A 288,358-nucleotide genomic window follows, 5' to 3' on the forward strand; every position below is an offset into this window, starting at 1 on the left:
ATCCATCTTACTTTTCAGCACCTTTTGTTGGTGGATTTTATCCCTTTAATCTGAGAATCCTCCCAAAAAAAAAAAAAAAAGCCACCTTCCTCTCAAAAGACTGACCAGGGAAAATGAAGAGGAAATGAATGTTTGAAAATGATAATTAGCTGATACATAAATACTATTGAGTAATTTATTTTGAGGACTAAATGTGCATTTCCTCTCTTTGCATAGGATACGTGCAGGGCAAAATTGCATGAAATGGTAAGAGGATTGAAGGTTGAGCACTCAAAGCCTTGGTGAAATGGATATTAGGCTTAAGCACAATATTTCAGAACACAAATTAGATAGCAGACAAACAAAGCGTGACAGAGCAGGCAAGAGATTCAAGAGGAACACTCTGCAAAGCCTGACAGGAGCAGCTAGCAATTTCTTATTTTTATCCTCATAAAGCAGAATTCCTCACAGGGCCTCCACATGCCTCAGGCTCAGACATGATTAAACACCATACCTTTTAAAATGTTTTACTATTCCAAGCTGAGGAATATATAAATAACCCCTGTCCAGCTACCACTCCTTAGCCTGGAATTTCAGCCGAGTGCCTTCTGGGCTTCAGTCGGCTCTGACTGGACTCCACACAAGAATGACAAAACATCTGCTTTGTGAGCATCCTGGGAGTCTGGACGTAAGGAGAAGTGAAGGGGACAGGGACAGCCTAGGAAGGTGGTGGCAGGAGCAGTCAGCAAAATGGAGCCCCATTGTTTCTTGCCTTGGCATATTTTAAGAAATGATGATAAAGTTGTAGCCATGTGGTGGACTGAGGGAGGTCCGAACTAACTCCCACTCAGATGGAGGACAAAAGTTCTAAAGTCCGACCAAGTGGCTGGGATGGACAGGGACACAGGGCTTCTCCGAGCAAGCAGATGTGAACATGTGTATGTGCTAGAGTTGCAGTGTGTCAGAATTCACACCTAAAGTAATAATAGGCCACCCTCACTGTGATCTGTACGGAGAAGTTCATACACCATGAGGTCCTGATTGGTGGGCAGGCCTGCTTCTTGTCTGGCCTAATCCAGCCCTGACCTGCCTCTCTAATCTTGCCTCCCACTACCACCTGGGTACCAGCCAAACTGAATATTCCTTTCACCCCCAAATGGCATCTTGATTCCTACTTCCATGCTTTTTCTTACATTGTTGAAGGCCCTGTACCCTTTTTTCTCTCTCTCCTCATCCCATCCCCCTCTCTCTTCTCTTTCACATTTAAGGATTTCTTTCCTATCAAATCCCCGTTCAAGTGTCACTCACTTCCAAAACAATTTACCTATAAATTGTGAACCACCATTTTTAAAACAATGGTCCTCAAACTATCTACCTCAAAACAAAATGCCAGTTTCTGAGCCCCAGCTCCAGACTCAGAATGAGACTTAAAGGTGGTAAAACCAGGAACCTGCATTTCAAGCAGCTCTCCAGGTCTTCTCTGCTCTTCACTATGTGAGGATATAGTAAGAAGTCAATAGTCTACAACCTGGAAGAGGGCCCTCACCAGAATCAGACTGTGCTAGCCCCCTCACCTCAGACTTCCAGCTTCCAGAACTGTGAGAAATACATCTCTGTTGTTACTCAGCCCGAACAGACTAAGACACATTCTCTCTGAGCCAGTAATTCCATCCCTGGGAATTCATCCTATAACAGCAAGTCACTTAAGAACATACATACAACCCACTGCATTGTCTATAGCAAAACACTGCAATCAAATTAAATGTCCAAAAATTGAAAACTAATTGAATGTATACATACATACATTTATACAGGCCTGCACAGGCACAGAACACTTCTAGAAACATATGCAGAAAATGATAGCTATTGCCTCTGAGGAAGGGACTGGAATGAGGCTGGGTTTGGGTGAAAGAATCACTTTTTCCTTTATATTATTTGGGATTGTGTGAATTTTTAATTAATTTATTTATTTACTTATTAATTTATTTTTACCACTTATATTATTTTTTCAATTACAAAATTAAATTACAATTTAAAAACATATTAGAGCTTGCTCAAAACTTCTTATGATAGGCTGAAAAATAGCTCTTTCACAAAAAGAAAAAAAAAATCAGGTGCTAATACCTGCGAGGTTTAAAGGACTTTGAAGACTGATTGCATTGATACAGCCACCAAAAGCTGTAAGAAGCAAGGAACTGATTCTCCCTGAAAGTCTCCAGAGAGAGCAGACTCCTTGACACCTTAATTCTGCCCATTGAGAGTGATTGCAGACCTCTGGCCTCAACTGTGAGAGAAAACATTTCTGTCATTTTAAGCCACTATAAGTTTCTGGCAATTTGTTATAGCAGCTACAAAAATTAATATACCTCTCGATTAATTGAATATGATGCAAATATTATTAAAGATCATTGCTCTAGAAATTGAGAGGAGACTAGAGAGTGGCCAGGTCATGGGAACAGAGATGCCACTTAGGGTGTTTGTGGCAAAGGGATCATAGTGAAGAACTGTGCTTGTGAAAATGCAGAAGAAGAAAGAGTCCAAGAAACACCTTGAATAAATATTTGAAAGAATATTCACAAGAAGGTCTACAAGAGATACTGATAAGGAGAAATGAGTTTTTTAACAAGTGGTGCTGGATATCTATTCAGAAAAAAATGAACTTTGACCCCTATATCATACCATAAACAAAAATCAATTCCAGATAGATTGCAGCTTTTAACATGAAAGGCTGAATATGATGCATATTCAAAATAGAAGAAAACATCTTTGTAAGCTTGCTGTAAGCATAACTTTCTAAGGCAGATCATAAAAGAGATAATCATAAAGTAAAAAAAAAACAACAACAGTGATCAAAAGACACAAAAAAGAGTGAAAAAGAAACTCACATAGTAGAAGAAAGTCATAGTACACATGTCTGACAAACGGGTCATATGCTGCCTATACCAAGAACTCCTATTAATAAAAATGAGCAAAAAACTTGAGCAGACACTTCACAAAGAAGACAGATGTCTAAATTCGCCAAAAAGCAAATGAAAAAATATTCATCTTCATTAATCATCATGAAATGCAGATTTAAATCACAATGAGATAATATTACACAACCCCAGAGTGGGTGAAACATAAGTAAGAGGAGAATTTTTCAAGTATTTCTGAGGATATGGAGAAACTGGAACTTTCATATACTCCTGGTTAAAATATAAATGGGGAGAACCACTTTGGAAACTATTAAGATTTGCCAGTACCTACTAAAGCTGAAAATATGCATAATCTATGACTTAACATTCTGTTCCCTGAGCCCTGTAAAACTTAATACATAGGGGGCACCTGAGTGGCTCAGCAGGTTGAGCGTTTGCCTTCAGCTCAGGTCATGATCCCAGAGTCCTGGGATCAAGCCCCTCACTGGGGTCCCTGCTCAGCAGAGAGTCTGCTTGTCCCTTTTCCTCTGCCCCTTTCCCCTGCTCGTGTTCTGTGTCTCTCACTTTCTCTCAACTAAATACATATTTTAAAAATAAATAAACAAATTTAATACACATGTTCATCAGTAGGTATATTTTAGAATGTCCATAGCAGTTCTATTCATTATAGTCCCAAATCAGAAATTACCCAGATGCTCATTAATAATAGAGTAGATAAATATGTTATGGTCTAGCCACACAGTGGGATATACTGTACACCCCTGAGAGTGAATTATCTACCACTAAATTTCACGAATATCTATTTATTGTCATTTTATATATTCTAGCATTGTTTGATTTTTGGGTTTTGGTTTTACCATGTATATATTACTTTTTCAATCACAAAGTTCAATTTTAAAGATTATATTAGGGCTTGAGGGGCACCTGGATGGCTCAGTTGGTTTAGCATCCAACTCTTGATTTCAGTTCAGGTCATCATCTCAGGGTTGTGATACTGAGCCCCACAATGGGCTCCAAGCTCAGCAAGGAGTCTGCTTGTTCCTCTCCCTCTGCTCTTCCCTCCCCACTTGTGCTCTCTCCCTAAAATAAATAAATAAATAAATAAATAAATAAATAAATAAATAAATAAATAAAATCTTTTTAAAAAGTTTCTTGTTAGGACTTGATTTTTCTCAGAAACATGAAAGAAGCTAGACATACAAGAATATATACTGTGTGATTCCATTACATAAAAGGGAGAAAACAGCAAAACCCTATATGCTGTCAGAAGACTGGATTATGGTTATGCTGGAGGGAAGAGGTAACAGCATAGGAACTGTAAGGAAATAGCAATGACTTACTCCTTTATCAGGGTACTGATTACATGTGTTCTCTTTCTGAAAGTTCAAGCTGCACACTTATATGTACAATTCTCTATACAAATTACATTAAAATTTCTGGAAAACCCAGAGGCCTGATAAAATATGCAGATACATGGATGTAAAAATCTTGCTATGTGGGGCATCTGAGCCACTTAACTGACTTAAGCATCTGACTCTTGATTTTGACTCAGGTCATGATCTCTGGGTTCTGGGATCGAGCCCCACATCAGGCTTCACGCTCAGTAGGGATTCTACCTGAGATTCTCTCTCCCTCTCCCTTTGCCCCTGCTCGTGCTCTCTCTATATCTCTAAAATCAATACATAAATCTTAAAAACATATGTTGATATGTGTCCCTACATGCTACGCATGCACAGAACACTGCTTTATAGAGGGTTTAGCAAGCTTAGCAAAAGCATTCTGAAGCTGAGCACTGAAAGTCCTTGTGTCCCTTGTGCTGACTTGCCCTTTCTCATAATTTTATTTGAAGTCACACAAAGTTTGGTATTTAGGCATTTCAGCACATTTCTCTTCTCCCAGTGGAGGGGAAAAAAAGGAAATGTCACATGAAGACTTCTATATCTCAGATGCAATTCTGCAAAATGTTCTTAATCATCCTATTTTCATCTCTAAGCCAGTCTTCTTGACTTAGCAGGCTTATTTTTAGATAACTGTGCAGTTGATAGTTTAGAACAGCCTCTCCACCCACCTCCTCCTCTTTCTCTGCCAGACCCTATTCAGTTGGGAATTTACATTTTCAACTGTCCAGAAGAATTATGGTGATGTTGGGAATGAGCCCATGTGGAAAGGGCAACCATACTAATTGGATAAGACCTCATGTTTGTAGCGGAACATTCAAAAACTAAAGTAATGACCATTTAGTTTGAAACTGAGGCTTCAAGAACTAGAAATGAGCTATGAAACATTCACATTCAGGTCCCAGGGTCGTATGACCATTCTAAACCATAAGACATATTAGCCGTAAAGTCAAATATCAGGTTTTGAAAATGAAGCACCCAGCCATCTACTCGGTGACTCTCGTAGTGACTCTCTCAACAGCATCAGCATCCCCTGGGGAACTTGTCAGAAATGCACATTTTCAGGACTGCCCTAGATGTACTGAATCAGAAGTACATCTGATCTGATACATCTGATATATCTGTAGAAGTATCTAGTAATAGGGTCTACAGACCTGTTTTCACAAGCCCCCCAGGTGACTACGAGGCCCTCGGGTACAAGTGTGAGAATCACTGGTATAAACAAGTATTCTTCTACAAAAAGTTAAACGTAACCCTTGTGCTGCATCATGCAAATGCATTTTTCACTTATTTAAGTAAATATGATAGAAATTTCATTAGCATTTTTTTTTACTTTCTCCATAAGCTAGAAATACTAAAGGAATATCTGACAACACAAACTCTCTTTCTGCACAGAGACACGGATGTGAGTGGGTGTGTGTGCATTTGCATGCTGAGGCCTGACCCGGATTGGGCCAGTGGTGCCACAGCTGTCTACTGGCTACTATAACCTGCAATTATTTCATTTGCTTGGGTTTGAAAATTTCTCTAATTTTCCAAACTCTGCCCACCACTTAGTGTGAGAACACCCAGAAATAGGTCTGCAAGTCCTTCAGTAGAGCCCAGTTCAATTTAAGGGAGCAGGTGAAAGTTTAAATTTTTCCCTCAGGGGGAATTCTGAGTGCCAGAAAAATCTCCCAGATAGGGTTTTGGAAATAACTTTTTTTTTTTGTTTTTTTTTTTTTTGTTTTTTTGCTTTGCCACTGAAGCAAACCAACTCAAGCTAAAAGGAGACAATCTTTGGACTCAACTCCCCATGGAAAAGCTCCATCATTTAAGTTGGAAAGGTTTACTGAAGTTTCATAAATGTTTATTGAGCATCCATCATATCTAAGGACCTGTGGACATATTCTACGCAATGTGAAGATCATGGGGTGCGTGATCGGATGGGGTGCCATATCCTCACCTCTCTCCCACTATGATTCCCCTTGAACAGGAGGGCTGTATGGCAAGTGGCAGACAGCCAACCTGAATTAACTTAAGCAAGAAAAAAATGGAAAGAAGGGAGAGGCAAGTCTTGGGATTTTATTGGCATATCCATCCAAACTTTGGAAAGAGCAAGGATGAAATATGCAGAACAGAAGTCTAGAAGCAGTGACTCAAACACCATCTGGAAACTCTGTGTGCATCTCTTGTCTCTGCTTCTGTTTTTGTTACCCTCTCTCTGGGGCTCTCTCCCCACCTCCATCCCTCCCTCCCTCCGCCGCTCTCTCTCCTAGCTGCTGTATTGAGATATCAGCCACGGGGCATAAAAATGACCCATTGAAAGTGCACAATCCAACAACTCTTAGTGTGTTCACAGAGATGTGCATCCACCTTCATAATGCATTTTAGAATATTTTTATTTTCTCAAAGAGAAACCTTGCACCTCTTAGCCATCACCTTCCATCACCCTCCTCCCAACCTCCCCATCACCCCCACCACTAGGAAACCACCAATCTCCCTTCTCTCTCAATAGAAAAGGCTGAATATTTCATATAAATGGAATCATACAATACATGGTCCTTCGTGAGTGACTTTTTTCTCTTAGGATGTTGTCAGGGATCATCCTTGTTGTTGCCTGGAACAGAACCTCATTTCTTTTTATGGCTGAATAACATTCTGTTTATGGAGATACTACACTTTACTTCTCTGTCAGTTGACAGACATTTCGGTTGTTTCTACTTGTGGGCTGTTATGAATAATGCTAACAGCATGTGCTTAACCCTCTCCCCCAGGTGGTGGGAATCTAGCTGTAGTCAGCTCTGTGTTCACTCCTAGTCCCTAATAACGTCACAGTCAGAGAGGAGTACTATCTTCCCTACCTGTTTTCAATGAAAAAAAGAAGGTATGTGATTGGCCTACTCAGTACAATCTTCAATCAATTTAAAGCACCGGGGAGATGGAGCTATTGAACAAGATGGCCCCTACTCCCCAAACCCCTTGTCTAAAGCAAGTGAATGAAGTATTTATATCGAAAAACGAAGGGCAGTACAAATATGCATGCTGTGAAACTTCAGTTGTGCAGCCTGTCCTCTTTTTGTCTATTTTAGCTTTTTTCTGCAAATTCACTGAACCTTAAGCATATGAGGTCAAGAGATTTGACGTCATTCGATGTGACATCACGAAGCTATAAGCTCTGCAGTCCTTCAGAAGCCCCTGGAGAGCCTCAAGAACAAACTAACCTAGAGCGAGTGCAGATTCAAAAGCAAGGAGACTAGGTGGTACGAGGGGAATCCACCCAGTCAGTCAACCATCAGATACTAATTACATACCTACTACGAGTTAGACATCACGCTAAGGAGCAAAGCTTCGAAGATACACAGTGATTTGGGGACTGCAGTGATCTTTGCTGCAGGCCTTCTTTGCTTCTTTGACTCTTTATTCTTCTCTCTTTCTTTTTTTTTTTTAAACTCAGGGTGGCCTGTGAATGTACAGGCTTAGCACGGTGTGCCCCATGGTTTCAAATTTGTAGATTTGTTTCACTGTCAGTGACCCAGATTTGCTGTGCACCAAAATGCAACAGGCTCCTCAAGACTAGGCTTTGGACCAAGGAGAGAGAACAAAGAACTCTCAAATCTGGAACAAATCAATTCTGAAAAACCATGCAAAGTTACCAGGGACTAGGGTTTTTGGTTTTATTTTGTCTTTAGCATAGGTGAGGATTGAACTTAGTAAGGACGAATTCTAAGAAGGATCATACCTTTGCATTATGTGGTCCTGCAGATTTCTTCAGATTTCTCTTCAGATTTCTCCTTTCCCTTGGAGCTCTCCCACCACCACATTATCTTATTATCCTGAGAAGTGGTCCCCTTGAAAATTTTGATTAATCTCAGTTAAAACCCTTGACTAAACTGAGACAGGGCTAGAGTTGCCAGATGCTATTGGGAAACAGTATGAAAATAAGAAGAGGTAGCATAAATAACATTGTCTGTGGAACTCCTCAAAAGTGTTCTATAACTGGGGCACCAGGGTGACTCAGTCAGTTAAGTGTCCAACTCTTGATTTGGGCTCAGGTCATGATCTCAGGGTCATGAGACTGAGCCCCACATCGGCCTCCCCACTGACCCTGGAGCCTACTTAAGATTCTCTCTCTCTTTCCCTTTGCCTCTCTCTACCCCAGCTTACACGCATGGGCACATCTCTCTCTCTCTCTCTCTCTCTCTCTCTCTCACTCTCTCAAAAAAGTGTTCTATAACTTCCTGTGGGACCCTGAGAAAACCACTATATTCTTTTAGCCTCTTTTTCCTCTTCTGGAAAATGAGATTAATATTACTCATCTTACAGGTTTACACCAAGGGGTAAGTAATATTTTTTCTCTTGACAAATAAATCCTGAGGGCCTATGAGGTGTCAGACACTGATTGAGATAATCAGTGACTTACACACATACAAAAATCATGCCCTTGTGGAACCTACATTCTAATAGGGGAAGCTAGATAATGAGCAAGTCAATAAGTAGCAGGGTTGCAAACTGGGGCCTCAGAAGGAAACAGCCAGTCGCGGGTTCCTGTGAAGCAGCTTAGTTCATTTCCAGGAGTGGAAATATGTGGTGTGTGGTCTGGATTTTCCATCCTGGCATTGTAACTGCCTTACATGATTCTCAAGCCACTTGTAAACTTTTATCATACATTAAAACTAGGTGATACTTGTGCTTTCTGGGAAAAAGAAAAAGGCTGTTGCTCAGGGTGGAGAGAAGACAGCAAGAGGTTGGTAGAAGGCAAGAGCAATGGAGAGAAATGTCTGGAGGTGAAGTCCAGTAAGAGATGATGAAGGTCAGTATAGAGGACTGTGGGTGCATTTTTATTTTTATTTATTTTTATTTTTTATTTTTTTGGCAAATCTCAGACTTATCAAGAAAGGAGAAACTCATGAAGAAGAGATTGTGTGGGATGGAGCCTCAGGTCACATTTGCTAAGCATTCAAGGGAAACCCCCAAATCAGGAAATCTGGGAACCTTATGACTACCTATGTGACGTTCTGTACACATAGTAAATGATAAGTGTTCCTTTGCTTCTTCCTTCTCCTTTATTTCTATAATAAAATAACAGAAAAAAATAAAAGATATGAGAATCTATTGACCTGACAAGGCACAAGGCATGGAGCTTTGAGAGATGATTTCCTACAAGGCAATACTGATGCAACATACTTATTATATACCTTTTCAAGGCTCCTCACTCCCCAGATTCTGGTCTGTCGTCACATGACAGATCCCATTGTTCTTTTCTTTACAAAGAATTGGTGCTCGAGTGGTCTTGCCTTCATTCCTTTCGAGGCTTAAGAAAATTTTCACTGGACTTCACGACCCCAGCTCAGTCCTGATGTCTAGTTTTAAATGTCTTTCCCTCGCCACACATGTGATTGAGAGATGTGTTACATTTGGTGACAGGCATGGTCTCATCTCTAACTGGTCTTGTTCCCTAAACATGTGGTGGCCTGGCTGTATGAACTCTATCCAAAGGATGCTCTGATAGACAAACCATAGAGTCAATAGGCCGAAAGCACCATTATCAGGATGGTTGTCCTGAAACAGTGTAGAGATAATCATATGTTCTTTCCTGGGGCCTCTCTTTTCTCTTTATTCTGCATTTGGACATTTCTCATCAAAGCAACAGGAGTTCATTTTTCCTCTCCTCTCTGGTATTTTTTTCTGACCTCTTTGCTTGAGAGTGACTATTTACAGGTAAGCTTGGAGATGGGAGTTTGGTTATCACTACACAATTTCATCCATTTAGCCTCCTTGTGAGGCATGCTGGAAAGATCGTAAGGTTGGTTAACATTTTGTAGATCAGTAAATACCTTGTGGGCACTTTAATTTACTTTATAGCTTTTTTCCAAGGCTGGTGAACGTCTGCAGTGGAAGAGTCAGCTCTTCCTTTAAGTGACGGAAGTAAGCCATTCTCAAGTGGAAGGAACACATATTTAAGTTTATGGCAGCTGAAGTTGGCTGAAGCTTGTTCTACTTGGAGCTTGGCAGGCCTCTCTCATATTTCTGCGTAGTCTGTGGATGAGATATCTCTTGTATTTTCCTTCACTGGGATCTTAAAAGTTAAGAATGTATTTAAAAAAAAAAAAAAAGAATGTATTTTTCATTTGAGACTTCAATAAAGTATGCAGCGATTATATCAACAGTGGAGCTTTGCCCCAGCCTGCAAAACCAGCAAATAGAATGTATTTACAGCATGTTTGTGTTTCACCATCATGATGCTGTGATGTGTGGGCAGCAACTTTCTTTATACAGAGATGGATTTACAGTCAAATCCCAAGAGCACATTATTTCATTCTAAACTGCCTATTCGATTGGTTTAGGCTGGAAGTCGAATTTTAATAGAAGTGGTAGTTTTGGAAATAGTTATGACTAATCATTTTGAAAATACAGGTTCCTGGTGCAAATGATCTAGTTTAAAATGGAGTTATCCCATTTATTTGGCTCAAACTCATGTCCTGAGTCCTGGGGTGGTGTAGTGGCTGATACCAATCTTTCCTTCCATCCCTCACCTTGTATGCAGCCATAGCCACAAGAACGTTGTCACAATAAATCAGAAGGAAATTTTCTTATAAGAAATGCACAAGTCTTGGGGCACCTGGCTAGCTTAGCAGTCGAGCATCTGCCTCTAGCTCAAGGCGTGACCCCGGGGTCCTGGGATCGAGTCCCGCCTCGGACTCCCTGCAGGGAGCCTGCTTCTCCCTCTGCCTGTATCTCTGCCTCTCTCTGTGTCTCTCATGAATAAATAAATAAAATCTTAAAAAAAGAAATGCACAAGTCTTCAGTGTTTGGCAGCCTCTCAAGAGAGCACTGTTTTTCAGACTTGAATTCATTTAACAAGTAATTATTAAACATATATTAAGTGCCAGATTCTGGGAAAATATTTATAGCAGTAAACCAAAAGACACATTTTCTATAGCCATGAGGCATTCTAATGCAGGAGAGTGGTATGTGGAGGATAGAAGACCATCATCAGATGATTGCATAATATGAGGTTAGCCAGGGGTAAGGGCCAAGGGAAAAAAAAAAAGTTAATTTCCATAAGAATCTAACTTGTTGAAAAAGCAGATTCCTCGGTCCACCCACATTGAACTAGAGTGTTCTAAAGCTCTCTGTACCCCAAGAAAGTGTGTCCAGTGCCACTTAAAGTCCAGGGAGAAAGTCAATCTGCTGAGAGGATCCCCCTTGCTCTCTACAGCCCTGCCAGGGCAGCAGACAGACAGACTTGCCTTTGCCTTCTGCGTGGCCTCTGATACCTAGTGAGCAATCATTGGTCAAACATTTTCTACCGGCCCCGGGCACCTGCAGGTTCGGCCTGGAGCACAGTCCCCTGAGCACACATACTCTCTCACCAGGCTGCTGTAGGCAGGAGCATGCTTAAGAGGAGAAAGCAAGTGTTAGAGAAAAGCATGTGTTACCAGGGAAGGGGTCAGTTCGGTTTTCTTCCTACTAATGACCCAAATGTCCCAGACTTTGGACCTTTACCACGCCGATGATGGGGTTTCCCAAAAAGAAGACTAAACACAAACACCTCATCCCTTGATGAGAGCCTCAAATGGGAAACGTGCACACACGTGCATGTGTATGCACATCAGGAGACAGTGAGAGAGTCCGCCACGGAGCCTCTTGAAGGAAGGGTACTCGGGCAAGGTGTGCTTTCAAAATTTACATATTTACAGACAAAATGTTATCTGTAATTTCGGAGGTAATCCGTCCAGGAGGGGACCTTCACCAGCATGCCCCCAGTTACAGGTGAGAAAAGCAAGGGCCAGCAAGGTAAACAACATCCCCAAGGGCTCACAGCAGCATGACGAGGGCTGTTCCAGGCCAGGCCAGTCCAGTGTGTGGTTCCTGGCATTAGTCTTGTTACCTGTTGAGGGAAATGCTATAATGTCACTCACACAGGCTAATGCAGTGTTATCCTCTTGTCCCACCCCGGTTAACTCTGCCTCCTGTCAACCTTTCTGCACTTGGCAACCTCCCAGGAGGATTCCCTGCCCAGGTTTCTCCTCTGCCGGCCTCTTGTTCACAAGGCCTTACCCAATCCTCACATCCTTAAATAGCAGGTGACTTGTGCACATGGCCCTCCACGGAGCGCCACATTCTCTTTCCTCTTGGCCTGTCTTCTCTTTTGGTCCATTATCTCTTTTCACCTCCTTTTTTTTTTTATTTTAAAGATTTTATTCACTTATTTATGAGACAGAGAGAGAGACAGAGACACAGGCAGAGGGAGAAGCAGGCTCCCTGCAGGGAGCTCTATGTAGGACTCGATCCGGGACCTCAGGATCATGCCCTGAGCTGAAGGCAGATGCTCAACCAGGGAGCCACCTCCTACTTTGATTATTGTGTATCACAGAGATTGAGAACATAGACGTCACTGTCAAAGAGACTGGAGTGCAAATCCTAAGTGGCCACCAATCCATCATGTGCTCTTGCAACCAGTAACTTCCTTAAGTCTGTTTTCTGATCTGGAAAATGGGAAAATAATCATATCTGCTCCATTGGGTTATCCTGAAAGTCAGTGATTAAAAAGGAAAGCACCTAGCTTAAATCCTCCCCCATAGTATGTGCAAAAATAAACATTCGTTCTTATTTTTACTATTACTAAATAATGAATAGATGCCGGGTTGTTAGACACTTGTTAGAAAATGCATCCTTTTGAATATTTAACACCCTTGACATTGTCACCTCAAAAAATACATACAAAGCTCTTGCATATAATTGCTCGAGAGGGACTCGTGGCAGCTCCCGAGGCACCCTTTCACCTCAGTTAGGGTGCCCCAGCATAGAGTGTACCTCCACTTCCAAAAAGAATATAAGATTAAAAAAAGAATATATGATTTTTAAAGGCTGAACTCATGTCTTCCAATTTTTCTGTTTCCCATAGTACCTATAATGATACCTTGTACTTGGCAAACACTCTATAAATGTTTGAAGATGTGTTGAGGCCAAATTTTCATCCTCCACTGAATGTTGGAATGAGTCACTGGATATCTGGACTTCATTTTCTTTCCTGATGGAGGGAAAAATAAATTTTACTTTCATACTCTTAAGAGGACTGGATGTTGGCACTACTTTTGCCCAAAGCATGAGTTATCAGCCCCAAATGGGACTCTCAGTTTTCAAAGTTCTGTGGCCAGTTCCAAAAAAACAACAGGACATTCAGGCCCCCAAGCCAAATCACACTGGCTAGAAGGAGAGCATGCTCTCAGCCAGCTCCTGAACGGTAAGTGCCCTCCGTCGGTGCTGGCGACCAGACGGTGGCCTCACGCAGTGGCTTCCAGGAGATCGAGTTTGGGGCATGCTCATGGAAAGCAAGCCTGGCTTTCGCTAAATAGGCCAGACGTCGAGCCAACAATTCACCAAGAACTCCGACAATGATTAACTCCTCTTGCCGATCACCTTTGTTAATGTAGACGCACTTATGAACACATGTTCCTTTACCTGCAAGAGTTGATAAAAGGGGTGTTTGTCGAGGTGCAAATATTGTCACGTGAAACCACCTATATTTTGTGTCACTGCCTCCCTCCTTCCTTCCTTTCAGGATTTGGCTTCCCTCCCCTCCCCCGCCACCCCCCCTCCCCCAGCCTCCTCTTAATAGTTTTGGCCCCATCAAGGGGCAAGCATATACTGACTTGCCAAGAGCCCATTTCTGTTTGCTGGGCTATTGGAATTGGTTTTTGCCCCTCTTGAAGTAACTTGTGGATGAATCTTGCACCCTATCACTTAATAGGACGGATGAAAATGCAGTGAGAGTTGCTAGGGAAAATAAAAGAAAAAAGTGAGGTCTCTTTTTATAACTCACGTCAGAATGAAACCTCAGACTTCACCATTCTTGTTCCCTTTTCTTTTTTGACAGATTCTAGCTTTTGTCAGCGCCTGTGTGTCTACTTGCAGCTAAACAGGCCTGCTACCCTGTGCACACGGGTGCGAGGCAGGCTCGGGGGCAGGCGTCCACCTGTTGACCTGTTGACCTGTTGACTGACGAAGGGCAGGAGGAGCGGAGGCTGGGGAAGCCCCGAGTGGATTGGTCCGAGTGGACGGTGTGCTCTGCACACGCCTTCGGCTTAGGCAGAAGGAAGTACAAAGTCAGGTTTCAGGGGCTCACCTGGCAAGGGAGGAACTAACCAGCCAACACAGGAGTCTTCTACTGACCTCAATGTGCGGAAATGAGTAAAAGGCCAGCCTCCAGGTCCCCATGGGGCGTGCATGTGCACACGCAACGTCACATCCACACAGCCACACACTGACATACAACTGCTGCATGCACGACTTTTATTTAAAAGAAAATTCTCAAGGTCTCCGTGTTTTCATCTCCACACTCCCACCAACAAGCTCGTGCCCTCTGTCCTGGCTCTTCAGTGCTCCTGTCTGTGAGCAGAAACCCGAGGAGACCTCTGGGGCTCCAGAGTCCTTGGGAACCACATGGGCCGAGGCAGTGTTCTTGCCCTGAGTCTCCTCTCCTTCCGGCCCTCGTGCAGTCCTGCATGGACGCCAGTCCTCTATCCTGTTTCTTCCTTTCCTACTGGTTTGTAGTGACCCCAGCAGCCTGCTCTAGTCACTAGTGAGTTAAACTTTCCGCCTTCCTGCCCAACCCTACCTCTTAGTAATCTTGCTAATATATAACTTATCTTTGGAGTCAGAGATTAAAAAAAAAAAAAAAAAAAAAAAAAGACCCAATCAGTGAAACCTTGTCTTTAGAACAGAGCTTTGGCTTAATAACTAGGACCAGGAGCAACTTAGATGAAATGAGGAATGTGATTGAGGCCAAAGGCCTGGAGCCCCTACTGGGGCAATGTGAGCAGGTTTACGTGTAGGAAATCAGCCCTGTTCTGACCCCCATTAGGAGAGTTGGAGTCTCCCCTTTGCATTCTTTGAAGAGCTCTAATAAGCGACCTGAAGCTTGACCAGAAACCAACAGGACCTGGAACACCCAGCAAATCAAAATTCCATTTTTCTTGTTTCACACTATCTCCAAGTTTTTAAATATGACCTTCCCTTCCTCCAAACCATGAGAATCGAATTTTCTAAGCCACAAAATCATCAAGAGCAGGGTGGACAAAGCTACGCTGTAGCCTTGTTCTGTCCATCTTGGTACTGATACTGGGTGGCCTTCCCACCATGCTGTCCAGCTGGCTCGGGGACATGGTGTGATGGTCAGCCTGTTGTAGGTTTAGATGCAGCAACCCAGAGAATTTGGACTCAGGTACCCAGATCTCTGCTGCCTGCCTGGGAGCTCAGATGACCAGAATAGATCACTAAAGGGGAGTCACTCTCTCCCCTGCTCATTTCAAGGATTCCACAAAACAGCAGGAGCTAGATTCACACAAGGAATATATTTTCACTTTGAGAAATATGCATTCATTCATTCATTCATCCATTCTAATTGCCAATACACAAAAACCCTGAAAACAAAAATATGAGTTGAATGGAACTAATGAGGTACATGGTCATCAGATCTTAAATTCCCCAAATGATGTTGCCTTCTTTGACACAGATTCCTCAGTTGGTCAGATGTTTAATACTTGAAGAGGCCATGACAGTTTTGTTTTTTAATATCCTCAATGGTGGTACATCATTACCTTTTGAGGATGGATTTTGTTTTTTAAGGCAACAAAAAGTTATTTACACTTAAATATGAAGACTACAATTGGTCATCAAATTGATTATCGATGGCAAGCAGCTAAATGGCCCATGGTAATCCTTGCCTCCTGGTTTTTATACTCGTAGGTGATCCCTTTCTCTTGACTCAGGCTGGACTTACTTCTAAGGAATAGAATACAGCTCACTTCCAAGATCAGGTTACAAAAATTCCGTGACTTCCAACTTGCTCAACTTTTTATCTATTACTGTCTCCTTTGTTTGCTTTCTGAGGGAAGCCCCTGTCATGCTGAGAGCTGCTGAACAAGAGAGGCAAGGGTCTCCCCTCTTTAGCCGTCAGCCAGAGAGGACCAGAGCTCTGCTAACAGCCACTGTAGTGAGCCTGGAGCAGAGCTACCCGTATTCAAGCCTTGAGACTTCTCTATCCCTACCTGCACCATAATTACAGCCTTACTACAGATCCTGAGCCAGAGGATCTACATAAGCTGCACCTAGATTCCTAACCCACAGAAATTGTGAGACAAGTGTTGTTGCTATGTGTTGGGGGGAAATTCGTTACACAGCAGTGGATAAAACTGATACAGATTTGTCAGGATTAAACAAGGATGTGTCCATTGAGTGCGGAGAAGCTTTTTCTTCTGTGCCTCGGAACTGACCCCTCCAAATTAATTCTTATCCTATCTTAATCAGCATATTATCTCCTTGAGCACCTATCCTCAGTGGTACAGATCTGATGCCTCCCCTCCCCTGCCCGCCTGGGGCCTCCCACATGGACTCATGGCCTTTTCACTGCTTACATATCTGTTCGACTGTGTAGGGCATGGACCAGTGTAACATAGCTATCTCCTGGGCAGATGTAAGCAGAAATTTACCCAGTAGGGTACTTCAGGAATGCCTCTTGGGCCCTTCTATTCATCTCCTGTCTTGCTCACATGACCATCCTGTCCTGCTGTCATGGTGAGGATAAGGAAACAATGTCTAAGAACATAGTAGGTACAAGGCTAGTACCATCAAAGTAATAAGCAGACGAGTGCTGGGTGCCTGATGGAGAACTGTGTCCCAGTGATGCTAAGGCCATAAGGTAGCAGATGCTCCCTCCCCCCATATTTAAGTGAACCCCACCACCTGATCCCACCCTTGTTATCTCTACTCCTTACAACCAAACTTTTCCCCAGTCAGCCTTCTTTAGAGCTAGGTTAGAGATAGAAGGCCATTGTCATGGCTTAACAGCCATATTTAGCTTTGGTTTCCCTGCCTCTGGGAAGCTGCTCTGAAGTTCATGGCACTGTCCGGTGGCTGGAATGAGGGGGAAATGAAAAGCAAGAGAAAGAAGGGAAAATGATGCAGGGACAGAGATGAAATGAGGAAATGAAAGAGATGGAGGAGTAGGGAACAGCCAGCCACTCACTTGCCCTGACTCTGGAGCACTTTGGTTTCTCAAGGGTAGAGTTGGATCACTTCTTTTCCACCAAAGTGATGGAAAAGTCACAAGAGATATCCAATTCTACTTTTGTCATCAAGCTCTTCTTAAAGGTAGTGGCCTACTCTACGGCCTCACTACTTTTTTTGAGTAGAAAAAATAGAGACTTTTAAAAAGTGGAATCATTGTTTTCTCAACTCAAAAGAACACTGTTTAAAAAAAAAACAAAACTGTAATTTCCATGGTAATCCCCGCCTGGCAGGTCAGGAGGCCAATGCTAACTTTCTGTTTTAGGTGCTGAATTGTATATTGCTGGTTTTCTAATGATAATATAAATGGTTACTGAGCTCAAGATTTTATAGGAATAAACTAGGTTTGTGTCCTTTGTTCCTAAGAGTTGGATAGCTATGGGGAAAAGGGTGCATAAAAAATCTTCCAATGTAAATTTTCTCTTGCCTAATTTTAAGACTACTTGCCATCCAACTTTCTCTTCCTTTTCATATCACCACCATGCTTCTTATCCAGAGCCTTCCTTTCACAGCCTGGCACCAGACACATGAAAAACATCTGCTAAGCTGCTATGTACCTTAAAGGACATCTCTGAGAACCAACAAGTTGGTCTCCCTAAGCTGACAGAGACTGTTTTCTAGAAGTCAAAAAAATCCCAAGGTACCCCTGAGATGGAAGGTTTTCCTTCTTCCTGCCCCCAGGGAGTGCATGGTGATTTCCACTGAGAATCAGAGAAGTGATGTATGCCTGTTTCTCTCCTTGTGGCGATGACAAAATTCTCAATGAAGAAGAAGCTTTTCTGATTTCATCTTTCTCTTTCTTCATCAGTCTTTGGAGTCAGTAATGCTCTGTCTATAACCAGAAGTCATGTATTTAGAGTGCATTTAGGATCTCTGACTTTGCGAAGAGGGGATAGATTTTGAGCATTCCAGTGTATGTATTAGATGACTGTGAAGGTGTCTGCCTGGGGAGATACCTTTCAGTCTTCCAGAAAGGAACAGTAGTAGCATTTTAGATATTAACCTCAGGTTGACAAAGAGATTTATTGGCAAAGATCTTCAAATTGTGTCACTGTCCTACTCTTGGCAACTTTGGCAGCAATTCCCATATGGCAGTGCAGTCCAGATGACACTTGCACAACCCCTTGCCATGGGTACCCAAGGGACACATACAAGTGTGAATTCTAAGGTATAATCCCTCCCCTCCCATCAAGAAAGCATAATGTTAGTGAGTTAGGATGATGTTTATGAGAGCTGACATCTATCACTTATTTTTTTAACTTAAATATTTTCTTTATTTAAAAAATAAATCATTTACACATGTCAGTATTTTCAAGTATTCCTAGTAGCCAGTCGCCTGCCACACACATCCCAACAGATAATGGACGATATCATGGTAAGTGTGTAGGCTCTGGATGTCAGTCCTTTACTGTGGAACTTGGTCAAGTTGCTTATCCTTGGAACTTGGGTTTCTTTTGCAAAATGAAGATAATAATAATTCATAATTCATGAAGTCATTGGGGGATTGTAAAGTGCACCATTACATGTACATTTTTGGCATATTATTAACTGTTAGAAAAGAAATAATATGAGTAGTTATGGCAAAAATTTTGAAAGTGTTCCAGGCATGACTAAGAGTTCTAGAATATTGCCCACCCCGCCTATTTTCCTCTTTGACAGTGTTCTTAGTTACCTAACATCAAACACATTTGTCTACTCAGGGCTGACATATTTCAGCCCATGGGCCAAATACAGTTTACCTGTATTTGCAAATAAAGTTCATAAAACTCACTAATTTACATATTATCTGTAGCTGCTCTCTAGCTACAGTAGCAGAATTGAGTACTTATGGCAAGAGACTGGTCCTCAAAACCTAAAATGTTTACTTTCTGGTCCTTTCAAAAAAAAAAAAAAATGCCAATCATTGGTCTAGCCTGCTTTAAGACACTAATGCTATACCCACTGAACCTGTGCTGTTCATAATTTGTGGAACCCACTGCAAAACAAAAACACAGTGCCCTTTAATCCAACATTCTTGAGAATCCCAAGACATATTGAATGTCTTTAATGATATGCTGCAATTAACATTAAACCAGGCACACCATTAAATCAGGCTCAGGGACTTTCTGAGTGTGGAGCCCTGTGTAACTGTCAAGGTGACATACCAGGAAGTCAGCCATGATTTTATGTTCTCTAGACTTCACTCCTTAGTATAAATTCCATTTTCATTTTCACCCCCAAAGGGCTTATGAAGCAAAATCTGGAACATAAAAGGAAAGCATTACCAAAGTTATACCGCAAAATAACTCCATAGAACACCCACACTCCCCAGAGCATTATACGGATTTGATACAATCCCTATCAAAATATCAATGACATTTTTCACAGAAATAGGACATACAGTCCTAAAATTTGTTTGGAACCTAAAAAGAGGCTTAGTAGCCAAAGCAACTTTCAGAAAGAAGGACAATGGTGGAGACATCATGCTCTCTGATTTCAAACTTTATTACAAAGCTATAGTAATAAAAACAGTATGATATAGGCATGAAAACAGACACAGAGATCATGGAAGCAGAATAGACAGCCTAGAAATAAATCCACATATTTATAGTTTATTAATTTATGACAAAGAAGCCAAAAATATACAATAGAGAAGGACAGTCTTTAAATAAATGTTGTTGGGAATCTTAGACGGCCATATGCAAAAGAGTGAAACCAGATCATTATCTTACACCATACCCCAAAATTAACTCAAAATGGATTTCAGACTTGAAGCTAAGACATGAAACCAAAAGACTCCTAGAAAAAAAGACAGGTGGTAAAGTTCTTTACAATGATTTTTTTTTTTTAGTCTGACACCAAAAACAAAGCAACAGAAGCAAAAATAAACAAATGATACTACATCAAACTAAAAAGCTTCTGCACAACAAAGGAAACCATCAATAAAATGAAAAGGAACCTACTGAATGGGAGAAAATATTTGCAAATCATGTATATGTAATAAGGGGCCAATATCCAAAACATATAAAGAACTCATACAATTCAACAGCAAGAAAACAACCCAAACATTCTGACTTTAAAAATGGGCAGAAGATCTGAATAGACAGATTTTCAAAGAAGAAATACACATGGCCGACAGGTACATGAAGAGATGGTCTGCATCAGTGATCATCAGGTAAATGCACATCAAAACCACAATGAGGTAGCACCTCCCACCTAGTAGAATGGCTACTACTATCAAAAGGACTGGAAATAAAACAAGTGTTGGCAAAGATGTGGAGAAAAGGGACCCCTTATGCAGTTGGTAGGAATGTGAACTGGTGCAACCACTGTGAAAGACGGTATGGAGTTTCCTCAAAAAATTGAAAATAGATCTACCCTAAGACCCAGCAATTCCAGTCCTGTGTATCTATCCAAAGTAAATGGAAACACTTTAAAGATATATTTACCTCCATGTTCATCACAGCTAAACTATTTGGGAGATTTCTCAGCACTGTATTTCTTACTTTATTTTATTTTATTGGCACTTTGTATTTAACTCTGTTAGTCCTCAAAACAACCAGTTATTGTCACCATTTTACATGTGCAAAAACTGAAGGAAGAACAGAGAAGTTAGGTTACTCAAGGTTAGAGGTAATATGAGCCAAGGTTATCTGACTTCAAGAGCCCTTGGCCTTCACCACTCTTGGCGTAGGTAAGTTTATCAGATCCATTAGTGGAAAGAAAGGAAGTGAACAGAGAAGAAAATCAATCAATCAATCAATCAATCCAGATAAATGGGGTTCAGAGTTCTCTCTTAAAGTGATAACTATTCACATGAAACCTTCTTCTTCACATGATATAATGTTTACCCTCTTTATTCTTTGTATTAAATTGTTGTCTTGAATTTGCTCTCCTTTTTGGCAGTATTCTAGCCATAATACTCACTCTATCAATATTGCTTAGCTGACTCAAGGAGAGTTGTCATATTTGGTGTTTGGAGTCTGACAACTGTTAATGCATTTTTCCTTGAACAAAAAGGTGTTTGATATTTTCAACCATGTAAAACCAGAAAATAAGTCCGAAGGGCCAGAATAGCAACTCTGAGCTTATGAGAGGCCAGCATTGAAGACAGAGTAAAAATACTGAGGCTGTCTTTTTCTCATCCTTTCTATAAAATAGCGTATCTCATTCAGGTTCCTAATTTACATCCTTTTAAAAATAAAAACAATGTTTTAAAAATAAAAAAATAAAAATAATTGAAATTTGATGGGTCTTTTAAAAAGTTTGTACTCTTAAAGCACTTAAACATTGCTGTTTTGTTTTAAGAGGATTAATTTAAGGATTTAAGAGGGCTTAGTGAGTCAAGACCAGCTAGGAAGTAATTTTGCTTCTTTTCTTTGGTTACACTGATAATTGGTAAGCAAATCAGACCATCTCCCTCCTCCTGTGTCACTTATGCTATAATAACATTGGGTTGGGGGGACAGGGCAGGTAAGTCACGGGAGGATTAAAAGGAAAATAAGCCTGAGCAGATCTTCATCAGATCAATATCCCTTCTAGACTCAAGTTTTATTTCTGAGATAAGCAGGGATAACAGAGCCAGTGGTGGAGCAAAGAGCAGATTTTTCTTTTGGGCAATCCTTCTTAATCTCCCACCAGCTTTGCAAGGCCAAGAACAGTTTCAAGGTTATCTGTATACTAAGAGACCTGTTCTCTCAGTCCTTTCTCTGTTTTGTGCATCTCTAGGCCCCTGCTCTCAAACTTTAGGTTATTTATTTTTAGCCAGGTAATTTTATGTGAATTTATCAAAAGTCAAGTCAAGCTTTCATATACTGGTCTCTACAATTCATCAGGACCCTACGGTTTCCACAGCAAATGTCCTACTATCAGCTGATCCAACCCTTCTACCTTCTGAAGAAACTGGCCCTGAGATGCAGCCAGAGCTAGAGATAACATAGGAGAACCACGTACCTCGGACCAACAGTGTCCCGGCCTGTGCAGCCAGGGCGGCAGCCTGTGACACTCTCCCTGCACCATGATCTTGAGTGCATCTCTGTTCCTAGCCTCCTGGAGTCTGGCTCATTTCTCCTCTTTGTTCTCTACCCTTCCCATCTATTCTGTGAGGTCTTTGAAATCCTTCTAGTCAGTACCTTTCCTACTTTAATTCACCAGAATTGGCTTCTGCAGGTTATCACCATAAGCCTTGACCAGTACAACTGGTCGTCTAAGAAGATGGACAGTAAAAGAAAGCCCAGTAGTTTAGAGGAGGGTCATACCCTCTGAGGGAGTTGAGGGTATCTGTGCTGGTTCAATATCCCATCAAAGTTACCTGCTTCTGTGGCCAGGAGAAAGTCCTGGACTCCATGTTTTGTAATAAACAGGCCTGTCCCACCCCTCTGCTGGGCTCTCAGGCATGGACCTCAGGCCAAACAGTCAGGACCCAGCTGTCCTTACCTAGGAGATGAGAGAGTGGGAGGGTTTAAGATGGAACAGACTTGTCCCATCACATCCTCCTGAACTCGCACACACCTTCTTCCTCTCCCTTTGGTCATGGTCACTGCCACACATACACAACAACTCAGAATCAGAACATATTATCAGTAGCTAAAACTAATCGTTCATTTTCATCTTTCTTCTTCAGTAGTCGCTATGAACAAGGGTTTTATTTTTTTAAAAATTTTTAAAGATTTTTTTATTTATTCATGAGAGATACACAGAGAGAGCCAGAGACACAAGCAGAGGGAGAAGCAGGCTCCATGCAGGGAGCCCGATGTGGGACTCGATTCCGGAACCCCAAGATCACACCCTGAGTCGAAGGCAGATACTCAACTGCTGAGCCACCCAGGCGTCCCATGAGTAGGGGTTTTAAAGAAAGATAGCCTGTGTTCAAATTCCAGCCCCACTGTTCACTAGTGCTGTGATTCTCTTTAAATTCTGTGGACCTCTACATCCTAACCAGTAAAATGACGATAAAAATGGTCTCGACCTCGTAAGGATTATGAGAGTTAGAAGGGATCCACGTAAAGCCTTCAGAACAGTGACCGGTACATCATATGTGCTCATTAAACAGTAGCAGTAATCGCTGTTGTCGGTTTTAATCTACACAGGGCTTGGTACCTAGTATTTTCCCTCTGGGGATTGGGTTAAATCTCCCCATTACACGAGAGGGAAAAATATTAGGTGAGTCTTTTAGCATGCAGAGGAAATGCATATTTCTAATGTCACAACAGGATTTAACTTTACTCGGAAGCTCCAGGTAGAACGTGACTGACTGTTTTGGGAAGTGGAGTGGGTAATTACAATTCAGTCTCATTGGCAGTACGAAGGGAGGTCGCTGTTTCAGTGGCCTCACTAGGCATTTCACATGGCTGCTGGCGGCCTCTTTGTTCCAACTGCCGTGTAATATGCCACTTTGGAACCAAACAGAGATCACTGACACAGCCAAATAGATACACCTCTTTGTTCTTAACAGATGTTAGTGCATTTTAGTACAAGCAGGAGAAGTTTCAGCAGTATGTGATTTCTTTTTCTCTTTTTTCTTTCCTTTTTTTTTTTTTTTTTTTGAGATATGTGATTTCTGAGAGTGAAGTGGATAATTTCTAGAATTGCTGGCTTGGGAACTGAAATCTGCTGAGTAATCACATGACCTCAGGCAAGGGAACTATTTTGACCACTCAAAGAGAAGTGGTTTAGAAATCAAATTTTATTGTAGAATCTTTAAAAAGTACTACCTGATGCCTTTTGCCATTTGAACAATCCTATATCACATGATGACCCCACTACCCTGGGTTGGAGGTTTTCCTTTCTGGGAAATCTGGACCTACAGTTATAGCACTATGGTCAGGGAACCCTGTGACCCTGTGTGTGTCATGGGAAATGTACACGGGTTTCCTGGCAGATTTCCCCTGTGAACAAAAACAGAAATCCACCAAGAGGACTAGGAAGTTAGATCTATGACCCACAAAGGGGAAGACTGAGCCTGAGATCTGTGTGTGAACAGGTGACATGACACAAGTGGAAAGAAATGTCTGGCCAGGGAAGCCAGAGCCAATAGTTTGAGTCTTGGCTTCAATATTCACCAATTGTATGACTTCAAGCAAATAGTTGAATATCTTTATTTTTCCTCATCTGTAAAATGGGAATAAAAATAATATTATTTATCTCACAAGGCTATTGCATGAATTAGTTAATATAGGTAATGTGCTTAGAACAATGCCTAGCACACAGTAACTCCTTACAATGTTAGCTATAATTATCAGTATCTTCATTATGACTATGTTGAATGCTTTGCTACGTGTAAAGAAATGTACAAACTGAAGGCATGGTACTCGATTGATCCGTATGTCGTTTTGCTAAGGTTACCATGACAAAGTGCCACAGACTGCCTGGCTTAAATGACAAGATTTCTTTTCTGGAGGCTGGAAGTCTGAGATCATAGGTTGGTAGGGTTGACTTCTACTGGGCTTTCTCTTTTGAGTTTGTAGATGGCTGTCCTCTCCCCATGCTCTCATGGGGTCTTTCCTCTGTATCTGTGCCCTAATCTCTTTTTATAAGGACACTGGTAATACTGGATTGAGCCCACCCTAATGACCTCATTTAACCTAAATTACATCTTCAAAGATCCTATCTCCACGTAAAGTCACATTCTGAGATACTGGGGCTTGTGATTGCAACCTATACATTTTGGAAGGGAGACACAGTTCAGATTGTCAGTTTGGTTAAGCTGGAACTTTGTTCTCCTTATCTAAATGGTTCCTGGTTAAAATTGACCAAAAGAGGTACTTGTCTAGAAGAGAAGGAGTAGTCACCACTCTCTGGAGGTCACAGTAGTTGCTAAAAATGACAGACAGATAGGGAGATGCCAGTGAGATCCAGCATATCCTGGCTCTTCTCTGCTCTCCAGTGTTTCTTCCCGATTGCTGACCCTACTGGCTAACAAGGGATCCAAGCCCTCATCAGATATGAGGCTGAAGACCCTCAGACTTTTCCCATTCCCTTCATGATTTCACTTCAGTATTTAGACTTGGCTTGGCTTCTAGTTTTGACTAGCTGTTAAATCCTCTGATCTTTTTTTTTTAATTTTTATTTATTTATGATAGTCACAGAGAGAGAGAGAGAGAGAGAGAGAGAGAGGCAGAGGGAGAAGCAGGCTCCATGCCCCGGGAGCCCGACGTGGGATTCGATCCCGGGTCTCCAGGATCGCGCCCTGGGCCAAAGGCAGGTGCTAAACCGCTGCGCCAACCAGGGATCCCTGATCTTCTATTTCCACTGGCCTCCCACAATTGTGTCAAGTCTAGTTACAAAATAAAACTCTTATTCTATAATACTTAGAGTGACTCCACTTGCATGAGTGAACCCTGACCTAAACAGGAATAATAATAATTATTATTATTGACAACTAACACTGTACCAGAAGGGAGACTGCATACAGTTGAAGTTCTAATTATCTCAAGCTTGAGCTCCTTCAAAAGTCCTCTGAACTAGTCTGTTAAGACTAGTTCCATCTTTCCTGGCTCCAACATGTCCCACAAATGGCTGCCAGATAAAATGTCTTGAACCATATTTTTTTTAAGTAGGCTCCACACCCAGTGGGGCTTGAATTCACAACCCTGAGGTTGAGTCGCATGCTCTACCGACTGAGCCAGCCAGGAGCCCCTTGAACCATATTTATGTCCTCAAGTGACAGTCAAGTGAAGGCCCCAGATGACAGCTGAGTAGCAGGCCTAGAAAACAACAGGTTCAGATTAGAGCCAAAAGAGAAGGGTTTCCAGAAGGAGGTCTCCAGGAAAATAAAAAAGGGAATAGATGCAAAGTATGGGAAATATTAAGAGGGTGGTTTACAATGCTTTTGGGTCACTGGGATAAAAATAGCAATGGGGCATGGAAAATTAAGTAAATGTTTTTTAAAAAGTAATTATTAATTCTAGGGAATACAAAAAAATCATACAAGAAAAAAATACTCAAATTACAGTGCTGTACTCAAAGGTGGAAACCATAGAGGCATAATCGTGTAATATAAGTACATACAATGTTATGACTATTTATTTAACATTAGGTTGTGAAGTAAGCATATGGGGAAAATGAGAAAGGGAATAGTATAGCAGAGAAGGGGCCATAGGGGATCATGTTGAAGGCTTTGCCATGGCACCCTATGTATTCAGCTCCTTAAGGAAGTCAGAGTCAACGGGGTGCTGAGAATGGAGTCATAACCACAGGGCATCTGGGACAGAGAGTTTCAAGGAGATACAAGAATAAGTTTGTATGCTTCGGGACTGATCCAAGAGTGGGAGAGCTGAGAGCAAAAGAGGAGGTAACAGAGAAGGATATTTGAGAGGACAAAGGAGATGGATTCAGAGCCCAGATGGAGGATCTGGGCATTACTAGAAGCAGGCATGTGCCCTTCATTATATCAGATGTGAAGAAAAAACCAGATCCAGCTGCAGGAACGTTTGTATACGTAGGTCGAGGAGATGAGAGTTCTTCCTTCCTTTTACTTCATCTCTGCCTTCACTTCTTTAAGTAGGAAGTCCCAAATCATTTTCCTAGAACTGTCTCCTGTCCTAGGTTTTGGGGAAGTCAAAAAAGAGTAGAGAAAGCTGGTCTGAGAGGAGGAGATTTTAAATCAAGACCCAGATGAACGAACTTGTTGGAGTCACACAGCTAATTAGTGACAAAGCTAGGACCAGAATCCAACTGGCTCCTAGCCTAGTACTCTTTCACGACCAAATTACCATGTAATATTGAACAGATGGGAACGATTAAGGTTTAGGACCATTATAAAGACTAACATGACCCGAATTACATGAAATAAGGAACCAAGTAGAAATACATTGGAGAGATTTAAGCCTCACTTAGCGGGAAGAAGTAATTTTGCCCACTGTGAGCCCATGATTAGATTAGGGTGGATTGAACTGAATTTTAAACTTTTAGAAGGTACTGCCATCGTTGTTATCTAACCCAGCTGGGCTAGGGGAAGCCCTGGCTGCATGAAGTGGCTTCATGGAGGACTGGGAGAGGACTGAGATCAATGTCAGCCCATAATATTTACCAGCATGAACCCAGATTAACTCTTTAAATTACACAAGCCCACTGGCCATCTTCACTCTATTCCATTCAGAAGCACTAATTAATTATGCTGGAAAGTAGAAAGTGCTTGAAAATAGCTAGTATTGTTTCATCTCCATACCTGTGGGGCCTTGGTAACTTCAGTTGGGAGAGGCTCTTCTGCAAAACGTTCTTTCTGTAGACTTTTCTTTCGTGCCATTTGTGTGGCTCTTGTTCCATGTGTAGCAAATGTCTTTTATTATTATGTATTTGAATTTTCAACCTGTCTTGGACCATCGTGTTCGTTTTGATTGACATTTGGTTACCTGTCATGCAAGTCTTACTCTCCCTTCAACATTATTTAATATGATAGCTGTCAAATTATGAATGCTGGCCTTGGTCAGGCAGGTTGATCTCACTAGTATGTACGTAACGTTGGGGAGGGAGGCAATTTGGTTAATGCTCACTCTGACAAGTCATCATCAGGTTGTGCTAACTCCTAGTCCCGTTTGTCACTAAAAGCCTTCTTATTTGATACTCAGTGTTTATAATCAATAACGATTCCTAAATATTCAACCACATGTTTACTTTCTCCCCTCCAGTTGAACTGCAATTCCCCCCACCTTCCAGTCCAGTGCTATTTTATATCCCATGTTTAGGACAGAGCTCCTGACCAGGCGAAACATGGAAAAAGCTCCTGAGTTACCAGATGGCCCCAGGCACCAGAAGGAAAATACCCCAACTGCCAACATCCATTTCTATTAGATTAATATTCTGCTAAATCCTCCTAATCTTACCTCAGACTAGATAAATACAGTTTACAGTGACTACCAGATGTCACTCTCACCTCACAGAGAGGCTCTGGAGCATCTGGGGGCAAATAACACAATGGATGCTATGGCCCCACTCACCTCCCCCAGCAGGGGGTGTAACTTTTGTAGGGGGTAGTGAAAGGATTCTAAGTGCAGAAGCCTGTGACCACCCTATCTAAAGAAAATGCCCTCCTTTCCTTTCCTTTCCGTGTCATCTCGTGTCACAACATCCTGTGCATTTTCTTCATTGCACTTATCACAGTAATTTGGATTTCAGTGTTCTTGTGTGTAAACTCTACTACAATTGAAGATTCCTAAGGCCGGGAGCCGGGTCTGCGTTATTCCCTATTTAACCCCCAGGTGCCAGAAACAATGGCCGGTACCAAGTAGGTACTAGATAAATATTATTTGGATAGATGGATGAATGGGTAGATGAATTTACCCACCCTTTTCAGTCACAGGGAGCATAAGGTGGGCCCCAGGGAGCCACCCGCCTAAGAGGAATCCCAGCTCTGGCTTAACTAGGCAGGTCTCTGGTGAGATGTAACAGGGGGGATGCTAAAGTGCTGTCTGGGCCCCGCTGAAATTTAAATTTAAAGAAAAGTCATAAACGCAGGTGAAGAGTTGGGAGAGAGCCCAACACTAGCAGGAACAGAGAGAATTCCATAACTAGAAAACCACCTTTTGTCATATATCTTCGAAAACCAAGTAAGACACAAAAGCGAGTTGGACAAATGGGAAATTAGATTGAGATTAGGAGGCATTTAACACACACAGAGGGATTGACTGGCTGGTTTAAAGCAAAAAAAAAAAAAAAAAAAGTAGAAATACAAAGTAGGTACAACATTAGGGTGGCTTGCACGTCATTTCTGTGCCCCGGAGGAGCATCTCCCAGTGGTGAGAAGCAGGGAGAGGTGTCCTTAGGGTCCAATCTCCCACTCCCCGCCCTGCACCGTCCTGTCCACACTAGTCGGTTCCTGCTGCCAGGTTGCTAATCCAGCTGCAAAGGGCTGCTTCACAGCCTGCCCATTTCCTAGAGGATGCTGAGAATTAGACCCCTCTTCCTCCCATGAAAAAATACTAGCTTGGGTCTTATCCCCTCAAATCTTGATGACAAAGAATCAAACTGAAAACCTCCCTCTACTGGGTCATTTCCATCAGGGGAACAAAATGCTATAATTTTCTCATTTTAAAAATAATAATTTATTGATCTCACCTTCCCTCCAGTTATATTTCCATATACTCCCCATTTTTATTCTCATCTTTACAGCAAACCAGTGAAATGCTTTGTCTCTGCTTGCCATGCCCTCCCATCATTTGAATCTACTCTGTCCAGCTTTGGTCTCAACTATCTCACTGAATCTGCTCTTATCAGGTCACCAGTAACCCTCAAGTTGTTAAAACCAGTGGTGATGTTCAGTCCTTAATTTACGCAGGCACCAGTAGCATTTGATCCCCTGGGTTGTGTCATCCCCCTGGATATTCTTTTTTCTCTGGACTTCTAGCACACCATCCTGTCATGACTTCATTCTGTTCACTAGTCACTGCATCTCGAACACCCTTGCCAGTCTCCTCAGCAACCTGTCCTTCCAGTTGTGGTGCCCCAGACTCAGTCCCTTGTCCTGTCTTCCTCGTGCCGCACTCCCCCACTTGGTGATCTCATCCAGCCTCGGGGCTTTACTGGCGGTTCCTGTGCTGTGGGATTTCCACCTCCAGGTTGCTGGAGATTGCTCTGCTCTACTCCAGCCTGAGAGATCCACCTGCCTCACGATACCTCAACTCAGATGTCCACAAATCCAGGTCGCCCCATCTGCTTGTTCCTGTCTTCCCCACATCAGTAATGGCAACTCCACTTTTACAAATGCTCAGACTCAGAAACCTGATTGCCTCCTTCTTCTCTTATACCCTGGATCTAAACATCCAAAAATTCTTTAGACTCTGTTTTCCAAATACACGCAAATTTAGGCCATTTGCCACTTCCTCCTTGATTACCAGCCTGGTCCAAACTACCAATATCTCTCACCTGGATTAGACGGAGAACATTCTAATGAACAGTCTTGCTTCTGGCCTTGTCCACCCAGAGTCTGTTCTCAACACAGCAGCTAGAGGAGTCCTTTGCAAAAGGAAGTTAGATGGTGTTGCCCCTCTGCTCAAAACTTCCTTTTTTTTTTAAGATTGTATTTATTTATTCATGAGAAACACACACACACACAGAGAGAGAGAGAGGCAGAGACAAAGGCAGAGGGAGAAGCAGGCTCCCTGCAGGGAGCCCAATGCGGGACTCGATCCTGGGACTCCAGGATCACGCCCTGGGCCAAAGGCAGGCGCTAAACCGCTGAGCAACCCAGGAATCTCCTACTCAAAACCTTCCTGGAGTCCTACACCTCACCCAGAATAAAAACCATGGTCCTCGCAACAGCCTGCGCAGCCTTTGCCATCTGCCCCCCGCCCCTCATCTGTCTACTCATTTCTTAGTCTTTTTCTCATCACCCGCTTCTTCAGCTACTCTGGTCTTCCTCTTTTCCCCAGCCTTGCTCCTGCAGCCTCCCTCAGCCTTAGCAGCTGCTCTTCTCCTGCCTGTGAGTTTTGCCCCTGGACCTCCACGGGGCTTCCTTTCTCATCTCCTTCAGGGCTTTCATCTTCTAAGTGAGGTCCTCTCTTTATTTTACATCCCAGCCATCTCCCCTTCTCCCACTTCCCTCAACCCTACTCTATTTTTTTCTCCACAGTGCCTATTACCATCTGTTTTTATTATTTTTTTGTTGCGTTGTCTGTCTTCCCATGTTATTGTGCAAACTCCATTAAGACAGGGAGTTTCATCTTTTGTATTCTTTTTGCTTTATCCCCAGTGCTTACAACAGTGCCTAGCACATGGCAAGCAATCAGTGAGCATTCATTGAATCAATGAGAAAGCCATTCTGTACCAATGTGTTAATGATTTCTAGTATCTTCATAGGAGTGGCCTAGACTCAACTCATTCCCACAAACACAATTGTCCAACCCAAAAAAGTCATTCTAATGGAGGGATGGGAGATATGCTGTGTCACATAGATTGAGACTGTAGCATCTGACAGGCTAACGGGAAGGCACTTTGGGGTGGTTGGACACTTGTGGTACCCCTCAAATTACACTGCATTGTTGATTGCTATGTGAAAATGACCTAGAGGTGGTAGTAGGCCACAAGCTCTATATGAGTCACACAAAAGATGCAGTTGTTGACTATGTTGATGAATATGACATAATGGACATCATAGTCCCATTGTTTTATGATCTAGTCAGGCCACACTAGGAGTACTGTGTTCACCTCTGGGAGTTACTTTTCAAGAGGACTATTGTTCAGAGAAAATCATCCGGGATAGTGAAGTATCTAACCATGGCATATGAAGAACAATTGGAAGGACCATGGTGCTCAGTGGTTACATTACATTTAAGGACAAAGTCTAGGGATCCCTGGGTGGCTCAGTCGGTTGGTGCCTACCTTCCACTCAGGGCATGATCCTGGGGTCCCAGGACCAAGTCCCACATCGGGCTTCCTAGATGGAGCCTGATTCTCCTCTGTCTGTGTCTCTGCCTCTCTCTCTCTGTCTCTCTCTCTCTCTGTCTCTCATGAATAAATACATAAAATCTTTTTTTTTTAAAAAGAACAAAGTCTAAAAATATGGGCACCTGCAACACCACTCATTCTTTCATCCTTTGTCCATGAACTATATTATTAATCAATCCTGATTCTCTTGCTGAGCTCTTAGCCCTCCAGACAGCCATGATCCAATCCACTGGAGCTGGCAACTGAGACAAAACTTATTAGTTATTCTGGCTATAAAGGAGGTATGATTTCCCCCCAAAACTGAAGCCCTGTGGCATGAAATAACTGACTAGACAAATCCCATCTACTTGCAGAGGGCAAAACCAGAACCAGTTAGTAATAAAAATTCAGGATAGAGGAGCAAAATCTAGCAGTAACAAGTGTCCAAAAGTGAGGTCTTGGAAGGTAGGGAGTCTGGAGGACCACCAGCCAAGGTGGTGGAGGAAATCTCCTTGTTAAGTGGGAACTGGCGTGGGTTACCTCTCACCTTCATCCAGTGGGTGAAGAGTGGATCTTTTCTACTTGGCTCTGTTAGGCAGAGCCAGGAGGCGGGCTGGTAAAGAAAGTCTGCAGAGCAAAACTGTTCACCTTTAAATTGCAGTAATTTTACTGGGAAAGGTAACAGAAAATCAGAACAAAGAAGAGAGTGGGTTAAGCACAGAGAGATAAAGTGATTATTACTAAGCTGAATAACAATAGCAACAAGAACTTTTTTTTCTCCTAACTTTTGGACACTCTTTGCCGTTTATCTTTCCTGTTCCCACATACTTTAACCCCATCTTTCTGGTCAGAAGCCAATTAACTTCGTTAAAAACAGTCGCTGCCAGAAGCTCTGCTTGCTGTGTTCCAAGACTTGGAAATTCCTTCCCTAATGACATAGTAGAAACTCTGTCGCCACAGTTAAGAGCAGGCTAGAGACAATTACTATATTTAAGTCATGCTTTGCAGGTTATCATAGCCACATCTGCAAGCTATTCCCTGTGTAAAGCATTTGGGGTTATTTGCCACAGAAAACTCACTGGAAAGTGCCAACAACTGCATGAGGACCTGTGACTGAGACCATTCGACGTGGCTCCAGAGGACAGACACATAACTTTCTTGTCAGCAACTCCACGCCCACCCCTGCTCCTTGGAGCCAGGCTCCTCTTATCGAGACAGGAAATCTCTAGTTGGGAGGGAATGAAGGGGTGGTGAGGAACAAATCCTCTAGCAGCCATCCACCCACCGGCCTGTAAAAGGAGAGAGGCCAGTCCAGAAAGCTGGTCAGCCTGAAGGCTACCCTCTCAAAAATCTCCCTGGCATTTATAAAAGGAAGAAAAGGAAAGGAGACTTCTGTCCACGATGGCACGTTCAAACAGAAATCAGAGAGTGTGTTGAGTCCCACTGAAGAGTGGACTGCTGGTATCTGTGGCCTCGAGCAAGTGACGGGCCACTCTGAGCCTCAGTTCCTTCATCTATGAAATAGGATACTAGTGCCTAAACTTAGTGCCCTGGGGCTACTGGAAAGACTAAGGCAAAGAATGAATGAGAAAGCACTTTGGAAAAAGTTCTAAGCATTATCCAGTGTCAGAATTACTACTGTGAGCATTCTTTGGAGCCTGCAATGGGAATCACCTGGAAGATTTCATACAGTGATGATTATCCTAAAACCAAGATGAGGTAAAGGCCAGTCTCATCGTAATGCTGTGTTACATGGGATCCTTTGAGAGCATCCTTTCTGAGTTTATCCAGAATGTGCAGCCTTGAGTTCAGTTGCCACCTAAAAATTGAGGGCCATTTGTTGTTTGCAGGAGTGTCTAGTCATATGAATATGTGCTCGTTATAAACCACTTAGGCAAAACTCACACTCTGCTGACCAGTGGGACACCCACTTTGACCTGTACCCCGCCTACCTCTTTGTCTCATCCTCCCTTCTCCCTCTTCCTACCCTCATGGGAGTTAGACCTATCCCTGTTCTGTCACTGGGGTCAAACCCATGGGTTTATCCGGTATACAGACACCTGTATTTCTTTATGGACCGGTTATTCTGGTAGATTTTTTTTTCTCTTAATTAAATCCTTTATGTCTCCATTTACTCTCACCTGCTTGAATTTTAATTTTACTCCAGAGACAGAAGAAACACGAGAAGAAATTAGACTTCTTAAAAACCATTTAAGGAATATTTAGGAAAATGAGAAATTGAGGGCTGGCATATAGGGAAGGGAGAGAGAGCAAAAAGGTAAGATTGTACTACTGGTTCAGATGAGGTTTGTAGATACCACTTAGCTTGCCACTGGTTGCTGTCACCACATATGTGCTGCTTCAACCTGTGGCGGGGCAACTGTTCTGAGAGATTTTCTAAGACTTCCCAACCAGATTAATGAACTGTCCTAGAGTGTGATTTGTATCATGCCTGTAAGATAGAGGGGGGTGTGGGTGGCTCAGGGGGTTAAGTGTCTGCCTTCGGCTCAGGTCATGATCTCGGGGTCCTGGGATGGAGCCCCAAGTCAGGCTCCCTGCTCAGTGGGGATCCTGCTTCTGCCTCTCCCTCTGCCCATCTCCCTGCTCGTGCACTTGCTCTCAAGTAATTAAACTCTTAAAAAAAAAGATACCTGCAATATTTGTTAATCATCAGGCTCTTTAAACATCATGGTCACTATAGTCATGGAATTCTAAGAAACACCAAATACACACTAACACATTGAACAACAGATGAGAGAATGCAGGACCATCTTCTATCACTTAAGCTAAGTCTACCTCCACTCCATAGAACCAAATATTATATCTACTTCTAACCTGTGCTACACTGAGTATATCTTAAGGACATAAATGTGCTAATATATTTTATTACAACAAATTAGAAGAGAAAAAGGTAAATCAGACCCAGCCAGTAGACAAATAAATTCAGCACCTCTAAGCATCACTGTGAACCTGCTCAGTTTACTTCCTATTGTAAATATGGTTACTGTGTAATTTGATGTGTAAAGTCACAACAAGAGTAGTTTTGTGCGCTTATGCTGATTAAGTGCAAATAGATCCCCCAGCATCAATCCAGAAAGCACAGATACAGAGTGGGATGTATATATTTTAGAGGACTGGGCCTCCAGCCATCACTCAATAGATATCCATAGTTTCTTTTCCATGTCCTTTGCATAACCCTTCCAGTCCCTCATTTGGGATTTTAAAATGTATGGGAATCCTATAAATAGCTAGTCCCCAGCTCCACAGAGGTCCGTAAAGATCATCATAGGACACATAAACTATTTTCAATATTTCAAAAATCCTAATAGGGTATCACACATTTGTGTGGTAACTAAAATGCCATTTTCTTTTGGTTATGATCAGCTTAATTTAATTAACCAATGCTAGTTAGATCTGAGTTGGACATGTCTTTTTGTAGATGGTGTATGTGAAACAAGCAATTCTCAGTAAATGCAGTTAGATAAATATGTAAAAAGATAGAATCCACGTACATGGAAATGCCGTAACAAAGGGAAATAGCCCTAAAGCAGTCCTGGCTTGGTGGTGAAAATTGTGAACCCTTCAAGTAGCAACTTCTTGGGAGTAAGTTGTGGAGCAGATTAGAGATAAGAATTATTTCCTGCTGGTATGACCTCTTAGTATAAGGAATTCCCATTGTCCTGATAAAAGTTATGAATGTACTTCCTTAATTCTTATTCTCATCCAAGAGCAACCTCAATGATATTAACTATATGAATAAAATGGTAATTTGCATGCACACAAACACATGCACACACACACAAGCTGTAAACTTCAGAGGAAATATAAAGAGTGTGGAAATGAAAATGATCTTATCTTGCCTGATATGAATGTGAGCCCTTGGTAGGCTATATCTAGAACAGATTGGAAACCTTAGAAATAACCCATTACTGAAGTAATAAGCGGTTCTTTTAAGAGCATCTGTTCAAAGTTACACATACCTTATCAAATTTGAAGGACCTGGGATTTTGTTTGCTAAGAAAAAGATAGCAGATGAAGGTAGCTAAGGAAAAAGTAAGAGCAAATCAAGATACATTTACTCTTCAGACTTCCCACTGAGGCCCAAACAAGTTCACTTGATCAACAATGATATCCATTTCTGGTGTGGATAGCCTATCCTTACTTTATTCATTTGTTGACTTACTCCCTTTACTTGTTTATTTTTCTCTTTTTATATAATAGTCAACAATTTTGACTTCTAAAACCAGCCGTAGAACTGTACAGGTGAATACTGACAAAGAGCTTACAGTAGAATAGAATTCAGTAAAATAAATATGGTTGAACAACAAATACCTATTGATTACCTACTATGCACCAGATACTGTTCTAAGTGCTAGGACACAGCAGATCAAAGCAGATGCCAATTGTCACTCTGGTGCAGCTCATCTCTTGCTGTGAAGATTGTATGGCAAAGATATGCCCGGGGCACTACAGAGGTAAGAGGGTGAGTGGACCAGTCCAGTTTTGGAATCTGGTGGTAGAGTAGATTAGATTTAGTGGCATCCATTGTTCCTCATGCACAACAGCCACCCCAACATAAACCCTCAACCTGTTGAGAGACACTTAGAAAAGTGAGTTTGGGTGAATACCACATTATGTGTTATGAATTTCACAAGACGTTTTCAAGTCATTGATAATAATTAGTCCAGGAATCACCGTTTACCACTATTATCTTCACTGATAACATTTAATCCAGCCAATCAAAAGTGAGCTTTTCACAAGTCTTTAGAAAGCCAAGATATGAAAAGTTGTTAATTCCTACCATTCTCATCTTCCTGGAAGATAGAGCTGACTTCTGTATCAGTTTAGTTTCCAATAAAACAAGGAACATTGAAAAGATTATCTCTGTGATTAGTTCAAAGCCAGACACTTTGAGCTTTCCAATGATGGAGCATAATCTAACATGATCTGCTTATGTGTCGAAAAATGTGTATGTACATTTTTATAAACATGTGCATGTAACGTAATTAAATGTGGCTTAGGAGATATACATGCTATATCATTAGCAGTGGTTGACTCTGGAGTGTGGAAATAAGATTGGCTGTTGGAGAAGAGAGACATTCTATGTGTGGATTCTTATATGATTGGATAATTATATGTTGCTTAGACTGTTTTTAAAATCTGTAACATGCATATAAAGGCATATTTTAATTCTGTAAAAATAATACTAGCTAGTAGATAATTTATTTACCCAAACCACTCAATTTTGTTCTAATCGCCCATGGGCCTTTTTATTTTCAGCTAAATTACATGTGCTTATTTTTTATCATTTACCTGGAGATTTTCCTGATGAGAAAATGCAGAAGCATTAGCAGGAGTTTTGGGAACTGTGGGTTTTGTTAGGGGAAGTGAGGGACGGGGGAGTAGGGGTAATGATAGGCTTGGTCCTTCACCTACTCAGGTTCACTCTGCATTTTCTCATTTGTATAGTAATGTATAAAGGAAGTCAGAAATATTTTTAAAAATTAAAATTGTACAGCTAGAGGAGACTTTAGAGGTAATTTTTTATCTCTAAGGAAAATGAGGCCTAAAAATGTTAAGTGACTCACCCAACATCAGACATGCACTAAGCAATAGGGTGACATTGGAAGCCAGGTCTTTTTGTGCCATGCTATTTCTACTAAACCTCCCTATCTTTGAATCTCCAAAAGACCCATAAAGTCTAATTGAAACAGCTTTAAAATGCAAGGTTTACCAAACCTAAGTGCAGCATCTTACAATTTGGACACCAAATCATGAGATGTTCTGCCTGTAATCACTCAATTTTATGCCAGGTTCACCAAAAATATCTTCTTTAAAGTTTCCCTGGAGGTCCAGGTAATGCTTCAACCTCAAATTCAGGTAATTCTCTTAATAGCGGGGCATTTCCAGTTGGTAGTCTTTTTGGAGAGCAAGCTATGATGTCCCAGTGTCATCTTATTCAGTCCTGCTCAACTGGAGGACATCCAGGTCTGCACCAGGACACCTTCCTTCAATGATGAGTCCAATGTCCTCATCTCTCTTCCTTCAACCTTCTCTCCAAAATGGGGAGCAAATACGAAACTTTAATCCCGTGGTCATCCAGAACAATTTTAGGTGATGTAGACTCCTAGCCCAACTATTTAAGAGTTAAATCCTAACAATTGCACTCCAAAAGTGAGATCTATGGGCAAAAATATGCATTCAATTAAATTGAGCAGTGACAACAGAAAGGGGACCAAATATTTTTATAGGGAAAGTTTGTTAGTTCGGGGATTGGTGAAAGAACCTAAGATTGCTCAAGATCATTTTCAATAGGCCCAATTTGAGAAACAGAAACTTAATCATAAATTTGGTATTGCAATGAACAGTGAAGATATACACGGTTTTCATCATGCACCCTGGCTCAAGCCCGGCATGCATTTTCCAATGTCATTTGTCAAAGCCCTTAAAGCTGAGGCTGTTAACAACAGCAGAAGAGCGCCTGTGAGTCACCACCCAGGCCTGCAGCAGAATGCCATGTACAAGCTACATTGACCTAATTGGACTGAAATTCAGAAGCTGCACATTGACCTCCGAAGCAAGGACATTGGCTGTGCTTCTGGAGTCGACCCTCAGTTCACAAAGATACGAATTTGGACTAACTCCCATGCCCCTCATTTCTTCAAGTTCACTCAGGCAAAGACATTTTTTTCAAACAATTGTGTAAACAATTGAGTGGCGTCCTGACATCAGCTGGGCAACCCAAGGGGCTCTTCCCTGAAATCCTCTTCTGTGTCACTCATTCTGTCTCTCCAGTCAACCACACATCAATTTCTCAAGCCCTGTGGGGATGTTGGGGATCGATACCTAATAGTTTGCTATCTTTGCCGCCTTGCAGATGGTCGCAGGATAGAAGATAGGGATACATTTATCCCCGAAGGGGAATATCTTTTGATACAAGGTGAAAACATTTAAAAACCGAAGAAGACTGCAAAAAAAAAAAAATGACATACTGGGTGATGCTGTTCTCCAGGAGGTATTTTTTACTCAGCTTGCTTCTCAGCACCCATAATGAGATGAGTACTATTCTCGGGAAAAGCAAAAACTTGTCACTATCTAAAGCTTCATCTACTTAAAAAAGAATATAGTGTATACATAAAGGACTCATTTACGGTATAATTGTCTACAACTGTACAGTTATTTTCCTGCATGAGTCTAACAGTTTCATAAATCTATATAAATGGAAAGATCTCCAAATTTCAGGTTAGGATATGTTTATGTATAAAATATACTTTTTTTCTCCATATAGTATCATGTTCACAATAAATGCTATAAAAAATAGTCTAGGTTATTCCTAGTTGTGTTATATTTTCCTAAGAGTTTTAAACAGGGATTTAGAATGATCTTAAACTGGAAGAGGTTGCTACCTTTATTAAATTGTCATTTTAGTAGAACCAGCTAAATCTGGATGCCAAATCCAGGAACTTCTTTTCAGCTTTGCTGAGATATAATCGACGGTATTGCACTGTGTTAGTTTAAAGGTGAACTACATAATGACCTGACTAAAAAAAAAAAAAGTTTTTTTCCTTGTGATGACAACTCTTAGAATCTACTCTCCTAACATCCAGCAACTTTTTTGACCTAGAAATGTTTGAGTCCATGTGATCAGAGTATCTGTGTCCTGTTTTTTTTTTCTTTTCTTCTTCTTCTTCTTCTTTTTTTTTTTTTTTTTTTTTGAAAATTGGGAATATGTTGCATTCCAGCTCCCAGAAATCAGAAGTACCCTTGAAATAATTAAAAGTTTGTTACCCCATCATATGCACAGAGATGAAAGGTGCAAACAGCACCCGGCTTCCAGGATGTTCCCCTACTAGGCAAAGGGAATGAACATAATGGTGAACCGCTGACAGGGCTGTCCTGTTCCTCCCAGGAACTCTGACTTTCCCTCTTGGCAGCTCAGCCAGCTTAGCCTCAACATTCTAATTGTACCTCCATTTTGCTTTTCAACTCTCCACAGGTACTAATTATCTTCAATTTATGATCACTGTGAAGCAGCAAATCAAGTTCCTTGTGTTTTTTTTTTTTTCTTTCTCAACATTTTGTAAGAAGTGGGTCAAAATGGAAAATGTTGGACGTTCTAGAATTCTGATTTTTATTTTAACCAGCAGTGTATCAGGCACTTGCCTTTGAAAATTTATCATGGGGATGGGGGTTGCCTGAGTGGCTCAGTTGGTTGAGTGAGTGACTCTTGATTTTGGCTCAGGTCATGATCTTGGAGTTGTGGAATTAAGCCTCGTGTAGGGCTCCATGCTCAGCGAGGAGTCTGCTTTGGATTCTCTCTCTTGCTCTCCCTCTGCCCCTCCTCCCATTCATGCCCTTTCTTTCTTTCTCTCTCTCTCTCTAAAATAAATAAAACCTTAAAAAAGAAAAAACAAAGAAAACCTATCATGGCACTTACAGGTTTCCCTTGAGGCTTTCTGAGATTCCTGCCCCTTCACTTGGCTTCACTACCCCTCATGGCTGGCATTCGGAGTTGATATGAAGCCCCATCTGCATAACAGCAATAGACAGGGAGGTAGTGTGAGTGAGCACGTGTTTATCCTCACACATTCCTCTCTGGTGATCTTCCCTTCAAAAGACAGTTGAATAAGAAGTTTCCAGATATGATTTAACAGAACCAAATATTTGGATTTTTTTTAAATGAATACTAAAATTCTGACTCAATATGGTACCACAAGCCAAGATGACAGAAGGTGATGCGTATGATGACAACTCATGATACAGACAAGTGAATGAAATTTCTTTTCACAGAAGAACATTCAAAATGTGGTCCACGTGCACTATTTAGAAATGTCCTCGTTAATTAAGGAGTGAAACTATAGTTTTTAATATAGTTACAGATTCATGCAGCCGTTTAATCTCCAAAAATTTCAGTTGACTACACAGATGGATTTATAACAACCTCTAATGGGTGTAACTTAAGATGGAACAGATGACTCTACCAACGGATTAATCAACCTCTTCCAAACTGCAAATTAAAAAAGAAACAAATCAAACACTGCATTTTCCTCGCAGATGTTAAGCAAAACATATTCAGTCTTACTTCTATAATTACAGCATTAGGAGAGATTTACCAACATCAAAGTAAATAAAAACACACCAAATGAAAGCTGATGAAAAACTAACAAGAGAATGAATAATAATTTTTTTTTAAATCTCACAGCCATAGAATCTCTTATTGATTTCAATTGTGCATTCCTTCCTTTCACACGGAGAGGCCTGGAGTTAAAATAAAAATACAGGTCTTGAGACCTCGGCGACGTTCGAACCACACAGTATCTGACTACATTCATCTCCAGCATCTGCAGTTCATTTTTTTTTTAATCAAATGTTTTTGTTGTTGACTTCGTTGTTTTGGCCAACTTTCATTTAAGCATTTTTAGCACCAGAATAAAAGACACAAACAAACAAACAAACAAAAAAACATCAGTAGGGATGCCCCACATCCAGGATATTTGAAACAAATGCTCCAAATTGGCCTTGGCAGGGGTTGTACTGAGTTCAGATAGCAAGTTGTCACAAGTGATTTCCTATCAGTGACCCCCCTACCGGAAAACAGATGAGGGTCAGGGAGGACACTACTCTCCCAACAGATTTAGTAGCCAGCACCCCATCCCTTCATCTCCCCAAGGCCTCACCACCCTAAGTAAGTCACCATAGGATGGCCTACAGTCCGGCAGAGGCTGGACACCCCTGGTGCTGACTCAGTCTCCCCATGGCAGCCCTGCAGCAGGCCTTCCCATCGCCACGCAGCACTCCCAGCAGGACGGAATGATAGAGCTGCGGTGAATCAAAGCTCTAACTACTTCAGCTCCCGCCAGTCTGTCTCCACTCAAAGCGTCCATTTAGCCGGGAAGCATAGCAAAATTTATAGCCTGCACTTTTATAGTGTGGTGCTTCGACCCTGCAAGGAACCCTATACTCATGCCTGAAACCCTTTGAGGAGGGCAGACCCTCAATTTGTTGTAACCTATAGGCAAGTGCAGCCCGGGCTGCAAGTGGGTCTGAGATGAATCAGTTTGACGTTCACGAACCTCCTTAACTGTTACTTTGCATTTTACTTCTGCAGATGCCACAGGTTTATGAAACGATTGTCGCCAGCAATAATTCCATTTTTTCTATTCATTTCTTTTTTTGCACAACATATCTGTCAAGAATTTCAGATGCTGAATGTTGTCTGGGGAAATACTTCTAGAATGTCGATATGGAATGTCTTCCCCCGCACCCTCTAATTTTCAGAGTATTTGTTGATGAGGCTGGTGAGGAGATTCATGAAAATACTTGGTGTTCTCTTTATTCATACTCTCCAGAGTCCTGCCCTGGCACACCATAAAAATATATGGCATTGCTCCCCAAACCCCTGTAATATCCTAATCCACTTCCCTGCTTTAGTTTTTCTCCCTGGCAATTAGCACCATTCAACATACTATGTATAATACACAATATATACGTATCATTTATTTTGCTATCGTCTGTCTTAGTGCAGTGGAAGTGGCGTGAAGACTGGGATTTTTGTATGTTTTGCTTACTGCTGTATCTCCAGAACCTAGAACCAGACCCAGCGTTAGTAGGTGCTCAGTAAACACTTGCTGAACAACTGTCTTGCCATCATCATAAATTATTGATGTCAGGCAACGATTACCCTAGTTCATTTCTTTACTCTTAATAGTCTTCCATCCCAGACTCGCAGAGCCCTCTCCTAAAGCATCAGGCCCGGCCCAGACCTTTGTTCATCATTCCCGTCCCATCCCCATCCGTAAATCTCACCTACTCTAGTCCTGGTGGCTAATGTGATAAACTAAACCTGCAGGATAATAGCAGTTGAATGTGCTAACCAGTCACACACAATAAATAGTCATTTCGTGATTTAAAACTTAAACCTCAGGCAGTGGCTACTCAAATCCCAAGCGGCCTACCCTTGTCTCTCTGTGCCATTAGGACAATGGCAGGGAGGTGAGAGGGAGAAACCATCACAGGCTTCCAGCTCGGCCTGCGAGTGTTGGGCCAGTCATACCTAGGGCCCCGTCACAGGGCCCGGGGCTCGGTACACTTTTTCTGTAAAGAACCAGAAGGGGGCCCTGGGGGCCATACTCGTGCTGTTGAGGTGTGAGCACAGCCGTACACAGTCGAATCCTGGCTGTGTTCCTGTAACACTTCGGTCACAGAGACATGTTTTCATGTCCGTGGGCCATAGTTTGTGACCTCTGTTCTGGGACCAGGGGGAATGTGAAACAATCCCAAACCCTTCTCTCCAGGCTCTTCCCATCTAATATAGTTGTGTTGCTTGATCAATGCATTCAGATGTGGCCAGTAATCAAAAGTATCTGCACACCTAATGGTTATTTTTTATAAAAGGAAAAGAAAGATGATACCCACTGCTTGAAAATCACCATTCCTTCTCTTTGTAATGTGTTCATATGTACTGCCTGGCCCCTACCCCTCTCCCCCTATCCCCCCCTCCCACCCCATAGCCGCCCTGGAGGTACTCTGCTCTGACCCCCACTTCAGGAGCTACAGCGCTTCAGCAAATGCTCTTAGGTGATGGCCTCCAGGGACAAGTGCCGTCAGGATCTGCTAGTCTTTCTCTAAGGCCATAGTCTTCCTGGCAGCACCAAGGGGGACTAGGACCTGGTCCCTTCACCCAACCCCTACAAGAAGACCCCCCACCTCCCACAGGCACTTCTGCTCTAGAAACCCCCAGGCCCCCTTTCTCCTTCCTTTCCTTCTCCTAAGGTTTTCCCTGCCCAAGCCTGTTCCCTCTCTCATCTTTCACAGACCTTACCCCCCTCAGTACCCCCACCAAATCAAACCACCATACTCCCAGTTCCTCCCGCTGTCTGCCTCCCATCCCCACCACAGCCTACCCTCATTCTATTGAACTCTAGATGCTTGACACATTCATGTTATAAACCAAACCCCAATGTGGGTCAACAAATCTTGGGGTAGAAACAAACAAAAGGAAATGTCTTCTGCCTCTTCTCAGGGATTCCTTGGTCTGGTTTTAAATATTTAAATGTACTCTTCCCAAAATGTTCTCAGATTATTGTTAGGAAATCGGAGGAGTGATTGTAGCAGCTGCTCAGTTCATCTCATACATACAGAGGATCAGGGTGGTGTTGAGAGGCAGTGCCCCCAGATACAGGACATGGCCAAGCAGCAGCATCTGGCCAGAGGTCCCGAGCGTCACTGCTCAGCTGAGACCTACACGGCGAGGACCTCCCAGGACCTGGGAGAGGTGAAAGACATAGGACCCAAACCTATTTAGATGAGAGACACCAAGTATAAGGAAACTCAGCTACAACTACTTTGGAGACCATCCAGAAGCACAGGTGTCCAAGCGCCAGCTGCCTTAGATCCCCAATGCCAAAAGCTTTCAGTTCCCCAGAATGAGCCAAGGCTCCCTTCTCTGCACCCTGCAGGCAGAGTGCCTTTCCTTAGAGAGGAGGGTTTGAGGTTTGAGGTGCCCTACTCGGCCTCCAAAAGGGCCACAGAAAAGCCCAGGGTCTCAGTAATGATGGTGGCAGCTGCTCCCAGGGGAAGTTTGGTTTCTGCAGTGTAGCTGACAGTATGAAAACAGGAGGATGTAGCACTGAGGACAGGAGAAAGAGGAGGGGCAGGAGGAGGAGAGACAGAAGGAAACAAAGTCAGATGTAAAACCAATTAAAGGGTAAGACGTTTGTTCAAGGCACTGGTAATGAGTTAATCATTGCCGTTGATCATTACCTTCTGTTGGCTCTTGACCACCTGAGACCTTGAAGAGAGCCAACAGTTCTTGTGATAAGGCAGGCTCTCCGGGGGCCCGCAGCTCTGGGAATCCATGCGTGAGAAATACAGCCAAGTCATTCCATCAACCTGGGACTCGGTCTCCTTATCTCAAGAGAAGTGAGGCTGGTATTCCATGAAGACTCTGAGCCCCATCACAGCTCCCATTCTGTGATTAGGTATGACCCGAAAAGCAGGCCAACCCCCACCCAGGGGGCTTACCAATTCCTACCTGTTTGCATTCCTTACAAACCTTGCAGATGGTTTAGGGGCCAAGCCTGGAAATGGAATGTCTTCTTTCCTCCCACATACTACCAACTGAATGAGAGGCAGATTAGGGAGGGTAGAAAGAAAGGGATGGAGGCGAAGGGGGTGGGTTATCACTTTGTTCTCCGATGGTCAGGTGGACAGTGGCTCTCTCACTGCATCAGAAGGTTCGGGAAGATGCAGGGAATGGGTCAAAACTGGACCTGTTGAGACTGAGTTACATGGAGGGCAATAAGCAGAGGTTACAGAGAGATTTCTGGAGGCACTCTTTTTTTTTTCCAAATGGGGAAATTTATGCCCGGGGAGGTTATGTAAACCAGTCAGGGAGGAGTCAAGGCCCAGATGTGCTAATTCCTAGTCCATTGCTCTTTCCACTCCACCCCTGCCTTCGAACTTTGTAGTAATGACAAGAGAGGGTCTCTCTCCCTCATCCACTCGTAAATCACTCATTAGTCTCTGTGGTTATTCATTTAAATGTGTGGAGAGGATAAGCCTCAGGGAACTTCATGAGGGATGCAAAAATCATCTTCGACTGTAGGCACTTACACTAGTTTCTAGTTGATGTAGACTAACATTCCATAATTTGATAGATCTGTTCCATTTTTAGTTCAAAGTATATGGAGCTAATTTACTCAGACTCTACTTGGTTCCAGTTTCTCAACATCCGAGTTTATCAAAAATATCCTCAGTGTGATTCACATGCCAACTTCAAGAAGGTGTGGTCATAAAAAAAAAAAATGCTATTCAAACCTTTCCCGAATATCCTCCCTTTCCCCATCCCTAATTCAATTCCAGGTATAAAGCACACACACAGAGAAGGCGTCTTCCCGGAAAGAGGTCCCCCACTTTCTCAGGAAGGGGCATCGAGGGAGCCATCAGGTTTCACTTCATAGGAATTCATTGATCCTCAGATTTTGCTCATGGTAAAGGCAGAGGCAGCAAATGTCGTGAGAAAAGTCACATTTTCCAATGTTTTCCCAGGATGTCTCACACAGTAACCATCCCTCTACAACAGATTTCTCTCTGGACTCTTCAGAGAGCTGTGCCCGATGTCTGAACTTTTCAAGTAGCCACCTAAGAACTCACAGCATCGTTGAAGTGTGCTACATTTTTTTTTCTTTTTCTTTTTCCAGTCCACATTTGCCAGGTTAAACAAGAGTGGAAACCGGACGAGGTACACTTGCAAGAATTTCTCAATCTGCCTTGCAAGAAGCTAGATTTTCAGTACATCTGCCCCCTCCTTGTCTTGTTGTTCAAGTGTTCTTTCTGGGGAGCTCTCCAGTGAAACAGCAGCATCTGGCCTTCGACAAAGATTAAAAACCTGAGGGAAAAAGACCCCCCACCAGTACCACCACCACCAACCCTTTGCTGAGAAGAGGCCGAAGAAGCTGCTGGAGGAGTCACACTTAGAAAAAAAAAGCATTAGCAAATATAAAATGTAATTTGCTGTATGTGAACCTTAGTAAGAAAAAAAGAAAAAAAGAAAAAGCCTAATATTTACACAGCTCCTTCCACTCCATGAACTTCAAACATGACCTCCCCCTTTTCAGCAGGCAACCTTGGATTCACTGACTCATCCTTTTCCTACCAGGGCAGTTTCTGGCCAAGTCACACTCCATTGGCTTCCTCCGCAACATCCCTAAGCGAGACCCGGCCTTCTCTTTCCACTTCTGACATTCCTGCTGGGAGTCGGTCATCTCTCACCCGCTGACTTCTCCTGTTCCTTGTCCGAGGTTCACAGAGATGGCCAGCACGTTGAGAGCTCATTCTGGCGGAACTGAAATTCAGCAAATTGCTTTGCAAGTGCTCCTAGAGACCGAGTCCATGCCTTCTAGAGAGAATCCACTGAATTCTTCCTGAGCTCCCTTTAAAGTCCTTCCCTTGAATGTGACCAGCGGAAATCCCTACAGTCTACATTGTGCCCCACTTTTCTTTTTTCTACCTGAGATGGAGAACTACTGGTGCCCAGTTTCGTGTGTTCCCCCTTGGTTACATTAGTCAATAGAAATAAATTCTTAATCTTTCAGTTTACCTGACCAAGCAAAACACCTCTGGTGTCTTTAATCCTTTTTCACAGTCTTACTTGATGCCATGTCCTACTGTTTTCATCAAGCTTTGCTTTCCCTCCTCACTTGGACCATGGAGCTGCCAACTGAATACAGTCCTCTCTAGATGATGTGACCATTGCTGATACATTGGAGATACCCTCCTGGCTGCTTCATTTATTTACGCTCCAGCCTTGAACTGGCCTTTTGAAAACCTGCTTTTGGTTTTCTGACTGTTTAACTTTGAAACCCAATTCCTTTAACATATATAACACCAACATTGCCTCTGTGGAGTTTCTTTTTCCCCAGCCTGCCCCCATTGGGCTGGCTTCCTCCCAGCAATCTGACAAATTGATTCTGAGATCTAATGCTACCCTTCCCTGTGACTTTTCCCTGATGGGAGGAAATGAGTCTGGCTGGGAAAACTCTGCCCATAAAGTCCCCAGAATTGTCAGGCTTTTCTTTGGGTCATCAGTATCAATATTAGTTCCCAATATTGTCTGCTTCCCCACACTTTGCTCAAGGGAATTTAGAGAAATATATAAAACTTTAAAATCAAGACCAGATTCTCAAACCTTAGGTATGGACATCTTTTAAGAAAAAACAATTCTTAAGATAAATGTGCTAACCTCAATTATTTAATTAAAATTATTTAATTAAAATTATTTTAATTAAAATGTTACTTAAATATCTACATGCATATAAATTCAGGCATTAACTCCTTATATCCATAGCTTTTAAACTATCAAATCAAAATATAATTATGAATTCAGCATAAATTGAAAATGCATAAAATTCAAATGAAGTAACATAGGCAATGAATTTGCATTGTGGGAATGAAATCTTCTTGCTCAATGTGAAAAGGGTGCCAATTGCCATGGCCAAGATTCTTTTAAGTTTCCTGCACCTGCAGTATTATTTGTGATGTCATGATTCCATTTTCCCAACATATTTTTTCATCCTACTTTCTCCAAACCTGTTTCTTGAGAACACTGTAATGTATTTTGACCTTCACTTGACCAGAACCCATCAATTAGGGGGTTCAACTTACCTCTCTTCTTGTCTGCCAGCATTTTGGGTTACACTGCCTTTAACTCAGGTCATGATGCTGGGGTCCTATGATCAAGTCCTGTATCAGGCTCCCCACAGGGAGTATGCTTCTCCCTCTGCTTATGTCTCTGCCTCTCTCTCTCTCTCTGTTTCTCTCATGAATAAATAAGTACCATCTTTAAAAATATAAAAAAATAATAAAAGTTACTTAAAATCCTTTTAGAGATCAAAAAGCTATCTGAGATGTACATTTGCAAATCTGAAAATACATGCAGGGGCTGAAATCTATAGACGTAGGTTCATCATGCAGATAATCCAAAATGTACTGCTTCTTTGCCATTCAAGTGAAAATATAAAATTTAAAGATTTTCATTAGGAATCCACAACCCAGGAGAACATGACCACAGACTTCGAAAGAGAGAAGTTTAGTTTGAAAAACAAGGAAGAGGTTGGAGGAGAAAGAAGCCTTGGAAAAACCTATGGACACTAGATCGTCTTAGTTAATCTGTCAACTTGCAAGGAGGAAAGAGAGACCTAAGAGGTTAAACTGTTGGTTGGGAACAGCTCCAGGTCTCTGGATACCAACTTTGTGCCCCTTTCTGCTATATCAGCATTTACCAAGCTGTTTTATATTTTATGATGCCACCTCGCATCAATAATTTGCATACACAAAGCCAACTGACTCTCCAAAAAAATTCTAATAAGCCAACACATCATATTTTTTACAATAAACCAAATAAAATACTTATACGTCCACTTAAGTTGCCATTAGTTGTCTCTTGACAGTTTTAAAGACTGCCTAGAGCTTCTAAGTGTGTTCAGATCTCTACCATTCTAAAGGACCTCCATATTCCTTCCCAAATTATTCCTCCCCTTATTTCAGGTACACTTTCTTAAAAAATGAAGTAGAATTTGATGTCTCCATTTGTTGGAGTAACCCACACACATGGGCTTCTGTTCTCATGACTCCATTGAAATTGTCCCCTCCAAGGCCATGCGAGACCCTTGTCTCATCCAGTGGACTCTGTATTACCCTATCTGGCCTTCCCAAAGGACATGAAACTCCTTCATGACTTATCTTTTCTTTTTTTTTTCCAAGATTTTATTAATTAATTAAGTCAGAGAGAGAGAGAGAGGGAGGTGCAGAAGGAGAGAGAGTGTCTCAAGCAGATGCTGTGCTGAGCGCCAGAACTGAATGTGGGATTCGATCTCATGACCCTGAGTTCATGACCTGAGCCCAAATCAAGAGTCAGACACTTAAGCTACTGAACCACCCAGGTGCCCCTCTTCCATGGTTTTTCCCACGTTTCTCTCCCTTTTGTCTGTCGGCTCTTCTGATTGCATTGTCATTGCATTGCATCGTCATTGTCTTTTCTGGTTTCTTTTCCCCACTTTATAAATATTGATATTCCTTAGGATTCCATAATGGACCTTGTTCTTTCCTTAAGATTTCATGTGGCTCCATGTCTGATGGTGGCCAACCAAATGTGTCCTTGCAATTCATCTTTTTCTGGAGTCCAGATACATAGTTCTGAGCAACTTTAACTTTAAAAGACAAGCAGAAGATTCATAGCCTGCAAAAAGCAAGAGACTTGGTGATAATAGTTTCTACATGGAAAGTAACAGGGGAAATGAAGAAGTTTCAAAGAGAGGGTAGTCAGCTGGTTCAGATGCCATGGTGATGTCAAAAAAGATAGGAATGGAAGTATTCTTTAGACAGCTAATTGGAGGTCACTGGAGGCCAGTGGGATGCACTGGCCTTTGTGGGATCCCAAATGCAGAATGAAGTGGGTTGGTGAGTGAGTTAGAAGAGAAAAAATACCGACTGTAAATGTAGAAAAGTTACAGCAACTTAACTGGAGAAGCAAGGGATGAGAAAACCAAGGAGAAGAGCCAGCTCTGTCGTTGACTAGCAGTGACGGAGGCAAGGGTGGTGGCGGCGTGCCTCTAGCTGACTGACAGAAAGGGCAGGTATTCAAAGTGTCCCCACTGAATGGTACATCTGCCTTCTTGGAAATAGGAAAATAAGAGGTAAGATTGTCTTCTGAGGTTCATAGAGAAAATGGTGAGAGTTTTGAGGAGAGTTTAATAAAAGAAGGACCTGACCAGGCTCCTACTTAGGCTCTCACATCTCCTACAAGCTGTTGTTAGAGAGATGTTTCTGAAATATAGATCCAGTCATGACACTTCTTGGCTCCCAGTTTCCCACAAGATGAAAACCTCCCCCGTAGCATGGTGCCTGGAGCCCTCTGTGATACAGCTCCCCTCTCGGCCTGCCCTTGCCACACCACCGCCACCTCTCCCACCTGGCTTCCAGCACCAGGATTTTCTAGAGCTCTCTAGAATTCCCCTAACCTCACTACTCATCCTGGAAAACTGCCATCCACCCTTCAAAATCAAGTTTAAGAATTTCTAATTGGTCCTAGGTATAGTTTATTTTTCTTAACCTGTTTCCCTTTGCTCCAATTTCACCCCTTCTTAATTTTTTTTTATTTTTTATTTTTAGAGATTTTCTTTATTTGAGAGAGTATGAGTGCTGGGGGAAGTGGCAATCGGAGAGGGAGGAACAGACTCCCCCACTGAGCAGGGAGCTGGATGCAGGGCTTGATCCCAGAACCCTGAGGTCATGACCTGAGCCGAAGGCAGACACTTAACTGGCTGAGCCACCCAGGCGCCCCCACCCCTTATTTGTTATTGCGTTTATTTACCTTTGCACTTTGACTGTTAGGTATCTCCATATAGTGTCTCAAACCTCTCTGGGGCACTTCTTTCAATTATTTAACTAAGTAGACAAGTTCATTTATATTATGCGCAAAATATAATCTATAATTTCGAGAAGCTCCCAGGGCAACAGTCCACCACAACATGGTGTGACTCGCTGTGGAAGAAGGTTGACTGAGCTACCCCCAGAGGAGGAGAGAGAGTGAGGCAGATGAGAAAGGTACAGGAGGCCCCTGAGGGCTTCGTGTGTGTGTTTACATGTGTGGTACTGCCCCCTCACAAAGGGGTTCCATGGTAAGTTCCATGAAGGCCAGGGTGGAGCCTTGTCCAGGAGGGTGTCCCCAGCATTGACTGTCACAGTGTTGTTGCTCAGCAAGGTTAAACATTCACTGTATTGAGGAAATCATTCTTCTTCCTTTCAGGAATTCATGGACACCTGATGTAGTTTGTTTCCATCAGAAAGATTACTCACTTTTTCTAATGTTTTGTGCCTTCCTGAAAAATGTGTTCATGACCCTTGAGGGAAAAAAAGAAGTCCTTTCTGATGCTACTCTGGAAGTCAAGTCATTCCTGCCCTCCCCACTGTCATCTGTTTCTTGCTCTGGTCTTCTGTTTCCTTAATTATTTTTTTTAAGATTTTATTTATTTATTCACGAGAGAGGGAAGTAGAGACATGGGCAGAGGGAGAAACAGACTCCCTCCACGGAGCCTGATGCGGGACTTGACCCCAGGACCCTGGGATCACAACCTGAGCCGAAGGCAGACGCTCAACCACTGAGCCACGTAGGTGCCCCTGTTTCCTTAATCCTTGATTCAACTTCTTTCACTAAGGGCCAGCCCAGGGTCAGCTCTTCTTCTGTGCCCATCACCATAGATTCAGTATCTTCCTTCCTTCATTTCTTTTTTATAAACTAATAGTTTGTCAATTTGCCTAAAAAGAAATATCTGTGACCATTTTGCAGGACTTTGTTTTTAATTCAAAGGAGAGAAATAAGAAGAAAAAAGCCCCACTTTCCCCCTTTCAAGATAGTTCTTGCACATCATTGTTTGGTGCTCAACCTAGCATGACTTCTACTTTATATATTTGGGTTGCTAAAGAGCAGAGTCACTGTTATCTGTCTAATTCAAAATCATGATTTTCCTCTGAACTGTTCTAATCTAGGCTTTGCCAGCAGATGGGCTTATACCTAAAATAAGACTAGCTTCTCGCTTACTGGTTTTCTGTTTAAATTCTTTTTTATAGGAAGATGAAAGCCTAGGGGTTGAAATTTTCACTTTTCCTGTGATTATTTGTTGCAGAAATTTCTGGACTTGAGATTTGCAGCTGCAAAATATGCACCTGCAAAGGCTGCAGTATCCAGTCTCACTTGTCCACATGCCTCTCTCGGCTCACCTGCTCCTGATAATTCTAGATGATTCTAGACACCATTTTTTTTCCTAAGGTGGGAACCATACTCCTGCAATAAAGCCCTCTCTTGCAGACCATCCATGTCTTTCAGGTCATGTGTACATTCCCCTTTCCTCCAAAGACTAATTTTCAGCAACAAGACAACTGTTCTTATATATTTTTAAAGATTTTATTTATTTATTCATGAGAGACACAGAGAAAGAAAGAGAGAGAAACAGGCAGAGGGAGAAACAGGCTCCATGCAGGGAGCCGGACGTGGGCTGATCCCAGGTCTCCAGGATCACACCCTGGGCCAGAGGCGGCGCTAAACCACTGAGCTACCTGGGCTGCCCCAACTGTTCTTATATTAAAACTCCCTCCATTATCAAATAAGAATACATTTGGAGTGACCATATTTCTTGGAGTAAGGAGAAGAGAATCCAGGATCCATTTTAGAGTGATAGGAGACAGTCACTACATAGGCACATTTGGTCAACTGCTGACTTGTTTGGTTTCCCTGATGCAGATATGCAACTTTGGGGTCGAACTGAATTTCATGGAATGATAGAAAAAAGGTTGAGAGCTGCCACCTTCTTAGCTCTTCCCCAGTCATCTCTTGGCCTCTATTAGAAATGTTGATCAAATATTTTAACAACACTGTTCAAGAGGTGCAGGCTATTAGTCTGTCCAGAGAACCCAGTGTCTTGGTTCCCTTCCTTGGTGGTAATGGATAGCTCAGAAGTCATCACTTCCTAAAACTAGCTTGTGTCGCTTTTTCCCTAACGTGTTCCCTTATCGTTGCCAGCATGCAGACTCATCAGTCACTTCTTTGATGACATGTATCCTCCTAAGGTTTTCTCGAGCTGTCCCTCCTCTGACTTGGCATTTTAATTCTGAGAAAAAAATTCACTGTAAACCCTCTCTTCCCAAACATGCTAAATAAAGCTGAGTGGTGCACGATTTGGGGATCCCCCCATCTTACCTCCCGGTTCAGAGAAGGGCCCATTTTCTCTGGGTGGAAAGTTGTAAGCATATGGAATTGGTTACTAGAAGCGTTGGTTCAGGATGTTTCTGATCCTTAAGCCAGTTCCCTAACCATGACAAAACATTCCCCACAATCTCATCGTGACTCACTTTTATTTTTAAATAACCTCTGGTGTGGAACTTTGTCAAGGCTTTTTGAAAGGTTAAAGAAATTATGTCCGCATGCTTACTTACCCTCTCAGAAAATTTTAGTAGATTAAGCACATTCTCTCCTGACAGAAATCCCTGGCTATGGTTGCCGAAGATCCCATGACCGCCCTGTAATTCATAAACATGAATGTATCTAAATCTTAATGTGTGCTCATAATAATGCTCAGTCCTATGAGGGTATAGAAAGGATATGAAGACATAAAGCTGTGATGGCACAGTCTTTGGTACTAAACAGCTTACAGTCGAGTTAGGCTAAAACATATATTACAGAATCATTGGGAAAAAAACAAGACACGTAAGTGTGGTGATGACATAAATTATGAAAGGAGTTCAGAAAATGCAGGAACAAGGGTGTTCCAAGGAACGTGAAAGAATCTTTGCAAAGGAGAGAGCCCTTTAGTTAGGTCTTGAAAGCCGAGTAGGCTTTTAGAGATGGACAGAGGAGGAGAGAGGGGCCACAGGGGCTTTCAGGCATTTCTGAAATAAAAGAAGGGGAAACAGCACAAGCAGAGACTTAGAGGTAGGATCATCTACTTACAGTGGAGGAAACACCTGAAGCAGTCTGATAAGTTGAGAGAAACCAAATGAAGAAAAAGCCTGGAGCACCCGGCCCTAAGAGTTGGAACTGGATATGATAGTTGAGACTTATTCACTGAACTTAATAGTGCAGAGAAAGAAGGTGTTTGGCAGTGGGAAACAGAAACAGGTTATTGAAGGGCTATCAAGACACTTGAAATTGAGAATTAAAAAAAAAAATTTATATCAGGATAGTGTAAGTGTGAAAAAAGAGGGTGCTTGAGGAGAAATGGAAGATGCAAGGAATGGAAATAATGGACGTAAAGTTGTCAAGGAATTACTCTTGGTACCAAAATCCTTGTTTGCTAGGGCTGTCATGGCAAAGTAGTGCAGACCAGGGCGCATTAAATGGCAAATGTATTTTCTCGGATTTCTGGCGGCTCATAGTCTAAAATCAAAGTGTTGACAGAGCCACGCTCCCTTGCAAGGCTCCAATGAAGAATCTTTCCTTGCCTCTTTCAGCCTCTGGTGGCTGCTGGCCTGTCTTGGTGTTCCTTGGTCTATGGCCACATCGCTCCAAACTCTGCCTCCATCCCAAATGGACTTCCTGCCTGTTTGTCTGTGTCTATGTCCTCATCTGGGCCCGCACCAATCTCGTATGACTTTCTTAATTCATTACATCTGCAAAGACCCTATTTCCAAATAAGGGCACCTTCTGAGGCTCCCCGTAGACATGAATTTGGGAGGAACGCCATTCAACCAGTGCTCAGTGTGAAATCCAGAAAGCATGGGGAGGGGCTAGGCTTACAGGACCTCAAGGAGAGGGAAGCGTAGTGAGGGAACCTCTCTACCTTGTGTTTGTGGCCACGCTTAAAAATTAAATTGACAACACAGATTAATGGGAGAAAAGTGCACAGATTGTATTTAATATTTTTATATGTACACAGGCGTCTTCAAGAAGAAAATAAAGATGCAAAGAAGTCCTTAGGCCTGAAAGCTTCCTGAATTGTTAACTATTTTTTAATATATTTTTATGTAAATTCAATTAGCCAATATATAGTACCTCATTAGTTTCAGATGAAGTGTTCAATAATTTATCATTGCATATAACACCCAGTGCTCATCATATCACGTGCCCTCCTGTTTTACTGGAATTATTCTCCTCTCATCCAAAGGATCTGATAACTTGGGACAGAGGAGAGGAAAGAGGAAAATCCTCATTCTCTCAGACTCTTCTTTGAAATCACTGATGCTGTCCAGCCTGTCGACTGTGAGTGAGGAGATGAGGGTGGGTGAGAACCAAGCCTGTTCACGTACGAGGCCGTGACCTTTCCTCCACCCTGTGCAAGAGCCAGGCTTGGTTTGGCATCTGCAGACACCCTCAGTAAATGAGAGCCATTTTCCACAGCTATTTTCACAACATTTTGGGGACATGCAGGCAGCTGTCGCTGGTATTTTAAAGCTTCCCACAGCAGTAACGGACGCCAGGACTCCTGGTGGTGTCGTATAAATGCCCTAGAACAGCTGGCTCATCCAAGTTTTCCTTATGATACGTTTGAATATAAACTGGGTGGATCAGGTTGGTTCTTATTACTGAGGCACAAGTGTAAAGCCACATGGAACAACGAGGTCACTCCTGGATCCACTTTGCCATCAGAGTCTATCAGACATCCTTCCAAGGATCCAAATTCAGTCACCCTGAAAGGTGTCAGAATCGAACTGAAGACCCCCAGGAAATGGGTGGTCTTTACTGCATGTTTGTTACATGTCAATGAAAAGTTGGTGTTTTGTTTTTTTTTAATCTGTACGTGAACTATGTTGTATGGAAGCACTGAGAACAGATGGAAATACTCATGCTTCCTGATCAAAACTCTTCAGAGTGTAGAGATAGAGGGAACATTCCTCGACATCTTAAAAGCCATCTATGAAAAGCCCACAGCAAATATCATTCTCAATGGGGAAGCACTGGGAGCCTTTCCCCTAAGATCAGGAACAAGACAGGGATGTCCACTCTCACCACTGCTGTTCAACATAGTACTGGAAGTCCTAGCCTCAGCAATCAGACAACAAAAAGACATTAAAGGCATTCAAATTGGCAAAGAAGAAGTCAAACTCTCCCTCTTCGCCGATGACATGATACTCTACATAGAAAACCCAAAAGTCTCCACCCCAAGATTGCTAGGACTCATACAGCAATTCGGTAGCGTGGCAGGATACAAAATCAATGCCCAGAAATCAGTGGCATTTCTATACACTAACAATGAGACTGAAGAAAGAGAAATTAAGGAGTCAATCCCATTTACAATTGCACCCAAAAGCATAAGATACCTAGGAATAAACCTAACCAAAGATGTAAAGGATCTATACCCTCAAAACTATAGAACACTTCTGAAAGAAATTGAGGAAGACACAAAGAGATGGAAAAATATTCCATGCTCATGGATTGGCAGAATTAATATTGTGAAAATGTCAATGTTACCCAGGGCAATATACACGTTTAATGCAATCCCTATCAAAATACCATGGACTTTCTTCAGAGAGTTAGAACAAATTATTTTAAGATTTGTGTGGAATCAGAAAAGACCCCGAATAGCCAGGGGAGTTTTAAAAAAGAAAACCATATCTGGGGGCATCACAATGCCAGATTTCAGGTTGTACTACAAAGCTGTGGTCATCAAGACAGTGTGGTACCGGCACAAAAACAGACACATAGATCAGTGGAACAGAATAGAGAATCCAGAAGTGGACCCTGAACTTTATGGGCAACTAATATTCGATAAAGGAGGAAAGACTATCCATTGGAAGAAAGACAGTCTCTTCAATAAATGGTGCTGGGAAAATTGGACATCCACATGCAGAAGAATGAAACTAGACCACTCTCTTTCACCATACACAAAGATAAACTCAAAATGGATGAAAGATCTAAATGTGAGACAAGATTCCATCAAAATCCTAGAGAAGAACACAGGCAACACCCTTTTTGAACTCGGCCACAGTAACTTCTTGCAAGATACATCCACGAAGGCAAAAGAAACAAAAGCAAAAATGAACTATTGGGACTTCATCAAGATAAGAAGCTTTTGCACAGCAAAGGATACAGTCAACAAAACTCAAAGACAACCTACAGAATGGGAGAAGATATTTGCAAATGACATATCAGATAAAGGGCTAGTTTCCAAGATCTATAAAGAACTTATTAAACTCAACACCAAAGAAACAAACAATCCAATCATGAAATGGGCAAAAGACATGAACAGAAATCTCACAGAGGAAGACATAGACATGGCCAACACGCATATGAGAAAATGCTCTGCATCACTTGCCATCAGGGAAATACAAATCAAAACCACAATGAGATACCACCTCACACCAGTGAGAATGGGGCAAATTAACAAGGCAGGAAACAACAAATGTTGGAGAGGATGCAGAGAAAAGGGAACCCTCTTACACTGTTGGTGGGAATGTGAACTGGTGCAGCCACTCTGGAAAACTGTGTGGAGGTTCCTCAAAGAGTTAAAACTAGACCTGCCCTACGACCCAGCAATTGCACTGTTGGGGATTTACCCCAAAGATACAGATGCAATGAAACGCCGGGACACCTGCACCCCGATGTTTATAGCAGCAATGGCCACGATAGCCAAACTGTGGAAGGAGCCTCGGTGTCCAACGAAAGATGAATGGATAAAGAAGATGTGGTTTATGTATACAATGGAATATCACTCAGCTATTAGAAATGACAAATACCCACCATTTGCTTCAACGTAGATGGAACTGGAGGGTATTATGCTGAGTGAAGTAAGTCAGTCGGTGAAGGACAAACATTATATGTTCTCATTCATTTGGGGAATATAAATAATAGTGAAAGGGAATATAAGGGAAGGGAGAAGAAATGTGTGGGAAATATCAGAAAGGGAGACAGAACGTAAAGACTGCTAACTCTGGGAAACGAACTAGGGGTGGTGGAAGGGGAGAAGGGCGGGGGGTGGGAGTGAATGGGTGACGGGCACTGGGGGTTATTCTGTATGTTAGTAAATTGAACACCAATAAAAAATAAATTAAAAAAAAAGGAAATACTCATGCTATTCAAGTGGTGAATCTAGACTTCTTGCACTACTTTGAGTAGACATTTAGTTTGCCTTAAAAAGATTCCCCTTCCACTGCCTTTGGCCCCAAGTTTTTACAATCAACTTTCCTGGTGTCTCTAGGGGTTTTTCTATGTTGTTATTTTTTATATTAATAGGCTTTGGTAAAAAAATATTTATTTTCTGTTAATTCAGTGAATCCTGGACCCAAAGGAAGACCAGCAGCAAAAGAAAAGTGTACGGCTAATGTTGAGGTAAGTCCTAAAGATAAATTTGTGTGGGTGCATTTTGAGGGGGTGGGGAGGTGGTTCATTAATGCTGCCTTGAGGATAATTAATATTGCTTTTGTTACTTGCCTGTTGCATGGTTTATTCCAATTTATTGAGAGTGGACCCCATGCTTAGAGGTTAGAGCAGAATACCATCTGGATTTGAGATCCTCCTGTGCCATTTACTAACTCGGACCTTCAGCAAGCTAACTAAGCTTTTTGCACCTCTTTCTTCTGTGGATTCAATGGTAACAACTAAATCTTGGAATGTTGGGGGCCCCTGGGTGGCTCAGTGGTTGGGCATCTGCCTTCGGCTCAGGGCGTGACCCCGTGGGTCCTGGGATTGAGTCCTGCATCGGGCTCCCCACGTGGAGCCTTCTTCTCCCTCTCCCTACGTCTCTGCCTCTCTCTGTGTCTGTCTCTCTTGAATAAATAAATAAAATCTTTTAAAAAATTCATGGAATGTTGGCAAGGATTAAACTGAATGAGATAATTTAGATAAATCATTTAGCACAGTCATGCTTGGTACATCAAATTCACTCAAATACTCTTATCATTATCATCATTAATACATTTTTTCATTATGATTTTCTGAGCTTGCATCTAACTTATCTTAAAAAAAAACCTGTATTTGCCCCCAAAGTAATTTTGATGGTAATTCCAGCATATAGTATGACTAGTGAATAACAGGTCCCTCATGTACCTTCATTTTGTGAGTAGAACATCACATTTATTCAATGGCTATTTATAGAATTTTTACTGAGTACACAGCAGTATCTATATATGTCTCAACTTAATATATTTTTCCCCCATTTTCAGCTCACTTCTTTTTAAAAAGAACACCGTGTAGCTAAAAAACTACTTCTTTTTTTAAGATTTTATTTATTTATTCATTCATGAGAAACACAGAGAGAGGCAGAGACAGGAGAAGCAGGCTCCACGCAAGGAGTCTGATGCAGGACTCAATCCTGGGACTCTGGGATCACGCCCTGATCCAAAGGCAGGCGCTCAACCACTGAGCCCCCCAGGCATCCCTCTAAAGAACTACTTCTGAAGGAACAGTGTAATATTGGTGTAGTTAGTACATGACTGTCATGCTTATTTGACTTCAAACATCTTTCTCAAGTTAAGGTGTGGTAAAGTGCAGGTTGTTGAGAATGGGCATCAAGAGCCTAGGAATCTGATATTAGCTGCCTAGCAAATAAACTAGTCCTGTGATTGCAGGTGAGCCATTTTACCTCCCTGGGCACTGATTTCTTTGATCATGAAAAGATAGTCTTCAAATAGCCTGATGATTTTTAAATCCGGTCAACTGGACTCATGAGTGGACCTAATCATATCATCCTTCCCTCTCTAGAAACATAAGCATACAAATTTATAGTTAGCATTCGATTTTAAAAGGTCCCTGGCTCTCCTCGAAGCCTACCCGGAGAAGCTCGGAGGTCCATAGGCCAGCAGTGCAGCATCCCCGGCCCAGAACAAGGCTCTCTGTTTTATGATTTTGAAATTTTAAACCACACCCCTTACACAGAGCCTCTACTCAGAAATAACAGGATTGAAGCCTCTTGCTAGATAACATGTCATCTCACACCTCCAGATAACTGACCTTGCACTACTTTAATGGCAGCTTTTGCCCAAATACGCTGACAGGAATACAGTATCTCAGGAAAAACATTTGTAATCAAAACCCTTGGGCAGATCTTGAATAATCACTTGACATCAGTTCCATGGAAACTAATTACAAGACTTGCCCTAAGCACCACAGCTTTCTAACCATTACCATGAGGAAAAATTGTGCTCATATTCTTGGGCCTCAGTCCTTCAATCCAGCTATTTTCACCAAAAGTATGTGGCATGTCTTCTTCTGTGAAGACAGAAGCCAAGGGAAAAGGGAAAGTCCTGCTGAACCAAGTATTGTAAAGTGGGACAGGAAAGGTGGTGGGTAAAGAAGAACAGAAGGTGTCCAAGAGCCCAAACAGAGCAGAATATTCATATTTTAAAATGATGCTATTGTGGATGATCCTGTTTCATAGACCAACCTGATGACCTCAGAGATCAGAATGATTCAGCCCCTCACATACCACACATGTTCTCGCTCTCTCTCACATCACATATGCACGTACACCTGCATGCACGTGCACATACACACACGTGCACACATGCAGAGGATTGATAATATCTAGACTCAAGCCAAAGCCCTGGGGCAAGAAAATATGATAGGCAAAATGCTGAGATGATCCCAATGCCCCTTGCCCTTGTATAATCTCTTCCCATCAGTGTGGGTAGAATCTGAATGTAATGATACATCACTTTCATGATTATGTTATGGCAAAGGGAATTTTCGAGATGTAATTAACTTCCCAAATCAGTGGAGTTCAAGAGAGGGAGAGTATTCAGGTGGGCATGACCTTACCACAGAAGACCTTTAAATCTGGATCCAGCGATCGAAGATGGAAAAAACTAGAAATTCGAAGTGAGTGCCAGAAGGATTTGATGTAATTTGATGGCTGGCTTGAAGGTGGAGGGGGCCACATGGCAAGGAATGTAGGGATGCTTGTAGAAGCTGAGAGCAACCCCTAGTAAGCAAATAAAAGGAGGGGGGGATGTGAGTCCTATACATTCAAGGAACCGAATTCTGCCAACAACAAGAATGAGTTGGGAGGTGGATTTTCCTTCGGAGTCTCCAGATGAGAACGCAGTCCAGACAATACCCTGATTTCAGCCTCATGCTACCCTAACCAGAGAACCCAGTCAAGCCGTGACGGAGGGCTGACCTACAGAGCTCTGAGCTGATTAACGGGTACTGTTTAAGCTGCTGAACTTACTATTCATTACACAGCAACAGAAAACTAATGCAGGAAACAAAGTAGAAAGATGTTTGTATCTCAGTTCTTAACAATCAGGCACATGGAAAAGATTTTTTTTTCTACCTTTTTAAAGGCAAAATTCATACGCCTTTAGGCTGTGCTTGATTTGCCTAAGCAATCAAATCAGGCTATTTTATACTCAACAAATACTTACTGAGTTTCAGGTGATATTTTAGGAACTGCATATAGAAGTATGAGCAAAGTATTAGGATTTCAGTTTTTAATGTATTGAACCGGTGAAGACCAAGAGAGAAGTAGAAGTAGAGAATTTCAGGTGACTTGGTTTAACACCCATGTCAATATCGTACAGTACATCTGCCCACATTTTAATACACACACATATATAATTTATTCTTATAGTATTTTTATAATTTATTGTCTGTGTTTCATAACTTTCATTTGATTACGTGCAGCATCTCACAAATAATGGGATTTTTAACGTGGTTCTATGCTACATCAATTGAGCAATATATTCAATTTTATACTAAATTTGAGGTTTTTGGGGGTTCATTATGTTTATTCATGAAATATTTTTGAGCATCTACTATGCGTCAGACCCACTCTTAGGCCTTAAATATGTGAGGATTAAAATGAAAAATTGTGACTTGAGCTTACAGTCTGCAGACACCAATGCACAACAATCATACATACGTTATTATTATACAAACCTAAGTATACGTTGATACCGGTTTCACCTCCCATTCAAAGCAGAGCGTGCCTATGGAACTTTCAGTAGAGTATCCCCTGCTTCCTGAAGGTTTGCTATTAAGCCACTCAGCTTTATGAAAAACCTCCATTAGTACCTGTTTAGAGGATTTTCAGCTTCGGGAGAAAAGCCTTTATCATCCTAATGTAGGTGATCCGGAAAAGTGACAAGGCAGGGGGTAAACTTTCAGAAGGCGGGGGATGACCTACCTGTACGTGTACATACTGATGCGCGTGTGCACACCTTTGTAGCTGTGAGCTCCTTCTCTGTATGAGTCTCTTTTTCTATTTAAGAACAAACCGGATGCCCTCTGGAGTAGTGGTTTTGCCCTCAGATAACATTTAAAGACAATTACCAGAGTTTAGAGAGACTGGGGGGTGGGGTGGGGGGTTAATACGTGAGGGTGGAGGCTGAAAGCCCAATCCTAGGGCTGTGGTGGTGGGGGTGGGGGGCTCATCAGGTAGGAACAGCAACGGCCAATGGCAGCTGGCCTGCTGCCGGTGTTCCAGCCAAGAGCTGACTTCCCCACCCTCTCCTCGCTGGCGATTGGTGGAACAGTGTATCACATGGTTAGATGCTGAGACTACCTGCCCGAAAAAGGGCAGGCAGCTGGGGGTGGGATAGAGCCCTGGGGAAGGGGAGATAGAGTCCTGGGGGAGGTAGGGATAGGGCCCTGGGGGGTGGGGAGGATAGAGCCCTGGGAGGGGTGGGGATAGAGCCCTGGATGTGGTGGGAAATAGAGTACTCGGAGTGGTGGGCATAAAGCCCTGGGGGGGGGGGGGAAGGGGAAAGAGCCCTGAGGGGTGGGCATAGAGCCCTGGGTGGGGGATAGAGCCCTGAGGGCATAGAACCCTGGGGCGGGGGCGGATAGAGCCGTGGGGGGTGGGAATAGCATCAGGGTCCTTGCTTCTGAGGACTTTGCTAGGCAGGTCTGGAATCTAGGCCACAGACCGCCGAGGCTCTGCAGCACCTGTGCAGCCCCAGCAGGTGGGGCCTCCGGGAGACCCGGACCGCCTCCATGAGACCGCCTCCCACAAGATGGGATCCCCCGCTCCTTGATATGTATGATAGTCCTATTTACTGGCTGTCTTTTTAGTTAAAAGAATCATTTTCTTGTTTTCCATCAGATGTTGTGGGGTTATTACGTTTGCCTACTTTTCAAAGAGGGAAAGCGAGTGTGCTTGTCCTACAGGGTGGAGAATGTATGACCTTGTTAAAATCTTGAGAACTGGGAGGGTGTCAGAGTTAGAGTCCTGTGGTCTGCAGGGTTGGGCTGAGAGAAATTCACGTGTGAACATCTGGAGGAAGCCAGAGATTGGTGGGGTTTTTTTGTTTTGTTTTGTGTTACTGGAAAAAAAAAAAAAAAAAGATCAGTATGACTACGGCACAGAGACTAACTTGTAGGATTTACCAAAGCTTCTTTCTCAGTAGTACTAATTCAGTGAATGACCAAGAGGTCCTTTTCTTGGTTCATCAAAAATTTACCTTGATTTTCTCCAGATGTTATGGTAAATCATTTTTCATAAATGGTTGCAACAGCCTTTAAGGGTGTTTCTCACCATTTAGATTTTTTTCTTTAGTAGAGGCAATTTGAAATTTGCAAGAATTTCCTCATTCCCCAAATATAAATCCAAAGTACCTCAAGTACAGAAACTTTAGCCGGTAACTAACAATGAAGTTAAATGACTTCGGTGAGATTAACTGCAAACTAAAGGAAAATTTTGTTTATGTATGGTTTTAAATTGTTCTGCCTTTTTGTTTTCAGTATTCCTCCCGCGTGCTACCAATAACATTTATCATTGTTTTTGGCAACTCAGGTTTGAATCCCCTTTCAGTGGGGACATTCCCTAACATGATGGAAACCGCCTCCTAGTCGAAAAGCTAAAAAAACAAAACAAAACAAAAAAAAAACAGCTATCCAATTGCCAAGCAGGGCAGGCAGCTAGGGCAGGGCAACGTCGTTTGGTATAAAAAAATTTTAAGTGCTATAAACATTAAAGAAAACTTACATTTTGTTATGAAAGAGTTTGGAATGTTCTTCCCTTACATCTTTTCATGGCTGGCTCCCTCTTGTTACCTGTTACTTAGAGATGTCTCCCCAGACCACCCCATGCCCACCACACCACCCTGCACACCTGCAAAAGAAGTTGCTTCTGTCCATGCTGGGCCATAGTGTTAAAGGCAAGAGTTGATCTCAATGTCTTTAAAACCCTTCTTTGAAAACAAATGAAAAGTCATCAGAATCTATTTAAAAATCCCATCCAATATAAGCTGCCATAAACTTTATAGTTTTTGAAAAGAATACACATTTTTTTGGAAAGTATTTTGGCTACCTCTGGGATAATCCATTGTCTGGCTGAGTCTGTTAACAATGACTCAACTTCTGGTTACTTGACCTACAGCCAAGCAAGGGCAAGGTGTAGGGCAGCGGGAAGGGCCCAGATCGTGAGCCCGTTCTCAGCGGCCTGAGGAGTCTGGGTTGATCCTGAGAACCGCTGGCACTATTTGCAGGACGTTTACCTAGTCTGATTGCTTTTTAGGAGATCTGGCCAGCGGCGCCTGGGTGGCTCAGGTGGTTGAGCTACGAACTCTTCCTTCTCCACTCAGGTCATGATCTGGGGGTCATGGGACAGAGCCTGCACCTGGCTGCACCTCGGGGATGGGGGGGCAGGGGAGCCAGCTTGAGATTCTCTCTCTCCCTCTGCCCCTGCTTTTGGGCCCTCTCTCACTCTGTCTCTCGCTCTCTCGCTCACTGTAGCTCTTTCGCTCCCTCTTGCTCTATCTCTCGTTCTTTTTCAACGTAACTCACTCTAACCCTCTCTTTTTGCTCTGTCTCGCTCTCTTTCTCTGTCTTTCTCTTGCTCTATCTCTCTCAATCTATCTCACTCAGTCTCTCTAAAATAAACAAGAGCAGCCCGGGTGGCTCAGCGGTTTAGTGCCGCCTTCAATCCAGGGCCTGATTCTGGAGACCCGGGATCAAGTCCCACATCAGGCTCCCTGCATGGAGCTTGCTTCTCCCTCTGCCTGTGTCTCTGCCTCTCTGTGTGTCTCTCTGTCTCTCATGAATAAATAAATAAAATCTTTAAAATAAATAAATAAATAAACAAGTTTTAAAAACAGGTTAATCTGGGTAAACTTAACAGTAGCGTCAGACAGGGGAAGTACTGGGAAGATGCTAAATTCTTGCATCCTTTGGTTTATTTAACTTCTCCAGTTTTCCTGCAGTGAGCATGCAGTGACTGGGGGAGAAGAGGAGGGAGAAAAATTAAAGAGCCTTTCACGTTTTTCCTGTGTTCTGTAGTCCTAGAAGTGATACCTGCTGGATAGCAATTTGTACCTTTTTCTACTTATTTCTTCATACTCTTGCTCTATCTTCGGTATGAAAGCTAAAACATATTTCACTATGGAAAGATAGCTTTTTGCATTATTCCAATAATTATGAATATTGCACTCAACTGCTGAAATATTCCTTCTAATAACCAGCACTGATCAGATGGCCCGCTCAGTAATTCTCGGTCTTTGCAAGAGCCTGGTTAACTGCTGTACCCGTGTATCTCCAAGTGGGTTTCTTTGGTCTACCAACACCATTTGCACTGGGATGCTTGTTAAAAATGCAAGTTCCTGGGCTCTGGGGCAGTCCTACTAAATCTGAATCTCTGGGCTTGGAGCTTTAGGGTCTGCATTTTAATGAGCTCTCTGTGACTGTTAGGCATATTAGTTAGGAGGCACTGATTGAGTTAGTGCTTCCCAAATGAGTCAGGTTGGGATCACCTTGGGAGTTCATTAAAAATATATCTGCGGATAACTCCTAAAGATGTACTCCGTGTATGTCTGACGTGGGCTCAGGAACAATATTTTATGTGCCCAGATGAGTCCAGTGGGAATCAGTGGCCTCACCTGTGTGCTTGATAGCCTCATGAATGAGACCCAAAAGAAATGTCTGCATTTTTCAGAGTCCCTTTTGTCTCTGGACACAGTAGCTGAGTGAACCAAGGGTTATCTTACCCCTGAATTATTCACCAGTACAGAGGACTTTGGTGTGAATCCACAAAACTTCATTGTCTGAATTTCAATCAAGTATTTCAATGCATGTGCTCAATGTTTAAGGTGGTGGTTGAGAAGCTAGGATAATCAGTTGACCAAGGTAGTTTGCAGAGATGGTCTGAAATGCATTTTAATATCCTTGAAGGGTACAACCTAAATGTAGTCTTCACTTGGCAAAACAAAACAAAAACACCCCCCCCACACACACACACACACATAGATCCACCCTCTTTTTTCCTAAATGATAGCAGAAGTCTGTTACAACTAATAAAAGACTGAAATACAATTCTTCTAATGTGGCAAGGTCCTAGTGGAACTAATGGCATTTCAGAAGCAGATGGAAGTAGCACCGTCTTCACAGCATTGAAATGAAACCTCTGGCAAATTATTAGTGACCAGCAGGAAAAAAATAGATGAAATCCTGGGTAGCAAATGAGAGCAAATGCTTGAGGTGCCCTATAAACTGTGGAGAGTTTGGTTATCAGCTAAAGATCATGAATTCTCTGAGAGACTAATAAATAGAACAATGTGTTGTATTATGCTTAGCATGTCTGGAAAGAACCGGGAATCAAAGCAAAACTGAAATTGGAGTCAGCTGTCCTACCTGGAAAAGTCACCTGTGAGGTGACTGTGAACTGCTTTTTCATGAAATGGAGTGCTGCATTAGATGCAATCACTAGCTTCAGCCTGGGACAATGCAGTAATTGCTGGTGGTGAAAAGCGATTATCAGCTTTCAGGCTGCTAAAGACTCAGGTGGCACCAACATTGTAAAGTGGCTCAATATTTGGACAATCGATTTTTTCCCCTCTCTTCCCCTAGTCTTCAAATGTTAAAGGGCCAGAGAAAAAGGGCTGAAAATTTATTGCAAGTTAAGAACGGCATCTTTACAAAAAAAATTCAACAGTTTTCCCCCAAAAAAGAAGTATGCTGTAGATCTTGAACTATGGTGTTTTCTAAAGGTTTTGTTATATCAGGAGGAAGCACAAAAATCAAAAGGGATAAACTCCTCTAAGTCGTGTAAAATTCTTAGCTACACCTTCTAGGTACCAGGCACTGGGTCCATTAGTGGCCTAAAGGAACAGACAGCCCGGGAAATGGAAACAGACACCTAAATATTTAATCATTTTAATAAAAGACGGTGTTAAAGGCATATAAAAAATGTGAAAAGAATTAGAAGTAAAACACCCTGAAGGAATAGAAGTCAGTATAATCTCAGAGATTTCATAGCTTGCTTCCTTGCTTTCTAGATTTCTTTTTTTTTAAATATTTTTGGGAGAAAGAGCATGAGCAGGAGAAAGAGCATGAGCAGGCAGAGTGGGAGGGAGAGAATCCCCACCAGACTCTGTGCTCGATCTCACGATCATGAGATCACAACCTGAGCTGAAATCAAGAATTGGTTTCTCAACCGACTACACCACCCAGGGCCCCTCTCGTAGGCCTATTTCGACTAATTTCTAGATTGGATTTTGGGAAAAAACAAAAAACAAAAAACAAACCTTGTTGTAGAAAAAATATGTGAACAGCATAGTACCTGATATGGGTCAGCAGGAATTCAGTGCTTGTTAGCTCTGTCCTTGAGTAGCTCCCAGTCTTGAGAAGGACACAGGTAAGTATCAAACCCTGATGTGTAAGCGCTCTGATAGCTGAAGTACAGGGGCCTGTGTTTTCTTGACTCTGTGTTGGCTAGCAGAGAGAAATCTCCTTGGAGAATACAAAAACAACAAGAACAACAAAAAAAAGTACAACCACAATGAGGAACAGAAGCCCAAACCCTGGAAACAGGAAAACAGAATAGAAAACACATCCTTTTACCTGCTCTGAGTTGGTACAGATCTGGCCCAAGTGGCTTTGCATACAAGTAACCCCTTCTGGTAGACACAGGTCAGCACCTGCATCCACAAACACAGGTGGTTGCACAGCATTTTTGAAAATTTAGCCACTAAATTACAGTCTCCTTTTCCTACCCCGTGTTAATGTGGCCTTATTGTCTCCTCTCTTTAAAGAGAACCAGGGATTTAAAACCACTCAAAGGGCAGTGAAATGCAAGCAAAGTCAGTTCCTTGCACCAGTGGTTCTCCCCGCCCTCCGCCCCGCCCCCATCATGAGTCTGTGAAAGGCAGATTCCTGGGACCATCCCACGTCTATAGAATTAAATAGGAATGGAACCCAGAGCATTGGTATTTTTCTCTCTCCTTTTTTTTCAGGTTCCCCAAAGGATTCTGGCAGAGGTAGCGTCTACACATCGCTTTGAGCTCTGCCTTAGATTATCCAACACATACATACTAGTCAGATACAATCAACTACTGGATCAGGTATTTTGATCCAAGAATGATGATAAAATAGATGAACCATGTTTTTTAAATGACTGCCATTTTTTTTAAATAGTAACATTCCTGCTAAGCAGATTCGAATGTGGAATTATGGAAACAGTGCCATTCTCCCCTTTGTCCCCTTCTCACCATGACATTCACCACTCTTAAAAAAAAAAAGAAAGAAAGAAAGAAAAACATTTATTTATTGGTCACAGAGAGCACAGGCATACAAGCAGGGGGGAGCGGCAGAGGGAGAGGGAGATAGGCTCCCAGCTGAGCAGGGATCAGGCTGTGGGGCTTGAACCCAGGACCCTGGGATCATGACCTGAGGTGAAGGCAGATGTCTAACGGACTGAGCCACCCCTCAACACTCTTAATTATTTTGTTTTAAAGATTTTATTTATTTATTCACGAGAGACACAGAGAGAGGCAGAGACACAGGCAGAGGGAGAAGCAAGCTCCATGCAGGGTGCCCGACATGGGACTCAATCCCAGGACTCCGGGATCATGGCCTAAGCAAAAGACAGATGCTCAACCGCTGAGCCACCCAGGCACCCCTCACCACTCTTAATTATTGAGTGAAGATCCTTCCGAACTTGTCTCTATACAGTTACATAATTATAAGTGTGATACGGTTAAATTTTACTTTGTTTTAATTTGACAAGAACTAGGGGTTTTTTTCCACTTAATGTGAAGAGATTTTTTTCCAAGTTTGAATTTATAAAGACATTTCATTTTTTTAATCTGTTCTTTAATATTTTAGCATAGATAGGCCATAATTTGCTTAATATTTTCCAACAGATCTGCCTTGAGGTTATCCGCCCCCCTTTTTGTTTCTACCACAGTAAGTGTCCATGAAGTAGCTCTGTGAATGCTTTCTTATGCATACGTGCAAGAATTTGTTAAGGATAGCCACCTCGAAGGAGAATTTCTGAGTCAGAAGGTATGCACATATTAAGTACTGCTCATCTCAGACATTACTCTTTTACCACCACCTGATAAAAACTAAATATTACTCCTTTTTAAAAGACATCCTGATGAATGGAAAATATTTTAATCTGCATTTCCCAAATCTTGACTAGATAGAGGTTCTCTTGAGAAGTCTACAGGTCATCTCTGTTATTTCTGTGAATTGACTACTCATGTCCTTTGGCCACTTTTCTGTTGATGTGTTTGTGTTTTTTTCTTGTTGATTTATAGACATTTAAAATAGTCTGGTGGTGGGATGCTTGGGTGGCTCAGTGGTTGAGCATCCACTTTTGGCTCAGGTCATGATCTCGGGGTCCTGGGATCGAGTCCCACATCAGGCTCCCCATAGGGGGCCTGCTTCTCCCTCTGCCTGTGTCTCTGTCTCCCTCTCTCTCATGAATAAATAAATAAAATCTTTTTAAAATAATAAAATAAAATAGGCTGGGTGGTAAGTCTACCTACAAAATAATGAAAAAAATAGGAAGAAAATCAGTAATTACATAATAATATGATCAGGGCACTCAACATGAAATCAGTATTGTAAACAATATTTTACATGGTCTATTTATTTATATGCCTATGGTCATATAGAGCTATTGTCTGTTTTCATCTAGTCAAATCCGACCATCAGCTCTGTGGGATCCGTTATACTTACTGTTAATACTCTTTCTGGATGTCTGTGGGGAGTGGTTGCCAGGATGAGGGCGGAAAAGCAGCGCAGAACTTGGTCAGGATTTTCAGCTGCAGTCGTACTGGTCACTGACATGCAGCTTTGAGGAAAAGCAGCTTCGAGACGGATGAGGATTGTTGAGTTCGTGTGGGGCATATTGAATTTTGGGTTCCAACCAAAATTCTTGGTTGTGGTGACCAGAAATAAGTAGGAAATACATCACTCGCCAAACAGTCTCATTATGGGTGTTTGCCGCTCAGGCCTGACCTGTACTAGTTTTGCTGTGTGGGTCTGTGTTCTTTGCCTGTGAGGCTGGAGCCTGGCCATCAGCTCAGAGTACATGATGTCAAGTTCCTAGAACCAGACTGAGTAGATCTTCACTAGGTGAACTTGTTCTCAGAGTCCTGTTCCTTCATTGACATACAATACTGTGTATGTTCTTAAAATATTCCTTTTGGGCAAAAAATTATTCCCAAGCTCAATTTGCTTTCTGGGGTAGTGTGCAGATTTGTGTGGTCTTTGTCAGCCTCTGTGGGGCTCTACGGTGGCCAGGGCCAGGAAGGGCAGAAAGGCATCCTATTCAGATTGAGAAATGGATCTTGGATTCCGGTGTGGCTTTCTGAGCAAGCGACTATGTGGAGAGAGGACCAGGTTACTCATTTCAACGAGTGTAAGAACTTCCTATTAGGTGATATAGAAGGGCTTGATTGTAAAAGTCATGAAGACAACTGGATCGGATCACGCTAAAAGGAGATACTACCCTGTTCCAAAGTGTCTCCAACTTGAAATGATCGATGAAGTGAGAAATTCTGGAGAAGGCCATACAGTTGGGTTTTTTAGGTGTGCTTGTTGGGACTGTAGTTCTGAAACACTTGTTCATATTGTTTTGATTACCTTCGTGTTATTACCAAGTGAAAATAGATGCCGTGGGATTGTTTTTTATTTAAAAAAAAATTATTCCCAAGCTCTTTGCAGGGTTACTACCTGTTTGTCATAATTCACACAATTTCCAACAACTGGGTAAGCAGCCAGCAGTTTTCCTGCTTCAGGGCTTTTACAGTCTATGAATGTGGACAGTTTATAGCTGTTTATAGGATCTATTATTAACCTCTATTATTGAATTATCAGCTTGATACCTGCACTAACTTTCCCATAACCTTGCAGATTTTACACTGAGACACTGAAGCTCAGAGAGAATGACTTTGCCAGAATCACACAACTAGTAAGCAAAAGCACCAGGATTTAAACAAAATCTACCTTGAGTGAGAAGGGAGTGATGTTCATGCAGAACACTGCTTAAGCCTAAAGCTCAGGAAAGGGGTCTTGGCTGGAAATACAGTTTTAGAAAACACTATGTGCTTCAAAGTTCTGGAGTCGACATGTGATTTGTGCAGTTGCAAAAGGCCTGCACTTGGTTTCATGCTCTATTTTTGCCATCTAGAATAGCTGTTGAGCAAAGAACCCTGCATTTTCAAGATATGCCAGGCCTCACAAGTTACGGCGCAGCTAGCCCCGAGTAGATGAGATCACCAAGAGACAGGGATCACAGTAGGGCAAGGGGCAGAGTCAGGCCAGCCCGACCTGGAAGTGTTGGCAGGGGTAGAGTTGCCCATGAGGAGGGCCATGAAATAATGATGAGGAAAGTAAGAAGGAAACCATTGGGGAGGATGTGCTAGAGGAAGAGAGAGGGGTTCCCAGAGTGAAGGCTGGATCTGCAGCATCACCAGCTATAGACGGCTCCAGGCAATCGAAAACCCAAGTGAGACCTCTATGTTTTGAGGAGTCAGAAAGGGGGGAAATGGTACCGCAGAGGCCAGATGCAGCCCAAGTGTGAGGAGGAGATGGAGAAGTGGAGCTGGCATGTATAGTCGCAGAAAGGAAGCATCTGCCATGACAGGGAGGGTGCAGCTTGAATGAGATGAGGTGGGAGCAGACAGTAGTTTTACAATGAGAGAAATCAGACAATGGCTGTGCGTGGGGGAAGAAGGGAGGACAGGTCAGTAGTGGAAAGGAATTGAAGATTGAAGAGAACTTAGTCTGAAGTCACATATGAAAGGATGAGACAGAGGATCCCTGGGTGGCTCAGCGGTTTGGCGCCTGCCTTTGGCCCAGGGTGCGATCCTGGAGTCCCGGGATCGAGTCCCGCGTCGGGCTCCCGGCATGGAGCCTGCTTCTCCCTCCTCCTGTGTCTCTGCCTCTCTCTCTCTCTCTCTCTCTCTCTCTCTATCAAAAATAAATAAATAAATCTTTTTTAAAAAATGAAAGGATGAAAAAAAAAAAAATGAAAGGATGAGACAGATGGTGGGCGCGTGGTTGGAGAAGTGAGGCAGGATGGGGGCAGGTGGCCAAGACAAGGTGGAAGGTAAGAAACAGGAGGAGCCCTTACTAGATGACCTCTGTTCTTTCCAGTGACATGGGAGCAAGGTTCCAAGTGTGGAAATACGGGAAAGGATGAAGGTCTTTTCTGATTGGAAAAGGAGCCAATCAGGCTTGAGTAATAGTGAAGTCAGGCTTTAGGGCCACTGACTCCCTTAAATTCACACAACATCTAGTATTTTCTTTGGTGGCTGTTTTGAATTAGAAGATTAGAGAGTCATTTTCACATTCTTGTTCAATCATTGCTAGTTCAGAATTAGGTAGGAAGGAGCCTTTCTCTGGATTGTTCTTCCTGTAGTCTGGCTCTAAAAATTATCAGAAAGGTAAGACAGAAAGAATGAGGTTCTCTGTTTACAGAGTGAGGATTCTAGGAAGTCTTGATATTTCAAATTCTCTAATTACACCAGACTTTGAGTGTATGTCATTTCTATGCAAGCCTACTAGGCTCCAGGCATTCTCACATGCACAATATCATTCATTCCTTAGAAGACTTGTATATCATTATCATCCTAAGCTATACGGGTGAAGAAACTGAAAGCCTAAGAATGAAGCAAGTCGTTCAGGGTGACAGTTATTACCAGAGTCAGGCTTTAAATCACGCCTGACACTTCTGTGACCACTGTTCTTCCCCAACCATGTGTATTAAGAGGAACTCATGTCTTAGAGTAATTTTGCACTCACAGTCCCTCTTGATCTTCATATACACCTCTGAAAGGTAGTTGTTGTTATTACCCCATTTTGCAGTTAAGGAAACTGTGGTTCGATGTAACGTGGCCAAAGTTAGCCAGTTACTAATCAGCCTCCAGAACTTAAAGCCTATGTCCTTTGCTCAACATAAGTTGAGGGCAGCACTCCTCCAAATGAACCATTCCAGGTTTGCATACAGCCACTGAGATCACGATGGTGATGCTCTCTGAGGAGGCACAGCCGGGAGGCGGCTTCCTGAAAGGGGAGAAGGGTGTAAGTGAATGGAATTAAGAATTTCTCCAAAGTAGGTAGGTACAGGGAATTCAAATAGAATTGGGATTGGAGAAAACATGATAGTCATTAACTGTGAAGAGCCACCCAAGATGCTACAATACCCTTGGGTGCCCAGAAAGAATAAGGGAAAGCAAGCAAAGCTGCCCTTTCATTTCTGGGGTCGTACTGATGTCTGTGCAGGGAGACCTTTTTACCCTGAAAGTAAATGGAGCCCAAAGAGCCGGGGGGCGGGGGGGGGAGGGAAAGACTGTGATCCTCTAAAGTGGATCCGTGCCTTGGTGTGCATTGAAAATAAAGTGAGTCTTGGAAGTCAGGTCTAGAGAAGGAACCAGGCCCTGCAGGGAAGGGAAATAGGGAGGCGTTGGCCAAACAAAAATAAAAACAAAAAACAGCTAATAGTGGAAACAGTGCTAAACTATAGCTTAACAAATTTCATGGAAGTTTGGATGCCCAGACATGTGTTAGATCATAGTTTGATGCGAGGTACTCGAACTTATTAAACAGTATCACGGGCAGGAATGCAGCAGAATAAAATGGAGGAAGTCCCCAACTCCCCCAAAAGTGCCATCGTTAAAGGAGAATTTTTTTTCAGTTTGGACGAGCTGGTGATAGCAACAGAAAATTATTGGAATAAACAGCAGAAGTGCCCAGGACAGCACCTTCTACATGCAGCTGCCTCCTGGCACCTTCTGTGTTCCATTGAGAGCTGTCCCCACCCCCATCCCCACCGCCACCCTTACCCTGCTATTCTAGTCCAGACTTACCTGCCTTCCCCCACCCGTCCACATCGGCCTGTGTGTCCTTGTCCCAGCTCTGGAAGCTCGCGGAGTCGATGCCGCAGGTCTCTCACTAGGCTGAGTAACTTCAAAGTGAGAAACTGCTTGGCTGTCCTAACACAGACTGAATCACAGCTCTGCTCTCCGTCGTAATAGAGCAAGAGAGAATGTCTAGGTTGATATCTTGTAAATCTGTGCAAATGTATGTATGTATATAGACGTGTGTACTCACACACACACACCACACACACAGTGCCATCAGCAGCTTATTTGAAGCTGATTTCCCAAAGGGGTAATGAAAATTGGAAGCTTCATCAAAATAAGATGACATGAGTAGTTGCACGTTGCCAAAACCATTAAAATGAATGAGATAGTTATGCTCCTGGCCCGGGGCCACCTTGCTTAGGCTGCAGTGCTATCAAAGCCCTGCTGGTTCATCAGCAGCCCTCCAAGGACAGCTGTTATTTGGTCGGTGAATGCGTTCTGTTTGGCACGTGTCCTCACGTTGTTGAATACTCGAACTGTCTTGTTTAGCAAAGCAGACGCAGAGGATTATATTTCCAAGGGCTTGACTGAAGACATAGCTGACTAAATATCGTTTTTTTAAAAAATCTTAATCACAGCATTTCACCCACTGCATTTTGCAGCCACATGATCTTTTTTTTTTTTTTTTTAAAACGGGCGTTTGAAAATTCTTAAATGTTCAGAGTGGTACACCACCTTGGAAAACCATTCGCCGGTTCCTTAAAAACTTAAATAACACCAACCATGCCAACTCAGCCATTCTTCCTCTATGTGTTCATCCAAGAGAAATCAAAGCGTGTGTCTATACAAATACTCACACAAGGCTGTCCACAGCAGCTTCATCTTTGCTAATAAACATCTCACCAATTCATATTTCCACTAACAGGTAAATGGATAAGCAAGTTGTGGTACGTCCATGCAATGGAACGGTACTTGGCAGTGAAAGGAATGAGCTATTGGTACAATGCAGTAATGTGTGGGACTCTGAGCATCATTATGTGGAGTGGAAGAAGCCAGACAAAAGTGATCACATGTGACAAAGCCAGTCATTTGTGCAGGAGCACAAAGAAACCATTGATGAACTTATCTGTGGTGATGATTTCACAGGTGTAGATGCATAGCAAAACTTAGCCAGTCAAGTATTGTTAAATAGGTGCTGTTTGTTGCATTTTAAATATTGCTCTTTAGATGGGTCATAACAAAACAAAACAAAACAAAACAAAAAACAAAACTAGAGAGTGTGTGGAAGAATGCAAAGGAAACAAGATTGGCCAGGATATCCCTGCTCTTCCTGAGTTGATTAAGGAGATACTGCAAAGCTGACATAATAGATTTTGGAAAAAAAAATTCACAAAGTATATTTGTTTTGCATTAGTTATGTGTCTCTCCACCACCTTGCCCTCTTCCTCTCACCTCTTGCTCACAGTCCCCTCTTCTTGATTAAAAAGAGTTATTATTTAACTGGGGATATTTTGGTACGTTGTTAGGGATTTCTAATATCTTTCTCTTCGTCTTGGTGTAGTGTGGGAATTCTGATACTGGGGAGGGTAAAAAAATTTAAGAGGAAAATTTGAAGATGAAATTGTAAAAAGGGTAATGAATGGAGTGGGTAGTAATAGACAAAAATTAGTGCTTGGAATGGGTTGGACATCTGCTGCGTGACAAAGCTAGGATTCAGCAGTCTGGGCCCCAGGCCCGGTAGTTAGCCTCTGTGTGTAGTGCCTGCCATCGTATGTCACGTCACAGTTATGTCAGATGGCAGGGCTCATGGGGGTAGGCTCCTGCTATCAATAATAGCACCTCCTGTCCAGTGCAGCAGCTGAAACTGAAACTACATTACACACTGTTTTCTCTTCCCTAAGCAGGACTGACCCAGGTGAGTAGCCTGTAGAGGTCCTGGGGGAAGAGAAGTTTAACCTCCTCCCTCTTCCCAAACTTGCCCCTTTTCTGTCTTCCTCTATCTTGATAGCTGTGGTTTCTGACCCCTGCCCTCCAGGCCCAAAAGGGGGAAGAGGAGCCAAAATGGCAAGAAATGTCTTGTCTAACTAGCAACATCGTGACAGGGGTTAAAGACTATCTCTTAAAGGCACATTTGTGTTTTTTTGCAGACCCTCCCTCATTATCAGATTTCTCACTTGTCCCCTGGAGTAATGTCAGTCCAACTCGTCATTGAGCTATTTCTTCACTTTGTGGTTATCTCACACTTACCCCTATTGGGATCTTTGACCCATCAAGGTAGTCCTCTGGAGCAAATCTTGTGATGACCCCGCACAAACATGCTTTCTTGTTGAACTCTGTCTGATCCATGAGAAACACTCTACCATAATAGGTCCTGACCCATTCTATGGGTTGAAGCTACCAGTACAGCCACCCCTCCTTCGCTCAGCCCTCCCCTTGACATTTCCCATAGGTAGTCAAGAGCACCAGTCCACTTAGAGCTGTAAACTGGGGAGGACATGTTTTATTAGGCTCCTTAAATCCCTTAGGTCTGGATTAAAGATGTAGGAGAAAGTAGCTCCCACCCATCCTCTTACATTGGCTGGGAAGAAGTCATGGCACATTCCCATTGTCTCCCAGAAACCCTCCTGTGACCATCAACCGCAACTAGTTTATTTTTCAGTGAGTGTTAAGAGTTGGGAACCTAGATTTTTAATAAGAAAGTTCAGTAAGGTTCCTGGGAATAACATTACTATACAGAACTCAGTAGTGTTCCTACACAGTATCCATAACCCAATAAAAAACTCTAGCACAAGTCGGAAAAACTCAAGCACAAAAGCAATAAAGCTTAAAAGATGTTCAGAAATAAATCTAACTTAATCTAGATAAGATAAAGTTAAAATACTAGTGAAGAACGTAGAAAAAATTGTGGAGAATGTAGAAGGAAATGGAGAATTGTGCCATATTTGTAGATAGAAAGGCACAATGTCATAAAGTCAGTTCCTCCAAAATTAGCTGTCAATATTCCAACTTAAAAAACTATAGTAAAATGTTTGTCATTTGAAAATGAATGCAAAATACACAAGATGAAAGAGTGAGGATTTGCAAATAATTCCAAAGAAAAGACTTGAACTGCAAGATTTTAAGGCTTACTTTAAAGCTATGGTAAAGCAAAAGTGACATATTTGTGTAGGAATAGACAAACTAAGGAACAGCTCAGAGAATCAAAAATAGATCCAAACATATATGAAAACTTGTTATAAAATGTGGCATTAAAAGTCTGTTGGAAAAGGATAAATCACTAAATACACTGGAACAAGTGGATAAAAATAGATTTCAGCCTCAAAACAGTAACAGACATAATTTCTGTGAAGATTAAAACTTGTGTTGAAAGCAAAACTTTTGGACCAAAATATCAAACTATGGGGAAAGTGGAAATCTATAAGACACAAAACCACATAACAAAAAGATGGAAAATGTGACTATGTTAAAATGCAAAATATCTGTCCAATAAAAGACCCCACAACCAATTAGAGCAAGCTATAAAGTGGCAAAAGATATTTGCAGGCATATGATAAGGAAAGGCTTGTATCCACATGACACAAAGAGCCTCCATGTCATTAAGAAAAAAAATAGAAAAATACCAACAAAGAATGTGAACATTATGAAGAGAAAAATCTGAGGGGCCAATAAACCTGTATGAAAAGAAGTTCAGTCTCGGTTTTTGAGGTGCTGGAAAGTGAAATGAATTCTGTTCTTTACACCTCACAGAGGAAATAATTAAAAAGTCTTATAATACTGAGTATTGGAGAAGAAGAAGAAAAACTGGAGCTTCCATTCTCTGCTAGTGCGAGTACAGAATGATAGGAGAGCAGATTCATTTGTCCATTTCATGTTTTGCCTTTAAAAAACAAAGGCAAGTAAAATGAAGTGTTGACATTATGCAGTCTGGGTGGTGAATATAGGAATTTTAATACTACCTAAATTTTAAATTCCTTGTTAGCTTTTATTTTGAAGTAACACACAAACATTGTTAAAGTAGCCAAAGATTTCTGTGAACCCTTTACCCACTTTCCACAGAGGTTAGCACAGCACACCACAGTAGTGATCAAAGTCAGGCAATGATCATTGATACACCACTCTTACCTAATCTACAGACTTTTCTCAAATATATTCAAATTTTTTAATTGAAAAATCTTACCATCCCATGGCTCATGTCATTTTGAATATGTACCGGGCATAAATTTACAGGATGGCTCAGCCAAGTTATCAGCAAGGAGGAAAAGTATTTTTTTTAAATTAAAAAAAAAATTTTATTGGAGATCAATTTGCCAACATATAGCATAACACCCAGTGTTCATCCCGCCAAGTGCCCCCCTCAGTGCCCATCACCCAGCCACCCCAACCCGCCGCCCACATCCCCTTCTACAACCCCTTATTTGTTTCCCAGAGTTAGGTGTCTCTCATGTTTTGTCACCCTCACTGATATTTTCATTCATTTTCTCTCCTTTCCCTTTATTCCCTTTCACTATTTTTTCTATTCCCCAAATGAAGGAGACCATATAATGTCTGCCTTCTCCTATTGCCTTACTCACTCGGCATAACACCCACCAGTTCCATCCACATCGAAGGAAATGGTGGGCATTTGTCGTTTCTAATGGCTGACTAGTATTCCACTGTATACATAGACCACATCTTTATCCATCATCTGTCAATGGACACCAAGGCTCCTTCCACAGTTGGGCTATTGTGGACATTGCTGCTATAAACATTGGGGTGCAGGTTTCCCGGTGAGGAAAAGTATTTCTGGACAGAAAGTCCACCTGTGTGGATGTACTAAAGTGATGGAAAATGCTTTTTCCTGAACACATGCAGGCGAGATGAGGATCCAATCATTGAAAAGAAGGCTCCCGAGAACATTTTGATTCCATGTATTTTTATCTCTAAATGCACCAAACAGAATTGTATGAGAAAAGTGGTTTCAGATAATATGACTTACATTTTTTTATTATGAAAATTTAACATATACAAGGATAAAACATTTTTAAAGTAATAATGGAACTTGTTGAGGACACCTGGGTGGCTCAGTCAGTTCAGCATCTGACTCTTGATCTCAGATCATAATCTCGAGGTCATGATATTGAGCCCTGCATCAGGGTTCTGTGCTAAGTGCCCGGTCAGTTTGAGTTTCTGTCTCCCTTTTCCCTTGCCACCCACCCCCCAGCCCCTCGCAGGTGCTTTTTTTCCTCTCCATATCCCTCAAAAAATTTAAGAAACCAAAATATAAAAATATATGTGTAGTTTATGAATGTAGACTCAGCGAGGCTTGAATAGTGATTTTTCAAAAAATAGCTACTTGATTCACTCTCTCGCTCCCTCAACAAATTAATCAACTATCCCTTCTTCCCTATTGGCCATTTTCTAAAATTTTCACTATTGGTACAAAATTGTTTGGGTTCTGAATTAAGAAAGCCACTGGGATATGGACTGTTCCTTCTTCATAAGCTTTTACAAGAGGATTAAATAACTTCACATCTCACAATGTTTAAGTGCCTGGAGACTACCCGGGGGATTCAATGATTTTTGCAAAAAGACTTCAAGGCCTCTGACTGTGGTCTGAGCCGTTGCTCAACGTCAGTGAAACACACCCACCCACGCCCGCCAACATTTCTCTCCTGTGAGACTCAATGTTAAGGTATAGATGCCCCCAGGAAGACCAAAGCCGTGTTGTGCAAGTTTGCCCCGACCTGGGATGTGTAAGCCAGATCCCTGGGCTCTCACCTTAGAATTTCCAGAGAAGGAGGCTTCAGACCTGCGTGTTTTACAAGTGTTTCAGTTGAGCCTGAGAATCAGGAAAATTGGGGAAACAGGAAAGGAAGCCACATCTGGCAGGTTTGCTGACACCTGACTTGAGCTGATGAGGCAACTTGAGATGATGTTTAAACTAGTGTTGCAATACCGATGGAAGATTAAAACTTGTGTTGAAAGCAAAACTTTGGAACCAAAATACCAAACTATGGGGAAAGTGGAAATCTATAAGACACAAAAACCACAAAACAAAAAGATGGAAAATGTGACTATGTTAAAATGCAAAATATCTGTCTAGAGCCCATGGGCCTCCCGTGTGCTATGGGGGTTGGGGACTGGGATGTCTATCTGTGCGAGGGGAGAAGTGGGGGGGGAGGGCTGTGAAGGCCACACAACCACCCTCCTCATCCAGGTGGCCCCGTTCCATTCTATATCCATGCTCTTGAGCTCCCTGCAAGTCACCTCGCCTCCCTTTCTAGGCCTTGAGCTACCCACCTTGCTGAACCCCTAAGGTAGTGGGGAAGACAGGAATAGGAAGTGCTCGGCTGGGCATGCTCTGTGCGCCAGAGTGACCACTGCTCTGTGTTCTGTAGCTGTATAGAAACGTGGTGTTAAAGGATCCTTCCTGTGACAACTGAGGCCAGTTACTAGCCGCCGGCAACCACGATTTGTGCCGGAAAGATGCCATAAGTTTGAAGAATTGCTCACATCCTGGGCTTTCAAATCTTAGGGAGGAAAATAGCAAAAAGGGGGGGGACAACACAAAAACCGACAGGCTGAGAGGCTGTTAATTTATCAATCTGCAAATCTGGGGCCTGGCCAAACTTGGTAGCTGTCAAATCAAGTATGCACCCAAATTAAAAAGCTTTCTCCATCTAGTAATGATTCACCAGAGGGCCATTCTAGGAGTTCAACTTATAAAAATTCATGGAGGAGAGAAGCGTAAAAGGGTCCAAGCCGGCATTTGATGCTACAGTTGGGGGGAAAAAAAGTCAACATAACTAATTATTTTTCACATGGCTCTTGTTTACAATATGCATCGTAAAAGAAATTATTTTCGTAATTGAGCACATTTTGCAGCTATTGTTAAAACTGGGGATAATAAAATTCGGACTATAATAATAATTACCAGATTAGGACAGACGCCAGGCTGATCATGCTAATCACGACGTTTGCCATCTCATTCAGGACTCAGAACAACCCTTTGAGATGTTAACTATTATCGTGCCCATTGCATAGATCAGAAAACTGGGGCCTGGAAATGCTCAGTTCGCTCCCCAGGTGAACTGCTCTGCAGAGTCCGTAGAGTCACCCATCAGATCTATCTCCTGCTAAGTTTTCTGGACCCGTATCCCGCTTCCTTCAGGGGCTTCTCTCCATTTCTTTTTCTTGTACTGACATCTTGCCCCCGTCTGCAGTCAGGGTCATCCTGACATTCACTCTTTGGGACCGTCCTAACTCTGTAGCCACTGACGTTGCTATTTCTGCGCTTCTGTGTTGTGTCATCACCTTGACCAGACCTCAAGACCCCCGGGGGCCAATGTTACCTCCTGTGAGCTCATCCTCTTCCCCGAGTCCTTCACGGTAGCTTATACCCCTTGGGCACTTGGTAAATATGTGTTCTGTCAGTGGCGAGCATAGTACCTATATTATTGTAGCTGAAAGAATGAAAAAAATTACTGTAGACATTCAAGAACCAACTGACTTATTTTGAGATTAAAGTGATCTCAGTGAGGATCCTTTCAACTTCAAGAGCTTGTGATTCAAGATTATTAGGAGAAATGAATGAAAAAGCAGCTGCAACTCTACAGCCCCTATGTCATGGAATATACATTCTGTAAATGATTTCCTTGTCCATCTCTGCTTAGTCAGCCTGGGCTTGCTAGCACTTTCTGACTATATCTATTTGCTCCGTGGAAAAGCAACAATTTGATAAATGAAGATTGATCGAGCTGCAGTATCCTCACGTATAGCTATTTATCATCTCTAATTATGCTCCTGCCTGTGTAAGTATTTCAGGGTAATTTATAGGAACAAAGTTCATTATTCACAAAAGCCAGTGACAGATGTCCAGGATGGAGGGTTACAGCCAGCAGGTCTCACTAATCAGCATTTCCCTCCCTCACCCTGCTGCTCAGTTGATGCCCTGTCTTCGTGATCTTTGAGAAACATGAATCAGAGTAAGTCTTGAGAGAGAAATCTGGAGGCAGTCTTCAAAGAATGAGTGACAGCCCTCTACCATTCAGCTCTTTCGAGTTTCAAATAAAAGATCAAAGGTGAATTTGGTCTTAACTTTAGTCAGAAGAATTTCCTCCAAAGCACTCTCAATGAAATGGGTACAATTCCTTCGATGAGTTAGTTACCCAAGTGGGCAGCCAGGCTCCTCGTAATATCATTAATGAGGTAGATGATGAAAAAGTCTCTTTTAAGAGACGATTTTTTTTTATTTTTATTTTAATTCCGGTTAGTTAACCGTGTTTTATTAGTTTTAGATGTACAATAGAGTGATTTAATAATTCTCTACATCGCTGATGCTCATCACGGCCAGTGTGCGCCTCTATCCCAATCTGCTTTACCCACCTTCCCGCCACCTGCCGGTACCCATCAGTTCTCTATAATAAAGAGTCTGTTTCTTGGTTTGTCTCTCTGTCTCTCTCTGTCTCTTTTCTTCCTCTGCTCTTTTGTTTCTCCAATTACACATATGAGTGAAATCCTATGGTATTTGTCTTTTTCTGACTGATTTATTTTGTTGGGCACTGTACTTTCTTGCTCCATCCATGTCACTGCACATAGCGAGATTGCATTATTTTTTATGGCTGAGTAACATCCCATTGTGTATATGTACCACATCTTCCTTATCCATTCATCAGTTGATAGACAAGAGCTGCTGTTTATCATTCTTGCAGTGGTTGCCTTTTACTGAATCTTATATACTAAAAAAGAAATTATCTTCCTTGAGATACTAAGGCAGATGGGTTTTAAATAGATTATAAACCTGTCTGTTGCTGTTTACATCCCTCCTTCATAGAATCTACTTTGGTTGAAGTTTTAAACGTGATGGCTTTCATGTATACCAAGTATTGCCATTGCATGTGTTTGGTTGGCCACCTTAATCCATCATTTTACCTAGATGATCCCTACCAAATTAAGTCAACTCATTAGTCACTGTTAAGGAAGACAGATGTTGTAGGTTTGATCCAGTAGAAAGTGTGTTTTGTGTATGCGCCTGTGATATTTTTTCAAGAGTCTTGAATTTATTATAATGAAATGTATTTAAAGAAGCACAAAATACATGAAGGAAATTTAATTTTGTTCATAAGAATAGTACATGTGAAAATATATCTCTCTGCAATAGGGAGGAACCATACCGTTTTTTAAACTTGAGAATGGCATGTGGAAATTAGTACAAGAACAGCTAATCCCAGAGAAAATACCTCTGTAGGAACACTAGCTAGGTCACTGTTTCCTTAATTACTCACTGCCAACTGTCAGTCTAATTGCAAGTAATAAATTAGTCTTGCATGTTGAAGGTCTCTGTATTTCTGCATTTCATGGCCATTCCCAGCTCTGTATGGTCTGGACCCAAGAATAGAAGCACAAGCAGTGGATGTCTCTTCAATTCACTCCTGCCGAAAATAGTTTTCTTTTTACTTTTACCCCTGTATGTGCTCAGAAAAGAAGTGTTGGGTAATAAAATGCTGAGAGTGTTAGCTCAGCTAAATTCTGTGGGTATAAGCTTAATAAACAAATTTTGCCATGAGCAGGAAGATATTCATCATATTATGTAAAGAGTATTATAAAACAGACAAAACATTTGGTGTACCAAAGGCAAGTCTTCGGAGTTAAGTTGGGCCTGCAAAATTCAAGATTGTAAATAATGTTTACATGAGTCTGTGCCTGAAAGAAGTGAGACCATTACAGTATAGGATCTATGTCATAGTAATGGAGCTATAGATCTTTGGGTTGTGAGTCTTGGCTGCCAGGGGATACTTTAGGACAATCTAAAATGGTTCAATATCCTTGTTAACATGAACATTTTTGACGTTTTTGGAATTCAGCTCCATGGTTAGAGTGAATTAGAGCCATTGTTTGACTTTTCACCCAAATGGGTAGCTGCTCTTGAAACCTGCCCCTAGGCCAGAGATGGCCAACGCAAAAACTCAGGAGCCAGGGAATTGTAGTTGACCCTGGAACAACAGGGAGGTTAGAGGTGAAAACCCCTGGGCAGTTAAAAAACTGCCTGTAACTTTGGACTCCCCTAAGGCTAAAGCTTTACTATTAATAGCCTACTATTGACCACAAGCCTTACCAATAACCTAGTCAATTAACACATATTTTGTATGTTATATATAAAAACTATATTAATTACATAGGTTATATATAAACATTATATAAACAATGCACTATTTATACAAGCATATAAATATAATATCTAAATATATGATACATATATATAAATATATAATAAATATATATAACATACATATAATGTATATAATACATGTTCCTTTTTTTAAAGATTCCTTTATTTATTCATGAGAAACAGAGAGAGGGAGGCAGAGACACAGGCAGGGGGAGAAGCAGGCTCCATGCAGGGAGCACGACGTGGGACTCGATCCCAGGACCCCAGGATCACGCCCTGAGCTGAAAGCAGACACCCAACCACTGAGCCAGCCAGGCGTCCCTATAATACATGTTCTTATTGTTCAAATTCACATTGTTTCAGGGTGAGGTATAATTCCCATGAATGAAGTGGAACTTGGATAAATGATAGGGAGTGGTGAGGACTATAGCACTTGGCAGGTTCACACTCCATCTAATGGAGCAGCTGCTGTCCGAGGTTAGCCCTGCTACTGAGAGGGGAATCTGGACCCAGTTTTGTCAGATGTGACTTAACTAGAAAAGCCAGAAGACTAGGACTTTTAAGTAAAAATATTCTGATTTTTCCCATAATCAACTAACTCAGACATGTTAAAACACTGTCAAGGGCAATGAGAAGACCTTTCTTGATAAGAACTGGCTTTTGGCACACTCATTTTTAGGTTAAGGCTAGTTGGTGTGGAAATTATTAGCTTTACTTTCAGAGTCAAGGTGGCAAGAGCTGCAGGTGCATTAGTAGAGACCTGTCACCACTCCTGGGAAAGCACTTCTCCCAATCTCAGGGTTTTCTGACCATGGGTCATGTAGCAGATGAATGGTGGTCCCCAGAAGGATAGTTGCATGTTATATTCCCCTGAACCTGTAAATGTGATCTTATTTCAAAAAGAGGTCTTTGCAGGGGTGCCTGGCTGGCTCAGTCGGTTAAACGTCTGCCTTCAGCTCAGATCTCGATCCTGGCTTCCTGGGATCCTGGCATCCATGTCAGGCTCTTTGCTCAGGGGAGAGCCTGCTTCTCTCTCTGCCTCTGCCCCTCCCCACCTTGCCTCTGTGTGTGTGTGTGTGTGTGTGTGTGTGTGTGTGCTTGTGTACTCTCCCTGTTTCTATCAAATAAAATCTTTCTTTTTTTAAAAAAAGGGGGTCTTTGCAGATGTAATTTACATAGGAACCCTAAAATGATTACTCTGGATTATCTAGGTGGGCCTCAAATCCAATGCTAAGTGTCCTTTAAGAAGACACACAGAGGATGTATGTGGAGAAGACCGTAAAGATGGAGGCAGATGGAATTAGGCAGGCAGATGGAATATCTGAAGCCACTAGACGCTGGAGGAGGCAATGAACAGAATCTTCCCTAGAGCCCTCAGAAGAAGCATGGTCCTGCTGACACCTTGACTTGGAACTTCCCAGCCTCTAGAACTCTTGAGAATTACTTTCTGCTCTTTTAAGCCACCAAGTTTGTGGCAATTAGTTATGGCAGTCATAGGGAACTAAATACAGGTCAGTGACCCCATCTCTGTGAACAGGGCACCACACCATTACCTTTACCATCTCACATTTGAAGGTAACTCTGAGAAGGACAGATTTATCAGGAATCTATGCCAAAAATTCACTTACACTCTACTTGTCATGACCTCCAAACTCGGCTAAAATGCTTATTTTACCCACAGAGGAAATTAAGCTTCGGAGAAAAATGTCATTCAGGAGAGAGCTACGTTGGTAACCGTACCCACTGGGGCCACGCCACTGTACAGAAGAAGACAGTAGAGCGCTGAGTGTAATTACACATTCTGACTCGTAATTGCTCTTGATTCCTTTGCTCTGAATTGAATGTGAGAGCTATAACCAAGGCATTCTCGTGGGTCCGAAGGCTGTGGAGGCCACAGTCATTTTGTAAATTTTAGATACTTGCCTAAATGAGAGTTTAAAAACCAGAGTTGATGTAGCAAATTACATAAGGGAAAAATCCATTAGAGGCCATTGAGCATTAGGATTATTCAACTCATTTATTCCCTTTCCTTCCGTAAGCATGTTGAATCCCCTATGCTGTCCCCAGGATGGTTTCCCTGAAAGCCCCTAAAGTAGTTGGATGTATCTAGTTTCTCTAGCATTCCTTTATATCTAGAAGGAAAAAGAGCAAGACTATCAGACCCGTACATGGGTCCTATTTTGGGAGTGCATCTCTCCCTATACGCCTTGATCCGTGATGTACTTTCTTATAAACCTTGTGGAACCAGAATCCGCATCTCCTTTAAATTAGTATCGTCCTTTGTATTTTTTTTTAAGGCTTTGTTTTGTTCATTCAACACCTGTCATGCACTTATCTTTGTCAGGGGCCTCTGCCGGCTGCCAAGGAGCTGACCATCTAGTTGGAGAGACAGGCATGGAACAAAGAATCACAGAGCCAAGAGGGTGAGCGTCAGAATAGAGATGTGTACACAGTGCTTGGGAAGCAGAGAAGAAAGTGACACACTGACCTGGGGAAAGTATCTTAGGGGAGTGGTCCCTGGAGCCAGGTCTTAAAGCATCTTTAAATGTGAGGCAGCTCAGGGTGTTAGGTGGAGACATGGTGATGGCGGGAGGGGAGTACACAGCAGGTTCAGGAATGGCGGAGAGTTCAAGATGGCTTGAATTACGGGCAGGGGCAGGGGGCAAGAAGGAGAAGCAAGTGGTTGCCACCCTCCTCATGGTTTCTGCTTCCTTTTCCTGCACCCCATTTCTGACTTGGCGGCCTTCATTATCCCCTGCCTGGACCTCCACATGAACCTGACCCAGCCTCAAGTCTCGCTCTGCGCAGTGCCACCAGCTCTACAGAACGATAGATCTTGTGATGCAGTTGAAAACCTGCTAGTCCATTTCTAGTGCATGTAGGACCAAAGCCCAAATGGACCTGGCCCTGCTGGCCCCTGTGGGCTTGTGTATGTCCTCAGGACTGCCCTCATGAAGTACCACGGCCTGGATGGCCGAAACAGCAGAAGTCCACTGTCTTATAGTTAGGGAGGCCAAAAGTCCAAGATCAAGGTGTCCACAAGATTTGTTTCTTCCGAGGCCTGCGGGGAAGGATCTGTGCCAGGCCTCTCTCCTTGGCTTATACGTGGCTGCCTTCTCCCTGGATCCTAATCCCTTCTTACAGGAGTAACAATCATGTTGGATTAGAGCTTACCCAATGATCTCATTTTAACTCAATTTCCCCTTCAAAGATCTTCACTCTAAATACAGTTATATCCTGAGGTACTGAGGACTGGGGCCTCAATCTATAGATGTTTAGGTGGGCATAGTTTGGCCCATAACAGAGCTCATCTCCTATCATTGCCCACACTGCATACCATGTGTTAATCTTTGTCTGGGATTTTTTTTTTCCTCTCTCTCTACCTGGAATGCCCTTACCACATTTTTTTGTTTGTTTTTGAGAGGCAGGGGAGTGTAATGGTTAACAGCATGGATTCCAGAACAAAAATCCGGTTTGGGATCCTGGCTCTGCCATGCCATTATTGTATGATTTTGAACTTATCACTTAAGCTACTTAATCTCACTTTTCTCATTTGTACAATGGGAACCATATCTCCTACCAAAAATTATAAAGATAAAATTAGTCAATATGTGCAGAGCACTTAGAACAGTGCCCGGGATGTGATAAATGCTGTTTAAGAGTCATCTATTATAATGACAAGGCCCTGGTGAACTCCTGTTCATCGTGAAGGCTTAAGTCAAGCATCACCTCTTCTGAGAAGCCTTCTCTGACTTTATACCTTGTATTATGTTCCCACAGAAACTTGATACCAGTTAATACGTATGGATTTGGGTATTAGTTGCCTTTCATACCATTCTGTGACTCTGTAAGATCAGAGGCCTCTCTTCTTAGAGCTCAAAGGCCCAGTGTCTAGAGTCAGACAGGTTGGGCCCACACCCAGCACCACAAATTACTGGCTACATGCTTTCAGCAGTTTTGTCTAAGCATTCTGTTCCTTTATTTCATCTGTAGAATGGACATAATAATAATGCCTACCTCACTGGGGTACTATGTAGTTGACACAAGATGTGTAAAGTGTGCATCTGCTACAGAGTAAGGACTAATGATGATGAGCTAGTATCTATTTCTATAAGTTGTATACATCCAGCATCTAGCACCTTATATGTAGCACTGAAAAGGTGAATATTAATGTTTATTCTGAATGTGATTGAAAAGACTTGAAAAGAATTCAAATGGATTGAAGCTCAATTGCTTAGGCCTAGGAGTGGTCCAAGAAAAAACAAAACAAAACAAAACAAAAACGATGAGGGCCTTCCTGAACCAAGGCAACAGAAGCAGGGTGGAGAGAGAATGAAGTTCCCAGGCTTAAATGTAGTGAGTGGAGAGAGAATGAAAGAAGTGACTCCAGTGATCCCAGGGACTTGGTGGGTGGTAATGTCATTGCCCAACACAGGAAACATGGGAGGGCAAAGATAAATAAGTCAGTTTCAGTTGTCTTGAGTTTGCGGTCCATTAAGATGGCAAAGTATAGATGTCTGCTGAGCATAAATGTCTGTATCTGCAAAGCAAGACTATGCTCTTGTAGAAAGAATTGTCCTGCAGTCAGAGGAAGATTATTGTCAGGTGAAGACGCAAGGACAGGAAGCACAGTGAATCCCATGGCTTTCTGCTCTTTCCATCATACCTGTTGGTCTCATCTCCATTGTGAGTCCAGAGCCTCTTCATATGCAGAGTCAGGGATCCTCTACCGCAAATTGGCCTACACAGATGTAAAAAATTCTGTCTTCCTTCCTATCTACACCTGTTTCTCCTGCTTCCCATGGAAGGCCATCCATGCCTCCTAGAGCTGAATCCCTGCCAAAGCACTAAGCTGGGAAGCCTGGGAGACACATGGCCTAAAATTGCCTATTAGGGTAATACTGACTTTTTACGGGGGGGGGGGGGGGGGGGGGCGGGGGAGGGGGCGGGGGCAGCACATTGGAAAAGTTAAAAAAAAAAGAAAAGAAAAAGTTAAAAAAAAATTCTTTCTTCCATGTCCTTTATCTGGTCTTTCTTTTCCTCTCTCTCTCTCTCTCTCTCTCTCTCTCTCAGATTTTATTTATTTACTTACTTAACAGAGAGCACAAGCAAGGAGAGCGGCAGGGAGAGGGAGAAGCAGGCTCCCCACTGATGCGGAGCTTGATCCCAGAACCCTGGGATCATGAACTGAACCAAAGGCAGACACTTCACTGACTGAGCCCCTATCTGGTCTCTTTTTAAGAAACACAAGCCTATTTCTAATCATCTGGCTTCAGGGAAACCATGTGGACAAATGACTTAGAATGGGAAGAATAGTGACCAAGGGGGGTGAACCATAACATTCTTGGTTTTATTTTAGTAAAAAAAAAAAATGTATATATAATAGAATATGAACTTGAAATGAAACTCCATGGAGAGCTGAGTAGGGTACCTACAAGCAGATTCAGGGTGGGCTCCTTGGTTTTGTTTTTTGTTTTTTAACCTCCTGTTCATAACCTATCCCAATCTGAGCCCTCCTCACTGACAGGATTTTCCCCTAGGACACACCTCCCCAGTGCTGCTCCTCACAAAAGGCAAGGGGAAGTTGACAGAGGCTGAGATCACCCCAGCATCTTTTCTTTCTTTCCAATGTCTTTTTCAAAATCAGTATCTTATTATAGTTATAAATATAAGATATGCTAAACAGAAAACACAACAAAAAATATATGTATAAAATTTCTTAAGAGCCATAATCCCATACTTCCAGAGGTAACCAGTGTTAACACGTTGGTGTATTGCCTTTGCCTACTTCATGGGTATAGACGGAGATACAGACTATAAATCTAGATCTGGATGAGAGATGATAACCATAGATGTGTTTATGGATACACTTATGCTTCCAAGTACAGATAGATCTATGGTACTGGATAGAGACATCTGTCTGTTGGCAGGCCTTCCACACAGAGCTGCAGGGGTTGTTCAGAATGGTGGCACTTGGTTAGATGGAGGGACATATTTTGACTCCCAATCTGTCTTTTTCATTCAAATTAAGACATACCAGGGTGCCTGCCTTCAGCTAGGGTCTTGATCCCCGGGTCCTGGGATTGAGTCCTGCATCGGGCTCCCCACAGGGAGTCTGGTGTCCCTCTGCCTACGTCTCTGTCTCTCTGTCTGTGTTGCTCATGAATAAAGAAATAAAATCTTAAAAAAAAAAAAAAAGAAAAGAAAAGACGTACATTCTTTAATCCAAAATCCTTTTCTTCCTAAAAGAAAGATTTAGATTGGGTTGTTCCTCATTGGTGCCATTCCAGCTGTGCTCTTCCCAGCTATGGTTCTCCTTTAGCTGTAGCCTCTCCTGTGAACCCAGCTTTTCTGTGGGTAACCAGATCCAGGGAGTCCTCAGAGTTTCCTACCACAGAAAACTGGCTGCTCATGTTATGTCTTGGCTAAAATAATAGGCCTGCTAATTTCAAGTCTGTATATTGAGCCATCAGCTCCAGCTTCCTTTATGCTCTGAGAGTTAGGCATGATCCTTGACCGTATTTCTCAATAGTAAAGATTCTAAAATTGGGGCTGGGTGGGGTCTTTGATGACAAAAATAATAAATTATACAGAACACTGTTGTCTTGAAAACTAAGGGCATTGGAACCCTTGAAACTACTTTGTAAGTAGACATCATCATGATCTTTAATTTACAGATGGGGCAACCAAGATCAAAAGAAGTATCTTATCTAATGTTTGAATCAACCCTAAGATTGCCTGGTGATTAGCCTGAATCGTGCTACACCGGTTCTATCTATGAGTGTTTCTCCCGAGAGATTTAGCAAACACTCAAGATGTGTATTCCAAGTATGAAACTCCTCTGTCCCAAGGTTTCAGTTCTTTCTGGCTGAGAAAGCTGTATCAGCAGCTAGGCAGGAAGATGTTAGTCCAGGGAGGTAGGCCCACCACTGAACAATCAATCGTGTGTCCATCCTAAAACCTGGTGGCACGGATCTAGTAACCTTAGAATTACATCCATCTCCGTGGGATGCTCCTGGTTTAAAATTTGACTTGGTCTGAGAATATTTTGAACTGTATAAGAGGTGTAAAGCTGTGTCTTCTGACTAGGATAATCTCATTAGAGTGCTTGGCAGCAGGCTGCCTGAGGCTTCCCTGAAGATTCATTCCACTCGGAGCACTGTCTCCCCAAAGACCATTCTTCTAGGGAGGACTTAGTGATGACATTGAAAAATGTCTGACCAGACCCATTTATAAACATAACTTACTGTTGTCAAAATTGATGAATTTGGGGTGAAGGGGTTCCTATATGTAAAGATCGTTGTCTCTTGCTGAGGATCTCCTGAAGTTCCATTTTTATTAACAAACACAAGCTTCTTCTCTCCCCCTTTCCTATCAGCTTACTGTTGATAGACTCAAAATTGTTCCTCATTGTCCTGTGTGTGGGTCACTGTGGACCTTGTTCTCTTAAATCCTGGTTTGATAACAACTAACAGGAAATCTAAAGAATTGTCACATAGAAATCTTGGGTAGGGTCGCAATGGAGAATCCAAAATAGAAAATGGAATAGAGTATGCAAGAACTTTACATTTGTATCTCATCATAGATATAAGAAGCGGCAGCCGGCTGGTGGAGGCTCGCTAGGCTGGTGGAGGCTCGCTAGGCTGGTGGAGGCTTCTAGACTCTGCCTCCAGGAAAGGGCCCTGCCTGTACTTACTAACAGCCAGTGAATCTCAGATTAGAAAGTGACTCCCCAACTTAAATAAATCTACCTCTAAGGGGCCTGGGTGGCTCAGTAGGTTAAGCATCTGCTGTTGGCTTGGGTCATGATCTTGGGAGTCCTGGGATCGAGCCCCTCATTAGGCTCCCTGCTCAGTGGGGAGTCTGCTTCTTCCTCTCCCTCTGCCCTTCCCCCTGCTTTTGCTCTTTCTCTCTCTCTGTCAGATAAATAAATAAAATCTTAAAAAAAAAATCTGCCTCTAACCAGGAGGCATTGAGAGGCTACAAGTACCAGTATTTCCAGGAGCACAGGCCCATCAAAGCCCCTTCAGTGTTCACACACATGCAAGATTGTACATTGCTTTTTGGCCTACGGATTACCATATCATGTGTTTTTTTTTAATCAGGGCAAATACTTAATGATTTTATATAAAAAAAAAGAATAAATAAAATCCCAGTGGGGAGGTATTTACTATATTGTAGGAAAATATGTTCTGAATGCTGGAGATTTCGAGTCCAGAAATGAGTAGTAGTGTGGTTTTGGTCTCATGCTACTAACTCTCTTAGCCAGTTTCTGAAATCATTAGAGGGTTGGGAATGCTTCGATTCAGTGAAGGGACATCTTGACAAAAAGGCAGGATTCTTGTAAACACTACAGGGACCGACCGGCTTGAGCTGGGCCGGGCTAGGCCATCTTTCCTTTTGACGAGCTCTGTGTTTAGACCTAAAGAAATCAGAGTCACAGGGCAGGGGTGAGCCCTGAAGCACTGTATCAAGATCTATGGTTTGACAATACATATTTTTTTGGTGACCATGTGAGGATTAAATTAACATATTTAAAGTTCAAAAGGGAATAGAAATTCATTACTAGAATGGGAGAGGTCATTTTTTTCCTGGATGACTCCCAAACAGAAAATTGAGAACAGGATTCGTTGCAGGAAGAACCCAAAGGGATTGTTTTTTTCTTCAAAGAAGCCAGCAGATGTTTTCATTCTTTTTAGAGCCAATTCTCGGTTAATCAGCCATCCGATTTTCAAGTTGTTCAGTTTTTCAGTTTTGCTTTTCTTTTTCATGTCATCAGACCAGAAGTGAGCCTCTCCTAGTCCATGTTTGACGGAGAGTACTGTTAGAATATCTGCTACCAGTGTGATAGAGCAAAAAGCCAGGTAACCATAATAAGGCTTATTTTCCAATTTATCAGCATTTTGCTTTGTTTTATTCTTTACTACTGTACTCTTCATGCCAGCATGTGGGCAGGTCCGAAGAGCTCCTTCACCCTCATCCTTTCCCCAAGACTCCTATCCTTTACACACACCTCACAGCCACCCACTCCCCTTCACATGTTGTCACACAGAACAGTTACAAATTGAAGGGCAGGTTGCAGAATTTTAAAATGCTGAGTAACACTGTAGTAAATCTTTGGAGGCTTCATGAACTGAAATACTTTTATTTTTCCAATTTGATTTTTTTTTTAATGTAGCATCAGAGATGGCATTGTCATTCATTTGTAGTACTAGATCTAAAGAGTTCCAAGATCACAGGCTATTAAGATGGGCATATCTTATAATTTTTACCTCCCATTCCAAGAAAGAAGGAAGGAATGCATCGAGTACTGTGCCAAGCCCTTTTACATCTTTGTTTCATTTACTTTTGTCAAATTCATGCTGGTCTATCACCAGCTCCACTATACAGATATATACAGATAAAGAAATTAAAGTTTCAAGAGATTAATGAACTAGGCCAAGGTCCTGGAACTAGAAAGTACAATCAGCCACCATTTCAAATTCACAATGATCTGACATCAAAGTTTTGTTTGTACCAAACCTTTACCTCCTAACTCAAGAGAGGACATGTAGTGACTTTAAATACAATCCATCCTTGCAAAGTTATTTGCAAGCATGTTACCCTTTTTTCAGTGACTTTGGATTTAAGTGAATGCACAGGAGTGTGTTTGACTGTCTGAGCCATGAGGATATTATGTTATATCCGAGAGTGGAAGAGGACTGGGGGTGTTGAAGGCTAGCGCATAGATAATTAGGAGCAGACTATATATGACTGAGCACAGGATCACAGATGTTGAGGGTAGCAACTATAATGATCTCCTGAAAAGTTTGAGATGGAAGGGATATTACAAACCAGCCAGTTGATCCTAGTATTATCCCAGTGAGGAAACTGGGGGACAGACATGTTGTGACTTGTGATGTCTCTCAAAATATGTTCTGAATAATTAAGAGTGAGGTTGAGTGAGGAAGTCAAAGACAAAAGTGGTTAGATGAACTGCCCATAACGACAAAGCTAATTAAGCCTATTCATTCTGGACTAGAACTGCTCGTAGTCTTGCGCATTTCTTCCTTTATTTGCCTGTTAACTTGTTTAAGATACCAGTTGTTCAGTCCTTACCCTGCATCAGGCAGTCTGATCAAAAACTTTTTTAAAAAATGATGTCATTTAGTCATTACAACTCTTTGAAGCAGGCAGCATTTTATTATAATATTACACTGGAGGAATTCAGTTCTTAAAGGGATTTGGTAACTTGGCCAAGATCAACCAGATGACAAAGTAATGCCTGGTGCATTAACCTGATTCAGAGCTCTTAATTCTTGGAATATTCCAGAAAGGGATGAAGGGTGGGTTGCTATTACACAGTGTTTTTCCAGAAGAATTGAGACCTAGTGGTGTCTGTGATCTCTAGATCCCACAGAGAGTATGAAAGCAAAAACTAGATTCAGGGTCTCACAGTCTTCTCAGTGTCTGTCCTTCATGCCTTGTGACAGAGGGACATATTTTTTATATTTAGACCTTAAAGGTGTAACTCAAGTATAGTCACTTTGTACTGATTACCTCTGCTTTCACCCTTTACACAACTTGGAATCATATCGATCCATTCAGTAAGGCCCTCCAGAAGATCCAGCTCACACTACAATGGTGAAAAATAGATCTTTTACTGAAGGGTAGAAGGAGAACTCATCACAGCAATCAATAAATATCTTGGTTCTTCCCTGAAGGCTCTCTCTTGCCTCCAGCTGTGAATTCTACATTCTTTCTCATTCCTCACATCATCTCTACAAATCCCTTCCAGTAGAGCAATTCAGCTCTAGCCCTCTGCTCTCATACCCTGCATGGCCTGTTTCTTAGGGGCTTGATTCCTACCACACAGAAGCCTTAGCGGGTGGAATCCACAGTTGATGCAACAAAACCTTAAACACATCATTCCTTTTCTGCCTCTCCTCCCTTTTTATGTTTTCCTTAGGGGTCGAAGAATAGAGGAATAGAGTTTAAGGAAATGATTTTGGATGAGGAATTTATAGAGACTCCCATTCTCCACCTGACACTGCCCCTGCACACACACACACACACACACACACACACAGCCCTATACTCCTTTCTTTATCTCCAGGAATATCTAGTCTTCAGAGAAACGTAAAAGAATTTCTCCACCTAAACATTTTTTTTTAAAGTTACCTGAGCACAAATAGATAAAACTAACCTTTAATTATTTTTTAAAGTTAAAAACTAGGGAACAAAACCAAAAAACAAAAACAAAAACAAAAACAAAAACAAAACACAACAACAACACAAAACCTTTGTGCCAAAATGGAAACGTCCTTTCTAGACAGCTCCTAGGACAAAAAGGAAATCAAATCAGAAACTGGAGACTGCCTAAGAAATGGTGGTAATAAAAGACTACATAGCAGACTCTGGAGTAGAGCTAAAGCAATGTTATAAAGAAGTTTGTATTTATGTTAATAATAAGGAATTAAGTGCTTGATTCAAAAGATTGGAAAATGAAAACCCAAGAACAGAGTAAAAAAAAATTGTAAAACCAAAAGTTGAATAAAACCAGTAAATCAATAAATCAGTCCAAGAATGGAGACTCAGTGAAATGGACCATTAGGTAATCATATCAAGAACAAAATAAAGCAAAAATATACTCAAAGGAAAAAGGAATGGGAAAATAATTACAGTGACAAAAGAAATAGAAACAATGATAAACTAAGTTCTAGACAAGTAAAATAAAAAATCTGGATAAAATGTGTGATTTTCCAGAACTGACTCCATAAGAAAAAGGGGAAAAAAAAACAACCTACATATGAATTTCCAAAGACTAAAGGAGAAACCTGTCAAAGAGCCATTGCCTAAAATCTGTTGGTTTGTGTGAATTTTTTTTTTTTCTGTTCAGTTGAGTTTAAATAACATTTGAGTTATCTGTTCCATACTGGTTGGGTAAAAGTCAAGGAGAAAACCTAATGTGGGCCTGGTGACTTTTAGGGGGGAATTCTATGATAAAATGACATTACAAATAAGTAGGGAGAAATAGAGACTATTTGAGTAATGGTAGCAGGACAACTTGGAAAAAAAATCAGTACTTCATTATATCAAAATTTATGAGAGATTTAAGATTTAAATATAAACAAATTATTAAAATATTAAAATAAAATATAGAAGAATGATTCTGTAATCTCGGAGTATGAAATGTTTCCCTAGGTAGGACACAAAGTCCCTGAAACAAGTTTTAGAAATTAAAAAATTAGAACATATAAAAGTCAAATTTTATAAAAATTTATATGGTATATAAAAATATACCATAAAAATATATACCATAAACAAGATGAATAGAAAAGCTAAGTGTGCGAAAATATAAGACACGTAAAAGACAAAATGATTGATTTCTGTAATACTTAAGTCCTAAAAATCAAAGTTTTCAAAAATAAAATGTGCATTAGAAAACTATGCTAATCTACCCCTAAATGAGAAAATCCAAGCATCTCTTCAACACACAAAGTGATTCTCAGTCTCATAAGAGACATGCACGTTTAAGTTAGCATGTGCTAGTTCCACCTATCAGATCTGCTCAGGAACACGTATGTTAGTGAGTGTTTGGGGAAATAAGCATTTTGCCATATGTTTCTAAGTGGAATGTGAATGAGTGCAACCTCTTTGGGTGACAGTTCATTAGTAACCAGAAAAAATTTAAAGTATCTCTTAACTCTGCAATCTACTTCTAGATTACATTCAAATTTATGTAAAGTGAGTTTAACAGTTGATTTTAATAGGAACAGAATATCTTGGGAACAACCTCGAGAGCCATCATTAGGGAAGAAGTTGGGTAAAACATGGATTATCCAATGATGGAATACCATATAACATAAAAAAAAGAATGAAGCAGCTCTTTCTGTCCAAAGTATAATTGGATAAGTTTTAAAATACATTATTATTTGAAAAACAGTGGAATAGGATATGTAACACACTACACTTCCATAGGGTGTTTTGAAGCCCACAAATGAAAAACTAGCACATTGAAACGGCGTGGCTCATAGAGTAAAATCACAAAGCGACTTGATGTTGTGTCCCAGTGATCCATTAAAATGTATTCAGTAGGGAAGGTTCTCCACCTCTGGGTAAAAATTCTGTTCCGTGGTTTATTTTTCTGATCCCTTGTGAATTATACAAGGTTTGTGTGTGTGTGTGTGTGTGTGTGTGTGTGTCACTTCAGATCACCCACTCAAAGTAAATAATTAAAACCAACAGCCCCGTCCGTGTCACAAAGCTGCTGACTCAAAGTTCCTGGTTATCCCCCGTCTCCCAAATGAGACTGGTTCTCTCTCCAGGCCAGTCATGCTTCTCCCTATTTGTGTTGTTTCCTCCACTTCCATGGTGAGATGAGGGAGGTATGGGCAACATGAGAGTGGGAACTGGACTCTACTGTCTTAAGATGGCTTTCCACTCCCTAGGTCTGATGGATCTTGGTAACTGACCTTTTCACTCAGGGTAGTGTGACCAACTCGTCCACATTACCGAGACCCTCCCAGTTTTGACAGGCAAGTTCATGTCTCTGGAATTCCCTCAATCCGGGTCAATTGGAATAGTTGGTCACCCTCCTTGGAGGTCACTGTTGTGGCCTTTTAGTGGCATCCCTCCTAGCAGTGGAGATACTGCACTTGCTTGCTTTTGATGTGTGTGGTGCAGTCTCCTTAGGGCATTGCCTTCTCTTCCTCCTGGGAAACTTGCAGCCCACCTCTAGCTTCTAACTGCCAGTGTCTCTTGTCTGCCTAGATAGATCATTATGCATGAATTAACACACACTCACTGTCCCTCTCCATCCCCCCTACCCCTGCCTGTATCTCTGTGTCTCCTGCGTGGCCCGCATCTGGTGCACGAGGATCACTCACACATTCGTTGTCTTGACAGACTCTGAGTTTGTAGATCCAAGCCACGTGACCTACGCTCCCAGGGCTCCACCTTCAGTAGCCAGCCCATCTGTCCTTGTTGGGTCTTATCTGAGACACTGTTACTGTTGTCAGTGTCCTTCAGTGGGTAGGGCCATGTGTCAAACTCTCACAGTAGTTCCATGGAAGGTTCTCTGGAGGTCTGAGGTCAAGGTGTGGGAGATGGGATGTACCGCACTGCTTCATGATGACAGATAAAGCTCACTTTCCTCTTTTACCAACAAGCCACCATTTTATATCTTCAATGTGGGTATGAAATTTAAGAGTTATGCAGCTGGATTCTCAGTGTTTCCTTTGAAGATTCATATTTTGGTATCTGGCAATCTAATACCTATCATCTTAGAGTCTTAGCTGAAAGTACCATTTTAACATCCTAATTCTGTGCTTTCATATGCATGGAATAGCCCTGGAAGGATATGTGAGAGATAGTGATTGGCTCCAGGATAAGGAAGTCATTGGCAGAGAAGGAAAGGGAAGGAGACCTCTCACCATTTGCATGTCTATACCATGTGTACCGTTCAAATGTATATGCTGCACGCATATTACTTGGATGCAGGCCTCATAACTAAAATTGCCAAATTTTGCAAATAATGCTAAATCAGTAATAATGAATGGAAATGGTTCTATACAGGGTTAGGTGAATCAGTAAAACAGTGTAAAATACTGAACTAAACCTTATACTCTACATGAACTTGCCATATCATGAAGGTGAACCTCAAATCAACAGGAAAGAGTGGATTATGTGATAAATTGTGCCTCAGCAACAGGCCAGCCATTTAGATAAATAGAGTTTGGTCTCTTACTCATTCCTAAACCCACATCAATTTCAAATCGGTTAAAATTTTGAATGAAAGAAATGAAATCATAATAATAACTGATATCTGAACGGTGTTAGGATCTTGAGTGGGAAAGGTCATCAAATACGATATGAGTAGAAAAGGAGAAGTTAGATAATTAAGTACATAACAAAACTTTCAGAATTTCCCCAAATATGATTAACAACAGAAATTATACACACACAGAAAGAAAGTATCTACACGGTTTAGGTAGCATAATGTCAGAGAGGTTTGGTTTTGTGGCAGTATTGCTCAGGTGAATTTGATTTTCCACTTTTTCTTATTTCCTGCTTGTTGTTTTTAGAAATTAATGTGCATTACTTAATAATAAACCATATCTCAGCTTACATTTAAAATAATGGGAGATATTATAATGGGATGGTGAAAAGACTCCCTGTTGAAACATCATTTTCCAGTAAAATAGGCTAAATATGTCTGTTGATGAGGAAGAGATGCTCTATAGCAGGTAGTTCATCCCAGGGGCCCTACTCACAGAGTTGCTGTTCATTCCTCACTCTAAAAGGGCTGAAAATGGAATCCTTTGATGCACTTACTTAATTTGAGCTGATGTTAATGGAAGACCATCCACAGTGACATTTGAGACTTGATTCTCTTGGCAAACATGAAATGGGAAGCCTTGGTATAACCAGCATCCAACCAAATGCTGTCATGAGGGGGGGGTACATGCTCTAATTGATTTCTTTTTTCAGGCCCCAGGTTAAATTTTTCTAAGTCCAGCTGTAGAGAAAAGGGTGAGGCGGATATTTGTAGCCAGAAGATTCAGAGATAGAGAAATTATGGTGGTTCTACCTCAAAAAGTCAACATTTTCAGTGGTCGGGAGTTTTAACAAATACTGTAATCCACACTGTGTGATGAACTATTACTAAGAACCACAAAACTGATGGGAAGATACTACATTAATAGTCATGATAGCGAGATTTACCGAGTGCCTCCCCTGGGCCATGACTGTGCTATATGTTCTGTTAAGTTATCTCTACTGAGAAGTCACTTTAGAAATAAGCTGCTTTGTGAATTATTTTCAAAAAGGTAATTTCATGAAAATTAAAAAATTTTAAACTTCTCCAGCTCATCACTATCTTGACAAATACTGCTCTTCAGTACAAACATAAATAGCAATAAGAGTTCTAATACCTATTAAAATTTCCCTAAGGAATGCCTGAGTGGCTCCATTGGTTAAGCATCCAGCTCTTGATTACAGCTCACGTCATGAGCTCATGGTTGTGAGATGGAGCCTGCTTAAGATTCTCCTTCTCCCTCTCCCCTTGCCCCACTTCCTCTCCAACAAAAAATTTCCCTAAGGTTTTGAGATATAAAGGAAGATCTTTGGACTGTTATTCCATAGTAAAAAAATAAAGAGTCTATAACAGAGTCAAAATCTACGATTCTCACAAGAGGCCAAGAGATGACAGTGACAATGACAATAGCTAGCTAATACTTACTGGCTCTTACTATATGTCAAGCACTATTCTGAGTCCTTTACATATGGGGATTATTTTAATCTACCCAGCAAGTCTGTGAGGAGTTAGATGTATTATTCCCTTAAAAAAAAAGATTTTATATTTAAGTAATCTCTGCACTCAACGTGGGATGTGAACTCACAAACCCAGATCAAGAGTCGCATGCTCCTCTAACTGAGCCAGCCAGGTACTCCAGACATATTCCCCATTTTAAGGGAACAGAACTGAATCATGAAGAACATTTTAAAACTTTCCAAGGTCACACAGGTAGTGATTCACAGTGCTGGTAACTGAACCCAGACAGTCTTGTTCTAGAGCTCTTAACACAGCACATTGTGCATTAGAGAGTCCAGCCTCTCTAGCCCATATCCCTTTGAGGAGGCCAGCTGGGGTCAAAGGCCCATGTTATCAGACTGTGGAAATAGGTCTGCATCCTTTTACTAGCAATTAGCACAATGAACAATTGTAACAATTACTTGGGTAAAATCCACCCTGCACATTATTAGGGAATTAACCAAATTGCAAAATTTGGCAATTTTGGGGAGGAAGGTTGCTAAGTTGCCAAGAGAGTTACTTTGGGGTTTTCTTATGTGTTGCTATAGGACACCTGCCTAGAAAGGCACAGTCCCTTGGATACTCCCTCTGACTGTAGAAAGCCAGATTTTCATTTTGTGTCATCGTTCTTCTCCTGTTCTTCTCCAGAAACACTGCTAAGTCCATGGAAAGTTATGACATTACAAGTCAGACCTGGTTTCAAATGCTGCCCCCAACACCCCCACCCCCACCCCCACTCCAGCCAACTTAGGAGCTCTGAGACCTTGGGAAAGTAACTTAATCTCCCCAAGTTTCCGTTTTTTCATCTTCAAAAGGGGATAACACACACATGTACATGCCAGAGTTGTTGAGAGCCCCATGAGATGCTGTGATTGGTGCAGCAACTGTGTGGTCATCAGCACCCCATAATTGTTAGCCACTCGTGTTTTCGTCACCTTCTTCTTCAACATCTTCATCATAATTAGGCACCACTTGCTCTGTTGTTATCGTTCTTCAGCATGAAAAGTGATTTTCGATGTGGCTGTCATCCTTGCTTTCAATTTTTCACGACGGACAATGAGATGTTGAGACACCAAACAAAGTATGCAGTTAGGCCATTGAATTTTCTATCTATAGCACCCTGTAAATTTGAACCAACAGAAAGGAAGGACAAGACAAGATGATAATGAGGAAAGCCCTTCCCACAGAGCATCTTTGTGGCCAAAGCTCTTGCAATAAATGCAAAGCACATAAGACGGAATGTCCCCTTATGTCACAGCTGAAAACTGTAACATAAATATTTTTGTCAGTTGGCTTTATTCTACAGATGTTTTTGAGGATTTGTTGTTGAAACAGCCAATCCACTCCTGAATAAAAAAACTTTTGGCAGTACTCAAAGTGTCAACTAATTAGATCCAAATTGCAGCTGAACATTTTGAAATGTATGCATCGCCCACGTGAATACTGAGTGAATTTATTATAAATAGAATTGCAATTGCTGTGAGAGAAGGACACTCAATGGCACGGAAGTAAACTAATTTGTGAGCATTTATTAAACACCTTATTAAGATCTCCCCTTCCAAGGGACAGTGTACAATGGCGTCCATGATGAGTATTCCAGCAGTGTGCTCAGGAAAGGCTCTGCATACAAGTCAGAAAAAACACTAGAAGTTTGATGCCTAACAGGCTGGATTCTAATCTCATTCCTTTATTCATTTTGTGAAGGTTAAAAAAGTCACTTATCCATGTTGTGTAAACTGAGCCTCTACCCGTTGGGCCAAATTCCCTCCCTTCCACAAACGTTTTTACGACTGAGTTTGAATGACTTGAGGTGATGACTCACTTGAGGTACTGATTCCTCTGAGCTCAGTGTGCAGGCTCCACATCTGTGTTACTGTCTGTTCTGAGGATAATGAGTTAGACAGAGGCTTGATTCAGCCTTTGGTAATCTTGGTTTCTGCCTTTGGATGAGATGAACTTTCAGTGGCCCATTTGCCAAAGTGGATCACAATAAGCATGAAAGATAATAGATTCTAGACCGACGTTTGATGAAAATAAAACAATTGAGACAACCAAGTGGGAAAAACTGTCTGCTCTTTATGTAAAGAAGAGTTTCATAGTTTTTAGAACCATCCAGCAATGAACCTGCCTATTCTGCTACTTGATGAGTGACCCATCACTGGACCTTCTTAAACCAGTGTCAGAAAATAATTAACAAAGTGTTAGAAGGAAGAGACTCTGGTACAGATTGGTAGATATGTTAGCTTCCTTAAGTGGCTGTGACAAAGTAGACCACAAACTAAGTGGCTCAAAACAAGAGAATTTTATTGTCTCACATCTCCAGAAGTCAGAAATCAAGATGGCAGCAGGAACATGCTCTCTTTGAAAGCTCCAGGAAAAGAGTCATACCTTGCCTCTTCCTGGTTTATGGTGCTTGTCAGAAATCCTAATCCCAATCCTTGCCTTGTAGCTGTGTCACACTAACCTCTGCTTCTGTCTTCATGGGGACCTCTTCCTTCTGTGTGTGACTCCAAATAATTCTCTCCTTACAAGGATTTCAGTCATTGAGTTTAGGGTCCATCCTAACCCAGTATGACCCCTTTGATGACATCTGCAAAGACCCCATTTCCATATAAGGTCACATTCACAGGTACAGAAGGTTAGGATTACAACCAAGGGTTAGGGGCTTGTGGAGAGCCCACAGTCCGACTCACTAGGTATGCTAGGTATGACTAGTTGGCTGGTAGGAAGATCCTATCTACTGTGAGATTCCAGGAGTTGATTATTCCTTTCTACCAAAATGATGATGTTAGTTGGCCCAACAATTATTAACAATCTCCCTTAGTACTAAACAGAATAGTAAGTATTAATCTCTTGTTTAGTTTTTGGTTTTTTGTTTGTTTTTAGTGTCTGCCTTAATGATTCTTTAAGTCTTATATTTTATGAACAAGTGGGGAACGTTAGGATGTTGCCTTGAGTCAGAGCATAAGTTGTTAATTTCTGTGATTTTAAAGTAACATTAAAGTTTATGAACCTCACTTTTGCTATGTATTCAAAAATACAGATATACATTACCAGACTTGAGTTATATGTTGAATGTGGGATAGACTGAACTTTTAAGAATTTATTGGCATTTTAATGATAGACCAGATTGCAAACATTAGCCCTGTATTTGCCTTTAGAAAGTGACAGACTGGTGTCACTGGTAAATCAGAAGACAGTTTCGTGGCTTAGACCTACTGTCCTCTGCTAATCTGTATGTATCTTGATGGAAAAAATGTGATGTTTTGGATGCATACGCTTAAGTGATTTAGCATTGCTGTTTTGTTTTGACAGGCAGTTTTTATATTTATTTACTACACTTCACTCAGGGTTTCTCAACCTCAGTGCTACTAGCATTTTGTGCTTGATAATTATTTACTGTGGGAGTTGTATTGTGCATTATAATATGTTTAGCAGCATCCCTAGGCTCTACACACTAGATGCCAGTAACAACTCTCCCCACCTATCCCCCTCTCCTTGACCTTGCACCCTCCCAGTGTGACAGGCAAAAATGTCTACGCACATTTCACATTTGAAATATCGGGGTGGGGAGGGGGGAGGTGATCAATGTGGCCCCAGTTGGGAATCATTGCTTTGCCAAATTTTTTTTAAGTGCTTAGTCATGGCTTCCAAATCTATTTCCTCTATCTACCCAAACCTGTGACTCAATTTAAGATTGAGCCATGAACAGAAAGACCCGTTAAGGTTTGTTTAATTCTCATGCTTTTGAGTCTTGGGATCCCTCTTAAAAATTATTGAGGAACTCCTCGAGCTTTTGTGTATGTCGGGTATAACTTATCAATATGTGCTGCATGAGGAAAAAAACATTTATGTGGTCATTGAAAAACAATAATAAACTCATTACATGCTTGTTTAAATACTATATTTTATGAATATTAACTGTATTTTTCTAAAAAAAACTGAAGAGAAGAGTAGCATTATTACATTTTTCTATTTCTCCGTTGTGTCAATCTATGTTGTCTTGGTTGAAGTATATAAAGAAAATTCCACGTAGATATGGTGGACAATGGAGGAGTATTTTAATAGTGTTCCCGAGTCCTTCTGGATATTTTTCTTTCGTATGTCCCCAAACTTACCAGGGAGTAATTTCTTAAAGGTGACTTTGTAATGTTTAAATTATTTTATCTACCTTTCATTTTGAATGGGTCTTTTACCCATTCATCATTGGTAATTTGGAAAATACTGGTTTTCTGAGTTATGTGGTGGTTCTACCAATTTGACATATTTTATTATCAATTTTATTGTTTTAACGTAAAAAGTCAATCATGAACATAACCACCAATCTCAAAGCAATCTTTAAGATTTAGGATGTTGTCAAGCTCACAGTGGTAGATAGGAGTTTTCTACAGTTCTAATTTCCACTTGAAAGCTTGAATTTTATCATTGGCAACAAATACTGCCAGTTGTGTCCCTCAAAGTGACAGACCCACTTCATCAATTTTTGGGAAAATGTCAGACAAATACTCAAGCATGAAAACCATTATTTGTCTGTTAGTCATTTGTTCAAATAAAAAAGTGTTCTGTGAAAAATGGCTATTTAGCTTGCAACCCATACAATTAAATGTGCACTTTTCTTCAAGACAACCATTCCACTTAAGTATGCCAGGAGAGAGTTTTACATTCACTTCCTCTTTTGTCATACAGGATATATTTTAAAGTTTGCTTAATAGTTGAGATTTAATACAAGTAATCATTGTTTTATCAAAGACATTGTTTGTTTTTTTTTTTTAAGATTTTATTTATTCATGAGAGACACAGAGAGAGAGAGACGCACGGACACAGAGGGAGAAGCAGGCTCCATGCAGGGAGCCCGACGTAGGACTGGATCCCCGGTCTCCAGGATCACGCCCTGGGCTGAAGGCGGCGCTAAACCGCTGAGCCCCATCCCCCCCCCCCCCGGAGGGGGGGGCTGTCCTATCAAAGACATTCTTAAGTAAACCTGGCTTTTTCCCCCCACTGTCAGTGCCTGGTGGTAAAGAAAATGTCTGCTAATATAGTTTGGTACCACGCTCTTGGTTCTTGCTATGGCACCAGCATGAATCATACCAATGGTGTAAATATGAACACAGTGAAAAAAGACCAGTAATATCTTTGAACTATTATAAAAAAAAATTTGACCTTAGGAATCCCCAGAGACCCACAGACTAACTTTTAAAGAAATGCTCGTCTTTGAGGATCATTCTACAACACGCTGAATTTGAAGATTATCGAAAACATTTTCTGATAGACATACATAATAGCAGATGTACTTCTTCAAACTAGAACTTAGTAGATCTCAAGAACTGCACATGGCATTCCAGGAATATTTTTTCCTTAGCCAGTAAAACTGTGGAAAACGATGGTTGTTGCTCTGTTTACACAATCTCAGAAGTTAGAAATGTTTCTAAACATTTTAGATTCTCTTCATAGAGCTGACATTTGCGAACTTTCCTGTATCTTTTTTTAAATTACTTTCACATTTAGCCTCGATCCTCTCAAAATAATGAATTTCAAGACCTTATGTGTCAGCACTACTTCCGGATTCTATTTTTTTTTCTCTTAAAGGATAGTTTCCAGTTCCAAGGAATTTGGAAAAGAAGCATGCGTTCATTTAGTTTCCAACAGTGCTTTGCTCAGATTAGGCACTCAAATATTTGTCAACTATAAAATTTAATTGATTTATCTTTTATAGTCTTGATAGTTTTATGGTCTGGTGATATGACTTTCAACCTTCATCCATCTAGACAGGAGAGGGCTATTTTTTAGGCCCCTGGAACATTTGAAGTCAAAAGCAGGCTCTCTATTGAAAACAGAGTGATTAAGGTAGTTTCTCATATTGAATATAAACCTACTCCTTCCCCAGTGCCATCCGTGGCACAGCCATGACAGTCTGGCTGCCAGTCTTACCCACTGCCTCCTACTATCAGGCACCTGAACGTTTCTGTCTGAGAAAACTGGTAAAACTTACTCATAACTGCCATAGGGGTTCCCACCCAAACTCCATGGTCTGCCATTTGAAAAGCACCCCTCCCCCTCCAAGTACTCAGGGGGAAAAGAAAAATGATATCTGACAAAAAAATAAAGTGGTAAGAATTTCTAGATTACTAAGTGAATTCTCAGATAACAGCTCTTTAGTAAACTAGATTGAAGCAAGAATATAGAGTAGTCCAAGGGGGTTGCCTCCAAGGAGGAGAAATGGAACAAACAAATTACCCTTTGCATTTCACCATATTGAGGGGTATTCTAGAGATCTGAATGGAGAGTTTGGGTATCAGTTATTAATAGGTAAATAGAAACTATCCAAATATTAAAAAGGCAGTTAACTCCTAGGAAATTTAAAAGCTACACAAGAAAAGAAAAGTGTTCACGCTGTGCTCCATGGCTCAGGTCAAGGATACTGTTCACATGGCCATAATAATGGAAATACTGCGTTGATTCACCTAAAAATTGTTGAAGATTTATGTTGGGGGTGGGTGGGGAATGAGTGGGAAAGTGCTTGTGTGTGCTTAAGTCTACAGGTGGTGGTTATAAAAGAGCCAAATCCTGGTAGAGAAAAATCATGTCTAAATCAAGATTTGCTTTATAAGTATGTTACTTCAAAAAAAATGGAAGTTAGAATCAGAAAAGTGTGAAAAATGTTGAGAGTCATAGAACTTAGGAATGGGCAGGAGGATTAAGATTCAAAGTGATTATTTTTCATTTTAAGCCTTACAGAGTTATCAAAAATTGCATATATATATATACATATATATATATATGTATATATATATATGTATATATCTTACCTCAAATTATACTGGTACTAAATCAAAGACCTTTCACCTCCTCTGTAGGTAGCTCTGACTGTATAGCAAGACTTGTGCCTAAGAGTATCACAGCCTTGATTTTCCTTGACTTCCTCCCATCAAAATGTGTCTGCGGTATGTCATGTTTTATTAAATTTTGACTTTATATCCTTAATTAAGAGTTCGATCGGACTTCCTTTTCCAACCTGATCTGTGTGCTATATCCCACATGACAGTTCTCTCTGGCCAGATTGATCCACTTCTGATCACTTGATTATATTATTCTGTTGAAGTTAAAATGCCCCCTACCCCTCTGAATCTTTGTCTTTCACACTTCCAGTAATCACTCAAATCCTCATTCCTTCTGGAATCTACTCCTGATCACCTTAGTTGACAGTGATTTGATCTTCCTGTATACTATATGGCTTTGTTACCTTTTAATTTTTTTTATTACAAAATGCATTTTAGGTACAGAAAATGTGCATCGCATAGCTGTACAATTTAGAATAAAATAAGCATCTAACAACTCACCTCCCAGTTTAAGAAATAGAACATTATTCTCCATGATTTCATCTCTGCACCCCACCCCACCGCACCAGGGATCTTACCAGGTCTATGATTGGGTTATTCATTTTCTTGCTCTGTGGGCTCATTATGACTAGATACATCCCTGTACAATGTTTTAATTTCTTTTTTTTACTTGAACTTTATGTAAATGAGATCCCACTTTATGTATTTTTCTTAGAATTTCTTCCCTTGCTCATTGTTTTTGAGAATTAGATACATTCTACATGTAGCCATAGTTCATTCTTTGTCATCCCTGAACAGTATTCGACTGTCTCAGTGTCCTATGAGTTATTTATAGTTTGTGTTGCTGATTAACAGAACAGGTTGTCAGTAACTTTCAGTAATATCCATTGCTGCTCTAAACTTCTATATACCTGTCTCTTGGTGCATATATGTAAGACTTCTCTAGAGCAGTGATTCTCACAGTGTAGTCCATGAACCAGCAGCATCAGCTGCACTTGGAAACTTACTAGAAATACAAATTCACGGGCCCCATCCCGGACCTACTTAATCAGAAACTAAAAGGATGGGCCCAGGAATCTGCATTTTAACCTAACCACCAACTGATTCCGATGCACACTCAGGGTTAAGAACCACAGTTCTAGTGTGATAAGAGATTTGTTAGTTTCTCCTAGTAGTTCTGTCTATATTTAGCTGATGTATTTGAAGCTACATGACTGGGATATATGCAACCAGTATTCTAGTGTTTTTCTCATTTCCATATAGCTGTTGCGAGGTCACAAAATTGTTTTTTTGTACTAAACCTGTCTTATGCTCAAACTGATGCTCTTTCTTTCTTTCTTTCTTTCTTTCTTTCTTTCTTTCTTTCTTTCTTTTTTAAATGTCTGCCATTTCTCCACAATATGTCTAAATGTAGATTTCCATTTAGCTTGCCTGGGATTTGTTGGGATGCCTGAATCTAAGAAGCAGTCTTTTCATGGAGAAATGAATTAAATTCTACAGTTCTCATGCAATTTAAAATGTGCTAAATTTTTCTATTTTCTAACAGTCTGATTACATTGGATCATCTCACCCCATGCTCATTATTTCTAGACTCTTCTTTTATATTTCCATTCATTTTCAAGTCTATTTTTCTTTAACTTTATTTATATCTGATAATTCTCAAATCTCCTGCCTTTGTGGGACTGTTGCTTATTGTGGTGTTTTGCTAACTCTTACTCATGGTGTCTCTCACCATGGTGCGTATGTGTGTGTGTGTGTGGGGGGGTGATGATGGTTGATATCCTTGGAACTTGGTATATAGGAATTCATTTGAAGGCTGGATTTAAAGAAGATTTATGTTTACTTCTCCCATGCATCTAGGGACAGTATCAATTTGGGATCTTTGTAAACACTGTATAGAGGCAGCAAAGGCCTCAAACCTATGGTTAGAAATGCTCCAAGGAAACATCTTAAATTATTTTTCCTATCTTTATTATTTTTTATTTCAACTACATTATTTGATAGTGCCATTATTGCAAGCCATCTTCTGTCCTCTTTGAGAACACTTTTAAATAGAGACAGTAAAATGAAAGAAATAAATTCAAGAACATTTAAAAGCTAGTTAATTATAGCATTGGATTATTTTTAAGTGAAACTGCTAGCATCTCAGGCAACACAATCCAATGTGCTTTGCTTTAAAAGTAAGTTTCTGGGCATTGCCTAACACATTGGTAACAGAATGAATTGATTTTAAAGAATGCTTAAACAACCTCAAAATATGAATGAGGGAAACATACAATTCTGAGTCAATATTAAATATTTACATGGAAGTTAAGATTTAGAGACTTAGAAACTCAGACCTGGATTTACTTCTGTGAATGGTGGGATGGGATAGTGTGGGCTCTATGTAAAAGAAAATAATAGGGATCCCTGGGTGGCGCAGCGGTTTGGCGCCTGCCTTTGGCCCAGGGCGCGATCCTGGAGACCCGGGATCGAATCCCACGTCGGGCTCCCGGTGCATGGAGCCTGCTTCTCCCTCTGCCTATGTCTCTGCCTCTCTCTCTCTGTGACTATCATAAATAAAAATAAATAAATAAATAAATAAATAAATAAAAAGAAAATAATAAATCTCCAAAATAGGCTAACTGAAAAAACACTAAAGTGGAGAATGATGTATATAGTATGCTGCCCTCCATGTAAAAATAGAGAAAGGATATGCATTTGCTTGTGTGTGCATAAGATTCCTATGGAAGGACGGTCAGGAAACCAAAACTGTCAGTTGCCTCTGGACATGAGAATTGGACAGAGGTGATATAGAGATTTTTTTTTCATGAGTTTCACTTTGAACATTTTGAGTTTTGAGCTATGAAAATATATTATGTATTCACATAAATAGATTTATAGATGCATGGATTGATCGAGAGGTAAAACGACAAAGTCCTGTATCAAGAAGAGAAAGGATAAAAATCCTATGATCTTTGCAATAGATGCAGAAAAAGCATTTGACAAAGTATGGTATCCATTCGTGATAAAAAAACAAAAAACAAAAAACAAAAAAACCCAACAAGGTAGGGTTAGAGGGAGCATACCTCAACATAAGAAAAGCCATATAGGAAAAACCCACAGCTAACATTATACCAAATGGTGAGAAACTAATAGATTTCCCCCTAAGATCTGAAATACCATACGATTTCAATCATATGTGGAATTGAGAACAAATTAACAAAAAAAGAGACAAACCTCGAAACAGACTGTTAACTCTAGAGAACAAACTGACAGTTACCAGAGAAGAGGTGAGGAGCTGGGAGAAATAGGTGAAGGGGGGGGGCGGTGTTAAGAATACACTTAACCGATGAGTCTGAGTAGTGCATAGAATTGTTAAATCAGTATGTTGTAATTAAATGTAATATACAAAAAAAAAATGTAATATACACTATACTGGAATTAAAAATGAATAAATAAAATGTTTTAAAAAGGTGAAAGCCAGTGAGCAAATGAATAAGACAGTGAGTGAATGTCCGTTCAGACTGGATGCACCCCAGACTAGCTCTGTGCCTTCCTCTGTAAAATGCAGGGAATGGCACCTACTTCACTGGGTTGTTGGGAGGGTTAAGTAAGTTTAGATAAGCAGGCAAGACAAAATTTGGCTCAGAGTAACTAACACAAAAACTGTTAGTATCATTATTGTTCTTACTGTAAGCCTGGTGACCTTAAACATGGACTTTGTGGTAGTTTTATATCTGGACCTCTCTGTAAGTTCTCCTGCTTACCTCCTGTGTGGTACTGTGCAGGGTTTTAAACTTCTTTCGCCCTCCCTTTCTGTCATTGTGAATAATGAATAATAATAACATGACAGTAATAATTAACTCACAAAGTTCTCTGACTTAATATTTTATTAGGAAATTATTAATTTTTTAGGTGTGATATTGTTCGTGTTGGGTGTGAAAATGGTTTCATTTTTAAGGAGTCCTTATGTTTTATAAATACATCCTAAAATATTCACATGAAGAAAAATATCTGAGATTTGCTTCAAAATAATAGAGGAATATGTGGTGGTATGGATGAAAGGAGAGTATGGCCTTGAGTTGATGACTGCCGTAATTGAGCGAACACAGGGGCTCATCACACTGTTGTCTTTTGTATATGTTTGAAGTTTTCTCTAATGGAAAGTTTTTCCTGGGATATGATCATTAACAGAGCAAATACATCAGATAGTAGCAAATATGCAGCGATGACTCAATAAATGGCCACTAGTAGTGAGTGATGGCAGTTTAAGCATTGTATTTATTTTTATTAACCTCAGGAATATGGCCAGGAACAAAAGCCTACAGCAAGGCAATGGATTAGTTAGTACATGAGGAGAAAACCAACACTTTTTTAAAAAATTATTTCTTTCTTTAAAAAAAACAAACAGATTTTATTTGAGAGGGAGTGAGAGAACGCACCTGCTAGCGGGGGAGGTTGAAGCAGACTCCCTCCTGAACAGGGAGCCCGACTTGGGGCTCCATCCAGGACCCTGGGATCATGACCTGAACCCAAGGTAGATGCCTAACCAACTGAGCCCCCCAGGTACCCCTGCACTTTTTAAAAAAATTCTCCTGGTGAAGAACCCAACTTTTTGATATTTGGGGTAACACCAACCCACACACCCAGCCCCACAGCAAAGGTCTGCAGGGTCCTGACATGTAATATCCACAGGTCTCAGCCAATTAAAAATGGCAGGATTTTTGGTTAAAGAGTAAATAGACAGACCCTGAAACATGGTAGGATCTCTCTGTCCACTGTTGAAGGGCAACAGTCATTTTACCTTCATTCCAAGCTTCAATTTTGAACTCACATGGTACCAAACAGGGCAGGTATTTGCTTTTATTCATGCAACTCTACCTTTACAATCAATTATATAATTTTCAGTCCTTGAACCTCAAAGAAGTGAATGGGAATTCCAGTAACTGATGTGTGGTCAGCTTTAACTTGGATGCTCTTACATGTTAGAGGAATCGGGATTTGGAAATACTGCCTTAAAAAAAGTTTCTCCCTTAACTTACTTTATTTATTTATTTATTTATTTATTTATTTATTTATTTATTTATTTATTTATTTTACCCTTCCCACCTCTGTTTCCACGGAGATGGGGCCAGAGGCTGTGCAGGGAGCTCACAAGAAGCCAGCAGCTGAGAATGAGAATTCTCACTTACAGTTTTCAGCTGAAAGCTATAAACTCCTTTACAAAGACCAGCTGAGTCTTCTGGCCACTATGGTCTCTGGTTTTTTACACTGATAAATAAGGTGTCTTTTCCCCCCCCTATGTGGAGGAGTAGCAAAAAACATTTTTTCATATAGACTTGAATTCTTTCGTGCAATAAGTCAAGTGTAGAGACATTCCTTAAGAAATTACTTTCAACTTTAAATGATATTGTACATTTGGAATTAAGCAATTATCACTAGCTTAATCTCTGTCCTTTCAAGCTTCTGACAGATATTTGAAGAAAAACATGTGTGAATTTACTCATTGTGTGTTATGGGTTGTAAATGATCCCATCTAATGGAATAAAACCTTAGCATCATTCAAAATCATTTGAATAAAAATAAAAATCTCAAGATTATGGCCAATCAGTGTTCATCCACAAAATGTTTTGTGAATTAAGATATAATTTACTATTGGTTCTTTGTTTTTCTTGAGCTTTTAATATTATTTCATGTTATTTGAACTTGGAAGTATTTACTTTCTTAAATCATTTGAAAATATCTGAGAAGCCTGCATAATCAAAGATGGCAAATATTTTAAGTCATTTATATTTATATATATAAATATAAATTTTTATATATATGTGTATATATATATATATTCCACACTACTATTTTATTTATTAGCAGCCAAGTAATCATTGAAACAGCATGAAATATAAATACGGAGTCAAAAAAAAAAAACCCCTAGAAGGTCCTTATTAAATTTGGACCTAAGAGCCTATGCTTCAAGCTATGTTTTTTTTTTTTATATTCTTTTTCTCTTCATGCCACACATCTTTATGTCTCAAAGTTTATACACTCAGCATGATTTCCAAGCACTTTTGCAGAATTTCATCATTACTGTTACATAAAACATTCAGTGATTACTCTTCATCATTAATCACACAACAGCTCTGAATTTTCCAGAATTTAGTTCGAATAAACATCAGAACCACAGGACCTCTCTTGGGGGCTTTAATAGTTTTTTTTTTCTTTCCTTCTCTCTCTTTCTTTTTCTCTCTCTCTTAATTTTGTGGCCAACAGTGTAACCAAGTTGCATTTATTCCTTGGTGTTGGCTTTGTCTCTTGGCCTCTTGCATGTCTGTGCTGAGCCCTGTCTGTCCTGAGCTGAGCCCTTCTTCCACTTTCCTTTGCTCTCAGAATGAACCAGAACATCGTGTTCTGAAGCTGCCCCAGCACACATGCTTCATCAAGCCTGCCAAGTTTGCAGCTGACCAATTGGCCTACTTTAGAGGGCTTGCATTTAGAAAATTTACAACCCTTTATTTCCATCTCCCGATCACCCCTCCACCCCCCCAAAAAAGAGTGTGCCAAATGTACTGATAAATCAAGAGTCCTTTGGTTTTGTTGCAACAAAATAGGCAGTCACTTCTTTTCCTTCCTTGGCTCTCAGCCTCGTCATTCCCTCCTGAATTGATGGAAAATAGTGGTGGATGTGTCCTTACAAAGACACTCAAGAGTGAGCGCCTCTGTATTAATAACTAATTTTAAAAGAAACATACTCACAAAATGATACACTTTTCATTTTCTGAAACTGCATTTCTAAGGCAATTACCTTCTAAAAACCAACATACCGAAATGTGCCTTCTTTAAGAGTAGGAAGACAGAGTTGGAGTCTTGCTTTTTCACTGAGGTCAGTTCAATTGGGGCTTTTGTATCTCGTTATATTCAACAGTCCTTACTGGCATTTGAATCTTCTGAACTTTTTTAATAGATTCAAGACCAAGCGTGAGAGGGTGAGGATTTAATGGAGTAAAGACAGACTGTGGGACAATCCCCACATTTCTCATGATATTAGTGATTATAACATATATATGTATATATATGCTCTCCTCACTTCTTCAGGAAAAGATGTCAGATGAGATCCAGATTCTTATGGGTCCTAAAACTTATCAAATATGGAACCCTTTTTATGAAAGAGAACATGAAATTAAGTTCAAAAGTACATATGAAAAAAGAAACCATAACGAATTACACATTTTAAGAAGCATCCAGAAAAATAGCATTATTATAATTAGCATTAATTAATGAGTATGTTTACTACTACACCTTCACTGCTTGACTCACCTATATAATATTTTTTTCTCTCCTTTTTTGGCCTTATATTCTTTGATCCTTCTTCATAGGGCAAATGTTTTATAATACCATTTCATGGAGAGATAATTTTGTCTTCTGGCATAGTAGATAGAAATATGTTTTTCGTTATTGCTGGTTTATAAAAGGTTCTTTCAGCTTTAAAACTTGTTGGTCATGCCACAGCTGAAACGATGTCTTGCTCTGGAGGTGCCTGTTGTCGTAGGAAAAGCCCTTAGAGGCTTCAGATCTTTGCTGTTGCTGGACCATTGCCCCAGCAGCTGGTCTAGCTCAGCCAGGTCCGGCATCCGGTTAGTGGTCTGGGCAGGGGAAGGGACATTGCAGAGCACAAGGTGATCCTGGTGCAGCCTTAGTCTGGAGGGCACTACACAGAGAGTGGAACAGTATCTGAATCAGAACCTTCACCTTCTCCTTGGTGCCAAGGATAAGTTCCAGATACTTACGGAGGCCCCACAGAGTACAGGATGTCACTGGGGGCCAGCAAAAGTGGTCGGGTTTCTAGCAGCCCATTGACCTCACCTAGAGACCCAAGATACAGAGCACAGCCCCCTAGCTGTGGGGCAGCATGCCAAGAACCAAGATGAGCCCCAAATTTCTGAGGAAGACACCTATACCTTAGAAGGGACCCATGAAAGTAAGCAGCTATGAAACTCAAAGTTCATCAGTTTTACCAAGAATCCACCTCTAGAGGTGACTTGGTGGCTCAGTCAGTTTGGCATCCCTTGATTAGGGCTCAGGTCATGATCTCAGGGTCATGGAATCAAGCCCCCAGTGGGACTCTACGCTCAGCAGGGAGTCTGCTGGAGAGTCTCTCCCTCTACCCCTTTCCATACACTCTCTCTTTCTCTCTCTCTGACTCTCTCTTACATGTAAATAAACCTTTAAAAAAAAAATTAAAAGCCACGTCTATACTCCATGCTTGGTACATGGTAAACATTTGTAGAACTGAATTCCCTAGCCACAGCGACCTCTACATAATATTTAGTATACTTAAAATTGTGGGCTCCACGGGCAGGTTCATGGCTGTATCCTTATCATTTAGAGCAGTACCTAGCACATGGTTGGTTGCTAAATAAATAAGAACTGCCTTTCTCTGAGTATTTTTCCATTTGTAGAGAGGACCAAAATTAGTTACCAGTGCATTTTATTTTTCTGGGTTAAAAGCTTCCGGATATTGCTCACTTTTAACATCTTCATCCACACTTGAGATACTCTTTCTTATGTCATCGAGCCTCCCACTCCCCCCGCCCTGTCCCCAGCCCACTACAATGGATGGCAGGGCCGGGGGTGGGGGGACTTTAAAGCATAGTTGAAGCATCATGTCATTGTCTTCTCATTTTGAGTGCATGCTCTGTTGCTGCTCAGATAGTCAAATGTCAAGACTTTCAGACTGGAATTCTTCCAAACACACTATAATGCCTGCACTTTTCCAGAGTAAAAAAGCTATTTACTTTTTTTTTTTTTTTTAACATTTAGGCTAAGATGTTGGGAGATTTTTTAAAATACAAGCCAGTTTTCTTGTTTCTTGAGGATTCTGAGATGTACCTTTTGACCCAGGGGCAGAAAATAATGCAGCTAATCTGTAGATGGTTGTGGCCTTGCCATTTCTTGAGCCTACATGTCACCATGGGGAAGTCTCATTATACAGAGAGTGAGGAGGGATGGAAAGAACACACGAAATTCATAGGCTACATAGAATCTCATGGCTAGGAGTGACATAATGTAATCTACTTCTTTATTAGGAAACTGAAACTCAGAGATAAATGAATTGCCCTGAGTTATAATCAAGAGTGGCATTAATCAGTTCTGTCAGGGTAGTGTAATAAAGCCATTCCTCAAACTAAGTTTTAAAACTTGTCCTATCTCTTATTTTCATCTCCCCATCCGTTCTTGCCTCTACTACTATGATAACCGTGATTAATTATGTCTGCCTCAGTAATGTTTCAAAACTCAATATTATATAAAGAGGCTCCCTGGAAGACCAAGAGAATCAGGGGTGGGTATTACCTGGGAGGAAGTTGACTTTGGCATGGTGCTAATAAGCACCTCGTGGGCATTTGAAGAACACTTAATGAAATAAATTCAGTACAATGAATCCTTGTTCCTAACTGCCTAAACAGTGCTGCAGAATGCAACACTTGGGATTGATTTATAATTTTGCTCCATAATCATCTATTAGACCACTGCTCCAAGTCAGGCACTTTGCTCAGAGGAGCCTATCTTGATAATTAAGACATGGACCCTGCCTTCCATGTCTTAATGCAGTGGAGAAGACAGATGTATAATGTATCAGTTTCTATTGCTGTATAACAAATCACAAGTTGAGCAGCTTGGAACAGTACCCATTTATTAGCTCGCACTATGGTAGATCAGAAGTCTCAGTATAGCACGGATGGGCTATACTGGGCTAAATCATGGGTTCAGGTGGGCTGAAGTCTCCTCTGGAGCTGGGATCTTACTCCAAGCTGGTGTGCATGTGACAGCACTCATTTCCTTGAGGTTACTGGACTGAGTTCCTTACAGGGTGTCCATCAGGGACCAGTCTCAGATCCTAAAGACTGGTTGTGTTCCTTGCATGTGGCCTCCTCCACTGCCAGCCTAGCAATCTCCCTTGCCTCAGATCCCTCTCACACTTTGTGTCTTCTGAAGAAACTCATCTCTGTGCAAAGTTGACCTGATCAGATAGGTCAGTCCAGCCAAAGGGCGATCATGTTGTTTGAAGGTTAACCGATGTGGACATCCGTAAAATCCCTTTTGCCAGATAGCATTACATGGTCACACACAGTGGGAAGGAATCATACAAAGGGGTCTTTAGGGGTCATCATAAAATTCTGTCTGCCTCATGCAACAGAAAGTTCTCACCTCCCAGAGTAAATGATATCTGGAAGATTGCTGCAATGAGCTGTGGGAAACTAGAGAGGCAAGTCAGCCTGGTGGAATAGATAGAGTTGGCATAAGGGAAGAGGTCCAGTTTGAGCTGATTGGAAAGAATGACTAGGAATGCAACAGGGAGAGAAAGGCCAGGCTCTTTGGCTTACATGCACCTGTTTTATTTTTTTCCTTGAGGTCATGGACTGTGCCTCCCTTGGAGACCCACTGCCCTAAAAAATATTAGACAATTAGTGAAACCTGAATGTTGATCTGATATTTAGGAGTCATTAATTTTTAAGAGTGATAGTGATAGCATGGATTTTTAAAAAGACTATATCCTGGCAATACATATAGACACATTGGTAAATGGAATCATAGGTCTTAAAAAATTAAAATAATAAAATTTGATTTTGAAAAATATGTTCAGGTCTTTGAAGATAAACATGTGTGCATGTACCCTCAGCCTACATATATCAGTTGCACAGGCTGTCAATTCTTCTTGGCTGTATGTGTTCCATGTAGAATCACTGAACGTTGGAACAGTGGGAGAACGTTGTGTCATGTACTCTACTACTTTTTTTTTTTTTTACATAGTGGGTAGAATTGAGGCCAGGGAGCTGAAATGACTTTGCCTAAAGTCATATAGCTATAGGCAGTGCTTAAACTAGAACCAGAGTGTGCTTTGGGCTCCACTTCTCTGGTCCATAGCATAGTGTTGTTTGAGAGTTCTGATTTTGGAACCACACTGCCTGGGGTCAGTGCTTGGCCCTGCCACTTACTAAGGGGGTAGGGTAAATTAATCTTTCTGGACCTTGATTTCCCCATCTGTTAAATGGGGCACAGTAATAGCATCTATCTCTTGGATATAAACCACATGAAAGAACATCATAAATGTACTGAGTGCTGGGTCCATCCTACCATCTCCAGCTCATAACTCACTACTTCAATGGCATCGATTCTTTTCCCATCCTGACCCAACCTGGAGCACCTCTCAGGAGTCTAATAGTCTGGTTACATCCAGTATGAAATAAATCACAATCTGTCAACCATCTATCTATATCTGCTCCAGAAAAGAATCTCTGCTGATGATGGTATGGGAGAAGAGAGTCCCTAATTTTACTCCTAATCTTTCTAACCTTTAGTTTTCTCTTTTTGCTTTTCCTGACTGTTGATAGATGCTGAAGGAGCAGGGTTCAGTGTTCTCCTCTTTCTACCCGCTTAGTATTGAGATTTGCCACCAGGAAAGGATCAGATAAGCTCAGTCAGTGGCAACTTGCTGATAAGGCTTAACCGGTGACCTCTGCTCTTAGCTGCATTTTGTACTTTTACCAAAAGTTAAAGCCTAAACCAAAGGATCTGTAATGTTACAGTTTTAGTATCAGTTAAGAGTGGGACAGGTTTGCATTTTCGTTGTGTTTTGCTGGTGTGAGATAAGGGACTAGGAAAGGGAGGAAACCCATGTCTTTCTTATGAATACAGGTTCCACGCCCCAGGCTGGGATGGAGCTAAAGCTAACTAGGTGAGCAGGTAGGAAAGGAGTGTTGCATTTTCCCCAAGACTTCCTGAGGCAGCCCAGCTGGGGTAAAAATCAGCATTGCCTTCGGGGGACAAAAGGGTTGGGGTGGAAGGCAGATCTGCCAAGAAGCAAAGACTTTACTGAGAACAAAAAAGCATGCATCATCTCTAAAATGCCACAGAAGAACAGAGTGCCCCATGAGTGACCTTAGGAGTGAGTCCAAACCCAGAGGTCACACCCTTCTTTTACTTGAGCTTGGTTGGTGCAATGGGACACAGACAAATGCAAGACGCCGAGACACTAACACTCCTTTTTCCACACTCTTGGTACTTTTGGACTTGGTACACTGTCCCAAGAGTTGGGGGGTGGGAGTTGGGAGATACATTGGCCTGTGTGACCAAGAGTTGGTTGGACTCTGGAAGAGCACCGGAACTACGGCCAGGTCAACACAACAGCCCACATGGAGTTCCATCTGTACTTCCTTGTCACACAGTTCTCTGGAGATAGGAGTAAGTGGACCCATAGAAACTGGAAGACTAGATGTAATAGCTCATCTGCTAGAAGAGAAGACCTAGGTCAGGAACCTAGCAGTGACATGGAAGGAGGGAAGGGTGAGGAAGCAGAAGTTTATGTCTTCATGTTGAGGGGCCCCAGAGGTTATTAAAAGGCCTTATGCACTTTCTACAGACTTAATAGACACATGTTTTCACACCTATATGCCACTGCTTTTCCAAATGTATATGGGAGCTATAGATAGTATGGTCATGTGATTAATATCATCCCTAATTTATAAGTCCTTATTTTATCAATGAATACAGCTCCTATCTTATGGGGACCTGTGAAATATTTTTGACTTTCAAAAGAGATTCTTGTTCTTGAAAATATATGAAACATTGGGCTGTATCATTGCCTCTTCATGACCACTACCATGGGCTTCAATCATGCACCAGGTTTATGAATACAATCCCTTTGCCTACCACTTCCACCACCAGAGAGTATCTATTAGGTGTCCTGTTTGGAACATTGAATAAAATAAACGTGTCTGTTAAAAATTTCCTTTAAAATATCCCTCAGTGTATTTCTATTAAAGAAAATAATTTCTATTTTTCCCTTGAGTGAATTCACGGAACCCATCTTCCCTAATTCATCTTTCTCCATATATAGATTTGGAGGCAGATTCTTTTGGATCAGATTGAACTCTGCTTTATGAATCTTCCCTCTCCAAAAAAAAAAAAAAAAAAGGCAAATGTGACCTACAGGAAAGATACACCTAAGTAATCCGGGATCTTGATAAGACATTAAAAGTTTGGTCCTCAGATTACTAGTTAAATAACAGTTCAAGGTCAAAGGCACACTGCTGATTTTGTCCATTTTTTCCCCCACTAAAGTAAGCTGTCAGACAATTTTTAGTGACATTGCTAACATGGCGACAAAGTTGTTGTAATTTTTGTAATTTATGAAAATACACTATAAAATACTTAAACAAGATGGAAGTAAACAAAGTGGCCTCGTTAGTCCGGAGACAGAGGTGATTAAAATTTTGTGTCTCGCTGGGTAACAGTTGTGCTTACTTACACCTGAGGTTATTTTATTTATTTTTATTTTACAAATACTGTAGACATCAAACAAATGTTATGTATGTACAGGGTAGAAATGTGTAGTGTGCAGTGAGTTTGACGTACACCTAACTCCTTTCCTCCATCATCTTTGTCCTCCTGTTTATCATCACAGAGTCAGTTGCCCTTTGTGGGTTTTTTGGAAAATGATTCCACCTCATCTGAATTTTTCTATAATTCCCTGTAATGAAGAGTAGATATTGTGTGTATAAGTCATGGGCTTACTCTGTACTCCCATGGCCAATTCATCTGTTCTGGGCCACGGTCACCTGGTACCTTGAATTGAAAGTGGACAAGGCATAAGCTGTGTGTTTCCCCAAGAAAGAGGAAAAGTTGTTATTAGCGTCATACCAAGATTGGATTTTGGCTGTACCATTTATAAGCTGCATAATCATACTGAACAAAGTACTAAACCTTTCTGACATGCCTTTTTCTCTTCTGTTAAAAAAGAAAAAAAAAAAGAAAAACAACAACAAAACCTTGCAGGGCTGTAGTGAGCGAGGATATGAACAGAGTACCTGATGCCATTCCTAGCACGTGAAAGCTCTCAGGAAATGAGAGTTATTGATAAAGGTCGCCCTTGGCCCTGATCAGGAGAAGACAATCTCCTTGGTTGCACCGAAGTGCAACTTAGATCAGGAAATGAGAGTTATCGGGGATCCCTGGGTGGCGCAGCGGTTTGGCGCCTGTCTTTGGCCCAGGGCCTGATCCTGGGGACCCGGGATCGAGTCCCACGTCGGGCTCCTGGTGCATGGAGCCTGCTTCTCCCTCTGCCTGTGTCTCTGCCTCTCTCTCTCTCTCTCTCTCTCTCTCTGTGACTATCATAAAAAAAAAAAAAAAAAAAAAAATGAGAGTCATCAGTAAGTGTGGCCCTTGGTCCCGATCAGAAGATAGTCTCCTTTGGTTGCACCAAAGTGCAACTTAGATCAGGAAATGAGAGATAAAGTTCGCCCTTGGTCCTGATCAGGAGAGGACAGCCTCCCTTGGTTGCCCCCAAGTGCAGCCCAGAGCTCCCTGCCCGCAGCCCCCTGCCCCTCTGACCCAGGTCTTTAAGGCTCTGTGCGGCCCCTGTGCCAGCCGGGGTGTTTGTCGTCGTTGTCCCCCCACCCAGGAGGCCCAGCCGCATCCTGCAGCCGCCCGCAGGGGAGGGACACGGGCCAGCCAGGGGCAGGCGGGCGGGGCACCTGGCATCTGTCGCCTGTCCCTAGCCGGGATGGCCCAGGCTGGCCCCCGGGCGCCCCACCCGCCGCTAGGAAGGGTCCACGGAGAAGGCGCGCCCGTGGCCGAGCCTCAGGCCTTGTGGGGGGGGGGGGCTGGGAAGGTTCAGCCCCATCTGTGTTTGCACCCCGACCTCCAGTCACGATGGAGTGGCTTGAGCCTGGCTCCCTCCTGGGCCCCAAAGCCTGTTCTCTGACCCACGGACAGGAGCGAGTTGAGTACATACCTGTCCCTTTGCTTTTGCTGGTGTTGGCTCGCAGGGCCCCGGGGAGGATACACTGGGGGGGGGGGCGGGGGGTGCCGGGCACAGGCCTGGGGACACCAGGTGCTGTCTCTCGGGGCGGGCCTCCTGAGGCTCGGCGGCCCTGGAAGCCACCCCCAGGAGAAAACCCGAGGGAGACCCCTTAGAGTAGATCCGAACAAATGAAAGGACGACTGGAATCCCTAACAACACAGAAGTGCTTGGAAGAAAAAGTGGGGACGGGGAAGATAGAGGAGGGAACCGTGGGAGTGGGGTGTTAGTGGGGTAAGACGGGTGAGCGATGGGCACCTGACACCTTACTATGCTCTTGTCCATGCTTGAGAATTTACAAAGTGAACGCATTAAAAAAAATACTACAGTAAAATGCCCCTGTGGTCCTCCCTTCTCTCAGGCTACAATGCAAAACGTGGGTTTTCTTTTCTTTTTTTTTTTTTTAAGATTTTATTTATTTATTCATGAGAGACAGACAGAGAGAGACCAAGACATAGGCAGAGGGAGAAGCAGGCTCCTTGCAGGGAGCTCGACATGGGACCGATCCTGGGACTCCAGGATCATGGCCCACACAGAAGGCAGGTGCTAAACCCATTGAGCCACTCAGGGATCCCTGGGTTTTCTTTTAAATGTCCACTCTGTTCTGTTTCTGATATTTTCAGTTATCTTTCTTTAGCATGTCAGAATTTGGGTTTTTTTTTTTTTCTGGTGATAGAAAAGTATGTTATAACTGTGATAAATTGAGAAATGCAGAAAAGAAGTGTAAGGAAGAAAGTGTAAGCCCCATGTCCTTGAATTGGTGTTGATTTTTTATGTATTTCCGTTTCTGTCTTCATATATGCGCACATACACAGATAGAAAGATATTTTCAGTATACTTAAGTGGAATCCAATTCTCCTTAACTTTATACCATGCTTTTTTCCACTTTTGGTGACCATTTTCCACACCATTAGATATTCTTCAGAAAATCACTTGTAAAAAAAAATCACTTGCAAGGACTTGGGAATATTTTTACCGTATGTGTCTTGTCGCCAGAAGAAGTTCAGAACAGAGTTTTATATATACCATGTCATACTTAAACAAAATCAAACAGGATTTTTATAACTAGCGATCACAAGGAAATTTATTTTGCACTAGATAGACGGCCTTCTTCAGAATAATTGAAGAATTGTGGCCAGATTCAGTGGAGTATTTGGCAACTACAAGTAAATAGTAAGAGGCCCGTTTTTCAACCTTCAGATGTGCTCCAAAAGGGAAATGAGAAGAAGGAATGAAAATAGAGCACAAGGGTGGGGTGTGGATGTGAAGAGCAAAGGCAGAGACAGGAGGTAGTGACTCAGCTCTCGTGCACATCCGCGGTCTCAAGGCCTTGCAGCAGCGGAAGTGATCTTGTCTTTTAATTAAGGACTGTAGAAGCAAAACTCAAAAGACTTCAGCAAAAATCACAAATATTAAGAGGAAAAGATATATTACATATGAGAAATGCAGAGGAAACAAAGTGATGGCAGGCAGACGCAAGGACAGGCCCTTCAGCAGCGATCGAGCACCTGCTACACACCTGGCCATCGCTGGGTATGAAGACGGGTGCGTCAGCCACAGGCTAGGGAGGACTCTGGATAGAAGGGAGCCATCTCAGCTCCGCGTTGGAATTGCATAGGGAGAGAAATGGTTGAAGTCCAGTCAGAGCCCGGCAGAAGACCAAAGAGGTTTCACAGAAGATCAGAAGGTCTCAGGGAGAAAGCAACTTTGCAGCCAAGTTGAGAAGAATGAGACCTCACAGCATAGGAGAACAGATGTCACTGGGGGACTTTGCACACTTGATTAGCAAAGAAAAGCAACTGTATTTTAAAATGTTTTTTCCTCATGGGCTTAAGACCCAAAATTATTTGAAACAGGTATGCATGTATTTATTTATTTTTATTTATTTATTTATTTATTTATTTATTTATTTATTTATTTATTTATTTATTTATTTAAAAAGAAGTATTCCTGAAACATTTTGCACTGGATGGACTTTGATATTTCTAAGTATATTTCGATTAATAATGGGACTTGATATTTAAAGAAGGCTTATCGTGTATTTGTTGATCAAGATGACCCCTTATTTTCTGGGCTGTTTTCTCATATAGGACTTTCCATACCATTTGTGGTTCGTGCTACCATGTAAACAGATGTCGCCCCACTTGTTCCATTCGTTAGTTCCAAGCACAAAAGGACCCTGAGTTTTATGTTTATTTGCTGCCACCTTCCCCCCTATCCACACACATGTGCTTACTGTGCTCTTATGGTGAGTATTAAAATTCAGGTGACCAAAGGGAGGCCCTCGTACAGGCAGATATGGCCAGAGTGAATGCAAAATTTCAAACATGAGCTTAAAAATAAAGTTTAGTTTATTTTGAAAACCCTCACACTTGCAAAGCTGACTCAGTGTTCTTAAGTCTCAGGATTTTTTTTTTTTTTTTTAACGTGTTTGCAGCCTCCCTCGACTGACGCAGTGACTGTTACAGGCAGGCCAGGGGTATAATTACAGCTTTGCAAATAGAGAACCCAAAATGAAGAGGTGAGGTCAGCAGCTAGCTGCTGTGCCAGGTGGGCCCCTAAATTGTCACCTGTTGAAATGGAGCTGTTTTTTTTGCAGTGACTAGAAGCTGCGTCCTCAGCAAGCTTCAGGTCCATCAAGTCACGAAGCTCTCTTTTTTAGGAGATGCCTCATGCTCCACTCACCACTTCAGTTAGAGCACTTGACCCTTGATGGTGTTGAAAATATCTGTGCATTTATGATGGGAAGATCATAAATGATCTTCTTCCGTGAAATCTATCTGAAAGGGTAGGAGGCAGAGAGTCTATTCTTACCTTCCTGTATTTTTCCTCTGATCACCAGGCCAGAATGTGTTTCACTGTGGTTAGAGTAAATAAAGACTCAGGATGACTTTTTTTTTTTTTTCAAACAAAAACAAAAAAATCAGTTGTCCTGAGGAGCACTGATAATATGAAATAGTACAACTGTAGTTGTTATTCAAAGGGTCATCTTGATTTCACACAAAAAATAAATAAATAAAATTTTTAAAAAGGGGTCATCTCGGTTTCAATTCTATTAAATGTTTGTTTTTCAGAATATAGTGTTCCGTGGATCTGTTTCTAGTTTGAGCAAAGACTACTTTTCAAGGCTATGTTTTTAAAAAGACAAAGATATTTTAGAGCGTTGCATGATTCCATTCACGAAGGTTTTAGGTCCCTTGTACCGTTGTTCTTCCTCTCCTTAAGTGTGGACTTCATACCCACTGGAGGAGCCTCTGGTAGTAGAAGTGTTGCTGTGTAACTGCGATCTGGATTAATGATCTCAGGAGTGATTTGGGTGAGGATATTGTTCTGGGTGCTATTGCTGCATAACAGATCACCCCCAAACCAGTAGCTACCACTACCCCTTAGTTCTCCCAGTCTTGGGGGCTGGGAATTCAGGAAGAGCTCAGTGTGGGCAGGTGCCAGCGCTGTTGCAGCCTGGTCCTGGGGAGGCCGCTGTAACCCAAGCTGCCCTGTGCTCGCTCCCAGGCCCACAGTTGAAGAGTCCCCTGGGAGCCAGCAGGGGTGGTAAGCAGAGCCCTTCCGTCAGCATAGCGGCCTCAGGGGGGTAGTCAGACTTCCCACGTGGTGGGTGGTTTCTGCCACGGTGATTGTCCCAGAAGAACCTTCCATCCTTGCCTCCGCCACAACACAGCATCACTGCTGCAAGACTCCTTTGGTCACAAACGAGTTGCAAAGATTGGCCCCCTCTTGTTGCAAGGAATAGCAAAGCCATTATTAGGCTGCCCTCTGTGGGCTTCTGTGTTTTTCTCTGAGAATAACAGCTTAGTGTGTATTATCTTAAACGGTAGCCTGGATCCTCCTCCAGACCCCACAAGTTTGTGCATCCAGAAGCTAGTGTGGGTCTGTGTTCTAGCAAATGCTCCAAAGTATCTGTTAAACTAAACAGAGGGCCGACAAGCTCAGAACCCTGCCATCCAAATAAAGAAGTGACTTGTGGGCTACCAGCTTTTTACCTTCGATAAGTTGAAAGGCTTATCAGGCCGATAAAACCACCGTAATATGGAGATAACAGAAAAGCATGGGTTTTTAAAGGTCAAAGAGTCACAGAAATCCTGTGGTCCCACCCTTCCCCCCACCCAGGCCCTTCTCATAACCCCTTCCCCCTCTCTAGGCCCTCCTCACACCACCTTCCTCCCCCCTCTAGGGCTACCTCACCCCACTCTCCTCCCCCCCTCTAGGCCTGCCTCACCCCCCTTCTCCCCCCCTCTAGGCCCTCCTCACCCCACCCTCCTCCCCCCTCTAGGCCCTCCTCACCCCACCCTCCTCCCCCCCAGGCCTGCTTCACGCCACCTTCCTACCCGGCTAGGCCTGCCTCACCCCACCCCCTGCCCCCTCCCAGCCCTCCTTACCCAACTCCAGTTGTTCAGCTGAGGTCCTGGGAAGTTAAGTGAGTTAACTAAATAACAGAGGTAGAGTGTCTATTTGTAAATGCCAGCCATTGCATCTTTTCCAAGATAAAGATAAAACATTTTGTCCGTCATCAGTCAGGTTATGACTTTATCAAAAATGGGGGGGGGTGACTGAGGTTTAGATCTTTTTATATATGAGGCTGAGTGAGATGAGCCGAGAGGCCTTTCCTCCTCAGCCTTTCTATCCATTCTGTTGGTCAGACAGAGGAAGGTCTCAGAAAGATGGCACCTGGGAGCCATGAGACTCCCAAGTCACCTTCTTCAGATACAGGTCAGAAAAACCAACTCTCTGGCCCTTTCCTCCTGTCTTCCAGGAAAATCTTGTCGTTTCTACACTGGGGTATTGCTAAGTCTGGAAGGCTTCCTGTGATTTACAAAACTGCCCATCAGGAAACGGAGATGTCCCTGAGCCTGCATAAATCTGTGACAGGGGCCTGTGGGATTTCCAGGGGGTGACCCCATGTGGTCCTGTGATGTGGTAAGACACCAACCCAGCTGTTGTGGGTCAGGAAGGCAACACGTCAAGCCACCTTTTTTGCATCACAAAGGTGCAGTTTTGTCAAGAAGAACAGCATTTTTAACATCCCTATTCAGTAACTTAACAACGGAAGAAATCACACCTTCTCCTTTGAAGTTTCTATGACTTCCCTGAGCCAGAAAAGGCTCTTACTGCCTTAGCCTGTGTCAGGCCGGGCCTTATCGGAGGCTCTTCCAATTTAGTAAATTCCGTAAATTCCATATTTACCGGGCAAGACGAGTGATGGAATGAGGACTTGCTCTTAAGCTAATTCCATAGGCCGGTAGATTCTGCTTTAATTCATGAAGTCGCTGTTTGTGGAAGTCACAGACTTAGAGTGAGTGTTCGTACATGTTAATTCCCCTTTTGTTCCCCTCCGCACTGTGTAGTCAGTGACTCATGTGCACAATGTCGAGTGTTTCTTTAAAATCCTCTGAATCTTGGTTAGCAAGAAAAAAAAAGTCATGCATTTGGCCTCCCAAAGTTGCTAAGCCGGAAAAAGCTTTATTAAGGCTTTCTCTTAAGCTCCATGCCTTGGTCAGGGATCTCCGGAGAACAAATAGAATATATGCCTGTGCAAGAACTAGACACTTGCATATGTATACACACACACACACACACAGAAAGACATTTATTTTTTATTTATTTTTTAAAAGATTTTATTTATTTATTCATGAGAGACACACAGAGGCAGAGTAAGAAGCAGGCTCCCTGCAGGGACTCGATCCCAGGACCCCGGGATCACGACCTGAGCCGAAGGCAGATACTCAACCACTGAGCCCCCCAGGTGTCCCTAGAAAGACATTTATTTATTTTTATTTTTTTTAAAGATTTTATTTATTTACTCATGAGAGACACACAGAGAGAGAGAGAGACAGAGAGAGAGAGAGAGAGAGGCAGAGACACAGGCAGAGGGAGAAGCAGGCTCCATGCAGGGAGCCCGATGTGGGACTTGATCCTGGGTCTCCAGGATCATGACCTGGGCCAAAGGCAGATGCTCAACCGCTGAGCCACCGAGGCGTCCCCAGAAAGACGTTTAATATAAGGAATGGCTCTTGTGATTATGGAGGCTGACAAGTCCCAACATCTGTGGTCAACAAACTGGAGACCCCAGGAGAGCCAGAGATTTAATTCCATTATGAGTCCAAGAGCCCGAGAACAGGAGTATAGTTCCAGGCCGAAGCCCACAGGCTAAAGACTCAGGAAGGGCCAGCGTTATAGTTTGAATCTAGGGAAAAAATAGCATCCCAGCTCAAGGTGGCCACTCAGGAGGAGGAAACTGCCTCTTACTGGTGGGAGCCTTTTTGTTCTAGTCAGGTCCTCACCTAACTGGATGGGACCCACACATGTCAGAGAGAGACAGTGTGCTTTACTCAGCCTACCAATCCAGAACACCCTCACAGACCCAGCCAGAATGACGTTTGACTACCCCACGTCCCAGGCCAGCTGACATACAAAATGAACCATCACTCCCTCTGACAAGTGCTGGTCAAACTGGAATCGTAGATGAAATTTGCATGGTTGTAACAAAAGTGATCTTCTGGTTAAAAAAGCACGTTTTATCAAAATATGTAACATATCCAGTTCTCTGAGCCTTCGGGTGTCACCGTGCACTCAGCACTTCCCATTCCAGAGCACGTGAACAAATGGGATGCCCCTTGTTCGTGTCTCTGGCAATGCATTTGCAGTGATCGTGGGGGGGGTCAGAAGGAGGGGGATGTTCTGTGTCGCATGTTGCCTCTGTGACGCTCCAAGACAGGGGTGTTGGTGAAAGCTTTCTGTCTTCACTCCAGAAGCTGACAGACATGCCTGTAGAGGTCCTATGGGTCATGGAAACGTTAGCACAGCTTCGTGGATAGTCTCAGCAGTGACATTCCAGTGCACAGAGTTGGGAAGCACACCATCTGCACAGTTACGATTTATCTAAAATTCAGAAATCGTCAGTGTGTTGCACTTTGATCACATTCAGAAACTGGTAGCTTTTTCCCCATTTGACAGTAGACGGTTTGGCTTGCACGGTGGAAGATCTACAACTGCAGATCTGTCAACACAGAAGCAAAAATGGGGAACCTTGTGGAGTTCTTAGAGCAGGAACAAAATTATAAGCACGATGGCTGAGGAAGGCTCGTGTTAGCAAGAATTCATGCTTCTGTTGGCTGGAGTGCGTATTTTTTTTGTCATTACCATGATAAAGAGATGATATAATCTTATATACCTGCCGTGAGGCAGGTTTTGTTATCGTCCCTATGGTACAGTCTGGGAACAGAGGCCTGGTCGTGTACCTGGTTCTGAGGTCACACAGCAAGCAAGGAGCAGAGCTACCTGCAGGGATTCGAAACTGAGGAGTCCAGTTTCGCGTCTAACTACCAAGCCAGGTGTCCAGTGGGGTGATTTCTACCTTTGCCACCCAGGCAAAGCCATGTGGGCTCCAGTGACCCTGCAGGGCTGCTGGGCAAGTGCTCCCTTTTCCTGCTTTCAGGACATGCTTCTTGAGCCACAGGCAGAGGTCTAGGGGGACGAAATGAAAGCCCAGACTTAGCAGAGGGCAGAGGCTTCTCCTGCAGTCACCTGTCCTCAGAATTTTTCTTACACCCCACCCTCATCCATCATGCAACCTGCCCTCAACCACATGCGCCTTGGAGTATTGTATTGTGCATTCCACTCAAGACTTGGGCTATGCTTTGAAGTTTTTGCTACCTTTGTATCAAAAAAATTTTTTTTTGCGCAGAATTTTAATTTCCACAGCCAGGTAGCCTGCTCTGAGTAAATATCCCCCTTCTCTTATTGGTCTTCATCCACATATCAAGAGGGGGCCCTCTCTCACAGGTGGAGTTGGGGGCTGGGGATGGCGAGGTGAGCGGAGCAAACGTGGTCTCTGCCTCCACAGAGGTTAAATTCTGCTGGGGAAGCCGAGCAGTGCTCGCAGATCATTCACACGTCGTAGAAAGAGGCACCGTGACTAGGGTGTAAAGGAAGAGTGTGCTGAGCCCAGAGTGGGGGGCTGGCCTAGCCGAATATTCCAGGGGAGCCTTCCCGGAGGTGGTGGTACATGGTGCAGCTCTGGGGAGGAAAGGGGACGCCTCAGAGGATGAACCTGCTTAGAGGCCCTCTACCCAGGCAGGAAGGAGTGTGGGGATTTTGAGGAACTGAAAGAAGGCCCGCGTGGCCGGAGAACAAAGGCTGGGGACGTGGCACAGGGAGAGGGAAGAGAAGTCAGCCAGGCCGGAGACTGCCCGGCCCGTGGTAAGGATTTTGGCCTACACACGCAGAGTGGTTTCCGCAACTCTGGCTGCCCATCAGAATCACCTGGGGAGCGTTTTAGAAACACTGACCAGAGAATCTCATTCCAGAAAATTAAATCCAAACTCCTGAAAGTGAGACCTGAGTGTAGGTTTTTTGTTTGTTTTTTCATTTTTAAAGCTTCCAGGTGATTGGAAATCATGACCCTCCACTCGTGGATAAACACAAGGTGTTTAAAAGAGACCACGTGTACCACGTGCTTTTAGGGCGAGAGGCATGTCATCATAGGATCGATGTTTCAGAAGCCTTCCGGGGCTGGGACCCTGGGGTTGGGAAAGCTGGGTCTGCTCTCCAAAAGAAGACAGGGCGGCCTGGGGGGCTCGGTGGTTTAGGGCCGCCTTCGGCCCAGGGCGTAACCCCAGGGTCCTGGGATCGAGTCCTGCCTCGGGCTCCCTGTGTGGGGCCTGCTTCTCCCTCTGCCTGGGTCTCTCTCTCTCTCTTTCTCTCTCTCTCTCTGTCTCTCATGAATAAATAAATAAAATCTTTTAAAAAAGAGAGAGAGAGAAAGGAGCTGGGTTCCGTGGCTGCTGGGTGGCGCGACTTTGGGTTGGAATAGCAGCAGTGGAGCTGAAGAGACAGAGGTCGATCGGTAGGCGAGTCTGTTGGGTGCAATGCGACGCCTGGGGCTGGCGTGCAGCCCGAGGAGGGAAGCGGTGCAGGGGCGCGGCGGCTGACAGCGGGGTTGTCCTCAGGCCGAGCAAGAGCCAGAGCCACACCTGGTCCGAGGGAAGGCGGACACGGGCTTCGGCAGGTGCAGGTGTCGGCTCCTTTCCTTGCTTCTCTCTCCTCTGGGCCTCCCCACCCCTTGCTGCTTGTTATGCACTAAAACGATGGCAGCAGGAACATCAGGAAACTACGAACCACTGAATCCAAGTCAGTGGCTTGATGGATGGGCCTCGGATCGTCCTAGAAGCAGTTCAGGGACCCACAGCCGAGCCTTCCGAGTGGATTCACGTTTCCCAGCAAAGTTGTGGCCCTTTCCTCTCCTCGGAATTGTCCTTCAGGCGTTCCTCCGTCCTTCAGGCGTCTGGTGCCGCCCGACAGAAACCGCAGCCCAACAAGCTTAAATAAAAGGAACATTTTATTCCAAGAGGCTATAGATGCGTCACGCAGGTTACAGAGAGGAACTGGCAGCCGGGTTCCACGAAAACCTAAAATCACAAACTGGTGACTTTAGGGTCTCTCGTTCTTCCAATCTGCTCTGGCCTCCCTTCTCCTCACAAACTGATCCCAGGCCTCTTCTTGTCACACATGAAGGGATCAGCAGCTGTTGGCTTGTCGGTCCCTTGGTTTAGAGCTCAGACTTCAGGGAAGCTAATCTGACTCTCATCACAGACTCCAGAGTCCCGGGGAAGGCACTCGCTGGCTCACCTGCGGCTAGTTGGGATTGGCCCACGTTGACTCATTGATCCCACGTCACTGTGGTTGACATGGGTGCTCCTGGACTAGTCCTTGGGAACCGTGGTAGGACTAGGGATGGCAAGTACTGGAAAAGCAGGGGCTCGGCAAGTAGTACAGGTTGGCCACTACATCCCAACCAAGGGAATGAACCACAAGACGGAAGCGAAAGCAGTTCCAAACAGGTTGATCATTTTTACGAAATATTCCATCTCTCTAGACTGCAGTTGTTACGGCGTCTGAAGTTCCCGAGATTTCTAGAATTTTATATTAGATAGTGATGAACGTCAGGAGACTGGTGTATTATTTGGATTGTGAAGTTTTGAGCTGATTCAACAAAGCAGGGCACTAGCTCTGAAATCATACTGATTTTAAAACTATCATTTGCATTTCTGTAGTTGGATAATTATGTAGCACAGCCCAGCTCTTCTGATTCTCCTCAGTATCTCCTTAACGCTGAGACTCCCCAAAGCCCAAAGAGAAGCAGCTGGAGTTGAGCTTTCAGTCGCACTGGGGCAAAGTATGTACTTTATTCCCTAAGAAATAAAGCAGAACGTGCTAGAGGAAAAGTCATGAAGAAGCTGGTTTTGACAGTGCGTTCTTTGGAAGCTCCAAAATGAAAATGAGGTCTGAGCAGATTACTGGTGATGAAAATGATCATAGATAAAGATCTTCCATGAGCTTTCTTATGAATGAGCGTCGAAAATGACTAGGAAATAACCAGGCCCAGTATTTGCATTCGGACTTCCTAGGGTACGGCCCGCTTTGCAGACCCTATACTTCATGTGTTTGTGACCTTTGGAATTTCCCCTCAAGAAATGTAAAGTTAGGACTAACCGAATAACATGGTTAATAACATTTATAAACTCCTTGATTCTTGACTGTCCAGTAGGCAATTTCTGTTAGTTGAGCGAGAAGTCAGGGGCTGGGAGTACAGGCAGGCTTGAGTAGCCCTGCCTGGACTGGCTCCTGACAAGGCTGTGAAGTAGGTGCAGTTGGCCTTGGGTGGCCTTCCTCCTCCATCAGCAAGGACTGTGTTTGCTCCCCTTTGGTCTCTCTATACTTCCCTTTGGCTTCCACCTACTAGATGGTACCTGTAATTTGTTCCAGTCTTGTTCTTAACTCATTTTCAACTAATTGCTGCTGAGGTGTTAATTGATAATTGACAATTATCTCAGACACAGCAGAACTGTGTGGTAGAGATTCAGATTCTAGACCTGGCTCTGCTGTTATCACTCAGGGTGGGCAAAATTTTTCCTGTCCCAGATGCGTCTTCTCATCTTTAAATCAGACACGAAAGAATTAGATTGATGCTAAGCTGTCCTCCAGATATTCAGTTGTTGGCTTCTATAACAAGAGGCTCCAGGTGTACTTAACATCTTTAAAAGGTGTGAGATGGACAGTCCTTCTTCTTCCCCAGGGTAATTCAGAACAAGGGTCAGCTCACTTTTCTGTACAGAGCCAGAGAGTAAATATTTTAGGCTTTGTGGGCCATGTAGTCCCTGTTGCAACTATTAACTGTGCTGTGGTGATGTGAAAGCAACCATAGACAACTGGACTTGTTTACACAAGCAGGTGTGGCTGGAGTTGGCCTGCAAGGTAACGACGTAAACCCCCTAGTTTAGAATAAGTTGTCTGGAACCAAGTTGCTTGAGTTCAAAGCTCATCCCTCCCAGCTCCCTAACCTTTCTGTGCTCCCCAGATGCCTTTATCTGTAAACAGTGAGAGAAACGGTACTAGACATACCTCCTAAGGTGGCTGTGGGGAATCAACGAATTCAGATGTGTTGTAAAGCACAAGGCTCAATTTATAAGTGCTGTTAACTCTTATTGTCCTTCCTCTGTTCCACCTCATTTTGTGTTTCTGTTGATGAGCTTGGCCCAACAACCTCTTCTGCAGGGAGGTGATCATAGGGCAAGAGCCATTCACCTGCTGGGGGAAGAAAGACCTATTCTTGTAAGGAAACTTCTCTATTCTTGAGCTTTCTGGTGGTGGAAAGTCCTAGATACAGCTAAAGCTTCTTACCAGAGCAAAAGCACATCAACGTGGCCCACCTCAGAGTAAAAGCTCTCGTGCTCACTTGTATGATACTGCTTTGAATCTAGACAAATGGCCTTGTAGCCTTCTGCAGGGTAGCCTGTTGTAAGCCAGGGAGCCTCATGTGAGGGAGAGAGTGAGCTTTTCAGACTTAGTAACCCTGGGATTTTAGTATTGCACAGGGATTGGTGAGGGAATATTCCCTGAATGAGAGGAATATTAGGATATGATTTAAATGAGCTCCACCATGGATTGAGGCACGGAGGTATGGTGGGCATGTGGGTGTGTGTGCTGACATTCATAGTTGGGTAAACAGCTTGGGAATGGACATGTATCTTTTTTTCTCATCAAATTCAGTGATTTAAAAAATAGCAGGTGCGGGGGGGGGATGACTGGGTGGCTCAGTCAGTCAAGCATCTGCCTTTGGCTCAAGTCATGATCCCGGCCAGGGTCCTGAGATAGGGCCCTGTGTCAGGCTCCCTGCTCGGTGGGGAGTCTGCTTCTGCCTCTCTGTCTGCCCCTCTCTCTCGCTCGTTCTCCCTCAAATAAATAAAATCTTGAAAAAAAATAACAGGAATTGCCTCCACCTTTGCCACAGAATTGTGTGGTCAAGTATCTTACGGCATTTCAGGTTTGAAGAAGTCCTGCCTTAGGTTGCATCATCAGCCTGCATAGCTTCTCCGGCTTTTCAAGTGGCACAGTGCCTAAGTTATGCACAAGATTAGTCATCTTTACAAGGGCATTGTTGACAGGCCTGCCAGCATGTATACGAACCATAAATCTTTAATAACTCAACAGTGCCTATTCTATTTGGCCAGTATTTACCAGGCACTAGCTAAACTGGATTGGTACCAGTGAGGCCACAAGCTACCCCAGTGAGGCCTGCGCCCAAGTCAAGGAGCCTTAGGTACTTGTCACAATGCTGTCACTCAGGAGCTGGTGGCTTGGAGCATCAAGTAAATTTATAGCACAGAGTAGTTACCCAACTTCTCTAGGCCTCGGTCTCTGTATCCGAAAAGGAGAGGGGGTACGCTAGAAGCAGCAGGCTGCTCTGTGATTCAGGATTACCCGAGGAGAGAGCTCGAGTGGCCCCAGAGGTCTGGAATTCTGTGTTGATGAACCCAAATCCTCTGGGAGCTCTTCAGAGTTTCTCTTTGATGGGTAGTGATGATAGATGAGTGGATAATCGCAGTGGAGAGTTGCCTCGAAGCAGCCTGTCACAAATTCAGGATAAGGGGTGCATTAACGGAAGGGGGAGGGATACTGAGCACAGAGGCAGCAAGAACCATAGTCCTCAGGCGGGAGGCCCAAGTGGAGATTTGCTCCTGCTACTGGGACCTGGGCCACATCACACAGGCCTCGAGAGTCTGTTTCTTCATCTATAAGACAGAAATTGTGATGCGTGCTCTGTCTGCAACCCAGGGCCAGTGCATCATATTAAACGATTCATGGGAAAGTCCTCTTTAAACGTTGAAATCCAACACAAAAGCCATCGTAAGCACAGCTCCCTTCATAAAACGAAAACAGAAGACATTAGTGGCTAAAGAAACCGATAACCTAGAAAGCATCCTAAATCATGACTGCTCATCCATTCCTTCAGGATGCATTTTATTCATCACCGAGGAAAGGAAATCCTTGTGAACATTATGATGTATCCACCCAGCAAAGACTTGGGGTGTTAAAATAAAAGACCGTAACCGATTTTAGGAGGATCGGTCCTGTCAGAATGCAGCCTTACCTGATCCGCAGTGTTTTCTCTGCCTACACAGCTTGGCAAGACCCAGAGGCAAGGCTGTGGGCTTGGAGCTGGCGTGGGGAGGCTGATGGTAATGGGTTTCCTTTATTCTGCGAGGCTGTCTGAATACTCGGGCTAGGCTCTGTCAGAAGCACTGACAGTTCTGGACCTCCTCCAGTGGAGGGAACAAAGGCTAGGGTTTCTTTTGAAAAATTCTTTCTGAGCAGTGAGATTGTCCAACACAGTTCCCTTGATAAAGGGCTCATTATCTATCGGTATGACTTTGCCCTTAATTTTTATGCTGGCAGGGCCAACATGAGCATATTTAAGCAAATCCTTTTACCCAGACAGCTGTAATAGCACCCTTGCAATTTGTGCCTGCGCTCAAAGCTTTGGGTGTGGAATATCCTCAACCATGGGTTAAATTTCCAGTTATTCGAATCAGCAAAAAAACAAAACAAAAAAACCCCACTTTATTTGCTTGCTTCTCATTGTATTTACACTTGTCACTCTTCAAATGCAAGCTCAATTTTCAAATAAAAAAAATAGAATGTCTCAGGATTGTTTTCTTAGCTCTACTGGCACATGCTTATGGATCTAAGTGAGTTGCTTGTATTGGAATACGGTGGCTCCAGAAGGTTGAGGAAAAGTGGCACTCAGAGAGAGAAATCTGTTGTTAACAACACATGATGTAGCAGCGTGTGTGTGTGTGTGTGTGTGTGTTTCTTGTATGTGTGTCACGGAGAGAGAGACAGAGAGGGAAAGCCTGTAAATAGTGGTGAAGAAAATCTTGTATCAACCAAGTCTAAGCAAGGTGATTCTGTTTTAGTGCCTAAGAGGCAAGCCCGGAGTGTGATGTTAGTTCAGGGAGCTGAAAGCTAGGTGTCCCGTAAGCTCTGTAAAAGATTTTTAATCAAAGTGAGGTAGCTTCACAGAGCCCATGCCAAGGAGTGTCGGGAAGGCAGAGGAAGACAGCCCCCAGGAGAAGGTTGCTGGGGCGGGAGGTATAGACGTGCTGCTTCCCAGGGAGGGATGGGAGGTATACTCCGCTGGGCGCCCAGGACATTTCAAGGAGGCTTTCCAAAGCCGGGAGGAAATATTCCAGAGTTTACACTGAATGTTTCCAAGGCTCATCCACATCGTGACATGGATCGGAGCTCCGTGCTTTTTTTATGGCCACGTACTATTCCATTGGGTGCACATATACCACGTTTGTTCATCTCTTCTTTAGTTGACGAACACTTGGGTTGTTTCTGGCTTTTGGCAACTTTCTGTTTGAGTCTCTTCTTGTGGTTTTAATTTGCATTTCTCTAATAACTAAAGATGTTTAGCTTCTGTGCTTGAGTTTGTCATTCGCATATCTTCTTTGGTAAAGTGTTTAAATCTTTTTCCATTTTAAAAAACTGTGTTGTTTCTTTTCATTAGTGTGCCGTGAGAGCGCCTAATGCATTCTCAATACAGGTCCTTTGTTGGATATACATTTTGTAGATGTTTTCTCCCAAGATGTGGCTTTTTATTTTCACAGGTGTCATTTGAAGAGCACAAGATTTCAGCTTTATTTTAAAGATTTTATTATTTATTTTGAGAGAGAGAGAGAGAGCAAGCAAGCAAATGAGGGGGACAGTCGGAGGGGGAGAGAGTGTCTCCATCAGACTCCACACTGACCGTTGAGCCCAACGTGGGGGCTCAATCTCATGACCCTGAGATCAGGACCTAAGCCGAAACCAAGAATTGGATGCCCAGCCAACTGAGCCACTCAGATGCCCCCAAACATTTCAATTTTGATGAAGTTCAGTTTATCGTTTTTTTTTTCCTTTGATTGTTGATGCTTTCTGTGTCCTAATTTTTAAGAAATCTTTTCTAAATCAATACCCTCTTTTAGGAATTTTGTAGGCTCTGAAATTTTTAGGTCTTTAATCCATTTCCAGTCAATTTTTTATATGGTGGCTATCAGTACTGAAGTTCATTTTTCTTTGCATGTGGTTGTCTCATTGTTCCATGCCTGCTGATGTTTTAGCACCAGTTATAGACTGGCAGCCTGGGGGCCTTTCACTCTGTCCCCAAATCTGGCTCTGACTTCCTCAGACTCTCAGAGGTTCTTTCTGAATCACACTTGCATACTATTGTTTCAACAATCACAAATACAGGAATTTGTATTGCATTTCCTTGAATCTTCCAGCCCTTTCTCCCTTGCTGAGTGCCCACTATGTACCAAGCAGTCTGTTAGCTGCTGGAGTTACACAAAAATAAAAAGAAGCTGTCCTTGAATTCAAGAAAATAACTACACAAAAATTTGTTTCTGTGTTTCACATTTTATCAACTCTGAGATTATTATAGTGTAACCTTTTTTTTTTTTTTTTTTTTTTTTAAGGCCAGCTTCTTATTTCAAGGGATTTTGAGAGCAGATACTGAGTAAAATATAACCGACACTACTAATCAAAGTGACTCATTCAGTTGCATTTCATACTGGTTGACTTATTGAGTCTTCTTCCCAACAGTTTATGAGGGTTAGACAGGGATGCCCAGAGAACAGATGATGATCAGAGAACTTGGGGTACAGGTGATTATGATCGGGCACGTTCTCTGGGTACAATCAAGAAGTTGCCACTCTTTCTAGTACTTCACCATGGTTAACAGCTTGTTCAAGCTCAGAAACAACAGAACAGGAAGTATAGTACTGGTGGCCTTATGAATTCTCTGCTTGGAAGCTTTCCAGCATTTTTTTTTTCATGTTTCTTTTAGTATGTGTTTAATCTAGTTAACCCACAATAGTGGAAGATCTTAAGCTAAGTAATACAAGGTTTGACACTCCCCCACCACCACCCTACCAAGCATTTCAGTTACCAAGGCAGGAGAGAGGAAGAATTAAAATAATAGGCCAAATTTCTTAGTGTTGGGCCCCAGTGTGGCTTGCACAGGGATCTCACCCACTGCCCTTTCTCAGCGGTTGAGTGCCTGCAATGTTTGGTGCCGTAGAAAACAGAAGACTGAAAATACATGGGCCTGTAGACCAGCAGTTTGACTTTCCAACAAGTTAGTTGTCCTCTTGGGTGTCCTTTTTCTGATTGAGGTCCACTTAAACCATAATTGACCATAAACTGGTGGTCATCGCACATATGTGGCCTAACCTAGGTTTCAAAAAATGCTGAATTAATCACCAGCACTTAGTAATTGAGAAATTGCCAATCAGATTTTGGGTTTCCAGTTTCTCTGTGAGAATTAGAAGGTCTGCAAATCTGGGCTCACGTTCCTGTGTGGTATGCTAGTACCAGCTGCTTCCCATAAGCCCAGTCATTCGTGCTCCGGTCTCTCCCAGCTGGCTTTCCTGATGACCTTGCTACCTTGCTACCTGGGTCCCCCAGGGCAGTGGTTCTTAGTCCTGGCTTCACATTGGAACCACGTGAGGGACTACAAAGGCCACAATGATGCCTGTGTTCTGCCCACAGAGGTTTTGATATAGTCTCTCTGGGGTACAGACCAAGGCATTGGGATTTGTGAAAGCTCCCCAGGCAGTTACAAGTGCTGTAGCCAGATTTGAGGACCCCTGCTGAGACAGAGCATTGCAAACTTTAAATTGCACATCAGTCACCTGGGGATTTTGTTAAAATGCAGATTGTGGCTGAGTAGGTCCGGGATAGTGCCTGGGATGCTGCATATCTAACACGCTCCTAGATGGTGTCAGCGCTGCTGGTCTCTGGACGTCTTGTTGAGAAGTAAGGTTCTAAGGCATTTGTTGTATTTGTTTTATTTTACTTTTTGAATTCTAAACTACATCCTTGGGTTTAGAGTCTGAAGGAATTGTATTCTAGCCCTCACTTTATTACAGTAGCTGGGTGATGGTGGCAAATGAGGGTATCCTACCAGTCGACTTTGGAGAGGACACTTAGCTTGCTGTGGCTGCTGGAAGCCTTTCAGGGTGCTTGGGGGTCCTTGTCTCTCTTAGGTCTGACTTCCAGTTGCCAGTTGTATATGACATCCCTGTCTTCCTTTGGGAAATTGTACATCCTCTGACACCTTGAGCTCTTTGGTGGTGGCACCACCTGCCAGCCAAGCCTTTGGCTGCTACTGATGGAAGGGTGGTGTTTCTGGGCCCATTTGAGCATTTCCTTGCAGCGGATTTCAGCCTGTGTTCCCAGATGCCCTAGGCCCAGAGCAAAGTCTTCCAAACCTTAGCTTCCCTGAGACTACTGGGAAGGCTTATTTAAAAAGATTGCTAGGCTCCAGCCCCAGCATTTCTGATTCAGTAAGGATAGAGAAAATGCATTTGCAACACACCCCAGGAGAGAATAACGTGGATTGCACAAAGACCTTAGAGGTTCTTCTTGACCTCACCACGTGGCTTCATATCCCAGTTACATCTTGCAAGTCCAGATAAGATTTTATTCAGGAGGGATCCCTGGGTGGCGCAGTGGTTTAGCGCCTGCCTTTGGCCCAGGGCGCGATCCTGGAGACCCAGGATCGAGTCCCACATCGGGCTCCCGGTGCATGGAGCCTGCTTCTCCCTCTGCCTGTGTCTCTGCCTCTCTCTCTTTCTCTCTCTGTGACTATCATAAATAAATAAAAATTAAAAAAAAAATTAAAAAAAAAAGATTTTATTCAGGAAAAAGGTTTACTTTAAAGTTTGAGTACTGGTGTTTTGTTGCTTTTTATTATTTCATAGAAATCGATGGAAAATGAAAATTAAGAAAGCTAATGTTAGTGATACGGGGGGCAGATGTCAATATGGATGAAACAAAGACTGAAATTACTGAGTTTGTCAAAAAGAGAGCCCCATTGTCCTCCCAAGGCACACTCTTTGGACTTAGGCTCTGTGGTTCAGTGCGATGGAAAATATTAAATATAAATTGCTGAAGACCATCTTTAAAAATAAAAAGGAAGGGACCTCAATTAAAGATTTCATGCTTTTTTAAGTTTGAGGGGAATAGATCCCCAACCTAACGGTACATAAGTACCTTTCCAGGAACTCATCGTGTGTCAGAAGAGGAGGCGGCTGGCAAGGTTTCTTCAGATGAAAGCCTAAAGGAAACTAAACATCACAGCAGTTACAGCTCAACTTATTGGGTTGGGTCAAAGTAATTCTACAGGGTGAGACGCTTCACTTATGGAGCGGAGGCAAACAACACATGAGGCCCTTCATTTCATAGAGTAGGTGGAAAGGCCACGGCTTGGGTGAACTTTTAGATAAAGTGGATTCTTAAACATGAAGGTAGCTCTCTATTTCTCTGTCTGTACAAGAGACCCGTTGGAGTTACAGAAAGGCCAGGACCCAAAACCTCAAGTAGGACTCACTTTCCTGTTAAGAGTGTGAGTCGCCTTTAAAAATGATTTTATTTTTGGACGATACTCAGGTTTCAGGATATTCTTTACTTCTGACACCCACAGGAATAAAAGCACCAAGTTCAGGGTTTGACAGAAGTCTAAATGCTTGTTAAAGAAAAAGAAAAAAAAAAGAATATCCTTGCAAGAAAATTAAGAGCTGTAGAAAGGGCTCAGAAGTGCTGATAGAGGAATCTGGGAATAGAGGTTTAAAAAGCAGACCCCTACCCAGCCTAAGAGTAAAGGGCAGACTTAACACAGGTTGTTGGCCTTCCACCTTGGCCTCATTGTTAGGTCTGAACCAACTTCAGGGTTTTTTGTTTTTGTTGTTGTTGTTGTTGTTTTAGCAACTTAGTAATGATTCTTGGTGGAAGAACCTGCATTTGACATCAGATTTTCGGGACGTTGTAATTCCCGGGAGCTTGCACTGCCCGCACCCTGAGCAGCGAGAGGGGCCGCGGTCCGCCCGCCCGCCGCACATCTGCTGGCGGAGCCGAGGCTGGAAGGCACCGGCCGGCGCGCGCCCCCGTCCGCAGACGCTTCCCTGTCCGCGGGCCCGCCTGGCTCCCGGCGGCGGCGCGGGCTGCAGGGGCTCGCGGCGGGCAGCGGCGCCCGCCCCTCCGGCTCCGGGTCCAACCCTGCCTTCAGCCCCGGGCGCCACGGGGCGTCCCCGCCGCCGGCACTCCGCTGGGCGCTGGGGGCTCGTCTGCCGACGCCCCGGTTAGGGACGCAGCCTGCAGGTCGGGGCTCGTCCTCCACGTCCTCCGGGCCCGGACACGCCGGCCGCGGCCGTGGGGCGGGCGAGCGCGGAGCAAGGCGCTCCCGGCGGAGGCAGCGCGCGGCCCGGGTGCCCGGGGCATCCCCGCGGCGGGGGGGCGGGGGGCGGAAGGCCGGCGGGGCGGGCGGCAGGAAGGGTCGGCGGCGCCCGAGCTCCGCCCCTCCGGCCGCCGTCCCGCGGGCCCGCACGGTGAGTGGCAGCGGCCGGGGGGCGGCGCCAGCGGAGGGGGCGGGGCCGCGCGCGCTGATTGGCGGCGGGGGCGGGGGCGGGGCCGGCGGCGGGGCGGGGGCGGCGGCGGGGCGGGGCCGGGGCGGGCCGGGGGCGGGGCGGGCCGCGGGCGCTGGAGCTGCGGGCGGACAGGCGGGCGGACGGGCTGGCGGCTCGGGCCGCTGCAGCGGAGTCGGAGGAGGCGGCGGGCGCGGCGAGCGCGGCGGGCTAGCGGGTCGGAGGCGCCGCGCTCGGACCGGGGACGGCGAGCGGGTCGGGGCCGGGTCAGAGGCGCGTCGGAGGCCGCCGCCGCTGCAGCCCGGGCCCCCGCGGAGGAAGGAAGCCGGCCGGCGGGGGAGGTAGGCGGCGGCGGCGGGTCCGGGTGTGTGTGCGCCCGGGAGGGGGAGGCCGTGCGTGCGCGCGGCGGCGGCCGCTCTCTTCCTGTCACCAGCCGCCGCCGCTGCAGAGCCGAGCCGGGAGGGAAGCGGGCCGCCGGCCTCACGGGTTCGCGGCCCGGCCCTGCGTGCTCCGGCCGCCCCCGAGCTCCCGAGTCCCGGGCCCTGTTCGGCGCTGGCCCTGCACGCCGCCGGGCTCCGAGCGCCCCGAGTTGCGGGCGCTGCGGGGCCCGTCCGCACCCCTCCGCTCCCGCGCACTTGGGAGGATCCTTACGGTCGCCGGCTGCGGTTTTCCGGGGTCCTTCACCGAGGAGAGCGCGCAGCCCGTTGCCCTGGAGTTAGCGGCGGGAGCGGAGCCTTCCCCGCGTCCTCCGGCTGCAGCGGGGTCGCTGCCCGGGCCCTTCCGCGGGGCGGCGGGGGTCCCCGGAGCTCGCCCCGAGCCCCCGCCCTCCGGAGCTGCCGGCCTCGTCTTCCGGGGTGGGGGAAGTGCGCCTCGGGGCGTCTGGGGCGGCCGGGCCTGGGCCGGTCGCAGGAGGCTCACATCGAGCGGGGTCCTCGGAACTGCCCGGAAATCCAGCTCCCGGGCGCGCGGGGAGAGCCTGGAGGGAGCTGCCCGGCGCCCTGGAGCCGGCCGGGGAGGGCCGGGCCGTCGTGGGGGACCGTCGGGCCACCCAACCCTGGCATTCGGTCCCCCAGGGCAGGAGGTGCCCCGCAGATCCCAGGACAAAGAGCCCCGGGGAGCCCAGGCCGGCCGCTCCGCACGACCCCACGGGTCCCCGGGATCCACACGCCGGTGGCCGGAATTCCAGCCCGAAATGCGAGGGTGGGAGTGGAAGGGCTGTCACACGAGTGCACAGCGCGTGTGAGCTGGACCTGGGGGACAGTCTTCGGCTTCCCTGAGTGCTATTAATATCAAAAAGGTCTCCCTCCACCCGTTAATCCCCGGTGGAGCTGCAGCACCTTTGGTGGTTTGAGTTTATTCTTCATCTGGGGGCTTTGGAAGCGACACGTTGGGTTTGTTTGTTTTTGGTATTTTTTCTATTTTCTTTTTCTGTCCCGTTCCTCTCCTCTTTGTCATTCAGTGCGAAGTAGGACTGGATAAAGCAGTTCCGGGTTTTGAGTGCAGCAGAAGACTGTCATTTCAGTGTAATGAGGTTCAAGTTTTTAGTTATGAGGCGGGACATTCGCCAAGCTTATTGACCCGGGCTTTTATGTTGGATTCTATTTTAATGTTTCATTAGCTTTGGGTCGCGTTTTGCAACTTTAAAGACGGGTAGAGAAGATGGGAGAAGACGGGAGAAGACAAGTTCATTTCTAAGGCATGCTGATACGGTAATGGATCTTCAAGGTGGGAATCATTGGGAATTTGGTGAGTTCTCCCCAGAAGGCCACAGATGGGTTTTTATCTTTAAAAAAAGAACCTCCTCCCCATATGGGTTTTGATAGGTTACACTGTTCTTGAAATAAAACAGCTAAAAATCAGTAGAGGGTAGTTTCTTAGAAACAGAAGTTGCCTACACTTGGGGGAGCAAGTGTTTTTCGTTGTTACAAAGAAAATACCCTACGATTAGTTTGAGGGGCGGGGGTGGTGTCCCTCAGAAGTTTGAGAAGGTGTGTTTGGTTCAGAATCAAGCTTTTTTACTGGAAAGGTCAGTAGAGGAAACTACCTGCTTTGCAGAATTGTTGGGTTGTGTCACTGCTGGCCTCTTCAGCTTTTATATGCCAGTTGCAGGTAGGTCGTAGATAGTGATCATTTTTTTCATGACAATGTGTATAGGTTTTTCGGTGATTGGAAGGAATATACCGGTATATCATATTGGCTTTCCAAGTGTGACGTGCTTTTGCTTTTTAACTTCCATCTTGATTTGGAACCTGTTCTTGTCAGTTGCATAACAGAACTCTAGTGTACACATGTCTACTCTTTTATCTGCTTTTGTAAAATGATATTATCACTGTGTCTTCACATCTGTGATGCTGATAGTGTGAAAAAGCACTTCACTTCCCATCAATTAATTGTCTTAACCATTTTTCGAAATTTCTATTTATTAAGATCAGGAAATCCCCGTAGCATAAAGTTACTTTTGGGGGACAGAAGTGATACAGATATGTTATAGTGAATACATATTCTGGTTTGGTAGTGGTGCCTTGTAGTATGTGTGCATTTATCTCCTGGAAATGCCGAGTTTTGAAGAGTTTTGTATCTTAAATGCAAACATACACCAGCTACCCAAAACTCGTGTTATTAAAAGTGACCATACGTGTAATTATACTTTAACACGAATTCCGTGTAATTTTAAAGGTACCGTGTTGGTTAGAATGTCTTTTTTTTCTTAGGTAGTTCAGGGATCAGGTTCTAAAAAGATATCCACTCTGAAAGATTGTCCACTTGCTCATTAAAACAGGGACAATTTCAGTTCACCTTTTGTTGTGTTTGCATTTTGTGATCTCCAGAATGCATTGTATTTAATAAAGAGATGATGAATGAGCATATTTAAAGAAACTGATTTTATGGTCAGGTATGTGATAAAAAGCTGAGATAATGGTTGCATTTGTGGTTTTGTTTTTAATTCTCTCACCTGTGGGCATACACCATGCAGAAGAAAATGGAAAGTGCTTTTCTCTGTACGTTACACGTTTTAGACAGGCTCCCCACAGATCTCTCTGTTTGGAAGGGCACAGGGATTTGCCAGTGAACTCAAGAGAATGGAGCCTCTTAGTGAAGCTCTCAGAAAATGAGGTTTTTTCTTATCAGTGGAAGGAATGGCTTGTCAATTCAGTTTTTTACCTTAGAAGGCACAAGATAAATTCTATAAATTTTTAATCAGAAACTTGGTTGTAAGTAATTTTTAAAATATTCATATTATTTATTGCTTTTTTTGTCTGGCTCCTCCACCTACATCAGTGTAATTTCTTGCTATGCCTCAGCCATCTCTCTTACTGGAATTATTTGCCTAGAAGAATGGCGATTAAAGGCCATTTCACGTGCATTATGCCAAATGAGCTGAAAAATAGGCGACGTAATTACTCATAAACTTGTCTGGCTTATGTTAGTTTTTTTTTCTTTCCCCATGTATACAGTGAGCATAGCATAGTTTTTGCTGAAAAAAAAAATACTGCTATAAAAACATCTTTGGAGATTTTACCCTCCCAGCATTGTTTTCCTTAAAGTAAACCAAATACATACCCACAGGCACCGGTAGTCAAAATAGGTTCTGGTTAAGGATCACCCCCAGAGGGTACTGGCCGAAGTGTGAGGAGACTCCCCCAGTGTTCAAGAGTGAGTTAATAAAGCGAGGTGCCTGTGCAGGCAAGCCTTGTCCCTCCCCTTCCTGGCTGGACCTCATGGTCCAGACCCTGAACCCAGTGCCCCCCAGGAGCTAGGGCTGAAACCTCAGGCGGCAGCTACCTTTAGTCCCTGGAGGACCTTTTCTTTCCTCCATGAGGGCAGCTAGGGAGCAGCCACCTAACCCTGTTGAAGAGCAGCATTGGCCCCTCCCCTGTTTCCTTTGCCCTGACCTCTCTGGAGCCACCCCTCTCCCTGGGGCTCAGAGACAACTAGGTGGGCAAAGTCCACAGGCAGCCTTTTTGTCTCTCTTAATTCTGAAAAAGGAGTTAAAGGGACAGCCGAGAGTTTAATTTGGGGCTAACTTGAGGATTCCTTTACAAGAATTTGCAAGCTTTTAGAAGCAGTGCAAAAAAAAAAAAATCCTAGCAAATATTTCTGTTTCAAATATGAATTGTATATTTGGCAGTAAGAGATGCTGGATACTAGTAGTGACGACAGTAGTAATGGTGGCAGTAATGACACAGCTGTGTGACATCAAGCAGATTGTTTAACTTTTCTGTGCTTGTTTCCTCATCTGCAGAATGGGGATGGTCATTGCATAAGGGTTCATTGAGTCCATCTGTGCAAAAGTCTTAAGAGCTGCGGCTGGCCCCTAGTAAACACTGTGGTAGTGTTAATTATATTAAGCTCTAATTATCAAGACAGAGCTAAGTACTTTACATACGCAATTTCATATAATCTTCCTAGTAACCCTGGGAGGTGTAGGTTTGCTTATTGTGTGTTTCACAAATGATAAAATTGTGCCACGGAGAGATCTGAGTAACTTGCCCAAGGTTAAAAATCCCGACAGGGATGGGGATGGCTGCCTGCATCTGAAGCTCAGTGCTTACACTAATCTTCTCATTACTTTAGAGTTGATCTAACTTCGCTCTAACTTGGATTTTTATGATGTCCAGGACACCGTATTTGAAAGGTGAAGGGATTTTTATTTTTATTTTTAAAATATTTTATTTATTTGAGAGAGAGAGCGCGCATGAGCAAAAGGAGGGGCAAAGAAAGCAGCAGATTCCCTGCTGAGCTAGGAGCCCAAAGTGGGCTCCATCCCAGGATCCTGGGATCAGGACCTGAGCCGAAGGCAGATGCTGAACCCACTGAGCCCCGCAGGTGCCCCAGAAAGGTGAAGAGATTTTTCAATGATGGTTTGGTTTTTTAGGACTCTGAATTTAGGCTGAGAGCCTGCCCTGGACTCAGAGCTAGCCTAGGGAGGATGGAGAAGTAGAAGGTAGGCAAGTGTGGGTTAGGGCCCAGGAAGCCTCCATGGTTTTTGCAGCTGAGATGTAGACCCAGTGTGTGCTGGGACCCAGTACCAAGCTGCTCATTTAATCACAGGAATAGAATCGTATGCTTGGAGTGAATTCCTGATTGATTTAAAGTGATTTAAAAATATCCTGTATCCCTGTCTCGCCACCAAGTTTGCTAAATCCTTGTCCTTTGTAAAAGGAGAATGAGTAAGTTAGCAAAGTCAGAGGACTTTTCAAAGAATTTGGTTTGGTTCTTTGCCAGAATGCCTGCGGGTTAGAGGGTTCAATTGAAAATTCACATCCAGGCCCTTGTATGTTAAGAAGTCACGGGTTGCTGATTGTCAGGCATCAAACACAACTTTATTCTGAGGAACAAAATAAGAATGGCACAGTATCTTCTGTGAAAATATACATTGATTAGTGGTGTGGCAGGCAGGCAGCCTTTAAAGGGATTGAAAGACTAGAACACAGTAGTTACCCTTAAAGAAATTTCTAACTGTTGCATGTGATGTTATGTAAGAGTAAGTTAGTTATTTGTTTATAAGATTCCTTTATCTCTTTTGTTACAATAACTTACATATGCACCAGCTTGGCTCCTAGATCCTAAAATCCACATTGCTTATTTGAAAACAGTGAATGATGGACGGGTGGGTATTAGCCACACACAAAACCCTTACTATGTTAACAATTATGTTGGAGCTAGGTGGAAGTAGTTCCTTGGACCCGTAAATGTAGCCAAAGAGATTGGAGGCATAGTGTTGTGAATCTGGGCCACATATATCCTGTGGACCTCGGTAGTTCAGGCTCCTGATTGATCCTGGGAGGGTTACGTTGCCCAGGGACTGGCAGTGTCTGAGGCTGCTGAGCCTTCTGCAGTCCTGGGGAGAACTTGAAGGTGAGAGGAAAAAAAAAAAAGGGAATTGGCCAGTTGTCTAGATGTGATAATTTTTGTGACTGTGAATTAATGCTTCGCGTATTCCCCTGTGGAGGAGCTGAGCTGTTAGGAACCGTGCAGTCGGGGTCTGGGATATCGGGAGGGGGGCCTAAATGCCAGGAGGAGTACAGGTGGCAGAAAGCTTCAGCTCGGAGAGCAGAAGTGGGCAGGATTCCAGAAGTGGGCAGCCTTCCAGAAGTGATGTGCCCAGTATCCTCTCATTCACTAGTTTATAGACTTCGTTGGCAAGGAGGCGCTTTACTGAAGTCTCTTTGAAAGAAAAATTTGCATTGTCCAAGATACTGGGCCCTGAACTCGATGGAACTGCTGCCAAGTTGTGGTGGCTTTTTTTGGGCAGGTGTGTTTGTAAAAGAGCCACAAACACTACCAGGCCACCCTTACAGAGAGTAAATAAAAAGCAGACATTTAGGGTTAAGCTGAGGGGTCAGAAGGTGCAGGCAAAAGTACCTGCATCGTGGACCCCGTGGACCTACCTGGGCTGTCCTTGGTCATCAAAGCAAGGTGAATTTGGGCAGTAGATTCTGGTGATGGCGAAAGCGGTGGCCTTGGAACCCAACTTCTTGCATGAGAATTGTGATTCCACCTCTCCATTGCTGAGTTTAGTGATCATGGCCAAGGTACTAAATTCTCTGCACCTCAGTTTCCTCCTGTGCGAGGTGAGAATGCTGGTAGCACTGCCTCAGGGCTCTGCTGAGTATTGAACTTGCTGATACGCATGCAGTTCCTAACCCGCAGTAGGTGCTAATGGTTTAGGGGTTAGTACACAGGGCTCCCACCACGCGTTAGATGAGGATTGAGTAGATGAGCACATGCGGCACTTCCACGATGACCACGGTGAAGGGGACAGTCATCGAGATGGGCATGTGCCTGCCTCCTCCCCGGCCAAGGCCTCTCTGCACTTTGCCACGGGACACTGTGCAGTCTCTGCCCAGATGACTCGTCAGCTCTCCATTCTCTTACAAGGTTGCTCTCCATCCACTTAGTTGGCACTGACTTTTGGCCAACCTTGAATTGTTTTGATTGATCTTCCGGGCCTTGACATCGTGGAGTCACAGAAGACATGAATGGTGTGTTCTTATAATCCTAGCATCGTAGAAGATGAGGGCTTTTGTTGATTTGGGGTTTTGTTTTTTTATTGTTTGTTTTTTAAAATCAGATGCAGGCCCAGAATTCTGTACGGGATTCCTCTCACACAGAAAGTAAGGTTCTCCTTTTAAAAACAGTGGGGGGTAGGAATTCATAATCATGTAGGTCTCTGGCACCTGGGTTGGGGATTGCTACCCTCCGTCATCGGGCTCCTTGTGGAGTCTTTTCTTTTGGGGGTGGGGCACAGGTTTAGCTTCAGGCTGACATCCACACAGTTTTCAGGTTTGTAAAACCTGGACCAGACGTGGGGCCTCTCCTTAGTGTAGTGCCCCCTGTTTAGGAACATGCACATCTGCACAGGTGTGCTGTGATCAGGGGCCCGGTGGTTGCCGAGGGCCTTGTAGGGGAGAGAGTAATTATGAGAGAGAGACAGGGAGGGGGAGAAGGAGGATATAATAACTCTCCATTCTGTTAATCTCACCAAACTGGCCCACTGGGTTGAAATAGAACAAGCCATAGGCAGCAGCTGGTGGAAAGATCTATCCAACCTACTAGTTGAGGATTTTTTTTTTTCCCCAAAAAAAGACCTACATTGCCAGGAAAAGCTAACAAAAATTTCAAGGCAGATTTGGAGGAATTAAATTATTCTTAGGCATGTTGCCTGGTTTCCAGGCATTTAGGGATATGTAAATGTTCATGTTCTTCAGAGTTCTGTGTCTCATTTGTACAGAGTACATTAGTACTAAAAATGAGATTTGCTAGTTCTACATTTTTTATGTGAATTTCTGCAGTGGATGTTTGATTCAGGATCCATCAAAAGGAGAAGTTGTCTTCAAACATAATATAGTTTATTTTTCTAATACACCCTGCTGGTTGCTTTAGGTTTTGTTTTGTTTTCCATTTAATCTGATAATGAAATACAAATAGAATACTATCTCAAATTAATATTCTTACTACTCAGAAGTTTCCAATGTTTGTTTTTTGCTTCTTTTAATATTAACTCTCCTAGGAGTGTCATTGGACTCCCACAGAGAGGCTCTAACCACGTACAGTTCGGTACTTGACACTTCTGAATGCCAACGTCACTAGATGTGGTTGGATTTTGTGCATTAAGATGCATATACCGACAAGTTCCTAGAATACTAAACTGGGTGGCTCAGCGATTGAGCACCTGCCTACAGCCCGGGGTGTGATCCTGGAGTCTCGGGATCGAGTCCCTCATCGGGCTCCCTGCAGGGAGCCTGCATCTCCCTGTGCTTGTGTCTCTGCCTCTCTCTCTGTCTCATGAATAAATAAATACAATCCTAAAAAATAAAACCTAGGAAGCTCCCTTTGATGCAGCGCACTGATTGTATGTGGCCGTCGTTTATTGCTTCACTGCTGGGCTAGCTTAACTGGACCCTTTAAGTTGCTTTTACTCTCTACAATAAACCTAGGGTTGAGAAATGACCGGAGTGCAAAGCGTGTACATGTACACCCTGTTCTGTTGGCAGACCACGTGCTGACTTGCTCTCTAGCGAGTCTTTAATTCCTCTGTTTAAAAAAAAAAAAAAAAAAAAAGCAAAAACTTGCCCTACTTGTTTCCCCCCACACCAGGGCTATCCTTCCAGGGTGATCTGCAGCAACCATTTCTACTTCCTCTTCAGTTCCTTGACTCCTTCAGTTCTAGGGACTGTCCTCACTCACCTCTAGCCTGGGGTCTGCTGGTGAGGATACTGTGGTGGGCAGGGCCCCGGGTCACCTAGCCTTGCCTCAGTTTCCCCCTGCTGGAGGTCCCTTGCAGGATTTGGTCTTAGGGATCGCCTTTCACCACCAGACTCGTCTTACCCATTGTTCCCAAACATAGTGTGTCTCCAGACCTTCTCTTGGCTTTTGAGGTTGCATTCAGGGACACCCCCCCCCCCCCCACCGTGTTTGAGCCTTGAGCCGTCCTTGCACTGGCAGTGTTTCTTCCCTGTGAGTGCCCCCTCCACGCTGGCAGTTGCACAGCCTGCCTGCCCTCAAGCCCCCCCAGGTCAGCTCCGGGTTGGCCTTTTGCACCTGTTGACTCCGGCGTGAGCAGCAGCATGCACACTCGTGCAATCCCTGTGCTGTCGTTCCATCCGTGCCCTTCCATACCCCGTGCTTCCAATGCTTGTACTAGCTCTTCCTAGAACGTGGCATCTGCTTAGTCACCTCGGCCCCTGAGGTCGTGCCGCACATTCCGCTCCGTGTTCAGATCCTGCGGCTGGACGCGGCCCCTCCTGCCTCGGAACCCAGCAGCGATCCGGCCCGGCCTCTGCTGTTTGCCTGGTGTTCTGGTCCCCTGTGGGCCGTCCCCTCGGGGGCGCTGCCACGTGCCAGCACACCTCTGGGCCCTGCCTCACGTTCCTGGAAGGCAGGGACGCTCTTCCTGAGCCCTGTGTGTATACCGCGTTGAGCAATAGTGCGCTGGCCCGTGCGTGGATGCCAAATTGATTAAATACTTGTTGAATGGAAATAGAAATTCAGATTCACACAGATGGCAGAGTGTGATGTTCATTCATAAGTCTTGTTTTTCCTTTTGCTAGGTGAAGCTCGCGTGCGGAGTGACACAGTACAAATCAGACGCCAGATGGACAGTGTGACAAGAGTGTCAGAAAGGATTGGGCCTCGCTGCGAGAATCAGCCTGGAGGCCAAGTGTTGACAAGCTGCTGAAAAGGAAGCCAGTGGGAGGACTGTGGGCCGCAGAGGAAGTGGACCCCGTCTTCAGTCACACCATTGATGGAGGACAGATGGACAGCCGGACATCCAGTCACCTCTCCTCTTAAACCTTTGGAGAGCTGTCCTCTGTCCTCTATTGGACACATATTACGAGTCTTAACATCCTCTCTGAATTCACTTTCCATAGAAACGTAAGACTAGACTTGAGTGTGTGACCAGACTCTTGAGTTGCATGGTCGCAGGTTCGCAGACATGAGTGCCGAGGGCTACCAGTACCGGGCCCTGTACGATTACAAGAAGGAGCGAGAGGAAGATATTGACCTGCACTTGGGTGACGTCTTGACTGTGAATAAAGGGTCCTTAGTAGCTCTTGGATTCAGTGACGGACAGGAAGCCAGGCCTGAGGAGATTGGCTGGTTAAATGGTTATAATGAAACGACGGGGGAAAGAGGGGACTTTCCGGGAACTTATGTTGAATATATTGGAAGGAAGAAAATCTCCCCTCCCACACCAAAGCCCCGACCCCCTCGACCCCTTCCCGTGGCACCAGGTTCTTCGAAAGCTGAAGCAGACTGTGAGCAACAGCAAGGTCAGTATTAGCGAATGATTGCTTTGTGACCTTTGTGTGTGTGTGTGTGTGTGTGTGTTGCTGGATTTTTTTTTTTTTTGAGAAGCCTGAGATTTGCGTCGGGCTGTAGTGCTCTGTGAAGAACTCATTTTGGCCACTTTATCTGAATTTATGTATGGTATATAAAAGCTTGATCAATCATGACAAGACTAGAAGTTTGTGGGGTAGAGAGTTGTAAGACGAGGAAGATGGTGTATGAGAACTTGCTTCGTGGGCGCCTTTAAACCCTGTTATTATTCTTGCCATGGAGTTAAACATTTACTACATTCTTCCTCTTGCAACAGGCATTAATATATTTAAATAATCACTTGGGGGAAAGTAGAGGGTAAGTCTAATGTTCATATATTTCACATTAATTTGATTTGTATGGGAAAATGTAAGAGCCATAAAGTGACCACAGGACTCCGCAGAGAAGAAAGCCTTGTTTTTATAACCTGGTATCTCCTTCTTGGTTTCCTCTCCAGAAACACGGTGGCTGAAGCTGACACCTAATCCTGTGCTCAGCATAGATGGGGAGACAGTTCTCTTCCTTCACGGGCAGTGTGATTCGTAGCATTATTGCCTCTAGTGTGCTTGGCCTTCATGAGAAAAGAAAAAAAAAAAGACTGATTGTTTTTCTTAAATGGGAACCACCTTGATTGAAAACCTGCTCCTTGTTTTTTATTGGAGCTGGTCCATGCTCGAGCTTTGTGCACAGCTGGTCATTTAAGGTTTTTCTGCTGTTCAGTGTCCCACAGAGACAAGCCCTTTGCTCAGCTTTACTGTTACGACCTTTGTTAAAATGCTCATTTCCTCATTAGTACATTTCAGGCTTTCTTTTGTCTTACGTAATTTTTTTCCCCCCTCAGGCTAAGAAAGGTTTGGAAAGGTAGGTTTAAAACAGGTGAGCCCGGCTGCAGTGGTTGCACGTTAAGTACAACCTGCCTATGGCATTACAGCGTATTTCTGGAAGGGATTCTGATACTATTATGCCTTCTTAAATGTTGGCTTATTCTAGCACATAGGAGTGAAGTGACGTGAGAATAACAGAGCAGAATGCAAGGATAAATATCTGCCTTTTGGCACTGAGTAATAATACGATAGCCAATATTTTGTAGAAGTTAAGTGTTCCTGCCTAGAGACACCTGAAGGGATGTGCTCTTTCCTCCCTGCCCGACCCTGAGGGGTAGGGGTACTTGTTTGATGAACATTATACTGTTACTTTATAAGTAATGTCCAAAAAATGTCTTTTGCTCTATAGCTGAAAAGCAAAAGTTACTTTTTCTTTGCAGGTTTAAGTCAGAAAAGCTTGACCACTTCCGTATGTGTAGTTCTGCACACCATTGCATTGCACTGAGCAGATGGAAAGTGGATACGTTCTTGTTTTTTTTTCCCCACCAAACTACATATTTTTAATTTGGCTGTTTTATTTTTTAAGTTAAAAAGAAAACACTAAAGTAGGCTAATTCAAAAGGCAAAATTACTTAATTTGTCCCAGAATACAGAAGATCACAGAATCCTACAGGTATCTGTGTTGGATTAGAAAAGATTAGTTAAAACGTGGAAAAAAGGGGGTATCTTGTCAAGATTAGTGACACAGAGATTAGGAAAAAATAGTTGCTAAGCAAAATTGCATTTGATAACTACTATTAGGTGTAACTCTCATTATAAGCAAAAGGATTTTTCTCTTTTTTCATCCTAACCTATTTTACAGTGCTTTCTTTCTCATGTGATATGGTGACATTTGAGATTTTTCACAGCCTTTTCTTTTTCCTTTGTAACACATGAAAAGGCAGAGTAATTGAAAATTTTTAGCAGAATTTAGGAAAGAAACCCATAATCATGTGTGCATTCAGGTATTAGAAAGAGTGGGCCTAAATATAAATGCGAAATTAGGAGTAACCAAAAGGCAGCATCGGCAGTATGGGCAGGTCGTGAGGGGAGCGTAGAACTGAACATTAGATTTTCTGGAAATGCTGGTCTTCCATTCTGCTTTAAGTAGAATTTGTCTGAAACGAGAATTCAGTAGCTCGTACTAAGTGCATGTCAAATTGATAAGGAAAATAGTTGTAAGGATGAATATGTTGGGACACTGGGATTCTGGTGTCTTGTGCCCACGTGGATGTTTATTTGGAGGCCTTCGCAGCGAGCAATTGTGGGACAGCAAGAGAAGAGGGTTCTTTTCTTACCGTAATTGTATTTATTTTTCAGCACTTTTTACTCCCCTGACTTGATTTAGCCTGTTTTTCGTGTTAGACTTTATGTTACTTAGAAGGTCACCCCTGAGGCCTAAGGTCAGATGCAGCTCTCCTGTGGAGATAGTGTCAAATGGAGAGTTGGTGCTCCGCCCGCCCCCAGCGGGTGTGGGATAGATAGAGGGTGCTTACATGCTTGGGTGCGTGCGAATTGTGTGGTTCTTGGCTCCTGCTCTGCTAACCTTCTCTCTCTAAAAAGTGGTGACTGGACTCTGGCCGGAAGTGGACTGTGTGAGGGATTCCTCACGTGAGAGAAGCGTTGTTTCCTTGAATGTTCTTGGAGAGAAAGCTGTGAAGTTGAGCTCTTGAAACCCATTTGAAAATCTCCTAAACCTTCCACCAGCACATTTTGCGTAAAGTCTCTTAGGAAGCCCGGCCTGTCCATCGAATTGCATTTGTTCCCTGGACATTGTTGTATTTACTGGCTTTGGCATCCTTCATTCAGTTGGCCTGGACTGCGTCCCTCTCTATTTTGTGCTGGGAAGTAGTGATGAAGAATGAAATCAAGATTGAGAGAGAGCAAGCATACCTCGTCCTTCCTCCTTCCACCTCAGGGCTGTGCTCCCTTCCCCCCTCTGGGGCGGCTCTGCCTCAGACATCCCTCCGGCGACCTACCCTCAGGTCTGCTCCGACCTCACGACCTCACGACCTCACGGAGGCTGGCCCTGCTTACCTGTTTCACGTGGTGACCTGCCCCTCTGCGTTTGCAAAAGCATTTCTTACCTCACCTGCTGTAGAATTTACCTGACGGTTATTCTCTGTTCCCTTCGGTAGATTGTCGGCTCTGTGGTGGCGGGCATCTTGGTGGTTCCTCTGTTATCCCAAGGATCTAGAATAGTGCAGCAGGTTCTTAGTGGATCAGAGGCTTGCTTTTGAGGTTCATCCTCTAGCTATTACACAGCCCAGGTGACTTGAAAGGAGAGCCACGTCCTCTGGATGTGCAGGCGCCCAAGGCCCTAGTAGCCCATCCTGTTGTTAGAATCACAGTTGTCAGAATTCGCATCACTCGCCTCTGAGGACTCTTGCAGCCTTGGCCTTGACCCTTGCATACGGTCTACAAAACTATTCTTTTCTACTCCAGCGCGTAGGGTATAGGCAGTTCTGCTAGTGGGAAAGTGTGCTGAGCTGATAGTGGGTTCTCTTAGCCGCGTGAGCAAAGTGATTAGAACATGTGTCAAGATGAGCGAGTGTCCTCAGGCACAGATCCTGTTCCCTCACCCCTCCTTTCATCTCCCTCCCTTTGCTTGGGGGCTGAAGTTGCCACCAGGAGTGTCGCATTACACTTTCCCACAACCTAGCGAAGCCCTTCTTGACCTTCTTTGGAGAGAATGTCTGCAGTGTTCTGTACAGGTGAAGGGTGTGCAAATTGGGTGTCGCATGGTCCTTAGGGGAACCATGCTGTGGAAAGACAATACCCTAGCTCTTTCTGCATTAGGCTCTTCAGACCCTGGAACTCTGTTCCCAAACACACAACCCCATTCATCCCTGGTCCCCGTTTCCTCTGTATGCAAAGAAGGGATGGAGGTGGAGATGTGGGCATAAAGGAATGGAAGTGTATTCCTTTCTTTCATAAATAAGCCGTCCAGTGGGCTGTTGCTTGAGACAGTATTTTGTGATTCTTTAAAGTCATGCTAACGGAGAATATTTAGACTAGGGCCAAACTAGCATTTCATTACACAGACTCGTAACCATCTTAGTTTGTATGGAACACTGGAATCTGCTAACTTGAGAGAGCACGTAGGGATCCGAGTTCATACCAACCCCATCCCCCATCCACATACCCCTTACCAGCTCCCACCTCTGTCCGGACCCTGACAGCGAGTCCCAGATAGCTGGTTCCACACGTAAAACGTAAAGCACACAACGGATGAGGCCTGTTTTGAATTCCGATCACAATTCTTTCTGAGCAGAGAAAGAAAAGAGCCCGTAACCTGTCTTTGCTTTCAGGGTTTCTGCGGCCAAGTTATTTTTAGTTGCCACACTCAGCATTTGAGTCTTCTCCCTGGTTGTCGCTCCTCGTCTAGAAAGCAAGGCTGCAATAAATCACATATGTTGACCACACAGTGCAGTGGTCACCGAAGAGAGCGACGCGATCCCAAATCACACACCTTCGCTGATCCTCATGGTCCTAACGTGTATTGCTGTTGCTCAGCCATATAGTGCCTGTGGAAGTACTTTGCTTCATGAATCCCTGCTTGTAGGACTTCTGCTTTGGTTGAGCTCGTGCCTGGTCATAACGGTCTTCACCTTTTGTCCGACGTCAGTGAGACTTTGCTTGAAGTTGGAGGATCGTCCTGTTGAGCTCCCGTGGGTTGATTGGGTAAGCTCACCTGCCTCGGGTGCTCACTGCCTAGGGACCGGGGCTGAGGCTGCTTTGGTGAGAAAAGCGGGGCTGGTTAGAGGGTTTTTGAAGATAAAGGCCTCAGAGCCCTGCCATCTAACTGCCCCCTGGAAAAACTCATCAGAACACTAGAGATTTTTACCCAGGTGTAAAAATTTAAGCATTTGGCCTCTGTGTTTTAATATGACATGAAACACATTTAAGTTTATTTTATCTTCCCAGAAATGTGAAGAGCAAAGAAAGTGACGCTAACCATTTGCATGTCCTTGGTTTACTTGAGAAGGAAATTGATGGAGAAAAGATTCTCACATCTTTGCTGCTTTTTAGCTGAAAAGTTCTGCCCTGAGCTGGCTGGCCATGTTAGGAATTATAAACAAACCCTGAGGGAGGATAAGTAGGGAATTCCTCTTGATATCCCCAAACCGAGAGGGAGACATTCCTCCCTCCTTCCTCCAGTCTCGGTGTTTTTTTTGTTTTTTTTTTTTTTTTAAATTTAAATTCAGTTTGCCAACATATAACACCCAGTGCTCGTCCCAACACTGAGGGTGCCCTCCTCAGTGCCCGTCACCCCGTTACCCCAAGCCCCTACCCACCTCCCCTTCTGCAACCCTTTGTTTGTTTCCCACAGAGTCTCTCATCGTTTGTCTTCCTCTCCAGTCTGTTATTTGATCAGGAGTTGGGTTTTTTTTCTTTCCTGGATCTGTGGTGACAGTTGAGTTCAAGGTCCCAGATAAGACCTGCCTTGAGAAAGAGTTGTCTGCTATGTTACCGTGACCCGTGTCATTTAGAATCACAGGGCTATGGTATGGTTATATTTTCTTAGGTGAGATCTATGTTTAGATGATTTCATTCAGGCTTCTGGCGTTAGACATTTCATTCTGTGCTTTTTTTTTCCCCCAAAGTGGGTGTAAAGGGTCCAGCATTCATATCTGTACAGCCTAAATAAAGCCTTCACACCTCTGATTCGAACAGGAGCTCTGTTAAGCGGAGTAAGCCTATTTAATAGTTTCCTAGCAACCAAGCTGATGATGATGTTCTGATGAAACTTCCCTTGTCATAAAAGTAGAACTCTGTATTTCGAAAATGTTTCTTACTTTAGTTGTCAGTAGATTCTTTGATACCTTTGACGTCCGCCTTCTCTGGTTTCTAGGTGAACGCCGCTTTGTCTAAAACAGGAGAAATTCCGATTAATGAGCACTTCTCCAGTTAAGTCAGAGTTTGAGAAAATAAACAATTGAAATTCTTAAATTCAACGACAAACGGTGCCTTACATCTGCTAAGTAGCGTCCGAAAAGGGGAGGATTTTGTACCTCTGGCAAAAAAGAATACCAAATACGTGATGCCCATTTACATATCCATATTTTTCCTAGTAAAAGAAAACAGATGTTCGCAGTACAGCTGGCTGTTGCATATATGTGTGTCTTTGTTGCGAACAAATTTCCATGAGGAATGACATAAAATTGGTTTGAAGGCTGTAGTGGGAGAGAAAATAACTTGGTGTGATAGCTAGAAATGAGGAGCATAATTGCATGATGGATTATATCTAATGTTTTGAGGTCTTGGTTGATTTTATAGCATTCTGTACCAAAACAGTTCTTAGGCTTTCATTGAAACTAATCTAAATAGAGGAGGTCAGGGTGCACTAGAAATTGGCTTTATTTTCATTCCTTGGGTATAATTTCCCTAAAATGTCAAGTTTAACAAAATATTGTCAGAATACTTGATAAGTGTGTTATTCTTACTTACTAATTTCTATTAACGACCATGGAATTTATTTTTACTATGAGAATCCCACGCACTCCACGTTGTTAAAATGATCTGATAAAACATAGCCTCACAATTGAAAATAAAAACAAGCAGCAGATTTTCTATTCAGTTCTGTAGGCAGAGCTTTGTCCCAGTGGCTTTATGCCAGTTCGAGGATGGCTGTCATTTTCAGGAATACCTTTTCTGGACGCTGCATTGCTTGGAGGTGTTTGCTCACCTGCTTGCACTTGGTAGCATGTGCATTATGTGGTGCCCATAGGTGGTTCTAACCTGTCACCGTTTCTGATGCATATTGACGTTCTGACTGTGAATTCATTACATTGTATTGTGGGAGACTGTGTGTTAATTTGATGATCAAATTTGATATCAAGACAGTAAAGATGTTGGTATAAGTGAAATACAGATGTCTGTGATACATTTTTTTGAGTGGGAAATTCCACTCTGCTTTGCTTCTCCTAAATTCCTTAACCCGCCCCTTTGTTTTTTTTTTTTCCTTTTTTTTTTTTTTTTTACTTCCGTAACCCTTCTCATCCCAGTATTTTCGAGTTGTCAAATAAGGAGACACTGTCTCTTTTGAGTTTCGACTGTATTTTTATTTTAAACTTGCTGACACTTGATCAAATAAAGATTTCTCTATTCCTACTCGTAAGAATGGTTAAGAGACAAAAATCCAGAAACCCTGAGTTGTCACTACTAGTGTTTCCCCAGCACTTCAGCCCAGAAGCCAGAAGCAGCGTAAGTGGTGAAGGGATTTATGTAGAAAAACAAGCGAGGACGGTTGGGCAGACATGCTTGCGTGACCTCGTTGCAAGATCTGATGTGGAGGTCGGGCTGTGAGATCAGATGGGACTGTTGCTAATGAAAGTGCCAAATTGGTAGCTCGATTTTGCAAAACCACGTACTGTATGATCTTAAGATGCACTTCACCAGTATGAGAATTTATGCTCTCCCTCTGTTGGAGGCCGCTCCGGAATTGCTGACCGCTAAATGAGTTTGTGACTTCCAGTTAGACACCTTGCGGTTCACCAGTGAATTAGGAGATGTGCGTGGAGTGCCTCCGTTGTACCACATCTGGGCGGTGTAACTAGACTTGTTGACATGATAGGAGCTCAGAGTTCCTAAGGATTTGTCTGGTGGGTGTTTTGTTGAATCCTCCAAGGTGGGTGGGTAGAGAGTGTGATGGTTAAAACGTTGGTCTGTTCGTGTGATAAAGATTTATTCAGAGCTTTTCAAATTTATGTGATAGAGGTATTAGAGTATGTGCTCAAGGGGTAACACGTTAGCGTAGGCATTGCCCAAGGCTGCATTGTGGGAAAGTTAGCTAGGTTGTTGGGGTGGTCATCCTCACCCTCCAGGCTTTACCCCGACAAAGGAAACTGCCCTAAGGCCCTCAGATGTACCACTGTCATTGCGAGAAAAAGTCAGCATTGGTTCCCACTTGTTGCTCGGTCTTGGAAGATTCAGTTGTCAAAATTATTTCAGGTTGTAAATAAGATAATCTATTGTGAAATCCACATCAGACACCACTGGGTTTATTTTTTTTTATCCAATTAAAAAAAAATAACTTTTCACGTTTAAGAATGTTGCTTCTTTATCAGTGAAGGGTTCACCCGAAATACATCTTTCTATCCCTGTGTCCTAATTGTAGAAACATAGTGGAATGTTTGTATCCGTACTCTATGATTTAAAAGTATTTCACAACATCACCAACTTGCTTTTTTAGGTAGTGAGAAAGTAAATTCCCCATTGTTGAAGGAGAAAGATTGATTCAGAAAAGTTAGAGCAAGATGACTGTTTCACAGCTAAATACTATTGATCATCCACTAAGGACCAAGGAATGAGATTTAGTGAATGTGGTCAGGATATATCAAAAGTATGTAGCATGGTCTTTGTACCACACTTGTCCAGAGTTGTTTTTAAATGTTGAGGAGGCGTTTTTCAAAATGTACCTTAAATTAACGAAATAAGTATCATCAAGGCCTTAAAATTAAAGAGAAAAAAAGGACTTTGAAAATGTGCAGACTTACTGTTTGCCACACATTTTGCTAGGCCTTTCGTAGACATTTTTCATTTGATTCTTTTTTTTTTTCATTTGATTCTTATATCCACACTGCAGAGATTGCATTGTTATAATCATTTTCGAGATTAAGAAGCTAAAGCTCAAATGATTGTGTAAATATTTAAAAAGAAAGGGGGGTGCTCCCTCAGAGAGGCATTCAGAGGGTCCGGATCCTTCCAGCAGGCAGCTATGTGGGTCTTATTAAGCAGTCTTTTGTGAAGTTATCAGTTAACTGAAGAAAGAAGATAGTTTCAGCTTTTTGGGTAGTCTTTAATTATGCGTATCTTTTAAGTTTCATTGGCTGTTACATTCGTACAACCACACAACAAATTACCTTTGTTTTACATACGACTCTCCTCTTGGCATTTTCAAGTGTCTGTTAAGTATATTAAAGGGTTGAGTTACAAAAAGACTGACCAGGCCATGAAAGGAAGACAGTTTTGAGTACGTGTGTATACGCGGTTTTTGTTGGGAAGAAATAAAACTTGATCAGATCCTCAGAAGTTACATACCATCAATAAATGGTTTTCTTTCCATGTCTGTTATTTTGGAAGAAGTTGCTGTCTGTTTCAGATGTTTCCCTGAATTTCAGATTTTCTTCTTTCTGACTTATAACTTACATCATTTTGATTAAAACGGAGCACAGGCTGGTTATTAGCTGTTTAAAAGCCAGAAAGCTGAGGATGTCCAGCATCCGAAGTAATGCATTTTGGCAGGTAGATAGTGGCTGCTTGAAATCCCTAAGTACAAGAAATCCCAAGTTGACTCAGATGAATCTGAAATCTTCAAGCTAGGCCTAAGGTCTGTCAGAGTTAGCAGTAAACGCCACTTTAAAGACTGGCTAAATGGCTAAATTCCTTTGAATGTCAAACTTTATTTCTCAAGAAAGTCAGTCACCGCCAAGTTTATAACATAAACATTGTGTTTCTGTTTCCAGAATTCCAAGGACAAGAGGGCAGATGAGGGCACGTGAAAGGCACAGGTGAATTTTATTTCTGGGTGTTTAAAAGGACGATATGACATTGCACGGGAGGGATAGTCTCTCAAAGGCGATGAGTGCCAGCAAAACCTCTTGGATTTTTTTTTTTTTTTTGGCTTATGCTTTTTCCCCTTGAAACATTTGAAAGTTTCCTGACTTAAAAAAAAAAGGCCTCTGCCTGGTGATCCTGACACCACCTCTTGAGACTTCTCCCTAGAGTTCCTAAGAAGGCAGAAAAAAAGCACTTCATATTCTCAAGAGTTAGGAAAACGAGAACTAGCAGGGAAAGTACAGTAAACTACATGGAGCTGGGTTTACAAACCCAGAGGACGTTCTGAGCACCTCTTAATAGGGGAGGCTCCCTGGCTCTCCGTCCGTAATTCAGAAGGAGCCTAGGCAGCTGTCCCCAGAATGCCCTTCTCTTCCTCTTTCTGATTTCCCCCAGTGGTGCTTTTTTATTCAGTGGAAGATCATAACTCAGAAAATAACCAGGCAGGGCTGAGGTGGTGGGACAGGGGCTGATCCTCTTACATCCTGAGAATCTTCCTTCGTAAAAGTAAAGTGTTGGAGGTGGGGAAGGGTTCGAAAGACATCTATTGACTGAGGGTTTGAATTCTGCACCATTCAGGGCCTGAGAAAGCCAGCCGGTGAAGGCAGAAGGAAGTTTCCTTCTAGGCTAGTGGAACTACACTGGAATGAAAACCACATGGGGAACTGGGCTGGGAGCTCTTTATCCTCACTGGCCAGCCAACTCTAGGTTGGAAGCCAGCACCTGGTGGATCCGGGGTAGCTCCCAGCAAACACCAGGTCTGGGTAGATTTCTCCTTGCTGAGTGATCACTAAACAGGAAAAGTACAGCTGAGCCTGCTGAACGGCATTACTCCATAAAGGAAGGGCGGGGGGGGGTGGGGGGGGGGAGATCAAATAGAAGATTCGAAGGAAGATCAGACCTCCAACAGTGATTTATTACTTCGAAATGACACGGCCCTAATGAAAGAGGAGCAGAAAGCAGTTAAATGTTCATGAGTTGAAAAACTGATAGGATATCAGTTGATATGAAATGATATGAAATGGGAGTGGAACTGTAAAAAGAGTGATTGCAAAGGAATTAAAATTGCAATAGCACCTTAAAATCGATTTGAGAGACAGTAAGGAGTAGAGTTAACACAGCTAAAAATAAAATTAGTGTTGTGAACAAGCAATGTAGATAAAACTCTTCCAGACTCCAAAGAAAAAGAAAAATAAGGGAGAAAGATGATAGATACATAGAAAGAAGATCTTAACATGAGAATTGTTAAGTGCTAGTAAACAGGAAATCCTATCAAGTGAAAAAGAGCAACATAATAAAAATAACTTTGCATGCGTGTGTGCACAGTGTGCACATTTGAATGTGTCCTCCACCTCGTTCATAGGAACGAGTGGAAAGCCAGCTCTAGGTATTTGTGTGTGTGGGGAAAAGTTTAAAGTATAAAAATGTCATTAAAGCATCTAGTCATAATACCTAGTTAAGTACGAAGGAACAAAATTCAGGCTTCCTCCTCTTTTGTAGCAGTAAATGCCAAAAAGATAGTAGCAGAGTTTTGAGGAGAAAAGATGGTGACTTGAGAACTCAGGGTCCTGCTTCCTTATATTTGTTTTTTTATCTTTTTTTAGATTATTTATTTATTTATTTATAAGAGACACACACACACACACACACACACAGAGGCAGAGACAGGCAGAGGGAGAAGCAGGCTTCATGCAGGGAGCCTGACACCTGCTTCCGTACATTTCACATGGAGAGGCAGGTGAGAGATACCCTCTGATATCAGCAGGAGCTCAGAAAGAGAGATTAAACTTCCCATGTCACGTGGGAAAACTTAAACACTGCTTCTCATTTAACCTTTGTGATGAGAAAGGCGGAGGCAGATGACCTTGAAGAATAATTACCCGAAGAGTAAAACTCTAAGGTGTATATTTTCCAAATACCTAGAAATAAAATGCATGTTCCAAAACACAGACTACAGAGAAAGCGTGACAGTATGATTGGTGTGGGGAAAACACCTAACCTTGGAGAACATTTTAAAGGAATACATAGATACACATAGCTGTGTAGCTGGTATCTGTACACAAATACAGACGTGTGGGTTTATGTCTACCTATATTTGTGTGTTCAACAAATGCTAGTTCTGGGTCAGGTGCCCTGCTAACATCTTACTACATTAACTTGTTACTTTTCATAAGAATTCTATGACACTGGCCGCCTTCTTATGCCTGTTGTAAAGGAAAAGAAGTTAAAGTTTGGTTAATTGATAGCCCAAGCTTACCCAGCTGGGGGAGGAGTTGGGATTTGACCCCAGACGGTCTGCCTGTTGCCCCAGTGTGTTTAAGCAGCTGTGTCCTCCTGTGAATGGCCCTCGGGTAGGAGTGTCTGTGGACACAGCCCACCGGCCGGGAGGGCACCCCTGAGCCAAAGGCAGATGATCCCCTGGCTCGCCAGTGACCTGGGATGTGGTCTGGTATTAGGCAATGAGTTCAACATCCAGATTTTTCCACTTTCAGGAAATAGACCCAAGAACAACTCGAGAGAAATGAAGCAGTGGTGTGAGTTACTCTTCCTTTTCAGCAAAAAGACCTCATCAGAACAATATGCTGGGAAGAGGTGATTAAAGTCACGTTGGAATCTCTGGGCCATAAGTGGTTAAAATAATACCCTTCAAGTTAGCACTCACAGGACTAGCGCCTCTCAGAGTGTTACACACCTATATATGTGACGTCACGTGTTTGTGAGATGACAGGTGTATGCATAAAACAGCATTCACACTTCAGGTTGTGCGTAAACGTGTCTGGTAGCACATCATATAAAGCAGCATAGACAAGTCGTCGTAGATTTAGCGATACCAATGTACCTGTGTAATTGAGTTGGCTGATTGCACTAAAATCAGCTTTTCTAAAGGATTAAAAGCTAGTTGTAACTTGTACCCCACTAGCCATCATCAGACGCTTGTAGTTACTTGTACCGGTTATATCGTAACGGTCATTTGTGGTCTCCTCTTCCCCATCAGGGAAACTTGAGAAACCCAGTCAGCTTTAACATTTAGAGGAAGTTTAAACATCGGAGCATAAAATTCACAGTTGTTTAGGTTGAAACTCTGTTTCCTGTCAGACCACATCTATCCAGCTCTTGTGTGATTGGGATCGTCTAACTGTGGCCTGCACTCAGGACAAGTTTCACAAGATGAACCCAGTGTTTACCCTTGTTGTCTTTGCTGGCTTCCGGAGTCTGTGCATTGGACCCTGAGCCCTCCGCCTGTCTGATGGCAGTGTGGTCAAATAAGGGAATTTGCCTAATTACATAACTATTTTACTCCCTTAACTGCTTTTGGTGAATTCCAACTTAGCTGTTACATCCTTTTAGTACTTAGTATTTTAGTATTTAGTATTTAGGATCAGCTCTAAGGGTGAAAAAACTTTTTTTTTTTTTTCTGGTGCGCATTGGGGAGGCCAGTAGTGTCAGTTATGGCCTGGCTCTGAGACTAGTTGCCTTTCATATACTCTGAAAGAGAAAGATGGGGACAGTTTTACAATGACCTTTTTTCCCAGAATACAAGAGCACTGTCCCTGCCACCTCTCAGGTAACACCCCCACACAATCCGTTTTCTAAAGCCCGTTTGAAATACAGCTGAAGCTTTTGCTTAAGAATCTCTTGATTGAATGAATCACTAAGGGACCATCTTTTGCCAGCCTCAGGTGCTATGTGGAGTTCACATTCTGAAATGTTTAAAATTCTATATCCTAGCAAATTATAGTTAGGAATCTCCAAATTATGTTATCTCCCATGTAATGTATCATTTGCTAAGAGAAGGAAATGGAGAAGGCCGGGAGCAATAATACTTCTACTAACCAAAGCTTAGAATGAAGGCAAAAATACTTTGCTTATAGGAGTTGGAAAGAAGAGTCCTTGACTGATTGGTTTAGCCTTTTCCCAGAAATTCATCGGACAAAATTGATATTTAATGTTTTAGGCAAAGGCACTGTAGGCTCTGATTAATCCCGTTGCCTTATTCTGGACCTTTCGTTTATAGGCATATCACTGAATTTTTTATTTGCTAAAATGGTTGTCTTTGCTTTTTTTTTTTTCTTAATACTACCCTTTTTAGTTCATTGCATCTGGTTGCTGCCTTTTTCTTTTCTTAAATACATGTAGGATGAAATGTTTTACCTCTGGAGTGAAAAGTTGGACATTTCTTCCTCATGATTCTGTGGTCTGCTGGCATGCGTTGAGCATCTGCTTTGTGCAGGGCACCATGTTGTGTGCATCACCTGCATCATCTCACTCATGGTTGTTTTCAGGTTGAGTCTCAGAGAGAGAGAAACCTGCCCAAAAGCAAACGCTAGTCAAGGGTAGAGAGCTGGGATCTGCAGGCCGACTCTGACTGCAGGGTGTGTGCCTTCCCAAGCCTGTGCTGTGTCCCACCCTCAACATGAAACAGAGAAGGAAAAGAACCTCTGGCAGTATTAACTTCCCCAGAGGCCACGTCATATTAAACCCATCACTGATTCTGGAAGTGCATACTAATAAGTAAATATGAGGAAGAAGTGACCTCTACGTTTCAAAGACAGCCTCACAACTCTATAATCTTGGACCATATTCAGTTGCCCTTGTCGTAATTTAAAAATCATAAAGCTCTAGGTGTTAAAAACGCTCGATTGGCTGGTGTCTTGTTTCTGTCAAGATCACGTATTTGAACCGTTTATCAAACCAAACACTTCGATGAGACAGTATGTACAAAATCATCAGTGTCTTTAAAAGATTCCTTCCAACAAAGAGGGAAGACTGTATGAAATACTGTGAGTTCGAGCAGTGACCTCATTCCATCGAGGTGAAAGTATGGCGCTATTAGACCATCCATGGTTGGCATTTGAACCTAGATTTGGACTCGTCAAAAGCAATTACAACCTAGAAGAATGTCTGTGCTTTAATTCGGTAAAAGTTTAATCTTAGAGAAGAGATGGGCCCCAACTGAGAGTATGTGAGGCTGGATATGGGTCAGACAGCTGAGCCACTTGCTGCACGTGACCCCACCTTGAGTCTTGCTCAGAGAGCCCAGCAGTCTCACTTTGGTCCCTGTGGCATTCAGGAAGGCAGAAGAAAAGTCCTGAATGCTAGGTGATTCCATTAAACCATCAGGATGGATGTAAGATACAGGATACACAGAAAGAGGCCTCCCACAGTAGGCAGGCGTGTGGATGCCTGCCCAGCCCTGGCCTCGGACGTAGAGGTAGAGGTAAGCCGTCCTGCAGGTGATCCCTCCGTAGCCGTGTTTGGGAAAACTCGCTGCTGTGAGATGGAGGTGGGCTGGGCCGATGTGATAGCATGGGGATAACCCAGGGCTGAGCTGTGGCCAAGGATTTCTCAATCCTTGAGGCCTTGGGGTCTCCTCCTCACACCGACCGGTTTTCAGACTTACCCCCTCAGTTTCAGGGTATGCTGGGAGTGTGTCTGTGGGGAAAGCCCCTGGTTTGGGATCAGTCAAGCTTGCCAGAGAAAAATGGATCTAAACAGGAATAAAATTTGCTGACCCCGGGCTCAGAGGTCAACATTTTCATTTATGTTTTTCATGACTCATTTTAAATTACAGTGCTCTACAGATATAGAAAGAAGCCTTCCTCTTCCCACCCTCCCCCAGACACCACATAATGGAAAAAGCAAGAATTTTCTGCATAAGCATGCCCCCCCCCCTTTTTTCTTTTCTAAACAAAAAGCCTGTCTGATGGGACTTTTTTCCTGCCAGAATTCCCACTGGTCCACTGTCGCAATTTTTGCAAAAGACCATGATGAAAGAGGAAGGCCCATTTTGAGGTCTTTGCCTCTGCGTTCTGTGAAACGTGCTTGTGTTTCTGTTCTTGGTATCAGAAGAATGGTTATTTTGGAACCTACCACAGGCAAGTACGACCTGGGCTCTCTAACTTTTAAAGTCTGATTTTGATCGAAAAAAGATTGGTTAGCCGCTGTGAGGAGACACATAAAACTTTGAAAGGTTTTGATGTTTTGTTTCCTGTTGTAAAACAAAACAAAGCAAAAAAACATGTCCTTTCTTACGAACTCTGACTGGATGAGAAGATTTTCCTCAGAGAAAATTCATCTCTGGGATGAACCATCTATGTGGAGGTCATAACCTAGACCATTTTTGAAGGGAAGTTTCAGTGGATTAAATGAGGGCGGAATTTGGGAAGCTCAGAGTTCGGTTCTATCTACCACAGCTGTCGCTGGAAAAAAAACAAAACAAAACAAAAAAACCAACCCATTTTCGGCCTGGATCCTGGGCAGTCCCACAGTTGGTCACAGGCTTTTGTCTACACAAGTCACTGATGTCCCTTCACAGTGGAGGAGAGCGGTAGCCTGGGCCCACTGGGAGTTTGGATCAACAGGCCTACCTTTCTTTCCTCCTCAGATTGTTGCCTGAGAGAAATCTGTGTCAGCCACCTGTGGGCAGACACTCGTGTCCAGGGCAGCCCTTTTTTGGCTGCAGAGGCAGTTGGGTGTGTTAGACAGAAGCTGCCCGGAGACCAGCTCCCAGCCCAGGGCTTTCAGCAGAGAGCAAGTGCTCAGTTAACTGAGGTGGCTCCGCGCAGAAACCGGAGTTCCTAGCTGTGGGATCCGGGTTCTGGATCATCTGCCGTTGAACGGTCACGTGGACCGGAGTGGCAGGGGCCTGTCTGATTGAGACCATGTACAATGGTTCCTTAAGCTTCATGGACAATTGAGGAACTTCAGTTTCCTTTCTTCCTCTTGTTTACTTCCTGCTCTTCTAGAATCAAGTATTCTGGTCTCTTACAATGAGAAGATTAAACAGCTGTAATTTAAATTAAAGCATTAATTTGGAGAGTTCTGTGGCCGCGTGGATTCTGGATTCTGTCTTGACTAAGATGACACGCCTGTGGATTTGACAGGTGCATATAAGCTGGAGTGTGGCGTTTCGGGGGCACAGCAAAGTTCTGTGAATCGCTGATCCTTGGTGATCTTTTATTTAGACATAAAAACCCTTTACCATTGAAACAATTTGACTCAATTATTTTTTTCCCGTTTCTGGTTAGGTACAAGAGAAACAAAGCATCTGAACGTGAAACGCAGTTGTAAAGAGTACATATGCATGGGTCCAGGGCTAGGGGTGGAAAATTCTGGTCTTTCCTTCGTTGGGACTTAGTAGCAAGCATGTGTTGAAAGTTTCTTACCTAAATGGGTCTTAATTAAAGACTTTAGGGTGTATTGCTTTTAATTAGATTAGTAAGCTCCCTCAGTAGTCCTTGTGAAAACTTGTCCTCTAACTGCATATTTTATATCAAGGAAGAAGTTAAATTTCATGGTATGATGAAGAGTATTTGCTGTAACCATAATTGTAGCTCATGCTGAATGTGTGAATGCTGCTGTTCGCTGAATAGTGGACTCGTCAGATCCATGGTAATATTAAGTTTTCTCCCTTTGTTTTCTAATAACCATCCTAAGACGTCGTAGTCTTTCGGGAAATATCCATCTTTGAACTCAGGTCTCATGTGGCTGTCAGTGGGACTAGAGGTAAGAAATGATGTTCAACTGAACATCCCCTAAGATTCTGTGATATTTTATTGAATAACACATCCCATGGGTTTTATAGACAATTTCTACAGAAGTCCAAAGTAGTGTGCCGTTTGATCAACCTCCCTGCATCCCTTGGGCACGAGGAATTATTTTTGTTATTGAAGGGACAAACCAGGGGTGAAGTGACTCACAGTTAATTGCTGGATTAAATCAGGCATCCAAGTCCCTCTGCTTTGGGTTGGTTCTCTGAGACCCGGCTGCTGTCTTCAAAAGGAAGAAACCCATTTCGGTATCCTAAAAGAACATAGCGTGCAATATGTGATGTGTCTTACAAACTCTTTTTTCCCGCCCCCTTCAAAAGAGCCTCCTGGCTAGAGGAAGATTTTGAAATACTTTTTTTTTTACATGAGCAAATTCTTACTGTATTTCATAATTATTTATTGCACTGTAAATGTGCAACCGTCGTTGCACCTGTTGGAAAGTTTAGGAATTCTGATAAATAGGATTTTTTTCTTTGTTATTTCAAGTGGGTTGAGTATTGAATATGCTCAGTTGGGGTGTTTGCGGGCATTTGGAAGCTCTACAGGAGATGGGGTTTGTTACTGATGTGGGATCCCACAAGCAACCATTGCACTTTTGTTCATTGTCCTTTTTCATTGTTCTTGCTTACTTCGGATACACTTGTGAACAGGCTGGGCTTCGAACAATGCCCTTGTCTGATCGTTCGTCCTAATTACTGTGACTAATTTGCTGTGTGTCCTAAAGACAGTAACATACGTCACTTGGGTTTTCTCATCTGTAAGACTGAATTTATTTATTTATCTAGGTTTTTTTTTTTTTTTTTTTTTGGCAAGACCGAATTTAATGACAGTCTACCACACTGAGGATTTTGGCGGGGGCGTCATGGTCACAACTAAGCCCCTGAAAAATAGTTAGGCTATTAAAAATCAAGGGTTTGGTGAAAACCAAAAACTCATTGATTCACAAATTTTAAAAACACGTTTGGCAGACACACCAAAAAAGTTCTTGAACTTAATTGATAGCTTGAGATCTGAAGGAAATGAAAGAGATTGAAATTGTTCAGCCACAGGAAATAAGGACCTAGAGCCAATTTAAACATCTGAAAATTGTATGCGCCAGTGTTTTATGGAGGATAGTAATGAATTCTTTTATATTTTCTTCACTTGACTCTCCCAAGAAGAAATGAGACTAATGGCATTACAGGATTTAGCACCAGCAGTGATGTTGACCCATTTTCTGAAAGACATTCTTGACTCCTGCCTCCACTTACCATGAAGGGAGCAGTGAATTTGCCAGACACCTGTGTGCATGTTGCCTCTAACGAAAGACCACTGGCATATGCTTTGTTTCTTAAGACAGTGTGTCTTCATTTGCACTTAACAAGTCTAGTCACTTGGAAGATGTAGTCTGGTCAACTCCTGTATTCTTTTTACATTGTATGTCTTCATTACCTACACCATTTGGGGAGAAGCCAGCGCACAGTGTTTTATTTTTATTTTTATTTTTTTTAAGATTTTATTCATGAAAGAGGCAGAGACACAGGAAGAGGGAGAAGCAGGGTCCATGCTGGGAGCCCGACCTGGGACTCGATCCCAGGTGTCCAGGATCATGCCCTGGGCCGAAGGCAGGCACTAAACCGCTGAGACACCCAGGGATCCCAGTCCACAGTTTTAATGTGCCATTTGGATATACTCTGTACTTACTTACTGCCTTCCTTTGTAGTAATGACACCATCAAAACCATGCTGAGGAAAAAAGACTGATTTTGCTCAATCATTTATCCATTTGGTGTGTTTCTTATTGAGGAGATTGTCGGGTCTTTTTTCTTACAAAGCCAAAATCACAGTAATGTAATAATTCACAACTCTTTTGATTTTTGTGTTTAATAATCATTGAGTAGCTCATTAGCTAAAGACGTTCTGAGTCCTGACCGGAGGAGGGAGGAAAAACAATCTTTCTAAACTAGTTTTTTTTTTTTTTTTCTTAAATAGTCTTAGCAATAAAGATTGCCACCTATTGGTTAAAAAAAAGAAGTAAAACAAAAAACGTTTGCCAGTCTGCCAATCTAACAGGTAGTGGGTGTGATCAAAACACAGTTATTTTGATGGTGCTCTTAGCTGAGGTATTTGAAAATGTGTGATGAGGAACCCTTATTCAGTACTTTAACATTTTCATAGCCAGTGTCATTAAATCACAGGAGATCCAGAAGGAAAGAAAGTGTGCTGCTCTCATGGTCCCTTTTAAAAGCCTATTTTTGAGACTCTGAGAATTCTCTTTTAATTGAATATTACATGGATAGATGCATTTTTGATTAGACAAATGTTGGAGGCTTGATTTTGAAAATAGTTTTCTAACTTTATTGTTAGTTTGGGCTTTTCTTCAATCCATGCTTTGAATCCAGCATTTCCTGTCCAACCAAAATGGGATGGGCTTGGTGACATTGGCCTTCTGTGCCTCTAGGTGCCAGGATCTGTTCTTCCAGATCATGAGTGGTACATAGAGAGCACAGCCCTGGGTGAGATCATCTCCCCATAGTCACTGAACGTCAAGGTGTATTGATAATTAAACACAACAACAGCAAAGTGTGTTGTTTTTGTCTAAGTCTCAAGTGGCTACAAACATGGAAAGTGTTCCTCATAACAATTCTTTCTGCAATGTTAGGATGGATACATAGATTCAACTATTATGAGTACTTGGATTTAACTATGAAATAGTGGTGTTGCAATTTTTAAAATTATTAATGCTGTATCATCTTAAATCCACCTCTCCTCCATGTCCCCAGTAGCTAAACACCTTTCACATCTCGAGAAAATTAAAACCTACATCTTATCTGAGATGGTCTGTGTATGTATGTGTGTATTGGTGTGTAGCCTAAGAACTTAGGAATAAAGCCACCACTCTTCCTCTGTTGTAGCCTTACTTTTTGCTCCCCTGTCTGTCCAGGTTTGTAATTTAAGCCTTTTGATGTTAGGTAGTTCTCAAATAATTATTTGATACCCTTTGGTGGCATGACATACTCCGTTCATTGTTTTGGCTAAGGTTATTTACCACCAACCCTCCCTCCACTTCGCATTGGGAACCTAGTACTGGGAAATTGGGAGGACCATATGTTATTTGCTTTAATTTTTATATAGTACACCTATATATGTGTGAGAAATAGATATAAACTGTTATAAAGCAACATATTGGTGAATTTAAATGAGTAGGCTCAATAAAAGCAAAAACCCAACAGAAGAGTGGTTGGAGTGAGTCCATAAGAAATCAAGAAACGTTTCCTGAAGAAAGTAAAATATATTTATATTTTCCAGCAGCTTCCTGTGGCTGTCAGCAGTAGGCTCATACCTAGCATCGCTGTGTAATTTGAAAAGTTGAGGTGGAGGAGAAGACAGCTTTGTGAACGTTGTCAGGGAATTTAAGACACGAGCATTTTATGTCAGAAAGTCCAAGTGCATTGTTATAATCAGGCTGTGTAATTTCCTTCTGTAAAGACCTGCCCATTTACCAGTAATGATACCTTCTTTCTCTTCTATTTTTGTCCCTTCCTTTAGGAAAAGGAATATATGCTTACTCACTATTTAAAATTCAGAGTCATTTTCCTGTTCTGGTTGGTTTTCTTCTTAACGTGAACAAAGAGTAGACCTGGGTATATGTGTGACTTTGATGTCTCTTCAATTTCTGCTGTTCCCCCCGCCCCCCAACTATCCAACTTTTTATCCCCTTTTAAATTCTACTCTTTCGACCTTCACGTGTGTAGAGTGGTATCTCTCCTTGGTCTTTTTATAGTGTGTTTCCATAAAAGCAGATACACTGGGCCTTTTAAGTGCTGCCCAGACATTATCTACTCTGGCACTTAAGTGGTCCTGTCATGATATCCTATACTTCAACACATGGGATCAGACTATTTAATTTTATAGAATATTGTGTTGGGCAGGTGGATTTTGTAACAACCATCTCTTTCTCCAGTTGACATTGGTTAGTCTAACAGGCCGTCGTAGGAATACTGCTACCCTGCTTAGCTCCTGTTGCTGTGCTAGCACGGTAATGATTTAACCTCCCATAAAGCAGCATTTTAGTAGGTGTTTATAGGCATCACTTAGCAAGCATTTCAAGTACTCTGAATGGGAACTTCTGGGGGCGGGGGGGGGGGGCGGTTAACACAGATACTTTCTCAATCAGGCCACTATTTGAACATTGCCACACAGAAGGGCAGATGATGGACTATTTGGTGAGCAAATGAATTAATGGGTGAATATCCATGTCGGGCCAGTGACCTTAAGTTGTTTCCTTAGAGACCTAGAGATTCCTTGGGCTATTGTTCCTTGGGTGCCCTTGTTCACAGTCATTTATTACATGCTTAGCTCTATGCCAAGTACCGGGCTGGATGCTGGGGTCACCATAATAGCTAAGTAATCTTCACTGCTTCCTGTCAAGCTCAGAACCCAGTGGAGGGAAGCAGGGCCTACCTGAGCTGAGGGCCACTGCAGCTGTGGGAGCAGTAGTGTACCTGGACCTGGGAAGCAGGATGGAGGTACCTTCCATCACCCTCTCCATCCACTTGTGCCTCCCGGCCCTTCCTCGGGTGGCTGGGGCTGCAGTGCCCCCTCCTCAGATTGTTGGAGCAGGAAGAGGGAGTGGGTGCCTCACACAGGTTCTGGGATCTCAGTGACAGGGCCCAGCAGAGGATAGCAAGGCAGTGGGACCTCCCCCCTCCCCTCAACACACACACTCTGACATTGCCAGACCTCCATCTCCTTTCACCAACCCCTTGTAGGTCCCGCTGCTCTGTCCGTACCCTTGCCTCTGACATCATTTGCCAAAGGAAGTGGGTTGGATTATTCCCATTGGTCTTGACAAACTTGATAGAGAAGAGCGTTAGGCTTCCATATCTATATACTACAATTTTTATTACCCATCATATCATGGAAATATGCCCATTTGTGGTCATCAAAAGTGGAGTTATTCAAAATACTTTGGGTGAACTGGACTTCGCTGGTCAAGTCCGGGGACCTGACCACCCTTTGGAACATCTCTGGGGTGAAATGTGTTCTGAGTTTTGCACAGTCAACCTAGAAATGAACTTTAGAAATATCATCCCTATGTAAGTTGGGGCCTTCCTGCATTGGTAACTAGCCAGGCTAGCAAAGCTTTGTTCGCTCTTCGATGTCCCCAGACTTTTGTGCTGATGCTTGGGGATTATGAATGGACTCTCTTGGAGTTCTTGAAGTTACTTACTGTCTCTCACAACCTGCTTACCGGAGCCCCTGAGCTAAAGGAAACCTAATTCATGGCCTGAAAGGTCTTCTTAAATTGAGAATGTGTGTTTACCTTATATGCATATTACTAAAATTACCCACTGCTCCAACAACTTGTTGCCTTGTGACTCCCCAGGGGAGAAGGGAAGTGAGGGAGATGATTCATTTCCTGACAATAATAATCAACTCTTAGGTTTTGAAGATAAATCTTTAATAGCTATCAGCATACAATGGGTTACTGCTATTGCTTTCAGATAAGGATTCCATTTAAACTACCTTAGGATTTTTTTTTTTTTTTTTTTTGGCCAGGGGGCTTCTTTAAAGTGGTAGGTGATAACTGGTTCTGTTGGTTAACCTTGCCTTTGTCATTAAGGAAGTTAAAGTTCCTGGATTCTAGATTGTATTTTATTTATTTATATTTTAAAGATTTTATTTATTTATCCATGAGAGGGAGAGAGAGAGAGAGAGAGAGAGAGAGAGAGAGGCAGAGACAGAGGGAGAAGCAGGCTCCATGCTGGGAGCCCGATGTGGGACTCAATCTGGGGACACCAGGATCACGCCCTGAGCTGAAGGCAGACACTCAACCCCTGAGCCACCCAGGTGTCCCTCTACATTTGATTTTAAAATTGCTATTTAACAATGCATAGTGGAAGTGTATTCCTAATAAAACCTTTGCAACACAGCTCTGATTGCCATGCTGTGCATAAGATGACTCAGACTCTTGGTTCAGAAGATGAAAGGTGCCAACTAATTCTGAGTTGGTATTTCAATGTACTGTTATTTTTTTTTTAAGTGATCATTTTAATAATGAGCGTGTCTTTATGAGACCTTAGGGTCCTTCAGGTTTTTTTTTTTTTTTAAGATTTTATTTATTCATTCATGAGACACAGAGAAAGAAAGGCAGAGACACAGGCAGAGGGAGAAGCAGGCTCCGTACAGGGAGCCTGATGTGGGACTTGATCCTGGGACTCCAGGATCACACCCCGGGCCATAAGGCAGGCGCTAAACCACTGAGCCACCCAAGGATCCCCCTCCTCCAGGGTTTTACTTGTTAGGCAGAAGTAAGGGGACTGGACATTTGTGAGCCATTGACTCATAGGAAGCACATGCACAGGTGCTGAAGTCCGTCTCCAGGTTGGGATTGGGTTGTGCAGAAGGGGGTGGGGGGGGGGGGGAGTCCTGTAGGGCTGATGTATCAGCCACTGATTTCTGATGGCAGACCCAGCCGCAAAAGAAAGTCAGAAACTTCTCTTGTGAGCTGAGACTACAACTCCTGTCTTTCAAATCTTCCAGCCTTTTTGTGAGTCCGTTCCTTCAGACTGTATAAGTTTAGAGTCTGTCCTTGTCCACAGAGGGAAGTACCCAGTTGACAGTGTTGAGAGGGGGAGAAAGGGGTGAACGTGTGTCATCCGTGGAGAGACGCAGATCAGTTCCGTAGGCCCCGCCCGCTTCGGTTGGGACTTGGTGGTGGAGCCTTGGCTGTGCGCAGAAGGAACGGCTGACTTTGGAGATGCTCTGGTTGGATCAGGAGTCTGGGCTTGGAAAACACTGCCTCGAGTTCACTAGCAGGAATGAGGCAGAATTCAGGATTTGATGTCTTGAGACCTTATCAGTTGCCAAGTGTTGAGCAACCCTTCACATCTCCCTCATTGAACTGAAGAAGAGCTATGACTTGTCTCATGGTGAGTCCAGCGCTGATGAGAAAGGTTGGCTGCTTGCGTCTCTATCCTCCGCTGTTGAGACTAAGACCTAGTCTGTCCGAGCCTACTCCACAGCCGTCCCGAACCCAAGGATCAGCAGAATTACAGGCCCAATTTCAGGCCGACTTGAGGAGGTTGTGTCTAATGATGGGCAAGTACCTACATGTGTCTTTCATTATTCCGTTGCCTTAGGAGATCCTGTTTAAGTTGGCAGATACATTTACTGAAAGCAAAGCTTGTCACTGGTGAGATTACTGATTTCACCAAAAAGAAAAAAAAAGTGGGGCGGGGGGGGGGCGCGGGTGGGAGTCAGATGCCAAGGGAGAGGGAGGAGAATGTGTAGCATTTAAAAGTGCGGTGAAGCCATCAAGTTAACAAGAAAAAGTAGAATAAAATGTGGTTTCAATTTGCTGTACTGGGCTTGGGGTGATAATGTTTCACTAGTAAACGGGAGAGAAGGAGGGTGTGCGTGCGTGCGCGTGTGTGCGTGCTCTGAATTTTGGAATCCTAGAAGTTATTTAGAAGTTTTAATTTGTTTCATTCCCCCATTTCCATACTCTGAGAGTAAATTAGTAGTTTCAGGGTACTTGGTTATGATCAGAAGGAGGATGTGCCTAGGCCAGAGGCCCCCCGCCTTTTTTGCGGAGAGGGGCTGCATTTCATTTCCCCGAAGCATTGGGTTCCCCGGGCAGAAGGACAAGTGTGTTGCAGGGCCCGTCCCAGCGCCCCGTGCTTACCTGTGTGACACCCCACTGCTATCCAGTGGCAGCTGTCTGTGTAGCACGGTGGCTCTGCAGTCGGCCTCATTCTTCTACCTTTTTGTGGCTCCTGCTTTTGTTTTTTGTTTTTTTCTCAGATACTATCTGACACCGTGCTTGGGGAGACAAGTGAACTATATGTCTGGCTTAAGTCATTCAGGGCAAGTGTGAACTTCTTGACCTTTCTCTCTTCTTCCTGGCAGTCCTTATTATTATCTGCGTTACTGTGTTTCCCCCTAAATTAGTAATATGCATTATTTTTCCTTGAATTAAAATTTTTTGACTACAGAATTAATGGTTAGTAGAATTTCTGTGCTTCAGAGCTTCAATTTAAAATGGGTCTTCACTTCTGTCTTCATGTTTATGCTTTGAACTGTGGTTCCCCAGTTTCCAAGTATGTTTCTTGACACTTACCCTACATTTCGGATGAGGATTTGTGGGTCCCATAGGATCGGAGCTGGATTCAGAGAAAGAGCCAGCCAGCAAATGGAATAATTCTGTCTTGTGAAAGGTTCCAGCCCTTTTAAACTAGACCCGGAGAAATAGAAAACAAATATTCTTGGGAAGAAAACTGGGTTTGTTAGTACTTGGCTAGAAATTTTAGGAAAGGAAAGAACATTTCCTCTGGCCTCAGGAGCACATTCAATGTGAAATATTACTGTTTTTAAAAGAGCTAAACTTAAATTATCTTTGGGTCATATATTTGACTTGAAAATAAATGGATCTAGTTCTTATTTTAAAAAAAGATTCAGAATCATCTTTTTAATAAAATGATAGACTGGAAAGTTAGGCAAGATGCTCTCACCACATCAGCTATTAACTCAAAACAGCTGGGACTTCGAGAGGTGTTTGCAAAATATCTACCATGAGACGGGAGATTGGCGAAATGTGGTACAAGTTAGTTCCAGCTGCACACATTTGCCTTATTAGAGTTCTTTATGGTAAATGAAACGCATGCTTGGTACATACTTGGGTGCTGTCCTGTTCTCTCAGCACTTGACTAAGCAGGTGGAAAGTTGATTTAGTCGGGGGATTACTGAAAACAATGAACTGTAAACCCATCTATGTCCATGCCAGGAGCTATTACATATCCACATTGTATCTTCCCATGAATCCCCCCCCTTTTATTTTTGCTGCTGTTTTTGTATTTTTACAACCTTTCCAGACCCTTGAGTGATTTTTTTTTTTTTTTAAGGGTTTGCCATTTGGTTGCTAACATGGTAAGTAAATGTGAGCCTGCACGCTTGAATATCCCACAGCTCAGTGGACCAGTCCACATTTGAGCAAACTTCTGATGAGAGCTCTGCGAGCTCTCTGCTCTTCTGGCTCTGAGCAAATAGAGAGCTAGACCAGGAGAGATTTGTTGCTGACAAAAGAACAATTCTGCATCCTAAATCCCAAAGTGAACTGTGTAGGTGTTTTATTGTTTTGTATAGTCAACTCCCTTCTCTTGGAGCAGGGGCTGGAATGGAACCTGTAAGTATTTTCATTACTCACTGTAACCTTTTTTTTTTTTTATGATTTTAATACGATTTAAGAGAAGCCACCCTTGGAAGTGCTTAGCTATGGTTCATATCCATAATTATGTTTCTTGTAGGTCTTAAAACTTTATATAATACAGGGGAGTAGATTGCACGAGCACAGTCTTGCTTTTTTTTTTTTTTTTTTCAATGAGGCAAATTAAGCAGCATCTTAAATTAAATCAAGGTTTCCTGAGGTTCTGGAATCTTTTTTTTTTTTTTTTTGGAATCTTATTCCTAAATTTTCCACTGGGTAACCTTGAAATTCTCTTGCCTTTGTCCCTAGTTGACACGGATCAGGCCATGGTTCGTGCCACAAATGGACCTGATGATAACTCTGTGGCTAAACTTGCTGGGGAGAGAAATCCTTCAAGGGAAATAGCTCTGGAATGGCCTGCAACGCTAGTCGCTGGGTTGAGCCAGAAGCTTCTTAGAGGTTAACTCCTGAGATTTTCAAGTGAGCAATAGAATTTAATAGCATCTGATTTTCCGAGATTACCTAAGAAGAATCATTTCATCCCCTAATTCTCAAAGTGCTCACTTTTTAGTCCTTGTGACATTTTTGTCAGATAAAGATTTTTCCATGCTATGGATGTAGAAGAAATATAACCCACTCTTGCTGAAAAAGGAAAGGTAGTGCTGTAAAGGAACAACAAATGGCGAGTTCAAGGCTTCTCTGGGGTCTTTGGCAGTCTTCATTCTTGAGACCGGGCTGTGTGCAAATAGCATCTTTATCTGGTCGGCCTTTGATGGAGCCACATCATCTACTTCAGCAAGGAGGTGGTAAACAAATGTCACTTGTCAGCTGCTTCTTCAGGAGTCTCGTGAATCAAGCATGAGTTTGAAGCCATGCTCTGTGAAAGAGTCCTTGGGGGAAATGGGTTCATAATTTTATGAAGACAAGAGGGTTTGGGGGAAATGCCTAGGCCTGCTTGGAGTGAACTGCATTCTTATTTTGATAGACAGCTTCGCTGCTCTCAGTATTTTTTTTTTTTTTTAAGATCCCAGCTCATTGGTCTTCTTGGGAGGGAATCAGGGCATGAGTGAAACCCACGTGTTGTGAGTGTGCAACAGCGCCTCTCTCTAGGATTGGTTGTCATTAATCGCTCTTATAATAAACTATAATACGCACATCCATAAATGTTCCTATGTCATGCAGAACGTTATGTATGCTTTGCACAATTCCCAAAAAGCAGTGATTGTTTGGAACTTTGGAACTTAATTTCGCATTAGAATGCTTAAAAAAAAAAAAAAAAAAAAAAAACAACCCACAAATACATGGGCTTTGCAGGCTTGATAACCAAGTGCCTTTCTGGTGTGGTTTTAGGCTTTGTTTCCGAAGCACCTGGTTGCAAGTGCAAGGGACACAGAATTCATAAGGGCGGATTCACAGAAATCTTTAAAACCAAGTACTTGTTTATTTAGAATAGCACATTGTTCAAAACAACATCGATGACCCCAACTATATGTTTTCCTGCTGTATTTAATGTAAACATCCTGAATTTATTTATTGACCTGTGTCTTTCTCTACCTTTTTTTTTTTCTTGCTGTTCTCTTTAGGTGTCTCTCTCTAGTTTGAGGATCAAAAAAAAAAAAAAAAAAAAAACCCAAAACCAAACAAACAAAAAAACCAAAAAAAGTACAAAAAGCATTTTGCAATCTTTTAAGTGCTATAGAAATTTTAAGGTATTGTTGTAGTATTTCTTAAGTTTACTTTTGTGGTGTGAGAGGTTGATTGTGGTTGAAGCACAGTGAGCATGGCTGGTGTCCTCACTGATCCTTTGGTCTCAGCTTCACAAACTCTTTCATTGACCAGAGCATTGTAATGATCTTAATGAGACCCAGTCTAATGACTCATAGCAAAGTACTAAAGAGCCATATATGTGGGTGTGTGTCTTCAGAGAACATAATGCCTGGAATTCTCTAATTAGAAGAGTGTGGCTGGAGATCCTATTGAAGTCAACCCTGTACTTCTGTGTGATAACACATGAAACTTCACTGGTCATTCCTATTTTCACTGTGATGGTCAATCAGACCCTTCTGGAAGAGGCTGGTTTTTGAGCCTCACGGGGTTACCAGAGAGACCAGGAGGCACAAACAGTCTCATGGACCAAGGAGGAGGATTAGCAAGAGAGTGAGCTAATAGAGAAGAATATTGCCAACATGGGGGAAAGGTTTGGGAAAGGGAGATGGAGATGCTCAAGATCAACCTCCTGTTTCTCACTTTGGCCTAGGCCTGGCTCATTGGAGGTCAGGGCACGCACGCTGCCAGCTGTAGGTTGGTGACCCGCCAAGCCAGGGTTGCGGTGCTCCTGGCACACGTCTTGGGGTAGAGAGCCTCTCCCTCGGGGCAGGGGCACCCAAGGGGGCGGCAGCATGCTGGCTGGGGCCCTCTGGCCCTACCATGAGGTGTACCACCAGGGAGGAATGGTGCTGCGTGGGCCTCAGCCTGAGGTGGGAGAGCCAGGGAGGTGCAAGCTGCAGGGCCCCGCCAGGCCTAGCTCACCTGCACTGCCTGCCACTTTACTGCTTCAGCAGTTTGTATTATAGGAGCAAGTAAAGGGATTCGTAATTCCATGAAATATGGACAGATGGGTGATAGAAGGTGCTTCTTCATCAAAAGGAGCCACAAAGTTCCCTCTACCCACAAATTTCACTCCCTCGTGTCTACTGGAGAGTCTGGCAAAAGGCAGATAGAACTGAGAGACGGTGACCCTGCTGTACATGGGGCTAACCTTTAGTGATTGCAGTGGTCCCTATGCTCTTGGCTTACTGTCTGTGGGACGTCCCCAGAGGGAATGATACAGTGGCGACAGTCCGTGAGGATGGGGGAAAGGTGCCTACCGCATCTGAAATTCCTGTTCCGATACTACTTTTTTCCTGTGTCCTGCAAGACAGTGTTCTTCTTCCTTTGTTAAACAGTCTTTGTGGAACAGATTAACATTTTCAAACATTCACTGGATATGACCTGTTACTTGGGTTTTTTGTTTGGTTGGCTTTGGATTTTTTCCCAACACCCTAGTATTTTTTTGTTCATCAGTAATCCCGGAGTTATTCGTGTATTACATTCAAGTCCTGGGCAAGAGAAGAGCTGCTTCTTTTGGGTGTAAAAAATCTCAATGAAACATTTGCTCAGGGCTTACATTCAGTATTGTTAGCAGAAATACAGAACACATTTGCTTAATTATTTTATTGATTGAGAGAGCGCAGGTGTGCAAGATGGGTCGGAGGGGAGGGGCAGAAGGAGAAAGAGAATCTTTAGAAGGCTCCTATGTGGAGGCTGACTCATGTGGTTTGATCTCATGACCCCCCTCCCATCATGACGTAAGCCAAGTCAAGAGTCGAACGCTTAACCTACCCAGGTGCCCCTTGCTCAGTTTTTTCCAGACAGCAAGTCCAACTCCTAATAGTCATAGAGCACTTGAAAGGAAGGATCCTAGCGATGATAACCCAGTCCATATAGCTTATGTCCAAGAAAACCAGGTCCAGAAGGACTCCAGTTACAGAGGCCCCAACCACTGTTCATGAAGAACCTTACCTGTGCCGGGCACCCCACAAAGCACAAGGTGCAGTAATGAGCATCCCTGCTCTAGATACCGGCTTTGGAGACACTTCACCATTGAGGGGAAAAAGAAACGGGGATCATTTGAACCCAAGTCACAGCACTTCCAAAGTGATTGTTCAAATTGCATTTGCATTAAACTATAAGTAAGATCTCTTAATTAAGGATCTTATATAGGTCACAGTCCGTCATAAATCTCATCTTCAGGTGGTTCTCTTAGACCGAGAATTCTTGAACAGTTTGGGAGAAAAGGACTCATTTACCAGTGCATTCAGTGATCCCATGCTCTGCATCCCCGTAAGATGGATTTGGGACACATGCTGTGAATGACCTTCCCAAGCTGACATTCTCTTGGCAGTCTTAAGCTTCTTTCTTGAAACGCTGGTTTACATCTAAAATTAGTCTTTCTTTTTCAGCTGTTCAACACAGGCAGTGTGGACACACTATACAGACCACGCACTTCCTCCTGAGAGCGAATTTCCTGGGTTTCGTCGTCAAGTAGCACCTTATACCGAGTTGTGACCTGCATAGTCAAGTGCTAAAACCATTAAAATTGACACCTTGAAAGCCATGTTAACTTGATAAACTCTCAAAATGTCAAGTGTCTGATAAGGGCAGGCTCTTGTAAACCTCTCCTTTGAAACTCAGGCATGGTGACCCCCGCTACCTTCACACACAGCCCTCTCCCAGTAAGAGCCCACAGGTCTGGAGGGCGACACTGTCAATCTACGTTCCTGTTGCCTTTCCTAAATAATAATATTGGATTTGGGTACCTTTTTGCTTTGTATACTGTTATATAATCTGAGCTGGGAACTGTTTTCCACTTCTGGTTTCTGCCACTCATAAAAAAACATTTCACATTTGAGGAAAACAATAACCAGCTTTGACTTTTTAAAGGAAAGAGTTTTTCTTCCAGGTCCAAAAGGGAAGCAGAAATTTGAGCTGTGAAAGCCTTTTTTTTTTTTTTAAAAAAAAAAAAGCATCAGTTAGGAGCTGGGTTTAAGCCTTACATTCCATATACTAGGAAAAGAATCAAGTTGTAGGACCCGGGAGCAAGCAGCACGGGTACCTACCTGTTAGAAGAGTGACGGTATTTAACAGAACAGGATGCCCTGAGATTGCTCCAACCTTGCCTGCCGCCTTTGGAAGTGCCCAGCCTGCACTTAATAGTGTCACCAACACAGCTGAGCAAAAATAGTTTTCCACTTTTTTTTTTTTTTTTTTTTAATGAGTGGATTCATTAAATGGCGTGTTTTGGAAAGAGGGCTGCATCCAAGACCTTGAATTGGAAGATGCGGGCCTTTAAAAAGTAGCACAGCATGGGAGCATCTTACCAGGGAGAAAGCACCCTCGCTTGGGCTCCTCCTCCTGCCTAGACTGCTCCGTAGACCTCCCTCCCTCCACCCGGCTGTGTTTGTCTGTCTTGTAGCCAGTGTCAGACATGTGATCATTCGTGTAATCTTAGAAATGACATGATGGGGGCTCGTGTTGTCAAGACGTGAACCTAAGCAGACCTTGGACCATCTCCCTTAATAGCTGGACTGTGGCAGCCTTTCCCTGATAATGGCACTTTTGTCAGCTGTGGTCAGCAGACTGCCACACGGGGTGGGGGGAGGCGACGGCTGTGTCTTCTGGAGCGGCGCTGCCCTAGTGCCATCCCCCAGTCACGTGTCGCAGGCACACTGACCCGTGAAAGTGCGGCCAGCCCCAAACGGAGATGTGCTGGGAGCGTAAAACAAGAAATAAAGAACAGAAAATAGCCCATTAGTAACTTTTATATTGATTCTATGTTGAGATAATATTTTGGATAAATAGGGTTAAGCGACAGATTACATTTTCTCCTGTTCGTTGGTGCTGGTAATGGGGCTACTAGAAAATTTTAAATTACATGTGTGGCTTATACTTGAACGCTACCATTCCAGGGTATTAAAAGTTCTTCTGTCTCCGAATCCGAATTTCTGGAATATGTTCTACTTGGTGACTGTTTCTGTAAATTCTGTTCGGCATCTTTTCATATGTATCTGTCCTTTCTTCCAAAGTAAATGATCATCTGGTAGGACGCAGGACCATGGAGATGGTTGGTATCACAGTGTGGTTTTTAAAGATTTGGGGTGTTTGTTGGCCACCACGACTGGCAAGTTCTTCCCTCGCTGGGTAGGCAGAGGTCAGATAAGCTCAGCGTCTTGCACAATGTCATAGAATCGGAAGAAGACAGTAGAGAAATGGGCCGGTGCGGAGCAGAGTGGCTGTTCTTGATCTGGACAGCTCTTTCTTTTTTTCTAACTTGGTTGTCTGGCTCTAGGCGGTCCCAGTTGCCAGGGTGGTGGGCTGGGCTGTACCCCACACACACCCCCCAAAAAGATGCAGTCTTTAAGGAAACCAGATGCCCTAAGGGAATCTGTGAGCCAACACTCTATGGTAAAGAAGGATTTCGAGGGGTGCGGGTGGGGAGGGACCTTTATGTCTCAACGAGATGACCTCTGTCGGGGAAGTCCTGGCCCCGGGTGAGCCTGGACTAATCACCTGCCATCTCTGAGCCACTCCCGCTCTGTAACATGGAGATGCTGATGCAACCTGCCCCCACAGGGGGATGATTTCATTAAAGCAGCTTAGTGCCTGGTGCATTCTCTGTGCACCGTAGTAAGCGTTAGCGCCTCGGTACCGAGAGCCTCAGATGTGACGGGCAGCCCTGGCTGTGTCATTTCTGCCCCTGTTGGGCTGGGGATGGTTTCCTACGGCGGTCTCCGAATGCCTGAGGGGATGCCAAGAGTCCTGGGAGGAAGCGGATCCACTGCAGAGACCCGGGTTCGGGTTGCAGAGCGCCCACCTCGGAGTACCGTTACCCCGACGAACCCCTGGGCCTGCTTGGCCAGGGCCGTGTGTGCTCCCCGAGCGAGCCGGTTTTGCGGGGACGCCCCCTTCTCCCCCGGAGCCCCGCGTGTATTGGTCAGAAATCGCAAGATGCCAAGCGGGGCTGCGTTTACACGCACCTGCTCAGGGGAAGTGCGTACCTGTGGCCCCGGGGGTCCGAGGTGCAGGCGGACGTGGCCCTGCCTGCACGGATCAAGTGACCTTGCTGTCCTCTGCCCTCCCGCCTTCCCCGTACCCAGTGAGACGGACGTCCTTGATGGAGCTGTTGGCGGGACTCCTGGGAAGGAGCAGGTGCCTCGAGCCGCATCCAGGTCGGCAAGTGTCAGCCCCTCCCACCTTGCTTCCCTTGGCCTGCCTCTTAGGTGGCCCTGTCCCGGTCGTGATTTAGGGACACATCGAAGAACAAGTAGGAAGCGGCCTCCGGTTTGAGCCACACGCCGGGAGGAGGATGTTGGAGAAATGTTCTCCTTCTCTTGAGTGTGATCACCTGACAAAGTCAAAGTTTGGATCTGATGCGCAGAGAGGAGCTCCAAAGAGATTCCCGGTCCCTCGTTGGAAATTGTATAGGTTGAGGTCGCCTGATGAAACGGAATTAAATTTTTCCATTTTTTCCCCCATTCTTTTCATTCATTTAACCAGTTCGCTCCCCACCTCACCCCCCCCTTACTTGAAGTAACTTTTTGCCTGCCACTGACAGGGTGCCTCCCTGTGACTTGGGTCAGCTGTGCCGTGCAATGACGTAATGGCTAAAGAGAATAGGGTTATTTGGGGGGTAATTCATCTTGAGATGTAATTCAGTGGTTTTATGTTGGCTCTGTGATTCCCTCAACTTTAACGTTCCAGTTAGAACTTTTAAGATCTAGAAATTAGTTTAGAATTACTTAGCTAAACCTTCTCACTTTACTGATATGTGGGTTGGGGGGGGGGGTGTATTAAATGTTTTCTTCAAAGTTCCCAACCTGTTACTGAGCCTTCTAGAACTAATGCCCTCACCTGTTGCACAGTAGCTTTTCAATCGTTTTTTTGGTGTCATCCAGTTACAAGCATAGGTAAAGGTGTTTAATAGTTTTGTTTTTTTTTTTTTTTTTTTTTAAGTAGAAGTCACAGAGACAATGCAATATGTTACAAAGCCCTTCCTAGTTTCTTCAGTAGTTTACATACCGTGGCCCCCAAAAGAATAAAACGAGTTTGTGGCTTCAGTAGGATAATGCAAAAAGTGACCAACAGGGGGAAACCTAGTACATCCTTTTGGAATTAATGCACTTAACTTCTAGCCCCTTTGAAAAAAAAAAAATTACCCAAGCTCCTGTTGAAGCCAGCAAAAAACATCTGTTGTTTTATTTATAGCCTCAATTTCTAAGAAGCATATTCTATAGCAGATGAAAAAGAAGTTGACAGCTCATAATTCAGAGAGTCACTGAGGCCTAATCTGATAGAACAAAATGTACAAAACTCGCCCCCTCCTGGGGTTCAGGCCCTATCGCTTCCCTTTCCCCCGGAGACAGAAGTGGTGCAGGAGAGAGACAGAGCCCAGGTCATCAGGGTCTGTCGGTCGTGAGGACAGAGGTGGCCCTGAGGCAGGAAGGCAGAGAGGAGCCCCCCAGGGTGGGTGATGGCTTCTCCCTCTGGGGTGTCCCCCAGGGGCAGCTCCTCCTGCCCAGCATCGCACTCATTTCCATTCTGGTTTAACCCGCGTCTTCCATCTGGGAGCTTTTAGCAGTATGACATCTTCTAACTGTCACAGTGTGTTTTCTCTCAAGAACCCCAAGTTGTTGATCAGAATGGCTGATGGAACAGTTCCATTTCTGGGTCCAGCTTCATCTTTTTGACTTCACTCCTTTTCTTTGAACAGGTCACCCTAGCTGGTTGGACATAGCTGCTTTCCCCCTGCTGACTTGTAAGCAGTTGCAAAATACATCCACTCCTCAGATAGCAGCCGTCGATGTGTTTCTTTTTTTTCGTTTTAGCTTCTTTCTGAGAGTCTTTGTGGGAATATGGTCAGACTTCTTTCTGTAATTGATAAAGTCTTTTATATTTTGCTTCTGTTCTATCTTGTAGGGCTTCCTGTATATTTAAAACAAGGTAGATGGGTGTGGCAAAAGTAAAGTGTCTATGGCGTAGTGCTATGTATCAACCTGGGTTTTTTTGTTTGTTTTTTGTTTTGTTTTTTGAGAATTTAGTGATGGTGGTCCAACTGCTGCCCAAATTGACCCTTCTAAAATAGTGACCCTTAAAAGGAAAATTGCATCTGGCGTAGAAGTCCATGAATTTCTTTACCTGAGAGGTGAGTAATCTGCTCAGTTCACTGGTGATCATTAGTATATCATGAGCTAGGGACACTCATTAGCCCCCCAGAATTCATCACATTTATCAAAGGTAGTGAAAGCATACTGCTCCATTTTTAAGTTTTTTAATCTAAATCCTTTACAAAATTATTAAGGATTGTGTTTATTTTATCTTAAAATTGCTAACAGTTGCTTTATTATAAGTGGGTAGTTTCGTGTATCAGTGATTTTTTTAAAGATTTTTTTTTTAATCTGACTACACATTTTCTTACATGATTTTTTTCTGCAGTAGCTGAATAGGGAATTTTCTGTTCATTATTTTCTGGCCCCTTGTCTTTTTTGCTTTGTTTTTGTTTTCTTCCCAATACCATAGACAGGTAATCTTTTTCCTTTTCTCTCCCTCTCTGATCATGAGCACTTTAAGTCCTTTCCTGTACCTATCAAGTGTATCTTACTAAGATTTCCTTTTGGGATCCGTTGAAATAATAGTTACAACATACATGCATTTGTCAATTATTTGCCGGGCTCTTTCTCCACCTGATGATTAACCAGAATCGTCCATCTGTACCTTGCTGAAAGTGATAAGCTAGCCAGCTATATTTAGCTGAGTGAAACCTATTACATCCTTGGGGAAGAATGCGCTTAGTTTAGCCTTATGAGAAAATATTTAATAAATGCCGTCCTCAAAATATTTAGCCTGGCCGAGTGGGCTGGCAGGGTTTCAGTCCTGATAAAGCAGAGGTGATGGCGAGAAGCTGGCCCACCAGCCCAAGCTCACACTGAACACATGCCCCTCTTGTCATTAAGGGTTGTCATTGTGGGTGCCTCTTCTTGCCCATCCATTTCGATCCTTATCCTCTTCTCGTGGCTTTGTGACCCCCACCCCCTGCCAAATGGAGTCCTACAGTGCATCTCCCTGAGGAGGCACCCGAGTTTCAGGGAGGGTTTACTGCTGCACAGCTTTGGCTACTGTGCCTAACTCTTCTCAACCTGTTTCCTTAGCTGTAAAATGGAGGCAGTCACAGTACTTCACAAGGTCGCACAGATTAAATGAGATAAAACCCTGAGCACAGTTCTAGTGCTAAGTGTTAAGTACATGAGAGGTCTCAGTTATAGATAGAAGCAGCAGCAGCAGTACTAGTGTGGGTACTCGCGGTCCTGGTGGCGGTAGTATTTCCTATTCCTCTCCTCCTAGCGGGGACGTAAACATCGGAGTCCCCTTGAAATGAGACCAGGTGGGAGGAGCTTCATTGGGAGGTCAGGGGAACTGAGTGCTAGTCCTCAGCCCGAACTTGACCGTGGGACGTTAGCAGGTGCTGACCCGTGTGATCCCTGTCCCCACGCGCCACAGTACGCAGGTGCACGGGGCCGCAGGGCCTCTGCTGCTAATGTCTCTCTTTCGATATCTAATTAGGTATGATATCAGATCTGATTAGATTTGATAGCCAGCCTCCCCCCTCCCCGGGTCAGTCCCATCATCTGCGGGACGCCTGTTTAGATGCTGGGCTCCTGGGAGCTGGTGGAGGCCCTGAAGCTCAGGACATCTCGGCGATAGGTATTGAAGTGGGACGGTTAGCCGCTGGGATTCCCTCTCCCACAGCGATCTGGGGGACCAGCAGCAGGGGCTTCACGGGAGCTTGTGGGCTAGGCGGAGCCCTGTGGCACCCCCCAGATCCGAATCAGGTGATTCACAAGCACGATGAAGCGTAGGAAGCCCTGCCTTTGTGAATATTCTGACACATCTGGAAGGTTAAGTTTCTGAAGTCCCTATAGAATTCGTATCTGACACTGATTTTGTTCTAGACTTGGCCGTTTCTTTGGGTGTAGCGAATCGACATTTTGGTCACCTTGGGCTGCTGTGACAAAATACGGTAGACCGAGTGGCCGAAACAACAGACACTTACTTGTTCATCCCGGTTCAGGCAGTGGCTGGACGTCCGGGGTCCGGGACAGCTTGGTTGGGTTCTCGCAAGGGCCCTTCCCTGGCTTGCACGCCGTTGTGGCCTCTCTTCCTGCTCTCACATGGCCATCACGATGGCCCCGCTCTCGTGACCTCGGTTAAACTTAACTCCCTCTCCGAAGTCCCCTCCCCAGCTACGGCCAGGCTGGTAGTTAAAGCTCCGTCGTGGGGCTGGGGGAGAGGGCGGACGAGGCAGTGGTCGGGAGCAGCTGCTTTCTGCCGCCCACTTTGAGATGCTTCACGAAAAGTAAGACGGATTGATGGATTGATTGGTAATGAAACATGACAAATGTTGCTTGTGGGCACTCACTGTACAATTCTTTCAACTTTTGGTGTATTTTAAAACGTCAGAGAGCAAGCCCCAGCTCTCTGTGTAGTTATTAGAATGGAATCTGGGGTTCTTTCCTCTGATTTCCATCCAGGCTTTGTTAAGAGGCCGGTCCCACCCTGCTGGGCCAATCTGCCTCTTGGGCAGCTCCTCCCTCTTCTGGCACTTGCTCCTTGGTCCTGCAGCGCGTGTCCTGCTTTCTCGCAAGTTCCGTGAGGGTCCCGCTTAGATCAAGATGCTCCTTTCAGGTCTCCCATTTCAAACCGGTGATCTCTTAACGGGTTCTCTCTTCTGTGCTCTTTTCTGATCAGAGGATCATTAATTCTTGAGAGATGGGGGGGCCTCTCGGGTTACATGGGAAGACCCTGCTTTATGAATTTGAAACATTTTTAACATTTATATTTTTATGCATTTAACTGAAATCTGTGGTCAGATACCAGTGGGAGAGAAGCGAGTGGCTCTGCAGCTTCACCCGGAGGCCCTGCCTCCCTCTTGTTGCTGGAGGGGCTCTCGGTGCTTTCTGTTTAGGGTATTAATTACCCGCATTAAGAAATACCTTACGGTGAGGGAGAAGGTGCTGCCTTGCTTATCTGGGGGGAGCGCGGGAACTAGCGTTAGTCCGGGTAGCCGTATTGAGCAGGCCAGAAGGTACCCAGGCTCCCCACGGGTGGGATCAGGCATCAGGTATCTGAGTGTTGTGCAACACCATTATCATAGCTCCCCTGTAAATTAGGGAGATTTGGCAGCAAGTTCTGGCAAAATAGGTTTCTTTCCTTACTGGGACTGACTTGTAGGCTCCCAGGGTTGGGGGGGGGCGGTGGGGAAACAGGTACAAGCTGAACTTCGGGACACTGTTTACAAGCCTCGCAACCTTGACCACATGACTTAATTTCTGCAAGGCTCAACTTCCTCGCCTTTGGAGGCGGGATAATAAGGGCTGCTAGGAATAAAGAAATGAAAGCCTGCATGGGTGTGGGGCTGTGACTCCCAGTGGACGTTCAGGGGTATCCAGGCCACACGTGGTCCAGCACCCATCCACGGTGCTGCGTCCTGTGATTTCCCTTCCCCCTTTCCCTCTTGGCGGCTGCTCAGCCACGCTTCCTGTGAAATCTTCCTAAGCCAGTGGGCCCACTTCCCCCAAAGTCCCAGAGACTCACCTGTAAGTGACACCCTGGGGTGTGAAGAGGGGAGTCTCTTTCTTCTCACTTACCTCCTGCAAACATTTTAATGTTTGCCGTACACCGTCAGTTGTCATCTTGGACTGAGACTCCAGTTTGGGTGGCGACACTCGTGATTCATGAGGCTAGCCTGGCAAAGAGGAAGTCTGATCTTGCTTTCAGTGATCTTTCAGCCCTGAGGTTCTAGCTAAGGTCATCGTCCAAAGCAAAGCTGTAATGTCTGCTTCTGTTTAATAAGATCTCTGCCTGCTGTCTGTGTCCTATACTAGGCTGTGGTCTAGAAACAAAACTAAATGGGCAGAGATCTCAGATCCCTTTCATTTGTTTTTAAGCTGTGGAGCAGAAGGGATAAGTGGGAGAAGATAAAGATATTAAAGACTAATTAGTTTAGGGTGTCTGAAGAGATTTGCAAACTTCCTATTTAAATCTGTTGACAGGTCTTTTCATTCCCTCTGACGACTTATCTCTGAAAATAATGTAGTTATGGCTGACGATTTCTTTCCACATAGATGCGACTCCTTTTTATTTTTTCCCCCCATACTTTTTTTTTTTTTTTTCTCCTCCCTCCTGAAAAAACAGTCCTTGTTTCTACTACGTTGGATATCATTCCAGCTCCGTTTTTCTTTTACGGTCAGAAAACTCAAGGATGATAACTCAAATACTTGATAGGGGAACAAGGGCAATATATTGAAAATAATGTGATATTTTAGGTAGGACTTCTGAAAAGATCATTTTGTTTATGTAACGAAATAATCTTTTAAAAAACATTGAAAATTATTTTTGTCTCATTTATATTACTTTCTGGTCTTAAAAGTTGCCATCACAATTAAAAATCTATAATAGTGTAAAAGATTACATCAATAATTCTAAATTCATAACAGCTATCCATTAGTTTGTGCATTCTGCGTACTGGACACTGTGCCTGCCGTGTTTATCCGTATAATTCATTCAATCCTTACTGCGTTCATAATTATTCCCATTTTACAGATGAAGAAGCTGAGGTTCAAGTTAATTAACACGTCCAAGAAATAGACTCAGTAAGTAGGGAAACCAAGATTAAATCCCCGGTCTCGTTGGCTCTAAACCACGTGTGCTTTTAATAATTGCACTACTGCTGATTGAACAGGTGTGTTTCAAAGCAAAGGAAACCATACTGGCTTTGGCTTTGTTTTAGTTTTTTAGCTATACTGTCTCAGCCAGCGTGTGTTGGCATTGTGCCAGTAGAAACTTAAAAAGCTTAAATGTCAGGATATTAACCATTATGGACATAAGGCATGAATGTGCTTATACAATTTATTTCAGAAAAGCTTTGGGATTCGTTATATTTTTTTGCCCACCAGAATGTATATTTTTCATTTGAAATAACGAGAGAGGTCGTTTTCAGAGAGAAATAAAATTTTGATTCGGCAACAGTTAATCGACAAACATCTTGATTTAATATTGACCCACGCCTTGCACATACACTTTCTTTTCTGTGTATTTGTATGACATTTTAAAAGGTAAGTGGCAGTTTTTCATGTACTTCCAAGCTACTTCCATCAGTAATGAAATACTCGGCTTGGGCAGTCTCTGGAGTCCCAGAATTTCAGCTTAAACTTTCCATTCGTCCCTGCCAGGCACTGACTCTGAAATATCTTTTTTTATGGAGACCGCCTCCAAAAGGTGCAGCTGTGTGCTGGTTTCATCTTGCATTTTGTAGCGGCGTTGGCACCATTTAACGTGAGGAATGCCACTGTCTCCCACACACCACTGGTGCCCAAGGACTGTTCAGGCCTGTCCATGTTCGTGGTTTGGGAAGGGTCTGAGTTTGGCAAGAAAGCTCTCCTGTTCCATGTGATTGGTTGTCACCAGGGTTAAGGTAGAAAAATAGAACTAATGGAAAAGGCAGCGTCTTGATGTGTCATCAAAAATTCTTTCTACAGTCGGGGACACCTAATTCATTGGTGTTCCTATCAGTGTTGAAGGCTGGTTCCTCTTGGGAAACAGTCTGTGTCTTGGCTCTGTTACTTCTAGAGCCTTCTGCTGTTCTTTCTTCTTTCTCCTTAAGTAATACTGATTTCTTTTGGTGAAAACTGATCCCACTAAGTCAAAAACTTAGTGTTGGACTCTAGCGGGGGAATCTGCGTACTCATCCAGGTTCTTAAGGGTGGACTTGGCTCCCCAGACTTGCATCCTGGCTGCAGCAGGCTTCAGAGCCAAAAAGCATTCCTCATTCAGGTATAACAATTTGGAAGATGAAACCCAGTAACGATTTATAGATAAACATCGTGAGGGTCACACTGCGTCATTTTGTGTTTTCTTTGATAGTGACCATATATGATCTGTATTTTTTTTTTTTAGTTCCATTATGCTTTAGTTTATTGAAATATACGATGTGGTGCTTTATCAGGGACCTTTCAAAGAACGACTTGCCACATTTGGTAGTGCCTGGCAATTGTCATTTCCTGCTGGGATGTCTTAAAACGGCATGTAATGGAAAAGGAAACACTGACCTTGCGTACTTAATAAAATTAGAGGAATAGTTGATTTTATTTAGGATTGTTGAAATAATTAGTATTTTGCCTTGAGATACTTTTTAGATTTTTGATGTCGATTGATCCTGCAGCCTGAAGTAGAACATGTGAACTTTAAAAGACTTCTTGGGTAGGGCTTCGTGTTCCCTTATGTTTAAATATTTGAAAGGGGAAATGGACTGAATCACAGATTTTGTACTAGGGAATAGGAAATCCCTGAATTGTTATTCAAAAAATAAGGTTATAAAATTTCTCTTTTAAAACTTCCATTGCAAAACCTGAATCAGCTGTAATGATTCAGATGTTTGAATAATAGGTTGTTTTTTTTTTTTTTTAATAATAGTTTATGTCAACATTAACTCTGTGGGAAATCCACTAGACATGTTACAAGAATCGTACCCATACCCTCTCTATGTACATCTAGCTTTGTCCTTGAGATTCTGGTGTCTCTTTGAGAAAAGTTCTAGTGTTGCCCTAGGTAGGTACCTGGTGGTTATCACAGTGCTTTTCAAACACTAGATGTGACTATTTTTTTATTTTTTATTTTTAGAGAGAGAGAGAACAGGGTGGGAGGGCACAGGAGGGAGAGAGAGAGAATCCCAAGTAGGCCCCACACCTGATGGCAGAGCCTGAGGCAGGGCTCGATCTTACGACCCCGAGATCATGACCCAAGCCGAAGTCAAGTTGGACCCTTAACCTCCTGAGCCCCCCCCCCCCCCAGTTGGACGCTTGGACGCTTCACCGCCTCTTGATGTAACAGTTTTTGAGTGAAACACATGAGATTTTGTAGCTCAGGATACTAAAGGTAAACTACCAATTTTTTTCTCCCAAGGAAACCTAGAAAAGTCTAACATAAGAAGATTTGACGTTTTTTTTTCCCTTTTTTCTTCTTCAAGCCAAAGGGAATACATAGAGAAGATGGAAACCCTGTTCTATATAGTAGCTGCCAGCCCAGTTCTAAAACAACTGCTGGGTGCATATTTCAATTGCAATTAGGTGAAATCTTTAATTATCAGTTAATTTAACTTTCAAATTTGCCTGCAGAAATGATGGTGTTGATAAGATTCTGGGAGGAGATAAACCTTTTATTAAGTAATTCCATTTTCAGTTGCCAACTTTAAAGATTTTTTTTTTAATTAAAAAAAAAAAGGCCCGAGTAAAATTTATGAGGGTGGGGACAGGGGGACGGGGCATGTGTGGCCATGTGGGATTGTGTATTTACTAGTTAATCTTCACCTTTTTGTATCTAGGGCTGTGCTCGCTAAGACCTGTAAGTTTGAGAAGCCTAAAGAGAGACACTACCGTGGATTCCAAACTAGTATTTTCTCCACACCGTTTCTCTAGCCTTGTTTTCCTCTTGCCTATGCTGATAGGACGATGCATATCAGTTTGTTCAGTGCAGAAGGCATTTTGCAGGGAGGACATTTTTGTGAGCTGATAATCTTCTGAGGCCAGAGGAAGTAGTTTATAGTTTATCAGAGGAAATGAAACGGTATATGCTCTTTTCACCTCACAGTGTAGCCTGATTTTACAAGGCTTTTAATGAAAAAGAGTAAATGAAACTTGCCAGACATCTGGTATTTTCAGTGCTTTTCAGCTGTGCTCACATTATAACGTCTAGAGATGTGGGGCATGTCATTGCTGGCTTTCTTACCGTGATCGCATGTCCTAAGACATAGTACTAACCCAAACTACATCACTAGCTCCACGCCTGGGCCTCCTGGTGGTGGGGGGGTGGTGAGGGTGGTGGTCGGACCCGGGAACCTGTCTTCCCAGCAAGTTCTTCAGGTGATCATGGGCTCGGGCAGGTGCGGGAGACACGGAAGAGATGTCACTCCCACTCAGCTCTGCGCCTAGTGACCGTCTAGAAAGTCAGTGGCCCGGCTGTCCCTCCCTTACGAAGTCTGTAATGTGTTCAAGTGATGGTGCCGCTGGAGAGTCACCTGGGAAGCTGCGACAGACTTTTCATGCCCTGAGTTCAGATCTCGATGAGCTCTGTGTCCAGATGCTCTGTCCCCAGGGATGGCTTTATGGTGGGATCTTAGTAGCCCAGAGCCAACTCAGGAATCTTTGGTTTGGTCTTGACAAAAACCTGTCCTTGCTCAGGCCATGGGGCTTTGCTCTCTCATACTGTGGCCGCTAGCACCGGTGGCTGTTTCAGCTGAAAAAAAATGCAGTTCATCAGTTGTGGTGTCTACAGGTTCAAGCACTCCCAGCCACATGCGGCTAGTTGGCCGGCCACTGCTTTTTTGGATAGCACAGCCAATAACGCATCTCTGTCGTCACAGAAGGTTCTACTGGATGATGCGGCTGTGGGATTTTCTTCCCCAAGCTAGCTCTCTTCCGTTTATCCTGGGTATTTGAGCGGCCAGTTGAGTTAGGTGGCCAGATCCCATGTGCCTGTCTCTCCCAGGGTGCACTGCGGTCCAGAAGGCTCTTAGACCACAGGGTTTAGGGTTCGTAAAATGGCGCAAATCATACTTAATTCTCTGAGGTTGACTGCATCAGGAATCTCATCTGTGATGACTCTTAGTATTAGGAAGGTGGGCTTCATTAAAGATCTGCTTAACTGTATGAGTCATCATAATCCCACCACTAAGATCTCACTGAAAATTATACTTAACCTTTCTTAAACTATACAAATATAAATTATGTAAGTTTAATTTATAAATGTAATTATATTTATATAAATAAATATAAATTATATGTTGCCTATTTATTCCTAGGTAAGACTGCACAGTGATGAACCTTAAGTGTCAAAAAGTTACGTATTGGTGGCTAATGTAAAGGCTGCACCTGTAGGTATTTTCATGTAGACTGTCCTTTAGGTGTAGTTTGGAGTTTGAGAAAAATGAGGTGAATATATTTAGCTCCCTCTTCTGGTGTATTATGAGATGGATATTTTTACTTCAAGTGGTTTTGTGTATTTTGGGAGCGACGCCGCAGTTATAAATGTGATGTTGAGGGCCGTTGTTAGTGTGCCGTCCAGTTCGTTTCTTCTTGTACCACTGCGATTGGTGAAACACGGAGCTGTCGCCTGCAAAAACCAGTCGGTGAAAGCATCACATGTTCTTAAGCTACCGACTGACCAGAATGTACCGACTGACCAGAATGTCAGCCAACGAAGGCTCAGGTGGCGGGGGTACACGGGCTTGATTTGAATGTTAACGGGGCCAGTGATCATTTGCAAGTGCCCTGCGTCTAAATATTTTAAAGTTATAAATCACGTGAACGGACTGTTCGGTCAAATCTGTTCCATCATCCTACCAGGGCAGTTACTCCTTCATAGTGAAGTTAATCTCGGTTTCTTGGGTCCCACGTTCTGCCCCAGAGGGTGGTGATGTGGGGAGAGTAGCCCACTTCCCCAGCCTCCGGCACATCCGAATTCAGTCCCACCATGAGCCCCACACATCCAGCCTGGGCCCAGGGCCCAGCCCCTGGGAGACCTGCCCTGGGGAGGACGGAGCTGGGGAGGAGGCTTGAGAGGCCAGTCAGGCAAGGAAGTCCTGGATTCCAGCTAAGTGTTCTGAGTGTGTCCCCGGAGAGAGGTGGGCCTGTCCTTGAAACTTGCAGGGAGAGGCCCCACGGGAAGAGGGCCCAGCACCGCGCTCCGTCTTGCTCAGGCCTGAGTTCGCTAGTGTCACAGCTCAACTGTTTTGCGTCTCACTTCTCCTCCCTGTTGCCTGATGCATTCAATCACCCCAATCGAATAACCGTAGGATTCTGTTTGTTTGCAGCCTTGGCCCTTCCGGATCTTGCAGAGCAGTTTGCCCCTCCTGACATCGCTCCGCCTCTGCTGGTGAAGCTCCTGGAAGCCATTGAAAAGAAAGGTAATCAGCGGTCGAGGGGCTCTGTTAATGTGTCATCGAGTCTTATTCCGGGGCTGTCGCAGTTTGCCTCTGTCTGTCGGGTGTCCATTAAATCCGCTACTTGCGAGCCAGACACACAAGCTCTCTGTCACCGCGTAGTGCAGAAATAACCTTGGTCCGATTTCTGACTCCACGGTAACATGTACTTACTGTATGGAAACTATTAAATGCTCCATAATTTAATAAATACAATTAACTTGCTCTTTCATGGCCAGATGGCTTTGCCAAAATCATTGACATGCCAGCTAAGATTAATAGTAGGGGTTCACTTCCAAGAATACTTGGTACACATCTAGAGTAGATATGGGATGGAAACTGGAATGTCTTTCTGGCAGCAGGCTCACAGGTTCTCCAGAGAGCTGTGTTTTGCATGCTCAGTCTGTTTTGTGTCTTAGGTCTGGAATGTTCAACTCTATACAGGACACCGAGCTCCAGCAACCCGGCTGAGTTACGACAGCTCCTTGATTGTGGTGAGTGTCGTGGCGCTAGAAAGACAAATGGGAAACACAGTCCTTACCTTTGGGTGTCCGATAAAGTGCAGAGTTCTAAGTTGGAGGGGCTCAGAAATCACGCACGGTTCCCTCTGCTCTACTAGGGTGACGGGGCAAGCCGGCACTGATCTTCGATGTCCGCGTCCTGGGTCGGGGTTTGTGTGCACGCCTGCCTGCAGGCATGTGGCCTGTCCTCATAGCCAAGAGCCTCTGGGCCCCGCAGGACTTGCAGAAGAGAGAAGCGCCCCCTTTGGGATTTCTCTGGCTCTGCCTACCGACCATCTTTCTCTGACTGTAGTTGGCTACGTCGGATTCATCTGGATCAGCTTAAAAAATATTTATGAGTCCGTGTCATTTAACAAATGTCTCTTCTGACCTTTCCCATTTTCCTCTCCTTTGTAACATTTTTTCGCTCTTCCTTTCGTGGTCATTTGCTCTCTTGTGCCGTGTTTATAGGAGGTAACATCACGGGCCTGTTGCCTTTGGTGGTGTACTGGTAAACCCAGCTCTCAGGGAGGCAGGGGGACCCTGGTTTGTAGCAATTGGCCACTTCCACGGAGTGAATATGCCCGCCTCGGCCAGTCTCAGGCTGCCACTGTGTCATCACTGAACCCCAACATGGAAAGTATTGAGCGCAGGTGGCCCCTAAGAATAGGCCAGCTCCAGCACACCATTGGGTAAATGACACCGATTAATGCACCCAAGTGGTGGCTTCATTATTTGTTCCTTCTCTTTGCCAAACGGAATAAGACCACCCATGTGAATAAATACCCTGGCCATCGTGCCAGCAAGTATTATCTTCTGTATTAACTTAACTTGCAGGATCTTTCAGGTTCTTCATTCTCCCCCAGAATTTTTTTTTAGAAAGATAATTTAAAAAAAAAAAAAAAAAAAAGATAATTTCCCACCTCACATTATTTTAGTTGAATTTGGATGTTGGAAACCGAAAGAACGAAACCAAATTTGGGAAGAGGCTCTTCTTGTAGGAACTATGCTCATGCGAAGAATGTAGTGGATGAAAATGTGAAGTTGAGGCAGCTCATGACAATTTCTAGAAAAGATGTTCTGGGAAAAAAAAAAAAAAGATCCTATCTCTGTCTGTAAATAGTTTCACCTGAATTGCACCACCCAAGTGTTTGAAGTTTGAAAAAAAAAAAAAGAAATGTTTCAAACTTTCATTTTTATTTTGTGCATGGAAACCAGCCTCACACATGTGCAGGGCATGTGCCTTGGTGGCTGGATCTCCTGCCTTAACAGCCGGAGTAGGTCAGTAGGAGCTGACTGACAGAGAATTCTAGGTGGAACACTTGTCCATTACTTCTCACAGCCTCACCAGAGTGGTAAGGAAACAGTGAATTTTGTCCTTAGTTGCAATTGAGATACATGTTTTGGTCAAAAAATTGGTCACAGGAAGTGTGTAGACATCAGAGACCAGTGACACAGGAGTTATTTGAGAAATCGTGGTTAAGCTTTTAAATGTGACTGAATACAAATGATGCACTTCAGCTGTAGAAAACATCTTCGCATCACCTCTGAGATGGAATAACTAACCAAAAATCACGTCAGCAATGTATTTTGACAGTTTTTCTTCGCCATTGGAGATCAAAACCCACCCGGAGAAAACCGGTTTCACCTGGATTCTGTGTGATTCGAGTAGAATTTTGTGAGAAGAAAAAAGGGTAAACATCTAAATTTAGGAGTGGAGACTTTTTATAGCTTGAGGATCTTTCCGTCCATAAAAGTATTGTCATACCTTGGAGGAAGCATAAGTCCTACTTTAGAAAAAAAAAAAAAGAGAGAAAAGAAGTCATGGCTTTTAACCAACCTTGTAAGTTCGCAGTGTCTGGAAGGGGTAGATGTAGAGGACAACACCCACCTTTACTAGCACCCTACTATTTTGTTTCGTCTCCATATTACCCCTGTGATAGCCGTATTTGTCACTGCTGATGGCAAAGCTGGGACTTGCATCCAAATTGGTCTCATTCCAAAAGTCCTTATTCTTTTTTTTTTTTTTTCCATTGTATTGACCTAAAGTGAATTATTTTTTTGTTGTTCTCATTTGAATTTTCTCCTGATTTTAATTTTTATTTATTTTTTTTATTTTTATTTTTTTTGGTGGCTCTTACCCAGAAGCAGGCATTTTCTTTAAAAGTTCTCATTACAGGAAAGAGAAATTCTGTAGCTCTGGTGGTAGGGGTCAGCTGGACTGACTGGTGATTGTAACATGACCAAAGACCAGATCGTGCTGTTAGGGTCATATACAGGGTTATAGGTCAGCTCTACCTCATTTTTAAGAGGCTTTTCTAAGAGCACACCTGTCCTCTACTCACTAGATGCCAGTAGCTTGGTTCCTAAACTGTAACAGTCAGAAATGTCCCCAGACATGGAGAGTGGGGTGTGGGGTGTGGGGCGGGGCACTAGACTTGAAAACTTCCACTGAGAACTTAGGTAGAGGTCAGCCGGGGAGGCACCCCCTGCCTTGGGGAGGAGGGGCGGGGGCTGGAGGGCTTGCTGGTCTACCTGTCTTGAGCTCACTCAGAGTGAGCTGGGACCGAAAGGCGGTGCGGGTCTCGCCCAGCTAACCTAAGTCCTCACTTAACAGACGTCCTTGGCTCTTGGAGGAGCTCACTAGGGAGGCTGTAACGCAGAAAAGGGGGCGTCCAGAACAAGTCAGGAACTCCAAGGAGCTTCAGAAGTTACCTTGGGAGAACTACAAACCAGTGTGCCGCGTCACCAACGCTCGTGGGTTTGTCGCGAAGGGGGCTTATCCCAAGACTTGAAATAAGATGATTTTCTTCGAAGGCGTGAAGCTCTTTGCCACACGCCTCACGCCTTAGAGAAGGGCTGGGGCGAGTCCCATCTCCCTGAGGACCGTGACAGCTCAGTCCTCGAGCATTAGGCCGGGGCCTGCGCGCGGGGCCGCGAGGGAGCCGCCCGGGCCCTGGGGACCCCCCGGCTAGTGGAGCGGGCCAGCCCGGCGCCGGCGCAGAGGGGCAGCGGGGGACGGCACGGCCTGCGGAACGTTGGGCATCTTCATGGTTTTTACCATCACCAGGCGGTCTTCTCACCGTCTTTACGCTGGAGAAAAAATTAGGTAATATTCCTTGGGCAGCGCGACCTAGTGAGTGAAGCCTCCAGGGCATGAAGGGCCCGGGCTGGGGGCCGTGGCACGTCCCTTGGCGGCGCAGCACAAAGCTCGGCTGCGCAGGCGCAGCGGGGGCGGCGTCACTTCCGAGGGGCCTTGGCGCTCGCGCTCCCCCCCCCTCAGTTTAATCATTCTTTTCGCCCAGCTCGTCAATGCACGTCCTCTACCACGCGCACTCTCCTCGGCTTCCCTGGGGTCCTGGGCTCCCTCACGCGGGCCGCCCCCCGGGGTCCCTCCTCAAGGCCCCGGTGCCCCAGAGGCCTCCCCCGCCGTGGGGCGCCCGCGGCCCTTCCGGCCCCAGCACCCCTCTTTCTGGGGCCACTGGGCCTTCTCCTACCCGGGCGCAGAGAGCACGGCTCGGGGTGGTGCCGCCCAAGGCGGGACTGTCCGACCCCTTTTCCCGCTGGAGGCTTTCCTGGACAGATGGGCTCATCCTGTCATTTTTCCCCCCAGAGATCTTTATGTATTTATTTGACCCCGAAAGTGGAAGCGCAAGCAGGGGAGCAGCCGCTGAGGGAGAGGGAGAAGCAGGCTCCCCGAGCGCACCCAGGCCCTGAGACCATGACCTGAGCCGGAGGCAGACACTGAACCACTGAGCCCCCGGGCGCCCCTTGTCCCCCCTTCTGGGCTCGTTCATTGCCACAGATGAGATGAGCTGTATCCTCGTCAGAAGACCCTGTCAGCTTTAGGGGCCTAAACGTTCTAAGAATGTTAAAAATATTCTTCTGGCTATTTTTGAGATCGAAGGGTAAATCCCACCTATCGTTTGTTCATTCGCTCTGTTGAGCTAAATACCATGAACTCTGAGGTGCAGCATTTAGCAACGCAGAACTTAGGCAATCTCTGGATTTGCAGCCCCTGCATTCCTGTTGGGGTTTTCCGAAAGCCTTTACTGATTAGCCATCCCTGGACAGAGGCCTTCGCAGGGCACACCCGCCCTCCAGAAGGCCTGGAAATCCTGGGGGGCCACTGTAGGTTGCCAGGGCTGCCATGACCACATGCCACAGCCTGGGGGGCTTCGAACACAAACCTGTCTTCTCACCGTCCTTGAGCCTGGACGTCCCAGATCACGGCAACTTTGGTTTCCTGCGAGGCCTCTCTCCCTGGCTCACGATGGCCACCCTCTCACCGCGTCCTCGCGAGGCATTCCCTCCGTGCTTCTGTTCCTAGGGTCCCTGCGTGCGTCCACGTTTCCTCTTCTTAGGAGGACACCAGCCAAGTTGGATCAGAGCCCAACCCTAAAGGCCTCATTTTAACTGAACCACCTGTTTCAAGGCCCTTTTCTCGAAATACGTTTATCTTCGGAGACCATAGGAGTTAGGGCCTCACCCTATGACTCGCAGGGGGACACAGTGCAGCTCCTAACGGGGCAATTTTTTTGTTTTTATTGTTGCCCCACAGTCTGGGAACATGCCTCTGGCATCATGGGCAGGAGCCATCACGCTCAATGCTCAGCGCTTGAGGGACAGACTTCCACAAAGAAGAATTGTTCTATTTGCAGTGCCAGGAACAACCGCTGTGAGAAGCACTGCTGATGAATACTCGAGAGTTTTATAGCTGTCCTCGCACTGCTGCCTTTCGTGTGTCACATTTAAGTCAGATGTTCAGAAAAATTGGCCCAACCGATATGTACGACATCTGAAATGCCTTTTTTAAATGTTTCTGTCGCAGATGCCGCCTCCACGGACTTGGAGATGATCGATGTGCAAGTCTTGGGAGACGCTTTCAAACGCTATCTTATGGACTTACCAAATCCTGTCATTCCAGTAGCCGTTTACAATGAGATGATTTATTTAGCCCAAGGTTTGTCTTCTGTTCTGAGAACCTCAAAGAGCATGTATTGGGATGCGGGGGTGCGTGTAAACTCTAGTAAATCCTGCATATGAAGAGTCACGTTCTAGGAGATCTTAGTGGGAACGGGCCCCCTCCTGGCACCCTCCCTCCCCAGTAGCGCCGGTTCGCCCCCTTACCAGGGCATCCGGAACGAGACCCAGGTCCTCGTTGGCCGAGGAGGACTGTCCACGGGTTGAGATGGCTAATTGTTGACCTTTTATCAGCATTAACAGAGTTCACTACGTCACTGAAGACCACTGTGTTCCAAGTGCCATCTTTGGATTCAGGGGAACCAGGGACCCGGACCCATGGGCCGGGGTGGTTCTCCTCATTTTCCTCGAGTGGCCATTACAAGATGTGTTGAGGGAAGAGGACTCTCAGGCTTAGGAGCTTATTGCTCAGTTAAATGCTTTGGGGACAGGAAACTGTGGTTCGTAACCTTCAAAGTTAGAACGAGTGATGCTTATCTGATGCTCCTCCAAATCAGCCAATCACACTCGAAGCTGCTCAATAGAGGGCAGATCTCAGCCAGCACACCCTGATCCTCTTGCGGTTTTTTTTAACACCCAAGAGTTTCTTGCATTTCCATTTGACTTGAGATTTCTCCTTGCTCACAATGCCTTTTCTAATGAGAAGAGCAAATGTACTGTCCATTGCATCTGATGACTTGATTTAAAAGGGCTCGTTCTTCAGCTAGAAGAACAGAAATGTTCTGGGTGTTTGGTCACTGACATCTAGGAACAATCTCATCTTCCTTTTTTCTTTTCTTTCTTTTTTTAAAAAAACTCTGTAGAAGTGCAAAGCTCTGAAGAATATATCCAGCTGTTGAAGAAGCTCATTAGGGCACCTACCATACCTCATCAGTATTGGCTTACGCTTCAGTATTTGCTCAAACATTTCTTCAAGCTCTCGCAAACCTCCAGCAAGAATCTTCTGAGTGCAAGAGTACTCTCTGAACTCTTCAGCCCTCTGCTTTTCCGATTCCCAGCAGCCAGGTAAGGTAAAAGGAGAGGAGCATTGCATTTTTGGGTGATCCAAACCTGATGGGTCATTAAACTTATTCTAAGGACACTCGCTCACAGATGCATGTGCACCTTTATGCCCAACAGACACACTGACTTGAGTGTGTATAAGTGAATGTGAGTTTGTTGTGTAGGAGAAAGGTTTCTAATAAAACTCTTCTCTCCTTTCTGTAGCTCTGAGAATACTGAACACCTCATAAAAGTTATAGAAATCTTAATCTCGACGGAGTGGAATGAACGACAGCCTGCACCAGGTAATGCCTTCTGAACTGTTAAAATTCTCGTGGTTCTTTTTTTTTTCCTTTAGAATGGTAGCTTTAGACCTTCTCTGAAGTAACATGAGTTTCTTCTTAGACTCGAGATCCATAAGGTGTTGCCTTGCGATTTACAGAAAAGGGGGGCTGAGCGGTAGTATATACGGTCAACAGCACCTGCATTTCAGTATCCGTGGGTTTTAGGTGATCTTAGTTTTAGGTGAGAGTTGTTGGGAGACCTCGCCCTGTCCCTCAGTTTTGATGCTTCCAGTTGTTGCATGAATTATGGAGCTCATTTTAGTTGTTGACGTTCTTGTTTTTCTTTCTAATACTTATAAAGTAGGGGATTTATAATTACTATATAATCTGAAGTATTTTGGAATGTGTTTTTTGGAAGCAGGTATGCTGAGAAACGTCTGTCAAAATAAACATTTTCAATAATGCAAGCAGTATGAGACCGGGGTGTTCGCTGCAGCAAGTTGGAGCAGGCCAGACACTTCTTTGAAAGCACCTTGGCATTCAGTTAGCCATTTAACAAAGCAGGAAATGTAGACCATGTTAGCAGTGGGTTTAATTTAAACTGACGTATTTTTTCTTCTGTGGAAAGTCTCAACAAACCCCACTCTGCTGTATACTTGTTAAAAATTAGCCACCAGAAGCTGGTCATTGAGAAGAATGATCAGGGCCCAGTAAGTGAAGTTCAAGTTTCAGGACCAGTAGAGAATGTGACTTGTGGTCTTAATTTATGCCTAGAATTAAAGTAAAACATCATGAATTCACTCTTTATTATAGGTAACTCATGCAAACTACCCAGCTTCTCCCTGTATAAATGGGCATGGGGACCCACGGATGCGCGTGCGGCCACGGGGAATTAAGTCATGCCTTTGTAGGTGCCTCACAGCCTGGCGTGGGGGTTTGCAGCCCGATGGGGCAGACCGAGAGGGACGGGCCTTGGGCTTAGAACCCACCCGTGTGCACGGCAGGATGGGATAGGTATTTGGAAGGGCTCCTGCGGCCGGGCCCAGAATATGGTATCTGGAGGTAAGAGAGGCTGCAGAAACAGTACGTGAGGGCACGTGTGGTATGTTCCAGATGTTCCAGGTCCCAGCCAGCAGCATGTTCAGGGGGGCTCCTCTGAACTGTAGGAGAATGGCAGCAGACACATCGGTCACCAGTGGCCTAGGGCTTTAGTCCAGGGGTGGCCAAAAGGTTTCATCTCACGCGACTCCTCGTTAATAGATTTGGGGACCCTGTGTTGGGGTTCAGAGGCTGCCTTTGGGCTCAATAGGAGAGATTCAGTGGTAGGTCACAAGTACCCTGTGCTGAGGGGACAGGGGGCGGGTGTGAAACATGACAGCTTTCGTGACTGCCCCTCTCCCTCAGCCTAGCCCAAACACCTGGATGGGGAAAGAGGCTGAGTAACAACAAAACAGGACCCTGGGCCAGAGGGCAGAGCCCTGCCTTCCACTTCCTTGTGGTGCGTGCGGTCTGTCTCAGGGACCAGGGACAGCTGAGCCCTGCTTGCAGTGAAGCGCTGAGGGTGGTCCCGGTCTCCTCAGACCCCCCACCCTTCAGGAGATGGGGACACATGGAAGCTTAAAAGCCAGCCTGAGTTTGGTAGATACCCACCAGTGGGAATCCGTATTGGAGTTTAATCAGTCTGACTGGTGAAAACTGGTTAAACGTCCTCATCAGTTTCACTCTAATTCCACCAAAAAAACAATATCAAAAAACTTTATTTTTTTTATTTATTTTTTTTACATTTATCCATTTTCGCTATGGACACTTAAGACTGCCTGCTAGGTCACAGACCCTGCTGCATTCCTCTGCCAAGAAACCGGTGTGCCAGTTTCCAAGGTGGGTTAGTCCCCCGTTGGCCGGGGTGAGTGGTAAACAACGCACTGAATGTTTACTGCTCCCCGTTTATGCAGCCTCCTCAGGAAAATTGCATCTGAGTAATCTCGAAACCCCAGGTTGAGCCATTTTTCCCTTTGTGCGGCATCTCTTAGCTATTCTGAAGAATGTATAGGCTCTTTGGGAGCCAAGAGATACTTCAGGGTATGTCTGACTTGTGGGAAAGGATGGAGGCCCTCGTCCTGAACACCTTTGTATTCAGGAACAGATTCACAAAAGTGATCGGCAGGACACGCCCTTGGGTAGAGAGATGATTCCTTAGGCCTGGTAGGAATCTGACATCTTCCTAGACTCCTCCGTCATTGCCCAGCATGTGCTGTTCCCAGAGCATCTCCAGTGGACGCTCACCCATCCTTCATTGGCAGCAACTTTTTGTCATGAATAGAAACGAGTACTTGCATGATTTGGGGGAAAGAGAGGGAAGCAAGGCTATTACGGGATAGACGGACATCTTTGGTAGCTTTTAACCTGCTAGAACTATGAAATGATAGGCAAAACTGACGATGTTTGAGGCGATGTGTCAATGCATTTACGTGAGACCATTAGCACACAGAATCTTAAGTATTAGGTGGTAGGAGGGTGTCTAACTATGAAGAGAATTGTAGAGATGTGGTGGGTGACACGAAGGATGATTGAGTAGATGGAAAAGGCTCGGAGGGAAAAAAATGGGACTTGAAATGGGCTTTGAGGAATTGGTACAGTTTGAAGAGGGGGAGAGGAAACAATATTTCACTTCAAGGAGTTCCAAAGGCTTAGTAAGAATACATTGCAGAGTACAAAAAGGATGGCTTGCTACACTAGATGTTAAGGAGTAAATGTTTTAAATGAAGAGTATCATAAAAGGCATCATTTTTGAGTTGAAAGCTTTGTCCCGCTCTTCCTTTGCTCCTAAGGAGACGGAAGCGCCCCCAGAAGTTGAGAGCATCCCTTGGTGCTGACCAAGCAGTGTGAGCCAGAAACGGGTCACCTGTGCTGCAGCTGCTGCCTGGGGTTTGGGGGGGAACCTTCATGAGCAGTGGGGCTGCATGTCATGTCCGTTCCAAAGTCCTCTGAAGTTTCCAGTACAAGCCACATGCGGTGAAGAACCCCAGGGCAGTTTTTACAGAATCACCCCACAGAGTCTCCAGTCGATCTGGGTTTGAATCAGCTCTTGCTACTTATTTATTTGCTGAGTTCCTAGCAAGTAACTCAGCCTTTCCAAACTGTGTTCTAATCTGGGAAATAGAAATAATGCCTCTCCCCGGGATGGGTGTGAGATTTGAAGGAGGTGATAAGTACTGCACCTCAGGACCCACAGCCCGTCTCTACCATCGCTCAACTCTGGGTTTTGACCCACCTTCCAGAGGGGACCCCCTTCTGCAGCTCCCAGCACCTCGCTGCCGTCAAGCCCTTCTCGCCCCTGAGCCCATGCTGCCAGCCAGCCAGCCAGCCCAGCTGGGCCTCTAGGCGCCTGTGCGGGTTTCCCTGCTAATCTGCAAAAGACACACTCACTGAGCAGGTGCTGCTCCGTGGGTGCATTGCCTGGCGGGAGCAAGGTTCCTTACTGAGTATCATGCCCTTTCCCCTGTGTGTGGCCTGGTGGGTGGAGGCACCTGGGTTTCAGCAGCAGCTCCCCCGGCCACGTGGTTCTGTGCAGTGCACAGAATGCACAACCACACAGAGCAGCGCATAGCAGTGCCGTCGACTTCATCTCACAGGTAGGTCGTGTCCCTGCCCGAGGTAACAGTGATCATGCCATTCAGTAGGTTTATGCCCATAAGACCTGGTCCTCTTAAACTTAGCTTATTCTCTAGTTTTTCCTGTTATTTTCTGCTCAGCTGCGTCGTTCCTCAAGGACACAGGCTGCTTCTCCCATTGAGCTCCTCCTAGCAGTGAGCGAAAGCAAAAGATAACAATCATCCAAATGAATTTTTGAAATTTCTTTGACAAACTAACCAACTTTCAAAGAACTTTGGCACACCCACTCATTTAAAGCATCCAGCAACCCATGAAGCAAGCATCTTCCCTCTGTGGAGGGAAACTAACGTTTGAAAGGTTAAACACAGAGTCACGAGGTTCTCAGAACTTGGATAGGTCTGCTGTTCCCTTTGTTACAGAAAGTCTTAAAAATACCGAAAGCTGAACAGCAGGTTTTCTTGAATCATTAGGTGTTCTGTTTACCCTACTGATACTCAGGTAGCTAAAGCAGATTTCTATAGGGCAGCTAAGGTAAAAACAGGACCATTTAACACAGGCTGGCTCTGAATGAAACCCATTCTAAGTGTATTTACATATTTCAGATTTCATGGATATATTCAGAAATATTAATGCAGCATAATTGAAGTCTAATATTGCACCCTCAAGCCCAGAGTGGAAAATAAATGACTCTTTCTCCCTCCTGCCCTTCTACACCTGTCAGAGTTAATGTTTAACCACTGGCGCATTGCAAAACATTCATCCTGAAGAGCCCGATTCATAAATCTTGTTTTAAATGCTCTGGGCTTGGTTTTCAACCAGGACTAAAGCAAGCACTAAGGTAGAGGGAAATGACTTTCAAAGAGTTTTACTTTTCTCTGATTTATTTTTTATTGGGTTTAAAATGTGGTCTGACATTAGAGGGTTGTTTCAAAGGTGAGAAATGAAACCTTGAAAAAAATGCATATATTTAGATGGATAGGAATAAACAAAGAGGCAGGCCACACTGGGTTATAACGAAAAATAGGAAGTTTTATTGGTGCTCTGATAAAGAAATGTATTTCAGGCTGCATATATATTGATGGGGTATCGGTCAGCTTTTGTTCTCACGGCACAGCCTTCACCTCCAAGGAGGACAGCATCTGAGAGGGAAGGCAGCGCTTCATTCTGCTAAGCAACGGTCACACCTTTTCACATAGTTTGTAGAATGTATCCTATGGAAATCTGGGTTTACTTATAAATTCAAGTGAACCTTTTCCTTCGTGCAGTGTCAGAGCACTGGATGTAGACTAAAGAATTTGCATCATACTGAAAGGCCCTCTGTCCTAATTTGTCTTAAGTTAAAATTATGAAGGGAGGCATTCATTTAACCCTTGAAAATTTTGGTTCTTTATTTTTTTTTTCTTTTCACTGCAGTTTTTTTTTTTTTTTTTTTTTTAAGAAGCTGTGTGGTATGAAAGCTGGTTGGGGGAACACTCACTATCTGAAGTCGATTTGCACAGTGTGAGAGTGTTAGTCTGTACCTTTCGAACATATTTGCACAATTTAAGGATATTCTCTGCCTTGATCACACCTCCTGAGAAACAGAATGTGGCTTGTTTTCACCCCTGATATTGAGCTTTACAGAACTTTGAGGAAAGGACACGTAGTAAGACGTACCGTTTCGAAGAATCCAGAGGTGAAGTTAGTTTTCAAGTATGTGTTAAGTTCTCCAGTGTGGCTGAGTGTTTGGGTCTCAGATACATGCTGAAATTAAAAGACAGCTTTTTTTTTTCCTTTTTTTTTTGAAAAGCATTTCCTACATGGGCATGACATCTGTACTTTTGATGTATTAGTTATTTGAAATGAATCCTAGGTTTTAATTTGTGTGACATTTTGGGCATAGGGGGAAAAGCCATGAGCCACGCAGGAGGTTGAGCATTTTCTCCCAAGGAGAAGGTACTGATTCTGTTCTACCAGCAGAGGGCTCCCTTTTTAAGCTAATGAAGAAGCGCGGCCACTTGCCCATCACTTTTCAAAGCCTAAAACTGAATGGGCAAAGGACTCCGCTCACACTTTCCGTGATATTCTAGAACCTCTATGGTAGAGGATCATACGTATTGTGAAAACCTTGCAGCAAAGTTTTCTAATCTGTTTTAAGACTTGCTTTCTCTAAGTTGAGGTTGTACTGCTTTCCAGTGGACGGTTTTGCTTCTGAGATGGAAAACACTCTAGAAAATGGGATCATCTTGGAAGGTTTGGACATGAAACATCATGTAAGTTCAGACAGGTGTGCTTTAGAGACAGATGTTTCCTTGGTTTCTGGCTTTAGAAAGACAGTTTTTAAAAGCAGGGCTGGAATCTACAGCTGAGGGTGCAAGGGTGTTTTCAGAACAGACCGAACATCTCTGTGATCAGCAGGCAGGAGCTGGAAGATTCACCTAGAGACTCTTCCTTTCCATCAGGAAGTAGGTTTTATGTGCTCTTTCGGTGGCACCAAAGGAAAGTTTGTAAGTCCACTTTTATTGTGAGGTCGGTGCAGGTAACCCTCAAGCTGGGCCTGCCCGTGTGCGGTTGATGTTAACACCTAGCTCTTCCTTGAGCTCTGCATGGGACCATGGGTCACCCTCCTAGGCAGAGTCCGAGGGTAAATAAGATAGAACCATGTTCCTTTATGGGGAATTAGAAGGTAGTTAAAAAAAAAAAATACAAGTAAGCTAAAAATAGCAAACAGAAGAAGTTTTGTTCTAGGTGTGAAATTTTTACATGTGGCCTAAGAGTAATTAACTTCGGTTTCACTTGTTAATGTTAACTTTCTCTGGCAGAAGGAAGTGAAGACCTGGGCCAGTGGGTGGAGAAAAAGGGAGTTTAGGACCAGACACCTGAAGGCTGGTGGTGGTGGTTCTTGCCTTGATCTCTTACAAACCACTGCACATCAGGACTATGTGTGTGTGTGTGTGTGTGTATGTGTAGCCCGAGGGATTTGCTTGAAGTGCTCTTTAGATTACTTTCTGGTTTTAGCGTGAGCGATTCTGTGATTTTACATTGTGATGGTTCTGGAGCTATTAGGAAAGCTGTCCATCTTAGGCTGATGGGAGTGAACATTGGCGTAGCTCAAACTTTGGTCCGGTGCCTGGCAAGTTTCTCAGGGGGCAGAGGTGCCCTGGGAAGGCCTCCCGTCCTTCTGGGCTCTCTTCCTTTGCGGCGGGCAGCAGTCACGTGGGCGCCGGGCAGACACACCTTTTCATTATCAAGACAGCCCTGTGGCCAATTAAATGTGAGTTGCCCTCGGGCCCATACAGGCGCCTGCAGCGTGGGCTCCTGCCGAGCCTTCCCGGGATCCCCCCCCCCCGCCCCCGCCCCGGGCCGCGCGCCCCCGGGGGGCAGTCCCGGGCCACCTGCGGGGCTGCGTGTGTGAGCGCGTGGGAGGCGCGGAGTTCTGGGCCGTTCGGGAGGTTCAGGCCTTTACAAGCAGGGCTTTGATTCTATTTTTGCTGAACTAGCTCCGCCGCTTCCTGTGTCTGGCCGCGCAGCGCCTGCTCCTCGGGGCCGCAGCCGGGCAGGGAGCGCGTGTCCGGGCTCCTCCGTTAGGGCCACTTGTTAGCCCGTGACAACTTTGACTTTGCCTCGGGCTCCCCCCCCCCCCCCTCGAAATCCCGAGCTCAGCAAATATTTGAACCTGCCCGGGTTAATGATGAAGCCGTGATCGTTATCTGCGAGCGGTGCGCCGGCCCCTCTCCCTCCGCCGCGCAGCGTCCCTGCAGCAAGCGCGGTCCCGGTGCCGGGTCCCCAGCCCGCCCCGCCCGCTCCGGGTCCCAGCCCGCGCCCCCGCCGCCCCCGCCGCCCACGGAGCGCCCCGAGCCGGCCTCGGGAGCGGGGAGCCGCGGGGGGAGCGAGGCTGCTGCCGGCGCCGGCCCCGCCGCGGGAACTGCAGACATGCACAACCTGCAAAGTAAGTTGCCCGGAGCCCCCCCCGCCCCCCCCTCCCCGCTCCGTGCACGCGCGCAGCCGACCTCGCGGGTGTGCGTGAGCCGGAGTCCCATCAGGTGCCGCCTGCGGAGGGCAGATAAGAGCCCGGCGGAGACACTCCTCCCCGCGGGGGCTCGGCGGGGGGCGGCCACGGGTACCGGGGAAGGGGCGCGCTTGCAGAGTGCTCGGCGTGGACCTTGGTGCCGGGCCAGGCGGCTCGGGAGACGTGGAAAATCACCTGTCTCCCCGCGCTCCTCCCGGGCGGCTTGCCCCGGGGTCCAGCGGCGCGACCGCGCTGTGCCGCGGGCCCCAAAGGCAGGGGGTGACCCTCTGGGCTGTGAGCCTGCCCCTGGCTGCTTTGGGGGGACGAGGACACATTTGCGTTCAGCAGGAAAAAAAATTTTTTTTTTTCTGAACCTTCCTGAGGACAGATCCCACCACCCCTTGGACCTGTGTGTGTGTGTATGTGTGTGTGTGTGTGTGTGCGCGCGCGCGCCTGTCATTTTGAGTTTAGGAATAGCAAAGTGTCCCCGGGAGCGGGCTGCAGGGGTTGGGTTGAGCCTGCCTTCCTCATTAATGGGGAAGATGAATTGGACCAGACGGGACACAAGTGAACGGAGCTCAGAGAATGCCTTGCTCTGCTCCACTCTTTTCCATGATTTATACGGTAGGTGGGAAGAGCCCGTTGACAATGGGAAGCGTACATTAGGCTCTAGTGAGGGTGGCAGGATTATATGCAGAAGAGCTTTAAGGAACTAAAATTAACAGATTTATAGGGGAATTGATTTCTTTACTTTACATATTTGCCAACCGGGATTAACAGTCCCCAGAGTGAGGCATTTGAGATGGAGGGAGAGAAAAAAAAAAAAACTCAGAGTGATTACATCACTCCCCCCCCCCCCCCCCCCGCAGCATTAAGCCCATCTTCAGACTTCTGGTGCTGCTGGTGAGAAAGAGTTTGCAAATATCATTGCTTCCTCTACCCTCCTTTCTGAGGTACAGCCTCTTTCTCTCTGGAAGTTATAACTTACCTTGACTGGACTTTGAATTAGTAACATTAAATTTCTGCAGATAATATACACATCTTCATTCCTGTTAAGATTTTTCCATCATTAGCCCTTAAGGTTTAGTTTTTACCATGTTTGGTAGAAGGAGATTTTTCTTTCAATTGTGCTTTCTCCTGTGGTACGTTTGTAACAGTGTTTAAGTTCTGGGTTGTCAGTGCATTCTGTAGGAAAGAAATTAAATATCCAGAGTTCTTGATCTCTTCTGCCTTTAATACATACAGGAGGTACTTAAGGACTGGAAAACAGACCTTAAATATGCCATTTCCATGCATTTGTAAGATTTTTAAACCGAGGCATGATCAGGCTCTCTGTAAACCCAGATGCACTGGGGGAGAGGGGAGAAAAAAAAAAAAAGCTACGTGCTGCAGCATATCAGCTTTTGTCAACCTGCCAACAGCGGAGCGTACCATGCTGCAAGGAGTAATAAAAAAGGAATTAGAAAACTCACTGGTGGAGGAGAATAGTCAAATTAAACACCTTTTTGAAACGATGTGCATGTATACATTGCCATTCTAGTAAATGTGGGTTCTCAGTGAGGTTGGGATTGTGTTAGGGCTGGATGTCGAAGAGAAATGATGAAGCAGGAGTGGTCTGGTGACATTTTTCTGACTTGATTGGCTGGGGTGTGTGATGTAATAGGTTACAGTGCAGCCCCTTATAGGTTTTAAAATGAATTCCAAGACACCATTACAAAGAAAGCCGGACTCTTTTCTTATAACTGAGCTCAGCCAAGGAAACTCTCGCACAAATGTACAACACTGTTTGGAATATGGAAGACCTGGATTTAGAATATGCTAAGACAGATATAAATTGTGGCACAGACTTGATGTTTTATATAGAAATGGATCCACCAGGTAATACTGCAGTATTCTTTTAGAAAGCTAGTTAATTTTGTGGCTTTTTTTTTTTTTTTTGACAACTACTGTAACTGATCCTCTTTCGATTTCTCTTGATTAACTTGTTCTAATTTAATAAAAATTAGCTTGATCAGAGCTTGGACATTACATGCTTTGCCTGTAGAAGCAAGCAGGTCAGGCTGTGTGTGGGGAATGCTTTTTCTTACTTGAACAGATAGGAATTGGATTCCAGTTTTTCACTAGTGTCTTTTGTTAATCGAGGTCCTTTGCTATTTGTGGGTTATAGTGTTGTGTGTCGTTCATACTGTTCCTGTAATTAAAATGATGCGTCCTTTGTGCTGCTTTTCTCTTGTGACAGTGGAGGAGGACAGTGTGGTACTTTGCAGTGATAACACTTGGTACTTGAGGGAACATGTAAAACCTAGCAGTGATTGCAACTCAGTCCTAGGTGACCTGAGACTGTTCTAAATCAAATGCCGAGACTTTGCCTGTTCTTATATTAAGATACCGGAATGGGAAAAGGAGTTGGCTTCCCATTATGCAGTCTTCCCCTTTATAAAATATTCTCGATAGACTCCTGAGAGGATTTTTTTTGCATGAAATACTAACCGTCCTTTAAAACTTGTGACTCAGAATTCGGTTACAAACCCTAGCCTCATTTTGCTTCCTCAATTGTAGTCCAGCACTAGCCCTGCTCCCAATTAAGAAATTCAGAAACACTGCAGTCTTTTATTTGTCACCAATTGGTACAGGAATACTGATTTGACATTGAGGAAGAGGGATAGGGTTTTTCTTCACTCTTGGCATAGAGAGAACAATTTATCCAAAAGAATATTAACGTGAATACTTAAAGAGATTTGGGTCACAGATGAGTTTCTTAAAGTGGCTTTTGGCAGGATAGTGCCTGAAATACTAAGATTAGAGAAACCCAATTCCTCCTCTTAAAACATATTGCTTGTAGATGAGTTTTATTACAGCAACAGCATTTGTGGAGGACAGAAACCAAATTTGTCTTTTATAATTAAATAAGAGGAGGAAATTAAAGCCAACCCATGTGGTTTCTCCTGCTCATATGTTCACGGTTTCCTATTTTAGATGGATTTGATCAGGCCTGAAACTTTAATATAACTAGAGCCTAGAAGTAGGAAATGCCGGGACTCTGGATTCACTCTGAAATTCATTCACATGGCCAACCCAGTGTAGTTGTGAATCTGTAAGCTGTTCTCTCCCTTCTCCACTTTCCTTTCTTTTTGATCCATCCTCTGTGAAAGATGTCTTTATTTGTTTAACAAAACGGTCCTGTTTCATAGACTTGTGAATTATTGCTCTATTTCACAGTATTCTCAAGAAACTTAAATTAGACCTAAGTATTCGACTGTAGCTGGTATTTGCAAACAACTTTTTCTTTCTCTTTCATCTGCAGCATTGCCTCCTAAACCACCAAAACCCACCACTGTAGCCAACAACGGTATGAATAACAATATGTCCTTACAAGATGCTGAATGGTACTGGGGAGATATCTCAAGGTAAGGCTACAAACACTCTTTGAGTTTTCGCTCGAGAGAGAGAATTCTAGTTTTAGAGCAAGAAATGCACCAGCATGCTAAGTTCCATTTTTAGGATATCCTCCAACATAAGCATGAAGCATAGTTGGTTGTCTTCCAGGGAAGACCAAAGAGGTCCCAGAGCACTGGGGGGACTGTGGGTGCTGGCTGCCACAGGAAATTAAATCCTCGACAAGTTGTGTTATTTGCAGAAAATGTCAGGGAAGCCCCCAGGGTGATGTGGCACTGTCTAAAGGTGGGGCCCAAAGTCACTTTCTGTTAGGGAGAACTTGTTAGGGTTAATGTTCTTGTCTGAGACACATCTTAAAAGGGCATCTTTATTGGTAGCTTTTTTTGAAGGGGGAGTAAGGAGTCCTTTCAGGGATCGGATCATGTCTTGTTGTGCTCATTTGTCAGTGTGTTTGGTTAAAAAATAAATGAAAACTTTGTCCCGCAGATAGACCATTACTGAAACAGGTAGTTTTTAGGTTTGTCTTTCTGTAATGAGGTGAAATTTGTAACATTTCTATATCAACAATACATGTGATCTGTAGGGGTGGGGGTTGGGGGGGCGATAGAGGAGCTCTGTGTCCTTTGTGTTTAGTTTGCTGTGAAGCTAAATGAAGAATCCTCAAGGTGAGCTTTGTTTTTTTCATTTCAGGGAAGAAGTGAATGAAAAACTTCGAGATACAGCCGATGGGACCTTTTTGGTACGAGATGCATCTACTAAAATGCATGGTGATTATACTCTTACACTAAGGTGAGTCAGGGAAGGTAGCAAAGGTTGAGGTGTGCAAGCAGACATTAAAACACATTTCTTTAGAGAAGACCGTAACGCCCTTACGTCTGTTGTATCCACAGGAAAGGAGGAAATAACAAATTAATCAAAATATTTCACCGAGATGGGAAATATGGCTTCTCTGACCCACTGACCTTCAACTCTGTGGTTGAACTAATAAACCACTACCGGAATGAGTCTCTAGCTCAGTATAACCCCAAACTGGACGTGAAATTACTCTATCCAGTATCCAAATACCAACAGGTAATCGAAACAAAATTCTCCTGTTACAGTATTTAGACAAGATACCTTCACAGCGTTGTGAAGCAGATGAATCCCATGTAATGAGATGTTAATGACTTTTTACTTGTGATCACAAAAGGACGGTTTGATAATGGCTAAAACATTGACTCAATACCTGATCGACTGATGAAGTTCTCTCTCTCTTCCATTCTCTCATTCTTCCAGGATCAGGTTGTCAAAGAGGATAATATTGAAGCTGTAGGGAAAAAATTACATGAATATAACACTCAATTTCAAGAAAAAAGTCGGGAATACGATAGGTTATATGAAGATTATACCCGTACTTCCCAGGTGAGTTTTCTGCGAAAGTCAGTTGACTCTCCAGACTCTTAGTTACTAGAATCTGAGATGTGTCCTTTCAGTTTCAAGAAAAAGGTCAAGTTGAGCTCCTGCTATTGGAAAAGATTCTGTATTTGTAAAACACTGTTGATTATTCATAGCATCTCTAGACCTTTTACATGACCCTTATAGGTTCCAGAATAATAAGTACTTATGATAATTGAAGAGGCTGCTGTGAGTGTCAAGTGGATTTGACGTGATTCCTGAGTGCACTTTTTAGCTCAGAAAACTCGTCTAACCTCTGACATGGAGATGGGACCGTTAGGCCCCGTCATAAAGAAGCAGAGGCTCCCTTTAAGTGTTTTCCTAGAGGCTTAATCTTCTCGAGGCCGCGATGTATCTAGGACCACCAGAGGGAGTAGAAGGCAACGTGGATTCCCTAAAATTGCTGATAAAGGGGAATGGCTTTTAAAACAGTGAAAAGTATAGGAGATTGTCAGGCAGTCTTCTTTCAGAGACTGGGAACATTCCCAAAGGAAATGTGAGCTTCTGTGATACTATTTTAATGGGTTTTATGAATTAGAGGCCTCGCTTGCTTACCAGAGGACTTCCATGCTAGATAGTAATAGCATCCGATGTCCCGACAGCGTCTCACAGTAACACCTCATCTGTCCAGTGACAGGTATGACATTGTCTTATTAACCATTGTGTTGTAGGAAATTCAAATGAAGAGAACAGCTATTGAAGCATTTAATGAAACCATAAAAATATTTGAAGAGCAGTGCCAAAGCCAGGAACGGTACAGCAAAGAATACATAGAAAAATTTAAGCGTGAAGGCAACGAAAAAGAAATACAAAGGTTGGTGAACCGGGAGGGTTGTCCTTGTGTGAAAGAGAATCAGAATCCTCTATCAGAATCAGAACTGTGGAAAGGCAATCTTGCTCTCTGTCCTTCGACGAATAATTAAAAACAACAAAACAAAACCACACGACAGCCCGAGGAAGCCTTCTTTACCTGAAGAGGCTGGTGGATAACCCATGCCTTTCTCTCGCCTACAGGATTATGCATAATTATGAAAAGTTAAAGTCCCGAATTAGTGAGATTGTGGACAGTAGAAGGCGCCTGGAGGAAGACCTGAAGAAGCAGGCGGCTGAGTACCGGGAGATCGACAAGCGCATGAACAGCATTAAGCCCGACCTCATTCAGCTGAGGAAGACGAGAGACCAGTACTTGATGTAAGTCCTGGAAGCTGAACCCCCCGTAGCGCCGCCGACGGACGGTTGCCAGAATTAAGGATAAATTAGGAATGAGTTTGCCTCCTCTGTTTTCCAGGTGGTTGACTCAGAAAGGTGTTCGGCAAAAGAAGTTGAATGAGTGGCTGGGCAACGAGAATACGGAAGAGTAAGTACTTACTGCAGGTGGGAGGGAGGCGGCCAAGGACTTTCCTTGTTTGAGGGAAAGGGAGCAATTGGACCAAGTTTGGAAGAGCCCCTATAAACTGTTAAAAAAAAAAAAAAAAAGGCAGAGTTTAGGGAAGGAGGACGCAGCTCTGGTTTTTCCTGACGAGGCTGTCAAGGGACACTGTGTCCTCCACGCAGGCCCTGAACATCTGAAAACTCCCAGTGTGTTTTGGGAACGATTAGGAGTGGGGAGAAGAAAGACAATTACAGTCAGTGTCGCCCTGAAGCTCAAGTATGGGTTTTGTTTGGATTATTTGCACGCTGGCAGTGCTCTTGGTCCGTTTCCTGATCAGAACTGGACAAACAGGACTGGTTGACACCTTCCTCTGGGCCCAGCTACTGCGTCGTAGTTCCTACCTAGAAAAGAGCAGGAGGGTGACTTACTGGCATTCTCTGCCCAGTGAGATCACAGGGCTGGCTGAGCTGGGGGAGAAGGGGGCAGGCCGGGGAAGCTGTGGGTGGGAGGAGGGCGGTGGGCCTGACGCCCCCAGCCTCACCCAGGCCCTCTCCCTCCCGCCTCTCTAGCCAATACTCGCTGGTGGAAGATGATGAGGACCTGCCTCACCACGACGAGAAGACCTGGAACGTGGGCAGTAGCAACAGGAACAAAGCCGAGAACCTTCTACGGGGGAAACGGGACGGCACCTTCCTGGTCCGGGAGAGCAGTAAACAGGGCTGCTACGCTTGCTCCGTGGTGTATGTATCTCCAGCCGCCGTGTGGTCAGCTCAGGGAGAGCAATGGCCAGGCCCTTGTGATGAGGGCCCCTGGGGCATAAGTAGTCTCCAGACGCGAAAGAGAAGTTTTGGATCACTGCTCTCGCTTCAGAAAAGCGAGTGTCCTCTAGGAAGGAAAAGGTTCTAAAAATACACCACCTTCCCTGAGCTCCCTTCCACTTAAGCAGAGCAATCATCCCAGACGCAGTCAGGACTTCTGGGCCCAGAGGACAGGAGAACAGAGGATAAATGCAAAGTTAAGGGCAGGCCAGCCTGAAAGACTCCTATGGATGCTTGGAGGAAGAGCGCAGCCCCCCAGCCCCACCTGCCAGCACATACATGCATGCGGTAGCCTGTCTGTCAAGGCCACCATGTTCGATTTCTCCCATTTTAAAGATGCAAAGACAGTGGCTCCGTGAGGCTGGGTTCCGGGCGCAGGTGGCTCAGCCGCTAAGTGCCCCCCGGGGGTCCTGCCCTGGTGCAGGACCAGCTCACGAGGCATTTGTTCTCTCTCCTTCTCTCGCCCCCGCAGGGTGGACGGCGAGGTCAAGCATTGCGTCATCAACAAAACGGCCACTGGCTACGGCTTTGCCGAGCCCTATAACCTGTACAGCTCCCTGAAAGAACTGGTGCTCCATTACCAACACACCTCCCTGGTGCAGCACAACGACTCTCTCAACGTCACACTAGCCTACCCGGTATATGCACAGCAGAGGCGATGAAGCGCTTGGCCTCGGATCCTTCTCCTGAAGTGCAGCCACCCTGAGGCCTCTGGAAAGCACAGGGCTCCTCTCCAGCCTGACCTGTAATTGAGCTGCGGAAACGAAGCCGTCTGCCTGCAGATGGGACTCGAGCTTCCGACGACCACAGAGTAGAGGGGGAGACACGCAGCCCAGCACCGTGCGGTGACCATAACGTTTCTACTCTGGAGTGCTTGTCCTTACTTTAGTTTTTTTTTTTTTTTTTTAACCCCGGTTTTTTCGGGGGGGTTGGGGCGGGGGTTTAATTTAAGCCACAACAACCCACCACACAAAGAGAAAAAGAAATGCAAAAATCTCTGCGTGCAGGGACAAAGAGGCCTTTAACCATGGTGCTTGTTAATGCTTTCTGAAGCTTTACCAGCTCAAAGTTGGGACCTTGTAGACCAGAGGGTGGACGGGCTCCAGAGCCCCGGCCTGGGAGCACTCGAGCCGGGCTGGTTGAGCCTGGGGGTTGCTGTGCACGGTGGACCCAGACACGTCGCACTGTGGATTATTTCATTTTCTAACAAATGAACGATATGTAGCAGAAAGGCGCTTTGGCTCACAAGAGACGTTTTGGGAGAACGTCGTCGGCTCGCGTACGTTCAGAGGAGGAGAATCTGTTGTAGCGGAGTGCCAGAAAGTGTGGTGTTTAAAACTTTAAAAACAACCCCACCAACAGAAAAAAACAGAGCTTGGACAATAGGACTTTCAATGACCTTCATTATATAAAATATGTACATAACAATGGATGACTGACTATCAAATAGATGGATTTGTATCAATACCAAATAGCTTCTTTTTCGTTTTGCTGAAGGCTAAATTCACAGTGCTATGCAATTCTTGTCGTTATCTCAGTTTTAAATGTACCTTCAGAATAAGCTTCCCCCACCCCAGTTTTTGTTGCTTGAAAATACCGTGTCTCTGATTCTTTTGGTTGTTGTTATTCGTTTGTGATTCTTTCCCTTTTTTTTTTAAATGTACAGGATGCCAGTAAAAAAAAAAAATGGCTTCAGAATTAAAACTATGAAATATTTTACAGTTTTTCTTGTACAAAGTACTTGGCGATTAGCCCAAGGTTAAAAAGTTCATAACAGATTTTTTTTTTTTTGGACTAAATGTTTTGTTGGGCAGTGCCTGATAAGCTTCAAAGCTGCTTTATTCAATAAAAAAAAAAGAGAAAGATATATAAATATGACAAAGTATCGCTGAGTTCAACAATGTTGTTTTAAGACTCAAAATACGGTACCTGGTAATGTCTGTTTCATGAAGAATTGTGAACTTCTTGAATCTTGGGGGGGATGCAGCAAAGGGATGTACAGGCGGGTGGAGGGAGGGTGGCGGGATGGTAATGCACTTTCTCATGACTACAGAGAAGGGAGTAACTTCTAACTTCAGTCTTTTCCCACTTGGATCTGCTAGTTATCCTACATCCCTGACAAGCACGGACCCGCTGCGGCGGCAGGTCAGATACTTTAGGTCTTAGGGAGACAAAGCCAGCCTCGCGGGGCCAGGGGTCCCCACCGTTGTTTGGAACACTGATGTCAAGGTAGAGCCGCTGCCTTGAGAACACGCGTCTCTAACACTAGACGGCCCATCACAACCAATAAATGTTCATTTCAGGAAGCGCACGATCTGAAAAAATATTTTCCTCTGCACGTGTTTCACGTGCCTGCTCTTTTCCATTCAACTGAGATCATGGAGCAAACACACACGGATCGTAGCTGCTGCTGCTGCTGGGCTAGGCTGGGCTGTGGAGAGCTCGCTCGAGTCACGGCCGTTGGAGGAACCCTAACCGCCCCTGCAGGTCACCCGAGTCATTAACCGTACGTGCCCCCGCTGCTGTGGGGGAGAGGCAGGCCTCTTAGGGCCTCCCCTCGTGTGGGGCAGGAGGCAGCCGTCTCTCCCCGGCTTAACATAACCCATGTGGTGCAAACTGGCCGTGAGGCGGGAGCAACCGAACAGCAGTGTGGACAGGCCCAAGCCTGGGAGGGGGCAGTGGGATCTTAGGACCGCAGCTCTCCTCTGCCAGGGCTGACGCAGCCGCGGCTTTATCTCAGATACTGCGGGGAGGGCTGCTTTGTTTGGGTTTTCAATGTAGTTGCTCTTAAAAATTCCTCGGAAATAGCCTAGCAGCTGACTTAATCCACCGCAGAATGTTTTTTTTTTTTTTTCTTTACATTATTCTCTTCGTATCAAGCGCAAGAACCGGTCTTACAGCCAGACTGTCAGCCCTGAAGCCTGACTGTACTGATCTGTCTCCCTCTCATCTCCACACGGCCGAGGATTTCCCTGGTTGTGTAGTCCGTAAGTGTCAACTTTTGAAACTGTCCTTTCACTTCACACGGAAGCCCAGCGATGCTCTGATAGTAGCTTATGAACCAGCCTTATGCTGGTGGGAGGTTTTTTTGTTTTTGTTTTTGTTTTTTGTTTTTTTTGGTAGCCCATCCACACATGCTATTAACTCTGATTTTCATTGAGCATCTAAAGTATAAGATCTAAGATGTTTCATGCAAAGATAGTCTTATTAACGTTTTTTGGTTTGACACTCTTCCCCCAAGGTGGTGTGGTGTTCAGGCACCTGCCTTATTTTTGCATTTTGCAAACATAAAAATGCAAGTGGGTTTCTCTCAACAGCGAAGGCAGGATGCTTTGTTCCCTTTTACAGCGAGTGACCCCGAAGCTCTGATGTTAGGCCTCCGCCATGTGCCACTCTGAGTGCGGGTAGCGTGCCCACCGCATTCGTCCTTCTAGGTGTTTGACCAGGAGGGATCTTCGGGTTCAGTCAGTCATCTCCTAATAACACCAAGTGGCTGGTGAGTAAGAAGGGACACAGCAGAGGCACTCCTGATAACTGCTCTCATGCAGGCATCCATCCTCCCCACCCACGGTAGCATCCTCCACAGAAAAGCCAGAAGGCAAACGAGCTGCAGCAAGGCTCTGAGGGGGCTGTACCCTGGGAGCTCTGAGACCCAGTACTACACCCAAGAGAAAAATCCTAACCCCACGAGAAGGCAAAAAGCATGTTGTTTGCGACATCTGACCAGTTCGCGGCCCTTGAGCTATGTATATATGTATATGTGCATGGACTGTTTCCAGTACACCTTTCAGCCAAAACAGATCCACAGTCGTTGAGTTCAAGTACACAACCAGCACATGTCTAGTACAATTCTTGTGGATGTGTATGGGTGGGTTTTTTTTTTTTTTCCCTTTGAAGTGGCTTTGTTTTGTCTTCTAAAGGTGAACCTTTGCAAGTGAAGCGAGAAGTTCATAATTCTTTGGCTTTTCCCTGCTTTGTAAAGTTCCTCCTCTGGGTGAGCTGGTCTGGATGACTCGCTTAGCTTGGAAATCCTCATTTTCAGTGTGTCGAGTCGAAATGTGTTTGTGTGAGCTGTCACTGTGGGGAACCAAGTGCTTTGTCACATAGCTGGTTATGGCCTAGTAACGTGTTTGGGAGTCCTACTGATGTTCCTTCGCGGGAGAAAAAGTGCTGGTTTTAACACCTGTGCTTTTGCTATGCATGGTATCTAGTTGGAGAGCCGACCCTGAGAGTTGAGTTCAGGGTCTTCTAAGAAAGGGGCAGTTTAAAGCACAATGCCTCGCATGGGACAGAGTTCGAAATGCCAAATTCTTATTTTTCTACAAATCGGGTTACATAAAGTATTGGTATCATGAGTAGCCAGGGAACAGAATTGGGTTCATTGGCAACACTATCCAACTTCACATTAAACTTGTCACCATGAGATAGCATTAGCTGCCCAGGATGCTGCTATTTAAAAAAAAAAAAAAAAAAAAGGAAAAAAAAAAGAAAAGGCAAAACAAAAAAAAAAACTCATTTATACGTGTGTATTTTTTAAAGCTACAATCTGTTCGATGTTTTTACAAATCTGTTTATATGACATTGTTAAAATAAAAGTTGGTCTTTTGACGAGAGGGAGGATGTCATGATCAGTTGTAATTTTGCCTTTACAAGGCAACTGGGCCGGGGGTGGGGTGGGGGGAGTGCACCTCCTTGACATTTTGTTCAAGCTGTAGATTCAGTGGAGCTACGTCTTGTTTTAAGTTGCTTCAATGCATTGTATTAGGTCTTCAAACAGAATAAAGATTGTTTTGAAACTTAAGTCCTGCGTTGGAATGTCCATCGTGCAGAAGAGAGGCTTCTCAAACGGCTTCTCTCGCCTCGTGCCCGGCCCGTAGCCTCCCCAACCTGGTTTGCATCCCATTAGCCCATTACTCCATTTCTGGAAAGCGAAAGAGACGCTAGGCGGCCCCAAGGAGGATGAGTTAGTGTCACCGGCAACATTTCGCCTGGTCCTTAATGATGAAAACCCGCACCTCTGGGCCATGTCCTGTCAACGCACGTCCCTGCCGCAGGGCCACCGCCTGGCCATCCTTTCCCCCGTCCACACCAGCCACCCCCAGACCTTCAGGATTGTTCTCGACACACTGCGCTCTGTTAAGGCAGCCACTGTCTGTCCCCGGCGGCAGGGCCGGCCACGAGGCCCTGGCCCACGTGCACGAGTGGGACACGGGGTATGACGTGCACTCGGGGAGCTAAACTAGACTCTACACTGAGGTTTCTCTCTGCGGCATCTCGTCGGCATGCACAAACCATTCTTAACGTGAGAGAACTTGCCTATTTGTCTTTATTGCCGAGCACGTTCTGGGCGGGGGGCACCTTGCCTGTATGCGGCACTCGTTGAACACGTGGGGACAGTGAGGGGCCCAGATGGGAAGGCCTGGGCAGTGACGGGAGTGAGGGGCACAGGATGCCAATCTCCACGGCGTGGTGAGGCCAATCCACTTCCTGCTGCCCTCGCCAGCCCCCCTCAGTTCTGCAGCACACGGAACTCTCTAGAACCCTCTGGATTCCAGGTCCTCAGTCTTGCTGTGGCACCAACTCTTGCCAGACAAACCCTCTCTCCAAGATTTCGGAGCCCCCCGATACTCTGCTGCTCAGCAGAAGCTTCTGGCTTCTGAGCTATACCATCAGTGCCTTGTTCCATTTGGATCTAGCCCAGGGGTGGGAGCAGCCTTCTGCTATTGCTAACTCTCCGCATCCCCTCACCAGTGCCTGTGGTTTCTGAGCTGTTCCATCACACAAGGAACCAACTCTCCTGATTTATTCAATCCCTTGAGCTAAAAGTTTTTTTTCCCCTGGTTGATCTCCAATTAATAAACCATCTACGTATCCACTGACCACGTCTTATACGTGATCCCATTTAATCCTTTCACAATTTTGAGGTTAAAGACCATGTCCCCATCCACCGTTCAATGATGTACTCAGATCATGCAACAGTTAGAGCCCATAGTGCAACACCTACGGGGTCTGACTCAAGCCAGAGCTCTCCACCCCGACGCCCTAACTGCCTTCCAATGGAAAGTCATGCTAGGACGTTGAGAAAAGTTAACCGGTTACTCTTCCTGATGGGAATCTAACCATGTGGTTCTCCATCGGTGGACCGTGCACACGTGGCCAATGGCAGGAAATGGCGTAGGTTTGCTTTAGACTGGCGGGTTCCTAATAGCATTAGCACCAGCACGACTTGGAAACCTGTCAGAAGTGCAGATTCCAGGTCTTCACCCCTGAACTACTCCCTCAGAGTAGGACCCAGCCATCTCTTTCAACCAGCTCTCTGATTTTAACACATCCTATAGTTCGAGGATCACTTCTTAAGATCACCTGATTGTTGAAATCGTACTACCAGTATTTTAATTAAAAGCCACCACCGTTATTGAGTGATGGAAATATATTTTACTTTGTTTTTTAAAATTTTTTATTTATTTATGACAGTCACACACACAGAGAGAGAGGCAGAGACACAGGCAGAGGGAGAAGCAGGCTCCATGCACCGGGAGCCCGACGTGGGATTCGATCCCGGGTTTCCAGGATTGCGCCCTGGGCCAAAGGCAGGCGCTAAACCGCTGTGCCACCCAGGGATCCCTATATTTTACTTTGTGATAGAATTTTCATTCATAGCATAGAGTCTGTATAGAAAATAGGCTGGTTTTCAGTTTCGGAAGCCTAGCCTGTTCTTAGCTATCTTTAACCAGCCGCGGCAACTTGGGCAACTCCACTCAGCCATCCAAGCCTCTGACTCCTTATCTGTGAAAATAAAGTTATGAGTCCACATACCCCCAGACGCTAGGGTGTGATGTAGTGGACTGAATGAGCCTACTCGCTCCCCTGGTTTTCCGTTTACCATGTGGCCACAGTCCTAACCCACAAGAGAACTGGCACCTGCAGATCCCCACAGCTGAATCACAACTGGCCCCTCGTGCTGTCAGTGCCCACGACCAAGAATGCATGAGCAGAATTAGAGTCCATGAACTAGCTGATGTCTTAAGGCTACATTTCAGGTGAGTCAAAATGTAGAAGACAAGTTCTTGACAACGTGAAAGGGAGTGGAATTTGGAAATGACATCTTGTTGATCTATCTAAAGCATGAGGACTGGGTCAGAGGACGTTGCCTACCAAACCCTGTGGGGCTTGGCAGGAGGCAAGCGACTGTGGTATGTGAAGAATGGATACTGTACCAGCCCATTCAACGTTTTTTTTTTTTTTCTCTCAACTTTCCCCTTAAGAAGTCTGACTAAAAACAAGAATTTTGTAAAGACTTAAATGTAAGTCTAGAAACCACAAAACTCCTAGAAAAAAAAACAAACAAACAACAAAAACAGGATAAAAGCTCCCAGACATGGGTCTTGGCAATCATTTTTTGGATGTGACCCCTAAAGCATAAGTGACAAAGTAAATAATAAGCGTGGGACTATGTTAAACTAAAAAGCTTCTTCACAGCAAAGGAAACGATTGACAAAATGAAAAGACAATTTGTGGAGTGGGAGAAAATGCAGACCCTCTCTCAGATAAGGGGTTAATATCCAAAATACATAAAGAACTCAGAAAACTCCAGAGTAAACCCAAAGAATCCGATTTAAAATACGCAGAATGCCCGAAGAGAAATTATTCCTCAGAAGACAAGTGAACGGCTGAAGGCACATGAAAAGGGAGCCTATGTCACTAATCAGGGAAATATGAGTCAAAACCAGGATGAGCTAGCACTTCACACCTGTCCAAATGCTTATTATTAGCAAGTGACGTAACCAAGCCGGGGACATGGTTGGTCTTGTGAGGGGAAGCAAAGTCAGGGATGACCTAATGACCGTTCATGCACTGAACACCAAAAGCATCTTAGCACATGGGAGCGTCATGCTGAGCCCACTGCCCCTCCTCCTGGCCAGGGCAGCACCATGCCGAGAGATCTCCCCTGAGCTCACAACTCCTCCAGTGGAACAAGTGAGGCCAGCTGTGACATTCAGCCTCCACGGCAGTGGGGGATCAGTTCTTGAGAGCCCCTCGCTTCTGGTTTTGTCCCACAGAGATCACAGGTGATTCTGTAGGACTTAACCACATTAACCACCTGGGAATCTGATTGTAACCCTGAAAGGAGGAGGGGTTTCCCTCGACAGCAATTCCTACCTGTAGAGCCCAAGGAATAGCTCCCACCCAGCAGTTTTGCTCATCTGCAGAACCATGTCCAGGATGCTGTGTGACCAGGGAACTTGGCAGAGTTCAGGTAAGCCCAATCAGGGCCCTCAAACAAAATGGCTCTGCCAGCCCCAAAGTCTGGTCTGCCAGTGTCCAGGCAGAATGGCTGAGTCACGGTCCCAACCGCTGCAGATCATGGTCCGCAGGCCCTACTGACAGGACAGGCTGTGTGATCCACATCATTCAAGCCAGGAGACAGGCAGGTGAAGCTCATCACCCTCAGAGCAAACCCAGTGGCCCTGTTTGGTCAGGGAACCTGGGGGCACAGGTCTGCTTAAGACCACAAAAAACCTTGGTGGCCTTGGAGCTACTTCTCCCACTGCACGAGGCAGAGAAACTAATTCATACACCATCTTATCACTGAGTGCAACCTTCAGCCTGCCTGACCAGGGAACCTGACCCAAACACACAGGACGGTGCAGAGCCCAACCGTGAGCCTTGCTTACAGCTGGACTTGCAGAGGGCACAGGCCATGGCACTTCCTGTCTGCAGAATAACACCGGGTGCCTCTCCTGACCAGGATATTCAGTGTACAACACTGCCTGGTTTGGGTCTCCAAACAATGAGCCAGGTGGGCCCTAGGACCCAACCTGTTGCCCTGCCAGGGCAAGGAAACTAATTTACAGCCCCATCTACTGCTGAGTATAGCACCCAATCCGACTGTCTAGTAAGCCTGACCAGAAAATCTAGGCAACTACACAGCCCATCCTACAGCCTCATTTGTCCAGGAAACCAAAACAGCAGTCCTATCCAGCTGTTCTGTGTCATACCATCCCTCCCACTCCTCCTGATGACCTCGGAGCGTGAACAGTTGCCTCACCCCAAAATAGATGCTAATACCAGGCCCCATCTGCCCAAGAACGTTATCAGCAGACATGTCCCAAAAACCTTAGCTGAACTGACTAATGAAAAACTGTCTCTGCCAAAATGAACTAGCAAAAGCTGGGAGGGGAAACCACTCACTCAAATGTGCAGATACCAATGTAAGAAATCAAAGATCATCAAAAATCAGGTAAATATGATGCCATCCAAAGGAACTAATAAAACTAATAACTGTCCCTAAAGAAATGGAGATCTATGAACTGTCAGACAAAGAATTCAAAATAATCCTCTTAAGGAAATTTAATGAATTACAAGAATGCACAACTAAATGAAATTAGGAAAATAAGGCATTAACAAAACGAGAAATTCAACAAAGAAAGGGAAACCATCAAAAAGAAAAACAAGCCCCAAACAGAAATCCTACAGTGGAAAAATGTAATAACTGAAGTGAAGCATTCAATAAAGAGCTTCAAAAGCAGACTAGACCGTGAAGAAGGAACAAGCAATTTGCAACTTAAGACATTTGAAATTAACTAGTCAGAGGAGCAGAGAGAAAAAAGAATGACGAGTGAAGAAAGCCTACAAAATTCATAAAACACAAAGAAACATTATTCTCATTATGGAATCCCAGAGGGATGAGACAAGGAAAAGGACAAAAGGGATATTTAAGGAATTAATGGCTAAAAACTCCACCAAGATGAGGAGAGAAGCAAACATTCAGATCCAAGAGGCGAAAAGATCACAAAAAGGTTGAAACCAAAGAGGGCTACACTAAGATACATTATAATTAAATTGTCAAAAGTCAAAGACAAAGAATTTTAAAAGCAGCACGAGAAAAGAAGTTAACTCCAAGGGAACCCCTGTCCTAAGTTTATCAGCAGTTTTCTAAACAGAACGTTTCAGGCTGGGAGATAGTATGATGATATATCCAAAATATTGAGGGGGGAAAAAAACCTGTCAACCCAAAACACTATACCTAGCAAAGCTGTTCTTCAGAAATGGAGGAGGGATAAAGACTTTCCTAAACAAGCAAAAGCTGAGAGAATTCATCTCCAATAGACTTGCTTTACAAGAAATGCTAAAGGGAGTTCATAAAAACCTAAGGCAGCATTGTAAAACTCACTAGTGGTAAAAACAAACAAACAAACAAACAAACAAACATAGTCAAAACTGGATTCCATAATATGGTAATGGCTGTCATTCACTTATGATTCTAGTTTAAAAGTTAAAAAACAGGAATCCCTGGGTGGCTCAGTGGTTTAGTGCCTGCCTTCAGCCCAGGGCATGATCCTGGAGACCCAGGATCGAGTCCCACATTGGGTTCCCTGCATGGAGCCTGCTTCTTCTCCTTCTGCCTGTGTCTCTGCCTCTCTCTCTCTCTCTCTGTGTCTCTCATGAATAAATAAATAAAATCTTCAAAAAAGTTAAAAAACAAATACAATAAAATAACCCAAATACAGCTATCTGTTATTAGTTACACAGACTAAAACATATAAACTGTAACATCCGTAATCTAAAATCTGAGGGGAAGGAGAATAAGTGTAAAGCTTAGGAATTCTACTGAAGCTCTTAGTTTAAAGTAAGGCACTGTAGCTTTAACACATTTTAGGTAAAACTTGGGATAACTTGGAAAAAACCTGTCATAATTTTATGAGAAACCCCCAGGGAAGATGGCAGGGTAAGAAGATCCTAAGCTCACGCTGTCCCATGGATTTAACTAGATAACACCCACATCAGTGTAAATAACCTAGAAAACAGAGCAAAGACTGGCAGAGCAGATTCTCCACAGCTAAACGTAGAGAAGCGGCCACATCGAAGTGGGACTGTCCACAGGAGGGTAAGATGCTGCGGGGCACAGAGGTGAAAGAAATGGACCCTCACACCAGGAACCCTAGGCCTGGGGAACCTGCAAAGGAAAGACAACCCTCCGTAACATTTGAGACTTTGAAAATTAGGCCAAAATGCAGGAGTTCTTACAATCAGTGAGCTTAATGTCTGGACCTTTAAAAATCTGTAGTCTCAGCTCTGGGAGACCCAAAGGGCAAGAGAAAACTGAGTCCCTGCCCTTTGAAAGACAGCACAACAGACAGCCCTGCAGAAATGCAGCATAGAAGCAATAGCTCTCAGAGCATGTGCTGGAGGGGCAGGGGTTGTCCAGACATTTCTCCAAGAACAAAAAAGCTTTTGCTTCCCACTTCCCAGCCTAGATATGTGGACACCTACAGGAACCGGTGCAGCACCAATATTCTCCACCTAACTTGCTGTGATGATGCCCTACCCCTGCATTCTCCTGCAGACATGACCCCTGCAGCCAGGCATTTGGTCTAAGTCCCCTCCCATAGCAGACCTGTGAATATCTTGCTAACACTGCCCCCCTGCTCCCAAGTTTTCCTGCAAACCCACCCCCTCCAATGTGCCCTTAGCTGGAGCCCAACCAAACCAATGCTACAAGCCTGCCAGAGCAAGCAGACCCAACAGGGGCTGACATCACTACAGTGACTCCTCCCCTGGGGCAGGGAGAAGATATCCACACACATAGCAGTCCAAATGCAACCCCCAGAGTGGGCTCCTGGCAGGCATGGGATTTGACTGTAGGGTCTGCCCACCAATGAAAGCATCTCGAGGAATAACGATAGGGAAAGTGCCTGCAGTTAGTTCCATGCTATTGCATCTCTGGCCAAGTGCCTGACCTGACACAACTCAAGTCCACTGCAACCCCAGACTAGCCCACTAGCAGCACAGGAACCAAACCCTGCCCACAACAGACAAAGTGAGCATTGCAGATGACTGGACTGAAGGAAAAAGTGGCTTGGCCACAACAGTAGGGCACATGCAACACACACAGGATGCATTGCTGAAGTGCCAGGTTCTGGTGAGCAGGGCACTATAAGGACTCTTCTTCATAAGGCCACTACTTTCAAAGTAGGGTGGACAAAATGAGGAGACAGAGGGATATCTCCTAAACAAAAGAACAGGACAAAATCCCAGCAAGAGAGCTAAAGGAAACAGAGATAACTAATATGCCTGATAGATAATTTCTAGTAATAGTCATAAAGATACTCACTGGACTTGAGAATAGAGTGGAGGACCTCAGTGAGACCCTCAACAGACACAGAAAATACACAAAAAAATCAGAAATAAAGAATGCAATAACTGAAATTAAAAATACACCAAATGAAATAAATAGTAGACTAGAGAAAGCAGAAGAATGGATTAGTGACCTGGAGGACACAGTAATGGAAAGCAATCAACCTGAACAGGGGAGAGAAAAAGTATAATTTAAAAAATGACAATAAACTAGGGGAACTCAGCAACATCATCAAGTGTACTAACATTCTCATTATAGGGATCCCAGAAGGAGAAGAGAGAGAGGCAAGCAGAAAAATTATTTGAAGAAATAATAGCTGAAAACTTTCCAATTCTGGAGAAGGATCAAGGAGGCACAGGGAACCCATAACAAAATCAACCCAGGGAGGTCTACACCAAAACACATGGTAATTAAAACGGCAAAAAAGTTGTGATAAAGAGAATTTTTAAAACATTAAGGTAAAAGAAAACAGTTAGAAGGGAAATTCCATGAGGCTATCAGTGGATTTTTCAGCAGAAATTTTGCAGGCCGAAAGAGACAAAGAAGGACACTATTTAATCATAAAGAGAACAGTCCAGCAAGAAGATATAACAATTGTAAATATTTATGCAACTGATACAGGAGTACCCAAATATATAAAGCAGCTAATAATAAACATAAATGAAGTAATTGATAGTAATACAGTAATAGTAGGAGACATTAACACTCCGCTTACATCAATGGATAGATTATCCAATCAGAAAATCAGCAAGCAAAAGGGACTTTGAATGACACATTGAACCAGATGGATCTAACAATATTCAGAACATTATATCCTAAAACAGAATACAAAATCTTCAAGTACACATGGAACATTCTACAGAATAGATTACAAATTTCAAGTCTTAACAAAATCGAAAAGAATGAAGTCATAGGTGGAATTTAAGAAACATAACAGATGAATAATGAGGAAGGGAAGGAAAAATAAAATAAGATGAAAATTGAGAAGGAGGAAAACCATAAGAGATGCTGAACTCTAGGAAACAAACTGAGGGTCACTGGAGGGGAGGTGGGTAGAGGGAAGGGATAGCTGGGTGAGGAACATTTAGGAGGACAAGCGATATAATGAGAGCTGGGTGTTATATACAACTGATGAGTCACTAAATTCTACCTCTGAAACTTATTAAAAAAAAAAAAGAATGCAGTCAGACCATGCATCTATTCTGACCACAATGCCATAAAGTTAGAAATCAACCATAAGAAGAAATCTGGAAAGAACACAAATACATAGAGGTTTAATAACATGCTACCAAACCATACATCAGTCAATTATGAAATCATAAAAAAACATAAAAAAATACATGGAGACAAATGAAATTGAAAACACAAAAGTTCACAATCTTTGGGAGGCAGTAGGTGGTGTTCTAAGAGGGCAATGTATAGCAATTCAGGCCCACCTCAGAAGAAAAATCTCAAGCAACCTAACCTTACACCTCAATGATCTAGAAGAGAACAAACAAAACTCAAAACCAGTAGAAAAGAGGAAATGATAAAATTAGGGCAGAAATCAACAAAATAAAACTAAAGAAAACAACAATAGAACAGATGAATGAAACCAGGAGCTGGCTCTTTGAAAGGATCAACAAAATTGATAAACCTGTATCCAGACTCATTAAAAAAAGAGTGCTCAAACAAAATCAGAAATGAAAGGGGAGAAATAACTGACATCACAGAAATACAAAGGATTGTAGGAGATTATGAAAAATTACATGCCAACAAACAGATAACCTAGAAGAAATGGATAAACTCCTATAAACATACAACCTACCAAAAATGAAGCAGGAAGAAAGAAAATTTGAACAGACTGATAACCAGCAATAAAATTGAATCAGTCATCAGAAAACTCCCAACAGACAGATGTCTAGGACCAGAATCCTTCAAAGGTGAATTCTACCAATTATTTAAAGAAGAGTAAATACCCATTCTTCTCAAACTATTCTAAAAAAAATGGAAGAAGGAAAGCTTTCAAATTCATTCTATGAGGCCAGCATAACCCTGATACCAAAATGAAATAAAGACACCACAAAAAAGGGACGCCTGGGTGGCTCAGTGGTTTAGTGCCTGCCTTGGGCCCAGGGCATGATCCCAGAGCCCTGGGATGGAGTCCCTCATCTGGCTCCCAGCGTGGAGCCTGCTCCTCCCTCTGCCTGCGTCTCTGTCTCTCTTTCTGTGTCTCTCATGTATAAATAAATAAAATTAAATTAAAAACACCACAAAAAAGAAAACTGGAAGCCAATATCTCTGAAGAACACAGATGCAAAAACCCTCAACAAAATATTAGGAAACCAAATCCAACAATGTATTAAAAAAATACTACTCACCATGATCAAGTGGGATTAATCAATCAACATGATACATCACATCATGAAGAGAAGATTAAAAACCATATGATTATTTCAATAGATGCAGAAGGTTCAACATCTATTCATGTGATAAGAACCCTCAACAAAAGAGGCTTAGAGGGAATATACTTCAACATAATAAAGGCAATATATGGAAAAACCCACAGCTAACATACTCAACGGGGGAAAACTGAAAGCTTTGCCCCTAAGGTCAGGAACAACATAAGGATGTCCACTCTCATCAGTTTTATTCAATGTAGTACTGGAAGTCCTAGCCACAGCAATCCAACAAGAAAAAGAAATAAAAAACATCCAAACTGATAAGAAAGAAGTACAACAGTCACTCTTTGCAGCTAACATGCTACTATATATAGATAGATAGATAAATAGATATAGATTTAGATAGAAAATCCTAAAGACTCTACCAAAGACTATTAGGACTGATAAATGAATTCAGTAATATCACAGGATACAAAATCAATAACAGAAATCCATTGCATTTCTATAAACTAATAATAAAGGAGAAAAAGGAATTTAAAAATCTCATTTACAATTGCACAAGAAAGAAAAAAATACCCATAAATTAACTTAACCAAGGAGGTAAAAGACCACTACTATGAAAACTGTAAAACACAGAAGAAAGGAATTGAAGATGACAAATAAGAAAGATGTTTCACGTTCATGGATTGGAAGAACAAAGATTGTTAAAATATCCATACTACCCAAAGCAAACTACAGATGTAATGCAATCCCTACCAAAATACCGGAAGCGTTTTTCACGGAACTAGAAACATTTTTTTAAAACCATAAAAGACCCCACATAACCAAAGCAATCTTGAAAAACAAGAACAAAACTGGAGGTATCCCAATCTCAGATTTTAAGATACACTACAAAGCTGTAGCATCAAAACAGTATGGTACCAGCACAAAGAGAGAGACGGCCATCAAAGATGGCCATCAATGGAAAGGCCAGAAATAAGCCCGAATAAGATCAATTAATCTTTGACAAAGGAGTGAAGAATATGCAATGGGTGCAAGAAAGTCTCTTCAACAATGGAGTTGGGAAAACTGGGGAGCCAAATGCCAAAGAATGAAACTGGACTACTTTTAAAAATGTAAATATAAATTCAAAATGGATTAGAAACCTAAATATGAGAGCTGAAACCAGGAAAATCCTAGAAGAGAGCACAGACAGTAATTTGTGTGACATAGGCCATAACAACTAGGTATGCCTCCTGAGGCAAAGGAAACAAAACAAAAACAAAAACTATTGGGATTACATCAAATTAAAACCTTCTGCACAACAAAGGAAACAATCAACAAAACTAAAAAACAATGTACTGAATGGGAGGAAGGTATTTACAAATGACATATTCAATAAAGGATCAGCATCCAAAATATATAAACAACCAAAATAACATCAAAAAAAAATTAGTCCAATTAAAAATGAGCAGAAGACCATGTCTCCAAAGAAGACATCCAGATGACCAATAGATACATGAAAAGATGTTCAACACCACTCATTATCAGGGAAATGCAAATTGAAACCACAGGGAGGTATCACCTCCCATCTATGAGAATGGCCAAAATAAAAATACAAGAACAGCAAGTGTTGGCAAGGATGTGGAGAAAAAGGAACTCTCTTACACTGTTGGTGGGAATGCAAACTGGAGCAACCACCGTGAAAGACGGTATGAAGGTTCCTCAAAAAAAATTAAAAACAGAATTACTAGGGCACCTGGGTGGCTCCGGTCATGATCTCAGGGTCCTGGGATGGAGACCTGTGTCAGGCTCCCTGCTTATGAGGAGTCTGCTTCTCCCACTCCCTCTACTCCTCCCCTCTGCTCGTGCTCTAATAAATAAAGTCTTCTAAAAAATTTTTAAAATAACAAATAAAAACAGAATTACCATATGATCCAGCAATTCCACTAATTGATATGTACTCAAAGAATACAAAAACACCAGTTCAAAAAAATATACGCACCCCTCTGTTTACTGGAGCATTATTTACAATAGCCAAATTATGGAAGTAGCCCAAGTGTCCACAGATAGACGAACTGATAAGCAAAATGTGTTATTTATACACACACACACAGTGAAATATTACTCAGCCATAAGAAAGAATGAAATCTTGCCGTCTGCAACAATATGGATGGATCTAGCACAATGCTAAAGTGAAATGAGTCAGTCAGAGAAAGAGAAATGTGATAAGAAGTAACACATGACATCAACATGCAAAAAAAGACAGTTGGGTAAGAAACAAGGAACAATGGATCTATAAAACAATTAAGAAAATGCCAAGATTAAGTCTTTACTTATCAATAATTAAACAAGTTTAAAATATAGATCCAATAATAAACTGCCTACAAGAGACGTATTTTAGCCTTTTTTTTTTTCTACCAAATTTACTGTGTTTTCCACAATATGGTACTTCAGGACTTTTTAATGTAAACATTCTTGATTAACTAATTTTCAAAATAATGATACAAATTTAGCATTCTGGGATCCCTGGGTGGCACAGCGGTTTGGCACCTGCCTTTGGCCCAGGGTGCGATCCTGGAGACCCCGGATCGAATCCCACATCGGGCTCCCGGTGCATGGAGCCTGCTTCTCCCTCTGCCTGTGTCTCTGCCTCTCTCTCTCTCTCTCTGTGACTATCATAAATAAATAAATAAATAAATAAATAAATAAATAAATAAATAAATAAAAACAAATTTAGCATTCTTCTTAGAATGGAAAACTTGCTTGGAGGTTACCACCTCATTCTTTTTCTCTTTTTCAAAAGTGCATCTTGTAGCGCCAGCTGCTTTTCTCGGAAGGAACGCTTGTTTTTTGACCGGATGTTATAGCTCTGTCGCATCATCATAAAGTTCTTCTGTATTTTAGCCTTAAAGACAAACATAAACTGACAGTGACAGAATAAAAATATGTATTTCAAGCAAATGGTAAGCAACAAAAAGCAAGAGTCGCTTGAAATATATATATTTTTATCTTTTCACTCTCAGCATATCTCCAAACGAAATATTTATTTTTATCTTTTCACCTTCAGCTTATCTTCTTATTTGAAGAAACAGCTGGAAACATACCTAACCTGGGGAAGGAAATAGGCAACCAGACTAAGGATGAAACCAAGACAGAAATTAAAAATAAAGAGGGAATCTTAAGAGCAGCAAGAGGAAAGCTCTTAGTTGCATACAAGGAAATGCCCATAAAGCTATCAACTGATTTCTCAGTAGGAACTTTGCAGGCCAGTGGGAGTGGCAAGATATATTCAAAATGCTCAAAGGAAAGAACTACAACCATGAATACTCTATACTTGGCATAATTATCATACAGAATTGAGAGGGAGATAGAGATTTCCAGACAGACAAAAGTTAAAGGAGTTCATCACCCTAAACCAGCCTTACAAGAAATGGTCAAGGGAGTGTTCCAGTCCAAGGAGGTGAGGTACAAAGACCATGAAAATCTACACCATTTTGTATAGAGCAATTCCTCCCAAGGTAGAACTGAGGGCTGACTGAACAGTTTCTGCTCACCAAAGACAGGCCACCGAAAAGATGGCAAGAGAGACAGAGACACAGTCCTGAAGGGAACCTTCGCCCCCAACACTGTCAACTGCAACGATGAGGGATAAGATTAAGAGACTGTGAGCAGATTCGTCTTCCCTGGTGTACAGAATAAAAGCTGCTGTTTAAAAGGACAATTAACATGTAAAGGAACCAGGCCTAGGACTGTACCAAAAGGAAGGGTAACTGCTTGTACTTCCTGTGGGTTGGAGGTGCTGGTGAGTTCCATGGTTTGTGTTCCCCCTCTAAAGTTTTTGATAGTGCCCATCGGAGCAGGATCTGGTGCCATAGAAGGTCTATCCCTTAATAAGCACTGGGTCCCAGTTGCCTGGGGGCATAGGAAAAAAAGGTATGGTTTAAAAGAGGAACTAGAATATAAAAGAGCCAGCCCTAAAAATCTGCCAAACAGTGGGGGAGCTGCTAAAACTGTCTGGGTCAGTGAGGCTGGTTTATGTTCCCTTCCTCTTATTAGCACAGAAAGAGGCAGGGTTCAGGCACCCTAGCCAGCCTACTTTTTCAAGGAGTCCCTGGCTTCTAGCCCACACCAGACTCAGCGGTCCCACCAAGGTGGCCTCAGCATGGTGCCCATCGGGACACCCACAGTCAGTCCTCAGTACAGTTCCAGCCATCCTGCCAAGGTGACAGGCTCAAAGCATACAGGAAAGCCCTAGGCCTCCTTCACTTCAGCTCTAGACAGTTTACCAGGCACTCCCAGCATACAGCACCCCTGGACCCCACAGCCCATGCCTGATTCACCTTCAGCTGATCCACCAGGATATCACCCTCATAAAGCATCTGGGAACCTCTGGCCTGTGCCCACTTTGGCCCCAGCTGCTCTGCCAAGGTGCCTCCAAGGTGCCAAGGTGCCTGTGCCCACTTTGGCCCCAGCTGCTCTGCCAAGGTGCCTCCAAGGCATTGCCCAGAATGCCCCATCTGTGCCCACTTAAGTTTCACCTGTCCTGCCAAAGTACCCTCTGCAGTGACAGCCCCTAGATCCCCCAGCTTGCTTCCACTTCAGCTTCAGCTGTCTGGCCAGGGCATCCTCCATCCAGAGAGCCCTGAGACCCCTAGCTTGTACCCATGTCAGTTCCAGCTCTCTTGCCAGGGCATCCTCTGAGCAGAGAGCCCTAGGACTGCATTGGCCCATGCTCACTTCAGCTCCAGCCATCTCGCCAGGGCAGCACCAGCACAAAGTGCCCTGGGAACCCCAGTCCCTGTCATCCACAGCTCCAGTCATCCAATCAAAGTCATCAGGCGCACACAACCTACACAGGGATAATTATACATAAAACCATTTCATCAAGTATAAAAAAATGTAGCTATCTCACCTAATTCATAGACACAGACATGAAGTCAAACAAAATGAGGAGACAGAGAAATACACTCCAAATGGGGGGAAAACACCCCAGAAAAAGAACTAAATGAAATGGAGATAACCAATCTACCTAAGAGTTCAAAACAATGGTCATAAAGATGCTCAGTGGAATGGAGATAAGAGTGAATGAACTCTGTGAGAACTTCAAGAAAGAGATAGAAAATATTGAAAGGAACCAGAGTTGAAGACTACAATAACTGAAATGGAAAATACACTAGAGGGAATCAATGGATTAAAGGATGCAGAAAAATAGATCCACAGCCTGGAAGAATGTAATGGGAAGCACTCAAGCTAAACAGAAATAAAAAATAATAATGAGAGTAGGTTATAGGATCTCTGAGATAATATCAAGCTAACAAATACCTGCATTACAGGGGGCCCAGAAGGAAAAGTGAGGCAAAGGGGAAGAAACCTTATCTGAAGAAATAATAGCTGCGAAGTCGGGAAAGGAAACAGACATCCAGGCTCAGAAAGTACAGAGTATCCTAAACAAAATGACCCAGGGAGGTCCACACCATGACATATATTAATTCAAATGTCAAAATTTAAAGGTAAAGAATTTTATTTTATTTTATTATTTTTTAAAATAAATTTATTTTTTATTGGTGTTCAATTTGTCAACATACAGAATAACACCCAGTGCTCATCCCGTCAAATGCCCCACTCAGTGCCCACCACCCAGTCACCCCCACCCCCCACCCACCTCCCCTTCCACCACCTCTGGCTCGTTTCCCAGAGTTAGGAGTAGCAGGAGAGAAGCAACTCGTTATGTACAAGGGAAACCACATAAGGTTATCTGCTTTCATTTTAGCAGAAACTTTGCAGGCCATAAGCGAGTGGCATGATATTGTCAAGATAGTGAAAAGAAATACCTGACAACCACTAATATTCTACTTGGCAAGGTTATTATTCAGATTTGAAGACGAGATGGAGTTTCCCCAAACAAACCAAAGTTAAAGGAGTTCATCACCACTTAACCAGCCTTCTAAGAAATATTAAAGACATTTCAAGTGGAATAGAAAAGGTCATAATTAGAAGGAAATTATGAAGGAAAACAATTTCATGAGTAAAAGCAAACATATAGGAAAGGTATCATAGCAATCACTTACAAAGCTAGTATGAAGATTAGAAGACCAAAGTAGTGAAATAAACTATATCTTAAAAATTAGTTAATGGGACCCACAAAATAAAGAAAATAAATATGACAACATATATAACATGGAGAAAGGGGGAATAAAAATGAAGTTCTTTTAGAATGTGTTTGATCTTAAGTGACCATCAACTTAATCCAGTACACTGCTATGTACTTGGGATATTATATATGAACCTCGTGGCAACCAGAAACAAAAAAACTCTCTAAAAACTACTGAAAGAACACAAAGGGTCCAAAGTTAGTAGAAGGAAGGGGAAAAAAGATCAGAGTAGAAATAAATGAAATAGACCTAAAAAAAAAAAAAGGAAGAAAGAAGAAAAGATCAATGAAACCAAGAGCTGATTCACTGAAAAGATAAACAAAATTGATTTAGCCAGACTCATTAAGAACAAAAGAGAGAGGAGACAAATAAATAAAATGAGAAATGAAAGAGAAGTAACACATAAGTACAAGGGATTATGAGACTACTACAAAAAAAAATCTCAGGCCAACGAACTGGACAACCTAGAAGAAATGGAGTTGATTTCCAGAAATATAGTCTTCTGAGGCTGCATCAAGAAGGAATAGAAAATTTGAACAGACCCATTACTGGTAATGAAGTTGAATTTAAAAACTTCCAACAAATGAAAGTTCAGGACCAGACAGATTTGCAGGAGAATTCCAGGAGAATGTTCTTTAAACATTTAAAGAAGAGTTAATCCTACTGAAACTATTTCAAAAAGTAGAATAGGAAGGAAAACTTCCAAATATACTCTAGAAGGCCAGCAATTACCCTAATACCAAAATCAGACAAAGACACTACAAAGAAAGAACATGATGGTTCAATATCCCTGATGACATAGATGCAAAAATCCACAACAAGATATGAGCAAAAACAATTCAACAATACATTAAAAGAATGATTTACCAAGATCAAGTGGTATTTATTTCAGGGATTCAAGGATGATTCCCTGTCCACAAATCAATGTGATACACCACATTAATAAAATGAATGATAAAAATTGTATAGTCATCTCAAAAGGTGCATGAAATTTGACATCTGACAAAATTCAATATTGTTTACGATAAAAACTTTCCAAAGTGAATTTAGAGGAAACATAGCTCAACATAATGAAGGCCATATATGACAACCCACAGCTAACATATTCTGTGAAAAACTGACAGCTTTCCCCTAAGATCAGGAAAAAGACAAAGATGCTCCCTCTGGCCACTTTTATTCAACTTAGTACTGGCTGTCCTACCTGCAGCAATCAGACAAGAAAAAGAAAGAAAAAGAAAGAAAAAAAAAGAAAAAAAAAAAAAAAAGAAAAAGAAAGAAAAAGCATCCAAATAAAAAAAGAAGTAAAATTACCACTATATGTGGATGACAGGATACCATAAACAGAACATCCTAAACACTCCGCCAAAAAAAATTATTACAACTATTAGAAATCAGCAAAGTGGCAGGATGCACAACTAAAACACACACCTCTGTTCCATTTCTGTAGAATGATGACCAAGTAGGAGAAAAAGAAATTAAGAAAATAATTCCATTTATAATCACATTTAAAAGAGTAAAATGCCTAGGAAAAAATTCGACCAAGAATATAAAAGACCTGTACTTGGAAAGCTGTAAGACACTGATGAAAGCAACTGAAGAGAACACAATTAAATGGAAAGATATACTGTGCTCATCAATTGGAAGAATTAATATTGTTAAATTGTCCATACTACCCAATGCTCTCCACAGATTCAGTGCAATCCCTAACAAAATATCAATGGTATTTTTCACAGAATAAGATCAAATAATACTGCTATTTGTCTGGAACCACAAAGGACTACAAATACCAAAGCAATCTTGAGAAAGAACAGAGTTGGAAGCATCACACTTCCATATTTCAAACTATACTAGAAAGCTCTCGCCATAAAAACAGGATAGCACTGGCACAAAAACAGACACAGAGATGAATGAAACAGTAACCAGAACTAAGATATATTTTATAAACTAAGATATAACATTTATATGGCCAATTAATCTACAACAAAGGAGGCAAGAATATACAAGGGAGAAAGGCAGCCTCTTTAAGTGTTAGGGAAAATGGACAGCTACATGCAAAAAATGAAGCTAGGTCACCTTCTTACACTATATACAAAAAAAGTTTAAAATGAATTAAAGACCTACATTTAAGACTTTAAAGCTTAAAACTCCTAAAAGAAAACACAGGCAGTAAATCTTGGTCACAGGTCTCAGCAATATTTTTTTGCATCTGCATGTTCAGGCAAGGAAACAAAAGTGAAAATAAACTATTGGGACTCTACCAAATCAAAAAGCATCTCAACAGTAAAGAAAATAATCTACTAAATGGAAAGGCAACTTACTGAATGGGAGAAGTTATTTGCAAATAATCTATCTGATTAGGGCTTGTATCTAAAATATCCAAAGAACTCACACAACAGCACCAAAAAAGCCAAACCAAACCAAACCAAAACAAAAGCTGATTAAAAAATGGGCAGAGGACCTCAATGGACATTTTTCCAAAGAAGACATAGAGACGGCCAAGACACATGAAACGTGCTCAACATAACAAATCATCAGGGAATACAAATTAAAACCACAATGAGATATCACCTCGTACTTGTCGGAATGGCTAGTATCAAAACCACAAAAGGCAGCAAGTGTTGGTGAGGATGTGGAGCAAGTAAATCCTCATGCTTTGCTGGTAGGAATGTAAACTGGTGCAGCCACTATGGAAACGGTAGGAAGAGTCCTCAAAAATTAAGAACAGAAGAACCATATGATCCAGCCATTCCACTTCTGGGTATTTATCTGAAGAAAACAAAAAGACTGATTCAAAAAGACACATGCATCCCTAAGGTCACAGCAGCATTATTTACAATAGCTAAGATATGAAAGCAACTCAAGTGTTCTCAACAGACGAATGGATAAACAGGTGGTGTGTGTGTGTGTGTTTTATATTATATATATAAAAATGGGTATATATATATAATATATATTATATATATAAAAATGTATATATATAAACGAGTATATATTATATATATTATATAATATAAATATATAATGTATTATAATATATATTATAATAATCATTGATATATTAATAACATAATATATAATATATACCCATTAATATATATAATATATAATATATATAATATATATAATATATATTATATATTGTATATATATAATATATTATATATTATATATATACACACCCATTTTTAAATCAGCTTTTGTTTTGTTTTGGTTTGTTTATACACACACACACACACACACACACACACAGGGGCATATTACTCTGTCATTTAAAAAGGATGGAATATTACTCAGCCATAAAAAGGAATCCATTTGCAACAACATGAATAAACCTATAGGATTTATGCTGAGATAAGTCGTAAACACAAATACCATAGGATTTCACTTAAATGTGGAATCTAAAAGAACAAATGAATCACCAAAACCAAAAAGACACTGGTTCATAAATACAGAGAACAAATTCATGGCCGCCAGTGGGAGGGGAGCTGGGGAGATGTGCAAAACCTGCAAAGAGGATTAAGAGATACAAAATTCCATTCATAAAATCAGTAAGTCACAGGAATTATAGTAACTTTATAAAATAATAGGTGGTAGCTAGACTTATCATGGTGACCATTTTGTAATGTTTTGGGATGTCCGATCACTATGTTGTATGCCCGAGATTTATATGATATTGTATGTCAACCATACTTCAAATGAAAAATATTGGAGATAACTTTTAAAACTTAAGAAAACAGAAATACAAAAGCCTAAAACTAATGGGATCCAGCAAAAGCAGCTTAAGAATGAAGTCCTAGCAATAAACTCCTAATTTAGAAGAAAGATGCCCAATAAGCAATGTAACTCTATGCCTTAAGGAACAAGAAAAAGAAATGCGCCCCCCCCAAAATTTTAAAGATGAGAGCAGAAATAAACAAAATAGAGATCAGGAAAATAGAAAAGATTAACCAAACTAAGAACTGGTTCCTTCCAAAGATAAAACAAATTGTCAAAACTTTAGGTAGGCTAACCAAGAAAAAGAGAGAGAGAGAGAGAAAGACCCAAGTCCACAAAATTATAAATAAAAAAGGAGACATAACTGATGCCACAGAAATACAAAGGATCCTAAGAGACTCCTATGAACAATTACATGCCAACAAACTGGAAAACTCAGAAGAAGTGATAAAATTCTTAGAAACATACAAACTATGAAGACTGAATCATGAAGAAATTCAAAGTCTGCATAAACCAAATTACTACTAAAGAAACGGAGTATCTCCCAATATAGGAAAATCCAGGTCCAGATGACTCCACTGGTGACTATGACAAATTTTAAAGAATTAACACCACTCCTCAACTCTCCCAAGAAAACTGAAGAGGAAGGAACGTGCCCAAAGTCATTTTATAAAGCCAGCATTAGCTTTATACCAAAGCTAGGGAGCACACTCCCAAGGAAGAAAACTACAGATCAATACTCTAGATGAATATAGACCCAAAAATACTAAAAAAAAAAGACCCTAGTAAACCAAATTCAGCAGCACTTAGACGAATCATTCACCATGATCCTGTGGAATTTACATGGAGGATGCAAGGACAGTTCAACATACACATCAATCAATGTGAAAAATATATTAATAGAATGAAAAAAATTATAATCTCAGCAGACACAGAAAAAGCATTGGACCAAATTCAACATCCACTCAGGATTAATGAACTCTTAATGAAGTAATTAATTAATTAATGTTTAATTAACTCTTAATGAAGCAGGTAATGGAAGGAACAGGCCTAACACAAAGATGCTAAATGATAAACCCACAGCTAACATCATACTCAATGAGGAAATGTTGAAAGCTTTTCCTCCAGGATCAGGAACAAACAAGGATGCCCAGTCTCATCACTCCTAGTCAACAAAATCCCAGAAGGCCTTGCCAGGGAAACCAGGTTAGAAATAAAAAGCATCCAAATAGGAGAAGAAGGAAAGTTGTCTCTATTCATAGATGATGTGGTTTTATGTGTAGAAAATCCTAAGTTTCCACCGAAAAACTGTTGTAGCTATTCAGTGAATTTGACAAAATTGTAGGATACAGAAGTCAGCAGTTTTTCTATATGCCCATAACAAATTGTCTTGAAAAGAATTAAATAAAAAAAAGAAAGAAAGAAAAGAATGCAATCAATTCTAGGAGGGAGGAGTCCAAGATGAAAGGGGGAGGAGTAGGAGGAGGAGGAGAGACCTTAGTTTTGTCCCAGGAGTTCAGCTAGACAGCTGTTCATTCTTTCCGGACACTGGAGATCTAAGAAGCGAAGAGCTGCCTCTAGGATGGAGAGGTGGCCGCCGTCTGCAAGGTGGGGGCGATGTAGGGGAGGCCAGGTCGCAGGGGCAGCGAGCTCCTGGGAGCAGCTAGCGGGACTTCTGGAAGTCTGTGCCCATGGGGACAGCTGCCTGATAGGTGCTCAGGCAGCGGAGTGGGGGTGGAAGCCGACGTGGGACGGTGGCCTCAGGGTGCTCCGGGCCCCAGGATGCCGGGGAGGGGCCTGGGTGCGGCCAGGCTCCCAGGCACCAGGGCGGGGAGGGGCCCTGAACCAGGAGCCAGGGCACACGTGGCACAAGGGCTCCAGGAGCAGGGGCCCAGCAGATGACAGAACCAGAGTCCCCCTGCCCCAGGGGAGCCGCGTGCACCTGTGCGCCCAGGAGTCTAGAGTTAGGAGACTGGGAAGGAGGTCGCGTGCCTGAGATGGAGATGCTCTGTCCCCGGCTGGGTGAGTGGGGGTGCGGACAGTCGGAGACCAGGGAGACAGGAGGGGTTGCCTGCTTTGCCCTGGGGGTGCACCGAGGCTGGAGCTGGGGAGGCCGACGTTTTCACTCTCATCCTCTAAAGCTGCACGGAAAGCCTTCGGGGAACAAAGCCTCATAGAGATCCGAGAGCAGGTTACTTAGCCCTGCCGCCTGGCCAGGTGGCCCAGGTCTGCCCCGGGGCAGAGACACCTGAAAATCAGTGCAGCAGGCCCGTCCCCTGCATCAGCAAGAATATCCAGCCAACACCCAGCTGATCTATCACCGAGAACCCCAAACCTCCAGTGTTAGGAGACTACAGCATAGAGATCTCATGTTCTCCCCCCCTCACAGCATAGAGAACTCATGTCCCCCCCCCCACAGTCCTTTAGTCTTTCCATTTCAATTTTTTCTCTTCCCTTTTCCAACCAATTATTGTTTTATCAACTCTTTTTTTAACCTTTTTAAATTATCATTTTACAGTTACATTCTATCCTTTCATTGTATTTAATTTTTGTATACATGTAGATTTTTCTTTATTTACAGTTTTGGGATGCAGTTTCTTCTAACGGACCAAAATGCACCCAGAATCTAGTGTATGGCTCTGTTCTCTTCACTTGTCTGATCATATTTGCTTTTTCCCCTTTTTTTCTTTTGTTTTCATTTTATTAAAGTCTTTAATTTTCATCTTTAATTTTCAGTTACATTCTATCCTTTCAGTGTATTTAATTTTATTTTTGTATACTTATGTTTTTCTTTACAATCTTGAGACGTAGTTTCTTCTAACAAACTGACCAAAATGCACTAGGATATAGTGTATTGCTCTGTTCTATTCACCTGTCTGGTTAAATTCCTTTTTTTTTCTGGCTTTTAATTTTTTTACTTTTACAGTTACATTCTATCCTTTCATTGTATTTATTTATACATACATACACATATAAGTTTTTCTTTTGTTATAACTTTGGGATCTAGTTTTCTAACAGATGAACCAAAATACACACAGAATCAAGTATATTACTCTATTCTGTTCAATTGTCTGATTATATTCTTTATCTCTCTTTTTTTTTAAATTTTGGGTCTCTTCTGATTTGTTTGGTATATATTTCTCTGGGATTTTTGTTGCCATATTAGTATCTTTTTCTCTTGTTTGTCTATTCTTCTGTGGACAGAATGACAAGACATGAACTAACCTCAAAAAAGAGAACAAGAGGCAGTACTGACTACCAAGGACCTAATCAGTATGGATGTAAGGAAGATGTCAGAACTTGAGTTCAGAATAACGTTTATAAAGATACTAGCTGGGCTTGAAAAAAGCATGGAAGACACTAGAGTTCCTTTCTGGAGAAATAAAAGAACTGAAATATAATCTAGTCTAAATCACAAAAGCTATTAATTAGGTGCAATAAAAATAGAGGCTTTACTTGCTAGGATAAATGAAGCAGAAGAGAGAATTAGTGATATAGAAGACAAAATGATGGAGAATAAAGAAGCTGAGAAAAAGATAAACAACTACCGGATCAGGAGGGGACAATTTGAGATAGGTGATACCATAAAGCAAAATATTAGAATAATTGGGATCACAGAAAAACAGGAAAGAGAAGGGCAAATTATAGTAGAGAACTTCCCTAATCTGGGGAAGGAAACAAGTATCCAAGTCCAAGGGACACAGAGAACCCCCCTCAAAAATCAGTAAAAATAGGTCATCACCTTGACATATAATAGTGAAACTTGCAAATCTCAGAGACAAAAAGAAAATCCTGAAAGCAACTCAGGATAAGAAGTCTGTAACCTACAAGGGTAGAAACAGTAGACTGGCAGCAGACTTGTCCACAGAGACCTGGCATACCAAAAAGAACTGGCATCCTATATTCAGGGTGCTAAATGAGAAAAATATGCAGCCAAGAATACTTTATCCAGCTAGGATGTCATTCAAAATAGAAGGAAAAATAAACACCTTCCAGGACAAACAGAAACTAAAGGAATTTGTGGTCACCAAAGCAGCCCTATAAGAAATATTGAAAGAGATCCTTTAAGCAAAAAAAGAGCCCAAAGTAACATAGACCAGAAAGGAACAGAGACAATATATAGAAACAGTGACTTTACAGGTACACTTTACCTTACAGGTAACAATGTTATAGAAACATTGTTACAGGTAAAAAATGACAATGAATTAATATCTTTCAATAGTTACTCTGAATGTAAATGGGCTAAATGCCCCAATCAAAAGACACGGGATATCAGATTGGGTAAAAAAGCAATATCCATCAATATGTTATCTGCAAGAGACTCACTTTAGACCCAAAGACATATCCAGATTTAAAATGAGGGGGTGGAAAACCATTTATCATGTTAATGGACATAAAAAAAAAAAAAAGCTGAGGTGGTGATCTCATTTCAGGCAAATTAGATTTTAAACCAAAGACTGTAATAAAAAATGAGGAAGGAAACTATATTATAATTAAAAGGGTCTATCCAACAAGAAGAGCTAACAATGGTAAATATTTAAGCCACTAACATGGGAGCAGCCAGTTAGATAAGCTAATTAGTAACAAAATTGAAGACACACATCAATAATATAGTAACAGCAGAGGACTTTAACACTCCATCCACTACAATGGACAGGTAATCTAAGCAGAAGCTCAACAAGGAAGCAAGGGCTTTGGATGACATACTGGACCAGATGGACTTCAGAGATATATTCAGAACATTCCATCCTCAAGAAACAGGATACATATTTTTCTTTAGTGTACATGGAACATTCTCCAGAATACATCACATACTGGGTCACAAATTAGGTCTCAACCAGTACCAAAAGATTGGGATCATTCCCTATATAGTTTTGGACCACAGTGCTTTGAAACTGGAACTCAATCACAAGAGGAAATTTGGAAAGAACTCAAACACACAGCGGCTAAAGAGCATCCTATTAAAGAATGAATGGGTCAACCAGGAAATTAAGGAAGAATTTTAAAATTTCATGGAAACAATGAAAATGAAAGCACAAGTGTTCAAAACCTTTGGGATGCAGCAAAGGTGGTCCCAAGAGGGAATTTTATAGCAATACAAGCTTTTCTCAAGAAACAAGAAAAGTCTCAACTATATAACATGAACTTATACCTAAAGTAGCTGGAGAAAGAACAGCCAATAATACCTAAATCCAGCAGGAGAAAAGAAATAATAAACATCAGAGGAGAAATATAAATAGAAATTAAACAAAAATAGAAATTAAAAAAATAGAAATTAAAAAAAAACCTGGAAGAACTGATCAACGAAGCTAAAGCTGTTTTGTTGTTGTTGTTGTTGTTGAAAGAATTAATAAGACTGATAAACCTCTGGCCAGACTTATCAAAAAGAAAAGAAAAAGGACCCAAATAAATAAAATCATAAATGAAAGAACAGAGATCACAACCAACATTGAAGAAATGCAAACAGGGATCCCTGGGTGGCGCAGCGGTTTGGCGCCTGCCTTTGGCCCAGGGCGCGATCCTGGAGACTCGGGATCGAATCCCACATCGGGCTCCCGGTGCATGGAGCCTGCTTCTCCCTCTGCCTATGTCTCTGCTTCTCTCTCTCTCTCTCTCTCTCTCTCTCTCTCTCTCTCTGTGACTATCATAAAAAAAATGCAAACAGTTACAAGAACATATTATGAAAAATTATATGCCAAAAAATTAGGCAACTTGGAAGGTTTCTGAAATGAATGCTGAAACCTACAAATTACCAAAACTGAAACAGGAAGAAATAGAAAACCTGAACAGGCTAATAACCAGCAAGGAAATTGAAGCAGTTGTCAAAACCCAACAAACAAGAGTTTAGGGCTAGATGGCTTCCCAGGTGAATTCTACCAAACATTTATTTATTTATTATTATTTTAAAAGATTTTATTTATTTATGAGAGAGAGAGAGAGAGAGAGAGAGAGAATGAGAGGCAGAGGGAGAAGCAGGCTCCATGCAGGGAGCCCAACGTGGGACTCGATCCCGGGATTCCAGGATCAGGCCCTGGGCTGAAGGTGACACTAAACTGCTGAGCCACCTGGGCTGCCCTCTACCAAATATTTAAAGAATTAATATCTATTCTTCTGAAGCTGTTTCAAAAAGTAGAAAGGGAAGGAGAACTTCCAAACTCTTTGAGGGCAGCATTACCTTGATCCCAAAACCAGTCAAGGACCCTACCAAAAGAGAGAATTACAGACTAATATCCCTGACGAACATGGATGCCAAAGTTTTCACCAGAATACTAGCCAACAGGATCCAACAGTGCATGAAAAGGATTATTCACCACCACCAAGTGGGATTTATTCCTGGGATGCAAGGGTGGCTCAATGTGATATACTACATTTATAAAAGGAAGAACAAGAACCATGCGATCCTCTCAATACATGCAGAAAAAGCATCTGATAAAGCAAATATCATTCTCAATAGGGAAAAACTGAGAGCCTTTACCCTAAGATCAGGAATGCGACAGGGATATCCACTCTCACCCTAGTACTAGAAGTCCTAGTCATCAGTAATCAGACAACAAAAATAAATAAAAGGCATTCAAATTGACAAATAAGTAGTCAATCTCTCATTTTTTCAAAGATGACATGATACTTTATGTGGAAAATCCCAAACACTCCACCTCAAAATTGCTAGAACTCATACAGTAATTCAACAACATGGCAAGATGTAAAATCAATGCACAGAAATCAGTTGCATTTCTATACACTAATAATGAGACAGAAGGAAGAGAAATTAAGGAGTTGATCCCATTAACAATTGCACCAATACCCTAAGATACCTAGGAATAAACCTAACCACAAAGGCAAAGGACCTGTTACTCTAAAAACTACAGAACACTTACGAGGAAATTGAAGAAGATGCAAAGAAACAGAAAAACATTCCATGCTCATGGATTGGAAGAGAAAATATTGTTAAAATGTCTATGCTACCCAGGGCAATTTACACATTCAATGCAATCCCTATCAAAATACCATGGAATTTCTTCACAGAGCTGGAACAAATAATCCTAAAATTTGTATGGAAGACCCTGAGTAGCCAGAGGAATGTTGAAAATGAAAACCAACACTGGTGGCATCACAATTCTGGACTTCAAGCTGTATTACAAAGCTGTAATCATCAAGACAGTGTGGTGCTGGCACAAAAACAGACACATAGATCCATGGAACAGAGAATAGAGAACCTAGAAATGGACCCTCAAATCTATGGTCAACTAATCTTCAACAAAATAGGAAAGAATATCTAATGGAAAAAAAGACAGTCTCTTGGACAAATGTGTTCAGAAAATTGGACAGCCATATGTGGAAGAATGAAACTGGACCATTTCATCACACCATACACAAAAATAGACCCAAAATAGTTGAAAGACCTAATTGTGAGACAGGAATCCTTCAAAATCCTAGCAAACATAGGCAGCAACCTTTGTGGCCCCAGCTGCAACAACTTCTTACTAGACACATCTCCAAAGACCAGGGAAACAAAGGCAAAAGGGGACTATTGGGACTTCAAGATGAAAAGCTTTTGTAGAGTATAGGAAACAGTCAACAAAACCAAAAGACAACTGACAGAATGGGAGAAGACATTTGAAGACGTCTTATCAGATAAATGGCTAGTATCCAAAATCTATAAATAACTTATTAAACTCAACATCCAAAGAACAAACAATCTAATCAAGTAATGGGCAGAAGATATGAATGGACATTTCTCCAAGAAGACATACAAATGACAACAGACACATGAAAAAATGCTCCAGGTCACTTGGCATCAGGGAGATAGAAGTCAAAACCACAATGAGATATCACTTCACATCAGTCAGAATGGTTAAAATTAACAACTCAGGAAACAACAGATGTTGATGAGGATGAGGAGAAAGGGGAACACTATTACACTGTTGGTGAGAGTGCAAGCTGGTGCAGCTGCTCTGGAAAACACTATCGAGGTTCGCCAAAAGCTTGAAAATAGAGCTACCCTACAACCCAGAAATTGCACTACTGGATATTTACCCCAAAGATACAAATGTAGTGACCCAAAGGGGCACCTGCACCCCAATGTTTGTAGCAGCAATGTCCACAATAGCCAAAGAGCCTAGATGTCCATTGATAGATGGATAGATAAGATGTGGTGTATACACAGTGTATATACACACACACACAATGGACTACTACTCAGCCATCAAAAAATGAAACCTTGTCATTTGCAACAACATGGATGTAACTAGAGGATATGGCTCAGCAAAATAAGTCAATCAAAGAAAGACAATTATATGATCTTACTCCTATGTGGAATTTAAGAATAAAACAGAGGATCATAGGGGAAGGAGGAAAAAATAAAACAAGACAAAATCAGAGAGGGAGACAAACCATAAGAGATCTTGATCATAGGAAACAAACTGAGGGTTGCTGGAGGGGAGGGGGCTGGGTGGATGGGGTAACTGGGTGATGGACATTAAGGAGGGGATGTGATGTAATGAGCACTGGGTGTTATATCAGACTGATGAGTCACTGACCTCTACCTCTGAAACCAATAATACATCATATGTTAATTGAATTTAAATTAAATATAAAATTTTAACTAAAAAAGAAAAAAAACGAAAAGTAACACCATGGAAAGGTGTTTTATGTTTTGAACAGACTGGAAACAACAATCAAATTAATGTAAGTAAAAGCTATTCGTGTTGGGGGCAAGGGAGGAAGTTTTACTATAATAAAATCTATTTCACCTAAAAAAAAAAAGAAATCAATTCTATTTACAATAGTATCAAAAACAACAAACTACTTAGCAATAAACTTAACCAAGGAGGTGAATAATCTCTGTTCTGAAAACTACAAGTCATTGATGAAAGAAATCAAAGAAGATAAAAATAACTGCAAAGGTATTGGTATTCATGGATTGAAATAATTATTACTGCAAAAAGCCATATATAGATTCAATACAATTCCTATCAGAACTCCAAAGGTGTGTTCATAGACATAGGGAAAAAAACAAAAACAATCATAAAACTTCAATGGAACCAGAGAAGACCCCGAATACCCAAAGTATGCCTGAAAAACAAGAACAAAGTGGGAAGTGTTGCACTTCCTGATCTCAAGTTGTGCTATAAGGTATAGTAATTGAAATAGTATGGTACTGGCCCCAAAACAGGTAGATCAATAGAACAGAACTGAGAACCCAGAAATAACCCCAAGGGAGACAAGTATACTCAATGGTGAAGAGACAGTCTCTTCAATAAATGGTGTTGGGAAAATTGGCTATGCAAATGGAAGAGAATGAAGCTAGACCTGTACCCTACAACACTCAAAAATTAACTCAAAATGGATTAAATATTTAATCCATTTATATCCATTAATATTAAATTTAATCCATTTAAACCATAATAATCCTAGAAGAAAATGGGAAAAATAACTCCTTGATGTGATCTTAGCAATGATTATTGGCTATGACACCTAGAGCATAAGCAACAAAATCAAAAGTAAACAAGTGGACTATATCAAACCGATATACTTCTGCGGAGCAAAAGAAAGTCAACAAATGAAAGAAACAAGGTCCGAAGTGGGGAAAAAATATTTACAAACTATGTATCTGATAAGCAATCAATATTCAAATATACAAAGGACTCACACAATTCCATAGCAAAATAACAATAATCCAACTGAAAATGCACAAAAGACCTAAATAGACATTTTTTTCCAAAAGAGATATATGAAGAGATAACAGGCACATGAAAGTACGTTCAATATCTCTAGTCATTAGGGAAATGCAAATCAAAACCACAAAATCACCTCACATCTGTTGGAATGGGCATTATGGAGGGGGGAGGGATAATTGGATGAGGTGGCCAAAAGTTACAAACCTCCAGTAATAAGACCTAGGAATCTAATGTATGACATGGTGGCTAGAGTTAACGCTATCTTATATATTTCAAAGTTGTTAAAAAAAAAAAGTAAATCCTAACTAAGAATAAATCCTAAGAGTAAATCACAAGGGAAAAATTTTTTTATGTATTTTTATGAGATGATGCATGTTAACTAAACTGCGGCAATCACTTCATAATATATGTAAGTCAAAACGTTGTACACCTTCAATGTATACAGCTCTATACGTCAATTATATCTCAATAAAATGAAAGAAATAATCCCATGGTGGTAGCTTAAGTGTAAATAGATGCAATTGAATGTTAATCATCTAAACTTAAGATTAAAAAAATGATAGTATTTTGTTATCTCTAGCTTGACACACCTGTCATAAATCAGCTCAACAGAAAACCACTAAGATGCTTGGGGGTAGGGGTGGGATGAGTAATCACCAACATGCTTATCTCCATTTGCTTTCCAGAAGGAAATTTAGAAATTCTCTGCTTTCTGTAGCACTCAATCACAACTGTCTGAGGCACAACCTCTGGCTTAGCCTGTTGTTAAATAAAAAATTCTAAAGCCATACCTGGCTTGACACATGTAAAGGTTTGGCTGATAGTACGAGAACAGGACGGTCAACCTCTAACTACCTCCACTCATCACCTTACGAGCAAAGTTATGAGACAGCTCCATTCATCACCAAGACTGCTTATTAGAATTATGGTTTTGACTGGAAGATATACCATACATTCCATGACTAACCTACTGGAATCAATTTATTTATGAGCCTACTTCAGAGCTCAGTGATTTATAGTCTAAGCCTTTCCAAACCAAAAAATATGGATAACTTCATCACAATGGAGAAAATGTGCTGGTCACGTCACTTCCTGCTTACTGTCATCTGATGAGAGGCCCCGTGACACATGGTCTGGGGGCTTTAACTAGCTTTGCTGACAGCGGTAATGATCTGTTTCCTCCGGCCAGTGAGGCTGAGAGGTCTAACGACGGCTTATTCACTTATTCATTCGACAGACTTCATGGAGTACCTATCCTGTGCAGGACCTTGTGCTTCCCTCTGGGAGCCCAATGATAAAGAAGACAGGGGGCTGCCTTCCATGATCTCAGTCGGCTGGTGAAGGCAAATTCATCATGGTGATAAGGGATAGAGCCAAGAGGAACGAAGAGTGAGCTTCAAGAGGCCCGAGAGAGGAGCTGGGCAAAGCTTCAGGGACGAGATACCTAAACATGTTACCTTGTTTAAAAAAATGAGCTCCACTCTTGGTCTCTCCTTGTCTTAGTTCTGGCTGCCATCACAAACATATCCTGGACTGGGTAAAGGAAAGAAAAATGACATGTATTTCTTAGCATTTCAGAGGCTGGGACATCCAAGACCAAGGTGTGGGTAAGGCCGTCTTCCCTCTGAAGGGTCTTCTCTTGGCTTGTAGGCAGCTGCTGTTGTTTGCTCAGGTGACCTCTCATTTGCCTTTGGTCTGCGTGCTCGCTTAGGTGGATGGGTGAGTGTGTGCTTGCCTGTGTGCCTCCTGCGAGGAACTCTAGGGAACACTCAGGTGTGTGTTTGTATACAGCACAACCTGAGTGTCTCCTTACTTCATCTGACTCTAATTACCCCCTAAAGTTCCCATTTCCAAACATCACATGGGGCTGGGGTTTCAGCAGATGAATTGGACAGAAAACAATTTTAGCCCATAACCTTCTCTCCAGCCTTCAAGACAGCTGGTATTTTTGTGGCAAAGCCATTGGGTTTCTTAATACAAGTGGTTTTGTTTTTTCTTTCACTACCATCATAGGCTTTATCTTCATTATAAGCTCTCCTCCCGAATTGAATATTCCTGTCAGTGGTTCCATCAGTTGACCTCACACCCTCGCTCCAAGCAGGCTGTGGTCCCCTGTGCGGGGACAGGTTGTGGGGGCCTCACTTGCTTCTGCTCAGCATCAGGTGTCTGCATGCAGTTACACTTTTTATTCTGGATTAGAAACTCTCAACCCTGCCTTCAGGTTAGAATTAACCTGAGTGGCTATTTAATAGGAAATGAGACCCACTGAATGAGAGCCTTGGAGGTGTAGATAAAAGAAGATAATGTTTAAAAATGCACCTGGAACATGACTGGCAACTTAAAAACAGAAGCTAAAAATTATAGTTGTTGGTAAATCTTCCTCATCCAGTAAGATTAGGTTCTCATATAAACTCTATCTACAACTTTTGATCTACTGTCATTCTTACTATGGGGCTGGAGATATGATAGACCACTCAAAATGTATCTACTTAACTTCTAAAGTATTCATTTCCACCTTACTGACTTCCAAAAAAAATGTTAGTTTTACTTTTACTGAATCTTAGATACACAGCATCAGATGACTCACAATCCACACCAAAATCACAGGTCCGTTGACTGTGCTATGATGTAACAATTCTGAAAAAAATACTGTATAACATTTTATTAAATGAGAATCACAAAATTTTTAAAAGACCAACAGAAAACAGACACAAAACAAATAGTGATGGAGGAGAGGGAGGGAGAAGTTACTAAAAATAAAGACAAATCCTGTCTAAGGAAAGTTCTAATACTTTGAGGAAAACAGAGCTTCCCATCAGCCAGGAAAAAAAAAAAAAAAAGGACTACACGTTGGTTTCAGATACTTGAGAGGAATCCGCCTAAGGGGTCTTTGTAAACGATAGTAGCTCCTACACAATGTTCTTGGTTTAAAAATATCTCAGAATGTTTCATATAGTGCTCTTATTCATACTGTGGCAGAAGCCGAGCCCTGATCTGGAAAGGAGGTTCTGTGGCCTGGCTCTAAAACCTGCTCGGGGTACTTGTATATTTCCTTGCACTCTTGGAGCAACACTCCCTTTGACATGCCTGAAAAAGCTGATCTGCAAGTTCTTCAAGAGGAAAGCCCACAAAATTGCAGACCGCGGCTCCTATGCTAGACTGTTCCAGCCAGAATCTCAGTGGTAAATCTCTTTCGCCACTTAACCTTATTTTTGGCTTGTGGGTAATAGAAATTAAGGCAACTTTTCAAGAGGTCCTTGTGACATTGCTGGCAGGGCCAAATCTCTAAGCTATGCGGAACCAGACACTGCCTTCTCTTATCTAGACATCATCTTGGTCTGGTCTGGAGCCCACCTGCACCTGCCACTACACTCTATTCATTATTCTTCCATGGGATTTCCTAGTTCCAATTCCTTCATGTTTTTTAAAATATGTCATCTCTTGAAGATAGATGTCAATGATGCATTTTAGCTAAGTAACACTCGTGAATCTCTGGAAGTATAGTATTCTGGCTTTTTCCTGTGGGTGGTGGAGGTGGGGGTGGGGGTGGTGAGGAGGAAAAAATGCCATCAATACATAGAACTTTTGAGAAATTTCTGCAAAAATGTGTGAAGACAGCATAGAATGGAAGGAGGATGGAAGGAGGTTCTGACCAGCCTATGATTAAAAGCATTAGAAGGAAAGGTGTCTCTGGCCATGAAATCTCAGCAGAACTCCAACAACGTATTTCCTTCCTCTTCTCAGTTCAGAGAAACTGAGGCAAGAAGTAAAGGAAGGCCAGGGCCAGGAGTCTGATGGAAAATGTTCAACCATGAGCTCTCCTGTACATCATTGAATATAGAGGACGGAAGGCACACACAGTAGCACACATCCAGAGACACCATGCAAAAAATGCCCTCCAGAGCACATATGCTAATATATAGAAAAACAACTGGGAAGTGATGGGTTTTGTGTATTTATTAGCTTATGGATTCATATGATTTAATTTTTAATGATACACATGATTATAATTTATTTGATGTTAAATTTGTATCATTTCATTTTAATAATAGCTGTGTATAACAACTAGCTTGCAAAATACAGCAAGTTGATTTTTGAGTCAGTTCCAGCATGCGCCTGGCAGTAGGAAAGAGCCTTTCTAATAGATATGTAGTGGCATCTCATTGTTGTCCTAATTTGCATTTCCCAGATGACATATGATGTGGAACATCTTTTCACGTGCTTCTTTGCCATCTGTCTATCTCCTTTGGTGAGATGTCTATGAGGTTTTTGGCTTAATTCTTAGTTGGGTTGTTTCTCTTACTGTTGGGTTTTAAGAGTTCTTTGTATATTCTGGATAATCCTTTACCAAATAAGTCTTGCAAATATTTTCTCTCAGTCTGTGACTTATCTTTTTATTTTTTCAGTGATGTCCTTTGCAGAGGATGTTTTAATTTTAATGAAGAAAATTTGAAATTTTTCTTTTTCATGAAGTCTAATTTATCAGTTCTTTGAGGGATCCTGTCTTTGGTGTTGTGTCTCTTGTCTGTCTTGATCTATTTATTTTTCCTCAGTGAGCATGGAATACCTGTGGGATTTTGAAATGTTAAAAGCCAATATCGGAGGGAGAACAAAAGTAGCACATTTTGATTGGGAGTGTCATAAAGGCCTATGGGAGATACTGTGAATCAAGGAGAGGAAAGTTTTGAAAGGCATGCAGTTTGAAGCAGGAAGAAATGTGTGGAGGTAAGAGAAAGTACGTGTGTATGCATTTGCTCCTGTTAATGCTCAGAGGGTTCAATCATTTACCTGAGGAACCACTGTCTGGATAACCATAGGAGAGTTTTCAAGAATCCAAAAGCACATTCAGATGGTGGCTTTCAAGTTTCTTCCCAACTTCATATCTTTGTCCTACTCTCGATCTGCCCATATATCGTTCATCTTTTGTTAATAGTGAAGACCATGTATGGTACAAGAAAGTCTTACTAAAAGAGACAGCTTCATGACCCTGAATTTTCCAGGGCATGCCTTGAGGTCCAAACTCCTTTAGAAACTTAAAAATCTAAGATAGTTTACTCCAGACTAAGCAACCCTGAAAACTTTCCTGAATCTAAAGGTCATTGTTTAAAGTTTTGATCTTCTTCCTGCCTAATTCTTATATCTTCTGCTAGGGGAAAAAAAAGTCACAAAGTGATTTTTAGTTCAAAGGTCTATTTAAAGTACTTAAAAATAAAATGAAAGTGCATATGCTATTTAGAGGCAACTTTGCTTCAAAGAAAAACCATTTCACAGAGACTTTTATTAATATTTAATACACCTTTGAAAGATGACATTCCTATTTGATAGGTGGAACATTTGGGTTCCAGAGGGCTCATAAAGCATCCCTATGATGACTTGTAAAGGGAGACAACATAATTAATATCTTATCACAGTCATGGTAATGATAATTACCACTGAATTTATTGAATGCTTTGTACTGAGCTCTATGTGCCATCTATGCGTTACCTTATTTCATCCCCCCCCCCCCGAATTTACAGATGAGGAAGCTGAAGCTTTAATGAGGTTATTTATACAGAATGTTAAAAAAAAATCATGCACCTAGTTTGTGATAGAGCTGGGACCCAAACCCAGATCATCTAAGACCAGAGCCTTTGTTTAAACACAGAAGCCTATAAGCCAATTATATAAAATGCCTTTAGCCATGTGTTACATCTTAGGGAACAGGAACCCACAACAGCCTTATCTTTAGAAGGTACAGATTTGGCGACAAGAGTAAACAGATTCTCGGTGCATCGACTCTAGAATGCCATTTGTCACCCATGTGCTACACCTCCATCCATCCAAGCACTTCCCATTGGCTCTGACTCCTCTAACCAGCCCTCCCTTGCCTCTCCACTCTCACTGGATTCACTTCTCACTCATCTTTCAGTATATGTACCTTCTAACACTCATTTAGCCTGAAGTTCTATCTTCCATGTCAGTTAGGAGTAATCTTCAAATAAAAGAAAACCCATATAAAAGTGGCTTCAATAAATATTACTAGAAATATAGAGGTAGGCAGTTGGTACCACAACTGTATCATCCATGTCTGAGGTTCCTTTCATGCCTCACTGCATAGAGAATTTTTGGCCTCATGTTTCTTGCTCCTGCCCTGTTTCAGCCATCAGATTCACAATCAAGGCAGGAAGGAGAGAAAGAAATAAGCCCTCTTCTTACACTTATCACTTTTATGAAGAAAAGGAGACTTTCCCAAATGTCTTCAGCAGAATTTTTATCTCCTTGGCCAGGACCGGGTGATTGTGGCTACCCCTCGCATCCACTGAGGTCAGGAAAGCAAGTACTTCACTTCTGCATCTGTAGTGGAAAGTGGGCCAAAAGAAATACTGGAATGGCTCCTGGGTCAGCCAGTCAGTGTGTCTACCATTGTGGCATTGAAGTCCCTCTCAGCTCTTTTCTTTAATCCTCTGTCATCCCCATGAAGATCACAAATTTTATGAATATAGAGTGATTTTAATTCTCTTTTCACTGTACCCTCCCTCACGAAGTCCTGGGGCACATGGTTGGTATTGCATAAATACCTGTAACATTGAATTAAATATAAAAAACATACCATACATATAAGGAGTGTTCTTTTTCTGACATTTTATTTTTTTTAAATTTTGAGACACAAAAAGTGAAAGAAAACCTTTGAGAAATTCTGTTGAGATTTGACTGTATTTCACTATCATGAAAAAAAAAATGCAATGCTCCAAGCAGAAGGAAGTTTGCTGAGCCCAGCACTTTCCCATTTGGCCACTTTGGTGGACAATTTCCATGGTAGCTGACCCCCTACAGAGCCTGAACGGAACACAGCACAGGAAATCAAACTTGTATTTACCTTTTGTTGGCTAAACTGTCTGCTGGGGTGGAAATTTGAAACTATTGGTTAAAGCTGAGCCTGTTACTGTTTCCATCTGAAGATAGGCACACTGAAGGCTGACGAGACAATATTGGCTTAGCATTCCTGAAGCTTTTCTGAGCCACTCACCCAGACCTTACTCACTGCTCCTTTTATGTATCCATGACACTTCCTTGCCTTTTCTTTTCTATCTTCTACATTACCTCCCTACTCACCCCTGCTCTCCCAAACGACCTTTAAAAAAACACATTTTGGAGTCATAGGTTCAGAGTACAGAAAGAGATCCTGGGCTGAAAGAAAGGCTGAATGTTAGCCAAAGTTATCATGTAAGCTGGAAGTGGTTCCAACTTACAGCAATATTCTCAGAACAATAAAGCTGATGACAACTGCAGTAGCCAGCTTACAAAATAGCCCCCAAGATGGTTCCACTGATTCTTGACCCCTGTTATTCATGGTCTTATGTGGTCCCTTCCACACTGAATAGGGCTGACACATGTAACTATGGGGAGGCCTGCATGAGGGAAGTCTGCTAGATGTCATGAGAAAATTTTAGCAAACCCTACTGAGAAGTCCATATGATGAAGAACTAAGGCATCCTGTAAAAACAAACAAACAAAAAAGGTAAGCCAGCATCACCTTGGCAGTCATGTGAGCACATTACCTAAGAAGCAGATCCTGAAGCCCCTCAAACCAAATGATGAGGCCCTGGCAACTGTCTTGACTGCAACTTCATGAGAATTCTCAAGCCTGAGCCATTCAGCTTAGCTTCCCCCCAAATTCCTGACCTACTACAATAGATGTTTATTGTTTTTGGAAGCCACTAATCCTAAAAGACACTCTCATGCTCATTCCCTCGGTGTTTAATATTCATCCTTTAAAGTTCATCCTTATAACCACCTGATACAAGTTAAAAGGAACAGGTATTACCATTGATACTTTGCAAATGACCAGGCTCAGAAAAATGAGGGAACATGGCCAGGATCACATTGCTAATGCATGATGGCACCTGGCCAAGGACCCTGATCATTTGATTTCAAGTTTGGAATATTTTCTACAGTGGCCCTCTGTTAAACCAGTGGGGTGTGAGAAAAGTGACAACAGAGTTTTCATTTCATTCCCTGCTCCTGAGTCGTGAGTGGGTCATTGGAATAAGTACTAGACTGAGTATGTAGGACACAGTCAAGTTGACACCAGCCTCTCACCGGAATTGAAGATATTCACCTATTGCCATGGGCATCCTGAGCTCAGGAGCCATGCATGGTCCCTGAGCTGGGTGATGGAAATGCACACACTATCTCCAAACTAAATTTCTTTTCCTTCTGTTTCTCTAGCCTCAGTCTCCCTCTGGCTATCTTTGTTTCTGTCCAAAGAAGATTTTGAACTAAGGATGAAAAGATGATGACTCAGGATGCCTATTCTTAACTCACCGTTCCCATTAGAATATGCCATTCTTCTATAGTTCAAGAGCTTCCCAGCTACTTGGATTAAAGTTTTGGGTAGAGAACAAATGTAGAAGAAATGTCCATGTTTTCTATCACTTCTCTTTCCATCTTCTCCCATCATAGCTTCTTTGACACTACCTCCATTTCCAGAAGATCCCTGGTTCCAGGAGATAGGAAATAGCGCTGGACCACTGGATCAGGCTGACACTTTATAAATCCCTGGTTAGAGGGCAGCTCTCAAGGCTTTGGATGTAGAACATGTTTCCCCAGCTTGGACTACAGCAAAGAGAGAAGGAGCGTGGAGATGAGAGCTTTAAGCAGCTCTGTCTGCAGGACAACGAAACGGGGATTTAGTTGAGCAGGATCTTAGCAAACCATGTCAGCCAAAGTTTCCTTTCTGCTGTTGGGTCCTCCCCTCATGGCAGGGAATGACCAGCCTCTGAGCTACTTGAGGCCATATCTCCCACTGGTCCACTAGGTCACAGGAAGGCTTGGCTCCATGTTTATAGACAGAAAAGGGGAGCAGAGATCTAGGGTCAAAAGGGACTTCTGCTTTCCTAAAGCCTTTGTATGATAATAGGCTTCAGAGTTGGACACGTTCTTGGAAATAATACAGCTCAAGCATTGCATTTTACAGATGAAGGGACCAACACTGAGGGGTAATGAGGAGCACTGGGGGTGGATGATGCACCCCCGGCTCTGTGTCTTATGCCGCTTCTATACCCATAACCTATTCACCTTGGCAACAGATAACTCACAATAGCTCTTATGTTGCCATCCTTCTACTTGGCACTCATAGTTTGGGGGTTGACCAGAGCAGAGTTTGGGAGTAACCTACCCTTAGGACCTCCCCACTAGCAACCAGCTCTAGAATTCTGGAACATAACACATTTACTAAAAACTCTCACTTCACCTCTCTGGGACCTCTCTGATTTCTTTATCTGTAAAATGGGTACAATAATAATAGTCGTTTCATACAATGTTAGAAGAATTAAATGGAAGGTAAGGAACTGTGTAAAAAGCCCAATTCAGGGCCTGGCATGTAGAGAATGCCCAGGAAATGTCAGGCATTGACAAGAGACGGTCACCAAGAGAAAACATCTCTTGGAGTGGCAAAGACTCATCGTGGAGGAAGATTCATAGGAAGTTCCATCCCTCAGAAGTGGAGCATTTATCAAAAGTTGTCTGGCCACGCAACAACAAGGGGCCTAGATGCGGCCAAGGGAGAAGAGAGACCATTGTAAAGGGAGGGTCCAGGGACACAGGCGGCAGAGGGGAGAGGGGAAGAGATATAGACAAAACAAACAAGAGGGGGGAAAAGAAAAGGAGAAACAGGCCAGAATATTCCATTGAAGTCTCCGGTGCTGCTGGAAGGGAGCCTTTATCCTCCTAACCTTCCTGAGAAGGGAGGCCTAGCTAAGCTCTGGGAGGAACATGGTAGGATGAAGGAAACCCACAGGATTGATGGCAGAGAAATCCTTGGGCTACCCCTCCTCTGACCAGGCTCTGCAGGAGGTGGCACGGGGCCGGGGCCTACCCTCAGGCCCTCTGCTGTTGGGTTTCCCCGCTCTCTCACTCTCCGCCTTAGCATTCACCACACCGTCTTCCACAGGGGGGGGCTGAGCAGCAGCCTCTGGGTGCGGCTGTGGGCTCCAGCCTGCAGGACGGCACAAACCCACTCCCCCTTGCCCCTTGCTGCGGGTCACCCTGCAGCCTTGCCCACTTCCTCAGTAGCATCTTCTCCCAGGAGGGCAGCTGGAGCAGGCAAGCCTGGGTGGATGTCTTATTTGTTGAAAGGCCCTAGGGGCATTTGTGGGTAGTGACCAGGTCTTAGGACCCACTTCGTAAGTCACTTGGGGCAGGCAACTTAGTCTCTGATGCCACATCCATAGAATGAAGTTAGTAAGACTCCCGTGGCTGTTGTCCCAGGGAGGAGGTTTGGATCAGGGAATTGTTAAAAAGAAATGGCCTCAGGACAATGGGTGGCAGTTAATTGCAAGCCATCCTGATTTAACCAGGACTGTCTGATGGGCAAAAAAAGTAAAAGAGGGGAGAGAGAGAGAAAGTGGGGCAGAGGGGAGAGGAGAGAGGGAGGGGGAGAAGGAGGAAAGAACTTCTTAAAACACTAAGGTAATTGCCCATAAAAGTGGACTTCGTTCCCACACTCTACCCGCAGGAGAGAGAAGTACTGGTTTTCTACTTCCAACAAAGCCTTCAAAGCATGAGGGACCCTGAGAGACCCTAGAGGGGAAGGTTCTGCCCAAGGTTCATTCTGCACGTTCCTGCTCCTAGGATGATCTCCCCGCCTGGCTTTGCAACTATTTCTAGGGTCACCCCGAAGAGATTTGGATATGGGAATCCATTTTTTTTTAATCCATTTATTTGGTTGGAGGACCAATTAGCCCAATGGAGTAGGTGAGCCAGGAGTACAGTGGGGTTCGCCTGATGGAAGTGATACTTCCTCACAATTCTCTCAGGCTCTATTCCCTCTGTAAGTGGTTCTCAAAAAAAATGTGTCTGCCTGGGAACTTGTAAGAAACTCAAATTCTTGGATTGCACTGAGACTTACTAAATTAGAAATTTTGGGGATGGGACCCAGCGATCAATGTGATAACAAGCCATCTAGATGATTCTCATGCTTGACCAAAGTTTGAGAGCCGCTAGGCCACACCAGTGCCCTGGAAGCTTTAAGCTACATACAAGATACCTAAGACCGTGTTATTTGAGGACTCGATTCAGAAAGTCTAGGTGAGGCCCGAGACATCTCTTGAGCTTCTAGCTGTTGCTTGTGCCCTGATATCCAGACCATACTTTGACTGGCAAAGGTCCACATCAGCGATTCACATGAGAATTCACAGGAGGATCATCTGGGGAGACGTGTAGACTATGGGTGCTTGAGCCTATCCCCAGAAACGCCGACTCCATTGTGTAAGGTTATATCCCAGCGCTGGTACTTAAAAAAGAAGTCTCCCCAGTTCTGACCAGGGTGAAAACTGCTGCCTACACCTTCAGCTTTACTACCTTCAGTTTATGGTGCTTTGATTCCTGTTTGTTTTACACCTGCTCATGAGCATGTGCCTTTACACACTCGGTCACTGTCAATGCCTGTCAGGAGGTGGCCAGCTTAGTGACATGAAGCATGTGGGAAGCATGTGGGTGCTCCAGAAGGGTGGGGAGACCGTGGAGGGTCTACAAGCTGGGAGACAGTGGCTGCTGGTGCCACACCATGTGTGTCTCGAGTCTTATCTGGGGTTGCCTCGCATTTCCTTGAGGATCACAGGGAAGGTTTCAGTGGTAGGAGGTGTCTGGAAACATTGTGAAAGATGGAAATGGGCAAAAAAGATGCCCGGGTCTCTGGGATGGTACCCAGGGTTGTCTCTGCCTTCCACAGAAACCACAGGTCTGTCAGTTGTAGAGTACGGATGGTGATACAAACCATTTCTTCCATGGAAATGCTGATTACGTAGAGATGTACTCAAATTATTGTCCGCTGTTGACAATTTTCTATCAATCTGGTTCAGGATCCCTGAGGCCTACGTATGCGCGTAGGTTTTTAATTAATCTTTGTGACAGTTGTGCCACGTGCCCAGTTCCTGAATCAATTAGTGAGTTAAAGAACATCTTTGACAAGTTTATTTTACCTGTGTAAAGGGTCATGGCTTCAAGACGATGCCTATATAAAAGTAGATAACGAAGGGGATGAACTTAGTTGTGGAGCGTGGTGAGATCCCAGAGATGTCCACTCCCTTCCTCGGTAAAAGAGACTCTATAACTGTGATTAAGGATGCTGAGATGGGAAGGTTATCGTGGAAGATTTGGGGCGGAGGGGCAGTGTGGTAACAAGAGTCCTCGTGAGAGGGAGGCGGCCCAGAAGAACCCAAACAGGAGCCAGGGCAAAGCAGAGGTTGGAGAAATGGGCAGGAGGGGTCACAAACTAAAGAGGCAGGACATCTCTATTGCAGGAAAAGGCAAGGGAATGGGTTCTCCCCAAGGCCTCCTGAAGGAATGCGGCTCCTCCTGGATGGTGGCCCTTGTGTGGGACCCCTGACCTCTGACTTGTGTTGTTTCCGGTGGTTACAGCAGGAATAGAGAACTAATACCGCAGGGATAGGTGATCTAATTCCTGTGCCCCTGCGCGTGAGGAGTTACAGGGGAGTGTTTGCTGTTGGCTTGGGTGGGTGATGGTGCGCTGGGAATTCCTGCCTCTGGATTTCTATGGCAGGAGGGAGGAATCCTCACTTACTGCCCCCTCCAGCCTTCCTCTGGCTTGTTGTCCCAGCTTCCCTGGCTGAAGCCATAAATGTCACCCCACTTCTGAAAACCTTCGAGTAAGTCACCTCCTCTTTGCCCTCCCCCTTACTTGCCAAAAATGCCAAGAGCCCCCAGTTCTCAGGGGCTCTCGGGAGCCTTCCTCACCCTGACTCACCCTCGACAACTTGCTAGTATTCTCAGGATGTCTCAACGAGGATCCCAAAGGACCACGACGCAGGTGACTTGCTGAAGGTCAGCAAGCAGCCAAATGTGACTCATCCTCCCAAGGGCTTCAGCAGCTCGGGCCCGACTCCGTGTTTAACGAGATCCTCTCAACACGCGTGGCACATTGCAAAGAAGCAAACCGTAAAGGGCCACTTGGTCCTTGAACTTGGTCTTCCTGTGCTCTTATCCACAAGCCGGGGGTTTTCTCTTCCTCTCCTAAACTTTACTCTTTGAGCTTCAAAATGTTTCACTTAAGCCCCTGTACAAAAGCAGCTATAGAAGTACCTACCTGCCGTATCAACTGCTGGAACGAGATAATTGCAAAGACACACGGTCCTCGATCCTTGGGCATTCACGATCAAAGACGTGGACAAGATAGGACATGTTAAATCTAAACATTAAATGCTGAATTTTTTTTTTAAATAGTGGACCCATTTAGGTCAAGGGTAAGTGCATGGAGAGTGAGGAACTGGGGTGGGGAGGGAGAGGGGTAGGGAGAGAGGAATGCCCCCCCCCCTCCCCTGTTCCAAGCCTGGGCAGGAAGAAATGAGAAGTTATCTCCGTTCCAGTGGTCAGTACGGAGGAGAGGTTTGTTGAAAGGCTGGCATTTCATGGACCTCAACGAACCTCTTGGCAGGACGTAGCGAGGAAGAGGAGCTGTACCCCGGCCACCTGTAGTTTAATGGGTCCCCAGGAGGACAGGGGGGTGCTGGCCTGAAAAGCTTCAGAGCAGAGTGAGTCAGCAGATGCTATTTGCTCCTAACAAGAGCCCGGCAGACAGGCCTCTCCAGGAGACACAAAATCAAGGTCCAGCTGTATCAGCTATTATGGCTGATGTTCAGCCAATTGCACCTAGAGTGAGCCGCAAAAGGCACCAATTAGCTGTTTTGATTTAGCGGCCATCGGGGAAACAACCCCGAGCTCAGCCTACCTCCAATCTTCAACTGTCGTTTTCCCCATTTTCCCCGGTTAGACAAGTGGAGAGACAGCGGCGTGGACCCCCCCCACACACATCCCAGGCCTGTGCTTGCGCATGCCCACCGCCAGTGAACTGCAGGACTGCGCCAGTGCCTGAGCTGATGCATTGGAAATTGCCAGACTGTTCTCCTTCCCACCTCCTAGGAGGGGAAATGTTTCCACACTGGTGAAGACTTAGGAGACGAAGGCTGATGACAAAATATTAGGGAAACAAACCTGGTTTTAAGCAGGTACATTAACCAGGAAGCTTCATCCTCTCTCTCTCTCTCTCTTTCTCTCTCTCTCTCTCTCTCACACACACACACACACACACACACACACACACAGAGTTCCCCCTTCCCTCTCTGTCAGACCACAGGAACCACAGCCCAGTTACCCTCCTTCTCTGGCATGATGAATCAGGACGCAGCTTCCAGGGTTGGGGTGGGTAGAAAGCTTCCCCCAAACTCCCTTTTCAGGAAACTGTCTCACCTGCTGCTATAAATTTTTTTCATATCCAAGTAATAGATGAATGTAAGCTAAAAAGTGAAATGTTAACGGACAGGATGTGTCGAGTGCCAAAATCCTACTAGGTATTCGACAAGTATTATTTCATTCTCGACACCCCCCCGCCCCCAAGTCATATCATCCCCGTTGTATTGATGTTAAAACTGGAGCACACGAGTCATCAGTAACCTCCTCAGGGTCACAGTGCTACTTAGTGGTGGCATTGAAATGTGGACTTTGACAGTATTTTCTCCAGAAATAGTAGATTTAATATTACAGTATTCTGCTTCAGGAAAGTTTATTTTTTTTAATTTTATTTATTTCAGGAAAGTTTATAATAGGGGCACCTGGGTGGCTCTGCAGTTGAGCGTCTGTCTTTGGCTCAGATCATAATCTTGGGGTCCCGGGATCGAGTCCCACATCGGGCTCCCCACAGGGAGCCTATTTCTCCCTCTGCCTGTGTCCCTACCTCTCTCTGGGTGTCTTTCATGAATAAATAAATAAAATAGTTTTTAAAAAAGAACATTTACAATAAAAGCTTAGAGTTTAGAGTCTTAGAAAAAAAGAAGCAGATTCTTAACACACACACATACACATACACACACTCCTTTTTGTCTCATTCCTCAGAAGCATCTACTTTTAACTCTCGGAGGCTGTGTCTTTGGATATTTACCCCTATAGTTCTCAATAATATTCATATGCTCTATCTCTTGGCTTTTAATTTTGGCAAATCTATTTAATTCTTACTATGGTAAATGAGCATTTTCACTTTCATGTTCCTTCAATGTAATTATAATCATAATTTTTAGTTAAATTCATATTCAGTGTTTTCATTTTTTTGATGACAATTCACTTCTAAGCCAAATAACGTACACTATTTACATTCCCTCTACTGTATAACTTTTTGTTTTTCCTGAAGTTAATTATTACCTAAATTTTTATTTGCTTAGTTTTTTGTTTTTTTTTTTTTATCAAGGGCAAAATCTTTCTGTGTGCTCCGATAGCTATGTACCATGACTTTCAATACAGTCTTTCATATCCTCAAACCCATCACATAACTGTAAGTTTTGATATCTTTCTCTGGAGACATTTCTTTTAGAGTCTCCTGCTGTCCTGCTCCCCTTTGGGCTGATTGTTCTCTATTCTTGCTGCACAGCTGTTGTTCGGGGACTTCCCTGCACCATCATCCAGGGAATTCCCTTCACCTCCTTCCTGTGTGGATCTCTTGTTTCCTAAAATCCTTGTCTTCCCCTTTCTTAGTTTATATCTTGTTTTGGTCAGTACATCCCTCAGTAGTTTCCTGGAAAAGCAAGTAGGGTAGTTATCTGGAATTTAGTGGGGCCCCCAAAAGGAGGCTAAATGGCTTGTGGCTCCTGTCAGCTGAGAGGGCAGGAGGAAGGAACTATGAGTGTGCATGTGCGTGTGTGAGAGAGAGAATCTAGCTTCCTGGTTAATGTATCTATTTAAAAACAGGTTTATTTCACTAGTGTTTTGTTATTAGAGCCCCCTCATCTTTTTCTTCAGCATCCCCCACCCAATCTTTTCCCATTTTTTAATAATACTTGGTGTCTCCAATTTCGATGCCTCTCCAGAGTCCTATAGATGAATTGACCTGATGTGGTTCTTCCTCTGTAGACTCTGAGTTTTGACCTTGTACCGTTTCACTAAGTCATTTACCAAGCTTCCATCTTCTTTTTGTCCCCATAGCTCATCTCTCAGGGTTTTATTTGGCCTCTAGTAATGTGGAGGCAGAGTTGCTGTTGCTTGTAATTCTTGTTATTAAGGGGATGAGTTTTGAGAGGAGATTAGGCCATTGTGATTCAGCTATTGTTAAGCCCCATGTCCCTTGATCGCTGGGTGTCCTACAGAGCTGGTATCAGGCAAGGCTGGATCATAAGATGATCAATGCTCTTTACTCAATAAATGTCCCACAGGCCCGGTTTGTTATTATCTCTCTGGTCAATTGATGTCCCGAAGGCCTAGGGATTGGGATCATTTGTCAAACTTCAAGGCTCAGGCTTGCTTTTGCCCACTGCACGTCTGCTTTGATCCTGGTGAGATGCCGTTTCTTAATCCTTGAATGAATGGTAACCAAACTTTCAAGTGCCTAACAATCAGCTAGGATACTTGTTTAAAAGAGAGAGAAAGAGACAGACAGATGGACAGAGAGACAGAGAGAGACACACACATACACACAGAGAAGAAAGAAATTCCCAAGGCTTCTGAATCAGTAGGTTGCTGGACTCTGCCTTTTAAAAGTACCCAGGCAAGAGACCTCGCTTTGATCAGCACTCATCACATGCAAATCAGAGGCTCCCCTCGCAATGTTGTCTGTCCTCCCTTTTGTTCTACTTCCTAATTGATAAGGAAACTTCAGTTACAGCTCAATGTACTTTCCTTGTAAAATCGTTACTTGTCAGTCTTGTCCTGTAACCATGTTACAGCTTATTCTTACAGTTTAATTATTTATAATTCCTAAGTCATGATTTGCTTCTAGTGCCTGAACGCACCCAATACCCCAGTGAACTCTTGGGAAGCTCGGGGGATAATAATAAACACACACTGCACACTTACTTTGCGCCAAACTTTCGTCTAAGTGCTTCACAGGGGCTTAAGCACAGCACACTCGGGGGGGCGTACTGTACTGTCTTCATCCTCACGTTGAAGGTAGGGAAACTCAGAGTCAAATATCTTACCCAGATCACCCAGCTAATAAATCGAAGAGCTGGAAGTAACTGAAAAACAATGAGCTGCCAGCCTTTTCAACAATGATCCAGGGGCTGGAGAAACAGACCCCGAAGGCCACAGCTACTCCCACCCATCGGCTTCCTGACCAGTTAGAAGGGCTCACACAACACATGTAGACCTGAATCCAGGACAGTTCTTATGGGGTGACAACACCAATGGAGAATCCACAAATCTGCCTCAGCTGGAGCTTAAGAGTCCCTGCAGTTGAAGCTGCCTGAACATACGATTATTAGTCTCAAAAGCAGGGTGGAGATGGTGACAAAAACGAGGACACAACAGATAGGTCAGAGTCCAATTAATGCAATGGTGAAGCAAATCTTTTAGAGAACGAAATAGACTCTTTCCAAGGGTTTCTTTCCCCACTTGTAAAATGAATGCGGTGATAATGGACCTCGGGGCATCTGGGGGGCTCAGTCGGTTAAGGGTCTGACTCTTGGTTTCAGCTCAGGTCAGGATCTCAGGGTTGTGACATCAAGCCCCGTGTCAGGCTCCACACTGAGGAACCTCCTTGGGATTCTCTCTCTCCCTCTCTCACTGCCCCTCTCTCACTCGCACATGCCCTCTCACTCTCTCTCTAATAAGTAAATAATTAAAAAAAAATAATAGTGGACCTCTTCAGTAAAGCGTGTGAGGATTAGTGAACTGATATTTAAATGCATCCCAGGGGCCCGGACACAAAGCCAGTGTTCAATAAATGTTAGCTCTTAGTGTTGAATCTCTTTGCTCATTCAAGTCAATGAACTGGATGGAATTCTTCCTAAGAGCCAAGAGATAGATGAGTGACATTGTTGAATTTTACTTTATTTTTCTAATTTGCTTTCCACCTTCACCAAATACAAGATGGCTTTTTTTCTCTCTAAAATGAGAAATATCTTGATTTAAAACAAAATAAATCATCAAATGAGCCAGCCTCTCATAACTACTGTGGCTGTAGGACTCTCCTGTGACCTTCAGTAGCTCGCTTGAGTCCTATTACTCGATTCTGGAGCAAACACAAGCCATGTATCTGGTCTTCTTCTGCAAATACTTCCTTCCAAACACCTCCTCTCCCTTCCCCTACTCTGGTTGTGAGATCCTTAGGGATCTTAGGGAACTTATTTTGTATAAATAAGTTCTGAATGTTAACCACCATCATTTTACTATGAATAAGAATTGCCACTCGGAGGATATTCTTGTCCAACAGCAAAAATAAAATACAAGCACCAGCCATTTTATTGAGACCTCTCCTTTCTAGCAACCTAGGCTGGACTGTGACCTTTGACCTGCCCTGAGCACCACAAGAACCTTGGGGTCAGTCAGCACAAGTGGAGCAGAGCCCCCATTCCAGAACATCTCACACCTGACCCTTTGCACTGCAAACCCCCCCGGGCAGGTGCTCCCTATCTTTCTTCCTGGCTGCCAGCCAGCTCTGCCTGTTGATGCTTCCAAAGGCATCAGTTGCACCAAGGCAAGCACTTGGCTGAAGAGCCTTTTGTGGCTAAAATCCAAGATTCTCCCAAACTAACCCCAAGCCACATCTACCACTTTTCCTCTCATGTCTCCCCTGAAGGAACCCTCTCTACTCCAGGCAGAATGACCTACCTGTTGCGTCCCCTCACCCGCACATGGTGCGCGTGGTGTCCTCACCTTGCGAGGAGGTGGGCCCAATGACCTCCTGTCCTCCCTAACGTCAGGACTGTGGTAAAACCCCACTTCCTCCGTGGGGGATCCCTCCGTGCTAATTCACAGCAATCTGCCCACTCTTAATTCACCGTGGTTGCCACCGCATACTGATTATACGCTGCCTTCTTGTGGCCCTTGTGTTTTTGTCTGCAGATATTTTATTTCCCCTAAATATAATGTTCAGGGCTTTCTCTGTGCCACTTACTTTATAAACAACTAATTATAATTTATCAATGCCTAAAATTGTTAATTTTTCACAACAAACCTGCGAGGCACGTCCTGTTGGTAGCCCCATGCCAGCCTGGAGAAAAGGGACGGAGAGGTAAGGCAAGTCAGCGGAGGTCAGTAAGCGGAGGCCGGGCACATCTAACGCCTGTGTAGTTAACCACTGTGCTATGCCCTGCACACAATAGTCACTCGATAAATATTTGCTCATCAATTAATTGTTGGTTTTCCCACCCCTTCCTCTGACCCAGTCCTGCCTACGCTACCTCCTCAAAGGACGCCGGCTTGGGAAAAGGATCAGACCTCTTCATTATGTTGACCTCCTTGGGAGAGAAGTGTTCCCAAAATAGTTGAAACTGTGTTCTTTTGATTCTGTATTTCATCACTATGGTTAGTGATTCCACTCTGAAATTCTTTGGTGCCAGAACCCGTAGATATATAGCCTGTTGCAAAGTTGTTATTTTTGATATCAGAAGGTTGGGGATGTTTCTATTTGAAACATTGTCTATTTACATTCCTTAGCCCAGAATAGTCTGAAGTGTCAGTATTATGTCTTCATGTTTCTAATGGAATTTTATGATGTTAAAGCAATAATCACAAGTCCCCGCGAGGTATTTTTGCCTTCTCCAGCTTATGGGAAAGCGTATTATGATAAGGACTAAGGTTGTATTTATGAAGGGGTGCCAGTACTCCCCTCCCCAAAATGGAAGGGAGGTTGAGAGCTCATGGAATTGAGTCGTTGGCAATGCAAGGGAAGAAGCTGCCCACATTTGAGCCATGGCTCCACAGCTCCTGTGTTGTAGTGTTGTGTTGTGTGTCAGCCCACTCCTTCTGCTTTTATCCTGGCCCCGAAAATAAACTCATGCCTTCAAGGCCGTTGCTGTGGGACTGCAGGACCCAGGACCTTACACTAAATGAGCTCCTTCATTTTCTCCTAACATTATTACTGAGATAAATTCTAGTTATGGTAAATAATATCAAGGACCACCTGAAGGAGGAAAAGTCATACAAACTCATCTTGATGGTGAGTGAAAGGGATGGGGGAGGCTTGTGGCCAGTGACTGACACACCCCAGGTCTGTTGGCCTGCTATCTGCATGCTTGTGATTTTGCCAAAAAAGCCAGAGAAAAAAATGTACGGGGTGATTTGTTTCTGTGTTTGTTGTTAAAGCAAATATACCAGAACTTGTACGTTTATATCAACGTGTTCTTAAAAGTAGTCATATTAGGAAGTTGGGCACTCGCTCCTGAAGTCTTGACACTGCTTATACATTTGTGACTTATTTTTTGGAATTGCCTTCAGGACAGGACATCACAATTTATCACACGCACTGGGGCACTCTGACGGTGACAGTGGGTACTATTAATAATTTAGTTGGGATAACCAGCAAAAACTCAGTGTTGGGCAACTAGGATGGATGGTTGCTTTGCTCGAGGGCCACATCAGAAAATCAATTTTAGTCATTGTTGGACCAAAAATGTTCTTATGCAGTGGATAATTTCTTTATAAGACTTGACTAGTGATGATCTTTGATTATCTATGGAAGTGAGCCTTCCTCCCAAAAGATAAAGACTTCTCTCTGTGATGATAGTCAAAAGAACGGGTTCTGGTTTTAATGAAATTCTAAATGTATTTTGATTAAGAGAAGTATCTGTGCAATATAACAACTCAAAAGGGGAAAAGCTCGCTCTCTGGATGCAGAAGCATTATATATATCATATATACTCAAACGTTGTGCTCGAGCACCTGCTGTTAGGACTTTAGTCCGACTGAGCTCACTGGTGTAGTGGATGCTAACCGTGTTTGGATGATCTGGACACACTAAAGAGGCTTTGGAAACTGAGAGGCTGTGTTTGCAGGGAGCGGACAAGGAAAGGGCTAGAGGAGCCCACAATTACAATCAGTCTTTTTCCCTGTATTCCCTGTCGCACACAATTTGCTAGTTGGTGACCCGCAAATCTGCACTGGAGTCTCTCAATCTTTGATTTTTATCACTTCCTTGAAACTTACTTTCTATACTTGCACATTAAATCTAAACATAGTATTAGGCCCTGTATCAAAGGGAGACAGGGCGTTCTCAGTAGGAGAACACTTGGAGTAACAAACTCAGATGGTCAGATGGCTGGATGCTGTAGTCTGGCATTTATGACCCTGCTTTTAAAAAGAAAAGAATCCAAAGTTATTGAAAATTCTTGCAGTAAGTAGCATTTTTATTTAGTATTTTTGTAACGATTAACTGCTGTTCACTTTTAAACTTGTTAAAATAATCTGTTTGTCTCATTGCTGTAGAATTTTTTCCACTTTTAATGGCCTGAGAGCCTAGGACAATGCCGGGCACAGAGAAATGACTTACAAGTGGTCTAGGAATCCCCAGTAAACTTAACTCACTTCTCCATCCTTCTCATTTCTAACTAACTGAGCTGCTGTGATCTGAAGCTCTTGTCCATTGTTGTCTGAAGGATGAAATTCCACCCTTGAGAAAAGCCCTTAAACCATGGCTGCTCTTTGTGTGCTTGCAAACCTACATAGGGGACAATGCTCATAGGGCACTTACGGTGAGCTGGACACTCTCTCTCTCTCTCTCTTTTTTTTTTTAAAGATTTTATTTATTTATTCATGAGAGACACAGAGAGAGGCAGAGATACAGGCAGAGGGAGAAGCTGGCTTCCTGTAGGAAGCCTGATTCAGGACTTGATCTCAGGACCTGGAATCACACCCTGAGCCAAAGGCAGATGCTCAACTGCTGAGCCACCCAGGTGTCCCGAGCTGGACACTCTTTTAAGTGCTTTGAAAATATTTAATTTTCAAAATCATCATAGGATGTAGGGGACAGGGATCCCTGGGTGGCGCAGCGGTTTGGCGCCTGCCTTTGGCCCAGGGCACAACCCTGGAGACCCGGGATCGAATCCCACATCGGGCTTCCGGTGCATGGAGCCTGCTTCTCCCTCTGCCTATGTCTCTGCCTCTCTCTCTTTCTCTCTCTGTGACTATCATAAATAAATAAAAAATTAAAAAAAATAGGATGTAGGGGACATTATTATCCCAATTTTATAGATTAAAAACTAAGGCAAAGAGGTTAAGAAACTTGCCCAGGGTCACATAGTTGGTGTCAGGCAGTGTACCTCCAAAGCCCATATTCTTAACAATTACAATGGAATAGACTATAATTTAGTTTGCTTTCCTTCATAACCAGAGCTAGAGACAAGGGCTTAAATGCAAGCCATTTCTTTGGGAGATGATCCCAAGTAACAGAAAGGAGAGAATGGATCAGAGGAGTGAGGCTGGAAAGGAAGAAGAGCTAATATAAGACATCATTATCCAGAGACCTCTGGGAAGTCTCCCAGAATCATCCACCCAGAGGAGGGCGGGCAGTGACAAGGACCCAAGGCCCAATCCCCTTGACTGAGGCCTGCCTCCAAAGCTAAAGCACTGTTCTACTTCTGGGCTACACTGGCACAGAGGTGGCCTGGGAGAAGGTCATGAGTGGATGTGGAGATCTGTGAGACACCCAGTAGGGGGGAGACACCCTCTGTTCAAAGTGAGTCAGGGCTGGGCCACGGCTGAAATCAGAGATGAGCCAGGGTGAAGTGATAGCACTTGGGTGATGTTTACAACAGATCGCTTCTAGAAGTGGTACCTGCCCAGGGTGAAGTAGGGAGTGTTAGTGGGGAACGTGGTAGAGAAGATCTGGGAATGTAGACTAGATAATCCCTTCACATCGGAAATTCTAAATTCTCCAAGTAAAGGTTCCCACTTGGCAACAAGTAAGTCGGTGATGTTGTTGACATGATAATTACCAAGAGAAATGAGTGAGATGTATAATTTAATAAAATACTGTCAATAGCATCCAATTGCTTTTCCTCCAAGTCAGGTTCCATTTAGACATGATTCCAAGATGGTAATAGTTACAAGCGATAAATAGATCCTTTTGAAATGTATGTTAACATATTCTGGCTTTGATCAGCTGGGGGTAGGGGGTAAGTGCCTAAAGACTCTCCATCAGAGGCCATCACGACTAAGAGAACAATCTTCTCATGATAATTTCTGGGTCAGTAATACACACGTATACACAGGAATTTGCATCTGTATTTCCTTGCTAACTGAAGTCTATAAGGTAACAATGGGTTTTTTGAAAACTTGACTTCTTGCTCAACAAAATGCCATCCCTCCCCTAGATCTTGCTGAACTCCCAAGTTAGTGCCAGAAGGACACTTGGCGAAGATTTGGTTTTATCCACTGACTCACAGCTGTGGTCAAGGTTGAAGCAATGCCGACCCCGCTGCCTCCAGGACACTGGCCGATCCTAAGTTAGAAGGTTCCATTTGGTCAATTTAGGATGCTTTTGGAAGAATCATGTGTTTGGATTGTGGGGGTTGGGGGTCAGCTCAGGTCACATCAAAGCGTGGTTGAGCCCAGCCTAGGCAGCAGGTCAGGATTTGACACTGTTGGTCAATGCCTGGAGCAGAGGTCAGCTCTGTTGGTTTGACCCTTTAGTGGACTGCTAGCTCCGTGGAATCCCGTGGCCACAGACTGTAACCTCATTTCCAACAGTTGCCTCCTTCATGCCTCCTTCTTGGCTCCTACAGAGAACAAAAGAAAGACCGTGGGTGGGTCTATGCACATTCATCATGTCTATTGGGGGAAGACCCCAGAACCTCTAGTCATTTTCCCAAAGGCCCAAACTGTCAGGAAACAGGTGAAGGCAAATCAATGCCTAGAGAAACTATTATAGTAGAATAAAGGCAGCACCATTTTCTGTCCATTGTTTTTCTAAGTTGAGATCATCAATATTCACTTTCCCCTGGTTTCATTTTTGATCATTGGTGAATTCTTCCCGTTAGTGATTTGATGATTATGTTGTCTCTCTGCTCCTGACTATTAATACACGCTTCCTTCTCAGGAAATGGAAAAGAGAGGTGTAATTATACTTCAACAGGGGACATGCACAGAGAATACAGGAGAATTATAGTCTCTAAGGGCAACAAATTGTGTTGAGGGGCCTCACTCTGACATCCAGGAGTCTTGCTTTCTGTGGGAAGGGTAATTCCATGTTGCCGCGTGAGTCAGTCAGAAGAAAGGGGCTGGGAGGACTCTTGCCACTGCAAAGGACAGAAACACAATTCAAATTAGCTTAAGCAAACACGGAAATGTCTTTCTCACATCACTGAGAGATTCAGAGGGTCAAGCAGCCCTTGTGCCCAAATGTATTCAAGAATCCAAATGAGGTCGACAAGATTCTTTTTCTTCATCTCATGGCTCTGCTTGTCTTGGAGTGGCTTCTGTTTCAGATGGGCCCTCTCTTCATGATGGCAAGATGGTGGTTGGAAGTTACAAGCTTAAAATGTCTCAAAATGTGTTTTCAGTGCTAGAGAAAGAGGCAGTGCCTTTCCTGGGAGCTCTGGGCTGGTCCATTAGTCAGCAGCATGGGCTGCTTATGCTGTGGTAACAATAAATCTCGAATCTGAGGCTCAACACCCAAGTTCCTGCTCACATTACATGTCTGATGTGTGTTGTTGGTCCTCAGGCACCCAGGATGTTGGACATTCCCACATTTTGTAGCTGCTCCATCTGGAACTTAATATTTCCTCTATTGCTACAGCAAAAGAAGGAGAAAACTAGAGAATTAGGCATGGGTTTTTCACTGCTTCAGGCCAGAATTGGTCAATAATACTTCCTCTTTGATCAGAGCTAGCCCAATGGCCCTGGATAACTACAAGGTGACTAGGAATATGAAGGAGAATTTAGAATGTTTGATGAATCCCGCCATCCCAGCCATGGCTGGCTTGGGTCCTATGCCCATCTTTAGGTGAGGACTGGGGTTAGAGGATCATGTACTTCCACTGCTGTGCTCAGGCCACATGTCAACCCAGGGGCTAGTGGAAGAAACTCAACATGAAGTTTTTCAGAGATCCAGCAGCTCCAGGCCAAGGTCAAGTGTTGACTTTCTGCCTGGAGTAGATTTTAGCAATCAGAAAGCATAGCTTCAGCCAAGTTTCCCTAAAGAGAAATTTCCATCCAAGGTGGAGTTTAGTGAACTCCAAAGGACACAGAGCTTGTGTCGGTTGAAAGGGAGAGGATGTTGGGATTCCTGATAGTTGATTCAGACCGCATGCCTGGGAAGGCTGCCAAGGGAGGTTGATCATAAACATTTACCAGTGGCCAAGAACAGACAGTCAAGTGGGTGAGACAGACTTGCTTTTAGCAATGGTCCTGTGCATCTTCTACTTTGTGAAAAAAGTGACAGTGTGTGGTAGGCAGAATGATGTCTCCCAACAGTATCTACAACCAAATCCCCAAGAACTGCGACGGTGTTAGGTTTCTTGGTGAAGAGGAATGAAGGTTGCAGATGGAATTGTGTTTGCTGATCATCTGATTTTAAGATGAGGAGATTATCCTGGACTATGCAGGTAGGCCCAGTGTAATCATGGAGCCTTTACAAGTGGAAGAGAGAGGCCCAAGAGAGAAGCCGAGAGATGGTAGTATGAGACCTTGCTGGCTTTGAAGATGAAGGACAAAGACCATGAGCCAGACAATGAATGTGGAGAGCCTCAGAAGCTTAAAAAAGCAAGGAAACAGATTCTTCTCTAGCACCTCCAAAAGGAAGGCCCCTCTTTCCAAAGTTGATTTTAGTGCACTGAGACCTCTGTGAGACTTCGAATTTCCAGAACCATAAAATGATAAATTTGTGTTGTTTTAAGCCATAACTTTGTTTTAATTTATCACAGCAGTCATGAGAAACTATCATACTATGGCCTGAGCTTTTAGCAACCTCTGTTCAGAAAATGCATAAGATAGAGGGGTCTTTGCTTGATATGATTGGACCCTTGGGACCAGGGCAGATGGGTGGAAACCTCCCAGGCTGACCTCAGGAGATGAAAGGGACCATGGGCTGGACAAGGAGGGGAGATACTCATGGTTCCTATGATTGGGAAGTAGACCCAAACCAAAGAAGGTACCAGAAAACAAGGTCCTTCTTGGCCTGCTCTGTGCTTCCTAGGGTCAAAACAGTCCAGAGTTCGGCTATTATTTGACTATCATTTTTACCTAAAATATTGCCATCAAATTAGAATACACTAAAAGCAAACCAAAACACAAATAAACCACTGTATATTTTCCGACTAAGACAAGGTAGATGGAGAACTGAGAGTGCTCAGATTTGACAAGCCAGGAAGCCAGGGCCAAACACAAAAGCCTAGTAGCAAATGAGCCCAAGTTGAGAGTCATAGACACAGCCTGACCTTTAGGAAGGTGCCTTTATTACTAATCCTCACTAAGGTGACCCTCATGGTGTGTTCTGTATCATGCCATACAGGAGATAACTGTGAGAACAATACTGATTTACAGTCAGCTGATAAGCTTGCACACATGCCCGTGCACACCCATGTACACACACACCGATAGACAAAGCTAAAACTTTTAGTCACTCCAATTACCTTGTCTGCTGAGAAGAATGAAGACTCAAATGGATTTCCCCCCTCCCACCTTTGAGAATTGCCCTGTGCCCAGGTAGTCTACAAACAGGGCCAGAGGAATGGGGCTTCAGTCATTGGTAATGGGAGTCAGGACATCGTCGTTCTGAAGGGAATAACAAGTGAGTGCTGCGATCATTTCACAGAGGCCAGGTAACCTTCATGCCATGAGCTAATGGTCCCAGTCTGCTTCTTAAGCAAGCATGTGTTCACACCAAGCTTGAACTCAAGTGCCTGTCAATGAGTTATCAGCACCTAAGTCATCCAGAGAAGACAAACCACACTGACATGTGGATTGCATTAGTGCCCTCACTGGCAGTTACCCTTACACAGCAAAAGGAAGGAACCAACCTACTTACAGAGGCCAAAATATTTTTAGTGCCCCTTCCAGGGACAGCTCTGCTTCAGGATGGCTGAGGCTGACAACTGCTGCGATGGTTGGCCACCCCTTGCCAAGTACCCACTGTACTTGGTTTCTGGGCATGAGAAGTCTTCATGACTCCAGGACTCTTGTGACTACATTTTGCCAAGTACACATTTGCAAATGCAATGCATGAGATAGAGGAAACCCATGTCTACTGAGCATCTGTTTGCCAGGTGCACATCTATAATTTAATTTCGTCACCACAGTGACACTCTGAAGCTGATGCTGTTCTTAGAACTTGGAAAAGCAGACTAATAATGTGAAGTAAGTTGCCCAAATGGTACAGCAAGCAAGTACCAGAGCCCACAAAGATCTCCTTGGATTGTCCTTGTTATGTACTGAAGTATCCTTTAAAAAAAAAAAAACCCACTCAAAAGGAGGAAAACGGGAATGGGAAGAAATCAGAGAGGGAGACAAGCCATGAGAAATTCTTAACTATGGGAAAGAAACTAAGGGCTGCTGAAGGACAAAGGGGTGGGGAGGATGGGATAAGTGGGTGACGGGCACTAAGGAGGGCGCGTGATGTGATGAGCACTGGGCATTATATGCAACTGATGAATTATTGAACTCTGAAACTAATGATGTTCTATATGTTGGCTGATTGACTTTAAATTAGAAAAATCTTAAAAATTAAAAAAAAATTAAAAACCACTCCCTTTTGCTAATTTTTTGTATGATTTGAATAAATTTTCTTTCTATCTCTGGAATATAATTTTCTAGTAATTGGATATGAAAAAGAGTAAAAGAGGGTAGGAAATGTATTTTCATTGGACACTTCAAAGATGAATGACATAAATTCTAGTGTGGTCATAGAGCAGGAGCTCTGAAGTCTGCTGTGTCAGTCACACTTGTCTTTATCAACTGTGAGGGTGAACCATTTAATCTTGCTAATCCTGGGACACCAGGGTGGTTAAGCCGTTGAGCATCTGCCTTCCGGCCAGGGCGTGATCCTAGGGTCCTGGGATCAAGTCCCACATTGACCTCCCTACATGGGGCCTGTTTCTCCCTCTGCCTGTGTTTCTCCCTCTCTCTCTGTGTCTCTCATGAATACATAAGTAAAATCTTTAAAAAAATCTTGCTAACCCTTAATATGATCGTGTGTAAAAATAATACCTACTGTATATCACAGGATGGTTATAAGGATCGAATGGAACAATAGATGCAAAATTTCTCATTATTTATAAAGTGTTTTGAGCTCACAGACACCGAAATATACCAGTTAAAACTCTGGTATTGTTATCATCAAAACTGTAACGACCAGAAGTCTACACCTTTCATACAATTAGGTTCATCTTCAGATACTCCATTAACTTTGAAAATGAGCTTTAGAGTAGTTATCATAAGATTAGCTACATTTATTGAGAGCCTCCTCCATGTACATTATTTCTAATCCCCACAGCTCACTCTTTCAAGCAGATCTTATTGTCCACAATTATAACTTGAAAAACGAAGATCCAGAGGTTAAGTAACTTACTCAAGTGATGGAAGCAGGGTGGGAATTGAGGTTTGACTAATCCAAAATCTATGTTCCGTGCCTTGAAATTTTTAGGAAAAAAATACCACGATGTTATAATTTCTACTGTAATTTTTATTTATGAATTTACTACTTTGCATAGAATAAATATATAGCCTGGGGAAGGGTCTGTCCTAAAGAGTCTGCACTAGTTCCTAATTCCTGCTATAGTTTCTGCTGATCCTACATCCCCGCTCTCTCCCTTCTTACACTTGAATACACAAACGAATGTTCTGTACAAGATAAAACAGGTCAGGTCCTGCCAAAACCAACATATCCAGGATATGAGGTGGTCTGAGCTTGTGTTCCCACTGACCCTTGACCTGGTTGACCCTGGTGAGGGGCTGATTGTGCTCCCCGAGGTCAGGTTGATGTGTAGGGCAAAGGGTAAATTTTATGGTAGCTGGTCAGGTTCATCCAGTCCTGCACGTAAATGCTCCCACTCCCCTTCACCTTTCTGGACTTCCTACTTGGCTTTTATTTTAGTCTTTTGAACAAACATCCAAAGTAGAGCAAGATTCCAGCTAGATCACAGGATGGAAATGCAGTGGAGGCTGGAATGTCTTCAGGCAGAAAGAAGCCCCACAGAGCCCTCTTGCTCCCCAATCCCAGACCTGTTCAATTCTGAAGGCAGAGAGCACAGCGTAGTGGAAGGAAGATAGATAGGCTGTGGCCTGTGCTTCGACACATATCCCCACAGTCATTTTAACGTTGTGTAGACACATGTCTCAACCTCTCTGGGCTTCAGTTTTATCATCTCTCACAGGGGAATAACTCACAGAGTTATTGTGAAGATTAGCCGACCTGTGTGAAAGACAACACGGCAACCGACACATAGCACTTCATGAGTCGGCTGGGTGAAGGAGAAGGTGAGTGAATTCTCACCTCAGCTGGAGAAGGCCTGCTGTATCCCCTACACTGTGACTCTGGGATGGAGCAGAAACATTGTATTCCCATAGAATGGTCCTCGTATGACCCAGAAACGCCTTCCTTGATTGCCTGCCAAGGTGTGACCAGACTGGGCATGACTCAGACTTGAGGCTCCCCAAGGAGTGGTACCCACTGCCCTCCATGTGATCTCTGTTTAACACAGTGTTTTCTCAAACTGCTGTGTGGGAGCCACGTGAGTCACAATCACCTCGAGTGCCTTCCAAATGCAGATGGTTGGGCTCCACTCAGATCTACAGACAGCACCTCTCAGGTGGGGGTGAGGTGGGAATCTGCATCCTTGACTCTCTCTTGGTCCAGAGCCTGAGAGAATTAACCAAGTTTAGGCTGGGCAGTGGGGGGCGGCGGGGAGGAAATGAGGCTCCAGGGGGGTGGTATCCCTGAACATTCCTCTGAGAGCCTTCTCCACTTCCCAGCTCCATGAGCGCCTGCCACTGATTCCTCAAGGGTAAACAGTCCATGCCCCGCAAGTTCCTTCCCCTCACCAAACAGAAGAGACTTTAAGACAGAGAAGAGTCTTCCAGACTTTTCTCTACTACCCAGGCTTTTCCCTGGGTTCTTCTAACAATTATAATGATATAAGAAGCTCTGCTAGGAGCTGGAGCAATGAAGAAGAATAAAACATAGTTCATATCTGGAGTGCTTACCCACAGGTGATTAAGTGGCGAGGCAAGTAGCCCTTATTAAAATCATTTAGGAGAGCATAGATTGTGACAAAATTGTGACTCGTGAAAAATGGCTCCAGTGCCAGGTATCATGTGGTCCCTGTCTTGCACAGCTCATTCCCTGTGTGCCAGGAACTCTGCTTCTTTATCCTTTAAGTAGGGGAAGTGAGTATGGCTAAGCCAAGACGCAGTCCTTTGGGGATGAGTGGTGTGTTTGGGGGAAGGATGCTTTGTCAAAGGTCCTGAGCCATGGAAGGAAGAGGAAAGGGCATGGGGGATGGCTTCCGTTCAAGCAGATGCACACACCCAGGACTCTTCTGGGACGAGGGTAAAGGTTCTGACAAGAGGCATTCATTCTCCCTTTCCTGCCTGACTCCAGAGGGGCTGAAGTGGCCCAGGGCACTGTGCTGAGGAGGAAAAAAAAACCCTGATGCTTCTGCTTAGTCCCAAAGCCATGTCTAGATACCTATTTCATTTTGAAAAATTATCTTAAACTCTCTGAGGTTCCTTTTTCTCATCTACATAATGAAGAAATGATGTGATTTCAGAATGTGATGTAAATTTTTATGTCACAAGTTGGTTGTAACAGAGAGTATAGTTCATATGAAAGCGCTCAATAAGCTCTAACGTGCCATCTGTGGTTTTTTTTTTTTAATGCACTATTCCTATTCCACAAGAGATAATAAAGATTTGAGGGGTAACTCTTGCTATTTCTCACAGCTCCCTACACAGCATCATACCCATAGCAGGTCCTCAGAATCTTCTAGAAGCCAACACTGCTAAAGCTCTCACATGCTACTCCTTTCGATGAGCCAAAGAAATGGTTCTGCTCTGTCACGTTCTAGACTAGGCGTTTGGTGTCTTAGGAGCACTTTACAGAGAAGTAAACATTTCAGATGACCTGACCTCATTAAAATCCATCCTTAATTGTCTACTCTTGGTTTTTGTCAGTCACCAGGAGCCTTGGAAGGAATGGGTCTGTGAATCAGGATGGTCAGGGAGAGTCAAGGAACCATGAGTTGGGAGGGGGTGTGTGTGGTAAGTTGGGGGACACTTCCTGCTAGTGGTGTTTTCAACTCAAAAAGCTTTCGAGGCCTCTGTTCCCAAAAGAGACCTGGAACTTGGTGCATGGGGCACCCCCAGTGGTGCTTGGAGTAACTCTTCTGACTATGGGTCCTCATTCACTTGGCCAAACAGCCAAGCATCCCGGAGAAATGCATCCCTCCCCAACTCTGGAGAACCCCATCCCCACCACTCACACTCTTCAATGCATGGGGCTTAGGCCAGATGGGGTTGGGACCTGTGACAACCTGGCCTGGTTCTCGTGCCCTCAGAAAGTCCATCCCAGATGGCGCAGCAGGGTCCGTCCTGTCTCCTATTGACAGGTCCCAACTGCTTCTACCTCAGATGCCAAACATTCTCAAGAGAAAGCTGGTCAGGAGGTTTGCCCCGGCTAGCAGTGACTAGCTGCCTGACTAGAGCAAGAGTGAACTCCTGGCAACGGTGGAGGCTGATGAGTCACCAGAGAGGTTTCCAACCTATTCTTACACCCTGAGAATAGCAGTGGTTACTCATTTGCATCAGCACACCTCTATTTTGAGCAGGTCTTCTTGGACTTGGGGTTTCCTGTAGTGTGTGTTAACTCCTCGGTCTCCCTTCTCGAGGTCCCCTCTGCTCCGACTTGGCACCGTGGGCTTGCCGAGTTCCTTGGCAACACTAGCTACTCATGATGTCAGGAAGGGGTGGAACTCCCCAAAACAAGGTTTATTACTTTCTTTATCAAGTTGCTCAGATTCTCGTCAGCTGAGATAGTATAGTTAAACGCTGGCCATTTGGCTTCGTGCCTGGAGCATGAGAGAGGACACATCACCAGTACGTCCATTTCCGTGTCCCTTCGGGGAGGTCACGAGGTTGGCACACTCCAAAGGCACATGTGGTTCTGCTTTCTCATCTATTCATGGAGGGAGGTGTGCTTAGCTATGGGCAGGGAAGCTCTGGCTCTCTCAGGGTGTGGTCCAAGACAGCATCTGTTAGAGATGCGGACTCATCAGCCCACTCCAGACCTACAGAAGCTGAGTCTGCATCTTACCAAGATCCCAGGGGATGTGTTGGGGAAGCACCAAGCCAAGCCACATACAGAGGCTCAAGTGAGCCTGACCACCCAGCACCCAAAGGACTAACCCGGGGTTAGAGGGGTGGAAGTTATAATGAGTACACTGGTCAACACTGTCCCACCAGCATCCCCCCAGTGCAGCAATGAAAGGCCTCCTCGGGTGGCCTGTGGGCATTGAGTAGGGCTCTCAGACAAGTCACTGGAGGCCACGGTGCTCGATGGACAGCCTCAGCATGGCTGTGGAGAACATTCATGAGTGCCCAAACGGAGCCTGCTGTGCACCCAGACATCTGGCAGGCTCTGCAAGAGGAGGCAGGTGCCCTGGGCTAACTCAGCACACGGAGCCTGAACTCAGTGAGGCATCAGGGGCTAGAAGTCACATCGCCGTTTTTGTGACACCCCCAATGACAGCCACATCCCTGCCTACAGCAGAATCCACTCAGCTCAGAGACTCAGAATAAGGACCTGAGAAAAGATGGATGGGAGCGTGGGCTGGGAGGACGTCAAGAGAAAAAAGGATCAAAGTGTTGGTGGGTGAGATGGCCTCTGTTAGGAGTATTGAAGATTTCATTGCCTCTCATGTTTCAACTTCCTTTCCTTTGCAGGATGTTTCTCCCATTTTCTCAACGGTTTTCCAAATTATCCTTCAGCTCATAAGATACTCGCTCACCCATGCTCAGAAGCTCCTGACGTCATCGAGCCCTCTCCTGCCAACACTACGTAAAGAGACCTGCTCTTGTTCGAGTGTGCTAATATTTCCCACTTTCTTCTAACTGCCTTCCTCACAGGAAGCCCCAGGACAGATCCTGGGTGCAGGGAGCCCTCGCCATCCTCAGAAGACAAAGGCAAAAATAGGAAGAAGCAGAACAATGTTCATGTAATAAGTGAGTTTGCATGTCATTCTTCCTGCTGAGCCACTTGCAGCCTGAGTGGCCATTTAGGGTGGAGGGTGGAGAGTGGATGGTGGCACTCAACAGCTCAACCGCTCAGCAGCAGGCGAGCCTCTGGCTGCCGGCACGTGAGCGGAATAGACTGGCGAGTCCTGGCTCATCCCTGTGGCATCCAGAAAATGACAAAAGGGGGACATGTCATTTTACAGGTGATTAATCTGGTGTGTGGCTTACTGGATAACTTCTTCCTCCATTATTACTATCAGCCTGACCATCACTGTTGTCACAGACAACACATGTTTTTGGAGGGCTGACCGTGCAGACAGAGTTCACATCTCAAGGAGGCTAGGAGATCTGAATTCAATGGAGATCTGAATTAAGATCTATCCTTTATTGCTAGGCCAGATTGAGCAAAATCCCCAAGAAAACTTATTAAACTCAACAGCAAAGAAACAAACAATCCAGTCATGAAATGGGCAAAAGACATGAACAGAAACCTCACAGAGGAAGACATAGACATGGTCAACAAGCACAGGAGAAAATGCTCCGCATCACCGGCCATCAGGGAAATACACATCAAAACCACAATGAGATCCCACCTCACCCCAGTGAGAATGGGGAAAATTAACAAGGCAGGAAACCACAAATGTTGAAGAGGATGTGGAGAAAAGGGAACCCTCTGCACTGTGGGTGGGAATGTGAACTGGTGCAGCCACTCTGGAAAACTGTGTGGAGGTTCCTCAGAGTTAAAAATAGACCTGCCCTATGACCCAGCAATTGCACTGCTGGGGATTTACCCCAAAGATACAAATGCAATGAAACACTGGGACACCTGCACCCCCATGTTTCTAGCAGCAATGTCCACAATAGCCAAACTGTGGAAGGAGCCTCGGTGTCCATCGAAAGATGAATGGATAAAGAAGATGTGGTCTATGTATACAATGGAATATTACTCAGCCATTAGAAACGACAAATACCCACCATTTGCTTCGACATGGATGGAACTGGAGGGTATTATGCTGAGTGAAATAAGTCAATCGGAGAAGGACAAACATTATATGGTCTCATTCATTTGGGGGATATAAAAAATAGTGAAAGGGAATAAAGCGGAAAGGAGAAAAAATGAGTGGGAAATATCAGAAAGGGAGACAGAACATGAGAGACTCCTAACTCTGGGAAACGAACTAGGGGTGGTGGAAGGGGAGGTGGGCGGGGGGTGGGAGTGACTGGGTGACGGGCACTGAGGGGGGCACTTGATGGATGAGCACTGGGTGTTATTCTATATGTTGGCAAATTGAACACCAATAAAAAAATTAATTTATTAAAAAAATCCCCAAGAAAACAAATTACGGTCTTGAAAGGGTAGCAAAATCTGTTCTCTGATGACATATTGTTGGCTGCCCCCCACCCCTTTCTCTAAAAAAATAAAATTACAAGTCCATTTAAACTGAAAAAAGACCAAATCTGTCCTCTGAGTCTAATAGGCTCAACTGGAGTGACGCGTCCTCTCCTAGAGCAGTCCAGCTGCACCAGGGTGATAATCACAGAAAGACAGAAAGATAGAAAAGTAGCCCACGCCCACAGAAGAGGCCTGTGACTCGCAGAGGATGTGGCTCCCAAGATGTGAGAGCTACAAACACAAGTCTTCCTCCTAGAGCTCCAAGGAAGATGTGGCTGAGGGCTGGACATGCTTGGCCCTTTTCTTTCCCTCAAGTCCAAACAATGGGCATTTGCTCTTCCCTAGTCCCATCCTTCCATCTCCCCTTTCTTCCTTCCTCCCTCCCTTCCCTACCCCCGTCCCTTCCCTTCCCTCCCCTTCTCTTCCCTTCCCTTTGCCCCTTCCCTTCCCTTCCCTTCCCTTCCCTTCCCTTCCCTTCCCCTTCCCCTTGCCCCTTCCCTTCCCCCTTCCTTCCCCTTTCCTTTCCTTCCTTTCTTCCTTCCTTCCTTCCTTCCTTCCTTCCTTCCTTGGATAAACTTTACTTTTTAGAGTAGTTTGAGACTTACAGGAAAATTGAGTAGAAAATAGAGAGTTCCCCTCAAATCCTTATCCCTTCCCTCTGCACAGTTTCCCCTATAATCAACATTTTGCATTAGTATGATACACTTCTTATCATTGATGAACCAATATTGATACACTATTACCAGGAGTTTATAATTTATATTAGGGTGCACTCTTTGTGTTGTATAGTTCTAAAGGCTTTGACAATTGTTCACTGTGATATTTCTGCCATTATATACCGAAGGGTTTTGCTGCCCTAAAGATCCCCATGATCCACCTATTTATCCCTCTTTTCTCCCAAATCCCTGGTGACCACTGGTCTTTTTATCATCTCTATAGGTTTGCCTCTTCCAGACTGTCATAGAGTTGGAATCATATGGTATGTAGCCTTTTCCAACTGGCTTCTTTCACTTAGCAACATGTACTCAAGTTTCCTCTATGTCTTTTAGTGGTTTGATAGCTCTTTACTTTTCATTGCTGAATAATACTCCATTGTGGTGATATTCTAGAGTTTGCTTATCCATTAATTCACCACAATTTATTTTTTATTCCTCTGTTCTTGGATTAGTTCTCAAGAGTATTTTTTACTCCTGCTTCATGTCCATAATGAGCCACTGTGAACTTCTTATCCCTCTCTACTAGCTTATATGACTACTATTCCTACCTGCATGAATACGACATGGCTCAGAGTGTTTCTGGTTGGCAGTTTTACTGCCAGTAGTATATCATCTCTTTACTTGGAAAATGGCACTTGAATACATACTTAAAACCAGTGGAATATATTTTTAAGATGGTATGCCTACAGTTATGCAATCAGTTGACTACTCGGGCTGAGAGTAATCTGTTCCTGGATGTTCCAAGCAAGGAGACTTCCACGACTAGAATTTGAAGTTAAATATCTTCCGGAATGGAGTAGAAGCTTTGTCGCCATCCATGGAATGGAAATAGGAAATATTGTAGCAGCTAGAGAGAATATTGCCCAGTAAGAGTCTAAGGATATTGGCCACATTTCATTAACCCCAAGAAAGTTTGAATAGGGTCAGAGATACCATGTTTAGGTAATATGCTGATTTAGAGGCAGATACATGGTTTAATTTAATCTTAAAATATATGAAAATGCCCCTATCAAGAGCTTCTATGACTATTACTTTGTTCTCTCAACATCATACTCCCATCCACATGGCTGTCTTGCGGTAAGGGGCTTCTATTGAGCCCATTGCTTGTGAACTAGTTCCCAGGCTATAGGCAGACTGGTCCAGGAGAGACATGGGGCTAAAGTTGGGTCAACCAGATGCAAAGAAAAGAATCAGACTCTTCGACTGTGGCTAGATTTGGAACAATTAAACTTTTATGTCACATTTTATGCTCTGGACACTAAGTTCTCCTTAGAATGAGAAAAATGAAACAGATGT

The 288,358-nt window shown here is 43.3% G+C and overlaps 1 protein-coding gene and 2 long non-coding RNA genes across 13 annotated transcripts; 1 reads left to right on the plus strand and 2 right to left on the minus strand.

Moving 5' to 3' along the window:
- Positions 1–8,748: 8,748 nt before the first annotated feature.
- LOC140633721 (uncharacterized) lies at positions 8,749–62,002 on the minus strand. Of its 4 annotated transcripts, none has more exons than XR_012031309.1 (5): positions 61,798–62,002; positions 53,174–53,257; positions 19,489–19,583; positions 13,197–13,307; positions 8,749–12,164 (listed from the first exon to the last, which is right to left on the minus strand). It is a non-coding gene; the product is annotated as an uncharacterized lncRNA (long non-coding RNA). The 4 variants fall into 4 exon arrangements; XR_012031307.1 differs by having other exon boundaries at positions 8,750–10,349; XR_012031308.1 differs by lacking the exon at positions 8,749–12,164 and adding an exon at positions 12,184–12,762.
- PIK3R1 (phosphoinositide-3-kinase regulatory subunit 1) lies at positions 57,948–222,787 on the plus strand. 8 transcript variants are annotated; one of them, XM_072826693.1, is made up of 17 exons: positions 141,804–141,913; positions 143,191–143,318; positions 151,127–151,849; positions 196,511–196,603; positions 197,038–197,112; positions 201,950–202,081; positions 202,905–203,106; positions 203,308–203,387; positions 214,271–214,373; positions 215,053–215,151; positions 215,253–215,433; positions 215,638–215,763; positions 216,468–216,610; positions 216,811–216,987; positions 217,085–217,153; positions 217,738–217,908; positions 218,459–222,787. In XM_072826693.1, exons 3-17 carry the CDS (start codon positions 151,513–151,515, stop codon positions 218,646–218,648), a joined length of 2,178 nt encoding a protein of 725 aa, XP_072682794.1. In that variant the 5' UTR covers positions 141,804–141,913; positions 143,191–143,318; positions 151,127–151,512; the 3' UTR covers positions 218,649–222,787. The 8 variants fall into 8 exon arrangements, with proteins under 8 accessions (XP_072682797.1, XP_072682792.1, XP_072682794.1 ...); XM_072826696.1 differs by lacking the exons at positions 141,804–141,913; positions 143,191–143,318 and adding an exon at positions 57,948–58,001; XM_072826691.1 differs by lacking the exon at positions 143,191–143,318 and having other exon boundaries at positions 141,761–141,913.
- LOC140633722 (uncharacterized) lies at positions 177,696–190,981 on the minus strand. Its single transcript, XR_012031311.1, has 2 exons — positions 190,240–190,981; positions 177,696–189,447 (listed from the first exon to the last, which is right to left on the minus strand). It is a non-coding gene; the product is annotated as an uncharacterized lncRNA (long non-coding RNA).
- Positions 222,788–288,358: the final 65,571 nt, after the last annotated feature.

The sequence above is a fragment of the Canis lupus genome, chromosome 5, assembly GCF_048164855.1.
Source record: "Canis lupus baileyi chromosome 5, mCanLup2.hap1, whole genome shotgun sequence".
NCBI lineage: Eukaryota > Metazoa > Chordata > Mammalia > Carnivora > Canidae > Canis > Canis lupus.

Bases quoted from the DNA above. Each gene is read 5' to 3' on its own strand.
- PIK3R1 (XM_072826696.1), top strand. From the start codon at position 151,513: ATGAGTGCCGAGGGCTACCAGTACCGGGCCCTGTACGATTACAAGAAG. The intron at 214,374-215,052 runs GTAAGGCTACAA...TTTTCATTTCAG, and splicing joins TACTGGGGAGATATCTCAAG to GGAAGAAGTGAATGAAAAAC. The intron at 216,611-216,810 runs GTTGGTGAACCG...TCTCGCCTACAG, and splicing joins AACGAAAAAGAAATACAAAG to GATTATGCATAATTATGAAA.